The sequence below is a fragment of the Phyllostomus discolor genome, chromosome 6 (genome assembly GCF_004126475.2).
Source record: "Phyllostomus discolor isolate MPI-MPIP mPhyDis1 chromosome 6, mPhyDis1.pri.v3, whole genome shotgun sequence".
Taxonomy (NCBI): Eukaryota; Metazoa; Chordata; class Mammalia; order Chiroptera; family Phyllostomidae; genus Phyllostomus; species Phyllostomus discolor.
Genome location: NC_040908.2, coordinates 165,428,761 through 165,672,436, shown reverse-complemented (window position 1 = coordinate 165,672,436; position 243,676 = coordinate 165,428,761). Strand labels below are relative to the sequence as shown.

The 243,676-nt window shown below is 55.5% G+C and overlaps 22 protein-coding genes, 1 long non-coding RNA gene and 2 other non-coding genes across 40 annotated transcripts in view; 10 read left to right on the top strand and 15 right to left on the bottom strand.

Moving 5' to 3' along the window:
* Window positions 1-5,018: 5,018 nt before the first annotated feature.
* On the bottom strand, window positions 5,019-10,348 carry TIGD3 (tigger transposable element derived 3). 2 transcript variants are annotated; one of them, XM_036030221.1, is made up of 2 exons: window positions 8,809-10,348; window positions 5,019-6,980 (listed from the first exon to the last, which is right to left on the bottom strand). In XM_036030221.1, the coding sequence occupies exon 2, from the start codon at window positions 6,962-6,964 to the stop codon at window positions 5,549-5,551; it is 1,416 nt and encodes a 471-aa protein (XP_035886114.1). In that variant the 5' UTR covers window positions 6,965-6,980; window positions 8,809-10,348; the 3' UTR covers window positions 5,019-5,548. The 2 variants fall into 2 exon arrangements, with proteins under 2 accessions (XP_035886114.1, XP_028371357.1); XM_028515556.2 differs by lacking the exon at window positions 8,809-10,348 and adding an exon at window positions 7,856-8,250.
* DPF2 (double PHD fingers 2) lies at window positions 10,349-23,720 on the bottom strand. Of its 2 annotated transcripts, XM_028515558.2 has the most exons (12): window positions 23,605-23,718; window positions 19,300-19,460; window positions 18,782-18,889; window positions 18,293-18,456; window positions 17,339-17,431; window positions 17,131-17,209; window positions 16,582-16,623; window positions 15,417-15,554; window positions 15,161-15,289; window positions 14,893-15,005; window positions 13,933-14,014; window positions 11,573-11,650 (listed from the first exon to the last, which is right to left on the bottom strand). In XM_028515558.2, the coding sequence occupies exons 1-12, from the start codon at window positions 23,634-23,636 to the stop codon at window positions 11,574-11,576; spliced, it is 1,218 nt and encodes a 405-aa protein (XP_028371359.1). In that variant the 5' UTR covers window positions 23,637-23,718; the 3' UTR covers window position 11,573. The 2 variants fall into 2 exon arrangements, with proteins under 2 accessions (XP_028371362.1, XP_028371359.1); XM_028515561.2 differs by lacking the exon at window positions 16,582-16,623 and having other exon boundaries at window positions 10,349-11,650; window positions 23,605-23,720.
* Window positions 23,721-28,787: 5,067 nt separating this feature from the next.
* CDC42EP2 (CDC42 effector protein 2) lies at window positions 28,788-34,343 on the bottom strand. 3 transcript variants are annotated; one of them, XM_036030225.1, is made up of 3 exons: window positions 34,218-34,335; window positions 33,613-33,851; window positions 28,788-30,285 (listed from the first exon to the last, which is right to left on the bottom strand). In XM_036030225.1, exon 3 carries the CDS (start codon window positions 29,934-29,936, stop codon window positions 29,292-29,294), a length of 645 nt encoding a protein of 214 aa, XP_035886118.1. In that variant the 5' UTR covers window positions 29,937-30,285; window positions 33,613-33,851; window positions 34,218-34,335; the 3' UTR covers window positions 28,788-29,291. The 3 variants fall into 3 exon arrangements, with proteins under 3 accessions (XP_035886118.1, XP_028371370.1, XP_035886119.1); XM_028515569.2 differs by lacking the exon at window positions 33,613-33,851 and having other exon boundaries at window positions 34,218-34,343; XM_036030226.1 differs by lacking the exons at window positions 33,613-33,851; window positions 34,218-34,335 and adding an exon at window positions 33,018-33,290.
* A 9,710-nt stretch (window positions 34,344-44,053) lies between these two features.
* Window positions 44,054-69,055, bottom strand: POLA2 (DNA polymerase alpha 2, accessory subunit). Its single transcript, XM_028516459.2, has 18 exons — window positions 68,537-69,055; window positions 64,671-64,795; window positions 63,825-63,916; window positions 63,582-63,639; window positions 58,963-59,069; window positions 56,694-56,887; window positions 55,965-56,053; window positions 54,339-54,494; window positions 53,743-53,805; window positions 53,106-53,148; window positions 51,659-51,783; window positions 51,039-51,077; window positions 50,303-50,376; window positions 46,935-47,043; window positions 46,457-46,563; window positions 45,694-45,753; window positions 45,303-45,429; window positions 44,054-44,543 (listed from the first exon to the last, which is right to left on the bottom strand). Exons 1-18 carry the CDS (start codon window positions 68,613-68,615, stop codon window positions 44,394-44,396), a joined length of 1,797 nt encoding a protein of 598 aa, XP_028372260.1. The 5' UTR covers window positions 68,616-69,055; the 3' UTR covers window positions 44,054-44,393.
* Window positions 69,056-70,940: 1,885 nt separating this feature from the next.
* On the top strand, window positions 70,941-73,932 carry LOC118501392. The gene is made up of 2 exons (XR_004904040.1): window positions 70,941-72,628; window positions 73,281-73,932. It is a non-coding gene; the product is annotated as an uncharacterized LOC118501392 (long non-coding RNA).
* A 7,108-nt stretch (window positions 73,933-81,040) lies between these two features.
* On the bottom strand, window positions 81,041-96,419 carry LOC114498389 (solute carrier family 22 member 20-like). Its single transcript, XM_028514265.2, has 10 exons — window positions 95,995-96,419; window positions 95,814-95,917; window positions 93,744-93,898; window positions 90,947-91,115; window positions 90,223-90,346; window positions 89,314-89,429; window positions 88,059-88,273; window positions 86,453-86,561; window positions 86,084-86,287; window positions 81,041-81,314 (listed from the first exon to the last, which is right to left on the bottom strand). The coding sequence occupies exons 1-10, from the start codon at window positions 96,379-96,381 to the stop codon at window positions 81,218-81,220; spliced, it is 1,680 nt and encodes a 559-aa protein (XP_028370066.1). The 5' UTR covers window positions 96,382-96,419; the 3' UTR covers window positions 81,041-81,217.
* A 1,168-nt stretch (window positions 96,420-97,587) lies between these two features.
* On the bottom strand, window positions 97,588-121,080 carry CAPN1 (calpain 1). 2 transcript variants are annotated; one of them, XM_028515714.2, is made up of 22 exons: window positions 120,950-121,080; window positions 119,423-119,690; window positions 119,194-119,263; window positions 118,807-118,925; window positions 117,113-117,246; window positions 116,850-117,018; window positions 116,034-116,117; window positions 115,653-115,738; window positions 115,253-115,327; window positions 114,955-115,115; window positions 104,519-104,697; window positions 103,609-103,620; window positions 102,651-102,862; window positions 102,516-102,555; window positions 101,876-101,941; window positions 101,730-101,787; window positions 100,361-100,425; window positions 99,871-99,939; window positions 99,547-99,625; window positions 99,011-99,127; window positions 98,684-98,742; window positions 97,588-98,347 (listed from the first exon to the last, which is right to left on the bottom strand). In XM_028515714.2, the coding sequence occupies exons 2-22, from the start codon at window positions 119,687-119,689 to the stop codon at window positions 98,321-98,323; spliced, it is 2,148 nt and encodes a 715-aa protein (XP_028371515.1). In that variant the 5' UTR covers window position 119,690; window positions 120,950-121,080; the 3' UTR covers window positions 97,588-98,320. The 2 variants fall into 2 exon arrangements, with proteins under 2 accessions (XP_028371515.1, XP_028371514.1); XM_028515713.2 differs by lacking the exon at window positions 120,950-121,080 and adding an exon at window positions 120,343-120,759.
* LOC118501454 (formin-like protein 5) lies at window positions 120,122-122,285 on the top strand. The gene is made up of 3 exons (XM_036030023.1): window positions 120,122-120,249; window positions 120,727-121,212; window positions 121,413-122,285. The coding sequence occupies exons 1-3, from the start codon at window positions 120,122-120,124 to the stop codon at window positions 121,942-121,944; spliced, it is 1,146 nt and encodes a 381-aa protein (XP_035885916.1). The 3' UTR covers window positions 121,945-122,285.
* A 4,416-nt stretch (window positions 122,286-126,701) lies between these two features.
* On the bottom strand, window positions 126,702-129,168 carry SPDYC (speedy/RINGO cell cycle regulator family member C). The gene is made up of 6 exons (XM_028515092.2): window positions 128,951-129,168; window positions 128,644-128,702; window positions 128,315-128,400; window positions 128,041-128,212; window positions 127,618-127,960; window positions 126,702-127,404 (listed from the first exon to the last, which is right to left on the bottom strand). Exons 1-6 carry the CDS (start codon window positions 129,084-129,086, stop codon window positions 127,355-127,357), a joined length of 846 nt encoding a protein of 281 aa, XP_028370893.1. The 5' UTR covers window positions 129,087-129,168; the 3' UTR covers window positions 126,702-127,354.
* Window positions 129,169-132,788: 3,620 nt separating this feature from the next.
* Window positions 132,789-132,894, top strand: LOC114501103. Its single transcript, XR_003684876.1, has one exon. It is a non-coding gene; the product is annotated as a U6 spliceosomal RNA (small nuclear RNA).
* An 8,767-nt stretch (window positions 132,895-141,661) lies between these two features.
* LOC114501214 lies at window positions 141,662-141,785 on the bottom strand. The gene has a single exon (XR_003684966.1). It is a non-coding gene; the product is annotated as a small nucleolar RNA SNORA11 (small nucleolar RNA).
* Window positions 141,786-144,335: 2,550 nt separating this feature from the next.
* On the top strand, window positions 144,336-151,510 carry SYVN1 (synoviolin 1). Of its 4 annotated transcripts, none has more exons than XM_036029715.1 (16): window positions 144,336-144,483; window positions 145,311-145,459; window positions 145,676-145,768; window positions 145,857-146,009; window positions 146,124-146,196; window positions 146,608-146,711; window positions 147,340-147,466; window positions 147,568-147,667; window positions 147,747-147,812; window positions 147,919-148,035; window positions 148,130-148,293; window positions 148,550-148,678; window positions 148,774-148,926; window positions 149,025-149,211; window positions 150,050-150,201; window positions 150,285-151,510. In XM_036029715.1, the coding sequence occupies exons 2-16, from the start codon at window positions 145,328-145,330 to the stop codon at window positions 150,389-150,391; spliced, it is 1,857 nt and encodes a 618-aa protein (XP_035885608.1). In that variant the 5' UTR covers window positions 144,336-144,483; window positions 145,311-145,327; the 3' UTR covers window positions 150,392-151,510. The 4 variants fall into 4 exon arrangements, with proteins under 4 accessions (XP_035885608.1, XP_035885607.1, XP_028371203.1 ...); XM_036029714.1 differs by having other exon boundaries at window positions 144,343-144,483; window positions 148,771-148,926; XM_028515402.2 differs by having other exon boundaries at window positions 144,393-144,483; window positions 146,148-146,196; window positions 148,771-148,926; window positions 150,285-151,501.
* On the bottom strand, window positions 151,427-155,675 carry MRPL49 (mitochondrial ribosomal protein L49). Its single transcript, XM_028515403.2, has 4 exons — window positions 155,522-155,675; window positions 154,351-154,501; window positions 153,424-153,548; window positions 151,427-153,311 (listed from the first exon to the last, which is right to left on the bottom strand). Exons 1-4 carry the CDS (start codon window positions 155,597-155,599, stop codon window positions 153,165-153,167), a joined length of 501 nt encoding a protein of 166 aa, XP_028371204.1. The 5' UTR covers window positions 155,600-155,675; the 3' UTR covers window positions 151,427-153,164.
* A 5-nt stretch (window positions 155,676-155,680) lies between these two features.
* FAU (FAU ubiquitin like and ribosomal protein S30 fusion) lies at window positions 155,681-157,247 on the top strand. Its single transcript, XM_028515400.2, has 5 exons — window positions 155,681-155,864; window positions 156,104-156,186; window positions 156,276-156,420; window positions 156,853-156,908; window positions 157,075-157,247. The coding sequence occupies exons 2-5, from the start codon at window positions 156,112-156,114 to the stop codon at window positions 157,198-157,200; spliced, it is 402 nt and encodes a 133-aa protein (XP_028371201.1). The 5' UTR covers window positions 155,681-155,864; window positions 156,104-156,111; the 3' UTR covers window positions 157,201-157,247.
* Window positions 157,248-158,986: 1,739 nt separating this feature from the next.
* On the top strand, window positions 158,987-160,611 carry ZNHIT2 (zinc finger HIT-type containing 2). Its single transcript, XM_028515679.2, has one exon. It carries the CDS (start codon window positions 159,368-159,370, stop codon window positions 160,565-160,567), a length of 1,200 nt encoding a protein of 399 aa, XP_028371480.1. The 5' UTR covers window positions 158,987-159,367; the 3' UTR covers window positions 160,568-160,611.
* Window positions 160,612-160,752: 141 nt separating this feature from the next.
* Window positions 160,753-165,288, bottom strand: TM7SF2 (transmembrane 7 superfamily member 2). Of its 3 annotated transcripts, none has more exons than XM_036029717.1 (10): window positions 165,093-165,288; window positions 164,507-164,703; window positions 164,351-164,405; window positions 163,776-163,970; window positions 163,593-163,696; window positions 162,250-162,345; window positions 161,978-162,146; window positions 161,671-161,751; window positions 161,461-161,583; window positions 160,753-161,141 (listed from the first exon to the last, which is right to left on the bottom strand). In XM_036029717.1, the coding sequence occupies exons 1-10, from the start codon at window positions 165,139-165,141 to the stop codon at window positions 160,981-160,983; spliced, it is 1,230 nt and encodes a 409-aa protein (XP_035885610.1). In that variant the 5' UTR covers window positions 165,142-165,288; the 3' UTR covers window positions 160,753-160,980. The 3 variants fall into 3 exon arrangements, with proteins under 3 accessions (XP_035885610.1, XP_028371933.1, XP_035885611.1); XM_028516132.2 differs by having other exon boundaries at window positions 162,226-162,345; window positions 165,093-165,286; XM_036029718.1 differs by lacking the exon at window positions 163,776-163,970 and having other exon boundaries at window positions 162,226-162,345; window positions 165,093-165,287.
* Window positions 165,289-165,459: 171 nt separating this feature from the next.
* VPS51 (VPS51 subunit of GARP complex) lies at window positions 165,460-171,045 on the bottom strand. Its single transcript, XM_028515762.2, has 10 exons — window positions 170,715-171,045; window positions 170,102-170,231; window positions 169,145-169,291; window positions 168,845-169,064; window positions 168,018-168,735; window positions 167,441-167,656; window positions 167,027-167,245; window positions 166,568-166,689; window positions 166,394-166,481; window positions 165,460-165,854 (listed from the first exon to the last, which is right to left on the bottom strand). The coding sequence occupies exons 1-10, from the start codon at window positions 170,937-170,939 to the stop codon at window positions 165,594-165,596; spliced, it is 2,346 nt and encodes a 781-aa protein (XP_028371563.1). The 5' UTR covers window positions 170,940-171,045; the 3' UTR covers window positions 165,460-165,593.
* A 4,537-nt stretch (window positions 171,046-175,582) lies between these two features.
* On the top strand, window positions 175,583-176,243 carry TMEM262 (transmembrane protein 262). Its single transcript, XM_028517407.2, has 3 exons — window positions 175,583-175,831; window positions 175,946-176,045; window positions 176,134-176,243. The coding sequence occupies exons 1-3, from the start codon at window positions 175,658-175,660 to the stop codon at window positions 176,208-176,210; spliced, it is 351 nt and encodes a 116-aa protein (XP_028373208.1). The 5' UTR covers window positions 175,583-175,657; the 3' UTR covers window positions 176,211-176,243.
* Window positions 176,244-176,257: 14 nt separating this feature from the next.
* Window positions 176,258-179,846, bottom strand: ZFPL1 (zinc finger protein like 1). 2 transcript variants are annotated; one of them, XM_036029711.1, is made up of 8 exons: window positions 179,672-179,846; window positions 179,261-179,370; window positions 178,840-178,951; window positions 177,896-178,089; window positions 177,719-177,791; window positions 177,499-177,645; window positions 177,165-177,288; window positions 176,258-176,717 (listed from the first exon to the last, which is right to left on the bottom strand). In XM_036029711.1, exons 2-8 carry the CDS (start codon window positions 179,360-179,362, stop codon window positions 176,531-176,533), a joined length of 939 nt encoding a protein of 312 aa, XP_035885604.1. In that variant the 5' UTR covers window positions 179,363-179,370; window positions 179,672-179,846; the 3' UTR covers window positions 176,258-176,530. The 2 variants fall into 2 exon arrangements, with proteins under 2 accessions (XP_035885604.1, XP_028373207.1); XM_028517406.2 differs by having other exon boundaries at window positions 179,697-179,846.
* A 52-nt stretch (window positions 179,847-179,898) lies between these two features.
* On the top strand, window positions 179,899-192,629 carry CDCA5 (cell division cycle associated 5). Of its 3 annotated transcripts, XM_036029712.1 has the most exons (8): window positions 179,899-180,110; window positions 180,347-180,441; window positions 180,519-180,596; window positions 180,675-180,710; window positions 190,447-190,550; window positions 190,783-190,881; window positions 192,143-192,209; window positions 192,335-192,629. In XM_036029712.1, exons 1-8 carry the CDS (start codon window positions 180,044-180,046, stop codon window positions 192,497-192,499), a joined length of 711 nt encoding a protein of 236 aa, XP_035885605.1. In that variant the 5' UTR covers window positions 179,899-180,043; the 3' UTR covers window positions 192,500-192,629. The 3 variants fall into 3 exon arrangements, with proteins under 3 accessions (XP_035885605.1, XP_028372098.1, XP_028372099.1); XM_028516298.2 differs by lacking the exons at window positions 190,447-190,550; window positions 190,783-190,881; window positions 192,143-192,209; window positions 192,335-192,629 and adding exons at window positions 183,650-184,084; window positions 184,262-185,940 and having other exon boundaries at window positions 179,935-180,110; XM_028516297.2 differs by lacking the exons at window positions 190,447-190,550; window positions 190,783-190,881; window positions 192,143-192,209; window positions 192,335-192,629 and adding exons at window positions 183,650-184,084; window positions 184,262-185,940 and having other exon boundaries at window positions 179,933-180,110; window positions 180,519-180,710.
* Window positions 192,630-197,321: 4,692 nt separating this feature from the next.
* Window positions 197,322-208,661, top strand: NAALADL1 (N-acetylated alpha-linked acidic dipeptidase like 1). The gene is made up of 18 exons (XM_028516787.2): window positions 197,322-197,581; window positions 197,668-197,840; window positions 197,921-198,042; window positions 198,387-198,509; window positions 200,383-200,666; window positions 200,770-200,871; window positions 201,616-201,701; window positions 201,839-201,958; window positions 205,086-205,171; window positions 205,256-205,319; window positions 205,405-205,472; window positions 205,661-205,752; window positions 205,830-205,920; window positions 207,054-207,135; window positions 207,235-207,408; window positions 207,483-207,570; window positions 207,684-207,776; window positions 208,034-208,661. The coding sequence occupies exons 1-18, from the start codon at window positions 197,382-197,384 to the stop codon at window positions 208,218-208,220; spliced, it is 2,235 nt and encodes a 744-aa protein (XP_028372588.1). The 5' UTR covers window positions 197,322-197,381; the 3' UTR covers window positions 208,221-208,661.
* Window positions 208,662-208,673: 12 nt separating this feature from the next.
* Window positions 208,674-211,148, bottom strand: SAC3D1 (SAC3 domain containing 1). The gene is made up of 3 exons (XM_028516338.2): window positions 211,019-211,148; window positions 210,268-210,848; window positions 208,674-209,258 (listed from the first exon to the last, which is right to left on the bottom strand). Exons 2-3 carry the CDS (start codon window positions 210,839-210,841, stop codon window positions 208,756-208,758), a joined length of 1,077 nt encoding a protein of 358 aa, XP_028372139.1. The 5' UTR covers window positions 210,842-210,848; window positions 211,019-211,148; the 3' UTR covers window positions 208,674-208,755.
* A 279-nt stretch (window positions 211,149-211,427) lies between these two features.
* On the bottom strand, window positions 211,428-219,508 carry SNX15 (sorting nexin 15). Of its 2 annotated transcripts, none has more exons than XM_028516095.2 (8): window positions 219,277-219,508; window positions 216,612-216,647; window positions 216,316-216,436; window positions 215,005-215,120; window positions 214,735-214,903; window positions 214,276-214,419; window positions 212,383-212,640; window positions 211,428-212,097 (listed from the first exon to the last, which is right to left on the bottom strand). In XM_028516095.2, the coding sequence occupies exons 1-8, from the start codon at window positions 219,373-219,375 to the stop codon at window positions 211,991-211,993; spliced, it is 1,050 nt and encodes a 349-aa protein (XP_028371896.1). In that variant the 5' UTR covers window positions 219,376-219,508; the 3' UTR covers window positions 211,428-211,990. The 2 variants fall into 2 exon arrangements, with proteins under 2 accessions (XP_028371896.1, XP_035885603.1); XM_036029710.1 differs by having other exon boundaries at window positions 214,738-214,903; window positions 219,277-219,500.
* Window positions 219,509-222,523: 3,015 nt separating this feature from the next.
* ARL2 (ADP ribosylation factor like GTPase 2) lies at window positions 222,524-228,064 on the bottom strand. Its single transcript, XM_028515686.2, has 5 exons — window positions 227,867-228,064; window positions 225,548-225,658; window positions 225,286-225,448; window positions 223,823-223,903; window positions 222,524-222,983 (listed from the first exon to the last, which is right to left on the bottom strand). The coding sequence occupies exons 1-5, from the start codon at window positions 227,929-227,931 to the stop codon at window positions 222,849-222,851; spliced, it is 555 nt and encodes a 184-aa protein (XP_028371487.1). The 5' UTR covers window positions 227,932-228,064; the 3' UTR covers window positions 222,524-222,848.
* Window positions 228,065-237,088: 9,024 nt separating this feature from the next.
* The window catches only part of BATF2 (basic leucine zipper ATF-like transcription factor 2), a 6,730-nt gene continuing 142 nt past the window's right edge, over window positions 237,089-243,676 (top strand). The window contains exons 1-4 of one of the 2 annotated variants that reach the window (XM_036029709.1): window positions 237,089-237,493; window positions 238,642-238,693; window positions 238,867-238,971; window positions 241,999-243,676. The exon at window positions 241,999-243,676 is cut by the window's right edge and continues 142 nt beyond it. In XM_036029709.1, the coding sequence (XP_035885602.1) occupies window positions 238,643-238,693; window positions 238,867-238,971; window positions 241,999-242,682 (840 nt within the window). In that variant the 5' untranslated portion in view covers window positions 237,089-237,493; window position 238,642 and the 3' untranslated portion in view covers window positions 242,683-243,676. The remainder of the gene's footprint in view (window positions 237,494-238,641; window positions 238,694-238,866; window positions 238,972-241,998) is intronic. The other variant, XM_028517472.2, reaches the window with a different exon arrangement.

Sequence of the window (243,676 nt, the reverse complement as noted above, 5' to 3'; positions counted from 1 at the left end):
ACATGGCAATGCCTGTAAAATTTGGTAGGATTGCCTGGCCTTGATTTAAAAAAGGGGGGAGCAGGGGGAGGAGGAGGAGGAGGAATCGATTCCTCTCCCCATCACACCTTATGCCTTCCCAGGAGGAAGCCCCGCCCACTCCATAGATCCCTAACTTGGTTTCCTGGTTCCTGCTTTTGCTCCCCAGCCCCCATGTTTTTCACACAACTAAAATTAATTTTTTTGTTTGATGAGTTCCACTTTTTTATCGATTATGCTATTACAGTTGTCCCATTACCCCCCTTCACTCCCCACCGCCCTGCACACCCTCTCCCACCCACATTCCCCTCCTTTAGTTCATGTCCATGTGTCATAAGTTCTTTAGCTTCTACATTTCTCATACTGTTCTTACCTTCCCCCTGTCTATTTTCTACCTACCATCCATGCTACTCATTCTCTGTACCTTTCCCCCTCTCTCCTCCTCCCACTCCCCTGTTGCTAACCCTCCATGTGATCTCCATTTCCGTGGTTCTGTTCCTGTTCTAGTTGTTTGCTTAGTTTCTTTTTGTTTTAGGTGTGGTTGTTAATAATTGTGAGTTTGCTGTCCTTTTACTATACATGTTTTTTCTTTATCTTCTTTTCTTAGATAAGTCCCTTTAACATTTCATAAAGTAAGGGTTTGGTGATGATGAACTCCTTTAACTTGACCTTATCTGAGAAGCACTTGATCTGCCCTTCCATTCTAAATGAAAGCTTTGCTGGATAGAGCAATCTGGGATGTAGGTCCTTGTCTTTCATGATTTGGAATACTTCTTTCCAGCCCCTTCTTGCCTGCAAGGTCTTTTTTGATAAATCAGTTGACAGTCTGATGGGAACTCCTTTGTAGGTTACTGTCTCCTTGTCTCTTGCTGCTTCTAGGATTCTCTCCTTCATTGTTACCTTGGCTAATGTAATTATGATGTGTCTTGGTGTGTTCCTTCTTGGGCCCAACTTCTTTGGGACTTTCTGAGCTTCCTGGACTTCCCGGAAGTCTGTTTCCTTTGCCAGATTGGGGAAGTTCTCCTTTATTATTTGTTCAAATAAGTTTTCCACTTGTTGCTCTTCCTCTTCTCCTTCTGGTACCCCTATAATTCAGATGTTGGAACGTTTAAAGATGTCCTGGAGGTTCCTAAGCCTCTCCTCATTTTTTGAATTCTTATTTCTTCATTCTTTTGTGATTGTATGTTTTTTTCTTCCTTCTGGTCCATTCCATTGATGTGAGATCCAGCTTTCATTCTATCACTATTGGTTCCCTGTGCATTTTTCCTCATTTCACTTATTGTAGCCTTAATTTTTTCATCTAATTTGCGCCCAAAATCAACCAATTCCATGAGCATCCTGATCACCAGTGCTTTGAACTGTGCATCTGATAGGTTGGCTATTTCTTGATCGCTTAAAAGTACTGGCTCTGGGTCTTTCAATTCTGTTTGAGCCATCTTTCCTCCCCCCCCCTTTGATCTGGTTGAACCTGTTACATCTGAGGGGCGGAGCCTTAGGTGTTCACCAGGGCGGGCGCCCCAGTCACTGGGTTGTGACATTGTATGTGGGGCGGGGCCCGAGAGGGAACAATGGCGCTGGCTCCGCTCTCCGTTGGCCCTCAGTCCCCTCTGCCATTTCCCCCAAGCGAATTGGGTCCCTCTGGTGCCAGTTCCTGTGTGGGTGGGCTTGTGCACCCCGTGGGACTTTCCAATGAACTCTCCTGTGAGGCTGGGAGTCTCTCCCTGCGCCTTAACCCCCCACAGGTGTTTTTAATCAGTGCCCCCAGGCTCTGTTTCCCAGCGCTGGGATCCTGGGTAGCGCACAGTGCCTTGCTTCACAGTTGCTGCCTCGCTGGGTCTGCTGGCTGCCACCCCTCAGCCGGGGTCTGCCAGCTGCCGCTTGCGCGTTCAGGGTCCACCCGCTGTTGTCTTGTGTGCCCCAGACGCCTTACGTGCCCCGTCCCAACGCTCTCTGCTCTCTGAGCCTTGACCCGAGCCCGGCTGCCCAACTCCACCCCTCCTATGGGTCTGGATGAATGTGTCTTTTTTAACTCCTTGGTTGTCCAACTTCCATACAATTCAGTTTTCTGTCAGTTCTGGTTGTTATTCTGTTTCTAAATTGTTGTTGTCCCTATCTTGGTTGTGCGAGGAGGCACAGTGTGTCTACCTATGCTTCCATCTTGGCCAAAAGTCTAAAATTAGATTTTTTTAAAATATAAAACATATCTTGTTCCTCCTTTATCTAAATCTACCACTGCCCCTCATATAACTTCCGAACCAAAGTGTCACAGGTTCAATTCCCAGCCAGGGTACATGCCTGGGTTGCAGGCCATAACCCCCGGCAACCACACATTGATGTTTCTCTTTCTCTCTCCCTCCCTTCCCTCTCTAAGAATAAATAAATAAAATCTTAAAAAAAATAACTTCCTGTCTCACTTAGAATGGAATGTAAATACTGTCCGCCCAAAGGCTCCACCCACCTCTCCCCACCCCCTCCTCTCCTGGGCCCTCCCTCACTCCCTCACTTTCCGCCACAGGGATGTCCTTCTGCTTCTCAAGCCTGTTGTTTCTGACCTTGGACCTTTGCACCTACAGTCTCCTTGGCAGAGGACACTCTTCCTTTGGAAGAGTGAGTGTTTCCTTCTTAACTTTCACACCTTAGCGCAAACATCATTTCCCTGAATCCCCTCTTGAAGTCGCTCCCTACGGCATCACTCTTCTCATTTCACCGGCACTCGTCGGCACCTGAAATCCCTGCGGTTATCTGTAACCCGTGCATCTTCAGCTCCCTCTGTTGAAGGTAAGGGATCCTCTCCGTCTTGGTCAGCCCTAGCTTAGGGTCCTAGAACAGAGTCTGCCCCACAAGTGAGACTTGAGAATAAGTCACCTGTCCCTAGGCGAAGTGTGATATGTAACAAGAGTGCCAGGAAGGGAGAGATCACTTGTCGACGGGGGTGGAGGGGGGAGGCTCTGGGAAGAAATCAGCCATAAGACGGGATTCTGCTCCAACAGGAATATCACCCGAGACAGAGAGCTCACCTGCCCCCTCCATTACTGTGGCCGGGCCTTTGGAGATGATATAATTTTGCTTTCCCCATTTAAGAAGAGATGTCAGCCTGGCTGGCGTAGCTCAATGGATTGAGCGCAGGCTGGGAACCAAAGTGTCCCAGGTTCGATTCCCAGCCAGAGTACATTCCTGGGTTGCAGGCCATAACCCCCAGCAACCGCACATTGATGTCTCTGTCTCTCTCTCTGTCTCTGTCTCTGTCTCTCTCCCTCCCCCTCCATTCCCTCCCTAAAAATAAATAAATAAAATATTTAAAAAAAAGAAGAAGAGATGTCAGAACCAGGATGATTGCAGAAAAAGGACAATTTAAATGACTGCAGGCTAGGAAAAACAGAATCTGCTAGGAAAGGCGCAATGATTTGGGATCTTAGGCTAGAAAAGGCAGGCCAGCTGGTGGCTTCAGGGCTGTTTAAAAGTGAGTCATCCTTGTTGTCCAGCGGCCGGATGTTGAGGTGGTCAGTTAGGATGAGTCACACAGCCCTCATTCCCTTACTGTGACACTGCGAGCACCAGGCAGAGAGTCACCCCCTCCCCAGGGCTCCACGTTCCCCAGTGGACCAGCACCGGCGAGGGTCGGATGACAGATGGACCAGGGACTGTCTCACTGTCAGGAACCCCCTGAATGAGAGGCTCCTGCCTCCCGATGGGCCGTGGACTAGGGAAGGGAGAGTGAGAGGCGCTAGGAGTCGAAGGTGCTGCACCAGAGTGGAGAGGGCGTCTCAGCAGGGGCACCTAGGAAGTGCTTGCGTGGCGGCCCCGGAAGGAGGTACCTGGGCTCTGAACGCAGGCAGCCGCTGGGCTGCCGTGGGTGGCCTGCGTCCTTGACGGCTACGCCCTCCACGGAACCGCACGCTTGGGCTTGTGGTTGCCTGCGGTGGGCCTGAACATGCAGGATTTGGGCCTAGAGCTGGGATTCTCACCAGTGAGAGTCTGTGTTTGCCTGAAGCCCACATCCTTCCAGGTAACGCCATCCTCTACCCATCACACTCCCACGATCCGGCTCAGGCTCCACCACCTCTGGACCAGTCGAGTCTCTCTGTCTCCGGGTCTCACATCTTTGACCCGCACTCCACATCTCCGTGCTCTAGAACCCCGCAGATGACGCGTCGTTCCGGAGCTGGAGAAGGTGCGTGAGATCTGGCACTGGGAGGCCTGGCAGCGCCGGGCCACCTCTGACGGGGGCATCTTGGACTCATCCGGGAGTTCCAGCACCTGGATCTTCTTGAGTCTGGCTAAAACCTTTTGGGGTGCTTCATTACCAAACTTGGGGGCTAACGGCTCCTCCAGCTCCCGGGGCCTCCTCGTGGTTCTGGAGAGAATTCCTGACTTGGTACCTGCTGCTCCTTGGCCTGGACTATGCTTCCCACCCCTGTCTGTCCTTCAAGCGGCAACTTAACATTCACCTCCTCCAGGAGGTCTCCTAGGCTCTACAGGGCCATCTCACTTTGCACATAATCACACTCCACTGTCATTGTCTGCAAGGTCCTGCCCAGCAGGGACATCATTTTTGCAACCTTGTCACACAGGCCTTGCTGAAGAGATGCTGTGAAATGATCAGGTGAATGACAGAAAAAACAACCAGCCCTGGCTGGCGTAGCTCAGTGGATTGGGCGCAGGCTGTGAACCAGGCATCGCAGGTTCGATTCCCAGTCAGGGCACATGCCTAGGTTGCAGGCCATGGCCCCCAGCAACCACACATTGATGTGTGTGTGTGTGTCTCTCTCCCCCTTCCCTCTCTAAAAATAAAAATAAATAAATAAAATCTTAAAAAAAAAGAAAAGAAAAAACAACCAACCAAAAAAAAAAAAAAGAACCAATGACTATTCCAAGTTCTGGCTCTCTTCCGTTTCCCCAGTAAGTCCCTAGCCCGTCCCCTCCTACTGACCCCTCGTCCCTCCTGCAATCCGAGAGCTCAGTCAGCAGAGCTGCAGGGTGTCCGGGCCTCACTGGGGATCCGCTGGTAGCCAAGGAGGAGTCCCCGGGCCCTTGGGAGTCCTTCCTGCGGGCATCCTGGAAGAGGAGGGTCCCCAGGGTCATCCGCAGACAGCTCCAGACCGCTGTGCGGTGGCAACCCTCAGCAACCAAGTTAAAAAGCTGAGTTGAAAGTGTCCACCCTTTTCCCCTGAAAATTACACCCTGGCCTCTTTTCTGATTAAAAACTTTATTTTCAGAAGCAGAACTGTTTTTTTAACACAGAGTTCAAGGCATCAACCTGCCTGTAAAGCCCAAATTCCACCTAGGCAAGCCCCAGCCTCCCTGGAGGCCCAGAAACGAGGGAGCCTAGCTTCGATTCAGATGCTCTTCCCTGGCTCGGGTAACTCTTGTTCAGAGCTCAGGCCTGCTCTCCCGACTCGTCTCCCCTCTACACCTTTCACAAAAGCCCCATTGCCACCGGAAAGAGACCAGCCTCCCGCCTGCCTGCTGTGACAGGGCGTTTCCATGGGAAACAGGACAGGAGGGGGCTCTGGCGAGGAGCAGGTGCCCTTCACAGGCAGCAGAGCCGCTCAACCTCCTCCTCACAGGCATAGAATTTTTCAAATAGCTCAGGGGAGGCGCCATGGCACTCGAACCACCTCCTGAGCGTGCCCAGGGCCCGGAGGGCATCAGCTCTGGTGGGCAGGGGCTCGCAGCCACCCTCCCCAGCCCCCTCCTCGTCTTTGGTGCCCATCTCCTCTTTGCACCCCCCAGACGCAGGCTCCTCACCCTCCAGATCCACAAAGTGGGAAAACTCCTCCAAGCTCAGCCCGCCAGGGACCGGTGGCATCTCCGAGGCTCTGTTGGAGGACAGGGGCACTTTGCAGGGAGCCAGCCCTTCCTGAAGGAAGCTGCTTACGATGAACTGGGGAGGCACCTTGGCCCAGGCGGCCGCCGCCATGTGCAGCGTGTCCAGCACTGTGATGTCTGCCCCGGCCTCGGCCAGCGACGTGCCGGCCCTCTTGCTCCGAACAGCCGCCAGCTTGCCCAGCAGACGGCGCCGGTAATGGGCTTTAAAGGCCCGGATCACAGAGCTGGGCAGAGAAGGTGTGGTGCTGGTGGTGGAAAGAGGCAGGAGCCTCACGTGGCAGAGCCCAGGCAGGCCTGCCAACTCCTCCACCACTTGGGCAGCCAGCAGCAAGGCGACCTGTCGGCCCTGCCTCCCCATGTCCCGGTCAAACTGTGCCAACCACTCGGACCAGGGGATGCCCACGTCGGGGTGGTAGGAGGCAGGCAGAGCCTCACTGCTGACCCCAAAGAAGCACCTGGGTGCAGCCTGGAGCCCGCTGACCAGTACCCGCCGCTTCTCTGTGCCCCTGCTGTTGGCACACAGCAGCACATGCACCTGGTCACCCGCACCGGCTCTGCCGGGCACTGCTCGATACAGCAAGGGCACTTCGGCACAGCCAAACACATCCTCTGGGGAGAAGTCCTTCAGGGCGAGGGGCGGCTGGGTCTGGGACGCGAGGCCCGGGGGAGGCGGCTCAGGGGGAAACAGGGGTGCTAGTACATGGCGGGCCCCGAAGCCCACATTGTTTCGGCGTTTCCAGCGGACCAGCCAGCCGATGCTGGGCACAAAATCCTGGCCCAAGATGTCAGCCAGCTCCTTGGCTTTGTGGAGCAGCATGGGCCCCGTCACGTCCCACGCCTTGGCCCGGGCGATGTGGTACCAGCAAAGCAGGGCCTCGTCGATGCCACTGTACTTGGACTCGCGCTTGCGCTTGCGCTCACGGTTGGCGGTGCCACTGCACCAGTCGGCCAGCAGCTTCTCCTTGTTCTTGCAGATGCGGGAGATCTGGGGCTGGGAGACCTGGAAGCGCCGGGCCACCTCTGACTGGGACATCTTGGACTCATCCAGGAGTTCCAGCACCTGGATCTTCTCGGCCAGGGACAGAGCGTGAAGCTTCTTCTTGCCGCTGAGCTCCATGGCTTCTCCAGGGCACCTGGACGGGAGGACACAGTGACGAGGGTTCAGACCGCTAAGGCTGGGTGGCACAGGACAGGAGCACTGTGGGGAAGAGAATCTCTGAGGAAGGGGAAATCGGCTGGTAGGTGGGAGGGACCAAGGGGCACCGGATCACCCTGGGGCAGGGTGAGAGGGCTGTGCTGAAAGAGGAAGGGAACTGGCTAGACCTGTGGAGAGGAATGCCAGAACAGAGCTGGGGGGGGAATGACCAGTGGCTCCCTGGTCAGGAGAGGGGAGTCTGGGCAGGGCTTTGGCACAGATGGGCGAGAGAATAAATAGGGGACAGCTGCATGGACAGCAAGAGAGTTTAGATGGGGGAGGACACGAGGCTGGGGCTGAGCGGCGCTGGCTAGGGGTAATCGGGGCTGGGGGAGGAGAAGCGGGATGAGGACCTGGGCTGGGTTTAGATGAAGCTCTTAGAAGATGGGGTGGTGGAGTGGGTGAACAGAGTCGAGGTGACAGGTGTCCGGACAACAAAGAGGGGTGGATGGCGCTGAAGGAGCGAATCTAATTTGGTGCTGGGTCCCCAGGAGGTGAAGTGGGGCGGGGGTCAGGTCTGGAAAGTAAATGGGAGCACAAGGCCTAGAGGGCAGGTGCACAAGTGACAGGGCAAGAGGGGTAAGGAGGCCATGGGTAGCATGAGGGGCAGAGTGTCTCTAGCAGGTAAGGTGGTGGTGGCCTGGGACAGGTATCAGGGTGCAGGCAAGAGCACCCGGGACCCAGGGGGGCCAGGAGCCGGGATCCGCAACCCGGTGGGCCTCTGCCCCCCTAGATGCGGGGTCTGTCCTTGGGGTGGACCTGGGAGCTCCCCACCGGGCCTCCCCGCCTTGAGGCCTCCTGCTCCGCACCCACCTCAGGCGCTCGTCCCGCAGCTCCCGCCCAGCCTTGGCCCGTCTCCCGAGTCCCGGTCCGGGCGGCTACGGGAGAGTAGGGGAGGGACGGCGCCAGAACCCGGAGGGCAGAGCAGGCCAAGGAGCTGCGCTGACGGCGGTGGCAGGCGGCGGCGGGTGCGCGCACAGCAGGACACCAAGCTCGCCTCCCGCTCCGAGCTCTCTCTCCGGGCTGGGAACCCGAGGTGCAGCCGCTGGGCTTCCACCCAATCATATTGGCCCTCAGAGGATCGGTCCCGCCCCCACCTAAGTCTTATTGGACATCGCAGAAGCGGCGGTTCGTCAAGCCCCCTGGGAGGCGGGGCTTCCAGCAATGGGATCGGAGTGAGACCCAGATCCTGGTCAAAGTCTGAGCCTGAGCGGCGCCCCTAGCACCTGGGGACCTGGCCGGCAGGGGGCCTCACGAGCCTCGGGGCAGCGGGGCAGCGGGGCAGTGGGGCAGCGGGGCAGCGTGGGAGCCAGAGAGCAGATTTGGTGTCCCAAGATCTTTCTGGCCTCAGCTTCCTCATTTACTGAATAGGGTTAATGCCCCTCACGAAGTGGTTTTGAGAAAATGGAAGCAAGCAGTTATGCTACACAAAAGCCGTTACCATGGACAGCGCTGGCCTCTGCTCGCAACCCGGCTATGGAGAAGCTGGGGCCAGTTCTGAGTAAGGGCGAGTAAGGACTAATTTTTACTAGTTTTGTAACAGAACGCAGGTTTGGCTTACAAAACCAATACCGGAGAGGCAGGTGCTGGTGTCAAGGAAAGTGGTTTATTCAGGTGCTGGCAACCTGGAAGATGAGGGACTCTCGTCTTGAAGCCCATCTCAGCATCTCATGCATCCTGCCTAAGTTGCATAGGACAACCATGAGAACAGGGAAACTAAGGAATTTCTGGCGACATGCAGTTTCTCAGCTCTACTCTTGAGTTACCTCCTGCCTGCGTCATCATTGGCTGTTTCACTGCTGGTATCAGGGAGCAGGACGTGCAGGCAGCATTTCTGCTGGTTCCGTTACGAGTCGCTGATGCTCACCCAGTTCCTTGTGGTCAGGGCCATGTCTTGGTTAACCAGAAGCTGCAACTGCTGATGTCTATAAAATACTTACAAGGAAAGCTTCAATCATGAATCACGAAACTTCTATGAGTTTGTTAGTACAGCCTATTCAGTAATTACCATGTGATTAGTACATTATGTTTACTTCAATTAGTGTTACGATTTTGATATCCGTTGGCAAGGTTCACTTCTAAACCCAAGACGCAATAATCACTCCCTTCCTTAGTAACCTCTAGTTCTATCTGTTCTGTGCAATCACATGCAGACATCTCAGTCTGGGGTCCACGGCTCCCTGCCCCCAATTTTGCCTGCTTCCCCACCTCGCCTCCTTCATCGCCTCACAGCTCCGACTGGAAGACCTGACTGAGGATCCAAGTCCCCAGCTCTCTGCCTTTCCCATAGGCTCCCCTGCCCACTGAGTCCCGCACCCATTGGCCTTCTGTGTTCCATCCTAAATCCCACCTCCTGCAAACCCTTCCCAAATTTCCCATTTATGCCTGTTATAATAATCTCATCTTTACATTTCTTTTCTGGCCCTTAGACTACTCAACCACACAAGATCATTGCTTTGCTCCCTCCACTCCTGCCCTACTTCCGCGTGAAAGCATGAGGACGGGGGCTGCGTTCTCTTCCTAAGACAGTTCCCAACCCAGAGCCAACTCGTGTTGCTTACAGAAGGCGATGGCCCAGGACGCTGCCGTCCGTTACGTAAGTGGCTTTCAAGCCTGTTCCAGAAAAGCCTAAAGATACTTTGAGGGTTCATACCTGATTGATTTGAAATATTTTTTAAAATTTTTAATAACTTCAAAACACACACTCATGTGGGATACATTAAGATCCACTGTGGAAGCTGTCGGTGTTGGCTGCAGGGAAAGCTCTTTTCTGTGCACGTAGCCAAGTCCAAAGGCAGGCTGCAGCCCCACACTGTGGGCCAAGTTCACGCACACTGTGCTGAGAACGAAGACGCCAGGCAAGCACAGTTGAGGTGCCTCTGCTCCCCATGCTCACTCCTTATACAAAAAACGTTCATGTGTCCCACTGTGGTGTCACTAGTTCTCCTGTGTCATTCTCTTTGATATTGACGTTAATCAGGTTCTGGGCCCGTTTTAACTATCTCAAATTCCAAGGTCAACTATTATATATGTTTAGCTGAATTTCCTTCAAAGCAACCAAAATACAGAAATAAAAAGGATGCTCAAGTAGATTTTAAATTTTGTATTAATTAAAACTTCATTATTCTTTATATCAAGGAACTGTTATAACCTGCTTTACAGATTGGGGATCAGCAAGAATTTTAATTTGGGAGAGAAAGCTGTATTTTACATTTAAAAACTGCTGTAAGGAAGTTTTGGAATGAAGTGGCCTTCGTAAGCAGGAAAGGGAGTCAGAAGATAAATCACCCAGCAAATGGCTCTGTGTAAAAACGTTTATTTGTACTAATGTTTAGAATACAGGAAACAAAGAAAGAAAGAAAAGACACAACTCCAAAGCGACAGTGAATTAGGGCCTGCCCAAGGCCAATGGGAAGGCCACTCCAGGGTGTCCTGGCATGGAGTGTCCGTCCCACTACTTAAAGTGTCACCAGGCAGAAAACTGAGGAATCAGGGTGTGAAGACCTTACCAGCTGCTAGTGAGCGTGCAAGGGAAGAAAGGGGGTCTGTGTGGTTTCCCCACGAACCCAGAGCCAGGATACAGAGAGCAGGAGGCAGAGGCTCCCAGTTCAGTTAAGGGCAGGAGCTGAATACCCAGGTCTAGGAAGAACAAAAAGGGGATTTTGGAGGTAGGCTTTTTCATCGAGTTAAAAAACAGGCACATTGTCCGACATCTCCCTGTAACCCCCCCAAGCGGCTGGCCTGGCCCCCTGATGCTTTCCCTCTCCCCACAAAACCAAAGGGAACAAGGAAGGGAGGCAGAAGACGGGAAACCCCGAGGGTGAGGAACGCTGCAGTCACCGGAGACTGCCCGAGAGCGAGCCAGGTGAGCACAAGGAGAATCGGGGTGAAGCTGCTCCTCCCTCCGGGGTGGGACAGGGCAGAGCCCAGAGGGTGACCAAGAGCATCCTGGCTCAGGCAAAGGATCCTGGGTAGCAGGGACAGAGGGCCACAGAGAGCCACCCTGGGGGAAGGAGACGGTGAGGCTAAGCAGCAGGAAGGGCACGAAAGCTCCTTGCAAGCGCATCCTCAGTTTGCTCAGTTGCTCACTTCCAGCTACTTCTCGTAGAGCCTGGCCTGGCTCGCCTCTGGGGGAACAGAGAACCCTGGGGACCAGAGTGGAGGCAAAGCTCAGAGAAAAGTGAGCTGTTCCCCCACTCGTTCTCAGTGGACACTGTCTGAACCCTGTGATCACCAGGGCCGGGGCCCAAGGCAGGCAGAGTGAATGCACAAGGAGAGCCGTGGGAAGCTGGGCCCCCAGGTGTGCCTCGGGGCAGCACACTGCTCCGTTCTCCCTGAGGGCCTGGGGCCGGAGGCAGGCAGAGCTGCCACCTCAGTCTACTGTTGCCAGAGGCAGGTTGGCACAACCACCCCCGGCTCTCTGGACTTGTGAAAGAGAGGGGGAAGGAAAAGGTGGGCATGAGAAACAAGAGAGGAGAAAACAGCCCTAGATGTATGGGGGTGGGGGCGGGGAACAGGGGGAGTGGCCACATCAAGAGGAGTTCTGGTTCTGGTAGATGGAGGCTTTCTCCTTCAGCAGGTCCAGACACAAGTGGCAGCTCCAGCTTCCTGCAGAGAGGCACAATGGGGTTAGGACGGGTCCCACACGATCCTAATCTGCTGTCCTTCCAATCCCCACACATCACCTCTAGTACCAGGGCTGCCACTGGCCATAGGGAGGATGGGAGGCATTCTGCAGTAGCAGCGTCACAGTAATCCTGAGCTGGGAAAAACTTCTGGGTCTTCAAATATCATGAAGAATAATTCTCAATGGAGACGAAATAAATAATCACCTGGAGGACTATTTCACCTGGAGAATACAGACTCCCAGACCCTCTTGGCCCTATTAAACCAGGATGTCTAGGAAGAGGGCCTGGGCAGATAAAAAAAAAAAAATTAAGATTTTATTTCTTTTTAAAGAGGGGAAGGGAGGGAGAAGGAGAGGGAGAGAAACATCAGTGTGTGGTTGCCTTTCACGTACCCCCCACTGGGGACCTGGCCCGAAACCCAGGCATGTCCCCTGACTGGGAATTGAACCAGTGACCCTTTGGTTCGCAGGCTGGCACTCAATCCACTGAGCCACACCAGCCAGGGCAGATTCTCCTACTTTTTTGTTTTGAGAAACAGAATTAGCCCCTAATGTCTTGAAATTACAAGCATAATTGTACATACATTTAAACATTCTGAGAAAGAATCCACAGCTTTTATCAGCTGTTCAGAAAGGTAAGTGGCTCTCAAAAATATGAAGGTCCTTTCTACCCCAAAGGTCAACACACAGAAAAGGGCTGACCAGCTTTTCTGCAAATAGCCAGGCAGAGTGTTAAATATTTTAGGCTATGTGAGCCTCATATAGTATCGGTTACTTTTTTTTTATTATCTTTAAAAATGTGAAAATTGTCCTGGCCAGTGTGGCTCAGTTGGGTGGCACGTCATCCCAGATGCCAGGTCGAAGGTTTGCTTTCTGGTCAGGGCAAAGTCTAGATTGTGGTTTTGGTCCCCAGTTCGGGCACGTGCTAGAGGCAACTGATCACTATTTCTCACATAGATGCTTCTCTCTCCCTCCTCTCTGAAATCAATAAGCATGTCCTCTGGTGAGGATTAAGAAAAACTAGAGCCCTGGCTGGTGTGGCTCAGTGGATTGAGTGTGGGCCTGCGGACCAAAGGGTCGCCAGTATGATTCCCAGTCAGGGCAGGTGCCTGGGTTGCAGGCCAGGTGCCCAGTATGGGGCGCAGAAGAGGCAACCACTCACTGATGTTTCTCTCCTCTCCTTCTCTTCCCCTCTCTATAAATAAATAAAATCTTTTTTGAAAATTAGAGAAAAAGGAACAAAGAAAAAAAAACATTTAACGTGTAAATCACTCTTAGCTTGAGAGTTACATAAACGAGCCGCAGCCGGGTTTAGCTGCGGTAGAGTCTGCCACCCTGATGCCATGTGATGGCCCCTAGGGGCCCCTCAGCTGCCTCCGCCACTTCAGTATCTGACAGCATTTCCAAAGGAAAGCCCTTCTACAGCTGATGTAGAATTTTATCTGTCAACTGATATTTTTATGGTTAAAAAAACAAAACACAGAACTTGCTATTTCTCCCCAAAGTTGATTTCTAAATCAGCACGCAACAGGAGCTGCGTGCTCCCCCACAGCCGCCAGCGGACTCTGACTGTGTCAGTGGCCTGCTTCTTGGGGGGCAGCGGCAGCGGCTTGGCCTGTATTACAAGTCGGCTAACATCGCACAGCGAGCCCCTTCCCTCTGGCCCGCATCCTCGTGCACGGTAACAGCTACTGGTGCATCCACATCCCCCTAAGCTCCCGAATTTCTGTGAAGGAGGGTTTACTACAGAACTCTGGCTGGAAGGGGGCCTGTAGAGAGGTAGCCACTTTCTGGTGCCACAAATAGTCTCTTCAAGTTTCCATAACGGTGGAGCATTCATTACTAAGCAAACTATTCCGGAGTCAGATTCAACTCCTTTCCAGGCTGGGCGGAAATGAACATTCGAATTTGTCAAGTTCAAACAGCTGACAACCAAACCATCCCTTCAGACAAGCTATCAAGTCAGTTTCCTGGACTGAGTGAAGGCAAACAAATCACTACTTCCGGTAACCGTTCTCCGCTCAGTATCTGCTTTCCCTTGGGCTGCCGATATTCCTTCTGGGCTTACAAATGTATCTGATGATAATGTGCAAGCATCAGGCCCTTGAAGCTGAAGTCCTAGGAAAGCATTCTAAAATGAGTGAAGGCAAAGTGCCAGCTCCCTAATTTGGACGATGAATCACGGACAGGAGAACTCACTTACTGCACAGGTGAGGGTCCACGTACTACTGATCGTCCTGAGCCGGCGGCCCAGACCACCTACCTTCGGGAGGCTCAGACATGGATGGGGTGAGACAGTACATGTGGTAGCCGCGGTCGCAGTCATCGCAGAACAGCAGCTGGTCCTGGAGAGGGCAGGAGGGGGAAGGCAGGGGAGTCAGTGGCCAACGGGCTGATTACTAGGAAGGAGGACTTCCGTAGACACTGCTGCTGGCTCCAAGGGGGGGAGACAGGTGGCAGGGAAAAACAGACGGGGGCATCTCCGGACAGAAAACCACTGCTGCCCATCTCTACGCTACCAGCTGCCCAAGTGGTCTCATGGTCTCCAGAGTGTCCTCGACAATCTGCTCTCCACAGAGTAGCAAAAGTTATCTTTTTAAAATATAAGACACGCCACATCGCTGCCCTGATTAAACCCAGACCTGGTGGTCTGGCCTGCCAATCTCATCTCCTACCCTGCTCTCCCAATGCGGGAAGGCTCCACCCGGCTGCACTGGCCTCAATACACCTGGCTCGTCCGCCTCAGGCCTTTGCACTTGCAGGTCCTCCTTTCCTGGGGATGCTCCACCTCCAGACCTTCTTGGATAGCTCCTCTGTATCATCCAACCTCACCACCAACAGCATCTCCTCGGAAAAGCCACCTCTGACTGTCCAAACCAGCGGGTTACTCTGTCACACTACTGGTTTCATTTTCTTTGTGGCACAGCATAAAAGTGCTACTCATTTCCTTGCTTACTGCTTATTTCCACAAGACTGTAAATCCCACAGAAGCAAGGACCTTGTTCAGCTTGTCTTGGGGTCCTTAGTGCCTGGCACAGCGTCTGACACCAAGCAGATGTCCCACAAACACCTGCCGAATGACCTTCCACCTGGGGTGCTGGGGGGGGGACATGCATGAGGGGTCTCGCTCCCTTTCCAAAGCAAGCCCACTTGAGAGGGAACCTCGGGCAAGACAGCAAGGGCCGAGGGGCGCGCCGGCAGGGGCAGGGGCAGGGGCACGCACGTCGTTCTCGGAGGTGCCGCAGATGTTGCAGCACTTGCACTCGATGCACTGCCAGCGGTAGGTCTTCACGGCTGCCATCATCACGGGGGTGAACTGCAGGCAGGACGGGTGCCCTGTGGGGGTTGGGGGGCAGGTGAAACAGGCAGCCAGGAATGGGGAGAAGCGAGGTGACCTGGTTGACCGTGACAGCCACTGGATGACAGCGAGCCAAGAACCCCCTGCGGACCGGACGCTGACCGTGGCGGCCCTTCCCTGGGGTTGGAGATACCTGAGCGACCGCAGTCGGAACACGACACTAGCTCCTCGGGTTGTCCTGTCTTCTTGTTGATCTTCGAGTCCCCCAGGCAGAAGTCGCAGTAATTGTTGGGCAGTGCCAATCCATCGGGACCCTTCTTGGCTACAGGGAGAAAGAAGGAACTCTGATGATACCCGTGGGGCCTTGGGGCCGCCCAACATCCCGGACAAGAGGGTTTTTCATGACCAAGCCGACTCCTGCTTGGCCCAACTCTGACACCTCAGCTTACATTTCTGCTCCTCGGACCTCTGGGAAACCGGGGTGGGCGGCTGTGAGTCTTCCTTGTCTTCGCCCTCCTCTTCGGCCAAGTGGGAGTGGGCGTAGTGATAGCTGAGGCCTGGCCGGTTCTTGTAACGTTTCCCACAAACTGAGTGGGGAGAAGGTCGCAGAGAAACGTCTTAGGATCTCCGAGGGCCACATCCCCGTCCCTCTAGGCTGTGGGGCCCCACCTGAGGCGGAGGCAACCACCCCCACCCTGACCATCTCTGTTCTGGGACAGGCTTTTGGTGACAGCCACCTCCCCTTGGCCAGGAGCATCAGGCCCAGGGCTCTCCAGCTCCCTCGGCTCCCCTCCCTCCCTACTAACCCCAGCCCATGGCCTCCTCTACTCTTCCACGTTGGCTGTCTGTGGGGCTGAGCCCAGGCCCCATCAACCCTTGCCCAGGGAATAGTCTGGGGAGGTCCAGGTCAGGAAGGAGAGGGAATTTCTAGGGTTTTACAATTTGGCAGGAAGGAGAAGAAAGATAAGCCAAACTTTTTCCTTCCCCCTCCTCAGTAAATGTGGAAGGCTTGTGCTATAGCATTTATACCATAGAGCACATCTCTGCCCCAGGTGGATAAAGCATAGGGCCTGGGTCTCTTGTGGTGACATCTCAATTGAGTCTGAAAGGTAGTTGGCCCCCAAAGGAATTCAAGGACACCCCCAACCAACCAGTGCCCTGCCCAACCCCACCAACCAGCAAGGAAAGCAGATCCCCACAGGCACTTTTGAGCGGTGATACCAGTAAGAGTAAGGGAGCCAGCAAGAAAGGAATGGGAAGAGAATGGGTGGAGGAGGTGGCAGGGTAGTGGGGAATATTAGCTGATAAGTGGCTGTTTTGGGGAGCGGGGAGCAGAGGGATCTGTTGGTAACGGGTCTCTTATAACGCTTTTGAAGCCGCCCCATGCGGTGGGCCCACACAGCCCGAGGAGCAAGGCTGCGGGAGACAGGCAGTGGTGAAGGCGGCTTCCGGGACTGTGAGGGGCGGAGCACATCGGAAGGCCGCTGCCCCCACCCCCGAGCCATTCCAGAGACGTTTAAACTAGCACCACAGGAGATGAGAAAGGCAGGAGGAACAAGGGAGGAGGGAAAAAGGGATAGGAAAACCAAAAGTCTGAAAAGTTGAGAGAGCTACCTCTCTGGGGCGCTTTCGAGGTATGCTTTTGTTTGAAACTATCTGAAAGACAGAAAGAAAAGTCATGAGAAGAAGGCCTTGATATACTGGAGACAGGAGCAGCAGCAGCAGGAAAGCGGAGCAAACGAGAGAGAGACCCCAGCGGTGATGGTGCTCCCAGGGTGGAGGGACAGAAGTGGGGGGTCAGAGAAAGGGGGAGAAAGAGACATCGAAAAACTTGTCGTTGGACCCCTGGGGCCCTGGCGGACTGGGGCCAGCAGACCCGATGCCATCTCTCAAGAGGCTGATTCTGGCTGCTGCGGGTGCCCCTCACCAGCGCCCCCCCCCCGGGGGACAGCAGAGTTCTCACCCAGAGCATGCAGGTCCCACCCATCGGGTAGCAGAGGCCAGGGCCCCCCAGCGGTCTCAGAGGGAACCAGTCAGCGGGAAGGACAAGAGTCCAGGCGTCCTTTACCACTCTGACCAAGAACACAGCCCTCCCTCCTCTCATCTCCCGAGCAGGAGCTGGGTCCAAGGCAAGCACTCCCCACCCACTTGGGAGGCACTCACTGTCACAGGCATAGGGTTTATCCCGGTCCTCCAGGATGGAAGCGTCCAGCTTCTTCCGGGCACTGCTCACACCTTTACTCTGCCAAAAAAAAGAGCAAAAAGATGCTCAGGTGACTAGGCCCGAGGAGCTGAGCCCTCCTGGAAGTGGCCACGAATCTCACTCGAATCCACCCTGCCCCAGGCTGCAGGCAGCACCTCGGCCCCTCACCTTGGATTTCCCCTTGCCCCGGCGCTTGGGAGTGTCTTCTTCGTAGTCCTCATCATCGAGGTCATCCAGGAAGTCATCCGGTTCCAGGATCCGCTGAGCGGACAGGAGGGTCAGCACAGGCAGAAATAATGCACACCCAGAGCTCCCCACATTGGCGGTGGCAAGGCCACCCAGAGCCTCCTTTGTGACCTGGCCCCCCCTCCAGCCTCGTCGCTGCTGCCCGTCAACACTCCATAATCCTGTCCTCCTCCCTTCAATGCTCTGGGCTCTTTCTCCTCTGTGTCACTCTCCACGTTGTTCCCCCAGCCCAGGGCCTTTCCCACCATCTCCAAGCCGCCGAATCAAGTGCCACATTTCCACACAGCTTTTCCTGATGCCCCAGGTAGCCGTGCCCACTCCTGCCTCGGATCTGCTGCCCCAGGAGCACGTTTAGTGGTGGTTCCCTTCCAGCACCTCCCTTCCTAGATTTAGAGCTCTGCTGTTTAATTGTGGGCCTTATGAGACATTTTTGTTAACTGCTGTTTCAGCCTCTGAGTATGTGAAATGGGGACCATGGCACCTGCTTCACAAGGCTGTACAGACTGGAGAAAATGATGGAAAAGCCTTTAGTACTGTGTCTGGAGTATTTTTAGCTCTTATTATTTGTATGTGTAGTTTTATGTGCCTGTTGACAGGGACCACATCTATTTCATCTATGTAACCCCAGGCACCAAACACTTTTGTGACAAAAGGTGAATGAGGGAGAGCCTGCACTTAGAAGCAAAGCAGCAGGAAGCCTGCATGGGAACAACTAGGCCAGTCCGTACAGAACGCTAATTAGGGAATAAAATGGCAGCGCCCTGGAGCCTGTCCCCTGGCCCCCAGCCTGCTCCCTTTCTGATGACAGGGCGGCCTCTGAGGAGGAGGCTGCTGCTTTCCTTCAAGGCTCCCTCAGCCAGAGTATTAATCCCGTACCTTCCGCGCTCGACTGTTGGTCACAGGAAACTCGCCCAGGCTGTCATCATCAACTCGGGGATCAGGGGCACCTCGCTTCTCCAGGGGGTCGGTGCGCAACAGAGCCTCTAAACTGCTACCGTCCTGAGAGATGATCCCCTCCTTCTTCAGGGTCTGGTCTGTGTCTGCGGGCAAGGTCAGGGCGAGGCAAGGCTCAGGGGGCTGCACGCAGACCACTCCGGGTCTGCAGCGTGCTGGGCCAGCCACAGGCCAGCCTCTGTCTCCCAGTCTCTGGCTACTCAGGAACCGAGACACCCTAATTCACCTGGCATCCTAAATTATCTGTTTATCTGTCTCTTCTGTTAGACTGAGTTCTTTAAAGAAAGAAATCACATCTTAATCACTTTAGTAACTTCATAATCTAGCCTTAGGCCTGGTATAAAACGGGAGATTAGCAGGCCTTTTAACGTGCAACAGGCCGTGCCCCTGCTCAGAAAGGGTGTGCTTTACCTGGTTTAATAGAAGGGAAAGAAAGTCTTGGGTCCTCAGGAGGGTGGGCTCGCCGCTTTTTCCGCCAGCGCCGGGCAGGGTAGGAGTACAGCTGCCCAGAGGCCAACCCTGTGGAAGGAAGGGAGAGAGAGAGAAGTCAAGCCCTAACCCAGTCTAGAAAATAGCCTCAAATACTTTCTAGACGAGTAGGCCCACTTGGGTGCTATAGCAAGGGAGGCATATCGGCAGTGCAGGGGGAGGGGCGAGGGTGCGTGGGACAGTTCACGGAAAAGAGAAACAGATGTAAACTCAGGGGCCCTGGCTAACACCTAGCTCTGCAGAATCCCAACAGCAGCCTCAGTCCTGCAGAAAACCAAGACGCTGGCACAAACCTGTCTGATTGTTCCTCCCTGGGCTTCTAATCATGGGAAGGCCATATTCACCCACGGGTGGAAAGCAGCAGGGGAAACCCTCTCAGCTGGCTCATCCCTAAAATGCGGAGGCTTCTTCCTCCCACGTTCCCGAGCCTGGACCCTCACCTGGACCCCGGTGTCGCTTTTCCATCCAGATGTAACAGTTGCTCTGGGCTACTCCGGTCTGTGAGTCCAGGAAAGGCAGGCGCACGCTGCGCTCAGCACAGAGGCGGGCATTGTAATTGTGGCACTGCTCCATGGCGTCTTTGTAGTACTGCTCCCCGAGGCTGCAGCGAAGACAACAACCGGGTGTGTGTGTACGTGTTTGGGGCGGGGCACCCCTCTCCCAGGCCGTCTGCTTCTCTAAAAGGCTCAAGGGACTGGGAGACTGCGGCTTCGGTTGTCTCCGCCTCCACTCCTGCCTCACGGGACGCCAAGCCCCTTCACTCAGCCATTATGAGAAAGGAAGTTTACAAATAAATTACCATCTGGAACACATGATTTCTTCATGTGTCCAATCAGATTTCAGTCTAACCCACAAAGAGGAGAAGAAACTAATGTTCACTTTGTGCCTCTCATGAGTCCAAACTTGATGCTACTCAAGATGCTATTTCTCCAAAGAGGATCAAGGGGGGGAAAAAAGACGCGATTTGTCTTAACTCTCATGACTACTGACTATGAGAAGCAGAGGTTAAATCCTTTTTATAAAAGAGAAAAAGAATTCAACAAGGTCTGGGAGACTTCCTAAGATATAATCAGTAAACTATAGTATATCTTTACAACAAAATTCTACGTGGCCATAAAGAAAGAAGCTCTTTGTGTATTGATATTAAACAATCTCCAAGATAATTAGGAAAAAAAACAAGGCACAGTGTTGAGAGGTGTTGCAGGATGCGACCATTTATGGAACAACGAGGTAGAAGAGACTGCAGGCCTCCAGGAAGAAAAGCCAAGGGACAACGGGACTTTCTTCTACACGCTCTTTTATATCTTTTGAACTTTTAACTAGGTACTTACTTGGCCAACTAATTAATTCTACATGCTAATTTTACAGTCAATGAAAACCACCTGAAAACACCTGAATTTCCTCGAAGCCTACCCTTTACTGAGTATCACTATACTGATACAGAACCTATTTGTTCAAAGGCTCATCCTAGGCCCTTCTCCATTTTCCATTTTCATACCGTCAAATTACATAGGAAGGAAACTTCTTGGAATCCAAAGACTCCGTTCAAAATCTTCATCACGAGCGAACCGTTAAGTGCTCTGAAAAGCTGGGAGACTGCACGGCGCGAGGCGTCACGCGGCTGTAAGAAGCATGTACGCGGGAACGATCCTGTGCTCACCCTTTGGGGCTTCACAAGCACCTCAGCACTGGAGCTTGCACTATAATAACTGACATTTACATATTTGATCGATCTTAAAATAAACAGAGGGCAGAGGTGATTTCTTCCCCCCAGTATCCCACTACCCATGAAGGTGTCCGGGGCATCTTAATGTGACTTGGGAGTGAAAAGACCTGGCTTGGCTAAAATTCACCAAATAAACGTGGACATGTATTCAATCCATGCGGATCTCAGGTTCCTATGCTACAGACTGGGATGGCTGGACTAGGTAAGTTCCAACACATTCTACAAGACGGAGACCCCCAGCATGAGAAGCTGGACAGAGAAAGACTCTGTTGCTTATGTCTGTATGTTGAGCTACGCCAATAAGCCCTGCTCTGGAATCTGAGGGAGGCTTTCACTGAGCAGCCACAGCAGACCACTTAGGCACACTGAAAAAGACACACACCCCACACAAGGCAGTGACACCACAAGTCAGCCTGGCTTGACTCCACGAGCCGTAATGACTGTGACTGGAGGCAGGCATAAATCTTGTGTCGAAGAGTGGAGAGAATAGAATAGAACAGGCTCACACTTGCTCGCCTTTAGGAGGCAGCCATGTCCTCATAACACAGAGGAAAATTGGATAAACAAGGCTGAGTGCAGCAGCTCCTTTGTTTCTGCTGATGGGAATTGATACTGACACTGAAGTCAAACGGAAGGAAGGGCCAGATGGGCTGAGAGCTGCAAAGTGAGAGGAAGGAGGCTGCAAACAGTTTGGGGGAGATGGCTGAGAGATGTTTTATCCAAGTTCTTGTGAGTTCAGTGGGGCGACTGTCTCATGAGTAAGAGAGCTGAGGACGAAATAGAAGTTGGGGGTAGAGAGGACGTGATGAGGAGAGAGTAAGAAAGAACGAGAGACAGCTCTTAAAAACTTAAGGTTCCTATCACAAGAAATTTCAACTAGCATTGTTCTCCAGATCTTGTTACCTAACTCAGAAGGTTTCAAAACTAGTGAGCAGCCACAGCTATTCACTACTCTTATTCTACCCTAGTAAGATACCTCAAACAGTTTCAACTGTGACACTGCATTTGGAGGGACGGAGAATTTACAAACAGGAATATTCCTCTCCCAGAACAAGACGCGAGTCAGAAAAGATGAGCTAGTAGTCCTGACCCGGATATACAACCTGAGCTGTCAAAGCACTGAGCACACCATGAGCAAATGAAGCCACAGAACAGCATCTCTTCCCAAGGTGAGACTGGTCCTGGAGGGAAGAATGAATGCCCTTTCTTAAAGGGAAAATTCTGAAGGAAAATGTATCAGTTGTGAACACAGCCCTCTGCAGCTGGAACGGAGGAGGAGAACGTTGGTTTCTGATTACTGGTACTCAGGAGCCAGTGGCTGATGACCCTCACAATCCCTCCAATTCTTTAGAGAGAAATAAGAAGAAGTCATATTCTATTTAAATGGGCAACTCCTCACTTCCAACACTGCACAAAACGGTTGGCAACTCTATTTCCCTGAAGAAAGTCTTTCAATATAAAAAAAAATCTCATTACGGAGACTCTCAAAATTTAGGCAAGTCTGACATTCCCCTAGTATATAGTAAGACTTGCAAAGTATTAGCTTTCTTTTTCGGAAAGCATGAAACCTGTGTCAAAACTCGCCTGACCACGGGATGGGGGGGCATCAACAAAGAGAAAGGCAGGGAAACAAAGAAAGACCATCTGAGTCACCAAGAATAACTATATAAGTGGTAGATCAACAGCGTCATTTCTAATTTGAGGGAAATAGCTTGAAGAAGACAGCCAGGGAAACTGGAGTGGGCCGACCAGAGAAAGACGATCATGTTGGGAGGAGGGATGGCTGAAAGCGGTGGCAGGATCCGGCTAAAAGTAAGTTAAAAAAAAAAAAATCCACAAGAGGAGAAGGCACTTAGCTTAATGGAAGTGGGAACGCACTCTCAGAGAAAAGGCTCCAGGCAGGGGGGAGAAACAACGTGCCCTTATAAAAGCCTCTTGGGAAGAAGGAGGCTTCAGCCCACCACAAAGACACAGGGGAAGCTGCGAGTCCCTTAGAACCGCTGGGAAACCTTTACCTTGGCGTCCAATCAAAATCCCAAAGCCCTAACCCGGCAACTACACACCTCTCAATTTTCCTACCGCGCACTAAGCCCAGTGAAAGGGAGCCTGCTCTATCCGCCACGGGGCACGAATCCATTTACAAACTCATTCAGATGCCTCTCCAGGGAGGAGGCTGGGTTCAATCAGGTCCCAAAGCACCTTTCACTCGCGGCTCTCAGGCCGTTCTCCATCCCCCCCAGTCCCCACTAACTTTAACTTTGCTCGAGGTCCGCCCGGCACAAGGACACACTGCCTAGCGCGAAGACAGCCGACCTCGCTGCGCCTAGAGACGGGCAAAGGCGTCCTGGACAGCTTCCGTCCAGCTGCCGCGTTTTGACGGCTGGGATTGGCCGGCGCGCAGGCCTCTTCCCCGAAGTTCTCTCCCGTCTGTGCCTGCTCTTCAACGGATTCTTCCCGAGAATATCTTTGCTCTTGCGTCCTGACACCCAAGACCCCGCACCCCCACGTCGCAGAGCCGTTTGGAAGAAAACAGTCCCGCGGAGCCGAACCGCGCCGGGCTGCCGAGCCTGTTGCTCCGGGGCCGGCCGCAGGAGCCCACGGGCAGAGCTCGGTGACCCGGCTCCGCGAGGACACGGGCCGGTCCCGGGGCCGCCCTCGGCCCCGCTCCTCCGGACTGCGGCGTCTCGGGAGCGACCCCGGGACTGCGCGGCGTCGTACACGCCAAGGGCGCCACGCGCTGGAAACCGCGAGCCTGGACGAGTGCCCTGACCGCACAGCCCCGCAGCAGCCCGGGGAGGCTGCCCGTAAGGGGCTCCCGTGTGCCCCCCTCAGGGCCTCCACAAGTTTCCAAAGAAGCGAGACGTCTTCTCCGGAGTCTCCTGTTGCCCTCCCCAGCAGGAGTCGCCACATGGCCTCCCCGGGCACGTCCCTCTTTCCCTCGGCCTTTCCCGCGCCGCCCCCTCCTCCCAGGCCCCTTACAAGACCTCCTGGCCTAGGAGAGAAAGAAACGACCACTCACAGCTTCACTACATTTTCCACCACAGCCGCCATCTTCCCTGTTCCTCTCCCTCAGGCCGGGAGGCCCGGAGCCCGCAGCGCGCAGGCGCCGGGACCTAACGGGGGACCTAGTTTCCTAGTCCCTCTGCGCAGGCGCCGCCCGAGCGCGCGCGCCCTCGAGAGCGAGCGATCGGGAACGAGCTTCGAGTCTGCTCGCGGGGGCCAGGGAGCCGAGGAGCCCGACGCGCAGGCGCGACGGGCACGGGCGCGCGCCCCGCGCCTCTCGCTGGGGTCCCACCCCCTCCATCTGGAGGGGCTGGAGGAGAGCGCGAGGATGTGGTCTGGTAGGAAGGAGAAGGTGAGGTTGGTGAAAACTGGCAGGCCCTGAGATGGGCTAGATGGAGCTCGTTCGTCCTGCTACCTCTCCGACCTTTAACCTTGTGGTTAACCCTTTGCTCTCATCATGGGCGGGGAGGTTGGTGGGTAGTGGAAGATAAGAGTCTTGCAGAGTGCACTTGGACTGCCAGACATGACCGTTTTACGGAGAGGAACATTAATGCCCAGCACTGGGCATTGTTTGACCTTCATACTGAGCTCGGACAAGTTACCTCACCTTCCTGCCACCAGACTCAGTGACCAACTTCACTGGTGCCCACGTCTTCTTCCTTGCTTCCTCCTCCTATCCAAGCTGTTCCCTCCGCTTAGGTTTTGAAGAGCTTCCTTCCTACGACTTTCCCTCTTTCCATACCATTCATTTTTGCACTGTTGAATCACGCCAATTCGTGTACATACATGGCTTAATATCCTTGTTTTTAAAAAGCAAAGCCCGCCCTAGATGGTATGGTTCAGTGGACTGAGCACTGGCCTGTGAACCAAAGGGTCAAGGGTTCAATTCCCAGTCAGGGCACATGCCTGGGTTGCAGGCCAGGTCCCCAGAAGGGGGCCCACGAGAGGCGACCACACATTATTTCTCTCTCTCTCTTTCTCCATTTCTTCCCCTGTCTCAAAATAAAATGAATAAAATCTTAAAAAAAAAAAAGCAAAGTCCTTCCTTAAACCCATATCTGCCTTGGATTATCACCCCATTTCTTTCACCTTTTCATAGCAAATGTTCTGTTTACACTCCCAATCTCTGTTGAGTTATTTCGAAGTCTGTCTAGTTAAGTGGGGAATTTGTTCCTACCAGTTCACTTGAAACAGCTCCTAATGAACTCACCACGACCTCCATTTCAACAGATTTAGGGATCTCTTGTCCCTCAGCAGCCTGTCAGCTCCCAGGACACCAGTGACATTCCTTCCTGTACCAAACTGTGCTCCGAGTTTCTGAGATACGCACCTGGCTGTCCCAGCATATGGCTAGTTCTGTCTACCTATTTTGCTGCCCTCTTCCACCTGTGACTATACGAGTCCCCAGGGCTTGGTCTTTGGTCCTTGTTATAGACCTATTTCATCATTTCTAAGACGCATCATTTCTAAGATATTCTCTGTCCCCTCCCCCATTTTTTTAATTTTTAAAATATTTTATTTATTTACTTTTAGAGAGAGTGGAAGGGAAGTAAAAAGAGAGGGAGAGAAACATCGATGTGTGAGTGATACATCGATTGGTTGTGTCTCACACACCCCCTACTGGGGATCTGGCTGCAGCCCAGACATGTGCCCTGACTGGGAATCGAACTGATAACCTTTTGCTTCGCAGGCCTGCACTCAATCCACTGAGTCACACCAGCCAGGGCCTCTCCCTCCATTTTAGTATTTTAGAAATCAGGACACATCTTACCACCACTGTGCCTGAAGTTCATGTTTGGCAGACGAGAGTTGTGAGATATTTGTCACTGTCTACCTTGCACCGAACTTACAGAATAGATATCAGCGCCTTGGAAGAAAAACCAGAGAGAATACCAGTGCCCTCTTTTACCTCTGGGAACCAAGTGATCGTGGGGCAAAGGCGATCAGAGTTGACCCCAATGCAGGAGTCAAAAGTATGCGATATGGCCTGAATGTTTGCGTGCCCCCTGAATTCGTACTGAAGCGCTAACCCTCAGTGCGATGGCGTGCAAGGGTGGGGCCTTTGGGAGGGAATTGTGTTGAGATGAGGTCATTAGGGCAGGACCCTCATGATGGGGGTCAGTGTCCTGTTAAGAGGAAGTCAGAGATCTCTCTCCCCACAAGGGAAGGCCATGCGAGGACACAGCCAGAGGGAAGATATCTGTAAGGCAGGAAGCGGGCTCTCACCAGGAACCGAATCTGCTGGCACCTTGATCTTGGGCTTCTCCGGGTCTGTGAGAAATAAATGTCTGTTGTTGAAGCCACCCCCTCCGCGGCATTTTGTTACAGCAGGCCGAGCTGACTCGCGTAGCATGCTAGCAGACGCTGAACGCCATTCACGTACTCTGTGAGGCGGCATCTCCAGTCGTGGATCTACGTGCCAAAAGCATGTCAACAATGTTCACGACAGCGTTCACTGTAGCAGTCCCAAACTGGATCCCCAAACTGGACCCCGTTCTGCTTTTGTGGGCATCCCAATCGATTTAAACAACTAATGAAAAGAACAAACTATCACTACATGACAACATGAATCAACCTCAAAAACTTAATAGTGAAGAGAAGAAGCCAGTTTTAAAAGAGGACATCTTGTAGGATTCCACTTATATAAAGTTACATAAGCAGACACACTATGAGACCGGGACTCTGGAGAGTGGCTACCTTTTCGGGAGAGTGACAAGGAGGGGGCACGAGGTGGTGAGTGCGGTCCTAGGGATGTTCCTTTTCTTCACCTGGGCAGTGGTCACATGGGTTTGTTCACTTTGTAAAAATTAATTGAACTACACAAAATTTGTGCACTTCTCGGTATGTATAAATCAATAAAATGTTTAAAGTAAAAAATATCAGTATTAACAAATAACCTAATTCCACATAATTGGAAAGGCAGTGTATGAGCCCACCGTCAATGGCTCTCAGTTCTTTGGGGATTCTCTGAAGATACGCCGCATCACTGAGCAGTAGAGTCCACATGCCCAGAACCAGTGACCAGTGTGTACCGTGTTTCCCTTACAGACGGGAGCCAAAGATTAGACGTGGGGGTGCAACCCCTTGCCATTTCAGCTAATGACTGTTTTAAAGTGTTCCCTGTGCCTGCAACTCTGGCTTCTGGCTCTGGCTGATCTGGAGCCTTAAGGACGGCGGAAGGGAGGAATGCTTCCACCAGGGGGCACTATATGATTTCTCTACATGAAGAGCTGAGACTGCCAGGGCCATTGTGCATCTACATCCACTGGGCAGGAAAGTAAAAAGGGGTACTACCACTACTGGCCAGGGCGACGGATGCAAACTGTCAATGGGTAATAGGATTGCGATTACCCAGTGGAAGCAGATAGAAATATAAGTGAAACCTAGGGGATCTTGTTAATATTACATTCAAGTAGTTAATCAAAGACAGGCTCCTGGTTAGGTATTGAATTCTAATGCTCCCAACTGAAGACAAACTAAAATTCAGAAAAAAGTGAAATAAAATCTTAAAAAAGCATTAAAAACCTAGTAATATAGTGAATTCCTGGGCCAACATTTAGGAGGCCCAAACCCAGAGAGGTGAGTCCAGAATTCAAAGCCATTTTTGTTTTGGAGACATTTGCTGATCTGGGAGATGTGACTATGAAACTGACATCTTGTCTGGTGGCCTTTGGTTGGGACAGTCAGAAATCAAAACCCAGAGCCCGCCCCAGGTGGGCGGGCAGAGACCCCACCACCACCACACACACACTTTAAGCTGGGGCTTCAGATGGGACACTTCTGTGGACATGCAGCCCAGAGTTATATTACCTGGGTGGTCCAGAGAAGCTCAAGCCTTTAACTTGGATTAAACTTGGGGTTGAACTTGGACCCATTCTATAATGGCCCTAGTCACCTGGCAGAAGCCAGCATACTTGGTACCAAGCAATATCCTTTCTAAAGGAATGTACCATCATCCAAAGCTTCAAATTATTTCTAAAAACATTTTTTTCAGATATAATATCCATCCCATCCATAGTCAAAGATAATCAGGCACAAAAAGAAACAAGAAACTCTGAACGAAAACGGATACAAACAGAAAACATAAATCAACCCCCAAAGATGTAAGATATTGGAATTATTTGATAATGACCAGAAATAACACTGCTCACTGTGCAGCGTTAAAGGGAAAGACAAGTCCCGGGAAGGCAGCTCGGCCGGTTAGAGCGTCGGCCGGGTGCACCAGACCAGCGCTGGGGGTTCCGGCCCCGGTCGGGGTACGCACCAGAGTCAACCAAGGAGTGCGTACATATGTGGAACAGCAAATTGATGTTTCTCTCTCTCTAAGTCAATCCATAAAAAGTTTTTTTAAAAAGCAAAAAATGAAAAAAGTTTTTCAAAAAAAACATAAGGAGCCCTGGCTGGCATAGCTCAGTGGATTGAGCTCGGGCTGTGAACCAAAGCATCGCAGGTTCGATTCCCAGTCAGGGCACATGGCTGGGTTGCAGGCCACGGCCCCCAGCGACCGCACATTGATGTTTCTCTCTCTCTCTCTTTCTCCCTCCCTTCCCTCTCTAAAAATAAACAAACAAACATAAGGAACAAGGAACTACAAGGAACAAGTACCTATTAAGAAGTGCTCTGGGTTTGGTTCAAAATCACGTGATCATCCTAAGGTACCCGGACACCACCCGTACCCTTGCCCTAGGCATTCCCGACCACATTGTTGTTGTTTATTTTTTTGGATTCTCACTGACGATATACTCATTGATTTTAGAGAGACAGGAAGGGCAAAAGAGAAACATCAGTTGGGTTGCCTCCTGCACGCATCCCGATTGGGGACTGAATCCGCAGCCTTTCTGGTGTACATTTGGGGTTGATGCTTCTGTGAACTGAGCCGCCCGGCCAGGGCACATTTTTTCATAGTGTTCAGCACAACTGGAAATCATCTTACTTGCTCACAAATTTAGTATCTTTCTTCCCCTAGAACGTAAGCTCCAGGAGAGCAGGGATCACGTCTGTCTTAGGTCCCCATACCGGGAGCGCTCCAAGTGCACTACAGGTGCTCATTGAACGGCGCTGCCGATGGGAGGAGCCTGCTGACTGGCACCGTTGGATCCCCCCCAGCCCCAGGCCAAAGCCAGAAACTGCAGTCTCCTCAGGGTCAGCCCAGCTCACAGACAGGCCTATCTTCGGGGTCAAGGGTATGGGGAGCACAACTATGAGCGGCAGCAAGTTTTATTGCGACCAGAAGCCCTGGTCATGTGGCAGAGGAGAGGCCAGGGGGACATTGGGTCACTGACGCCATGCTACCAAAGGTCTGGCTGGCGATGCCCAGCCTCTTCCCCACGCCCCAGTCGGGGCATCCGTGGCGGCTGAGGCAGAAGAGGTGAAAGGGAAGCCCACTGCAGCAGAGCCTTCATCCCCGGGGTCTGAGGGAAGGAGGAGCAGTTGGTGGGGGCCCGGGGGAGTCGAACATGCTCAGGGCCCTTTGGGCTGAGTTCTGCATGTGTCTTCACGGGTTTTAAGGGAAAGCCGTGAGGTGCGCTCTGCCCACGGGGAGAGGGTGGGAGGGAGGAATGCAAAGGCTCAAAGTCAGAAATCGCTGCCCAGTGACCACACAGGCAGGACTTAGGGTCCCGACTGCCAGGCCAGGCCCACGTCCACCTACTGCTTCCCAGCATTCCCCTCAGCCTGGGCTTCCGGCCCGGCTGGCCTCGGGTCCTATGTGGGGATCCGCACGCGGCCCAGGTCCTGGTCCATGATCTGGAGCACGTCGTCCAGGATGGAAGGCCCCAGGTCCACGTGCAGGGAGAGCAGGGAGCTGGCGTGGGACAGGAAGGGCTCCTCAGTCCCGGACTCAGGGGTCAGCCCATTTCGGGCTGAGCCAGCCTCTGGAATTCTCCAGATGTCCACGCTCCCTGCCTCCTGCGGGGAAGGCTGTGGGGAGGGCTGAGGGGTCTCCAGGTGCAGGCGAGGCGGTTTGGGTGGGGCCTGGGTGGTGGGCAGGGTGAGGGCCTGGGGCCCGCCGATGACTGGGAGGGAGATGGCATTCTTCAGCAGAGGGGAGGGCCCTTCGGGGAGCTCCCGCCCGCACAGCGTGGCGGTGCGGGTGAACTGGAAGGGGAGGTCGAAGGTGCCATCCTCCTCGGGCCCCTCGACCGCTGTCCCCGGAAGGAGGTGGAACTTGCCCTGCAGGAAGGAGATGTCACCAAACATGTCAGTGCCGCCGCCACTGCCGATGTGAATGGTGTGGCGGAAGTCCCCCAGCGGTGGGCTGATCATGTCTGAGGACAGCAGGTCCCGCAGCTTCTCCTTCTTGCCCTTGCGGCTGCTGCGCTTCAGGTAGATGGGCGCCTTGGCGGACATAGTGGCCTCGCCCGCAGGCCCGCTGCCGGGGCTGGAGACGGTCCGCTCGCACGATCACGGCCTTCCCGCGGCCTCCTCTCACCGCTCAGCCGCGAGCCCCGCAGGGCGGTTTCCAGACACCCAGACCTTGTCAAAGGGCTGGGAGTAGGGTGTGGGGCGTGATCACAGTTGGCCCAAGGAATTAGAAAAAGAAAGATGAATGACTGATGAAGGCAGAGGGTTGAGATGACCAAACCACTTTCTCCCCAAAGGGTCGGAAACTTCCAGAAACTGGCAGCAGGAAGGTGGAGGTCTTGTAGGCAGCAGCGCTCCCCGGTCTTGTCCTTGTGAGTATCTCCCTGGTCCACAGCTGAAACACCAAGGGCACGAGTCAGGGACGGAAAGACAAAAGTCAGAGGCCTCCGTTTCGCTTCCAGGCCTCCTGCGCCCGCCCTGGGGGCCGACGCGGGGCCGCCCTGCTGCAGGGACCCCGCCGGGCGAAGCACGAGCTACCTCCGTCGTCATAGACTCGCTGCACCTGTGGCCTGGATCGCCAGCGCCAGGCTCTCTCTTCCAAGAGGGGAGAGTGAGGCCCAGGAACCTGAGCCACAGGCCCGAGGTCGCGGCTCTGGTCTCTTGCCCTGGGTCCCAGGCTCTGCTCATCACCATCCCTGTGCATTCACCCCCTAGTGCGCAACGAAGGTGCCCCAAGAATTTACAAGTCTCACAGGTTGGGCTCAGTTCCCTACCTGATGGAGGACAGAGATCATCAAACCTCTACCTCACACACCCAGGCCTGGCTGAGACCCCTCCCATCTGGCCCAATCCACCCTGGAAGTGAGATCACCTGGGGTTTCCGTCCTCCTGGTTAGGAGTTCCTTGTGGGCAGGGACCTGGTCTGATGTAGTTTCTGTCCCCTTCCTGCCCTAGCCCCTAAGGGGAAGATGGCCTGGGGGGCACAAATATTTTTTGGGGGGGGGCTTTCTTCTATGCCTGGCATTTTGCTAAGTTCTTTGTAAATACCTCCCATTTCATTATCTCAACCACTCTCCTATCATCCCCACTTAAAACTGGAGCTGTGCCCTGGCTGGCGTAGCTCAGTGGATTGAGCGCAGGCTGGGAACCAAAGTGTCCCAGGTTCGATTCCCAGCCAGGGTACATGCCTGGGTTGCAGGCCATAACCCCCAGCAACCGCACATTGATGTCTCTCTCTCTCCCTCTCTCTCTCTCCCTCTCTCTCTCTCTCTCTCTCTCCCCCCCTTCCCTCCCTAAAAATAAATAAATAAAATCTTTAAAAAAACCCCAAAAACTGGAGCTGTAAGATGATGGAGGGATTCCCACAAGGCATTGTAGACGGAGAGAAGCAAAACACCAAAACGTGGTAGAGAAGATTCCATTTATCAGAAGCTTCGACCGGCTCCCCTCCCCTTCCCCGCAAACGCACATTCATGCACCCCCGTGTACAGGTCTGCACAGGCTTATACGCAACGCAAGAACAGAGAATAATGAAGGCCAGCGCTAGGCTGGGGGGGGGGCAGGAAGGGGATGTGGGGGCAGGGACGTGGGAGGAAAAGTGTCCTCAATAAAAATGATCTAATATTTGATCCTGTTACTGTCAAATAAAATGTGCAAATAACAAGTGCTGGTCACTAAAATGTTGATGGCGGTTCTCTGGAGGTGGTAGAATTTTTGGTGACCCTGCCTTTCTTGTTCATACTTTTTATAAGCTCAATTTTTAATAAGCATGTGTTATTTATGTGCACGTATTATTTATGTAATCAGAAAAACGAAAGCTATTTTTAATGTGGAAAAGTACGCACACTCTGACGGGGTGTCACACTGGGTCACAGAAAAAGCATTGCAAGTGCTGCCTCTAGTCGCCACAGTGGGGGGTCGGCCCCGACACGTGGACACACGTGTAGAATCAGAGCATGAAAAGCAAAGGAACACGTTCAAGGTCACCCAGAGGGTGCCCAGATGGGCCCCTCGTCTCCCACCGCCCCGTCGTCAGCCCGGCAGGGGCTGAGCAGGTGGGAGACCAGCCAGGGAGGAGCTGACCAGCTGCAGAGCCGCCCCCCTCCCCCTCCCCGCTGGCTTCTCTGCCCTATTCTTCATCCTGGGCAGGGTGAGGGGAGGAAGAGCAGCTGGCAGGAGGGGGCAGGAAGGAGGAAGGCAGGATCCCAACTCCCGTCACCTCCTCAGACCAGGCTCCCACTCAGGAAACCCCACCCCAGCACCGGACACCCCGGGTCAGTCACACTGAGCCACAGAGACCGGCCGTCTTGCCCCTCCCAGAGCACCTGCAGCTGAACAGGAAACAAAGGAGCGACTCTCCGGTGGCGGATTCCAGCTGAGCTTGGAAGGAGCTGGGGGCAGGGTGGGGGTGGGGGCAGTGGGCGCCTCTAGGTCTTGGAGTCCCCTGCTCGTTCATCTAAGCGCCAGGCCTGGGGGTCGGGCACCTAAGGACGCACATCCTATCTGACCCCTCGGCAGATGAGAAGTCCTAGGATGGCTTTTCCTTCCTTTTCACTCACGGAGAGCGGGGCTGACTGGTGGGTGGGATTGCTCAGAGCCCGGGCCAGGTCCCCCCGCCCATCACACGGGGGTGCCAAGACAGCCCGAGTGTTTCCACAACACAATGGGTGTCCCTGACAGCCGCCTCACTCAGAGCCAGATATACCGCCCGATTCCAGATGTGGGGAGAGCTGAGGCTATCGAGGAAGGGCTGGGCCAGCGTCAACCACCCAGGGGAGAGCTGGGAATTGCAACCATCAAGCCCCAAGAATTCAAATTTGGCAACTGCAAGACCCTGGGCCCCAGCTGCCCCTGCACAGCTTTCATTTTAATGCTCCCAGACACAGCACGGTGGGTGTCGTTGCTGCCTTTTACAGAGGCAGAGGCTGAACCTCAGAGACATGAAGCACCTTCGCCGAGGTCACCCAGCTAGTTGAGGAAGGGTGGGCACTGGTACCCAGCCACTCTGGCCTCCTGCAGAGAAAATGACTTTCAGGCGCCAGAGCCCCTCCCCTCGCAAGGAACACTAGGCCACTCCCTACCTGGGGTGTTCTAAGAGCAGCCTGACCTTAAAACCAGGAGACCGACCTTGAATCCATCCCCATCTGGGACTCTCTCTGATCTGGGGAAAGACACTGTTCCTCTCTGGACCTCACCTTCCCCATCCATAAAATGGGCTGGCAATACAGCCATCACCAGGGGGCCACCGCTGCAATAGAGAGCACCAATGTCACTGTCAGCCTGGTCTTTTATTCAGTAGGTAGCTACAGGGCCTTCCTCAAGCACTTTGGTGGTCTGGAGACAGCATTTTCAACAAGACCCAAACCCAACGACCTGCGGCCCCGGGCGCCCACCTTCTTCCGCCCGCCCATCCCGCATAGCCTGAGCAGAATTCCCCTGGGCGACCTCGGGCGGGGGGGTGGTCTCCCGGGGTCCCGGGGTGGAGCGGCACTTGAGCTCGAGGCCGCTAGGTGGCGCGCTCGCTATCTCTATCGCCCCGACTCCCGGAGGAATCCTGGCGCGCACCGGGGTCTCCAGCGCGCCTCTGGCTCTAGGCAGGCGCCTCCAAGGAACAGCACGTTCGCGTTCCAGATGCGGATTGTCTGCGGAATTTTTTTCTCTTGGGGAGTTCTATCTCACAACTAGACAATCACGGGAAAAAAGGGGCGATCGGGGATCCTACCAGGGTGTCCAAGCTCTGGGAGGAGCCTTCCCCGTGCTTTCCGGCCTGGGCAAGGTCCGAGTGTCCGTTCGGCACAGGGCCAGAGCTCCGGCGCGCCGGCCCCCGCCCTGGCTCCCGCGGGTCCCGCTTCTCAGCCTCAGCTCGGGTTCCAGCGCCGACCCCTCCCCGCCCTCTGCCTGAGTGCAGCCCAGTCCAGACCAGACCAGCCCGGATCCATTTCAAGACGCTCGCAGCCGTGGCTAAAGATAGGAGGACACCTCACCATCCACTAAAAATACGACCCCCAGCCCAGGCGGGGACGCAGGGCACAGGAAGGCGCTCCGGGATCCCGGAGGTGGGGTGGGGCTCAGGCGCAGGGTGGAGGGCGGGATGGGAGTTCAGGTTCGGGATGCACGGCGCCCCGCAGGCAGAGAGGGCGCGGGTGTGGCCGCCAGGACCCAGGCGCGAGCCGGAAACCCTGTGGAGCCCAAGGCTCCCGGGAAAGAACCTGTGCGGAGGTGAGATGGGGGCCGGGGTGCGAGCTGTGGCGGGGCGCCAAAGGGATGGGCCTCTCAGAGGACCCCTGGGAACCGCCGACAGGTTGCAGAGTCCCAGCGTAAACTCACCTTTAGAGCGCAGGCAGCTGACCAACGGGGTGGCAAAAGCTCCGGCGCAGGACCCCGCGGCGAAGGGAGCAGATCCCGGCTGTGAACCTACAGGGCAGACCTTGGCTGCTGAAGACCCGCCCCCTGCCCGCGGAGCCAATGCCCGGGCCTCCCACACAGGCCCCGCCCACATCCCCGCCCCACTCGGGTCCCCGCCCGGGCTCTCTCTTTGGCAGCTCTGCGACGGGGACCAGAAGCCCTGCGGCCCTGGAGTTCCAGTCCAGGCTCTGGGGGCTGCGAGCCAGGCAGTATCGGGCGCCCGGGCTGCACTCCGCGGACTCCGGCTGTGCTTGTCTGTGCCCAAATTCTCGGTTCTAGAAGGGCTGAGAATTCACTGAACATTCTTGGACCCGTTCCCTCCCCGGAGGGCTGGATCAGGGAGGCGCTTGCACAGTGTATTCTGTGACTACTAAGGGAATGAATGAGGCCTTGAAGGCACCTACATTAAAATGTTACACATTGTGAGAGCTTTCAGGAATTTACCCTCCCTAGAAAAGAGGGCACTGAGGGCGTGTGGCCTGGGCACGTACTCGCAGTCAGGCTAGGTGGCCTCCAGGGAGGGGGGCAAGAGTAGGGGTAGGACTGGGTGGGACCCATACTTAGACTCATTCCAACGGTTGGTTCGTTCATCCGTTCACCACTCATTCATTCACCGATACAGTAGCAGAAACGCTTACTGCAGGGCCGGCCCTACACAGCGCGCTGGAAATAGACTGAAAGTAATTGTGGCCCCGCTCCATCTAGCTATTCCACAAATACCTGTCTGGCCTCTCCTGTGTGCCGTGCACTGTTCTTGTCGCTGGGGGTTCAACCCCCTCTGGATGGGGACCTCCGGTGCAATGAAGGGAGATGGGCAGAACCGAGTTCCCGAGCACACCACCATGATACCCTTCCCGCTGGGCGAGGGCTAAGAAGAGCAGGACAAAGGAAGAGTGGATAGTGATGGGGTGAGGGCACCTTGCTTCCTGGAGGGTGCCAGTACAGCGTGACCAGGATGGTGAAAACTTCCATCCTGTAAATGTAGGGGGGACTCGTAGGGAGGCGGAATCAGGGGAACAAAACGTCCTGAAGTGGAGAAGGATGCCGGAGGCGGGGGTGGGGTCAGCCCAGTCAGGAGGGAGGGAAGGGTGGAGGGTGACGGTAGGCAGAATAACACCCCCTAAAGCTGTACATGTCTTGGTTTCCGGGACTTGTGAATACATTCCATTACATGGCAAAGAATAGTTAAGGTTGCTGAAGAAATTACGGTTGCTAACCAACTGGCTAAAACAGGCAGGTTATCCTGAACCATCTGGGCGGGTGTGTGATTTCAAGGGTTGTTAGAAAAGAAGAGGGAGACGGGAAAGGAGAGTCCGAGAAAGAGCTGTGACGATGGGAGATGGGCCACACAAATGCTACGTGGCGCCCTTTGAAGATGGGGAAGAGGCTGCAAACAAAGGAATGCTGGCGACCTCCGCAAGCTGGAAAAGACCGGGGAGAATTCTCCCCTGGGGCCTCCAGAGGAACATAGCCCTGCTGACACCTGACCTTGGCACAGAGGGGTCCGTGTTGAACTTCTGACCTACAGAATCGCACCTTAACAAGTCCATGTTGTTTTAAGCCTCCACGTTTGTGGTACTTGTGTTACAGCAGCAATAGGAAACTAACACAGCCCTGGCTGGTGTGGCTCAGTGGATTGAGTGCTCTCAAAGGGTCACTGGTTCAATTCCCAGTCAGGGCACATGCCTAGGTTGCGTGCCGGGTCCCTGATGGGGGTACTCAAAAAGGTAATCACACATTGGTGTTTCTCTCCCTCTCTTTCTCCTTCCCTCCCCTTTCTTTTTTTTAAAGATTTTATTTATTTATTTTTAGAGAGGGAAGGGAGGAAAATAGAGAGAGAGACAGAAACATCAGTGTGCGGTTGCTGGGGGTCATGACCTGCAACCCAGGCATGTACCCTGACTGGGAATCGAACCTGCGACACTTTGATTCGCAGCCTGAACTCAATCCACTGAGTTATGCCAGCCAGGGCCCTCCCCCTTCTCTAAGAATAAATAAATAAAATCTTTTTTTTTTCAAACCTAATACGGGAAAGTTTCCGGTTCTAACCTTGAGCCTTCCCAGCCCTCACTCAACTCCCCAGGAAGTGTTAATGAGGTGGGTTCTTCCAGGATTGGCCTAGCGGTTCAGACAAAAACTGGCCGAGACAGTCGAGGGAAGGGACATGGTGGTCCAGGGCCAAATTGTGACGTAGCTGCGTAAGAGTTATACTTCTTCCCCCTGTTGCTGCCCAGGCTCTGCCAGGCAGCCGCCCACTCCTGCTGTGCCCCTTACAAAGGCTCCCTGGGCCTGAGAACCCAGCCAGGCGGGCAGAGCCAATGCTGCCATCCCCCTTGGAGAGACGGAAACCAAAGCTCGGGGCCCTGACGGTCATCTGCTCAGCCTGAAATTGTCAGGATGCACAGGCTCGGGGCCCTGCCCCCCCTCCAGGACACTCCTCTAGCCGTTGTCACCCCTGCCTTCCCCTCGCTCCCACAACACCCTCCCGTGGGCAGGGCCACGGCTCCGCCAAGCCCTGAGCACTGCGTTTGAGCCGTGGGCCCAGGTTCTGAGCTGGCTCTGCTGCTGACTTGTTCTGTGGCCACAGATAAAAGACGGTCCCTTTTGGAACCTCCTCGCCCATGGAACGGTAGTTCAGTGGGCCCCAAACAAGAAAAGAGGCTTGCGTGTGTTTTGTTGATGGGAGCCCACAGCTTTAGCAGGGGACAGTTTCACGGACGCAATGTGATCGGAGCTTTGGGAGACTCCGGGCTGGCCTTGCCGCCTGACCTGGAATGGCTCTCCTGTGAAGCCCCCTGGACCTGTGGGAAGGTGGCTGAGGTGCGGCCTCCAAGCCCCCGGCCCATCTGCTGAGAAAGGAGGAAGGGGTTGGGAAGGGTCAGGAGCTCCATTCAGAGCTGATGACAAAACAGAAAGTCTCAGGGATGGAAGCTCAGAGCAGCAAAGACACCCGCCCGAGGCCACAGAAAGCCGAACGGACCGCAGAGCTCTTTGGAGAGGTTGTGGGGCTGGGACAGGGGAGCACGTGGAAGCGGGTGACTGGGGAGCAGTGAGGGATGGGCAGAGAGCAGCTTATTGGCCCCAGCAGCTTGGCCCAAGCCACCGCCCCCTTCCCTTGGGGACTAGTGGTCTGCGTGGCCTGGCTGCCAGGCCAGGGCTCGTGGCACCCAGAGCCAGCGGCACTGCCATCTGCTCTCTGGGAGCTGTGTTATGCCCACCTGGATGCGACAAGACTCCCTCCAGCGCCCAGTCCTCTTGTTGCTCCGTGAATACCGCCATCAGCCAGAGCAAGGGGCCCCCTCGGAGCCCACACCCGAGGCCTGATCCGTGCCTGGCCGTGAGTTCCGCGCTTCGCAAGTGCTCACGTAGGTGGTTCGCTGTCCCATTCACAGACGACATTATATCACTACTTGGCTGGGGCCCAAGGAAACTGGGGAGCCCGCGGCCAGCTCCTCCAGGCCCTGCTGAATGGACGGGACCTTGGTGTACACACCCAGCCACCGTGGGAGCCCTGCAATTAAGGAGCATTTATAAACCAGAATTTCATTTACTAAAACTGGGTTTTGGACGTCATCTCTCAGGCTGTGTGTAAGGGAGCGTGGGCAGGGAGTCGGGGACCCTGAGCCAGGGGAAGGCTACAGCGTCCTGCATTTCTGGCCCAAGAGACACTCAAGCCACTTGCCCCACCGAGTGCCTCCCGTCCCCTAGCCTGCCCCCTAGGCCCGGGGTCTGATGCTTCAGCCAGGCCCCAGACTGTTCTTGCTGGAAGGTGTCCCGGACACCCTGGTGGCTGCGGGGCAGGACCCAGCATGGCGTGTGGGAGGGTTACGGGCAGGAAGGCTGCCACGGGGAACCACCCTGAATGGGGCATTCAACTTCCTTCTCCTCAGCCCGGAGCCTCTCTGGCCCTGGGATGGGCCCGGTCCATTCCCCTCAATCCCACGGCCGCTCCCCCGACACAGGGCCCTGTAATCACCACCCGGGGACTGACTCAGCCCTTCCTTCCCCTCCTAACATCTTCTTCCTGGAAATCATCCACGCCAGCAGGCCCAGCCCCCACAGGCCCAGGGGGAGACAGTTGGAAGCCCCTCCTCCAAGGTTGTCTGGGGCTGACGGAGGGACTGGCAGGGAAGGGCCTCCGGGCTGGAGCCAGCTCTCTGTGGCCCCACCTTCCCTGGGGAACCCGGGGCCCTGGGAGGCAGGTGGGACCGTAGGGACCAGGAGGCTGGGGACAGGTCTGGGAGCAGAGGGTCACCAGGGAAGGGAGGTGACGGTCTTGGGGGCATCTACAAGGGCCGTGAGAAGAGATGAGGTCTCTTGAGGGGACTCGGCCCCCACTCCACCCTCCCCCACCCCCACCCTAGCCCCAGGAAGCCTCCTCCATCCTAGCCTGGAGTTCAGCCTGCAGGGCTCTGTGACCCGAACCAACCCCGGGACTGAGTTAGATTCTTCCTTGATTGTTTCTTGTTTCCTTCCTCCCCTGGGCTCCGGCCAGCTGCAGCCCTGCCTTCCTCGGTCTTCACCCCCTTCGGAGAACTCTGACCCATCAGAGGCTGGGATTCGAGACGAGTGTCCCGTTGGAGCTACCTTTGCCTCTTCCTCGGACCCCTCCTTGGGAGCTGGGTGGCCTTGCTGGGGGACTTTCCTTTGTGTCTGTATTTTGGCCCCAGGCCCAGGGCCATGGGAGTTTCCAGAGTGGTGACAGCCCCATTCTAGCAGGGACCGGCCCAGGCACTTCCTCCCAGAGGCCCCTGGGAGCACCCAAGCCTCCCTGCTGTCCCTCGGCTTGGGGAGCGGAGTCAGCACTTCCTGCCCCTTCGAGGCACGTTGTCGTTACTCTTTTCGAAAACTCACATTCGCCTGAGATGGCCACACACTCCTGCTTACATGTTTCAGGGCCACAGACCCTGGGCAGGACCCTTGCTGGCCTGTCCAGCCTCAAGCCGCCTCTCCACTCCCAGGTTCCAGTCAGCAGCCTCCCAGCCCAGCCCCCGCGGCAGGCGCCTTGCACACGCTTTCCCCTTCGCCTCATCTGGCCACCGCCCGCACGCCCTGCCGTGCTCAGCTGTGCTGTCTCCAGGAAGACTTCCAGACCCCCAGTCGATGTCAGGCCCCTTGCCGTATCCTTGCAGGAGCTCCAGACCACGGTCTTCCCTCCGCCATCATCATTTGATACACGTCCACCTCCCCCACTGGTGCGTAACCACCATTGTTTCCCCAGAGTGCGTGCCACGTAGCAGGTACCTGATGAATGGAGGGATGGGTGGATGGATGGATGGATGGATGGGTGGGTGGATGGATGGATGGATGGGTGGGTGGGTGGATGGATGGGTGGATGGATGGATGGATGGGTGGGTGGATGGGTGGGTGGATGGATGGATGGGTGGATGGGTAGATGGATGAATGAATGAATGAATGAATGAGTGAATGGCAGGATGCTGGGCATGGCGAGGAGGGGTTGTAGGTGCCAAGGGTTCGAGGAGGAGCAGAGCCTGGGGTCGGCTCCCTCCCTGTGAGGCACAGACGGCCGCTCCTGTGGGACGGACTCCCAGGGAGGGCCTGCAAACGAGACCCGACGTGCAGAGCAGAGGAGTGGGGGGTGGGGATGGTGTATACATAGGTGGACATTTTCTCTTTCTTTTAAAGTCATCCCTCATGGCAAAAGGTTTCAAACAGGATATGAGAGTGGACATGACAAAGAACTCCCCGAGCTCCTGACCCCTAGCCCTTCACACCCACCCCCAGAGATGACCGCCGTCACCACGAGTATTCTCAGGGGCAGAGCCCTTGCAGGGGACTTGAGTCTCCTGGGGAAAGAGGGCCTTGGGAGGATCAGGAGCGGCCCTGCCTGCTAGTCCCTGGCCCAGGGCTGCTCCCGCCGTGGCCCGCTTCGCACCTCCGTGGGGCTGCGGGGCTGGGGCTCTCCTTGGCCACCCCGATTCTCCCCTTCCCCTTTCCTCTGGGGTGGGGCAGTGCTGGGAGCAGGCAGGGGACACAGGCTTGGCTGGGTCCTGCAGGCCAGTGGGCAGATGCCTGGGTTCCCAGGGAGTAGAGGTCAGGGGTCAGAGGTCAGCAGGGGCACGGGGCAGCAGCTGTCCCTGAGACCTCTGAGGGGCCCCAGGCCGGGGCGGCTGCAGAGTCCTCAGCTGTCAGGCAGGCTCTGGGCAGGCAGGAGCCTGGAGGCTGAGGGAGAGCATGGTCTGGGTGGACAAATCGGGAGCTGGCCGTGGGCCCAGATGGGTCCAAGTACAGGCCAGGCCCCTGGGCCCCTGGCATTTCCAGGACAGTCCCAGAGGGAGCAGAGATAGTATGCCTGGCCGCTCAGGGAGAGAAAACCCAAATGCCAGAGGCCGGGGTACAGAGGGGCCCAGATGCCTGAGTGCAGTGACTGCGTTCCGCCTCAGTGGTTGCACCTCGGTGACCCCGGGACAGTGAGGATGGGAGTGTCAGCTTCCCCTCTGGTCTCCCCTCTCTCCCTCTGTCCTCCCCTCCTTCTCACTCCCCCTCCCCCTCCTCCCTCCTGGCCCCTGCATTTCCTCCCTTCACAGATCTAAAGCCCCGCCCCCCACCACTCCTACACCCGGGAAGGGAAAAGGTGCTCACTCTACCACGTGTACAGCAGTGATCACAGCGGCATCACTGCCAATAGTCAGGGGTGGAAACAACCCCACGTCCATCCTCCGATGAAGGGACAAATAAAATATGGGGAATGTGTCTAAGGGACTAAACTCGGCCAGACAAGGGAGTGACGCTCTGACCCACCCTACAGTGTGGATGAGGCTTGAAAACCTGGTGCTAAGTGAGAGCAGCCGGATGCGCGGGACCACGCACTGTGTGATCCCACGCCCAGGACAGGCAAAGCCGTGGAGACACAGACACAAACCCACAGAGAAAGTGGGTTCGTGGCTCCCGGGGGCTGGGAGTGGGGAGGAGCTGGCCAGTGAGTGCTGATGGGCCTGGGGTTTCTTTTGGGGGATGATTAAAATAGTCTGGAGTTAGTGGTGTTGCTTGCATAAAACCTCTGAACGATACACATTAAAATGGTGAAATGTATGTTCTTTGTAACAATTTCTTATTTATTTTTTAGAGAGCGAAAAGGAGAAAGAGGGAGAGAAACATCAGTGTGTGGTTGCCTCTCGTGCGCATCCCTCACTGGGGACCTGGCCCGCTGCCACCCAGGCACGTGCCCTGACTGGGAATCGAACCGGCGACCCTTTGGTCCACAGGCCCACACTCAGTCCACTGAGCCATACCAGCCAGGGCTCAATAATAATTTTTAAAATGTTAAAAAGTAAACCAGCCCTGGCTCAGGTGGTAGGAGCATTGTCCCACGAACCAAAGGTCTTGGGCTGGTTCCAAGTCTGGGCGTGTGCGAGGGGCAACCAGTTGATGGATTGATGTCTCTCTCTCTCTCTCACACGTTGATGTTTCTCTCCTCTCTCTCTAAAATCAATGAGCACGTCCTCAGCTAAGGATAAAAAAAAAAGTCTCACCACCCTCGTCAGCCAAGGGCTTTCAGGCCTAGGTAGAGGACTCACCGTCTGGAGGGAAAACCCACGTGCGCACGCCCAGGCCTGGTCTCAGGTGGCTCGGCCAGGAGCCCCAGGGTCAGGGGACAGGAAACGTGTGCCAAACAGGGACAGGAAAACTCAGTCCGAACGAACGGCTATTCCCAGCACCAGGGGAAGCGACAGGGCTGGGCAGAGCCGGCCGGTGTCCCGAGGTCAGGGGGGAAGGAAACCCTGAGCCCGAAGAGGCTGCAGGAGGCAGAGGAGAATGGGGGGCTAAGGCACCGTCACGGCCCCCCCAGCCCGATTCCCAGTTTGTTCTCGGCACCCACTTAGGTCTCCACGCAGCTCAGCTCCGCTTCCCTCAGAAGCTGCCCCCTGACGTGTGCCGAGACAGACTGAGTCTTCCTGGGCAGCCTTGCAGGGCTACGGGGAGGCGGCCTCGGGCTGCTGCACTGGAGCGAGGGAGAGGCCGAGGGCAGCGCTGGGCACGGCTGGAGCTTGGAGGCACGGAAGGCACAGACTTAGCAGGACCTTCGCCCTCGGGCTCGGGTCTCAAGGGCACAAGGCACGGCCGGGGTCGGGGCGACCCTACCCAGGTTCGGAGGCAGGGGAGTCCCCGGCATCCAGGCCCGGCCCCGGCTCCTTGTTTCCTGCACCGTCTCGACTTCAGCCAGAGGTCCTGTGCCCCGGTGCAGGTGGCAGCAAGAGTCCCCGTGAGCAAGAGGGATGACACATCAGGAAACTGGAGACTCAACTGACGGGGACCTGGGAACAGCCAGCCGGCGGCCGCTGGGCACCGAGGTCCTGCCAAGGGAAGCATCTGGGGGCAGAGAGGTGTGCCTCCGCCGGCCTGTCTGTTCTCTGGCCTTTAACTGCCCATTCTGACCTTTCCTGACCATTTCCAGGGCCCATGATTTGTATCCGGGCAACGGCTCTCGATCCCATTCACTCCAGAGGGGCACCAGCTTTTCCCCTGGGATGGGGGTGGGGGGGCGGGGGCTGCACACCCCTGCCCCCAGGATGCAGCTCTTTCCCTCCCCTCTGCCATCCACCCCCAACTCACCAGCCCTCTGGGTCCTCCTGACTCTGTCAGGGGCCAGGGGGCTCTCTGGACCTTGCTAAGTGGGGACCAAGACGTTACCATTCCCAAGGCTTCTTGAGAAGCAACACGAACATGACTGCCAAGAGCCGGGGCTCCCCAGAAGCCGCACACGGGCTCGCACGATAGGGCTGGCAGGCTTGTTTATCGTGGCTGCAGGCCTGCTGGCTAATCTCCCCAGGCAGGAGCTTCCCTCGGAGGGGGGGGGGGGCCCGGGCTGAGGCTGGGCTCGGTGGAAACACCAGTGACACCCTTGAACTGGGGTGGCCGTGTCAGGTGGTGGAAGAGGGGCCCAGACTCCAGAAATGCCACATCCGGGGGCCGACAAGTCCTGTGGGCCTTTGGACCGCAGCTCAGTGCTGCCCGAGCGGGAAACTTCTGCAAGGAGGGAAACTCAGCTCCCCAAGCCGGGGCTTGTCTCCGATCCGTCTTGAGGAGGTGCCTGGGAAGCCAGTGACACACAACAGCAGCTGCTTTTTCTCAGGGGGGAGACCAGCCTAACCCCAGTCCAGTCGGGTGTGTCACGGACTCCACCCTCGGAGGTGGAAGGCGAAGGCTGGGCACCGCTGGGTCCCCGGGTCTGTCTCTGACACTGGTGCCCACTGCTCCAGCAGCCTGGCAGCTGGGGGGTTCCCTGTCTTGGTGTTGGCACGTGAGGGAGGTAGTCGGCCCACTTAGGGCAGAACCCACTCCACGCTTAGCCAGAGATGGCATTTCCTCAGATGCCGGGACACACAGGCAGGAGGACGCACGGGGGATCCTGGAAGGCCCGGCCGCATCCAAGCACTCTGGGCCGTGCACAGCAGCGCCTGGGATCCAGCTCTGGCACGGCTCCGCGAGGCCGCCCCCTCCAGATGGAGGGGTCAGGCCGGGACCGCAGCATGCATGTGAGGGCTGCGCCGGGAGGGCCGGGCATGCAGCCAGCTGCTCGCTCTGCAGCCCAGCTCCATGGCCTGGGCCCAGCGCACCTCCTCATCGGCAGAGAGGCCACAGGGGCCTTGGGAGCAGCTTAGGAGGATCGGGGCTGGGGCTGGCCAGAGACCCAGTGTGACAGGTACTCCGCCTTCCCTGGACATAGGTCAGGGAGGCAACATTCTCTGTTCACTTCCAGGAAAAAGAAAGGGCGGAAGAAGGATTAGACTCAGGAGTTACACTCTGAATTTACTTTTACTTCTCCAAAAGTCGTTTCTGTGCCTGATTCATGTAGAAAATCACAAAGCCTTCTCACTTCTTCTGGGCGTGCTGCATCCACAGCCAGTTCACTCTGGGCTCCGTGTGTCGGAAACAAACGTTCTCCCAGGGACGCTCGCCCAGAGCCGGGGCCGGCTGCACCGGCCTCCCCCGCTGCGCCCGAGCCGCGCCGCTCCTTCCCGGCTGGCTGCCTCCTCTCCTCCACCTGCCAAGCTTGGGATCTCGTCGGCAGGCTGCGCCCGAGTTCTTGGCGGCTGGGAGGGTGCACGAGGTGGGAGCGGCAAAGTGCAGGAGGCCTCAGATCCTGACCACCTGGGCGGTGACACAGGGACTCCGCCTCCTCTCGCCGTCGGCGGCCTGCCTCCTGAGGTGGAGCCGGCCGTAGGTGCCCCCCACCTGCCCTTTGGTCAGGCGCCCGGGGTTCACACAGACGCAGCCGAGGATGTCCTGGGAAAGGGAGGGAGGAGACTGGGTTTCGAAAGGCCAAAGCTGGCGAGACCGATGTGGCCAAGTTGGAGCCGTCCAACGGTAGGACGCCACAGAGGGTGTTACAGAACCAAACACATCTTAAGTCAAACGTGTTCACTTGTTACTGGGAAACTCGGAGTTCCTCTGGCATCTCTGAGACAGAGGGAAGGAGGTGACCGGGCAGGGTGACAATTAGCTCCCAAACTCGGAGACGCTCCTGACTGGTTATTGTTTTCCCACAAGAAGAAGTTCACCTCCTGAGGCTGAACTGGCTCCGGTTTGGCAAGAGGAAGACGAGCTGGGTGGAGGCCCAGGGCGGGACCCAACCCCGGGCGGGCAGCGCCTCCGTGGCAGAAACGAGAGCCCTAAGGCGCCCTCCAGGTTCCCCGGGCTGGCCGCTAGGAAGTCAGATCAGAGTTCAAGGGCAGGGGCGGGCAGGTGCCCAGGTCACCCCGGCAGGGCCCCTCCTGAGAACCCCTGTGTGAGGGCCATCCTCCTGGTTCCTGGGCCTGCCAGGCTGGGCCGGCCCAGCACCGAGCTCTGGGGGACACAGGGGCAAGGGGACATCGCTCACTCAGATGTTTTACTGATAGGTCGTCTTCTCGTCCCACCGCCTCCCCCACAACGTGAGGCCACCGTGCCCGTCAGCAGCCCCCGAGGACTGGGTGCGGGGGGTCTAGAGGGGAACACCGAAGACCGGCTGTGGCCTGTCTGGGGAAAAGCAGAGTTCAAACTTGCCTTCACAAAGTATCTCAGCTCGGACGGGACTACCAGGACATCCGGGGTGACGGGCAGCTGTGCGTAGGTATAGAAATTCTCGTAGTCGATGGCCATGTCTTCCTGGGGAGGGTACAGCGGGTAGTAGCTGCAGAGACGGGAAGGAGCAGTCAGCAGCAGCCGGCTCCGGACCCTCCCTCCCAGGTGGACCCCCTCTGTCTCGGGTCCCCATGCTGCCACAGGAGACTGTCGTTTCCTTCCCTCTCTGCGTTCGGGGGACAGGACACAGGCTCCTCGACCCGGGGGGGAGTGCCCGGAGTGGCCTGGGGAAAGCGCTCGAGGTCCAGTCTGTCGGGGCTCCATGGCCCCGGGCACGGCCTTCGCGGTCAGCCGTCCCCGAGGGCGGGCTCACCTCCTCTGCGTCAGGATGTGCCTGAGGATTCGGCTGAACCTGTCCGACGCTCCAGCAGAGCTGCGGAGGGCAGAAAAGGAGCGCAGAACCGTGATTTTCAGTTTCCATTTCTCTCCAGGGAGGCCTCAGGGATTGCATACACTACAGGGAGGCTACCTGGCCAAGGCCACGTGACAAGAGGGTCCGTCTGGGGAGGTTTACAGACCCACCCACGAGTATTAACTCGGCCTGTTTCCCCATGGGGAGGGGAGCAGGGCACTGGGTTAAGGAGGGAAAAAGCAGGAATCCCCTGGGAGCGAAATGAAGGCGGCCAACAGCAGAGCGTGTGAGAGCGCGCAGGCTGCACCACAGTGAGGCAAGTGCGTATCCGAGGTGACCCTTGCACCTTGAACCTCCACCCATCAGCACACACCCCTGGTCACGTGACTCCACCACTAGGCTGCACAGATTCGGTTACGTGTGCTTCTCTGCAGAGTTACACGCTGCTCTGGTGGGGAGAACAGCCTTCAGAGTTCACAGGCCGTCCTCCACTGAAGACACCCACTGACCCACTGTTCAGGTCACGGGTGTGGGAGGGGAGGAAAAGCAGATGAACTTCCGTGACCAGAAATTAAGCTAAATGCAGATGGGCGTGGTCCTCTGGGGTGTCCAATGCCGGAGAGGCGAGCCGTAACAGAAACAAAGGCTCCAGCCACCCCCCTCACACAGCCGAAGGGTGTGGCAGGTCAGCGGTCCTGCTGCAGGGCCAGAAGACGCGCCTCACCTGCTGATCTCCTCGGCCCCCATGTGGAACAGCAGATCCGTGGACGTCAGGCCGAAGACCACGCCGTTGACGCAGAGGCTGCAGGGATCGGACACGAACAGCACTCGCTGAAACGAGAAGGGGTTGAGAACCTCCAAGGGCTGGCCAGCCCCCTGGAAGGGAGACCAAGCCCATGCACAGTAAATCACAAGCCCATCTGCCTGTTAAAAACAGTAGCTTAAGATTCAGGCCCTCCGGTTCAGCCGGGCACATGCAATCCCCGGTCCCGGCACGCATGGGAGGCAACGAATCGATGTTTCTCTCTCGCTACCTCTCACTTTAAAAGCAATGAAAACGTGTCCTTGGATGAGGATTTAAAAAAAAAAAGCTTCAGGCCCTGCACGTGCCCAGGAAGGCATCTGCACCCTCCACTTCAGGGACGGAGCTGGGTCACCTGGGGCACATTCGATTGTGCAGGTCGAGGAGGAGACGCCAGTACCTTTTTGTCCTCGTGAGGCAGGTCAGGGTAGCTGAAGGGCGGCTGCGGGTACACAGGGTCGTGGTGCACGTCTCTCAGCGACGGGACGAAGACGAGGTGCGAGCCAGAGCTACCTCGTTAAAACAAGTGACCGAGAGGGAGAACAGTAAGCGCAGGTGAGTGAGAGCAGCTGGACGGGTGACAGTGAAACACCAGCGCCTCTGGGACGAGACGCTGCTCCCAGGGGAGAACCTTGGAGAGGAGCGCTCCCGGGGAGAGGGGCCGCCTCCTGCGGACACTGTGAGGGAAGGCGGTTTGTGCTCATTTACACGCATGCACCTCGGCCTGGGGCAGGTCGCCAGGATGCGCTTCCTCGCGGCTCTGCGAGAGCAAAAGATGGGACGACTGTTTGGTTAGACAAGTGCCCTGGTTGGGCGGCTCAGATGGTCAGGGTGTTGTCCCGATACGCCAAGGCTGTGGGTTCGGTCCCTAGTCAGGGCACATACAAGAAGCAACCAATGAAGGCATCAGTAAGTGGAACAACAAAATAATAAATAATAATAAAAAACTTTTCTTAAGGGAAGGAAGAAAAGAAATTGGGATCTAGAAAAATCTAGAAGGAATTAGAGCCCGAGAGCCAAAACTGAAACCAAAGTCCTGCCTCCCTGCACAGATACAGCTTAAAAGCACTGGAGTCTCCAGCGGGGGTGGGGGCAGGCAGGAGGGACCCGGCGTGCTAATCAGACCTGGAGGCTGCTTTCACGTTTAGAATATCAAGCGGCAACCTCCTACTGACCAGACACTGGGTCACAAATGTGACAGGGAGGACAGAGACGCCCCCAGCGTGGTGAGGAGCCAGCCCCGCTCCCCTCACACAGGGAAGCGATGCCTCCGTTCTTATTTCTGACTGCAGACAGGCTGGTGAGCATGAAAGGCACATTTAACAGCAACAGTGAAAGCAGGCTGACAGATGGTTCCTTTGATGGAGGCAGGAGGGGAGTCTCCAGGGTTACAACATATACGTGATGTAGAAACCTTTAGCTCTGGGGGCCCGCTGTCTGTCCTCCCCAGCCACACAAAAGAAAAAAGGAGAAAAGTCCGTTTCCTTGGTTCCCTCAGCTGTGCTCGGCAGAGGGGCCTGTTATAAAGCAAACAGGCATGAAGTGGGACTCTGGGGGCTTATTTAAAACCCACCATTAACTTCCACTGCTGGCTCTCTCTCTGGCTTACAATGTGTGGCCTTGCCAAATGCAGCTAATGTCCATAGCTGCTTCTCGTATGGGACAGAGGTGTTGGTGACCGTTGTCACACTTGTCATTTACTGGTCATGGCAGATCACATGAACTGAGATTTCTGCAGCAGAAAATCAGGATCTTGAGACCGAAGGAACACTGTGTGTTTGTTACGGTCCCCCCGACATTGAAGAGTTGACTGTAGAGACCCACGCCTCCCCGTCTGGGCGCTGGAGGCCGGCGGACGGGCTGGGGCAACCCAAACGGGACAGGCTGTACCCCCGGTTCCCAGGGCTCAGTCTCTAATGGACACGGAGGTACAGCTAGCTCCTTTATTTTATTTTTTTTTACATTTTTATTTATTGATTTTACAGAAAGAGGGAAATATCGATTTGTTTTTCCACTTATTTGTGCATTCATTGGTTACTCCTTGTATGAGCCCTGACTGGGGATGGCACCGAGGCTTTGGTGCATCCGGGTGGTGACGCTCTAACTAACTAGCTCACTAGCTAACTAACCAACCGACTGACTAAGTTGCCAGTCCAGTGCCAGTTGGCCACTTTAAAAGATGGAATTGCTCCGTTTCGGTGTGGGTGCCGGAAGAGCAACAGTTAAGGAGGAAACAGCTCTCTCGCTCAGGGTTAGAGACTGGCCGTAGGGGGAGGGTCCGAGAGAAAATTCCAACTATGCTGAGCATTGCACAACCTCATGCATCACGGTGGGAGGGCCCCACACAGGCCCGGCGCCTGTGAGGGAGGCGCTTCCTCGTGGGTTCTGGGTTTTACTGAGAAATCAGCTCAGCGCTCTGCACTTCTAACCTCTCGGGGATGGGAAGAGGTTCCCCAAACGAGCACCTCTTATATACTGTTCGGGGAGGGGCGGGGCGGCCCCCCCAGCGCCGGGCACACACTGGCCACAGATGAAAGCGCCTGGTGGTGCTGGGTGCCGCCCCAGGGAAACAAAGCCCCGTCTGTTCTTTGTTTGCGCCACTGCCGTCCACCCCACTCGGGGTGAGGGACCCGGAGAACCCGGCCTCACACTGGAAGCACCCAGCCAGTGCTGCGGCCCAGCCCCACCGTCCCAGCCCGTCCCCATGGAGCCCTAATGGCCGACAGCACGGGGACACCCGTTTTGGGGGGTTCATGTCCTGAGGTCCCCAGGTCTGAGGAGCTCTCGGCATCACAGCAGACCTGGAGGCAGGGGGAAGGCACTGCGTCATCCTCACCGGGGGAGCGGGAGGGGCAGCTCCAGCCGCAGCCTGTCACTGCAGGCTCTGGGCGACCGAGGGGCTGTCTCCCCGGTCCTCCGCGAGGCCTACCCTACTGGCCGTGCTGCCGGTACAGGAAGGCAGTATCCCGACCAATCGACTCTGGGATCGGTTCTCACGGCCGAGGGGTGGAAGATTATACACCTTATTTTAAAAAACTGCCTTTGTCACAGACTGGTGTGTAAAAGCTCAGCCTCGGGAATGCTTGTGTTTTATGAGTTCAGCTGCAGGCAAGCCAAGTCCCCAGAGGAGAGCCGTCACCCACACAGATGCCTTTCAAAGCCCGGCACTGGCCTAGAGGGACAGGAAGGGACTCTTCCTGGAACGGGCCCCTTTTTTCCTCGATCAGAACCGCACATCTCTCTGGTCACCCCGTGACCTTTCACAGATCCTTCCCCTTGGTCTATGGCAGGGACTCAAGGTCCCCACCCTCCCTGGGTTTCTACCACGGCTTTCTCAGGCCACTGACGACGCCCGGCAAAACGTGGCGAAGCAGCGACTCAGGGGAAGGACCTGGGCTCACCGGAAACAATCGCGTGCACAACGAGATCTAGGGTGTCTCGGGACCGGCCGTGTGAGTCACCCCACGCCTCTCGGCCTCACCCTGGGGAGGGCCCCGTGGAACGTGGGTGTGTCCGACCAGGAGTGAGAAAGGGAAAGCAGGACAGAGCGGGCACGGGAAGAGCAGAACTCAAGTACGTTTGTCTCAGTGTTTTATGAAGATGCCTCTTGACCCAGCGTCTGTGCACTTGAAGTTCAAGAGTGCTGTCTGGTCTCTCGTTCAAAAGCATGAAAGACAGGAACCACCCCTCCTTTTGAACAGTCTCGTTTTCAGTGAAAGCTCAGGAGAGACCTGGGCAGCCTAAAAGGCGGCAGTTTTGAATTCTGACCTTCGAGTCCCTTCAACAATCGTTCGCAGACACTGCTTGAAGACGTCTTCAAACGGGCTCGTCAGCAGGCAGTTCTGCAAGAGAAGGAGGGCGGAGGGTGGACCTACGGTGGCCACTCATTCACTCGTTCCGCCCTGGACAGCCCTGTGCACCAGCCGTGGGGCCGAGAGCTGCGGGGAGGGGACTGGGAAGGACAGACGTCTGTCCTCAAGGACCTGAGTCCAGCTGGGGACAGGAAAGGAGGTTGGGGAACAATCAACCCTTTTGGACATAAGCCGGAGCACTGAAAGGGGGGAGCCCTCCGGAATCCCTTCTGTGAAGGGAAAGTACCCTGGGGACAAGGCGGGAGATGTCCGGGGACAGGCCACCTGTGTCAGCGCACCCGGGGATGGCGAGGCGTGGGTCACGGGGCCGAGGGAGGCTGCGGGTGAGGCAGGCACTTCCCCGGGCAGCCCCGCGGCCCCAGACACCTGCATCCGTGCGGCGGTCTCGGGCCTTGGCGCCGGGCGTCACCAAGGAACACCAGGACGTGGATATCCGTATTTCCCTCCCTCAGCTTCCGAACAGCCTTGCGGTCTGGGGAAAGGGAGCCCCCGAGTTCTGCACCTTTGTCACAACTGCCCTGCTACGGTGTCCTTCTACGGGGACGAGGTGCAGGGTGGCCCTGAGAGATGACAACAGTGAGGGCTCACTGAATGGAAGCACCCAGCACCCTCCCCTCACCCCAGGCACTCACCTCAACCTGCTCATGCTTAGCATCCAGGAAAGGGCCAAACTGCAAACAAGGCGGAGGGGAGGAAGAAAGGCGCCAAATCAGAACCACGTGTGTCCATGAGGCCCCCACGTGGTCCCCTCTGTCCCGCCAAGGCCGCAGGAAGAGCCTGGGACAGTGAGCAGATGGGGCGGGGCACCCAGCCAAGATCAGACAGGAGGCCATGGGCCCTGGGAGCAGGGAGGCCGCTGTGGCCCCAAAACCAGTTGCACAGCCTCCTACAACACGGGGCTTCCCCCCAACTTTCTGTACGTGGCAAGGGAAGCCTAGCACCCTGCTAACAGGAGGCCTTTGAGCCTAAAAGGAGAACAGTCCGGGGTGTGGAGTCATGAGACAGGCAAGAATCTTGTCAAGACAGGAGGGTGCAAAAGCGTTGGCTTTTAGACTAGGTGGGAGCCTGTACATCACGCGTGCCTCTCCAGAGACGTAGATGAAGACCAAAAAATATATTTAAAAAGAAGGAGTATCTGACACACTTCCTAAGAGTTTAGACCCGCACCAGACCTTTTTCTAAAGGCGAACCCCAGCTTTCCCAGCGGCGCCCCCCAACCCCCGGGCAAAGCTGCCCCAGGAGGGCCCCCTACCAGGATGCAGACGTCTGGCCGGTCGCGGTTGATGACGGCGACCAGGTCAAGCAGGGGGTCATACGTGATGCTGTCGGACGTGGTATACGGCCCACAGGCCACCAGAACCGTGATTTGCTCAAATTCTAAGAGAGAAAAAATTGTAAGGTGTTGATCAGAAGATGCCGGGATGGTGGGAGGAGGACCACGCAGGCCCTGGACATCTCCGCCCAGTCCATTTCTTTCCACGCCTTGAGGCTGATCCGGCACCGCCCGCTCCTCACGCTGCTATAAACACATCTTCTGAGAGAGCGCAGTCCCATCAGTTCCTGCAGCTCACCCCCTTCGGGCCGTCTCCTAGAACGGCCCGTGACCCGTTCCCGTGCACAGGGTGCCGGCCGCCTCCCTGCAGCTCCTCAGCAGGCTGCTTTCCTGACAAAGACGCCTTAGGATATTTTGAAGCAAAGTTTGTTAAAATTTCTTTTTGACTTTTCCCATCTAGTTTGGTTACCAAATAACTCTAGGCTTTCTTAGAAATTCATCTAATTAAAAAAAAAAAAAAAGATTTGCCTGGCTGGTGTAGCTCAGTGGATTGAGCGCGGGCTGCGAACCAAAGTGTTGCAGGTTCGATTCCCAGTCAGGGTACATGCCTAGGTTGCAGGCCACGACCCCCCAGCAATTGCACATTGATGTTTCTGTCTCTCTTTCTCCCTCCCTTTCCTCTCTAAAAAATAAATAAATAAAATCTTTTAAAAAATGATTTTATTTACTTATTTTTTAGAGAGGGGGAAGGGAAGGCGAGAGGGAGAGAAACATCAATGTGTGGTTGCCTCTCGCACGCCCCCCACTCGGGACCTGGCCTGCAACCCAGGCCTGTGCCCTGACAGGGAACTGAACTGGTGACCTTCTGTTTCACAGTCCAGTGCTCAACTCACTGAGCCACACCAGCCAGGGCTCATCTAATTTTTTAATGAGCCTTTTATTCTGGAATAACTTTGGAGCTGTAGAACAGCCGCAAAGACAGTCCAGAGTGGCTGTGGCCGTGGGCACGCCTCCCGCCCAGTGTCCCCCAGGGCTGGCGTCTCTCCTGCATCTGTCAGAATGAAGGAGTTCATGCCGACATATCGCCGGTGACCATTTCTGACTTCACGTGGATGTCACCTGTTTTTCCACCAGTGACCCTTTTCTCCCCCAGAACCTAACCCAGGAAACTACACTGCGTTCAGAGAAATTCTCTTTTAAATAGCTCCCATGTCTCCCTTTTCGAAGCGACCTTCAAACACTGACTACCATCAGAGGTGAAGGACGAGCCGCCTACACGCGGGTCGCAGGCCGTCAGACCCTGGTTCCTCTGCGCCCTGGGGGCCCCCCCACGGTGTGCTCACAGCTTCCGTGCTCCCCTGGGGCCCTCAGGACCCCTGCCCGCCACCCTCACTGCTGGCGCAGCCCTGTCTGAGCCAGAACTCACCTCCATCCTCTTCGGTGGGCTGGTAAAACGGAAGTGGCACACCCTTAAAGAGGAGAGAGAAGCAAATCTGAGGGCGTGCCCAGGCACTGCCGCCGTAAGGAGCGGAGTGGGCACTGACCAGGGCGTGTTTGCAGGCGTCTTGCTCCTTAGAGCCAAAAGCTCGCAGAGCTGACGGTACCCGCCATTCTTCTGTATTTGCTCAGGGCCACAGAGAAACCCAGGAAACGGGAGGTCACAGCCCAACGCACTTGAAACACCCAGAGAAAGGTGGGAGCGAAGTGTCAGCGCCCTCCGTGAGGAGGGGCACGCAGGGATGGGTCAGTTATGGCCTGGGGGCCAAATCCGGCTACCGGCTCTTTTCCTAAGGAAGATTCACTGGGGCAGCCACACCCGTGGTTCACAGGTTACCTGCGGCTGTGATTGTGTGACACTGCAAAGCTGCCTTGGTGACAGAGACCGAGAGGCCTGCAAAGCCACTGTCCGGCCCCTTGCAGACACAGTCTGCTAAGCCCTGGCCTAGGGGCAGGTCCTCGCTCTCGAGGGAGAGGGTCGGGGGGCAAATAAACAGGCCCCTAAGTGGACAAACTGCGCACTCGGGGCAGGAGGAGACTGGGGCGGGGGGCACCGCTGCGGTTACCTCGTAGAGTTTAGTGGCGATAAATTTCCTACCAGTGCTGTTGATTCCTTCCATAATCACAACCTGGAAGACAAGAAGCGAAACAGGATTGCAAAATAGGAGATAAACGAGAGGTCGGGAATCAATTATTCTGATACAATCAAAAGAGTTGTCCAGCCACTTTCCTTTGGTAATGGTAAACTTGGGAGTATTTTTTTAGAAAACAGATTACGGGGGTTGTATTAATAGTCATATTATGTTTTCCACTGATGACCTAATTTTGACAACAGTCCCATGAGGTAAGAATTCTTCTTCCCATTTTACGGATGAAGACACCCTGGCTTTGAGGTTAACTACCACGGCCATAATCACACGCCAGGTGGGGTGGAGCCGGGATTCGAACCTGCGCAGTCAGATTCCAGAGCCAAGGCCAGAGCATACCAGGGAAAGCTGGAAGCCCTACACCGGTGTCCGCTCTTGGGACTGTGCTCCCGCCACATCTCACGGCGGCAGAGGTCAAAACCAAGGGGCGGCAGGCCAGCGAGGAAACGCTGTCCCAGAGCCACAGCCCACCACGCGTACTGTGGAATGAGGGGCAGGCCTGCACCCCGGCTCACCTGTCCGGGGAACAGGGAGTATTCCGTGAGCTCAGATAAGTCCACCGGGATGCGCGCGCCAGAGGAATGTTCCCGGTCTCCCTCCAGAATCACCGACTTGCTGTTCAGCTTTCCGTTGCTGTCACAGCCAATCTGGCCCAGCAGGGTGATGGGCTCCTGCCACAGGCGGGTTGCAGAAAAAGAACGATATAGCCTTTGGGGCAGAGGCTCAAAATCTGAAGTCAACACACTGAGCAGCAAGGCAAACCCCAAGTAACAGTAAACGTCTCGGCAGGGTATCACTTTGACCCGGAGGTGATCAGATCATTATGAACAACAGGGGCACCAGAACTCTTAAAGCAGGGGTGTCAAAGTCATTGTCACCGGGGGCCACATCAGCCTCACGGTTGCCTTCGAAGGGCCGAATGTAACTTCAGGACGGTATGAATGTGACTACTCCCTAACTAGGGGCAAGGAGCTCGGCGCAGCCACCAGGTAGGAACAAGGTGCCGGGCGGGATAAAACAAGGCGGAGGGCCAGCTTCAGCCCGCAGACCTTGTGTTTGCCGCCTGTGTCTTAAATGGCATCCAGTCTGCCCACCCAATGCTGGAGCCCCCTAGGCGGCTACCTTAGCCTGGAGCATCTCTAGTGAAGGGGAACTGGTCCTGGCACCCCCAGAGCAGCCCACTGTACCCCTGGATAGCTATAACAGTTAACAACAGCTCACGTTTGTTGAGCTTACTAAATACCAGACACTGCTCTGAAGGTTCACATGGATCAATTCATTGAGTCCCCACACCAACTGTGAGGTGGGTGCTATTACTGCACCCATTTTTCAGATGAGAAAACGGAGCAACGGAGGCACTAGATAATTCGGTCAAGGGCCAACAGTGGCTGAAGCCTGAGTTTGAGGCCCAGAAGTTTGGCTCTGGAGCCATATCCTTAGCCACACGTCTTACTGCCTCTGAACCGGAAGTTCTTTGTTAAATTGGGCTGAAATTTCTCTTCCTGTGGCTTCCTCTGCCCTGTTTCCAGTCCCTGGGGCCAACTGAAGAAGTCTAACCTTTCCCACAAGAACGCGCATGCCCGCCACCCTCCACCGCTTCCCTTCAGCTCCCCCAGCGCGTCCTCACACCACACGGCTTTGCACCAGCTTCCCCAGCTGGTCACTCCTCTCTTGAATGAAAACACGACAGAGGGAACTTGAAGACTATTCTGGAACACATCTCCCCTGTGCTAAGCGTTCTGGAGAGAAAGCACCCGTACACGTGCCCGATTGAATCACGGTGGGGAGAGCATGAGCAGCAGCTTCTTCGTAATGGAGACCAGGCAAGGAACAGAACGCGAGTCGTCGTTTCTGGAACTCCCGCCCTTGCTCCCGTCCTCACGCTCTGGTGCTAGAGCGCTTAAAGCCTTCCGTCGCTGCCATGCCGTGACCTAGACCCACGTGCAGAGACGGTGACTATGTCTGGTCACACAGCCAGAGAGCATTTGCAAGTCTTTCTTCAAAAGGACCCCTTTTACCAAATGCAACCGGGACAGCTGTTCTAACCAGAATGTAGGCAGGTGAAAACGGAAGCCAGAGGGTGCCTTTCGCCTCGGACTTGAAAAGACAGTGTTAGGAAGGACTATGAGAACAACTCTTACTTGTGCTGGAACTAGGACAGGAGTGAAAGCCTCAATCTTGTAATGTTCCTGGAGTTCACTGCCAAGTTCTTCTATCTTACAGGTCAAAACTGAAATCCCAGAGGGGAGAAAGTGTTGCGTGTAAGACGTTTCACTTGCCAAGAACAGAAAGAAAACACAGCACATTGTCACACGTTACAGCCGGTCCTTTCACAGAGGCGGGAAGGGTACTGAGATCTGGCCGATCCACGCTTTCCGGAACTTCCCCCGGGCAGTTTCCTGACACCGCACGTGGCCTTCCCCCTGGCCCGGGGCTCACGCCGCACAGTCCCCGAGTCGGCACGGACCCCCAGCCCCCAGGCTTCCTTTTGCTCAGGCCATGAGTGAGGGTTAGGGCAGGCCAAGGTGAACCTGGATGGTCTCCCAGTCTTCCTACAAAGCCACACATGTTTCTGCTTTCTTTAACAGTTTCATTGGCTTCCTTTACGTAATTCGAGTGATTGTTACTGGGAAACGGTTACGTGCTTTTCCTTAAGCACATTTCTTCAGCAAAGGGAAGCCGCGTGGGAGAATGACTGAGAGGACCATGCCCCCCCACTCACAGGGGCACCCAGAGGACACCTACCAACTTAGATATAGTCAAAGGCAATGTTAGAATTTGTTCTGCAGCCCAAAGGAAGCTTTGCTACCTACTCTGAATCCTTCTCAGTGGTTTTACATCCTCCAGAATTTAAAAGGGAAAACAGTCACCTTCTCGGACGTCTGGGAGCTTCTGAAACATGAATTTGTAGCTGCTGGTCAGTGCCTCTGGACTCCCCAGGACCTTCAGGCTGACGACGCCGGTCCCCGCTCTCCCGGCCCAAGACACTCCCTGCGCTGAGCCGAAGGAGGTGACCACTTCTCCCCGGTTATTCCTCGAGTTGTACTTCTGAGAGGGAGTAGCACTAATGGGGAGCAAAAGAGAGGAACAGCTCACTGTGTTCGTATGGACGGGGAGAGAGGGACAAAATGAGGGTACCTTCTGGAAACGGGAGCTGGAGGAAGGTCGAGCTGGCCTCGAATTTTACAAGTCTAATCAGCTTAACGGGGTTGGACATACCCGGGCCTTTAAGGAATTTCAGGAATGAAGGGTTGAGGAGTACTGTTGAGCAACACCAAACGTGTGCAGAGAAGTTCAGAGACCAAGATGTATTTTAAAAGGTCGTTCTCCTGGCTTAAAACTACGCAAAGCAAAACAAAACCCAACTCTGAACTGACTGGAAAGCAAGCTTCAAGTCCATTTCCCTTTAGCACGTAGCGTTCACCAGAACGTCTCCAGAGCCCAGAACTGCAGGCAGGCCGGGAGTCGCTGTGTGCGTGCGTAGCACCTCACGATCTAGTTGGAGGTGCACGCAAACAGCAAACGCAGTGATGAGCGAAACGAATCAACTGTCCCCAGTCTCCTCGGAGGCGGAGATGTAAGGAACCCGGTCAGCTGGCGAACAAACATTCCCGTTCTCCGAGGCTCAGCTGACAGTTCTCGTGTTTCCGCTCCCCGGCGGGTAAATGGCACCTCTAAGGACGCTCAGACGTTGCCATCGGCTTAGATGACAGTGACGTCTCCCAGTCCCCCGGCTGCGAACCCAGTGCACCGGGAGGTCTGTTTAGTGAAAACAGGCTTCGTCGAAGGCACCGAAACTCTGCCCGGACCAGCGGGACGCAGGCCCCACTGCGAGGGCGGCCGCCAGTCCTTCTTTCCCCGGAGACACTGAACATGACTCAGTTAATTAGCTCTCTCTCCAGGGCCGCCTCTACCTGAATAATTTAGAAGTTACTTTCATAAATTACAAAACCAGTTTCTGATGCCGGCTCTATCAGCCTGCGTTTAAAAATGACTAGGCAGCCTATCCCCGACCTCTCCGAGCCCCTCCCTGCAAAGCTCCATGGGACGTTGGCGGCAGCCGGCCCTTTCGGGCGTCCAGACGGTCACGCGGGGGCAGCCGCACCGAGGTCCACAGGTTTCCCAGGACTGCTTGTTCCAGACAACGCCTGCCGTGGCAGTGCCGGCCGGGCCACGAGGGCCACCTCTATACATCGAGTTTCAGAGACACTCTTGTTAAGTCCAGAAAGTTCGCTTCTAAAAAGTCTGAGGGTTCCCCAAGGCAGCAGTGGACCACACGAGAGGCGACCTGCCCTGCAGAACCCAGTGACTGCTCGTCTGGAACGCCGGCTGCCACCTCCGTTCTACAGCGACGGGGCCGAGGCACCTTCAGCTTTGCCTCGTCTGGAAGACGTGACCCACAGCTGCAGTGGCAGCCGGCAGTCCCTCGACGGCGGGCAGGGCTGTCCCTCGGCCACATCCCGACGTGGCAGCACCTGCAAACCTGTCTCCGCACCGCACGGCCCTCACCTATGGAGTTCCCTAATATGAGAGGGGTCATCCATGGGTTTTTTAAAAAATCACAGGTGCTCCCTGCGAAATCAGGTGCAGCAGTGGCGGCAGGGACAAAGCACCGATTGAGACGGTGCAGACTCCCAGCAACAAGAGACCTACCTCTCAGACACTACTGTGCCCTGAGGCGGGACAAGAAACAGGTTATGTAACATTATGAACAAAGATACGTGCTTTTCTCTTTTAAAAAAATAACTACTTTAGATCGAACAAAACGAAACCCAACGACACACAAACTAACAAGCAGGCGAAAGGCCGCCTGCCCCGCCCGCACCGGCATGACCGGAGGGCCCGGAACGCCTGAATGGCCAGGTTGTTTCCAGCAGCAGGTATCAGTTCCCGATCTAGGAAACGAGCCCCAGAAAAGTGGGTGGAAAGTGAGTTTCCTTAATTACCGTAAGAAACAGTAATTTTCCACACAGGAAGACAAAGGAGGGAGGGCGGAGAGAAGGGCTTTCCAGCCAGCTCATGGCGGAGGTATCCGTCCCCCCACCTAGTAAGGCCCTCTGTGGAGTCAGCTCCCACCAGATAACCGGGAACGGGGAGGGCGGGGCGGCCTGCTGGCAGCCGACCTAATTCTGATCATACCTTGGAGAGAAACTCGACGGCGAGAGAAGCTGATGGGGGCTGCGGGCAGAGGCCCTCCTTTTCGTGAGGGGCGTTTCTGGGGTGGCGACAGCTCGCTTCTGAGCACCCTAGAAACAAAACAAAAAACAAAAGCCCACTCCCTCTAAACCCAAGTTATGAATGGAGCGCCCAGTTCCACGGGAAGAAGGGAGCGGGGCCCCAGTGGAGGCCACGAGGTGGGGCTGGGGCTGGGGTCCCACAGGCTGAGAGCAGCCCCACCAGACGACTTCAGGACCGTGACCCAGCACTCATCAGAATGCTGCCCCACACTGAAGGCAACTGTGAAAAAGTGCCACCATTCCCTAAAACGGACTGCCAAGAGGTCAGTCTGTCCCGTCAAATGGTCCGTGCGTTCCCTTTCTCTCCCCGCCTCTCTCTGCTTCAGACCGAGTGTGGGTTTAACAGCACGTGGGCTCTGACCTGCGTGAACACGTTTTCCTGAGAAGGGATGGGACCACGTTACTACTTATTTTGGCAAAGTCAACCACACATTTTCAAAATTAGAGAAGGGAATGACTCAGGCAGATAACTCGGCTGAGCTCATACTTGGAGAGCATTTAGCAAACACCTCACTGATGGTCACTTTTTGGTTTTTGCTTATCAGCAAGAATCCAGAGACGTGCCCAGAGTGGAGGATGAAACCCACAGCCGAGACCTACTGCTCCTCAAAGTCGAGCGTAACTGACCGGGAGAGCTAAGGCAGATCCTTGCCCAGGCTGCAGCTGGAGGCCAGCGAGTCTGGGGAGGCGTCCTCTGCCCTCGGGCTCCTCCTAGCGGCGGATCTGAGTCCTGCCACCAAGGCTGCCTGCCATGATGACAGTGAGACAGCCACCAGAGAACAGGTTCAAAACCATCACGGAGGAGCTGGAATGGAAACTGGACTTACAAAGGCTCTTGTGCTACCACCCTATACAATCAACTTTTTTACTGCTCCTTTCTAGTATTTTAATATTTCTGTAATAGTTACAATCTTAGTTTAAATACAAATCTTTAAGTACTATGTATACTAATTTTTAAAAAAGATTTTATTTACTTATTTTTAGAGGGGAAGGGAGAAAGAGGAGAGAAACATCAGTGTGTGGTTGCCTCTCACGTGCCCCCCACCAGGGTCCTGGCCCACAGCCCAGGCATGTGCTTTGATAGGAACTGAACCGGCGACGCTTTGGTTTGCAGGCCGGCACTCAACCCACTGGACCACACCAGCCAGGGCTCATTTTTTTCTATATTAATTATAAGCATTTTCCCACAATACCACAATTTTCATCTTTTTTAAGTAGATGTAAAAGGGTCAAACTGAAATAATTTACATAATGAATTGAAACGGAAATTGATTGAATTGAAATAATTTACATAATGACTTCTCCCTTGCTGGATGTATGAGCTGCTTGTAATTTGGGTTAATTATAAATTATGCTGAGACACGTATCTCCACGTTATATAGATTTCCTCATAATTTGGATTATTTCCTCAGGAGACATTTTTACTAGGGAGAACTGTTATGTCAGAGGTGGAAAAGACTTCATGGTTTTGATATATTTTCTCAAACTGCTTTCCCAAAATCCACTTTTAATGTACCGTGCGCTCTGGGACCCTGGGGCCAATGCTGTGCAGGGGACATTTCAGGAGAAAGAGTCTGCCTCCCAGGACCAGCCAGAGGGTGGCGCTCTGGGAAACAGTCTCATCGCTCTCGTCCTCGGCCCCTGCTGTGGCCCCTGCTGTGGAACCACACTGTGTCGGCAAGCCACCTGCGGTCACGCTCCTCAGGCAGGGGCTCACTCTGGCCGCGCTCACCAGACTCACTGCGAACCCTGCACATGAGTCTAACCCCCTGCAACAGGAAGCGCAGGCGGCGCCAGATTCTCACTGCACACCGGACCCGAGCTACAGCCGAGGAGGCCAGTGTGCTAATTTCCTAGAAATATAATCCCAATGGTATGGGAACTTCAAAGCCTCAGGCTGACACATTCTCTCCCATCAGGCGGGACACGGGAAAGCCAGCTTATAACCAGAAGCTTTACGGTGAGCACGAAGGCAAATGAATTCTTGTCAGCTGCACAAGCCAGATATTTGACAATGACAAGCAAGACCACGGACCTTCACTGCTAACAGGAGTGTGCCTGCCCCACGGCCTGGCAAGGGTCAGGGAACCTCACCCTGGCTCTATTTGTGTGGAAAGGCCACCACGTGGCACCACGACTCTTCTGTCACAACGCCTTTGGTGGATGGCCTAACAATGACTGAGCAGCTTCCACGGGATGGGGACCATTCTAAGCCCATCACCTATCTCCGCCCAGACCCACGCTGCGTCTCCACTGAGCGTCCGACCTGTTTCCCATTGTCCGCTCCTTTCGACCCAGCTGCCTTAGCTCTGATCGCCTGGGCATGAGTCCTGATTTGAAACTGGGCCTCCCAAGTACCAAAGAGCAAATACGTAAAATACCCCATGGTAATCAGTTCCATGGAGAAAAATAAAACGAGAAAATAAAGGAAGGAGGAGGCTTGCCGTTTTAGGCAAGTGTGTTCCCTCTGACCAGGGGACGTAGGAGGCGGACCTGTCTGGTGTGTCTGAAGAGCAGCAAGGAGACCAGAGTGAGGAGGGGCACAGAAGCAGGACAGAGGGAGCTGGGACTGCACCTCACAAACCCACAGACTGAGGCTACTAGGTTACTAGGGAAGAGGGAGAACGGGTGGAGAGCTGTGCGCAAGAAAACCCTGGCCTGACTTCCACCGGAAAGGGGCACTCTGGCTGCTGGGTAGAAAACCGTTTAGAGATGGACAGGCAGAAAGAGGCCAGGGGACCAGTTAGGAGGCTGTCACACCCGTGTAGAAGGAGATGACGATGCTGGGGACCTGGTGCCGGCAGTGGAGGTTGGGAGAGGGGCCCAGGTCCCGGACGGAGGGCTGACGTGGCTGGCGGGAGAGCTGGATAATGGGGTGCGAGAGGAGAAGAAGTCTCGAGGAGGGCTCCAAAGTCTCTCCCTGAACAAGTGGAAGACTGGAGGTGTCCGGTACTAAGATTTGGACTCTCGGAGAAGACCACCTTTAGGGGGAAAACCCAGTGCTGATTTTACAATCTCTCAGAAGACTCTCATTACTTCCTTTAATATTCTATGCACCTGGTTTTGTGCTAGCAACTGAACGGGGCCCGTGTTTAGCTTTCTTGCTCTCCACAGGCACACTGACTGTTTACCTTCTCCCTTACAATGTACTGTACTTTGAAAAATTAAGGCTTACTCCATGTTTGTGGGTTTCCACAAATTTATTTTGCATAAAGAGTAACTACTATTATTAATACCTGGCTTTGGTCTTGGCACTTTACATATTAATTTCACCTTCAAGACCTCCGAGACAGACTATTATCCCTCGGCCGTGAGCTTCTGGAGGGCACAGCCCCTCCATCCCGGTTTCATTCACTGTGCAGCGCCTGGCACAGTAGCTGCTCAGTAAATGGAAAATGAATCCTAATTTTATAGGTAAGGAAACTGCAGCTCAGAGAGATAAAACAACTCACCCAAGGTCACTTAGGTCTTTGGACTCAGGCTTTGAGGGCAATGCTTTTTCACTGCCCTACTCTCTCTCACACTGGAATCCAAATTAGAATTGAATTGTTCAATTATAGTACCTCCACTTGATACTAAACTATACAACCATTAAAAAGAGGAGTACCCTGGCTGGTGTGCTCATTGGATTGAGCACTGGCCTGCAAACAAGAGGTTGCCAGTTCGATTCCCAGTCAGGGCACACGCCTGGATTGCGGGCCAGGTCCCAAGCTGGGGATGTGTGAGAGGCAACCGAATCTCTTGCACATTGATGTTTCTCTCCTTCTCTTTCTCCCTCCCTTCCTGTCTCTCTAAAAGTAAGTAAATAAAATCTTTAAAAAAATCTCCCCTGGCTAGTGTGGTTCAGTGGATTGAGTGCCGGCCTGTGAACCAAAGGGTCACTGGTTCAATTCCCAGTCAGAGTACATGCCTGGGTTGCAGGCCAGGTCCCCGGGGCATGTGAGAGGCAACCATACATTGTTTTCTCCCCCGCTCTTTCTCCCTTCCCCTCTGTCTAAAAATAAATGAGTTATAAAACAATCTTAAGAGGCCCTGGCTGGGTAGTTCAGTGGATTGAGCGCAGGCCTGCAAACCAAGGAGTTGCCGGTTCGATTCCTAGTCAGGGCACATGCCTGGGTTGCGGGCCAGGTCCAATAGGGGGTACAAGGGAGGCAGCCACACACTGATGCTTCCCTCTCCCTCTTTCTCCCTCCCTTCCCCTCTCTCTAAAAGTAAATAAATAAAATATTTTTAAAACAAAAATAAATAAAGAGTATTACAGAAAAATCATATTTATAAAATTTCTATGATACGTGAACTGAAAAACAAAGGATAACCACATGTTCACGAGGACTCTAATTATGTAAAGCAGGTGTGCGTGTGCTCAGGCAGGAAGACGCGTAAGTGGAAATACGGTAGGAAATACACAGAACCTGTGTGAAGGTTAATGTTCTCTCTCACAACTTCAAATGTCATGATGTTTTTAGTAAAAAAGGAAAAACACCATCTGCAGAACGCCGTGTCCGAACACTGGAGACTCACCTTCGAGGGGGTGGTGTACGAGTCCAGGAGGGTCTCCTCTTCCTCCTCCACTTCGATTCTAACAACATCGGCTAAGGAAGGTAACAACAGACTTCCCCTCAAAATCTAAGGCAAGGGCTGATAAAACAGAACCCTGAACAGTAAGTACTTTTCATTTTTGTTTATAAATTACACATGTGACTATAAACAAATCATAGAACAGAACATGTGGCTTGAGGTCAAGACCGCTGGCAGAAAGGATACAGCTCTTGTATGGAAACGATGTCTCTGGCCCCCGCATGCCCGCTGTCCTTGCCGGCACCGTGACGGACTTTGGACAATCTTTTGCTCAGAAACTGAGGAAAAAAAGATCATGGATATATTATTCCAAAGTCAAGTATTAGAGGAGGCGTTTTCCACAGCCACAAGATAATAACAGGCTTTCGAAATATAATTAAAGGTATAAAATTCCTCCAAGTAAGAATTAAGAAAACGTTCATGATCAACTAAACATAAAGACTTATTCTAATATAACCAAAGACACTGAGATAGAGAACAGACTGACAATGTTCAGAGGGGAGAGGAGAGGGAATTTCGGGGGAATTTCAGGGGAAAAGGGGAAGGGTTTACAGGAACAAGTATAAAGGACACATGGATAAAAACTAGGGGCGGGTGGAAATGGGAGGGAGGAAGGGAGGGCTGGGTGGGTGGGCTGGGATGGGAGGAAAAGAGAGAAAATTGTACTGCAACAACAATTAAAATAAAAAAAAAAGGCTTATTCTGCGACTGTTTCTCTACAACACATAACGATTCTAATAGTAACACAAATTACTTGTTGAAGATCCACCACCGATTAGGCGTAGTCTTAGGTGATTTATATCCATTTTCATTTAATTCTTACAATAGCCCTACAAAGTATGGATTGTCAGAACCACTGACAGCAGAGGGAGCTAAGGCTCAGAGACATTAAGTCATCTGTCCAAGCCCACCTTGGGACTGGAAGCCGGTTCTGATTCCAAAGCTCACGCCCTCCTCACCATGCCGTACTCCCTCCCCTACAGCGCAGAGAGGGAGAGTCACGCGAGGGGTTTCCTTACATCGCGGTCTCACCTCTCGCTCAAAGGAGTTCAGGACCTCCGGGGTGAGGCGGCTTTTCTGTGTGCTGGTGCAGAAGGCCACGAGCTCGCCCACCATTCCCTCCTCGTTCTGTCCATACAGAATGCACAGCTCCGCCACTGTGGAGGGCAAATCGGACAAGTGAGCACGCAGTTTATTTCTTGAAGCTTAAACCTTGAAAAAAGAAGCCCTGGCTGGCGTAGCTCAGTGGATTGAGCGCGGGCTGGGAACCAAAGTGTCCCAGAATCGATTCCCAGTCAGGGTGCATGCCTGGGTTGCAGGCCATAACCCCCAGCAACCGCACATTGATGTTTCTCTCTCTCTCTCTCTCTATCTCCCTCCCTTCCCTCTCTAAAAATAAATAAATAAAATCTTAAAAAAAAAAAAAAGAGCAATTGAAATAGAATTAAAAAAAAAAAGAAAATACCCTGGCTGGCATAGCTCAGTGGATTGAGCTCGGGCTGCGAACCAAAGTGTCCCAGGTTCAATTCCCAGTCAGGGCACATGCCTGGGTTGCAGGCCATGACCCCCAGTAACCCCACATTGATGTTTCTCTCTCTCTCTTTCTCCCTCCCTTCCCTCTCTGAAAATAAATAAATAAAATCTTGAAAAGAAAAGAAAATAGTCCTCTATTTATTCAATCCACATTTATTCAGCACCTACTTGTGCCAGGCACTGTTCTAGGCATGAGAATATAGCCGTGAGCAAAACAGGAGAACCCTTGTCTTCACGAAGCTCACTACTGGCGGGTGACAGAAAACAAACAAGTGGAAGAGGTGGTGTATACAGGTAGATGGGTGAATGTGCTACGCAGAGAAGTGAAGCCAGGAGCAGGGTCAGGGACTTGGAGAAGGGCTTAGCTATGTTAAATACGCGGATCAGAGAAGACTTCATCGAGAAGAAGTCTTTCGAGTACAGACTTGAAGGGAGTGAAGGAATGAGTCTCGCAGTGCTTAAGGGAAGAGATTTCAGGCAAAAATCCAGAGGTCGAGCAAGATCAGCCAGGCCATGGTGGCTGGGTGCAGCGAGGGGGGAGACATTCTTGGCCACTGCGATTACCCCGGGTAGTCCTCAGAGCAAGCTGGGAAATCTGGAGGGTTGGAACAGACCAGTAACGTGATCTCACTTCCATGGACTGAAGGGGACCAGGGCAGAATCAGGGGAGCCAATTAAGAGAATCATAGTTAAACCCAGGTGAGAGAGGATGGTGGCTTGAATCAAGGTGGTGGCGGTGGCCGGAAGGGGTGGGAGTCTGGACGGAATACACACTAAAGGCGAAGCCAGGGCGACCTGCTAACTGGGCGTGAGGTCTAAAGAAAGAAAGGAGATGATGCTGTCTTTAGCCTGAGCACCTGGAAGGATACAGTCACTATTTTGTTTGTTGTTTCTTTTTTTTGGCTTAAAGAAAATTTTTAAATTGATTTTCTGGATATTTTCTTGGGTGCAGTACTGTTAACTGAGGCGGGGAAGACAGCTAGAGGAACTACTTGGAGGAGAGGGCAGAGATACCAGGAACTCGGTTTCCGAAGTGCAGAGTTCAACGTGCCAGTCACATAACAACTGGGGATGTCAACTAGGCAGCTGGCCAGACCAGCGTGCAGTCCAGGCAAGACAAGATGTCTGGGCTAAGGCATAACGCTGGGACTCATCGGAAACACGGAGATGTAAAGCCATGAGACCAGATGAGGCCACCAAGACCATGAGAGTGTCTTGAGGCTAAGGATGGGGTGGGGGGTGTGAATCTGCAGAGCCTGAGGTGGCAACAAGCACGGTGGGAGGGCAGCCAGGGTGTCCAAGAGGCTGAGGGGAAAACCCATGTTAGAGAAGACATGAGGAACTGTCAAATGTTGCTGGTAACTCAAGGTGAGGACTGCAAAGTCACCCCTGAGTGGCCAGACGAAAGTCACTGATGGCCTTGAGAGAAGCAGCTTCAGTGCAGCAGGGGAGATGACAAAGTTGACTGCTAAGCAGAAAAAACAAAGACAGCAAGTACAGGCAACCCTTTTGAGGACATTTGTGTAATTGGGAAGGAAAGAGCTGACGTGGGAAGTGAAGTTAATAGATTCTTTTAAAGGCAGCAGTAAGAACTGCATCTCTCTGCTATTAGGGAAAATCTTATAGAGAGAAAAATACAAAATACCTAAGAGAATTACTGGAGTGCTGACTTTAAGAAGATGAGGAGTGGGATTCAGGACTCAAGCGGAGGGTGTGGCTTTTGCTAAGAATATGGAGAATGTATTCATTGTAACAGAAAGGCAGGCAAGGCGTACAGCGCAGACATGGGTAGGCAGGAAGGTGTAATGTTCTGTCTTACAGAAGTTTTCTAATAGCTCCTATTTTTTTTCCAGCAAAACAGGAAATACATTCATCTCTGAGAGAGGGAAGAAAGATGTTAAATGAGAAGGTGGAAAAGAGTCACCTAGAAGACTCAGAGTGACCAGCCCAGGAGGACACGGCATGACTGTCAGGCGGTATTCAAGGTCACTGGGGTCGGTGGTTATGAATCCACAGTCTACAATTCCAACGCCACTGCCAGCGCCGTCCTATGGGAGCCGGCAGCCACAGGCACCTTGGGCTGAAGCCTTTACAAACCTGGTTCACACGCTCATTTCTCGTGTTGACTTCAAGCTCATCTAATAAATGTCTATCATTGACTTTCTCATTTAAGTCTCCTTTTAGGAAGACAATGCATTGCGCATCAGAACTTGGAGTATTCTGGTCTCTCATGAGTAATTAACATGTTAATGTTAAAAAAGTTCAAAGTGTTACCCTGGCTGGTGTGGCTCAGTGAATTGAGCACCGGCCTGTGAACCAAAGGTTTGCTGGTTCGATTCCCAGTCAGGGCACATGCCTGGGTTGCAGGCCAGGCCCGCCCCCCCACCCCAGTGGAGGGGCACATGAGCAGCAACCACACATCGATGTTTCTCCCCCTCTCTTTCTCCCTCCCCCCCTAAAAATAAGTACAAGGAAAAAAAAAACCGGAATGGTTAAGATGCAGAGAGAGAGAAACTCTGCATCTCCCCAGACTTGGGTTCAAACAAGTCCTTAGACTGTCCCAGAGCCTGATCAATACGATGGACTGGTGTGAGGGAGCTCGTAGGGAACGGAGGCTGGGTTCGCAGACCAGCGCAGGTTAACAACTCTCTTTGTCCGTCTGTCTGTCTCTCCATCTGTAAGCAGCTGACAAGCTCCCTACAGTCCCTTCCAAAGCTACAACCCACCTCAAGCAACTTAGAGGCACTCAGACTCGCACACAGACTACCAACAGCTCTGATGAAAAGTGCTGGAAAGGGAGGAGCCAGGAATAAAAAAACTGCATTTCAAAAGCCCCAAACCTAGCCCTGGCTGGGTAGCTCCGTGGATTGAGCTCGGGCTGTGAACCAAAGTGTCACAGGTTTGATTCCCAGTCAGGGTACATGCCTGGGTTGCAGGCCACGACCCCCAGCAACCGCACATTGATGTTTCTCTCTCTCTCTTTCTCCCTCCCTTCCCTCTCTAAAAGTAAATAAATAAAATTTTTTTAAAAAGCCCCGAACTTCTTGCTTTGTTGCAGAGGCTTAAGCCATTTCCAAACTGGGACAAGCCCCCAGGCACGTCCCAATTCCACCTTGCTGAAACTGCGCTGATTTAAATTCGTCTTTCATACTCTTATTTCCGAGTGGGGGTTCCAGCAGTATCCTGTGAGAGTTTCAAAGTCCCCCTATCGCAAATCTCAAAGCGCGGCTTAATTCCTCTCCCACCCACCGAGACGTCTGGTCTCGGGGAGGGAAACCCGGAAGCGCTCCCTTTGGGCTCCAGGCGACGGGGACGCGGAGCCGCGCGCGGACCTCGGCTGGGGCCCGGGGAGGGGAGGGACTCACATTTCTCAGTTACGGACGCGTCGCAGTCCAGGCCAAAGATCTCTAACTCCTCCTCCAGCTGCTGGGCGGACACGGCCATGGCAACGCAGGATGGGGGCGGGTCCGCCCAGCTCGGGCCTGAGAGTGCCACGGACCCACCGGCGTGGAGATCGTTGAGCAGGACGAGGTCCCTCTGGTCCTTTTAGCGGCCCAGGGGACCGAGACCGAAGGTGACCAAAGAGCCCCAGACTTCCGGCGGCCAGAAGACCCCGGCCGTCAGTCACGGAGAAAGAAACACTTTTGTTTCTCTGTAGTGGTGGAAGCCGCCAGACGCCCGAGGGAATGGAGCAGAAATCTCGAGAAGTCGCTCTCCAGGAGAGAACAGCCTGCTTCCTAAAAGCTACCCAGTGCGGAGCTTCTCACGACCCGCACAGAACAGAGGAGCCGGGGAAAACCCGCCAAAGGATTTGTGCAGCGCACGCATGCGCGAGCCCGAGTTCGACCCCACCCCTTCCCCTCTGCTGCCTTCTCCTAGTTCGCGGTCTGTGCGCGCGCACGTGCGTGCAAGGGCGCGTGCGCACGAGCCTAGCGGCGGGGCGCCCTACGACGGCTGCGCAGTTTTCCTCCCGCTGGCCGCGGGCTCGGGGCCCCCGGGGCTGCCGGCCCTCGCACTTAACATCTGCGTGCTAGCCTCGAATGCGTATTTTCCGGGCCCCGCCTGCTTGGCGAAGGTCCGTGACGCACACGAGTCACTTAGTCCTCTGCCTTGGTGCGCAGGTGCTGTCGTATACATTCCCTCAAATTACCGATTCTGTGCCCTACCCCGGAGGGGAAGGCGTGTCTTCTCTGTCCTCCTGTCATTTCTGCACTCGGTGTGCCCTCTTTCATCTTAAAAGGGCGAATTCGTCAGGGAATCTCGTTGCCATGATTACCATCATGGTTATCACCTTGGTCCCAGCCGCAGTGGTAGGTCTGTTTTCTGGATCTGTAGCATTTTTGGTGGAAAAGGGGTGGAAAGGTGACAAATACCCTAGTTTTGGAAGTTAGGTTTCTGCGTCTTTGGGATTTGCAGGTAGAAGTACCCAGTGGGCGACTGAAAGCTTGGGAGTGAAGGTGGCTCACTAACGGGGAGAGAGTCGAGAGGTAAAATGAGAAGAGGGCCTCCCCCAAGAAATATTTCCAAATTCTTTGAGCGGAAATCTTCTTTGGCTCAGCTTAGATCAAACCACCTTAGGCATCACACTCCACCAATGGGATAATAGACTTGTAGAGTCTATCTAGAAAACAGTTTGGCAACGTAATCAGGAGGCTTAAAAAAGTTCATTCCTCCTTGACTCAGCATTTCTTACCCTAAGAAAAGCGGCCGAAGCCCAAAGTCTTATGTACAAAGCTGTTCGTCGTGGCCATATTTACAATATTTTTTAAAGGAAACTGTCTGAACATCCAAAAGTAGTAGCTAATTGAAGACAGCATGGGGTTTTTACCAAAGCAGGGATTCTCCAGACTGTGCCAAAGAGGCTAACGACTCCTAGGGGACAGACAGCTCAGGGTATGAGACGCGAGACAAGGACGAGACGGAACGAGAGCATGCTGTCTCCGCCTCAGGGGGCAGTGTGGAGCTGGTTAGAGCCTGCATATTAACCACAGCAGGGATTTGGGGGGAGGTGTTGTGGAGAGGGAAATTCCTTACACACCCCTGACTCCTCTGCCTGGTGGGGACCAAGGGTGGAGGGTGGGAGTGGTCCACCTGGGTACAGACAATAAAGGGTGTATTAGCTCTCCATTGCCGTGTAATAACTTATCACAAATTTTAAATGGGTGTTGGCTTAAAACAACACTCATTTAACTCGTTCACAGGTCTGTAGGTCAGAAGTCTGAGCACAGCCTGTCTGGGTTCTCTGCTCAGCGAGGCTGAAATCAGTGTTGGCCAAGCTGCTTTTCTTTCTAGGGGTTTCTTCCCCAGCCAGAGAAACTGTCTTTAAAGGACCCATGCCGTAGGTCAGGTCCACTCAGATAATGTCCTTTTCTTAAGAATGATTAATTCTGTTATCTGTCTTTGTTTCTGTTTTATTTGTTGAATTATTTTGTTCATTAGATTCCACATATAAGTGAAATCAAATGGTATTTGACTAGCTTATTTCACTTAGCATATCAGAGGGCACTGTCTTAACATGAAAAGACCCAATAAAGTCCAACAAAGAAAAATTTAAAAAATATTTTTAAAAAGCCCTGGCTGGCGTAGCTCAGTGGACTGAATTGCGGGCTGTGAACCAAAGTGTCACAGGTTCGATTCCCAGTCAGGGTACATGCCTGGGTTGCAGGCCATGACCCCTAGCAACCACACATAGATGTTTCTCTCTCTCTTTCTATCTCCCTCCCTTCCCTCTCTAAAATAAATAAATAAATAAATAAAAAATATAAAAAAACAATGGCTGGATCTACTTTGAAACACGTAATGCCTTCAATATGGTAATCACTGAAGATAATGTATGGAAGAAGGGAAGTTAAAAAATCATCTGCTCCGAGTGTCAGATAGCCTGAGCACATCGCCAACCCTCCTCCCTCTTCCAATCCTTTTCTGAATTGCTCGTGGCCTGTGACGTCTGCCGCTGGTGCTGTGCGCTGGGACTGGTTCCCGTGCAAGATTGTCAACTGTGTGTCAAGACCCGCTCTGGATTGTGGGATTATTTGTCCTGTATCATACTCAGAGGACAAGGAAAATCCCATTCCCCATTCTGTTACAAATGCCGGGTGACCATTTGGATTTCCTCTTCTACAACCTGCACGTTGCTATCTTCTGACCTTTGTCTTTTCTGACAAAGCATCGGGAGCTCTCTGCAGGTCACAGACCAGTTACCAATTCGACCATTCCGCTGGCAAGTTAGCAAAAGCTTTTATCTTTTTAAATGCCCGAAAAAAATTAAAAGAAGAAGAATATGAACCTAAATGTCTGTATCCATAAAGTTTTATTGGAACATAGCCACGGTCATTAGTTTCTGGGTGGTGTGTGGCCAAGTCTGTGCTACACAGGCTTGGCTTGCGTGGTTGCATCGGAGACTGTACGGCCCTTGAACCTCATGTACTTACTGTCTGGTCCTTTCTAGAAAATGTTCGCCAGCCCCACCGCAGACAGTACCATTGTCAGATGTGTTGCCCATGCGTTTTCCCAACCTGCCCTTTAGCTGTGTGGTTTCTTCTACTAAAAGTTTTATATTTTGTGTGTCTGTCTTTTCCTTTATGGCTTTTTTGGTTTCTTGCTCTCAGTAAGGTGTCCCCAACCTAAGTCTATGTTAATATTCTTCTAATTTTTCTTTTATTAATTTAATTGCTTCATGTTTTAATTTAGATCTCTCCTCTACCTGGAATTAATTTTATTTACAATGTGAGAAAGGATTTAGTTTTGTTTTCTGACAAATAGCCCATATGTCAGTTACGCTTAGTTAATAACACATTCTCCAACGGAACTGAACTGTGATCTTTTCATATCTTAGGTCCTCATAAACACTTAGATATTTTTCTGGATTTTTAAATTCTGTTTTACTGATTTATTGGTTGCCTGTTCTGTGTCAATATAACAATGTTTTGATTATAGCAGTATGTGAACTAGGTGTTTTTTTTCTGTGACATGCAGCTAGATCTCAGAATCACAGTGGCTGGGACAGAACAGAAGTGAATTTCTCTGTCAAATTAATCCCAGAACTAGGCAGCCCAGGGCTGATCACATTCATCAGACTGGGTCCTTCCATCCTTCTGCTCCACAGTCCTCGCATCAGCCTTCGGGTCACCTCAGAGTCCAAAGTGACTTCTGGAATTTCAGCCACCATATTCATAGTTCGAGTAAAAGGAAAGCTGAGTAAAAAAAGGCTTTTCCAAGCCTTTGTCTGTTCCTTCCTGATGACTTTTAGATTCAGTAAGTTGCATCCGACAGGAATCAGGCGGGGCAAACTGCTTTCCTCCTATTGTAGAGCAACTTCACGTTTAGCAATTAAGCAGAACCTCTGAGTGCAGTTGTGCAGGCGGTTCACTGGGCGCAGGAGCCTGTCCAGACGGGTGTGGATGGGTGCTGAGCTCGAGCCCGTGTTTGCTGGCCCACCTGTGCAGCCTGCCATGAAGGTGTATCTCCCAGGGTGGGGTGGGGGTGGGAGTCTTTCTAACTTGCACACAGATACCTTTTACTCACTACGCTGGGCGCCCAGGGAGCTGCTGCTGCCTGGAGGGGGTACCTTTATCAAGTTCACTCAGGGGGCTGGATGGGTTAGGTGGCCCTGGACTATGGTCAGCCCACTTGCATGTTTTAATAGAATTGAGTGCTCTCTAGCCCTGGCTGGAGTAGCTCAGTGAATTGAGCTCGGGCTGGGAACCGAAGTGTCCCAGGTTCGATTCCCAGCCAGGGTACATGCCTGGGTTGCAGGCCATAACCCCCAGCAACCGCACATTGATGTTTCTCTCTCTCTCTCCCTCTCTTCCCTCTCTAAAAATAAATAAATAAAATAAAAAAAAAAAAGAATTGAGTGCTCTCTGCTGTAGGAATTTAGGGAGAAAAGGGGCCTTGTTTGGAGGAGACTGTTGTGTAGGAAAGGAAGAAGGTGGGATGGCATCACTCGTTCTTTCCCTCCCTTTCTCAGCTCTGCCCCCCAGGGGGGCGGTTCTTGCCACCTAGACGTTCTTCCTTGAGCTGCGGTGTTAGCTGTGCTTCCAGAACCAGGCTCGCGCTGAGCTGGCCCCTCCCCCGCCCCTGTTTTGGCTGCTTATCTTGTCCTTACAGGGGACATCGAGGGAGCTGTGTGGGTCTCCGTGGATCATGTGAACATTGGAGATGAACTCTGCTTCTCTCTTTAGCACTCACGGAAGGGCAAGCCACGGTGGCTCATTTTCACTGTGTTCCCCCTGCCTCCCCCCACCCCGCCCCTGCCCCATTCGTCAAAGAAGAGCCGTGCTTCTCCGGCCCCTCTCCCTCAGGGCTGGCGAGCGGGTGGGGATGGCGGCGGAGGAGGGGTGCCGTTCTCTTTTTGACACATTTCACCCTGAGCCCCAGCAGGAGGCGCGCCATTGGCTCCGTCGCTGGAGCTTTCTCGGGCCAGGGGACAGGCAAGTTTAACAAATCCAAATGTTCGCCTGGCTAATTCTGGGAATGGTATGCGCTTCGTTAAGGTAAAGATTGATCTTTGTTAGGGAAAAAATACCAGCCTAGGACATGACTACCTGCCATGAACTGCTTTTAGTTGGAAAGTTTTAATTCCAGACCGTCCCGTGGGTTTTCCTGAGGTCTCTGCATTTGTAAGGCTGCCACACAGGCCTCCCCTGAGCCGGTCAGGTTCCACGTGCGGCCCCTTTTCGCCCACCGTTTCCACCTGTTTACATCATGTTAGGCAAAAATTTGGGAAGAGAATAAACTATCAACATTATGGTAAAACAAAGTGACTGAACAGACACCTTTGTTATGCGCCACTGGTTTCTCCCAACAGGGACATTATCTGCAACAAGCGAGCACTTGTTGCTCCAGTGCCCGAGCTCTGGGGCAACCCCCCCGCCCACCCCAGGTGGCCTGCAACCCACGCTCAGCTCTTCGGCTCTTCCGATGGTCTTTCCCCTGTCCCTTCTCCTTGCCTGTACCTTCTCTTGGTCACAGATTAACTCCTTCCTTGAAAAAGGTCTGACTTTATGCAGACAAGCCCAGGTTCCTAACTGGAGAGGCCCAGAGCAAAATGAAAGCACAGGGCTCCCAGCTCAAAGTGATTAAGAATTTCAGGATGGCCCTGGCTGGCGTAGCTCAGTGAATTGAGCACGGGCTGCGAATCAAAGTGTCACAGGTTCGATTCCCAGTCAGGGCACATGCCTGGGTTGCAGGCCATGGCTCCCAGCAACCGCACATTGATGTTTCTCTCTCTCTCTTTCTCCCTCCCTTCCCTCTCTAAAAATAAATAAATAAAATCTTAAAAAAAAAAGAATTTCAGGATGGCGGCAGAGCACCTGTGGGAGCCTTCTGAGCATGGGGTGTGGTGCAGACGCACGGGCTGCAGACCCGGGAAGCTGGCTGTGTTCACAGTCACTCTGGGCTAGTGGCAGACGGTCCTTGTGCTTGAAGCCAGCACTGAGCCAGGACCCCATGGGCCGGCTGCCCTTCGCTCAATGGATCTGTATTAAAACCTCACCAAGTCCCCTGACCCACTGCTGGCCCAGGAGAGGGAGAGGTGTGCTAGGAAATGCCCTACCTGGGGAACCGGGAGACTTGGCTGGGTTCTCTCTCCAGCGAGGGCAGGGTGTGGGCTATGACAACTGACCTTGGGTTGCCCTTGAGTTCTTGCAGAACTGAGAAGTGGCCCTGGGACCTGCCAGCCGATGAAAGTCTGTCCTGAAGCGATAACAATGACAGCATTATTTAAGCTGTGGTTTTGATGTGTGTGTTTTTTTCTTTTTTGGATTTTTCTTTTTTGCATAGTCATCCTTACTTGCACAGAACTGCTCTAGAAACTCCGTCTAAAAGTAGTAGGAAGTCACCCCCCCAAAGTCTTATTTTTCTTTTTTTAAATTTTTTAAATATGTATTTTAAAGATTTTATTTATTTTCAGAGAGGGAAGGGAGGGGGAGAGAGAGAGAGAGAGAGAGAGAGAAACATCAATGTGCGGTTGCTGGGGTCATGGCCTGAAACTCAGGCATGTACCCTGACTGGGAATCGAACCTGCGACACTTTGGTTCGCAGCCTGCGCTCAATCCACTGAGCTACGCCAGCCAGGGGCCAAAGTCTTATTTTTCCTGCATTACCTTATTTGTTAAAAGCAATCATAATCAGGACTCATTATGAGAGGTGAGGTGTCCCCTTGCAAATGGGCACTTCACGCCCAGTGCCCCTTCAGCAACGGGACTCCAAGACCCACCAGTGATGACCCCATGCGCAGAGAGGAAGCTCTAGAGCAGGGCGATGGTGGAGACGCTCTCGATCCGTGCCGCCCGTACCATGCAGCAGCTGCTAGCTGCCGGTGGCTACTGGCCATCGGACCGTGGCCAGTGGAACCGAGGCACTGACTTTTACATTTTACTTAATGTTACTTACTTTCAATCTTGGTAGCCACAGATGGCTAATAGCGATCTCATTGAATGGTACAGACTACATCTGGATTCTAGATTCAGAGCACTGTAACCCCAGACAACTTCAAAATACTTCTCAAAACCAAAATAATATTACAAAGTGGATTGAGCCCTGACTGGTGTGGCTCAGTAGGTTGGGTGTTGTCCTGCAAACTGAAGAGTCTCGGGTTCGATTTCCAGTCAGGGCACATGCCTGCGTGGTGGGCCAGGTGCCTAGTTGGAGGCGCGTGAGAGGCAACCACATATGGATGTTTCTCTTCCTCTCCTTCTCCCTCCCTTCCCCTCTGTGTAAAAATAAATGAACAAAATATTTTTTTAAAAAGTGAATTGAATAGTTGTTGGCAGGTGTCAGATTAAGGCTCTTGATTGGGCCCTGACTGATACGGCTCAGCTGGTTGGGCATAGTTCCACAAAACGAAAGGTTGCCGGTTTGATTCCCGGTTAGGGCACTTGCCTAGATTACGGGTTCATCCAGGCCAGAGTGCGTATGAGAGGCAACCAGTGTTTCTCTCCCACATCTATGTTTCTCTCCTTCTCTTTCTCCCTCTCTCTCTCTCTCTAAAAAAATGAAATAAAAATACTTTTTTAAAAAGACTCTTCATTGGTCAGTAGTGAGGTTGAGAGCTGCAGTGTACGTCTGGGTTAAATGGGCCAGCTGTCCCACGAAGAAGAGCTGAAGGAGAGTGTAGTAGACCGTTCTTTTTTTAAAATTTTTTTAAAGATTTTATTCATTCATTTCTAGAGAGGGAAGGGAGGGAGAAAGAAAGAGAGAGAGAGAGAGAGAGAGAGAGAGAGAAACATCAATGTGTGGTTGCTGGGGGTCATGGCTTGCAACCCAGGCATGTACCCTGACTGGGAATCGAACCTGCGACACTTTGGTTTGCAGCCCGCGCTCAATCCACTGAGCTATGCCAGTCAGGGCTGTAGTAGACCATTCTGCGTGGCGTGGGCCCACCTCCCATTCAGAGATGCACAGTGTTGACGGGAGAGACCTGGCTCTTCTTGCTGACGCACGTAAAGAATTACACATCAGCAAATCTAGTAGTATGTAATCAGTTTATTAGTGGCCCGTTCCCATGGAAGAGAACAGGACTGGGTAGAGTAGGGGGTGAAAGGCAAAGTTTCAGGGCAAAGCAGGGTGAGAAAAGCAAGAGAGGCTGGAGACCAGGGTGGCAAGCCGCTGGGCAGCCTGAGGCCGGGTGGCCAGAGGCCCTGTGGCCTGAGAGCCAAGATCCCCCTGAGCCCCGGAGACAGAGAGAGAGAGAGAGAGAGAGAGGGAGAGAGAGAGGGAGAGTCCTTTGTTCTCAGGGCTTATATAGTTGGTGGGCTAGGAGGGAAAAAGGTTACATATTGATTAATGGGTAAATGTGGCACCAGCTTTCCTGTGGGACTGTGACTGCCCAAACTTAGGGATGTGTGGGGGTCTGTCAGCCCAAATCCTTATCTTGCTCCAGGCTCCCCTTGGTCATCTTGTTGTAAAACAAATACGTGACAGGAGGAAGTTAACTACAATTGGGGCACTTTCCTTCTTTCTTGCTAACATAGTGTTTCTTGTGATGTTGGAACACCTGGCAATATTCTCAGACCAGGCTCAGGACTGCTGAGTTAACGTGTGAGACTTGTCTCCTTCCTCCTCCCTGCCTCGGTTTACTATTTATTCTACTTAATTGGTAAAAGGAGTTTCCTGGCAACCAGGGTGCTAAATGCTGGCCGGTGACAGTATTGCAGTCTCAGAGTTCTTCCTATGCTTTCTCCTGACTCAACAGGATCCACGCCCACGGATAGGTTCTCCCGTGGGGAATCAGGCCTGCAATGTACCTAGGCCGCTATGAGTCTTGCTTTTTGCTAAAACTCCCTCACCCTGCATTGAGGACATTTACTGCAAAGCAACTTCCTAAATTCCATGCTAAACCCTCTGAGGATGAGTGTAACTGGTTCAACTACTTTTGCCTTTTCATTTGCAAATATCCCTCTTCTGTGAGGTGATTAGCAGCATTGGCTCCTTTGTTTCCTGTAGAAGGTAACCACCTAAAGCGAACCTGTGCATAGTTAAAGAGGGCCATCATGTAATGTGCCCAGGAAGACAATAAAAGCTCATTGGAGCGAGGGCTGAGGCTTCTGCTCCCCTTGAGAGAAAAGCCATGCTGTCCCTTTTCCTCCACCGGACTCTATAGTCTGTGTGAATGTCTCATTTCATCCATAAAGATGCGGACACTGTGGGTGTCTGCATCTGAGAGGAGTGGTCCTGGCTCCACCCCAACCTCCCAGGTCTGAGATGTTCCCTTCCTTCTACCTCCTTGCGATCCCTGGTCCCCGTGAACGGTCCCTGCCACAACCGCTCCCCCGTCTGCAGCCCTCCCCATGTCTCACCCGCACCGTTTGTCCGGACTTGTCCTGGGGACTCAGCAGTTTCTTCCGCACACACCGTGCGCCACCCTAAAGCATCTGCCACGGCCTGCCTCAGGGGTGTCACCTCCAGTTCATGATAACTATCATCGATATCCATAATGACTCAAATGCAGGGAGCAGAGTGGCTGCCAAAGAAGCACCAAGTTAGAGTCCCCCGCCCCCCACCCCACCCCCACTGTCGTTTTGCTCCTTGCAGGTTCCAGTAGCCCGGCTGGCCGGCCGAGGGCGGGCCAGGGAGGAGAGAGTAGCATGAGATGATGGGTCACCTGTGTGGTCTGGTCTCTGACAGCCAGTCTGGGACTCCTCGCCTCCCCACCCCAATCCTCACAGTTGGAATTCTACTGAAGTGGAGGTGCCCTTTGGGGGGAACTGCCCAATCGAGAGCCCCAGCTGGCAGTGCATGCTGCACTGGGCACTGTTGGGCACTGAGCTCCGGCCATCCCGTCGTCTCGTTCAGTTTCTCCTTTAAAGGCCATCTTTCGGCGGCACCTGCGGCCGGGCAGCCCAGGTCTGACCGGCGTGTCGATTCCACTGACGTGGCACGTGGGTCACGATTGGGGGGTTGTGGGCCTCGTGCCACCTTCCAGTCCTCCCCCTGCCAGGCACCAGGCTGCACCGCCCGTGAGTGTGGGGGGGAGGATGCTTCCACAGCCTGCACCCCTGCCTGTTAAGCGGAGTGCTCCGTTCCGTGCACAGGTGTCGGCAGCAGGGCCCAGGACGCCATCCGCCTTACCACTCACCTGAGCCGATCTTTCCCGGCCCAGGCAATCTCTGACACATGGAAGCCCCGGGCCCCGTGACAGGCATCTCCCTGGAGATACGAGGCCCACTGATACTTAGTGAGAAACTCAGAGGTGCCTGGAAGATTGTGGAGGATGGCAGGTCAGTGCCTCAGGGTGTAAAGGTGAGGATGCCTGGAGGCCATCTGCCCGTTACCAAGGAGATGAGGACAAGGGACACCAGCCCAGTGGAGACCTGTTCAGACGGTGCCACTGGGAGCTTGTCCTCACTAACGGTTCCTGGCCGGCGTTGTTCGCCACGGATGAGGGTGGTCAAAGGCGTGGTTTTACCCCCGGGATGGCGACCTGTAACCTCAAAATTATTTTATTTACGCTTGTTGTGGGAAACTTCATGCCAGAATGTTTGATATAGAAAATCAAGTTTGTTCCATAAAAGTATGTCTTTCCTTCGTGCTGGGAAGTCAGCACACTCGCCTCACGGTGACCCGCTGGGCCTAGCATGTCACGGTGCTGTTATAATCAATCCCGTCTCCTGGGCTACGTGGGGCCAGCTCTCCCGCTGGTGGGGAAGCCACTTCTTTTTTTTTTTTTTTAAGATTTTATTTATTTATTTTTAGAGAAGGAAGAGAGGGAGAAAGGGAGAGAGAGAAACATCAATGTGTGGTTGGTTGCTGGAGGCCATGGCCTGCAACCCAGGCATGTGCCCTGACTGGGAATCGAACCTGTGATGCTTTGGTTCACAGCCCGTGCTCAATCCACTGAGCTACACCAGCCAGGGCGGGAAGCCACTTCTAGACAGCGGCTCTTGGCTCCCACTAATGGCATCTGAATCCCTGGGCGTGGAACCCAGCCCCGTGATTTTTAAAAGCTCACAGCTGATTCCAGAATTGAGAATCAGTATTTTAAGTTTGCTTCAAAAATAAAACCAAAATGGTGTTTCTAACAAATATTTTTCAAATGCATCCAAAATCTTGTTATTTTCTCCAGGTCCCCCATTCAGTTTTTCTGCCTCCTTCATCGGTGTTCAACAGTGATGGGCCCCCGTTGATTTTTAGCATCCAGTTTCATTCACTCCAGTAGTAGGAACTGAGCACCTACTATGTGCAGGCCACAGTACAGGTGAAAATGCCCTAACTCTGCCTTCGAGGAGCTACCAGGTGAGAGCAGCAAGTAACTGGATCCATAATAACACAGTGGGGAGGGTGAGCAGAGGGCATCATGGGAGCCCAGAGGTGGGCAGGGGAAGTCAGGGAGTGCTGCCTGGAAGAAGTGACTCCAAAAGCGAATCTTAAAATATGACCAGGGACCTCTGCCTGTCATGTTAGTGACCTGCGGAGGGCTGAGAGTTGAGGGCAACCCTAATAGGAAAGCTCACGTATCGGATCGTTGAAAGAGAGGCTGCAGCTGTGGGAAGGACTGAGCACCTGGTGCACCGAGGCCAGGGCCTCGGGACCGCCTCTGGGGCAGTTTCACTTGAGCTCTGTGCCAAGGGCTGAGCCGCTGAAAGCCTGACCTTGGTGAAAGGTTGCAGTGTTTCCTGCCCAAACTCTGATGTTCCTACCCCTTTCCTAGTCTGTGCTTTTGCTTGGACTGTAGGGGACTGAGCCTTTATCTTGTCTGGTTCTCAGGCAACTCTGGGACGAAGGGATTCGACAAGGGAACTACCCAAGGCCACCCAGTGGGCCAGGGTTGGAATCCCTTGTGAATCTAATCTGAATTCCGATGAAGGTCAAGGTCAGGGGTGAAGGCACACGTTCAACACCTGGGCTGGAAACGGGTCTGAGGTCGGAGGGATGCTGCGCCACACCAGGGACGCGCTCCTCTGGCGTCTCCTGCAGAGTGGGACCGACCGCTAGGGACGCAACGACGGGCAGAGGTCTCGCCCCGCTGTGCAAGACCTCGTCATTTAGTCACCAACTCTTTATTGAGCGTGTGCCACATGAGGCCCACTGCCAGGGGCGACAGGGCTCTGGCGTGGGGACATTCGCCCTCGAGGAGGTACGTCACACACACAGTGGACAGAGCTTGCATCCTACAAGGCAGGAGAGAGTAACGCCTCATGGGGGAGCCCAGCGAGTTCTGCAATTCCTCAAGGACAAGTCGGCAGGGCTGTTTCAGGGACAACGGGGGGGGGGGGGGGGGGCAGGCTGAGACGCCCCCTCACCCTGCAAAGACACAGCGTTCTCAGGTGGAACAGGAGTGAGCGGAGAGGTTTTACAGGGCAGAGTCAGGGGTGGGAGAAGAAAACAGTCCCTCCTCTGGTCACGGGTGTGGCTTTTCCTGACCTCTGTACGTGTGTGACGTCGGTGGCCGCTGGTCCGGTATCTTCCAGCAGCCCCAACCTGGTTTGTGGGCGGCCCTTCGACATGGGGTGGCAGAGCCGCCACGGTCCCTGGCCAACCTCGTCCCCGGGCAGCACCGGCAGAAGCCTGGACACCGGCTGGGGTGCTGCCCAGGTGCTGGCACCTTAGACGGTTTCTATGAGAGGAGAAGCTCCCAGCTGCTGGAGAGAAATTTCTTCCCCCTTCCCTCCGGCATCCTTCTTGGAAAGGCTTTCTCTGGCTCTGTGGACAGGAACGGGCCAATGAAAACACGGCGTGGAAAGGTGGAAGGGGGGAGGTGAAGGGTGGGGGGTGTACGCGGAACGTTCAAGTGTGTGTTTATGCCACGCACACGCCCTGTCCCCACGGTCCCTTCTGCCCCATCCTTGCTCCATTCCTGAGGTCTCATGATGGCAGAGGCCGGCCTGGCTGCTAACAGCCAGACTTGGAAAAGCCGCAGGTCAAAGAGTTCTCCAAAGAGGACCTGAAGCCAGACATGCACTCAAAGTCACCCAGAGGGGCCCAGCTCAGTGTGGGCCAGGGCCACCAGCAGAGACCCGGGGCTGGGCACTGCCCGGCCCCTCCCACCCTGGCCCAGGGTGGAGAGGCAGCCAGCCCACCTGGCAGGGAGGGGCAGAGGCCCAAGGCCAGAGTCAGGGGAAGAGGAAGACAAGGAAGTCCCCCGGAACAGCCTTCCAAAGAGCCCGAGGGCTGGCCCTGCGTGGGGTCCAGTTCGGCCTTTTTCCCTTTGAACCCGCCAGTCTTTGCAATGACTCCTTCCGTGCCCCCAGCTGTTCCACCCCGGCCTTGTGCAGACTGAGGGCTATTTGTTCTCCTACCCAACAGTCTTCCTTCTCCGTATCTTCTTGTCTTAATCCCGTACACATCTTGCCAATTTCTCCTGTCAACGGTTCGCTGGTTCCATTTTTAGAACTTTCTCAAAGTTCAAAACCTTTTATCTGTGTTTCTTATCCTTACCTTTTAATTCTTCTATTTCTGGTCTTTTAGTGCAATGGTTTAAGCTGTTGGGGTGCTGCGTGTGTGATGTTTTTCTGGACATCATCACAGAGAAACCGTTCTATGGCCCCTACCCTCTGCGGCCTTCCTGCCTCTGTCCTCAGCTTCCCCGGGCTCGTGGGTTTTATCTGCTGTGTGTGTCTTCGGGTGGGTGCTGACAGGTGCGGCCCTGCTTCCTCCCAGTTGCCTTTAATAGAGTCCTCATCCCTTTCGAAGATGGTTGCTAAAGACCCGGAGGCGGGCATTCTTCAGTCCAGCCGCTGCAAACGGTGAGGCTTGCTCCACACAGTTTTTGAACTCATCAAACAAACAAAGATGACAAGAGCTAGCCTGCTGAGTGACCTGAAATCCATGGACTTCGTTTTCAATGTCTGAAATACAATAACACTGGCACGAAAAATGTACTCGGGTCAGCCCGCCACTGGTGCTCGCCAAGGGTGGGAGGGCGGCAAGAGGTCCCAGTGGGCCAAGGGGCCTCCTGGGCTTTGACCTTGGTGGAGAGCTGGGCCATTGAAAAGCTGAAAACCTGTCCCCTGACCCCTCAGCTCCCCAGAGCCCCCTACCGGTGGGAGGAGCTCCGTGGAGTGTCACTGGTTGGAGCCTTGAAACTTTCTCCAGGCCAGGCCGCCTCTGGGCCGGGTCATTCCACATCCGGGCGGGCTTTCGGGAGCGCTACCTCCCCAGACCCCTTCCCCAGCCTCCAGGCCAGGAGGGGGGCTGCCCTGAATTTTTTCACTGTGAGCCTCTTTCCTCTAATTTCTACAACCAAATAAAAACAAACAAAAAAAGCCCTGTTCAACATAAATAATTTGGAATTAATTTTTAAAATCTAAAGAAGCTAGGAAAAAACAAAACATCACCCAAACTTCAAGGCAACCACTGCCACCATTTAACATATTTCCTTCCTTTTTTGAGTCTGTCTTTCCTGACGTGTAGGAAAATATTATGAGAAATGCTAATATGCTGTTTAACAGTATACTGTAAACATTCCCCAGGTCGTTACCAGCTCTCGTCAACTGGTTTTATATTCTGCACAATAGGCTCAGATATTTGGAAAGTTCACTTTTTTCCTGGTACATTACACGCGGTGACGAATGTTCTTGTAAATAAACTCTGTCCACATCGAAGCTTATTTTTTTAGGGCAGGGTCCTGGAAGTGTCATTGCTGCTTAGAAGAATCTGAAAATTTTTATGACTCACGATCAGTAATTCCAAAGAAACTTCTACAGAGGACACAGGCGTTTCTACCCCTCTACCAACACACCTTCTCATTGTCTGTTACTATGTTTTGAAATCTTCCCTCATTGGATATGTTAAAGTGACATCACTGATTTAATTTGCATTTCTTTTTGATTATGACTGACGCAAATACTTTTCCTCTGCTTACTTCCTAGTGGCCTTTCCTCTTGCGTGAGTGTTTCATTCTTACATAAAAGGGTTTTTGAATGGGGTGAGTCAACTCTTCCTTTGCTAAGTGGCTGGAACATACACCCACGGGGTCACTGGCGCTGACCCCAGGACCACCCCAGGCATTCAGGCCATTTCGAAGAAACAGTATCTGGTCTCATGATGCATGAAGGCTCTGGCCATTTACATAGACACAAATTATCTATAAAAAGATTTTTGTCGGTCTGTGAAATAAACCTGGGGAAGTCCGCTTACGGCTTAACCTCAGGAACCGGCACTGCGGGTAGATTAGATGGAGCTAAACCCTGTGGCTTGCTGCCCTCCTGAGGGTGAGTAACTTGAACCTTTGAAAGAGGTCATTTTTTTCTCATCTTAATCCTTGACAGCTCAGGCTGATGGGATTATCTGATGGGATTAGAGTTTAAGAAAAATGGGATGGGCAGCGGAGGAGTTCTGGATTTCTCGTCGTCCCAATATCTGACTCTCCATCTGACTGACTCAGGAGAGAGGCTCCCTCTCACCACTCTCTTCCTCAGCATCACCCCTTCCTACAGCCCGAGGCACACGGTTTCTAGTGTCTGCCGCGATGAAGTAGCCGCTTGAGCTGAGGCCGACCCTCTCTGTCTCACGTGCGGTTGGACAAGAGCGGTGGAGAAGAACCCCAGACAGGCGACAGAAGCAGCCCGGGGGCCGGAACACCCGGAGTCACGCAGGGGCGCACGACATGTGCACTGACGCGAGCCTCTCGGCGGCTCTAGAAAACCTTAACCACAGGGAGTCTTCACAGGCATGATGGGGGAGCATGCATTCTCCATGGGGGTGATGCTGCCCCGAGGGGGGAGAAAACAGTTCTTGGGGGCAAAAATATCCGAGCTATTGCAGTGGGTAGGGCCTTCCAGCGGGCTACAGTACATTCGAAGGTCCACCGTGCATCTGTGGTGCTCAGGTGGTACTGGGAGGGTGGGGCGCGACCAGGAAAAATACACAAAAGTCCTCTTGGAGGAGGCTGGGAGGGAGGTAACATCAGAAGGCTGAGAAAGTCTGTTCTGGAGCAACTTTCCTCAACGTTCGGACCCAAGGCCCCATTTAGGCTGAGATTTACTAATGCCGAGGGATAGAAAGATTTTTTTCAAAATATAAATTTTAAAAACCAGTCTCCTCCTAGTCCTGCCCTGGTTTCTCTGGTCACTGAAAACGAAAGTGTAAAATCTCAGCATGGTCTCAGCAAGCCCCGCCCACCACTCCTGCCTTGTCTTTCGAGTTCTCCAGTTGGGCTGTCACTCAGCTCCTCCCAACCCCCTGGGGTCCAGGGGGGTGTGCAGCCTGCTCCCTCCTCCAGGCAGACACTTGTGGCCTTCTCAGCCTGGCTAACTCCTCCTCCTCACCTTCCTCCTCCATTAAGTCTAACAGCATCCTCCGCCAGCCAGCCCAATCTCTCTCTCTCTCTCTCTCTCCATTACACGTTTATTTGTGTGTTTGTTTTCTGTGTGTCTCCCTTATTCCGAAGCTCCAAGAGGGCAGAGGTCACATCTGTCTCGTTCACGCTACATCCCACACTTAGCACTGCGTCTGGCAGGCACATAGTAGGAACTCAATGAACAATAATTGAATCCATGAATTGGATTTCAAAAGGCCTAGATTAAACACCAGGTTTAATCCTCGGCCTCCGGCCCTGCAAGCCCTTCCTGAGCCGGGTTCACGGACCTTATCACTCACTCACGACAGCCCCACCTGCATGTGCACCCACTGGTGTTCGCCCGAGGGCGGCCTTGTTTCCCCGGCTGCCAGCCCACCTCCTTGCTAATAAGCACCACGGTCCGCACCTGGCTTACCTGGTAGCATGGCTGGTTTGGGCTGTGACCAGTGGGGTAGGAAACGGCCCTCAGCAAACTTGTGCCTCAGATTCCCTGAAAGTGTTACCTTCCCTGCCACTGATCCCCAAAATTAAGGGTCTTCACAGAACCCACCATTGCTGAGAATTGCTTCTAGAAGCCTCTGCCACTTATTTTAGAAACATTGTCAAGGACAGTGCTGTCACCTAACTCAGTGACCTCTCTAAGGAGACCCATGAGAGAAAATTTTTTTTTCCAGGAGAAAAATTTCTTTAGTGCTACTTGCTAAGAAAAGCTCCTACTCCCCCGCCCCCGGCCCCGCCCCGCCCCAAGGAACTGATATTCCTCTTCCTCCCTGACAAGAAGAAAAAGTCGCTAGCAGGGTCCCCCTTCCCATTGTCAGGAAGCGCCCAGCCAGACCTGAAGCCATGCCAGTCACGGTCACACGGGCCGGCCTTTGCCCCAAACAGTGGCCCCACCTCTCCCCCAGACTGCCAGCCCCACCACCCCACCAGGAGGTCCATGTCAGGTCCACGTACATTCCTCTTTCTCCTGGTCTGAGGCTGACCCTTATTTCTATCTCTCCATTCATGGTCGTTGGGTCTGTGCTCGTGGCGGCTAAGCCTCCGTCGAGTGGGGAGGCAGGTGTGGCGATGGCATAGCCCTCACTGGCCCAGGGACGCCTCCCCCCAGTTGTTTTGTGAGACCCACGGCCTGTGTGGCCGCCCCACCCGGCTGTGCCCAGAGGACCCTCACCTCTTCTCCATCATCTCAATGGTCTCCACCAGGGGTGTGTTGCGGGTCTCAGCCAGGAAGCAGACGGCCAGCCCAGCCAGGACCGAGGTGGCCCCGAAGGCCGCGGGCGGCAGGACGGCGCTGAACTCCCCGACCAGGCTGACCAGGGGTGCCGCCAGGCCCCCGAGGCGGGCGTTGATCGAGGTGAAGCCCATGCCCATCTGCCTGCCCGAGGAAGGTGGACAGGTCAGTGGCCACGGCCCAGACTGACCAGAGAGCTAGGAGTGCAGGGTTGGGGGGCAGAGCGGAAAGAGAGGGGACCCGCCTTGGCAGGTGTTCCCGGGAGAGCCAGGGGCCCCCAGTGTGGAGCTGCCTCCCCCGCAGACGCACCTGATCTCTGTGGGGTACAGCTCTCCCGTGAACAAGTACACGCAGATGAAGGAGCTGGCCAGGCAGCCTTTGCCCAGCGCTGCCTGGGCCGTGCGCAGCGCCTGCATGTCTGGAGGGGGGAGGATGGAGCTGTGGGAGGGTGTGACTCTGAGCCAGGGGCCACGCCCTCCCACAGGGAAGGGGACCAGGGAGGCAGAGCGGGGTAGTGGCAGGGGTGGGGGACTCAGGAGGAAATGGGGGGGGCAAGAAACAGGGGGAGGCTTAGGGGCTGTGGTAGGCACAGTCGTGGCGGGTGGGGGACCCAAACACAGAAGGGGCGAATCAGGATTTCCACCACCTCACGTGCCCCCGGGGACCCAGAAGCACCCACACAGCCCTTCTCTGACCTCTGCCGCCTCCTCCCTGATTCCCACCTGTCACCAGGTCCGGCTGGGGAGCCAGGACAAGCTTTGGAGTTAGGCTTGGGTTCAGATCCCAGCTCTGGCCCAGACGGGCGACCTGGGTCACTGTTACTTAACCTGTGTGAGCCTCGCTGTTCTCATCTGTGAAACGAGGAAAATGCCAGCACCTGCCCCACGGGTCACGGGTCGGCCCGACACCTGGGTGCAGAGTGCTCGAGGCTCACTAGAGGCTCGAGTTACCACCGCCGCGACTGTGCGCGCTGTGCCCTCGGTTACAGACAGTACGAGCCCGAGGCCCACGTGCACCATCGGGGCCGGGGTCAGGGACGTTACAGCACGTCCTTTGGCGAAGCACGTGTACTGGCATGGAAAAGCATGTTTATGGTATAACATGGAAAAGCATGTTTCTATAAACATGCAATGTGGAAAAGGATATATTACACCTGTAAATATAGACACGCGTGTATATACATATATAATCCTTGTTATATTATTGTATACATGCATGTATATAATAGTATCTCAATTATGTCAAATACAAAAATCAATAAAGAGGGAAAAGCATTGGAAGAAGTTCATCAAAACACCGATCGTGGGAATGCCTCTGTCTCACAGGGAGGAGCGGAAGCGCAGAGAAGTCACAGCGTGCCCAGGGCTGGGGTCACATGGCGAGCCCTCGGCTCGACACGCACTCCGGGACTGTGATGCCCAGACCCGGCTTCTCGCTGCACTCACTGGGGGACAGTGTTTTAAATCCTAAGGGTTAGGTCCCACTCCTGAGACCAACCGCACTGGCCTGGAGCCCCTGGGCACGGCAGTCTGCGAGGGTCTCCAAGCGGCGACAGCCACAGGCAGACTGCAAACTGCTGCTCCAGGGCCAGTGGCTGAGGTTCCAACATGAACGTCTCAGCCCTTGAGTTGCCTCCCAGCCAGGCTCAGGTGCACACACACCAGCCGGCCCTCTGGTCCGTTTTCTGTGTCGGTCTAATGTCCCTGACGACATGGTAAAGGCTTTGAGGGTGTTTACAAGCACCACGCTGATACTGGGCATCGAGTGCTTACTAAAAACCCTACTGATAGACAGCCACTCTCTTCCCAGATCCAGAAGACCGTCTCTCTGCCCTGTTCCCTTGTTGGATCGGTTGCCCACCAGACCCCTGACCCCAGAGGCTCCCAGGTGGCAATGGCAGAAGCTGGTGGCTTACCTTCTGGCACAAATATGTTGGCGATCACCATGAGCCCAGCCAGGATGAGGAAGGAGGCCACCGTGGCCCGGCGGCCCACGTAAATCATGGTGGCGGTGGCCACCAGCATGGCCGGGATGTCTATGACCCCGAACAGGACCTGCACCAGGTAGACGCTGAACCCAAACTTCTGCAGGTCCATGGCCAGGCCGTAGTACGCCATGGAGTTGGAGAACCTGGGGGAGGCAGTCCTGCTTTGGAAGGTCCCAAGTGGAGGGAGGACAACCCCACATTTCCAGCGCACAGGGGACACGACCCCAAACTCAAATAAGAGAACAGCCTCTCCACCTGAACATTTTCTGGGGCTGGTTGTGGGTTTTCATGTCAACTTTTAGTCCTCACAAGGACCCTGGGGGCAGATACATAAATAGGAAACAAGGCACAAGAGGCTGGCTGACTCGCTCTGGGTAGCCCGGTCATCTGGTCTACCCGAGCCCCGCTGGTTACCACTACAGAGAGTGCCCAGGTCTGCTCCTGAGCACAGACAGTGTGCAGCCCGCATTCCATGCTTCGTCAGTATCAACCCCCATTATAATGTCATGTCCAGGACATCCTGTCAAGCAAATTGAAAGGTTTTGTTTTTTTTTTTAAAGCATCCCATTCCCTCAGGAGTTGCTAGCTTCCAGCCTGCGCTAACAGGCTGGGGTTGCCTTTGCATTTTTATCCATTCCACACCTTCATGGCCATCTCCGTACCTGTTAGGAATTCCTTCCTGCTTGCCCGGAAAACTCTATTAACCGTCTTTTAAACCCACCCAAATGCCACTCCCGGCGTGAAGCCCTCGTCAGCCCCAGTGAGGAGAACTGTTTTAGGACACTTGTCACACCTTGTGGAAATTATTGTTCTCCGGTCTGTCCCACATGAGTCCAGAAGTGTGGCATGTCCCAGAATCCCCTGGGGCGCCCCAAGGGCATAGCAGGATGAGACATGGCGCATTTTGAAACAAGCTGCCCAGATGATTCCAGTAAGTGTCCCCACCCGGGTGAGACCCCCTGCCCAGATGTGGGGTCCCCAGGTCGGCATGCATGTCTCACCCATGACCGCATCCCAGCACCCAGCAGAGGGCCAGAGGGCCCTGGAGAGAGGGTTTGGTGCAGGACTGAACTCACAGGGTTCATCTGCTCCTTGCATTGAGCGCATCGAAGAGTGAGCCACTGGGGACAAGAGGTGTGTCTCCACCTCGGGTCAAAGTCTGGGGCACGAGCCCCCTACCTACCAGACCGCCATGAGACAGCACGTGACCTTGCGGATGGCCGGGGTTCGGAAGAGGTCCAAGACCGAGCTGGAGGTGCGGACACTTGTAAACTCACTCTGGACGTAGGAGCTCACCACCTGGGCAAAGCAGGCTTGGTCAGGGGAGGAGAGGGATCTGAGGCCCGAGTTCCCTGCCGGCTGTCCCTTCGTCCATGGAGAGGAGGGCCAAGGTCGAAGTGCCTGAGAAGAAGACTGGTCCTGTCTCCTCTCCATCCTGGGGCTGATGGCCCTTAACAGGCTGTTTCCAGGGATTGAGGATAAAGCCAGGGCTCTCTCAAGTGTCCCAAGGCCCCCGAGCTGCCGCCGATGCGGCTGAAATAGCCGCCTGAGGTTCCAGCAGGACCCTCATGCCCTGCCCTTGGCAGAGACCCTGAGACAGTCTCAGCCAATGGCCAAGAGCAGCGGCTCCAAGAGGTTCTGCTGCTTCCCGCTGGGTGCTGTGAGGCAAGTCAGCCGACCCATCCACGTGTAGGCTTCCCCCAGCAAAGGCGAGACATTAAATAAGACTGTGCCCAGCACGAGGCTCCATAAATGGTACTTATCTCTAATAAGTGGTAATGATCTGATCATAAATAGTATGTATAATAAATGGTACTTTGTTGTTAATTCTTCACAAATTTTATTTTATGATCTTCATTCTAATATTTTTATTTTATTCTTGTATTTAAATGGTGGCTGGCTGTCAGTGTGAATGGGGTTGTTTCTCCGCTGCAAGACGGATAGTCCGATGGACAAAGCAGCTGAAGAGGCTGTTTCCGCCCAGCCCCTTCGCCCGGATGGTGGCCGAGTCCTGGGAAGCTACTAAATCCTGGCACAACTCAAGGCCACCAGCAAGGCTGTTCCCGCCCTTCCTCCCACCCATCCCGCCTACCTCCTGGGTCAGCCTGTCCCCTTCCTCCTTTCTCCCATTCATCGCAGCCACCTTCCGCAGGTTCTGCACGGCCAGCTGGGACTTGCCGTGGAGGAGGAGCCAGCGGGAGGACTCTGGCAGCCACCTGGGACCCAGAGGAGCGTGAGGAGTGATGCAGGGCTGGGTGGGGCTCACTCCATCCCCCAAACCCAAACACGCCTCCATTCCCCTTCTCTCAGACCCTAACAAAGGGGGCATGTCCTGCTCTCTGAAGAATCGGGAAGACTGGGGGACACACTGGCTCCCCTTTATTTGCAATACATCAGACAAAGAATCACTGAGGCACTTAGAGAATAGTTGGGACTTGGGACTTGGGCAAGTCCAGTTTTGAATCTGGATCTGACCCCGGTGCATGGCCTCGAATAAGTCACAGACCCTCCCTTGGCGGTGCCTCATGTCCCTCCTGTAAAATGTCCAGGGTGGTTGCGAGACACAGAGGGGTCAATAAAGGCGAAACTGCTCAGATTGTCCCGGAGCCCCATGCTAACTAAGTTAAGGGGTTTTTCTGGAGCTTCCCTGTGGCCATGCACAGACTCGGAAGCTGTGGCCCCTCAAGCACCACCCTCCTTCATATTGCACCCCCACACGGAGCAAGTCCCGGTCACTGCACTCCCCCGAGCCTCCCAAAGGGACCAGCCAGCCACACAGGCGCACCCTCCCTCCAGCCACTCTGCTCCGGACGTACCAAGAATAGAGGGAAAAGACGAGGAAAGGAACAGAGACGGCAAACTGCAGCCACCGCCAGGGGCGGATCAGGTAGGCCACTCCGGCCAGGATGAGCTGGCCCAGCGTGAAGGAGAACCCCAGCAGGGCGCCCGCCAAGGTCCGGCCCCGGGTAGGCATCCACTCCACCACTGTGGGGAAAGCACAGCGGGCTCAGCGGGCCCTTCACTCTTGAGGGTGTTTGGTTCGCCCGCCCCCTCTGCAGTGGCTGCGGTCCCTTGAGGCCACCTCAGAGACCCACTGAGACACACGCAAAGGCCTCCTGACCTCACTCCTCACACTTGGTGAAATTCCAGGTGGACCAGCGATGCAAATGCGAACAGCAAAACCACAAACGTATTAGAAGAAATCATGATAGATTGTCTTCTTCTTTTTCTTTTTCTTTTAAGATTATTCATTTATTTTTAGACAGAGGGGAAGGGAGAGAAACATCAATGTGTGGTTGCCTCTCGCACGCTCCCCACTGGGGACCTGGCCTGCAACCCAGGCACGTGCCCTGACTGGGAATCGAACCAGCGACCCTTTGGTTCGCAGGCCAGCACTCAATCCACTGAGCCACACCAGCCAGGGCAGACTTTCTTTTTTTCAATCTTAGAGCCAGGAAAGGCTTTTCTGAGAATGTCACACAACCCAGAAGCAATAAAGGAAAAGATCAATAAACTTAACTTCATAAAAATAAGAAGTGTCTGCCTTAAAAAAACAAAAAGGGGGGAATAAAACCCCAACCCACTATAAGCAAAGTCTTAACGCCAGTAAAAAAAAAAGAGAAAGAAAAAAACTGCGACTCAGCAGATAAAAGGGGAACTTCGCTAACTTGGAAAAGTTCTCACGGACCAATAGGAAAACAACTGACAAGCCAAACAAACAAAAAACGGGCAAAGGACGTGAAGAGCCTGGTGGGAAAGGAGATATCACGGTCCCTCACGGCAGGATTTCCTGGCGAAGCGCAAAACTCGGAGACGACCTCAAGTGCGCGCATGCGTGGGGCACTGGCAGGTACATCACGGCGTCCTCTCACAAGGCGGCCCGAGACAGTGAGGAGGGCGCTCCGTCCCGAGAGCAGCCGGCTCCTGCGCTCAGCCCATGAGCAAACCCCGCACAGCCGAGCTGGAATCGGAGTCCTGCGCGTCCTCGCTGCCGCTGCGCCCCGACCCAAGCCAGCCTGGCCGCTCCCTGGGCGACCACAGAAGCCTTCTTGTTCTTGTCCTCCGGCCGAATGCCAGCCGAGGGATTCTGACCCGTGCTGACTCAGACCAGCCCGGCCTCTGCTCCGCCCAGGACCCTCCCCAGGCTCCCGTCTCTCCGTCTCTCCGAGGAAAAGCCAGAGTCCCTGAACGGCCACAAGGCCTAAGGATCTGCCCCCCCATCTTCCTGACCTCATGGGTCCCCCACCACCCTGGCTCTGCCCCAGCCACAAGGACATCCTGGACACACTCTCCCTTAGGGTGTTTGTCTGGAATGTTCTTTCCCTGGAACTGCAGGGCATGCTTCCTCACCTCCTCCAAGCTCTGCCTGAAGTGACCCCATTCATTTCTCTGATCATTCCAATTAAAACCGCAGACTCCCCTCCCCCCGGGGCATCCTCCTTCCCTTGCCCACCTTTAGTTTCCTCTGGGGCCCTCACCCCCTTCTAACACGCTGGGTGACTCGACCTTTTGTGTTGTGTGTCACCTGCCTCCCTGCACAAGAACGCCTGCTCCCCCGGGGGTGGGGGGTGGGGTCTGCCTTGGTCACGGCTGCGTCTCAGCACTTAGACCGCACCTGGCAGCAGTGCGGGTGCGTGAGCATGTGTGCATGTGTGTGTAGCGGCCTGTGTGGTTCACGGGTGATTCTAGCATGCCCTTAGACACGTGTTCCTGACTTCAGATTCCACGAGCCATGGCTGGACACCCACCGGAAAGAATGAGGCGTGTGGGCTGGGATTTGCTGACATCTCACCGTGAGCCCAGTGCCCGTCGATGTCCTCATATGGGAAGGGAGGGTGTGGCCTGGTGCAGCCTGGCCATCCTGTCCCTGAGGTGTGCCCCCGCCCCCGAAATGAAAGGCCCAGTCCACTTTTGGCAGTAGCTTCCGAAGCCCTCAGATCCTCCTGGAGGCCTGATGGTGTGTGTCCCCAGGAGCAAAGGAAGTGGAGGGCAGTGGAGGCAGGTGGCAGGCCTGCAACCAGGACAGGATTCCCATTACCCCACATAGTACTCCCTGCCAGGGCCACTGGGGAGCTGCTAGATGAGCCTGGAGTGAGGACTGACCCTGTCCCTTTGAAGGGTGGGCACGTGTTCACCTGGCACCCAGGAGGCCATGTCTCTGCCATGGCACTCAGGGGTCAGCACCTTCTCAGTGTGGTGACCCCTGCCCTTTTGGGATTCACATCATCTCAGGGCTGCCTGCGGCCCTGGGCACCGCTGTGTCTCCCCTCACTTCTCTGTGCCCACACTGGGAGCCAGGCACACAGTAGGTGCTTAGTAAGTGGTCATTGTTGACCAACACACACGGGAAACAAACCCAACCCTCTCGGCTAACTCGGCTAACCCTCTCTGGCTGACGCCAGATCCAGGCCAGGGTCCGCGGCTCACTGCCGGCAAGGCCGCTGCCCAGAGCCCAGGTCTCTCAAGACCCCGGTGGGAGGCCCAGTGTCGGGGTCACTGCGTGAGAATCCCACACAGGGAAACAGGTACGATGTCTGATGACGGGGCTGCCATGCGCCTTCCGCGAGCCTTCCCCTCCCCAGCCCGCCCCCGCCCCTCCTTGGCCAGACTCACCCAAAGAGAAGGAGTTGAGGATGATACCAGAGAAGGTCATGCCCGTCAGGAACCGGAACGCACAGTAGGAAGTGAAGGAGCTGAAGTACGCTGTGGCGGCCCCCGAAACGGCCAGCTGCAGGTATGACCAGACCAGGGGGGCCTTGCGGCCCAGCCTGAGCCTGGCCATGGGCACCGAGTTAGGGGATTGTGGACAGAGGGTGAGAGGATGCACCCCCGCCCCACTGCCACCGAAGCCGCCCCTTCGTAACAAAACCGCTCATCTGCCGGGCCCCAGGCACTGGTGGTGCAGGTTGGGCCGGCAGGGGGGGTGTGGTGTGGAAGAAAATCGAAGGTGAAGAGGTGTATTCTCACTTTTATTTCTTCCCTCGAGTAGTATTTCTGGCCTCCCTGCCAAGCCATCACACTCCAGGGTCAGGGCCAGGCAGGGACTCTGCAAAGGCCCAGGGGCAGGGGTGACAGGTGGCAACTTTCTGGCTGGAGAGAGGCCTCGAACCAGAACTCCCAGGCTGAGGCGGGGGCTTGTCCCACTGCACAGGGCTCCCGGGTGGAGTGGCATTACCCCACTGCGGCGGTGGCACCGCCCCGTTTGTAAGTGAGGGTGCAGGAGGGCAGCAGCCAAGAAGGGGCAGGTTGTATTCCTTCTGCACACACCCCATGACACACCGATGCATTCATTAGCTCATTCATCATGCTATGTAAGAGTTCACCCATCACCTCTACGTCACAGGCTTCCACGGGAGCCTGACAACAGGCAGGACATGAACAAAGGTGTGGGGACTGCCTGAGGGAGTGGGGGGCGCTGGGTGGAGGGGGAAAAACTGGGACAACTATAATAGCATCATCAATAAAATGCAATTAAAAAAAGATACACAAGCTCATACCCAGAAAGACCAGGGTGTGGCGTGGCGCGGTGCGATAGGGCTGTGACAGAGCTCCCAGTAGGGACCTGCCAGCGGCACCCTCCAGGGTGTGGGGTCTAGAGTCCAGGAAGGCCCCCCAGAACCTGAACTGGGAACCGTGAGAGGGGCATCGGAGGGGAGTGAGGAGAGGAAAGGGGGAGAGAGAAAGGGGGAGAGACGGGAAGGAAGGAGAAGGAAGCCCAGAAGAGGAGGCGTGGGGACGGACTCGGGCAGAATCCCAGATCCTGCTGTGTTTTCTGGGCGCCTCTCTAGGGGGGCTGCTGCCTGTCGCTAGGGGCCTGTAGTTAGCTCTGACGCGTCCCTGCAGTGGGGCGCAGCACGGACGGCGGGGAGGCTGGGGAGCACTTTCTGAAGGCGTACGCAGAGGCCTTGAGGGGAGGAGAGGCAGGGACAGAGCCGTGGGTGGGGTGCCAATGTGTGAGAAGAAAGGGGGGCGCAGCATCTGCACACATTTGCTTGGGTTGCGTAACATGTCTCTGGGAAGGTCCTCGGAAACCAGGCTGCCTTCCAGAAGGTACGGGAGTGGGGGTGGGGGGGCTCACAGTGCGGGAGGGATGCTTCCCTACAAACTCTTGTGCCTTCTGGAATTTTGAATAATGCGAATGGAGCCCTGGCTGGCGTAGCTCAGTGGATTGAGCGCGGGCTGCGAACCAAAGTGTCGCAGGTTTGATTCCCAGTCAGGGTACATGCCTGGGTTGCATGCCATGACCCCCAGCAACCGCGCATTGATGTTCTCTCTCTTTCTCTCTCTATCTCTCTCTCTTCCCTCTCTAAAAATAAATAAATAAAATCTTAAAAAGAAAAGAAGGTTTAAAAAAATAATGCGAATGTTTTATGTATATTATCAATCTACAAATACATGAATAAACATGAATAAAGAACAATTGCCCCGAGTGGTGTGGTTCAGTGGACTGAGCACCAGCCTGCGGACGGCTAGGTCACCGGCTCAATTCACAGTCAGGGGTTCAGGCAGCTCCCCGGTTGGGGGCGTTTGACAGGCAACCAGTCTGTTCCCTCAAGCATGGATGTTTCTTTCTCTCCTTCCCTTCCCCTCTCTCTATAAAGAAATCAACTATTTTCCAAACAAAAAGAAAGAAAAGAGAAATGAACGGAGTGGCCGGGGGACTCCCAGCCTGTGCTGGCTCACCTGTCCGCCAGGCTGCCGAACACAGCGGCGCCCAGCAGCACCCCGGCCATGTAGATGGTCTGAGCCAGGTCTCGGAGGGTGCGGGCCTCGCACACCAGGTCCCACTGCGGGGGGAGAGAGAGGCACGCTCCAGCCCCGGCGCCGGGCAGCAGCCCCCTGCCCCACCCCGACCCCCACGGACCTCCGTCACGATGGTGGATGGGAAAACGCTGTGGTCGTAGACCCAGCCGTCCTTGCAGCTCTCCGTGGCCTCCCCGCTGACCGAGGTGTTGGATTTCAGGAGGGCCCACTGAGGCTCCGTGAAGCGCCTGCACGGCTCGGGGACCCCAAACTGGTCCAAGGGCACGGCGGCAGCCCCTGGCCAGGCCCCAGAGTGGTTGGCGGCGGCGGCGGCTGCCGCAGCGGGCTCGGCAGGGCCTCGGCAGTGGTGGCGGGGCACGGCGGCCGTGAAGTTCTGCAGGAAGGTGTGGCAGGCCAGCAGGCTGCAGGGCAGCAGCAGCAGGGCCGTGTAGAGGAGCTGGAAGCGGCCCGTGCCGCCCAGTGCGTCCAGCAGGTCTGTGAAGGCCATGCCGCAGGCCTGCCCCGGTGCCGGGCCTGCAGGGCCCTTATGTAGAGGGGCTGGGCTGGGCCCTGGGAGGTGGAAGAACGGGCCCAGGGTCAGGGCCACAGATGCCCTGGGCCTGGCAGGGCAGACGCGTCCGGTTACACCTCACAGGAGGCCTCAGGGCTCCCCCTCCCTCCAGACCCTTTCTCTCCAGTTTCCTCAGTCTCTCACCTCCTGTGAGCATCTCACAGCCCACTGCCCAAATCTGTAGCCGCCCCCCCACCCCACCTCCCCCAGTCCTCCACACCCCCCCAGCTCTCCTCCCAGCGGTGTGGGGAGGGACCCCTGCTGTAAATGCTTCCTTCCCCTTGCCTTTGCATGGGTTTTTGTGAGGCGTAGGGCCCCCAGATCATCCAGCCCCATGGTGTTCCAACCCTCACATCCCTCTCGTCAAACAAAACCCAACACAGAGAACTCAGAGGACAGGACCACCAGCACACTTACCCACCCTCCCCCGGCTCCTCCACCTGGCCTGCTCACAGCCAGCTCAGGCTCCCAGGGAGCGGTGGGCCAGGACCCCTCACTGATGCGGACCCCTACACCCCGCAGGACCTGGCCCAGGGACCCCCAAAGGCAAGATGCAGGCCCAGGATGGCCGGCTCCGGGCCCCGTGCCAGCCTTTGGTGGGCAGAGTCGAAGCAGGCTGCCGTTTGGGGCTCCACCTGGGGCTCCCAGCAGCCGAGGGCAGCCCCACCCCCCACACCTGGGCTCCATCAGCCTTTGGCCTACACAGCCTGCCCTCATTTGTGGTTTCCTCTTCACCACCCCCATCCCCACTCCCGCCCCACCCCCACCTCAGCCCACTCTTATCTCTGGTAAGAAAAGCCCTGATCCCAGAAGGGGCGGGAGCCGCTTACATAAGCTGCAGGTGTCTGGGTCACAGGGCGCCCCCCCCCCCGCTCCCCCCCCCCCAAGAGGACCTGAAGGAAGCTCTGCGCTCTGGGGTGGGGGGGGGAGGGGGCTGCCTGGGGGGTCAGGGTTGCGCTAACTGGGGGTTTTGGTTTCAGCCAAAGCCTCACAGGCAGGAGCGCAGGGAAGGCAGGGGTCAGGCCTCCAGGACTGTGGGGAGGGGGTGTAGGCCCTGCCGGGTCACACTGCTAGGGTCCCAGGTAGCCCTGCAGGGCAAGGCAGCAGTTTGGGCCAGAAACACACTCCAGAGACAAGATGGGGGGGGACTTTTTCCTTTATTATTTGGGGTTTCTCCACATGGAAACATGAGTCCCCCCACCCCACACCCAGGTGCCTGTGGCACCCCATGAGCTGTGCACCAGCCCCCGAAGTCCCCTTTAACATCACCGATATAAAAAAGGAGGGAGGGAGAGAGGGAGGGGCGGAGGGGAGGCCTGACCATCCCTGGGCTGGGCGGCTCCTGGGCAGCAGACAGGGCTGGGGGCCAGGCCGTGGGGCAGAGGGGACATTGGCTTCTGCACAGGAAGGAACAGGCATTCCCAGCCCCGGGAAGGCGGCCCAGCCCTGGCTGAGAAGGGGCTCCGCACGCTACGGTACAGACTGTGCAGAGCTAGTGGTTACGGCTTAAAGTCTGCAGGTGAGGCCAGGTGAGTGGTCTCGTCAGGGTGCTGGGAGGCCAGGATGCTGGGGGGCCGGGCTGTCGGCTCCCCAGGACCCTGCCCCGAGGCAGAAACAAGCGGAAGCTGCCCTTCTGGTTTGGCGACGAGAGGGGCTGGGGAAGCCCACCTGGGCCCACGGTCTTCAGTGCAGGGCGGGCCACACAGCTCTGCCCAGCGCGGATGAGCCGCGGCGCGGGGAGCTGAAGGGACAGGAAGGAGGCCACCTCCGCTCCCAGGAAGGCACTTGCAGCTGGCGTGGCCCGATGCGGGGCGGTGAGAAGGCTTGGCATGGCAGATGACCGAGGGGGAGGAGCGCGGCGGGGGCAACTGCTGTCTCATGCGAACATCGTCAGCTGCAACCACTGCCGGGTGCAGGGGAGGGCGGAGGGCGGGGTCAGCCGGGGCCGACCCCAGGGCCTGCGCCCCCGCCCCATGGCTCAGGGGCCGCCCTCTCTCCTGCCCCTCTGAAGGCAGGTCAGAGAGGGGTCCTCTCCATGGGGGTGGGGGCATACTTTCTTACCTCCTCTCCCCCCCAGCCGGGAGACCAAGCTGCTGGCTCCTGCAGAGGTCCCCCAGGGGCCTGGCCCTCCCTCCCTGCTCTCTTCCCAGGACCCAGACACCCCGGGCTCCAGCCCCAGGAGGGGAGAACACCCCACCACCCAAGTACCTTCCCCGGCCTGGCCAAGGGAGCTTCCCACCTTAAACAAGTCAAAGGTCACAACTCCATCCAGGTCTGTGTCCAAAGTTTTGAAAAACCCTGTGCATTGCAGAAAAGATTACGTGAGGCTGAGGATTCTGGGAGGCGTTCTCACAAGCCTCCCCTCCTACTTCATCCCCCACTTCCCCACAGAACCCCAAACTCTCTCACCAGTCATAGCCATTAGAGGCTCTTCCTGCTGCCTGAGAGGACCCCCACCCCACAGGTCTCCTGGCACTCGGGGGCCCAACCCCCCGAGACCTCCGCCTCCCTGGTACGGGCCACGGAGGGTCTACGTCGGGAGCGGGAGCCGAATGGGGACACTCACGGAACATGGTCTCCAGCCGCACCAGGCAGCACACGAAGTTGTCGAAGTCCACGGCCAGGTCAGGCTCCGAGTAGCGGGTGATAATGAGCTCGTACAGCTTCTTGTTGAGCTTGAAGCCTGGCCCAGGACAGCAGGTGAGAACCAGGGGGGCCTGGCCGGGCCCAGCCCAGCCCAGCCCAGCCCAAGGGGACAGGGAGGGAGTGTGGGGCTGCAAGGGTGAGCCCTGGGTCTCTCTCATTGAAGGCTGTGGCACACCCCACCCCCCACCCCCGCCTGTGCGGCCTCAGGCCAGGCCACTTTTTGTGCACAAGGGAGACAATAAAAGCCCCTGTCCTCAGCAGCTGCAGTGATTACAAAAGTAGCTGCTGCTGAAACACTTAGCTCAGAAACCGTGGGAAAAAGGGAGAAGATGGCTGTTCCCACAGCCCCGCCTTCATCATCACTGTTGTCATCGTCACCCAGGGACAAGGGCCAGTCATCAGGGAAGCAGCCCGGGGCCTGGGGCTCCACAGGTACCTGCTGCCCTCAGGCCTCACCTGCAGACTCGATGGCCATCCGCATCTCGTAGGCACTCATGCTGCCCGACTTGTCCAAGTCGAACTTCCGGAAGATGGACTGGGGTGGGGAGCAGAGGGTGAGGGCCAGGCCGAGCCAGCCAGCCTTCCAGCCCGCCCCAGGGTGGAGGATTGCTCAGAGTGGAGGGGACAGGCCCCAAAGGTGGGTCAGTTGCTGGGGTGTGTGGGCTCCAGGGAAGCCACCCCGAGGTGCAGGGCCTGGTCCACGCAGCCTGCAGCCCGGCCTGGCCCCGCTGTGATGAAGGCTGCAGAGGGGGCCATGGCGCTGCTGGCGGGTCCACCTACCAGGTAATTCCGGATGCGGTTCCACAGGATATTGAACTCCACGAGGCCCAGCTTCCCGTTACCATCCCGCTGGGCAGCCGTTAAGAAAAGAATTCCACAGCTTCAACCAGGCGTGGGGCATGAGCAGGCAACTTGGGAGAAGGGGAGCCTGGCCGCGGAGAGCACCAGACGAGGGGAGAAGTGGCAAAACCCAGGTACAGTCAGCCCGTGGCTGAGTCAGCCCATGGCTGGGTCTGCCCCGTCCTCAGAGTCTGGGTGGGCTGGGGACACGTGCAGAGAGCGCACCGGCCTGAGGGGTGCCAGCCCTGCTCCGCCTCTCGCTGGACACAAGCCCCGTGACTCAGTCCCCCTCCTGATCAAGGGGCGATGCCCAGGAAGGCACTGGACCATCCCCACTCCACAGCCCCCTCCTCTGCACTGTTCCTAGGACAGGTCACCCAGCGCCTCTCCCACACCTGCTCCCCCTACCCCGAGCCCCACGGCAGGATACATCCATGAGGTTCACCATGCTGCGGCAGGACTCCATGCTGAAGCCCTTGGTCCGCAGGTCTTTGTCTGTAAGAAGAGAGTTCCAGAGACTCCTCAGAAAATGAGAACCAGATCTGCCTTTTGAGCCAGCGATCCCACTTCTGGGACTATAACCAAAGGAACCCAAAACACTAATTCAACAGAACGCAAGCACCCCTATGCTCATTGCAGCGTCACTGACAATCGCCAAGAGGTGGAAGCAGCCCAAGTGTCCATCAACAGATGAGTGGACAAAACAACTATGGGACATTTACACAGTGGGATTCTTGTCAGCTGTAAAGAAAGAATAAAATTTTGCCCTTTGCAACAGCATGGATGGACCTAGAGAACATTATGCTAAACGAAACAAGCCAGGCAGTGAAAGACAAATACCACACGATTTCACTCATATGTGGAATCTAATGAACAAACTGAACTAACAAGGGAAACAGAGACAGACTCATAGATGGAGAGCAGACGACCGCTAGTGGGCGGGGGAGGGGGGATGGGGGGAGGGGCTCAGTGAAAAAGAAAAAGGACTCATGGCCATGGACAACAGTGTGCTGACTGCTGGGGGCAGGGGGTGTAAGGGGACTACATGGTAATGAAAAAGTAATAACAAAGATTATATTTTAAAGAAAAAAAAAAAGAAAACAGAGTTCCAGCACCCCAGCCCAGGGAGCTTCCTGGGCCTGCCCAAGGCGGGGCGGCTGGCAGGACAGGACCAGGGAGCCAACGTCCCCGCGTCCCCTGGCCTATAAACTCTGACAGTGCAAGTGTGCGGTAGTGCTTTTTATATGATCAGAAATAACAGTTTAAAGTCTTTCAGCTATCAAGCCAGTGTCCCTACAGCCAGACCAGCACCACGATCAGACCAGCGTCAAATGAAACAGGTGCGAAGTGGCAGTGGCAGACACTTGCGTGGCGAAGGTGGCCTCAGCTGGGGTGGGTCAGCTGCAGGCTCCAGGGTGAGAAGAGGGGTGGGGTTCCGGGTAGGGAGGAGCATGGATGGAGGCTGGAGGTCAGAGGGCAGGGGTGGGAGCAAAGGGAAGGTTGAGGGGCGGCTGCCTGCAGTTGTGCACATCGGGGAGTAGCCCTGGGCCCATCTCTGGGGGGAGGAGGGGGTCCGGTATGTTGGTTGTAAGGTGCTGTCAGCGGCTGAGCTTCTAATCGCACCAGTGCACCGCACTCAAGCGCAGAGAACGGGATCCGGCAGGATGGCGGAGGGGTTTGGGAGGAAAGCCGGATGAGCCGGCCTCGGGAAGGCAGTGCAAGGTTTCCCCGCCCATGCAGACCACGGGGCGGGGGGCGGCAGGATGCAGCGTGGAGAGCAGCTCCTTGGGGACACTCACGTTTTTTGATGATCCTGTTGAGGATGGTCTGCAGCTCCTTGACGCTGATCTCCAAGTCCTGCGGGAGAAGGGAGGATGGCACCCGCCCTGGGGAGAAGCCGCCCCTCCGTGCCCGGGAGGCCCCGCTGCACCGCGCCCCCACCTACCTCCCCTGCCAGCTGTCTGAAGAGGGCCTTGAAGCTCTCGTCGATCTCCTCTTCCGAGAGCACTTGCTGGACGGAGGGAGGGGGAGGGGCAGGTCAGGGACGCCCCAGCCCGGCCGCTAGGTGGGCAGCAGCTAGCGGCAGGGCTGGGACTACTCATTAGCTACGTGGCACTTCGCCTCTCTGAGCCTCACTCTTCTCATCTGTAGAGCGGGAATCTAGCCCCCGCTGCACCCCTGCCCGGGATTCTTGTGGCCTAAACGAGGAGGCAGCAGTTGACCCAGTGACCGGTGAGCTTTGGCTCCCTGCTGGGCTACCCTGGGCAAATTCCTTAACCTCTCTGAACCTGAGTTCCCCACTGAGAGGGGAGACGCTGACAGGATGCTGACAGTGTCGTGGAGGAAACAGGGAGACCTGGGGAAAGGCCTCAGCGCAGACGCGGCAGAGAGCGAGAGCACGGGGACACCAGGCGCTCTGCAGACGGCGAGGTGCTGGGCCAACGAGGGCTCGGTATTACCGCTGTGGCTCCTGCCAGAAGGGGCCCTGCCCTGCCACCTGGGGCCCTGGGCACAGGGCCCCAGGCTCCCCTCACACAGCCAGGGGGAGGGAGAGGGGAAAGGCCTGGTGGGGCCAGGGCACGCACCTCGTCAGGAAGGTTGGCCTGGACCTGGTCGTCCAGCTCCCTGTAGAGGGTGGGGAGAAAGGGGGGCCGGTCAGCAGGGAGTAGGGAGGCCTTGGGGAGCGGGACGCAGGGGGGGGGGGGCGGGGCACAACTCACTCGGTCCCGGCGCTCTTCTCCGAGAAGAAGCGCAGCACAAAGTCGCCCTCCTTGTTGGGCTCGAAGGTGGAGGGCACCACCACGTACTCCCCGGGAGGCAGGCGGAAGCGGGTGCTGACCTCCCGCAGGTTGATGAATTGCTCTGATCGGGCCCGAGACGCGTTGGCCAGGAAGAAGTCACGCTTCAGGTGCACAGCTGGCTGGCCCACCAGCTGGTGGATGGGAAGGAGGGAGCGGGGGCTGCAGCTGCCTGCTCGGCCCACCCTTAGGCGCTGCCCCCAGACCCAGAGGCCAGGCTCCAAGACCTGGGTCTTGGCTGGGTACCCCACAGGCTGTGTGGCCCTGACAAAGTCATTTTGTCTGTTTCCTTATCTGCAGAATGGGGGTGGGAACCCTGCCTACTACACAAGGGTGGTGGTGAATGTAGATACTACAACCATGTAATAACAATTCTCCTTATTACCACTCGGGGCTTCCTCCCTGTCAGACACCACAGGGCAGTTTGCACGTGGCACCTCACTGAGCGCCCATGACAGCCCTGTGAAGGTGCCCTTGAGCCCATTTCACAGACACTGACACCGAGGCTTAGAGCTTAAGGGTGCAGAATGATCGGCCATCCACCGCCCTGTTCCTAACCAGTGCCCTGGAAGGCCTCAGCCAACACTTCGGTTACGGAGTGTGAGCAGTAAGACAGGAAGAGCCTGGGGTGTGCACAGTGGGCAGGGCTCTGGAGGCCAGGGTTCGAATCCAGCTCCATCACTTGCTACTGCTCTGGCACCCAGCAGAGCACTCTGTTCTGCCCCCTGAACGGCAGGCATCTTGTGAGCAGTGAAACGAGGTGACCTCCTAGTTCCCTCTGTGTGGGGCCTGCCCCCATCCTGCCTCCCTCTGAGCACCGTCAGTCAGGCATGCGTGTGCAGGGACGAGGAAATCCAGGTGAGTCACATGCCACACCTACCTCCGGGGGGACCTGCAAGGGAGACAGGAAAGTTAGAGGTTAGAGAAGTCGCCAGCCCAGGGCCAGAGGGTGCAGTCCATCCTGGGGAGGGGCCCTGAGTTCTTAAGATGGGAATGACGAGACCAGAAGGCAGGGCCCCGGGCCTGGGGCCAGCGGTGACCCAGGCCTGTCTTCACACCACAGAGGGACACTTGGAACCCGGGGGTGAGGGGGCAGGCAAGATCCTCTGTGTCCGTGAAATGTCCCGGGGCCTCAGCTCTGAGCCGGAGCCCCCGGGACAGCCCCCAGGGTGGCCAACGGCAATGTCCCTCAGCCCGGGGGCATCAGAGGTCCATTTGCCGCCAGGGGCTCTGGGTCCAGGCCGAGGCTGCGGTCACCCTTTACCCCCACCAGGGAGGTCTGGGGTTTCTGTCTGGGGCACAGTGCAGGTGTATCATACACCTCCACACCAGCCTCTGCTTACACACTTCCCAGACAGGGAGCTCACAACTCCTCCCGGGCAACCCACTCGCCCACTTCCTTCTTAAGGTGAGCCAAGATCTGGCCCCAGAAGCTGCCTTCCAGGTGTCAGCCAGGTCAGCTCCGCTTCCCACCAGCGGCCTCCTGGCCTGTGAGAACGGGAAAGAATCCCAGAGGCTTCCCCTCTCCTGGCCAAACACCTTCCTCCCCTTCCCCCTGCCTCACAAGATAAACTTTAGGCCCCTGCCCGTCTCAAGTCCGGCGGAGAGGGCCTCAGCATGTGCCTCCCTGGGCTCAGCCTCCTGCCTCGGGGGCCTGATTCACCCCAGGGGCTCAGGATGGGCCTGTGACAGCAGCGGTGTCCTCGGGCGCCCCCTGTCGGATCTCTCGCCTGCAGTGGGCGGGAGCCGGGCTTTTGCAGCCGGGCTCTGGGCCCATCAGGAGCGCTCACCTCGTACACTGCAAAGCCGATGGTCTCCATGTCGCGGCCGAAGCGGCGCTCGCGGCGGCGGTGTTTCTGCATGAGCGCCAGCACGAAGCTGCAGCCTGACTCTCGACCCCCGTAGTCGTCGTCCGGGTCATCCGTCTCCTCCAGCCGGATCTTGAACTGGGGGTTCACCCAGAAGGTGGCTGCAAAGGAGAAGAGGTTGCGATCAGAGCCTCAAGCCTCCTCCTCCTCCTCCAGGTGTCCGCCCATTCATCCAGTCATTCATTTACCAAATATTACCGAGTGCCCACAGGGTGCCCCGTGCAGGGGGACACACGCACAGTGCTGCCCCCTCGAGAGTTCACGTTCCGATAGGGGAGGCCAAGTACGAGCGGGTTAATTCACAGAACAGTTACAGAGAGTAAGCCGGAGTGAGTCAGGAAAGGCATCTTGGAGGTGGCATTGAGCCGAGAAGCGAGGCGGAGCCCTGGGAAAACACTGGGAGGCGGGGCTCAGGCAGAGGGAGGAGTAAACCAGCGCCCCCCCACCCCGCCCCCACAGGAGAGGACGGCCAGGACACTGTCTTAAGGAGGTTCTGGGCTCCAGGCAGGCGCCCGAGGTTTTGCAGGAGCCAGGAGCAGGGCGGCGGTGAGGAGTGTGGGTTGAATCAAAGAGCAAGAGGGCCTTCCACAGACTTGCATGGGAGGGCATGACTGGATTAGGGACTGGGATTTAATTTTTCTTTAACCCTTACCCGAAGACATTTTTTCATTGCTTTTAGAGAGAGAGGGAGAGAGGAAGGCAGAGAGAAAAACACTGATGAAAGGGAGAGAAGTGGATCAGTTGCCTCCCATATGCGCCTCACCCGGGGATTGAACCCACTGCCCAGGTATGTGCTCGGATGGGGAGTCAGACTCGCAATCTTTCAGCTATGGGACAACATTCCAACCAACTGAGCCACACCAGCCAGAGCAGGATTTCATTTTTTAAAAAATTTATTTTAATCTTGCTAAAGGTTTTGATGAATTTACTATACCTAAAATGGATTAGGATTTTAAAAGATGGCTAGAGCTACTCCGTGGTCAGTGAGAGCCCTGGCTGGTGTGGCTCAGCAGATTGAGCACCAGCCTGAAAACCAAAAGGTCACTGGTTCAATTCCCAGTCAGGGCACATGCCTGGGTTTCGGGCCAGGTCCCCAGTGGGAGGCATTGAGGCAACTGATCAATGTCTCTCTCACACACTGATGTTCCTCTCCCTTCCTTTCTCCCTCCCTCCCACTCTCTCTAAAAATAAATAAGTAAAATATTTTTAAAAAGAGAAGAAGAGGGTGAGAGAAAGCAGGTCTCATAAGAGGCCACAGAGCTGCAAAGGGTGATGGGACTTGCATTTCTGACAGTTTGGTGATTCCCTAAACCTCCCTAAACAACTCCCCTGCAGAAAACCAAGTGCTGGATGGAATATGCAAAATCTCTTTTTAAAGGCACTAAGAAGGCACAGCGTCCCCCCTGCCCCCCCACAAAGTCGACATTAATAAAAAAGGTATGTAGTAACAAGTGTTCGCCAGGACACGGAGCAATCAGAACCTCGCACACAGCTGATGGGAACATGAAGAGGTGCAGCCACTTGAGAAAATAGCCTGGCCGACCCTCAAATGGTCAGACTTAGACCTACCACATGACCCTGCAATTCCGCTCCTAGGTGTGCGCCCCAGAGAAATGAAAATGTACGTCCACACAGAAACCTGTATGTGAATTTCATAGCAGCGCTATCTATACAAGCCAAATGGGAGAAACAACCCAATTTCCCATGAGCTGATGGATGGACAAACAAGATGTGGTGTAACTGAACAAAGGAATAGTATTCGACAGGAAACATGAATGGAGTGCTGATCGACACCGTGACATGATGAACCAACCGTACAGGCATGCTAAGTAAAAGAAGCCACGGCCTCAAAGAACCACCTGCTGTGTGATTGCATGTACGTTAAAGTGTATTGTCCAGAACAGGCAAATCCATAGATTTGTTTGGTACCAAAGCCAAGTAGAGATATCACAAGAAAATTACAGACCAGTATCACATATGAATAGCAATATAAAAATCCTTAACACAATACCATCAAACCAAATCCAACAGTATATTAAAGGGATTATAGAGTCCTGGCCAGGTAGCCAAGTGGGTTAGAACATGGTTCCAACACACCAAGGTTGCAGGTTCAATCCCCGGTCAGGGCACGTGCAAGAATCAACCAGTAGAACAACAAATTGATATTTATGTTTCTCCTTCTTTCTTTCTCTCTCCCCCTTCTTTCTTCTCTCTCTCTCTAAACATCAATAAATAAAATTTTTAAAAATAAAATAAAATAAAAATGTATTCCAAAAAGGATTATATAACATGAACTAGGCTTTAGTCCTAAGAATGAAAGGACAGATCAGCATATGAAGACCAACCAGTGTAATGCAGCACATGAACGGAACAAGGGAAAAAACACACGATCATCTTAATTGACAGAGAAAAGGCATTTGACAAAATCCAACAAACATTTGTGATAAACTATGAATAGACACTGAAGAAAGATAAACAAATGGCCAATAAAGAAATACATGAAAAGGTACTCCACATCATTAGTCATTAGGAAAAGCAAATCAAAACTTCAATGAGATACCGCTTTCTACCCTCTAAGAGGGCTACAATAAGAAAGATGGACGATAACAAGTGTTGGCAGGGATCTAGGGAAACTGGAACCCTCAGATATCCCTAGCGGGAATGTAAACTGGTGCCGCCACCTTAGAAACAGTGGCAGTTCCTCCAAGTTAACCGTCGGAATACTCTACAACCTAGTCGTGTCCACCTCCTACTTACAGACCAGAAGAACACAGGCTCACACAAACACGTGCACGTGAATGTCCACAGCAGCACTGTCCATGATAGCCAAGCACTGGAAATAACCCAAATGTTCGTAGACTGATGGATGAATGGGCAAAATGAGGTCTACCCATATCATGGAATAGTATCCAGCCATAAAAATGAAAGGAACTATTGATATATGCTACAATGTAGACGAACTTTGAAAATACTGTGTTAAGGAAAATAAACCAGGCACAAAAGGTTACATATTGTATAATTCCATTTATATGAAATCTCCAGAAAAGGCAACACTATAGAGACAAAAAAGCAGATTAGCGGCTGCCAGGAGCTGGGGGAGAGAGGACTCGGAGTGATCACGAATGGATACAGGGTTTCCTTTGGGGGTGGTGAAAATGGTTTGGAATTAGATAATGGTGATGACTTCACAGCACTGAGAATATACTAAAACCCACTGAAATGTACACATTAAAAGACTGAATTTTGCCCTGGCCAGTGTGGCTCAGTGGGTTGGGCATCATCCTAGAAAGTGAAAGGTCGCCGGTTCAATTCCCAGTCAGGGCACGTGCACGGGTTGCAGGTTCGGTCCCTGAATGGGGTACATACAAGAGGCAGCTGATTGGGGCTTCTCTCTCACATTGTTGTTTCTCTTCCTCTCTTTCTCCCTCCCTTCCCCGCTCTCTAAAAACAAGTAAATAAAATCGTTTAAAAAAAGAAAAAGCCTGAATTTTATGGTATGTGAATTGTCACAATTCTTTTAAAAATTATGTATCAAAATTGTGTAACTCGAAGATACATTGGTCAGGACACATGTGAGAGGCAATGACTCGATGTTTTCCTCTTTTTCTCTCCCTCTAAAAATAAATAAAAAATATATTTTAAAGATTTATTTATTTTTAGAGAGAGAAGGGAAGGGAGAGAAAGAGGAGAGAAACATCAATGTGTGGTCCCTAACTAGGGACCTGGCCCGCAACCCAGGCATGTGCTCTGACTTGGAATCGAACCAGCGACCCTTTAGTTCTCAGGCCGCAACTCAATCCACTGAGCTACACAAGCCAGGGCTTAAAATATTTTTTAAAAAATAAAATAAAGAGACATTTGAAGGGAGATTTATTGCCTTATGAGCTTATATAGTGAGCTTATATATGTATTTAAAAAAAACCAAATTAATGAAATAAGCCTCTAATTTACGAAGTCATAAAATAAAATTTAAAAATAAGTCCAAAGAAAGCAAAGGAACAGAAAAGCAAAAATGAAAGAAAAAAATACTATACACAGGATCAACTGTCAGAAGATATGTCTTGGTAATGTCTAATACCGACAAATGTCTCACAAGACTAACAAAGACAGGGAGGCAGAGCGGCCCTGACTGGCGCGGCTCGGCTGGGTGGGCATCGCCCCTTCGAGGTGAAAGGTCACCAGTTCCATTGCCTGGTCAGGGCACGTGCCTGGACTGCAGCGTCTGTACCCAGATGGGGAGCATGCAAAGGCAACTCATCAATGTTTCCCTCACACATCGATGTTTTTCTCCTTCTCTTTCTCCTTCCCTTCCCCTCTCTCTAAGGATAAATAAAATCTTTAAAAAACAACAAAAAAAAGAGCCCTGGCTGGTGTGGCTCAGTGGATTGAATACCCGCCAGCCTATGAACTGAAGGGTTGTTGGTTCGATTCCCAGTCAGGGCACATGCCTGGGTTATGGGCCAGGTCCCCACTTGGAGGCATGTAATGGGCAATGGATTGATGTTTCTTACCCTTCCTTCCCTTCTCTCTATAAATAAATAAGTAAATAATTTTTTTTTAAGGAGGCAGTGCAAATAAGCAACACTGTGAACACAGAAAGGACAGCAACACACGAGTCATCAGAATATATTAAGGATTACTTTACATTAATCATTTTGAAAACAGATACGAAGGATAAACTAAAAAATACAACTCATCAAAATAGGCTCAAGAGGAAATAGAAAACCTGAATAACCCTATCACCATCAAAGACGATATCAAAAGTTAATCTTCACACAAAAAAAAGAGCAGCCGGACAGCTCTACAGACCGGTTCCACTGAACTTTCCAGCAACAAATCCTCCCTACCTCATGTAAACTCTTTTAGAAAACAGGAAAAAAAAAAAAAAAAACAGAGAACACTTCCCAGTTCACTTTAGAAGCCAACTATAAATATAGCACCGATACCAACACTACACAAGTTCAGTAATAAGAACAGGAAATTAACCCCGGCTGGTGTGGCTCAGTGGCTTGAGTGCCGACCTGTGAACAAAAGACTGGCTGGTTCAATTCCCAGTCAGGGCACATGCCTGGGTTGCGGGCCAGGTTTCCAGCAGGGGACACTCAAGAGGCAAGCACACATGGATGTTTCTCTCCCTCTCTTTCTCCCTCCCTTCCTCTCTCTAAAAAAAGTAAATGATATCTTTTTAAAAAATGTAACTTTAAAAAAAAGGAAAGGAAAATTACACAGCCATAAAAAGAAGGAAATCTTAGCCTTTGCGACAGCATGGAGGGACCTGGAAAGCACTATGCTAAGTGAAATAAGCCAGTCAGAGAAAGATAAGTACCACGTGATCTCACTCAGCAGTGCGGTGAGGACCAGAGGGAAAGAGGCGTGGGGGGGGGGCGGTTGGAGAGAGACAAGGGGGGCAAACGGTGAGGGAAGGAGACTGACTTGGGGTGGTGAACACACAGTTCAATATACAGATGATGTGTTGCAGTATCATGCACCTGAAAGCTATGTAATTTTATTAAACACCGTCACCCCAATAAAATCATTAAAAAAATAAAGAAACGAAAATGACAGGCAAATCTCACTCATGAATGCAGACGTAAAGCCATTGTATAAAAATGTTATGCAAGGAACTTGTTTTTATCTCAGGATATAAGGCTAATTTAATATTATAAAAGTGGCAAATGTGATTTACCAATTGGACAGATAAAAGAAAAAAGTATATTATAATAATAAATACAACTACAAGTACTTAGTAAGGTTAAATTGCATTAATCTGGTAAAAGGTATCTACAAAAGAACCGAGAGTAGGAAAGTTTTTAGTGATAAAACCTACAGTAAAGATTTAGTTAGTGAAAATTTTTTCCTTTAAGAGAGGATATGGCCATTTCTTTTTCTTAAAGATTTTATTTATTTTACTTTTTAAATAGATTTATGTATTTACTTTTAGAGAGAGGGGAAGGGAGGGAGAAAGAGAGGAAGAAGAAACAGCAATGTGCGGGAGATACAGTGATCGGTTGCCTCCCAGACACCCCCACCCGAGGACCTGGCCTGCAACCCAGGTATGAACCCTGACTGGGAATCGAACCCGAGACCTTTCAGTTTGCAGGCCAGTGCTCAATCCAGCAAGCACACCAGCCAGGGTAGGACACAGCCATTTGTATTCAACACTCTACAGTCCTGGCCAGCATGTGAAACAAGAACGCATCAGAAAAGTTACAAGAATGGGAAAAAAAGAAATAAATTTGTCATTATTTGCAGATGCTACATTGTCAATTAGAAAACCAAAGAGAATCTACAGATAAATCCTTAAAATGAATCAGTTTAACAAGTTTGCTGGATACAAAGTAAACTTACCAGGTCAAATACTTGCTACTGCATCAGAAACTCTTCCTTGAGAGATGTTATTTTAAAAGAGATACTATTGCTCTGACTAGTGTGGCTCAGTGGGTTGAGCACCATCCCTCAAACCAACAGGTCACGGGTTCTATTCTCCGGGCAGGGCTCATGCCTGGGTTGCGGTCCAGGACTCCGGCTGGGAGCGTGCAGAAGGTAACCAGTAGCTGCTTCTCTCGCATATCCAAGTTTCTCTCCCTCCCTCCCCCTCTCTCTAAATATAAATAAATAAAATCTTTTCTAAAAAAGAGAAAGAGATACTATTTAGCCCTGACCAGTGTGGCTCAGTTGGTTGGGTGTCATCCTGAAAAGCAAAAGGTCGCTGGTCGGTTCTTGGTTAAGGCACAGGCCTGGGTTGTGGGCTTGGCCCCAGCTGGGGCACTTATGAGAGGCAACCAACCAATGTTTCTCTCTCGCATCAATGTTTTCCCCCCTCTTTCTCCCTCCTGTCACCTCTCTCTAAAAACAAATAAATAAAATTTTAAAAAGAGATATACTATTTCTTTTTATTTCATTTTATTTATTTTTAGAGAGGGGAAGGGAAGGAGAAAGAGAGAGAAACATCAATGTGTGGTTGCTTCTCACATGGCCCCCACTGGGGACCTGGCCTGCAACCCAGGCATGTGCCCTGACTGGGAATCGAACCAGCGACCCTTTGGCTTGCAACTTGCGCTCAGGCCATTGAGCTATACCAGCCAGGGCAAGAGATACTATTTACAATAACAACAAGATGGAAGAGTCTGTAGGAGTAAATCTCAAAAGACGTATGAGCTCTCGCTGATAAAAATTACAAAGTTTTGTTGCAAGACATTAGAGAGCGCCAAAATAAATGGAGACCTGCAGAAGTCTTCCCGGATCCGTGGGAGACGCGCTACAGGACCCCTGTGAACGCCCGAACCTGCAGATGGTGCCAAACCCTGCGTAGTCTACGTGCTTGCCTATAGATACATACCTGCAGTGAGGTTTAATTTACAGATGAGGTACAGTAAGAGATTACCAGCAACTACCTCTAACAAAATACAACAGTTATAATGTTACACTGTAAGAAAAGTTACGTGAAGGTTTTAAAACAAACAAACCAAGCCCTGGCTGGCGTAGCTCAGTGGATTGAGCGCGGGCTGAGAACCAAAGTGTCCCAGGTTCGATTCCCAGCCAGGGTACATTCCTGGGTCGCAGGCCATAACCCCCAGCAACCGCACATTAATGTTTCTCTCTCTCTCTCTCTCTCCCCCTCCCTTCCCTCTCTAAAAATAAATAAATAAAATCTTTAAAAAAAACCCAAAAAACAAAAAAACAAACAAACCAAAATGTGACGTGCAGGCGCTCTCGCTCTCAAAATAACTCACGCTGCACTCACCCTTCTTTTCACGATGACATGGACGCCACGGTGCCCGAGTGATGTGTGACACAGTGAGGTAGGGACGTAGGCATTGTGACGGAGCAGCAGACCACCGAAAGGGCCGCTGGGTGCCGAGCACAGTGACACCGCGGCAGGGGCTCTGACACTCCAGACCACTACCCAGTGGCCGCCGCTGCGCAGGTAGCGGACACAGCACGGGCGGACCAAGCAGAGGGGTGCTTCCCGCCCTGGGCAGCCTGCCACACGCGACTCAGGCTGGTGCGCAAGTTCCAGCTCACGAATTGTTTCTTTCTGGAATTTCCCAGCGCATACTTTCAGACCTCGGTTGACTGAGGGTAACCGAAACCACCAAAAGCAAAGATGCAGATTCGGAGGGACGACTGCACCACATTCTCGGGTAAGAAAACTCAAAATGCTAAAGACGGCAGTCCTGCCCACACCGACCTACAGGGTCAATGCCATGCCAAGTTCAAGTCTCAGAATGACTTTGGGTAGGACTTGGGGAGTTGATTCTAAAATTCACACTGAAAAGCCAAATGTGGGAATACCTAAGGGACTCCCAAAGAAGAAACCCGCCCGATAGCAGGACTGCTTCTACACCCACGGCAGCTAAGTCCTCGTGCTCCGGGCTGAGGGACAGGCTGAGGGACCGCATGGGAGCCCCGAAGAGACCCACACACAGGTGGGAGCGCTGGCACTACAGGGCGGCAAGGAGAGGACAGACGTCTCAATAAACGGTACACGGAACAATGGTTCCCTATTTGGGGGAAAACTGAGATTGGATCCCTAGGAGGAGGAAGAAGGACATGCGGAGAGCGGCTGGGGACGCAGGGTATGAGAGCGGCCACGGTGGGTGGGCCAGGCAGAGCCACAGCTGTGGGCGGCCCTGGAAAGGGCAGCTGCAGCAGCACGGTGAGGAGGACGGCGGCTGGACCAGAGAGGGGTAAAGACGGGGCTAGACGTAAGGAGAACAGGAGTGGGGCAATTCCTGAGAGATTCCGCTTTGAAGGGGAGCAGAGAAATGGGTGGGGAAGTGAGGTCAAGACAGGCTTGCTTTGCTTTAAGACAGACAATTCCAGCCCTAGCTGGTGTGGCTCAGCAGATTGAGCACCGGGCTGCAAACCAAAGCATCGCAGGTTTGATTCCCAGTCAGGGCACATGCCTACGTTGCAGGCCATGGCTCCCAGCAACCACACATTGTTGTTTCTCTCTCTCCCTCCTTCTCCCTCCCTTCCCTCTCTAAAAATAAATAAATAAGATATTAAAAAAAAAAAAGACAGACAATTCCAGCCCTGGCTGGTGTGGCTCAGTGGATTGAGCACCGGGCTGCGAACCAAAGGGTTGACGGTTCGATTCCCAGTCAGAGCACATGCCTGGGTTGCGGGCCAGGTCCCCAGTAGGGGGCATGTGAGAGGCAACCACACACTGATGTTTCTCTCCTTCTCTTTCTCCCTCCATTTCCCCCTCTCTAAAAATAAATAAATAAAATATTAAAAAAAAAAAAGAAGACGATTCCACATAATGACAGGAGAAAAGTGATAATGGAGAAAGGAAAGGCTCCCAGAGGTGGGGGAGAACGTGGTCTCCAATGGGGTCTCCAGCAGAGGTCGGGGGCAGAGGTCAGAGTATCCCAGAGCAGGGACAGCTCTGCCACTGGCACAGCAGAGAACGCCGTAAAGGTGGCACAGTTCCAGAAAGGGTGGGAATGTGAGGGGTGCCCCACGTGACGAGGTCTGTTGTCAATGACATGCCCGGCCAGGTGTGCACCTGATGAGTAACAGTGGAGGGAGGTTTATGGAGACAGCGGGACGGCGCTGACTGGCAGTGGAATGGCTCCGGGCCATGAAGAGTGCTCATTTGAGGTTTGTGGGTATGAACGGACAGGGAAAATACGCCCGGTTGGGTGATTGCTCTCCAGCCACATTCAGTGGTTCCGGAGCAGGGGGAGAGGACGGTGGCTGGGCCGACTGAGAGGAGCAGAGGGAGCCGGGAGCCGGACCGAGTCTGCAGGGGCGAGGGTAACCAGACGCCAGGAGAGGAGAGCACGGGTGGGGGAGGGAGGACAGTGCAGAGGGAGGGAGGACAGTGGAGGAGCAGTGAGCTGAACAGACTGCAAGGTCACAAGGTCACGGAGCCTGAGGGCTGCCAGGAGGGGGCTGAAAGGGGGGGCGGGGCTCCCGGGGGCTCGCAGGGTGGTGGCTGAGCTACAGTGAACGAGGTTGCTGCGGGGGAGGATAAGGAACTGAGAGGCCAGGCCGCGGACACGACGTCCACATGGATCTAGAAGCCGGGGGAAAGGTGACAGTGGGGTCAGGGAGGAAGATCGTGGACCAGGAGGAAGGACCGGGATTGAGGAGTGACAGGAAGTGGCTCGATGGCAACAAAGTCTCCTCCCGGGCTAGCGCCCTGGGCTCAGGCCCCGGACCGCAGGGCAAGCGTGGCTCTTTAGAACTCACAAGGACATTCAACATTTGGCTGCTCAAAGCAGATCCGAGAGGTCGGCACAGCCAGCCCCATCTCCAGCCTGAGGAGCTGAGGCTCAGCGAGAAGAGGCGGCCGCAGCGCCCAGGCCCCACCCCGTGCGCCCTGCGCGCCCGTGAGGCCGCGTCACCTGGGTAGTTCCGGCAGCCCCCCGCAGTGCTGCCCCGCCGCCAGGTGCCCTCGTAGAGGGTGGTGTTCCACTTGCGGTACCGCCGGCTCTTCAGGGCGTCGGGCGTCAGGTTGCAGATCTCCAGGCGGGTGAACTCGCGCATGAAGTCTCGGAATGACATCCTGGGGGTCAAGGTGCAGAGGTGAGCCATGGTCCCCAGCCAGGGCGCACAGGTATGGGGTGCGGGCCGGGTCTATGGGGTTTGAGAAGTGGGGTGCGAGGGCTCTGGAGGGGCCAGACGGAGGAGGGGGCTGCTCACCAGAACTCCCCGTCCTCCATCTTGATCCGGAGCTGCTCCCGTTCGTAAGGGTCCACATTGTTCCACTCGGAGGAGCTGTGGGGGGAAGGCCCTGCCTGTCAAGGGCTGGTGGGCACTGACCTGGCTGGCCTCTGTCCCTGGGGTCTGCCCTCCCCTAGCCCAGGTGACGATCAAGCCACGAGATCCCAGGCCCAGGGGTTGCCTTGTCAGGGCCGGATCAGATGCCCTGAGGATGCTCATGAGCAGAGCACAGGGCCCACATGCCTAGACCTAGTAGCAGGAAGACGGCCCCTCTGCTCAGTCCTGAGCCCACCCCAGGCTGGCAGGGCCCTGAGCAGAAATGCCAGAGGCACTGACCAGCCTTCCCGGGCCTCCCCGGCCAGTGCCCATGGCCCCTCACCCGTCGCTCCAGGCTCCCGTCCACTCCACCTCGCCCCAGGGGTTCCGCATCCGGATCAGGCTCACCATCTGGCCCATGTAGTTCACCTGCTCCCCGGAGCTCCCATCAGCACCAGTTTCTGGTGTGCACTTTAACAGCCCTCCCCATCCCCCGCCCCGCCCCCGCCCCCACCAGAAACATAGTGGAGGAGCCGCTCCGTACACAAGCTACAGTGATTCAAGGCAATAGGTCGAGATAAACACCTCCAAACGAGAGTCCCCAGGAGACAGATGAGGTGCTGCCACAGCGCAGCCAGCCCCGCCCACAGCCCTGGTCACAGGCCAGACAGACAAGGGCAGGCAAAGATGCGGGCACCAGACTGCAGGGAAGGCCCCGTGGTACCTGCTTAGCCCCAGTCACGGAGTAGGCGTGGCCCTTCACCAGCTTCTTGAAGGTGACGGCCTCCATGTCCAGAACGCTGCTGATCTGCAGAGGGACATGTGCTGTGGTCAGGGGCGAGGTTCCAGGGCCCAGTCAGCATCCCCAACCCCAGGCAAGAGATGAGCCCTGAGCACTTGGGTCTCAGACAGTCCCCCTTGTACATAGGACAGCTCCTGGGAGTGGCAGGCAGGGGCTCCGACCCCATCTAACCCGACACCTCCCTATGTAGATGCTGCCCCCGGAAGCGGGCTGCTGGAATTCCCCCACAATGCCACCAGGGGTGGGGGCCTGGGCACCCCGACACTGCATTTGGCCAGAGCTAGCCAGACCCCGTGCAAACCCAGGGGTTAGAGTTGCGGAAGCAGCTGGCGGCGGGGGCGGAGCCTGTTATCAAGGATGAGCCCTGGGGACCCAAGAGCGGCGAGGGGAGCGAGTGCTCCCCCGAGTGCAGGAGTGAGGCTGCGCGGGGGGAGCTGGGACTCGGGACCAGCGGAGGTCTGGGCTGTTGGACTGGACAGCGATGGGCATCACGTTAGGGCAGGAACGAGGAGCGGAAGGCCAGGGAAACGAGCCAAGGTCTGAGGTGTGGGGACAGCAATGACGCCAGGCTCAGAGGAGGAGGAGGAGGAGGATGGGACTGCAAGGGTGGCTGAGGCTGAGTGCGGATGCAGGTGTGGGGTGAAGCCGGGGGAGGATGAGGCTGAGCCGGGTCGGCAGAGGGCACCGCTGGACCATGAGGCTCGCGTCACAGGTGGGGGGTGGGTGGGGCGCACTCACATCGATGGAGCAGCCCAGCAGGGAGCCCCGCTCCAGCGCCTTGAGGATGATTTGGTAGAGGTCGCTGGGCGCCTTGCGCAGCTCGTACCACTCGGTGACGCCCCCTGTGAAGTCCTCAAAGCCCTCGGAGGTGCTGCCCCCCGACAGGGCTTCATAGCTGCCGTTCACCCTGCGGATGTGCCCCAGGTCAGTGCTCTGGCGCCTCGCAGGACGGCGCACCCTGGGGCGGCCGGCGGCCGTCCCCTGGGCCCTGCCCGACTCACTTGGCATAGGCCTTCTCCAGCAGGGCGCTCCAGAACTCGTTGCCTTGGGCAGAGTGCACAAACACCAGCTTCCCGTCCTTGGTGGGCAGCAGGTCGTCCACAACCACGTCCACCCACTCGCCAAACTGCCACAGCTGTGTGGGGGTGGGGGTGGGGAGGGGAGGGAGCGCAGTGAGAACCTGCTTCGGGACCCCCTGCCCCAGGCCTGCCATCAAGCCTCCATCTGCCACTTACTAGGTCGCATCTCCTAGAGGAAGTCACCCCCTCCGAGCCTCAGCTTCCCTGTCCACGAAAGGGAATAGCAGTACCTTTCTCGCGGGGAAAACCAACCCGACCGTGAGGGCAAAACTGCCCGAACAGGGCAGCACTGCTGATATTTTTTTTTTTTTTTTTGAAACAGACCAAGGTGTCTCCGCAGGGATGGAGAGGTTGGCAAGCTCCCGGGCTCTCCCTCTGCGAACTAGCCCCCTTTAGGACACGCCCTCGCCTCTCCCCTCCGAGTTCCGGGCCTGGGTGTGTGGGTAAGGGTGGGGGAGGGATACATATATAAAATGGTGTGAACATAAAATGTGACATGCAGATCCTTCCGCCACAAGATGGGCGGGGTCGGTTTCTGCAATCACAGGGTTTGCTTCCGAGAGGCCGGACGGCCAGAGGGCCAGGTTCCCTGGGGGAGGAGTCACGTTGCCTGAGGCCAGAAGCGACCCAGTGCTACGGGGAAGAAAGGGTGAGGAACAAGGGGGAAAGGGGAGCTGGTGCACCCATGTGGCAGGGGTTGTGTGTGTGTGTGTGTGTGTGTGTGTGTGTGTGTGGCAGGGGGGCGGTGGGAATATAGAACCAGCCAAAAGAGGCCGGCAGGGGTGAGGAAAGGGGGCAAGGAAAGGGGCGGTGAGGCCGAGCCCCTGCAGCAGCCTGGGCAGGTGTGGCACTTGGCCAACACGGACCACATGGGGACCCTGGGGATCCTGTGGGTCCTGTGCCCTGTCTCCTGGGACCCAACGTGGGTGAAGATGGAGTATGCTAAGGGGGCTCCCTGACCAGAGGGAATAGGGAGGACACCCAGGAGTCCCCAGGGCACGGCTGGCCCCAGTGGGGCCAGAGGGTCTCATCCAGGGTTGCCGGGGGTGTGTCTTGCCCCACACCAGCTCATTAAGAATTCATTAGTATGACTTGAAAAACGGGCTCGTTATGCAAAAACGATGGCAGGAAAAGCTGGCTTAAATAGACTTAATCCCAAGTCTTTCTTTTCTGCAGCGCTCTGTCAGAGCCCTGAGGTTGCCCAGGTCCGGCAGGGGTGGGGGGCAGGAGACTGGCCCCACAGGGGAGATGGGCCACCGGTGTGCACCCAGAAGAACCGCCCCCCCCTTTTTTTAGAAGAGGAAACCGAGACCTTGGGGGAGGTAAAAGGATTTGTCTCACAGGAGATAACAGAGATCTTTCTATTCTTCCAAGCGCTGTCTTCCCGACGTGCACAACCACCCAGGAAAATTGCAAAATAGCTGCCCAACCGTTTCACACGTGACAGACCCTAGATGGCATTGAGAGGTCGCGTACTTTCCGGAGGGAGGACTAGCCCCCGCAGGCGGTGGCTCTGAGCCACCCCAACCTCAGACAGCAGCGGGCCCTCAGTCCTCACCTCCTCCAGGACCCGCTACCGCTGTCCCCCCCCCACACCCCCGCCCCCTGCGCCTCACCTGGAAATGGAAGATGCCAGCGTAGCCGTCCTGGAAGCTCTGGCCGTGCGGAACCACTCGGTGCAGGAGGGTGTCGTTGAGGGTGAGAGAGGCGATGGCAGCCAGGAGCCAACAGTCCCCTGGGATGGGAAACCCACATCAGACCCGCTCTGCTCATGTGCTCCCCGAGGGGCACACGCTTGCCCGTGCTGGGGAGAGCCTGGGCTTCCCTGGGAAGCAAGCATACCCCTCAGCTTACAGCAGAGCCCCAGGAATCTGGGAAAACCGGCCCCAGCGCCGATAGCCAGTCTGCCTGAGCTTGCAGAAGGGAGGGGCTGGGGCAGAGCCAGAAGAAACGGGCTCGGGGAACTCCTAGGGAGAGAAACACCCAGAACCCCTCGGGCCTACCCAGCGCTCCCTGGCAGATGTCTGTGCGGGTGGCTCCATCCACGATGAACTGGGGGTTTGAGAGCAGCTCCTGCAAGAGACCCCGAGTCCTGTCTCTGGGCCAGCCCCTCCTGGAAACGGGGGGGGGCCCAGCCACCCCAGACCCCGCTCCCTACTGGGAACTCGGAGTCCCCACTAGGGGACTCGGGATGGGGGTAAACTGAGTCCCACCCAAGCTAGCCCCTCTTACCGTGGGACGCTTCCACTTGATGCCGTAGGTTTTGGAGGAGTTGGGGCCCAGGTCCTTGTAGCCCAGGCTCTGGGGCACTGGGGGGAAGGAGTCATCGCGGAACAGGGCCCCCCTCTGCAGGCAGTGAGACCGCAGCTGCTCATAGTCCTGGCCCAGGTACTTGATGGCGTTTTCATGGCGGCCCAGGCCCAGCTCCTTGGCCCGCAGCTTCTGCACTTGGGCAGACACCCCGGTGCAGTACACCGGGGTGATGAACTCCTCGGCCATCCTGAGCGACAGACAGGCCTGCTCAGAAGCCAGGCCTCCCCAGGTCTGGAACTGGGGCTCCTGCCTGCTATCACCCACCCTCGCTCCCCAAACCTGGCATTTCCCCACATCACTGTTCCCCCCCCACAGCATTCCGGATTCTGCCACCTCCCGGTGCTCCCAGGAAAGGAGCTCCCCAGGCCCTGGGTGTGTGCGGGCCACCACCCCGCTACTCCCACGCACTGCTACCACCTCTCCCTTCCCAGACGCCCATTGTCCTCGGCCTGCAGTCCTGTGGTCTGCCGGCCGGCCAGGTGGGGCAGGTCGGGGCCAGAGGTAACAGGGAACCAGGAAGGTGGGAAATCCCGGGAAAGGCTTCTCAGACCCTGTTGGCCTGCCTGCAAACCCCTCCCCAAACCAGGCAAACTCCTGCCCACTGCCCCTTTCCCTGGCATGAGGGCTGAGAACGCCGGGCAGTCAGGGGCGGGTCCCCAGGCCCCTGAGACGCGCTGGGTGATCCGGCGCTGGCCCTCGGTCCCTTCCCCTCCGGCCTTGCCCCCGCCCAGCCTCGGGAGGCAGCGGTGCCCGCAGGCTGGGGCGGGCGTCTGGGCAGCCCCTCAGACCCGAGCAGGGGCCGGGATCGAGAATCCCGGCCCTGCCACTCAGCTCCTTACCTGGAGGAGGAGTGCTGGAGGGGGAGGGTCGCTGCGGTCTCGGCGGCTGGCTTCCCGGTGGCAGCTCAGGGCAGGGCCCAACCAGGAAGAGCGCTCCTCCCCGCCCTCCTCCCGTGCCCCTCCGCCCTCCCTCTTTCTTCTCCTCCTCCTGAGGCTCCGACCCTGCTTCCTCTCCGCTCTCCTTTATCTCTCGGGCACCTTCTTCAACTATCTCTCTCACTCACGGTGTCTTCCCGCCCCTTCCTCCCCCGGCCCGCCGCCAGCCCCGCGCGAGGGCAAATTAGTAAAAGGCAGAGTAGTCCCCGGGGAGGGGCCAGCGCCAATCCGGGAGGGGAGGGCTGGGCCTGGACGGAAGGGCACCGCGGGTGGGGGGGGAGGGGGCAGGGCAGGGCAGCGGGTATTTTTAACCAGGGGCAGCAGCTCGTGTTGCAGGGCCCGGCGGCCCCACCCGGCACGGCAGCCCCCGAGCGCATTCCCGGGCGTCGGGCCGCAGCCCCGGGCCCCCGGCTCCTCCCCGGCCCCGGCCCCGCCCCCGCCCCCGCGCGGCCGCAGCTGTCCTAACCCCCCCCCCGCCCTCGGGAGTCCGCAGTCGCCCGGCCGAGATTACCTCCGGCTGTGCCGCAGCTGCTCCCCGCAGGGGCTGAGCTGGCGGCGAGCGGATCCCTGCGGGACGCTCGGCAAACGGCAGCCCCAGCCCGCCGGGTCAGCGCTGCAGCTGAGCTCCGGGACCCAGCCGGCTCGCCGCCCTCGCCCACCCCTCGCCCTAGGGAGCAGGCTCCGGGCGCCTCTACCGCGCCCTGGCGAGTCCCTGCGTTGGGCGGGGCGCAGGGAGCCGGCACCCCCAGGCTGCGGCTCGCTGAATGACCTTGGGTGAGTCCCTGCCCCTGTCGGCTTGGCTTCGCAGCGAACGGGACGGATTTGAGCAATGGTAGGGGCCCATCTTTCTCATGCACACTGTGGGGTTTGTGGACCCGGCGGGAAGCTGCGAGAGGCGGGCGTCCCCGCCCTCTTCCCCTAGACCTCAGCCTACCCTCGGGGGAGCGCCCATCTACATGGGCCGCCTTGCCCAGTAGGGGGCGGCAGAGGCCACGGTCAGGACGACAGGCCCACCCAGGACCCGGAGATCCTGCCTCCCGAACTCCCGAACTGCAAGAAGTTGAAGAAACGCGAAGTTGGAAAGCTGGGGACCGCGGGGATCCCTCTGCTGAGGTCTCTTCCTTGCCCTTGAGGGCCCCAGCCCAGCGGCTGCTGCAGCTCTTAGGAGGTGCACACGCAAGCATTTTATGGGGGAACAGTGCAGAGCTGTCCCAGGATCTTAGGACGCAGGACCCCGAGAAGGTGAAGAGCCACCCCTCTAATCTGCCCCCACGGTCACTCCCACTGGACGAAGGAGGAAAACTGGAGCCCGATAGGGCGTGGCTTGCTGAGCTGTCTCGCCTGGTGAGTCAGGGCTGGAACAGCTCTGGGGTCTCTGGCTCGTCACCGCTCAGCATTTGTGTCCAATCAAGACCTCTTGGCGGGTCTTCGCACAGCAGACTCAGGACTGAGGCAGAGCAGCTCCTGCTGGCGAAGGGGGCTCTGCCGGGCCAGTCTGGGGATTAAGAAAGCTGAGTCCTGATGGACAAGCGGGAGTTCACCAGGTAGTGAATGCGGTGCAGGAGAGGGTGTTCCTCGCAGGAAACAGCGGGAGATGCAGAGGCCAGGAGAATCCAGGCCACTGAGGGAAACTCCAAGTATCCTTGTGATTAGGTCGCAGGGAACAGGGACCTGGGAGAGCAAAGGCCACCCCTCCCACCAAGCCAAAGCACTCCGGTTCTCCCTAGGGTCCCACAGTCCCCGGAATTACTTTCACAAAAGTCGCTCCTCCTGACTGCGGTCCATTGTTCACCCAAGGCACTGGTCACCTCTTACAGGTGTCCAAGGCATTGTGTTGGCCGGGGCATGAGAGGAATACAGCTAGGAGGCAGACATCGACTCACTATCACCCCATAACTAACTGGAAGAAGAGCTGGTGCTAAGGAAGCGGGTGGCTGAAGCCCCCCCCCCCCCCCCCCAGTGTAGGAGCTGGAGCAGGCGTGTGAGACGCAGGGAGTTAGGGCGGGAGTGGGCAAGACTGCCTTGGGACCGTGGAGGACTAGGAATACGCTTTGTTGCTTGAGCAGAGAGCAAGGAAGGGAAGTGTTAGGGGAGGGCTGGGCAGACCACGGGAGTTTCGTTTTTATTCTGCTCGCGCTCAGATTTGTACACAGGGAGCGGGAGTGGGTTGGGTGGGTGGGAGAGGAAGCAGGGAGTCCGGATAAAAGACAGGAGAGAGAATGGCGTCTCCAGCCGGGGAGGTGATGGGCACGGGACAGAGACAGGTGGACTTGATGAATGTTTAGGACACACCGCATCCAGATCGAACTCACACTGGATTATGCAGCTAAATGTCAACCCCAAAACTGTAAAACTTCTAGAAGAAAGCAGAGAAAAACTCTTAACCGTCTTGGGTTTGGCACAGATTTCTCAAAGATGACACATAAAAAACAATAAAAGAAAAAGGTGAACTTCTTCAAAATGAAATGTGGGTTCTTTAAAAGGTACTCTTATGAAAATGAAAAGCCACAAAGTAGGAGGAAATAATTGTAAACATTATATCTGACGAAGGCTTGTATTTAGAATATATAAATAACTTTTTACAGCCTTTAAAAAAGGGGAAAAACGCCGAACTCATGCTTACCACATGACCCAGCCACTCGGCTCCCAGGCATCTATCTCCCCCAGAGCAGTGAAGGCACATTCCACACGGCGACCTGGGCGTGAGTGTCCCTAGTGGTTGTACTTGGAACTGCCCAAACTAGAAACCACCAAATGTCCTCCAGCACACGGTGAGTGGTTAAACTCACTGTGGTACGCATATGATGTAGAATTCTGCTCAGCAATAAAAAGGAACAGTAACAGCTGAGTCTCAGGATAATTTATAGAGCGTAAGAAGCCAGATAAGAGTACGTGCTGTGTATGTCCACGTACGTGAAAATCTAGAAAAAGGATGCCCATTCAGCGACAGAAAGCAGATCAGTGGTTGCCTGAGGGCACTGGCAGATGGGGAAGGGCAAGAGGGAGGGATTATCAAGGGGCTCAAGGTCATTTATTGCGGTGCTGGGCATGTTCATAATCTTGATTATGATAATGATTTCTTGGAGATTTCTATATGTCAAAACAAAAGTGTACATTTCAAGAGCATGTGGTTCATTTCATGTCAACTATGCCTTAATGAAAGACTAAGTCTTCACCAAAAACCATTAGGAAAACGGGAGAAATTTTGTATCCAATAAATTACAGATGAACCCAAGATTTAAACATAAAAATGAAAAACAAAAATACAGCTAGGAGCTAAGGAAAAGCTTTTTTAGTTGTCTCGGTGTAGAAAAGTTCTTTTTATTTTAAGATTTTATTTATTTATTTTTAGAGAGAGGGCAAGGGAGGGAGAAAAACATTGATGTGAGAGAAATATCCATTGGTTACCTCTCATACACACCCTGACCGGAGCCCGAACCCACGGCCCAGGCATGTGCCCTGAGAGGGAATCAACCACCCAGCAACCAACTGAGCCGCAGTGGTCAGGGCTGGAAAAGGTCTTTTTAACTATGACACAAAACCCAGAAGCCACACGAAAATTGATTTCACTGTATTGAAACATCCATACGGTGAAGTCAAACTGAAGCGATCAGCCGAAGCAAACACAGTTTACCTCTTGAAGGCCCCTGTTCCCTTCAAGCCCTTACATGTCAGCCAGAAACCCAGCATCTCAGAGCAGTGGGCCAAGGCAGAGAGAGCTCGCAGGAAAGACAAACAGCTCTTAAATGTGTGGGACAAAGCTCAAGCTCTCTCGAAAGAAAAAGAAATACAAATTTAAATTTCACCAAGAGATGGTTTTCCACTTTTAATAAGATTAAAAACCAGGCCAAGATTAAAAATCGGGTACCTGCCCTGACTGATGTGGCTCAGTGGGTGGGGTGTCTTCCTGTACAGGGAAAGGTCACCGGTTCGATTCCTGGTCAGGGCATATGTCTGGGTTGGGGGTTCAGTCCCCAGTTGGGGCATATATGAGAGGCAACCAATGGATGTTTCTCTCCTTCTCTTTCTTCCTCCCTTCCCCTCTAAAAATATATATATATTTTTAATCAGGTCCTCACCTATTGGTGAGTGTCCTGGCAAACAGCCCTCCCAGGCTCTACGCAGGTGGGGGCAGTACAGGTATAACCTCCACAGAACATTTGACAAAAATCATCAAAATGACAATTTTGACTTGGCCTTTGGTTGAACAATTCTAGGAATTCAACCTACAGATATATATATTTTTACCTTTTTTGCCCTGGCTGGTGTGGCTCAGTGGATTGAGCGCTGGCCTGCAAATCAAAGAGTTGCCAGTTGGATCCCCAGTCAGGACACAGGCCTGGGCTGCAGGCCAGGTCCCCAGTGGGGGCTGTGTGAGAGGCAAGCGATCGATGACTCTTTCTCTCACACACTGGTGTTTCTCTCCCTTTCTCTTCCCTTCCCTTCTCTCTGAAAATAAAATCTTTTAAAAAATTTAAAAAGGGGGTGGGACAGATATGGATGTTCAGTGTGGGGTCTTTTTCTTGATACCACTTCACATCACACACGTTTTTTCCCCAGATATCAAATACATGTGGTTTTCCTCCCCACACCAATTCCCCAACTCTCCAGCATCCGTTGGGCACCTAGAATTCAAGTCAGCTCCCACACTGATTCCCAGAGTTAGCACAGACCCCGTAGGTTAAGGGGCTCAGTCCCTCACCACTCCAGCCACAATGGGGTGTCCAGGTGACCCCCACTCCTGTCTGGCCGACTACAAATTGGAGGGTTCCACAACTCGGTCCTCAGGCTTGATAATTTAGTGCTAGATTCACAGAACTCAGGCAAGTGCTTTACTTCACTATCCCCAGTTTATTAGAAAGGACACAACTCAGGAACCACCGAATAGGGGAGATGCACGGGGCGGGGTGTTGGGTGGTGGGGTGCAGAGCTTCCGTGCCCTCTCCAGGTCAGCTCTCTTCCCAGCACAGCCCAGGAACTCTGAATCTCCAGTCCTTCTCCCGTGCCCAGGGGTGGAGAGAGGCAGCTGAGAGTTCCCACCCTTTAGACCGATCTTTCTGGAGACCAGTCCCCACCCTAAGTCACTCATTAGCATAAACTCAGGTGTGGTCCAAAAGTGACTGACTCTGGACTCCTATGACTCAGGAAATTCTAGGGGTTTAAGGAGCTCCGTGCCAGGAACCTGGGGCAAAGACCGAATGTTTATATTATTTATCACACTGCATTTGGTAAAGCAGGTTAGATTCCCTTCTGGAAGGACATAAACTATGACTTTCATTGCTTCCAGGGACAGGAGCCAGGTGGCTAAGAGTCTGGAGTAGAAGGTGACTTTTGGTTCAAAACTCAAAATGTACATGTGAATGTATTGCCTATTTGAAAAACAAACGAATGCTTTGCAGCCCTTGCCTTGGCTCTAGTGCCCGCAGTCCCCAGGCTTTCTTACAGGAGGATCTCATCCATGCCCTCTGGACCTGGGACCCGCTCTCCCTTCTGGCCCAGCCTCAGACACGGCCGCCCTGCAGCCTTGCTGTCCACAGCATTTTCCTCTTCCACTTGTAACACATTCCAGCTCTCCTCTTTTTTTTTTAAGATTTTATTTATTTTCAGAGAGAGGGGAAGAGAGGGAGAGAAACGTCATTGGGTGAGGGAAACGTTGATTGATTGCCTCTCACATGCCCCCAACCAGGGACCTGGCCCACAACCCAGGCACGTGTCCTGACTGGGAATCGAACCAGCAACCTTTCTGTTTTGCAAGCCAGCAGTCAATCCACTGAGCCACACCCGCCAGGGCCAGCTCTACTCTTGAGGCAGTCCTAAACTTTTCTAGGATTAACTCATTCACTGCCCATTTTAGCATAATACCCATTTTACAGATGAGGCAATGGAAGAGATTAAGTAATATTTCAAGTTCACACAGGAATTTGAACTTAAGATGTCTGGCACTAGACACCAAGGCTTAATCATGACTCTAGGCTAAGAATACCCTTCCTCATAAACACCCCCACCTGCCAACCCTCATGGGCAAACCCGACAATGTGAAAGGCTCATTTCAAAGCCCCCCTCCTAGCCCTGGCTGGCATAGCTCAGTGGATTGAGCACGGGCTGCAAACCAAAGTGTCACAGGTTCGATTCCCAGTCAGGGTACATGCCTGGGTTGCAGGCCATGACCCCCAGCAACTGCACATTGATGTTTCTCTCTCCCTCCCTTCCCTCTCTAAAAATAAATAAATAAAATCTTAAAAAAAAAAAGCGCCCCCCTCCTCTGGAAAGCCTTTCCTACCCCTTGATTAACAAGTATCCTTTTGGGGAGGGGATGTTCTATAATAATTACATTGTATTGATTGCAGCCCAGGGCAAAACCCAAGTCATCCCCTAAACAGACCTGGCCGCCAGGCATTTCTAGCGCAGAGCGGGTTTCCGTCTGAGCCTCTTTTTGGGCCACTTGGCTCCAGGCCCTCCTCCAAGGGCTGCGCAGACCTCATCTCGTTCAGTCCCACCTACGCTGTGTAGATCTCATGCGTGGGTGGGGTCACAGAGGGGACACTCAGGCTAGGGATGACTGGTCACCACAGAGAAGGAGAAGAGCTACCACAGACCTTGTCGTGTTCGTGGGTCTCAACCACTGACATCTAAACCTGATGGTACCCCCCCCCCCACCCCAGCGCCTTCCCTCCCCCGACCCTGGGTCAAGGAGCTAGGCCAGGGCCTGAGCACAGCTAGTGTCCTGCGGACACGAGTTTATTGCGGGGGGAGTGGGGGTGGGTACAGAATCAGAGTGGGTACAAGCTGCAGATTGGGAGGAGGGGGCAGGGGGTGGGCAGGGGGCAGCACTGGCAGCCTGAGGCCCACAGGACAGGAGGCCAAGGGGCCACGGCCCGCAGAGCGTCGGGTCGGCGGGCATGCAGGGGGCTGCTCTTCACCCTGCGGGTGTCAGCGCCGAGGGCACTGACGGAGGCTTTGGGAGGACTGGGGGGAGAAGGACAGGGAGAGACTCAGAGAGGAAACTTGCCAAGCTTGCGCAGCCTGGAGGTGGCAGAGCTGGGACTCCTGCCCGGACCTGCGGGTCCCCAGGCCAGGTGTCCTGGTGTGCTGGTGTTCCTTCCTCTCATTCTGTCAGGCCCCACACCTGCTTCCCGGGCTCCCAGGCCCAGGCCCCTCCGTCTCCCGTCCCCAACTCACTGTGGAGCGTGTAGGTGCCTGGCTCCAGATGCAGCTGCGGGGGCAGGACCATGAGGAAGCCCCCACCCCAGGGGTCTTCGGCCACTGAGAGACAAGCGTGGGAAGGAGGGCAGTACCACTCGGGGTTGGGGGAAGGACATGTGGGTAAGACAGGCAAGGGGCAGGGCTGGTGGCAGCAGCGGCTACAGAGAGAGGGCACACCACACAGGGGACAGTAGGGTGGTGAGAGGCCGGGGCCCCTCGGGAGGGAAGCCTGGGCCTGTGGGCAGCTCCTCTGAGCCCCGCCGTGGTGGGGGCGCCGCTCCCGGGTCCAGGCCCAATGGTACGGCTCCTTGGCCATGACCTGGCAGGCGGAGAGTAACAGTAAATAGCGGGGGAGGGCCAGCCACTTCTTCCCACCCCAGGACGCCACCCGGGCCTCACCTCCTCACAGCACTGGCGGCTCACGGCAGCCCGGAAGCCCATCCTTGCCCACAGCTGGTCCCTCTGACGCAGGAAGTCTGCCACCTGACTATGCCATCTTTTGCCCAGGGCCCATAGAAAAATCACACACTTGGCATCCTCCAGGTCCTCCTCCATGTCGTTTGCAAGGAACCTGGCCACAGAGGTGGGGGTTGGGCAGAGGCAATAAACATCTGCCCTGCCCTGTCCTCCGACTCAGAGCAAGTGCCCCCCGCCACCCGCCGGGGACACTCACAGCGCCAAGAACAGGTTGCTGCAGGTGTACTCGCTGAGCTTCAGGTTGGCGCGCCGGAAGTAGACCAGCACCATGGCCAGGAGGTACTGCAGACACAGAGTTGGGGTGGGGGGGGGGTCAGCGTTAGGCACTGGGAGGGACAGGACTACTCCAGGCCCACTTGCTCCCAAGAAGGTTCTGGTGGGGGCTAGGGGAACTGGGGTAAAACGTGAGGAGGGGTCTGCAGAGACAAGGGTTGAAAAGGCAGGCGCTCCCTCCACCGGACGACGGGACCCAATGAACCAGCAGCACAGGAGGCCCCGACTGCTGCCCACGCTGTGACCCCTCACCTTATCTGAAATCTGGAAACAGGGATCTCTGGAGAGGAATTCCTGAAGGAAGCTGTGCTCTGCAGGTGGAGAGGAGAAATGCGAGGCTGGGGTTACCACCCACCTCCCACAAGACAAGGGTGGCACCCACTGAGCCCACTTTCTGGCCCAACCCTCTGCCCGCACACCCGCCGAACCAGGGTCACCTGAGAAGGGAAGGGACAGAGACTTCAGACCCTCACGTGGGCAGTTTGAGATCCCACCTCTCGAGTCGGTTTCAAACTTGCTCCTTACAGCCCCCTCCCATGCCAGCCCCCGGTCAACTCACCCAGAAGGCAGAGAAAGGCCCGAAGCTCCTGGTGCTGGCGGGAACAGAGAGCCCCGCTGCCCCCATCTCCATGGCTCCGGCCCCGCAGCCTCGCCTGGGTGGCAACCACATGGGCAGGGTCTTGGGCTGCACTCATCTCATAGGGGGTGGGGACGGGTGGGGTGGGGTGGGGGTGGGTGTCCTGTAGAGAGAGAGGAGCCCCACTTCTTAGCACCTGTCCCCTCACCCCCAACAAGTCAAAGGGGCTGGTGAGGCTGGTCAGAGAGGGGCTCTCCGGAAAGTGGAGGGATGGAGATGGAGACTCGGGGGCTCGAACAGAAGGAACCTGGGAGGCCCGGAGGGTGGGGGGAGGCCAGAAAAGCAGCAGCAGCTCCCACGCCCACCCTGCCCCCCAGCCTGGGACTGGGAGTAAGAACAGCAGCCGCAAGCACCACCGAGGGCACCCCAGGTGCCTGGAGCTGTGCTAAGTGCCTTAACAGCGTCCTCTTTTTCATCCTGCTTGCTAGGTATAACCCATTTTGCAAACACAGAAGCAAGTGGGGAAGACTCGTGGCCACCCAAAAGCCCGTCTGACCCCTAAAGCCCAAGAGTTTGATTGCTCCTCTTGCCCCACCCCCACTCTTCACAACCTTCTCTCCACGCACCAAGATGGCAGACTTTACAGAACCACCAACCCCTTACTTCCGGAGGGAAATTGAGACCCAGAAAAAGGGATATTATACAAATCCTTGGGGCCACCTCAAATATTTCAAGCCGGAAGGACTCGGGAGAAAGTGCAGTCCACCACCCTGTAGTCAACGGGGGAGACCCCTTCTAGGAGCCCACAGGCAGCCCAGCCTTCCCCCCTCTCCCCAGAAGCCTCACCTGAGCTCAGGGATTACCTACAGCATAATCTCCAGCCTCTAGCCACTGCCTTTATACAGCCTGGGATGCCACGCTCACAACACTCCACCAATCAGATCCCGTCCTGTGGGTGGGGCTTTGGGCTATTCCCGCCTAACTCTACCTGGAGTAAATCCGGCCTCCACCAGCTGCCCAAGGTAAAATCTCCAAAGCTTCATCACCTACAAAGAAGCGTGAAGGCCGGCCAGCTGGACCCCACAGCCTGAAAGGCGGCAGGGACCCTCCCCACCTCCTTCCAAATGCAGAGCCAAGGTGCATCCGGAACCGAGGCCTGAGCTGTGCCCAGTGACTGATGGGTACATTAAAATTCCCTAATTGTTCCTTCCCGCTGCAGGGGCACAGGATGTGTCTGTGTTTTCTCCAGATCCAGGAATCCCAAGACCTGGGGGCCAGAGTGGAGATTGTCCTTTCTAGAGCATTCGCAGAGGCCACATCCTCTTCCCAAGATCCTTTGCAGTAGAGAGGGCCTGACCAGTGGCTCCGGGTTGGCGACGGAGGCCTCTGCCCCAGGCCACCGAGCTGCCCCCCCCCACCCCGCCCCACCCCACCCCACCCCACCGTCAGCAGCCCCAGGCCTTTCCGGCTTCCTGCCTTCACTGACTCGTCACTGACCTGCTACAATCCCATAGGACAACCAGCACCTACATGCCTTTCCACGTTTGACAGATGACTTTTTCCTCATTTGGGGGGGTGGGGATAAAATACACAGAACATAAAAGTTACTCCCACATTCTTTTTTAAGTTTGGTGTGTTTGAGTACATTCATACCATGAAACCAACAACTAGCATTCATCTCCAGAACTCTTCATTTGGCAAAATGAGATTTCTATAGCCACGAAACACTAGCTTCTGGCTCCCCCTCCCGCAGCACCTGGCGCCCCCACTCTGCGTCCTGGCTCTGCGAGCTCCGCGGCTCCAGGCGCCTCACCGCGGTGGAATCCCGCGATGTCCGTCTTTTTATGACTGGCTCATTTCACTCAGCGTGATGTCCCCGGGGTCATTCCTGCTGCAGCATTCGTCAGAATTTCCTTCCTTTTTAAGATGAAGTTATATCGATTCTATGTACATGCCACATTTTGATTATCCACGTGTCCGTCGATGGGCACTGGCGGTTGTTTCCACACCTTGGCTGTTGTGAAAGACGCTGCTGTGAACATGCGTGTCCGAGTATCTCAAGACTCTGCTTTCAATACTGTGGGTTATATACCCAGAAAGTGGAATTGCTGGGTCTATTTTTAACTTTTTAAGGAAACATAAAATTGTTTTCCCCAGCGACTGCATCATTTTACATTCCCACAAACTGCGCACGGTTCTCACTTCTCCACGTTCTTGGCCAACACTTGTTATTTTCTGTTGTGTCCATAGTAACCATGCTAACAAGTGTGAGGTGGTGACAGGTAACTTCAAATATATATATAATTGACCTGATCTGTGTGGCTCAGTGGGGTTGGGCACCGTCCTGTGCAGCAAAAGGCCACCAGTTCAATCAGGGTCAGGGCACAAGCCTGGGGTGGGCCAGGTCCCCAGTCGGATTGCATGCAAGAGGCAGTCAGTTGATTCTCTCGCTTCTCTCGCACATCAGTGTTTCTCTTTCTCCCTCCCCTCCCCTCTCTCTAAAAATAAATAAAATCTATATAAAGAACTTACATGACTCCACGCTAAGAAAACAAGCAATCCAATTAAAAAATGGGCAAAGGACTTGAACAGACACTTCTCCAAGAAGGACATACAGAGGATCCAGAGACACAGGAAAGGATGCTCAGCATCACTAGCCATCAGAGAGATGCAAATTAAAACCACAATGAGACACCACTTCACACGGGTCAGAATGGCCATCATAAACAAAGCAACAAACAAGTGTTGGAGAGGTTGTGGAGAAAAGGGGACCCTGGTGCACTGTTGCTGGGACTGCAGACTGGTACAACCACTATGGAAAACAGTATGGAATTTTCTAAGACAACTAAAAATGAGTTTGCTTTTTAACGCAGCAATTCCATGGCTAGGATGATATCCTAAGAACCCTGAAACACCAATCCAAAAAGACCCTATGCACCCCAATGTTCATAGCAGCACAATTTACAATAGCCAAGTGCTGGAAGCAACCTAGATGCCCATCAGTAAATGAGTGGATCAAAAAACTATGGTACATTTACACAATGGAATTCTATGCAGCAGAAAGAAAGAAGGAGCTCCTACCCTTTGCAACAGCATGGATGGAGCTAGAAAGCATTATGCTAAGTGATAAGCCAGGCAGTGACAGACAAATACCATATGATCTCACTTTTAACAGGAACCTAAACAACAAAACAAAGAAAAAGCAAAATATAGTCAAAGACACTGAAATAGAGGACAGGCTGACAGTGACCAGAGGGGAGAGGGGAGAGAATTTCAGGGGAAAAGGGGAAGGGTTTGCAGGAACAAGTATAAAGGACACATGGACAAAAACTAAGGGGGGTGGAAATGGGAGGGAGGTAGGGAGGGCTAGGGGTGTGGGCTGGGATGGGAGTAAAAGGGAGAAAACTGTACTTGAACAACAATTTAAAATAAGTAAGCCCTGGCTGGCGTAGCTCAGTGGATTGAGCACAGGCTGTGAACCAAAGCATTCCAGGTTCGATTCCCAGTCAGGGCACATGCCTGGGTTGCAAGCCACGGCCCCCAGCAACCGCACATTGATGTTTCTCTCTCTCTTTCTCCTTCCCTTCCCTCTCTAAAAATAAATAAATAAAACCTTTAACAACAACAACAAAAAGCATCCTGGTCAGGTACTAAAAAAGTAAATAAATAATTAATAAAATAAGTAAACAAATAGTTATTACCATGAAGAAAAAAATTAAAAATAAAAATAAATAAAATCTTTCCTAAAAACCTGTATTGCATAGACATGGAGGCCCCTGGAGGAGCTGACTAACTTGGGCTTTGTCGAGGCCTTGCCGCTGTGCTTGCTTGGGCAGCACACAGACTGAAATGAGAACGATACAGAGAAGAATCTCATGGCCCCGTGCAAGGATGACATGCAAATTCGTGAGGTAGTCCATGTTTTTTTGACCAATGTCACCCCAATAAACTTATGGGAATTAAAAAAAAAACACAACCAGCCCTGGCTGGCGTAGTTCAGTGGATTGAGCACGGGCTGGGAACCAAAGTGTCCCAGGTTCGATTCCCAGTCAGGGTACATTCCTGGGTTGCAGGCCATAACCCCCAGCAACCACACATTGATGTTTCTCTCTCTCTCTCTCCCTCCCTCCCTCCCTCCCTTCCCTCTCTAAAAATAAATAAATAAAATCTTTTTAAAAAAAAGAAACACAACCAAAAACAACAGATAAAGCCCGCCGCTGCCGACAGCAGAAGTGGGCTCGGTCACGTGTCCAACTAGCTCGACATGGGGCTGGCGCCGAGAAGTAGGTTTTGTGGTCTCATCTGCATTTTGAGACGGGAAGCTGAAGCTCAAGAACCCAGCCTCCTGACGTTTGAATGAAGATGAAGGGGATGTGGGCTAGCCCAGGTGGGTGGTAGGCCCAGGGCCAGGTGTGCTCTGGACCCAGATACAGACAGACCCCTTCCCGTGACCCAGCTGCTCTTCCCTGGCGGGCCATCAGCACCACGGCTGCTTTGCTCTGGTCTCGGGCTTTGGCCCGGGTGGCCAATATGGATTTTCACTCCGAGGGACCTCCCCCGCCCCTCTGTGTCTCTCAGTGTCCCTCAGTCTCTCTTGATCTCCAGGTCTCTCAGTCTCTTGATCTCTCTGGGTATCTCTGAACTCCCAGTCTCTCTGAGGGTCTGGATATCTTTGGGTCTCTTGATCTCTCTATGTCTCAAAGACTCTTGGTGTCTCTGGGTCTCTCAGTATCTCTGGGTCTCTCTATGTTACTCAGTGTCTGTGGGGGTCTCTCTGGATCTCTCTCAGGCTCTGGGTCACTATAAGCATCTCTGAATCTCTTGCTCACTCTGGGTCCCTGGATCTCTTGGTCTCTCAGTCTTTCTGGTCTGGGTCTTTCCTTTCCTGGGGTCTCGTGTCTCTAGGCTCTTTGGGTTTCACGGTCTCTCTCTGGCCACCTTCCACACCCCCTGAGGCCAGCGAGGCTTTCCCTGACCACCTGGCCTCCATGAGGACACTCTGTTTTGTATGTGTGTGTGTTTTCCTCGCGCATTTGTTGTTGGCCTTCTCCAGAAAGGAAACGGTGACTCTAGCAACCTCCAGAGCTAGCCCCACAAATGTATTAAAGAGGCTATAATTGGCCCCGGCCACTGTGGCTTGTTTGGGCCTCATCCAGCAAACCAAAATGTCACCGGTTCAGTTCCCAGCCGGGCACATGCGCGGGTTGCAGGTTTGGTCCCCCGTTGGGGCGCATACGGAAGGCAGCAATTGGTGTTTCTCTCTCGTATCGATGTTTCCCTCTATTTCTCCGTCGTTCCCCTCTCTCTTAAAAAAGAAATAATAATAATAATAATAAAGAGGCCATAACTGAATCAGCTCACATGTTCCTCACAGCTACATGGGGTGTTATTAATAGCCTCATTTTACAAATGAAACCAACAGCAACTCAAGCACAGACTTGGGTTACTGCTGAGAGGTAAAGTAACTCGCTGCCAGCCACACTGCTAGTGCGTGGAGAGCCACGTTTCAGCCTGGCTGCCTGGCGCAGGCCCCGGGTTGAAGCATCAGCCAGGGACCTATGCTTCTGGACTGCCCCTGACCCAGAGAAGGTGCTCTGAACAACTGTGAATGAACTCCCAGACCAGCTGTGTTCTCTACCTCTCTCCTTCCCCCCACTATAGGGAACCGATCAGCATGGCAGTGGCGAATGCAGCCCAGCACTGATCCGGAAAACCGGCCCGTGCAAGGCGGCACACAGGAGCCAGGCGTGCAGACCGGCTTTCCCTGGGGAACCAGGCCTGCATTGTACCGAGGCTGCTGTGAGACTTGCTTTTGCTGAAACCCCCTCCCCCGGAGCTAAGACTGCAGATGTTTAGCAGATATCTCTGAAGCAGCTCCCTCAAGTCCGTGCTAAGACGTCCCAAGGACGAAATGTAACCGGAGCAATCATTTTTATCGTTCCCTTGCATCTGCAACTTTTTTTCTTTTTTTGTTATCTGTAAGAAGTAATCACTTAACTCAATCTAGAAATAACGAGAACCTTCTTTGATGTAATGTGACTGGAAAGCAATAAAGCCTGCCCAGGAAACGGTCGGGGCGCTCTCCCCTCGAGAGAGTGGCCGCGCCGTCCCTTTCCCTCCACAGGACTCGGCGGTCCGTGTGAATCTGTGTAGCGCACCCACCACACACGGACTGCGGAGGGCCGGAGTCTGCGTCACCCCACCATGCATAAGGCTAGAGGTCAGTGAGGGGGCACAGAAAAGCCTGCCTTAACCCTGGGTGGGCTTCATGCCCATGCCCGGCAGTGTCTTTTTTAAACTTTTTATTTTGGAAGAATTTAGACACGTAGTGTTACTAAAAAAGTATGAAAACTTTTGTGTCCCCTTCCCCCAGCTTCCCCCAGAGCTGACATCTTGCATAGCTACAATGCAGTTAGATCCAGGAAGCTCATGCTGGCACAACACAGAACTACAGATCTTACTCAGATTTCACTAGAACTCACTTAGAATTTCTGGTGCCTAGTTCTCTCAGTTTTATCCCAAGGGCAAACTGGTGCAAGACCATCTCAGTCAGGATTAGAACCCTCACGTCATTCCTCTTCCCGGAGGTTTTCCCTTTAAGAGTCACACCCTGCTCCTCGCCCCTGCCCCTGGCTACCATTGGTCTGTTCTTTATCCCTGTAATCCTATCATGTTAAGAATATTATATAAGCCCTGGCTGGTGTAGCTCAGTAGATAGAGCGTGGGCTGGGAACCAAAGTGTCCCAGGTTCGATTCCCAGCCAGGGTACATTCCTGGGTTGCAGGCCATAACCCCCAGTAACCGCACATTGATGTTTCTCTCTCTCCCTCTCCCTCTCTCTCCCCCCCCCCCCCCCTTCCCTCCCTAAAAATAAATAAATAAAATCTTAAAAAAAAAAGAATATTATATAAATGGCAGTGGATTGAGCTCAGGTTGTGAACCAAAGGGTCAACAATTTGATTCCCAGTGGGCACGTGCCTGGGTTGGGGGCCAGGTCCCCATTTGGGGACACAAGAGAGACAACCACACACTGATGTTTCTCTCCCTCTCTTTCTTCTTCCCATCCCCTCTCTATAAAAATAAATAAATAAAATGTTTTAAAAAAGGATATTATATAAATGGGATCATACAGTATGTGATCTTTAGAGACCCTTGTGACTAAATTGGGCCCACGTGAATAATCTAGAATACTCTCCTCCATGTCAATCTCTCTTTTTTTAATGTATTTTATTTATTTTTAGAGAAAGAAAAAGGGAAGGAGAGGGAGAGCAACATCCATGTGTGAGACATTGATAGGTTGCCTCTTGCAAGCCTACAACTAGGGACCTGGCCCACAACCCAGGCATGTTCCCTGACTGGGAATCGAACCAGCAGCCTATTGGTTTGGAGGCCGGCACTCAACTCACTGAGCTACACCAGCCAGGGCCATCTCAATTGCCTTATCTGCAAACCCCCTTTTGCCATGTGAGATAATCTGTTCGAAGATTCCAATAACTCGGATGTGGACATACTTGGGAGGCCATTATTCTGCCTACCACATTTATCACGGCATAATTTATGCTGAGCTAACTACTATTTATGAAATGACATGTTAGCACCGGATTCCATTTATAAAAAATATACATAAAACACCCCTAGCTGGCGTAGCTCAGTGGATTGAGTGTGGGCTGCAAACCAGTGTCTCAGGTTCGATTCCCAGTCAGGGTATATGCCTGGGTTGCAGGCCATGGCCCCCAGCAACCACACATTGATGTTTCTCTCTCTCTCTCTCTCTCTCTCTCTCTCTCTCTCTCTCTTCCTCCCTCCCTTCCCTCTCTAAAAATAAATAAATAAAATCTTTAAATATATATATATATATATATATATATATATATATACATAAAACACAAGGATATAAACAATCTGAGGGTATAAGGATAGAAAAACATCAGGCAAATGCTAAAAGAAAGTTGGGGTTGCGATATTATCATCAGAAAAACATTAATTTTAGGTTAAACATATGACAAGGAAAGAGTGTGCTCACATAGTAATTTTAAAAATATACAGCAGCACTGGAGGGGTGTTTCAGTTGGTTGGAGCTTCATCTTGTTCACCAAAAACTTTGTAGTTTCTGTCCCCAGTCAGGGCACATACCTGGGTTACAGGTTTGATCCAGGGTTGGGGCGCATACAGGAGGCAATCGGTTCTTGTTTCTCTCTCTCTTTCTCTCTCTCTCTCTCTCTCCCTTCCCCTCTCTCTAAAATTAACAATGAAAACATCTGATAAAAATAAACAAATAAAAATATACAGCAATTTTGCCCTGACCTGTGTGGCTCACTGTGTTGGGTGTCATCCCACATGTCAAAAGGTCGCCAGTTCGACTTCCAGTCGGGGCACATGCCTAGGTTGTGGGTTTGGTCCCCAGTTGGGGCACATACAAGAGGCAATTATCAATGTTTCTCTCTCACATCAATGTTTCTCTCCCTCTCTTCCTCCCTCCATTTCCCTCTCTCTAAAAATAAATAAATAAATAAATAAATAAATAAATAATCTTTTAAAAATATACCTAATAAAAATAAAAGGAATCGAATAATACAGAGCAGAAATTAATAAAATAGAAAACATAATGGAAAATGAAAAAAGTATCATTTGATTCTTTGAGGACACCAATAAAAATGACAAACCTGGCAACAAGGATTCAGAATAATTTTTTAAAGAAGGCAAAAATTAACAACAGGAATGCAGAAGAAGATAAAACTATACCTGGTAGACAATAAAAATATGAAGATGTTATGAACAACCTTATGCCAACTTTACACTTTATATATAAAATATGTATTAATTTTATATATTTATATTTAAATGTGTATGAAAACAGACAAGTCCCTATAGAGAAATAAAACTCAGCAAAATTAAAACAAGCAGAAATAGAAATCCTAGTTAGTCCTAGAGCAGTAAACAAATGGAATCAGCACACGAAACCTTGTCACAAAGAAAACTCCAGGCCTCTCCGTCTCCGCCAGTAAGATCACCCAGACACTCAGAGAACAAACAGTGCTCTCTGTACAAGTCCTTCCAACTTCCTTTCCACACGTCATCCAGGCGGCGTGCGTGACACCACCAACTAATAAGGACGTCGTGGGACACAAACACTGCAGGCTCCTTAACACAGGTGTAAATATCCCAAGCAAATTATCAGTAAACTGAACTGAATCTAGTAATGTATAAAATAAATAACACACTGTGCCCATGTTGGATTTATTCTAAAAGTGCAAGGGTAGGAGGTGAGAAATTTTATTCATGCCATTGACTCTGTTAACAGCTTAGAGAAGAAAAACTGCAGCGTCTCCATGAATCCAGAAGGCACGTGGCCAGGGCAGCGGCACAAGCCCCAGGGGCTCGTCACAGCAGAAGGGGCATGTGCGTAAGAGCCAGTGGCAGGGCAGAATGTCTGAGCAAGGTTTTTCCTCCCCTGTTCTCCCCTGCCCTGCCCTCCCCTCCCTCCTCCTCCTTTCCCTTCTGTTTCCTTTCCTTTTCTTTTTGTTCTTGTTGAGCCAGCTGTTGAGATGGGATCTAGATGTTGGCAGCTTGCTTTGGAGTGCATGCAGTCAGTTTTGCATGGAAAAAGCAAATCCTTTCAATTCTTAACTGGAACATTTTTACAAGCATATATATATATATACACACACACACACACACACACACATACACACTTATAAATATATATGCATATATATATATATATATATTTCCTCACCCAGGGATTTTTTTCATTGCTTTCAGAGAGAGAAGACGGGAGAGAGAGAGAGAAAAATCTGTGAGAGAGAAAAACTGATCAGCTTCCTGTCCGTAGACACCTGGACCAGGAATCCAACTCGCAACCTGGGCGCGTGCCATGGCCGGTACTGGAACCCACGACCTTTCCGCCTACGGGATGACTGCTCCCGGCCCTACTGAGCCATGCGGGCTAGGGCTCTAAGCATATGTATAATAAAATAACCATTTGAGTTTTTGAGAAAAATAAAAGTAATGAGTTTAAAAATATAAAATTGGGGGTGTGTTATCTTGGGGTGAGAGACAGACATGCGATGGGCGGAGGAAATCGGGAAACGGCAATGTTGCTAATGTTCTGGTGCTCAAATTGGGGCGTTATTTTATTAGTCACTCCATTGTTTATGTATATTTGACACCAATTATTGCGTATATATCACATATTTAATCATTTTAAAAAGTGAACTCCACATGCTGTCTCCAAACCTGCTCTCTGGGATTCTCCGTCTCAGAGAAAAACTTCACCTTCCTCTCAGGAGCCTGGGCCCACTCGGCTTCTCCCGTTCCCTCTGCCCCATGCTCAGTGAGATGCTGCACTCCGGCCCTGCACACCTGCGCCACCTCCGTCCACCTGTGCAGCCTGGAGCAGGCTCTCTGTACCCCTCCGTGAGCCGCTGCACCAGCTTCCCCACCAGCTCAGCGGGCACGCCCCGCCCTCCCTCGGCCCCCCACTCCACTGCAGCAAGGGGTAACATTTCCCGGTGGAGAGATGTTCAGCCACCTCCTGCTTAACCGGGGCAGTATCTTTCCACTGGCCCTAGAGTAAACCCCTAAGTCATTAAGAGGCTGTTTACATGGCGTGTTGAACTGGCCCCGCCTACCTCTTCTGAATTCCTTTTCTGCCCTTCTCAGCCTCACTCCCCAAGCACCAGTAATCCTGGGATTCTCTTTGTTCCCTAAAACACACCCAGAGTTTCAGGTCAGAGGGTCTTCCGCCTGACTGAGCTTTCCACCCACCCTACCCTCTAATCATCTTATAGTTTCATTTAAAACATCACTTCCTTCCCTGACTGGTGTGGCTCAGTGGATTGAGCACAGGCCTGTGAACCAAAGGGTCACCAGGCCCATTCCCAGTCAGGGCACATGCCTGGGTTGTGGGCCAGATCCCCAGTGGGGGGTGCACAAGAGGCAACCACACATCGATGTTTCTCTTCCTCTCTTTCTCCCTCCCTTCCCTTCTCTTTAAAAATATTTTAAACAAATAAATAAACGAATAAATAAAGAAATGAAATGTCACTTCCTCCCCTTGCTGGTGTAGCTCAGTGGACTGAGCATAGCTGAGAACCAAAGGGTCACTGGTTCGATTCCCAGTCAAGGCACATGCCTAGCTTGCAGCCAGGTCCCCAGTAGGATGCACAAGACGCAACCACACATTGATATTTCTCTCCCTCTCTTCCTCCTTTCCTTCCCCTCTCTCTAAAAATAAATAAGTAAAATCTTAAAAAAAAATAAAATGTCACTTCCTCATCCATTTCTTTATTTTTATTATTCATTACCAGGTGTAGCCTTTGAAAACCTCTTTCTTGTATGATCTGCCTCTCTTTCTGTATCCCCTGACTTCCAGCCTAATACAGCTCTCCCAGGAAGTCCCGGGAGACGGCAGAGCCGCAGGAAGAGACACAAGATAGAAGGATCCTGGGTTCTCCAATAACCAGGTGGGAACCTGCCCTCCAGTTGCTCCTCTCTCAGAAGCTATCATTGGCTATCTGCTACTGTGGAAAAAATATCCCCAAACTCTGTGGTTTTAAATAAAAAAATTATGAGTAGCAAACTTCCTTATCTTCTGTGTGTATGAATTAAATTTTGGCTCAGTTGGGTAACTGTTTGTGACCTTTATCTATACAATCTTCTAAACCCACTTACATTTCATCCTTAGGAAAAATATTTCTTGGGAATGCTTATTCTGTTTTAATATCTACTTAAATATTTTAAATTATTTTGGTAAGACTTTTAACATATGATAATCAGGTAGTAAGGTATTTTGAAATTTAGTTTGTCAGTTATTTTCCAATAAAGCTGGAACTAAAAAAATAAATAAATATACTAGACCTGGCCCGTGTGGCTCAGTAGACTGAGTTCCAGCCTGTGAACTAACGGGTGGCCAGTTCAATTCCCAGTCAGGGCGCAGGCCTGGGTTGCGGGCTCTGCGCTCTAACCCCGTCACGGAGCTTGCTGAAAGCAGAAGGCGACCGATGGATGTTTCTGCTTCACATCAATGCGTCTTTCCCTCCCTTCCTCCCTCCCTCCCCTGCTCTCTAGAATAAAATAAAAACATAATGCATTTTTAAAAAGAGTTCCTTATATACTACAGATACAAGTGCCTTATCAAACATACGATTCGCAAATATTTCCTCCCATTCTGTGGGTTGTCCATTCACTTTCTGGTTGGTGTCCTCAGAAGCACACCACTGGAATGTTCCGAAGATGTCCGATTTATCCGGTTTCTCTTCTGTGGCTGTGCTTTCAGTGCCATACCCATGAAACCATTATCTAACCCAAGGTCGTGAAGATTTACACTTTGGATTTCTTCCAGACTTTTATAACTTCAGGTCTTACTACATTCAGGCCTCTGATCCACTGGGAGCTAACTGTTGTGTGTGGTGTAAGGCAGAGGCCACGGCCCCATTTGTTGGCAGGACTATCGTCTCCTGTCTCCTCCGCCGCGTTGTCTTGGCACCCCTGTTGCTAATCAGCTGCCTATAAATGTATGCGTTAATGAGGGGCACCCCAAAAAACCCCAGAATTTATGTATAAAAAACTGTGCCTTTATTTTTACATGTTTAAACTTCAGTCATCTTCAAAGTACTCTGTATTTGATGCAATACACCTATTGAGATGTTTTTTCCACTACTCAAAACAGTTTTGTTTTGTTTTTTTTTTTACACATGTAGGGTGTCTGCTCGCAGGAAGGGCACGAGTTCTGTGCCCCTCCACACAGCGCCCCCAGGCTCCTGTTGGGTGTGTTGTACCCTGAGGAGCCATTCCTTCAGGCTCCCTGCTCTGTCCGAACAGTTTTTTAACTGGTCGATGTTTATGCTTTTTAGTGTTTCTGCTATTTTTTGTGTCACCTCTTCCGCATGGGCAAAACATTTCGCTTTGAGGACTTTTTTCATCCCAGGAAACAACAACAAACAAAGTCGCTCAGGGCAAGATTGGGTGAATGGGGTAGAGGGGGTACGGGGATAATGCCACTTTTGGTCAAAAACTGTTAAAGACAGTGTGGTGTGGGCAGGTGTGCTCGTAAATCGCCCATTATGAAATGGGCAAATGCGCTCAAAGAGTCTTCAAAAAAAATTCACTGAAGTGGAACGCAGCTTCTCACAACGCCAGCTAGTACATTGCTACAAATGGGTTCCTAGAACACTCACCTAGTGGTAGAAGCCTGTCCTACAAGGGTCCCTCCTGCCAGAAGATAATTCCAATTTGTTTGGGGTCCCACTTCATATTTCTGGACTCAGTTCCACTCCATTGATTTATTTGTCTATCTTGATTAGTATGGCTTTGTAGTTCTTTTTTTAAATAAAGATTTTATTTCCTTAGTTTCAGAGAGAGGGGGAGGGGGGAGAAAGAGGGAGAGAAACATCAGTGTGAGAGAGAAACGTCGATTGGCTGCCTCTGGTACACACCCCACCTGGGGACAGAAGCCACAACCCAGGCCTGTGCCCGGACCTGGAATCCAAGTGACCACCGTTTGGTTTGTGGACCGACGCCCAGCCAACTGAGCCACACCAGTCAGGGCTGTAGTAAGTTTTAAAACCAGAAAGGATGAGTGCTCCATCTTTATTCTTTTCAAAGCTGTTTCCTCTAGCCTGGATCTCATGCATTTAACATGGATTCTCTTCTTTTTACTTTTTTCAAACACGGAGTCCTCCATGCATTTGCACGTCACCCCTGCACAGGGATCAGCTGATCTTCTCCGTGTCCTTCCCGTGTTGGCACATGCGCTGCCCAAGCGAGCACTCCAAGTGCATTTTAGGGTCCCCTTGTCCATGTCTGCAGTGAAGGCAGCTGGGGTTTTGACAGGGACTGTTGAATTTTTAGGTAATTTTGTGGAGTATTGTCATCAAACAATATTAAGTCTTCGAATCTATGCTTACGAGTTATCTATTTATTCCTGTCTTTCATTTCTTTCAATGATGTCTTGTAACCCTTAGTGTACGAACTTTATACTTGTTACTAAATGTACTCATAAGCATTTTTTGTGTGCCTTGCAAATAGAATTGTATTGATTTCATTTTTGGATCGTTCATTACTAGTATATAAAAATTCAATCGATTTTTGCACATTAATCTTCTATCCTGCAACCTTGCTGAACTCATTTATAAACTCTAATAGTCGCTAGAAAGGCACAGAGAGCTTTATGGGGAGTCAACTCGGTGACAGGTTACAAGTCAAACTGAATAGGCCAACTGAGGTCAACAGGTGGTGGCGAAGGTGGCTGAGGCCAACAAAACGGGACCCAATGCCAATCTCAGGACCGGTCTTGATAAATCTCTAGACCTCGACTGTCCCCCGTATAAAGTGAGGATAGCACCACCTAGCTTATAAACTTAAATGATTGACAGGTAGATCTAAGACGACAAATTTGCACGGCACAAAGTGGGTGCATTATTCCATTAGCTCCATTCTGCCAAAGAACAGTCTGGGTTGACGGCGACCCAGACACAAACTGAAACATCGGGCAGCACGAGAGGAGAGGGAACTGTGCCTATGGCCCAGAACTGATTATACAAGGAGAGTAAAGCTACAGGTACCGGGAGGCTTGCGAGAACGCAGCTTTGAAACCAGTCCTTTTGTACAAAACATTCCCACTCCAAGATTAACTGTATTAAAGGTCTGCCTTCTCTCCAGCCCCTAGCACACTTGACTGCCCCTCCCCTACGTAGCGCAGCAAACGGTCCCGGGGGCGGTAACGATCACCCACCCTCCCACTGACAGTGCCTTCCCCCATTCCCCGCCCACAGGGGTTGGACCTAGTCCTAGGCAACGCTGCCTTCCGCCCCTAGCAACCGCTCACCTGTTTTCTCTTCCTATAGGCCAGTACATTTCCTTTATTTTTCCTTATTGGTCCGCGTAACTCTATCTCGACCAATCAGTAGCAGCCACGGAGACCCAACTCACTCCCTTCCAGTTTGGGGGTAATCATGGAGGAGACAAGATATTTCGTTTTCTGAATCCAGCTTTCTCAGAAAGCTTCTTATTTGCCACACTGTTGTAAACAGCCCCGGAATGAGTTTCTAGAACATTAGTCTTAGGCCTGTAACGTCTACTTCCTGCCTACTCCCCCCCTCCCACGTGGTACGGCCCGCACAATGCTCCACCTTCCAGCCACTTCGAGAGCCTGAGTCCTCTGCTAAGTAGGCGCCACTGAGTGACGGAGACGATACCACCTCTGATTAACAAGCAGCAGAACTCTAACCACCCCCCGGGTTGCCCTATTCCGCTCCGGCCACACATTACATCTCTTGTTCGAACCGTGGGCACGATATGCTGGTGGGGCGACTGCTCCCAGCACCACAGGAGGCACGCGATGGGGGGGGGGACAAGAAAAGGTGCACTTGGTACAGTCCACGCCGCGCCCCGCGCTTCCGGAAGTGAGGTGTCTCACCCTCGAAGTTCCGGCTCGCAGGGGGTGGAGGAGTGTTGTTAACCGGGACGCCTCCGCAGTCGCGGGGATTGAGCGGGCTTGCGGCGTCGGGCTCCTGGTGAGTGGGCCGGGGTCGGGCCGGGGGTCGTGGTTGGAGTCGGGACCTGGACCTTCCCCTTGAGGTCTCCGGGCTTGGCGCGCCTCTCCGCCCGCCACTCACTTTCGGCCTGTCAGATGGCGGTGGGGAGACCTCAGACACCCTCGCGGCCGCTCTCTCCGAGGCTGGGCCCCGCCTGCGACGCTCGCTGCTCCTGGCGCTTCACAGGTGCGCGACCACGGGGCGATCCCGGTCCCTCTGAGCCTCGCCCCTGCATCCTGTCGGTCGGCCGTTTCTCCGGTGCCCCGAATTGACACTGCCCCGGGGGTTGGGGAGCAGCAGGGTTCCAGACTGACGGACCTCGCCGGCTCCCGCGGGGCGCGTGTCGGAGCTGGCCACTCTGGCAGAGCTGTCACCGGCGCTGTCGCCTGCCCGGCTGTGTCCCGCAGCGCCTTAGCTTCTCCTAGTCCAGGCCGCATGTTCCCGCCTCTGGAGTTGTCTTTTGCATCCCACAGCATCAACTTCACTTTTAGGTAGCAGTTCTTCCCCCTCCAATACTGCTGCCTTTCCTCATTACTCCCTAGGGGCGGCGGCTTGGCAGGCAGGCAGCGAGGGAAGAGCCCTAGATTTGAGACAGAACTGATCCAGGCACCAGTGTGATCACTTAACCACTTCGAGTCTCAGTTTCCTGTTTGCAATATGGGGGAGTGAGTCTCTGCTATTCTTGATGTGATTGTGAGGGTGAAACGACTTTTTCTTTCTTGTATTAACTGACTCTGGGTTCCGGGCACTTGCTAGGTTTGCACCGTATGGACATCACACAGTCGTTCCCTCCTTTTCCCATGCAGGTTTCCAGGCCAGGGCCATGTTCCGCACCGCAGTGATGATGGCCGCCAGCCTGGCGCTGACCGGGGCGGTGGTGGCTCATGCCTACTACCTCAAGCACCAGTTCTACCCCACTGTGGTGTACCTGACCAAGTCCAGCCCCAGCATGGCAGTGAGTTGAAGGCTGGGGGAGGGAGGAACTCCTGGGAGGAAAGGAGGAGGTTGCTAGAGAAGGGGTGGGGCTAGAGGGCGAGTAGGAGAGAAGTTGCCTCCAGCTGCTTAACTCCGAGTGAATTGGGATGGGGATGTGGGGAGGTTCCTGAATGCTGAGCCCCAGGCAGAGCAAAGCGGAAGCTGACCGCAAACCAGAGCCTCTGTTTACTCCTAGGTCCTGTACATCCAGGCCTTCGTCCTTGTCTTCCTCTTGGGCAAGGTGATGGGCAAGGTGTTCTTTGGACAGCTGAGGGCAGCAGAGATGGAGGTAAGATGTTTGTGGTCTCAAAGTGAGGGCCAGGGAGCTGTGCGAGCACGCTGTCTGAGCTCCACATTGCTTCTCGCCCAACCCCCAGCACCTTCTAGAACGTTCCTGGTATGCTGTCACTGAGACTTGTCTGGCCTTCACTGTTTTTCGGGACGACTTCAGCCCTCGCTTTGTTGCGCTCTTCACTCTCCTTCTCTTCCTCAAGTGTTTTCACTGGCTGGCTGAAGACCGTGTGGACTTTGTGAGTCGGGTCCAGGGTTCTGTGGAGCGGACGGAAGCCAGAGTGGCCGGTGGGCAGGCTCGTGGAGTGAGGGCTGGGTCTGGGATACGGGGTGAGCTCCAGCTTTCCTGACAGGACCCCTCTTCTGCTCTGCCTCAGATGGAGCGCAGCCCCAACATCTCCTGGCTCTTTCACTGCCGCATTGTCTGTAAGTGAGACCCGTGCGAGGGGCGAGGAGGGAGAGGAGGCACCGTGGAGGGTTTGAACATAAAACGTCACTGCCTGTGGCCCTGTCCCCAGAGCACAGGCTGTGTCCTCAGCCACAGCTGTACAGGAAAGATAATTTAGGAAATTAATTTGCATCACCTCTGTCCTGTTCCACTCCACAGCTTCTCAACTGCCTGGCCCCTCAGCCCTTCGCCCCCTCACCGGGAGCTCGGGCTGCCCCAGTGCCCTGCTAGGCAGAACTGGAGTTCCCAGGGGGCCGGGTGCAGTGGTGTGCTCCCTTGACTAGAGGCTGGGGCCTTGGTGGGCTTGAGGGCGGGAGCTATGTTAGAATACGAGTGGCTGCCGGGCCCTGGGCTGACCCCTCCAACCCCCATTTCGGGGGTCCCCACAGCCCTTATGTTCCTCCTGGGTATCCTGGACTTCCTCTTCGTCAGCCATGCCTATCACAGCGTCCTGACCCGAGGGGCCTCTGTGCAGCTGGTGTTTGGCTTTGAGGTAAAGCTGGCCTGGGAGGTTGGGAGGACAAGCCTGAGGTGGCACTGCACGTGCCTCGAATAACCCCACAAACACTTATCGAGCACCTGCTCTGCGGCCAGCCCCACTCGGGCCACTAAGGAACAGTCCTTGGTCAGTCCCAGCCCTCTGCACCCTCAGCCGGGGAGTCTGGGGAAGGCACAGGAGGAGGCGCCTGTGGAGGAGGAGCCCCAACCTGGCACTCAGGGAGGGCTTCCTGGAGGCTGGTGCCAGAGGAGCTGGCCGTGGACGGACAGAGGGGATTAGTGTGCAGGGCGCTGGCGGGGGAGGGACATGCTGGTCGACAGCAGCCCGCGTTGTCGAGTGCTTGGTGGGTGCCAGACCCGGTGCTGAGTGCCTGCCCTGCGTGTCTCTGAATCAGCAAAGCAGTTAATTCTGTTGTTTTACAGTCAAGCGCAGTGTAGTTCAGAGAGGCCCAGCAGGTCGCCAAAAGTCGCACCAGCTAGTGAGTGGAGGAGCTGGGAAGGCCCCGGCTGTGTCCGCGCCCGTGGCTTGTACTCTCGCACCCTGCTGTGCAGGGGCCTGGGAGCAGCGGCGTGGCTGGAGCAGGGCCGCGCTGTGTGCTCACGGCCGCCCTTCCTCCCCCCAGTACGCCATCCTGATGACCATGGTGCTCACCATCTTCATCAAGTACGTGCTGCACTCTGTGGACCTCCAGAGCGAAAACCCCTGGGACAATAAGGCCGTGTACATGCTCTACACAGAGCTGTTCACAGGTGAGAGGGGCCTGGGCCTCCCCTGCCCCAGGGCCATCGTCCCCGCTCTGCCCCACAGACCCGTGACCGGCCTCTCTCTGTCCCCCCCACCCCCCGCCCAGGCTTCATCAAGGTGCTGCTCTACATGGCCTTCATGACCATCATGATCAAGGTGCACACCTTCCCCCTGTTCGCCATCCGGCCCATGTACCTGGCCATGAGGTGAGCCGCGCCCGCCACACCCCTGCCTCTCTCATCCCGCCCCTCCCTCTCCCAACCGTGACCGAAACTGTCCTTTCAGGCAGTTCAAGAAAGCTGTGACAGACGCCATCATGTCCCGCCGCGCCATCCGTAACATGAACACACTGTAAGCGCCCTGCCCTGGGTGCTCTCCTAGGCTCTGCCCCAGCTGTGGTCCTCCGTCCTCCAGCCCCGGTCCTGACATGTCCTTGGCCTTGGCCTGTCCTGCTCAGGTACCCAGATGCCACCCCAGAGGAGCTCCAGGCGATGGACAACGTCTGCATCATCTGTCGGGAAGAGATGGTGACGGGGGCCAAGAGGCTGCCCTGCAACCACATTTTCCATACCAGGTGGGGGAGCCCCGGGGAGCCTGCGCGTCGGGCACAGGCTCGCGGAGGCGGGCCCCGAGGGGTGCGCTGACCACCGCCCGGTCTTGACTCCCAGCTGCCTGCGCTCCTGGTTCCAGCGGCAGCAGACCTGCCCCACCTGCCGTATGGATGTCCTTCGTGCGTCACTGCCAACCCAGTCCCCGCCACCCCCCGAGCCTGCGGATCAGGGGCCACCACCTGCCGCCCACCCCCCGCCACTCCTGCCCCAGCCTCCCAACTGTGAGTGGCCCCCCGTTTGGCCGACTATCATACCGCCGAGTACTTGCCCTGGGCTGGGAATGGGAAATACTGAGGGGAGTCAGAGTCCCTGCCCAGCAGGAGCTCAGTCTGGGGCGGGGGGTCATGGGGCGGGGGGTCATGGGGTCGGCTGTGAGCTCAGAAAGGACCTACGGGAGCAGAGGACGTGGATCCCAACACCCAGCCCCTTGCCTGTGATTCGGACCTTTTCTCATGACCTCCTGTCCTCTCTCTGCAGTCCCCCAGGGCCTCCTGCCTCCCTTTCCTCCAGGCATGTTCCCGCTGTGGCCCCCCATGGGCCCCTTTCCGCCCGTCCCGCCTCCCCCCAGCTCAGGAGAGGCTGCGGCCCCTCCATCCACCGGTGCAGGTGAGCCTTTCGGGCGCTGTGACGGCCAGGGGTTGGGAGGAATGGAAGCGGAGGCCCTCGGCACTCACTGACTTCCTGTTCTTGCTCTTCAGCAGCCCTTTCTCGGCCCAGCGGAGCAGCCACAACCGCAGCTGCTTCTGCCGCCTCTGCCCAGGCACCTGGCGCTGCCCCCGGCTCCGAGGCTGCCCCCGCCCCAGGCTTCCCCTTCCCTCCTCCTTGGATGGGCATGCCATTGCCACCACCCTTCGGTAAGCAGGGCCACTGGGGAGTGTTCTTGGGGCGGGGGGCGGGGTGTGGGGGGGTGTATTGCCCAGGCAACCCATGCTTAGTCTCCACCTCTCTCCAGCCTTCCCACCAATGCCTGTGCCCCCTGCTGGCTTTGCGGGGCTGACCCCGGAGGAGCTGCGGGCTCTGGAAGGCCACGAGCAGCAGCACCTGGAGGCTCGGCTGCAGAGCCTGCGCAACATCCACACGCTGCTGGACGCCGCCATGCTGCAAATCAACCAGTACCTCACTGTGCTCGCCTCCTTGGGGTACGTCAGCCCAGGGCACCAGGGCGGGCAGCAGGGGCGTGCAGCTGCCGGGAGGTGGCTCCCAGCGGCAGTTCTTCAGTTCTCTTCTGCCACCCTGACACCTGCTGGTGCAGGGCACCTCTCTGAAGGCACGTCCTGGTGGCGCTGAGGGCTCCTGGTGTCTTTGGGTCCTCCCTCTGCGGGAGGTCTGCCTGGATGAGTAGGAGTGAGGGTTACTAGAGAGCTGACTCTGACTCTTGTCACTTGCCACTTTTGTAAAGTCAGATTACTCGTAATGCTCAGTGTTTTAGTTCATCACGTACACCCTCCTGACGTGGTGACCCTGTGACTGGAAATCAGTGGCCCCAACCTGAGACAGCGAGTAAAGGCGGTCACTTGGAGCCAGCCTGGCTCAGGTTCAGGTCCTGGTCCGTCACTCATGTGCTTTGTGACCACCGTGACCTTGCTTGAGGAGAAGGGGTTCTCGTTCCTGTTCACACGTCACACGTCCGCAGTGCCTGGCACCCAGCGAGGAGGGCACAGGCGTGGACGGGGGCTGGAGTCTGAGGCCGGAGTGCTCTGTGGGATGCTCCGTAGGTTCCTTTTAAAAGGCGCCTGACACCCCAGGGTGGAGGCTCTGCAGTGAACGGGCCTGCGTCCCTGCCTCCACGTGGTTTACGGTCGGCCGGGGTGTAGGGTCACAGGAATGCCTGTGTGCGGCGACTATCAGGTGGCCCCTGGGCTGCAAAGGCCATCGGCGCTGGACTCTGTTTTGCGAGGCTAACCGCGGACAGGGCAATCTGCCCGGTCACGCCAGGGTGTCAGACCTGTGCCCACCTCTTGTCCCTTCTCTCCCTAGGCCTCCCCGGCCTGCCCCCTCCGTCAGCCCCTCTGAGGAGACTGCCCCTTCGGTGGTTGCTGCTGCCTCTTCTACCAGCACCCCCAGCTCTGAGGCCACCGCCCTGTCCCCAGGACCTTCCCCACCAGCCCCTGAATCTGAAAAGCCTCCAGGTAGTTGTGGTCAGCCTCTGGAGGGCGGGGAACGGTGCGTGGGGGACGTCTCTGTGTTCCACTTGTGACCTCTCTGTCCCCAGCTCCCGAGTCGGTGGGCACCGAGGAGCTGCCCGAGGATGGGGAGCCTGATGCAGCAGAGCTCCGTCGCCGCCGTCTACAAAAGCTGGAGTCGCCTGTTGCCCACTGACACTGCCCCGGTCCTGGCCCCTGCTCCCAATCTCAGCAGCCCTCGCTGGAACACGTCCGCCACCAAGTGCCAGTTCCCTCCCTGTCTGTACCAGGGAGCAGTACCCCCAGCTCTGAGATGGAGCAGGTGGCATCCCCTAGGCCAAGTGGAAAGAGGCCTAAGGCCCCAGCCGACTCCAGCCCTCCTAGTCCTGGGCAGCCATGGGGGCTGTGGGTCAGTCTCACCCTTCTTCCCCAGCCCGGCGGCCCCGTGTTCCGCTGGGGCCATGAAAGCAGAACAGCACAGCCTCTGAAAGCCCACTGTCCCCCCATCCCTTTGTGGGAGGGGGCAGCGCCTCCGAGCCCCACTTATGTGTCTGGAGTCAGGCTGCAGGGCTGAACAGTATTAGCTCCCATTCCCAAGGGTGGGCTCAAGGGGCCGGGGGCAGCCGGGACCGTGCTCCCTGGCTCACCAGCCGAGACTGGTACCAATGTCCCTTTCTTACCCCAAACTCCCCGGAAGCCCTTTTGTGGTGGTGGCCGTGTCCCTTACGCCGCGTGACATTTCCATGTCTTACTGTCAACCACACAACTCAGGGAAAGGAATGCCTGGGGGCAGAGAAGCGAGAGGGCAGCACCGAGGGACACTGCCCCCCGCCCCCAAGGCCCCTCTCCCCCTGTAGCTGGTCTGAAGTGAGGCTGCCCCCGGTCTCAGCCAGCAGCCACTGCCCAGCCTCCCTCCAGGCCGAGGGCTCGTGTGTCTGCTCCGGGGCCACTGCAAACCCCGGAACGTACGGAGGCCACCTCTCAACGTACAGAACTACTTTTGAGTTTAGAAGAATTGGAGTAACTTCCTCGCTATTTCCTTCAGCTTAAATCTTGTCTTCGAATTTGAATGCTCGACCCTGGAAACAGAAACACCAACACCAGGTTCCTGGTCTTCCCAGGTCAGAGAAGGCTCGGGGCCAGGCGGTCTCCACGGGAGCCAAGGCCTGCCCGGCCCGGTCTTCTTCCCCTTGGTTTTGTGTTACGTGAGTTGCAGAAGAGTTTCAGATGATTATTTAATTTGTAAATATTGTACAAATTTTAATAGCTTGAATTGTATATACAGCCAAATAAAAACTCGCATTAACAATTGGTAGAGCTGGTGTCAGGGTCAGTGAGCCGGGCTCCTTACTCAGGCTGTAGACTCGTGGCCTGGACCCTCCCAGAGGGAGGGTTTATTAACACAAGCCAGCACTGTCCTTGGGCACATTCAACTGTTAGAAACATACACCCGCGTCGTCTATGGCCACACCACCCTGCACGTGCCTGGTCTCATCTGAGAGAGATACCCATATCACACACAAATCGAGACGCAAGGAGGTTAGAGACCAAGGAGGTGAACCAGGCTCTGAACCCTGTCTTAGTCAGTCTGATGCTGGGGTAGGGGGGCAACTCAGGGCTCTGGCCCTTGTGGCAGACCAAGGGTGAGATTCATTGGCAGGGGGTGGGGTGGGGTGGCAGGGACAAAAGGCCAGCTTCCTGCCTGCAAATCCCCTGTCCACCCTTAATACCAGGGCAGCCCACTGGGAAGCAGGCCCTGTGCTGGACTGCTGGGAGCTCCCAGGCACCCCCTTGTGGGCAGTCCAGCTACAGCTCATCACTTAGACTCCTGGAGCTGGAAACCCCATCAGGCTCAACCCTGGTCCAGAATGGAGGTGAGGTAAGTGGGTCTTCTACCTCACCGTGGGCAGAAAGAATGAGCCCAGGGGCTGACGTGGGCACACTGTGCCCTTGTGCCCAGCACTGCCCTTGGAACTGAAGACTCCTAGGCCTGTGCCATTCACCTGCATTCTCTGTCACCTCCAACAAGCCAGGTCGCCTAGAGCAAGGGCTTGAGAACCTTTGCAGCGGGGAGTCTGGAGGGCCCAGGAAGGCAGCCGCCCAGCGGGCCTGTCCTGTGCTGCCGTTCTCCGAACTTGGCTGAGCTACTGCTTTCGCCAGAGGGGCAGTCAACAACCTCCAGTATTTGAGTAGCTGAGCCCAAGGGGCCCCAATGAAGAAAAAGCAGCAACAGACTTAGCTGGTGTGACTCCATTGGTTGGAGGGTCGTACAATACAGTGAAAGGTCATGGGTTCGATTCCGGGTCAGGGCACATGCCTAGGTTGTGGGTTCAGTTCCCCACTGGGACACACACAGGAGGCAACCGATCGATGTTCCCCTCTCATTAATGTTTCCCTCCCTTCCCCTCTCCGAATTCAATATGCATGTCCTCAGGTGAGGATTTTAAGGGAAAAAAAAAAAAAAGGCAGGAACAGACCAAATCAGGGATGGTAGTGGCAGGAGAAAGCAACTAATGCCCCCACTAGCTCGGCTGTTTCAGGTGCACAGGCAGCAAACACAAGGGCCGCTTGTTTCATCCGGCCAGGCACCTCATTTCTACTCGGCAGCAGCGCCGAGCTCTCGCTTAACTGTTAAGGAGTAGTTACATTTCTACAGTCCTGAAATTACATTCGGTCCTTTGAAGGCAACCGTGAGGCTGATGTGGCCCCCGGTGACAATGAGCCTGACACCCCTGCTCTGGTGGGTCTCCAATGTCAGACAGCCCTCGCCCAGTGCTGGTGCCTGTACAAATGGTCCTGTTTCCCCTTCATGCAGGCAAGCTCCAAGGCCCTTTAGCCCTCACTCTACCCTGCCCCAGCCCTTAGCCCGGGTCTCTGCACCCCCATCCCAGTTGCTGCAGCACCCACCTCCCGAGACTCCCTGGACCCCATCTGTGGGGGATGCTGTCGAGCAGGCTGCTCAGCTAGGTCTAGAAGCCCTTCTCCAGGAGCCAGGCTTTTAGCTGCTGGTCAAAGTAGCCCTTGATCCGCAGGGTGCCTGTCACCTCATTGACCTGGGTGATAGGTGTCTTCCCCAGCAGTGGGCTCAGAAAATCTTCCACGTCCTTCTGCAGGGCCTGGGGGAAGATAACAAAGCCAGCCTGGTCAAAAAACTGTCACTTCTAGAGGACTCCCATTCCTTCAGCCCTGGAAGGGTCACAGTCACACCCTGGCTGCCCAGGCACTTACCCAAATATCTCCCTCCACCTTCCGGATCACAGTCATCTGGCGGTTGCCATGCGTGATGTCCTTATAGACAGGGATGTTGTGCATCCGAGAGCGCCGCACAAAGTAGGGCAGGCTGGGTGCAGGGTCTGGGACAGGGAGGACAGCGATGAGCTAAACCTTCCCAGGCTTCATCCCACGGCAGCACAGGGAAAGTGCAGTGACGGCAAAGCCTCGTCCAGACCTCAGGTCAGGAGACCTGCTCCTTCCCCACCTTTAGTGCCAGGACACTGGTACCCAAGGCCCATCACAGGACCAGGCACCAGAAGGTGCTCAAGAAGAAATGAAGTCAGGACCACACTGTGCCTCCCTGGATCTCTGGCTCCCCCTAGGGGACCAATTCTTGCCTTTCTCCTCTGGGTCAGGGAGGCTAAAGTGAAATCTCAGGCACAAACGGACAGAATTTAAAAGCCCTGAACACTGACCACATGCTGGACTCTGCACTAAGTGTTTTATACGCCAAGGAGATCATCTCCATTTTGCTGAAACTTGGGAGAGGCTGACACAAGATCATGCTGGTGGTGAAGAGCAGAGCCCAATTTGGACCCAGAACTGCCCAGCTCCCAAGCTGTATTTTCAATTGCAATACATGGCCTATGGGGTGTGTTGCGGCAGGGGGGTGGGGGTGGTCCAAGCTCTTGGGTCTTCCCTCTATGCTTCACTTCTCCTGCATGGGAAGACCTTATCCCAATGGTGTGGGTGGATGTTTATCTGTAACACAGGGCTCCAGTCCTGGGCCCTTCCACGAACATGAGATAGATGCTAGCCTCGAGAGATCTCAATGCGAATCCTGAACCCACTGAGGAGTTCAGAATCTCAGCTGGGGCAGGTTGACCACTAAGGAGGGGTACTTCCCTGCAGCCTTCACGCCATCCCCATTATCCAGCTCACCTCTGGGGGGCTGCCAGCCACTAGGAGTAGGATAATGTTCATGCTTTGGGGGCTTTGGGATGCTGGTGGCGGGTAACAGGCGCTCCACAAACTGGTATTCATCCACAGACTCCACAAAGCTGGGGTAATCAGGAGGTGCCTTGCTCTGGCTCTGAGGCAAAAACAAAAAGCCACATCTCTCCATCAGCCCACTCACCACCCACCCAACATAGGACAGACAGAACTTCAGTAATCAGAGGAAGGAAACACTGCAGGCCGAGAGAATGGCACACACAAATGGCTGGAGACGAAAAAGCACCAGACTTCCGTTTATCCTGGCGCAGGTGGGACTGGGAAAGAAGTTCAAGCATTCTGAGGAGCCTGCCTCTCTTGGGACTCAAATGACAAGTGTGTGTATACTTCTGAAAAGTCAATTAACTGGAACTCTGGCCAATATGGCTTATTTCAGGATTGAAGTTTCACCTACACGTTCTACTGAAATATTCTAGTTCTGGGTTAGGCACTTTCAGCAATTGTGATAGTTTTCCTCTCATCCTCACCTGACACGATTCTCTCTTACCTGGAAGGTTTCAGCCTCATTTGGACAGACACCACCAAGCACTCACTTAATTGTTACAATGCTACAAGTTACGTATTTTATTACACACTTTTTGAATCCAAGGAAGACTAAGACATTAAGCACTCTCCCTAAGGTCATACTCCAGAAGCTGTCTTCCCATCCTCCAGCCTTAAGATCCTTCTTGGACACTTTTCCCACAAATACTCCGGAGGCCTGATTGGCCCCGGGGTTACAAAGGGCACAGGGATGCAGGATAAAGCAAAGGCTCTGCTATGTCGTGAGCTCTAGGTTCTCAGAAGCGGGCCGACCTCTGGACCCTCCGGGGCGGTTTCCCCTTCAAAACAGTAGGCTGCGAGGGTCGATGTGCAGCCCCTCCCAGTTCTGACCAGCCAGGGTTGTCCTCCAATCAGGTTCCAAGGCCCCACACGCCGAAGCACACACTGGTCCGTGTCACCTTCCTTCTCAATCTAGAATCTCAGCTACAGAAAAGGTCTCCCTGGTCACATGGGGAAACTAAGGCCCCAAGTAGGAAAGTGACTTGCAAAGTTACATGGAATAACAGTGAGCCTCACACCCAGCCCTCTGCTCTCAGCGCCAACCTCCTGCTCTCACCTGCTGCCGTAGCCCACAGCCCGGCTGGACACCGACTCTCCAGCCCTGCAGCGAAGCACGGAACATGGCCGCCGCCATGTTGAACTCTCCCGTACATTAGCTCTCTGCGCGCGCAACCACCCTGGTCCCGCCCCTTCCTGAGTACGCCTCTCCCGACCGAAAGAACGCTTCTGCGGGCGTAAGGGGGCGGAGCTAGGGCGGCCGTGGGCGGTACAAATAGCAGAGGCCCCAGTCGTCGCTCAGCAGTGACGTAGGACGCAGCTATCGGCTAGTACGTGTTCGCTCTTGCTCCTTCCTCTTTCTCGACTCCATCTTCGCGGTAGCGGCTGGGGCCGCAGTTCGGGTGAGTTTGGTGGCACGGCTGACTGTGAAGGGCTTCGTAGGCGGGTTGGCTGCGGGCGCGGGGAAAATGAAGGAATAGGGGCTGCTATGTGTGCCGAATTATTGTCCCCATCCGCCCCCCCTGGTGGGTAGGCCCGGTCTTACCCACGTGAGATCCGCGATCGCCCCCGGCCTGCCACCGGTTCCCGAACTCCCTGTCTCCTAGGATATTTCTTTTCTTACAAGCATTTCTTTTCTCAGTTGCCGACATGCAGCTTTTTGTCCGCGCCCAGAAGCTCCACACCCTCGAGGTCACCGGCCAGGAGACTGTCGCCCAGATCAAGGTAAGCGTGCGTGGCGCGCCCCGGACACCCTTCTGTCCTTTCATCTCGCTTCCTGCGGGAACGCTGATGAACCTCACTTTTGCCTGTAGGCTCATGTAGCCTCGCTGGAGGGCATCGCTCCAGAAGATCAAGTGGTGCTCCTGGCAGGCACGCCCCTGGAGGATGAGGCTACCCTGGGCCAGTGTGGGGTGGAGTCTCTGACCACTCTGGAAGTAGCCGGCCGCATGCTGGGAGGTGAGTTGGAGAGGACTGTTCTTTGACCTGCTTGTCAACACATAATGAGCGTGGAGATCGGTACCCTCAATTCAGGGTCTTTTCTTCCTGTTTACCTCAGAATTAACTCTTAAGAGGTCTGAACACTGAGCCAGAGTACAGTTCTGTTTCACTCACTCACTGATCCTTGTTAATTCCCCAGTTTCCTCACTAAAATCAGGTCCCCAGGTGGTCTCCAGTTCTTGTTTAAAATCAAAGGCTGCAAAGTCCTGATGGGAAACCCAAAACATACCAGACCAGCATTCTTGGTCAGATGGATGAGCAATCTCTGTGACTTCGTTATTTCCTGTTAGCCCGCCCAGCTTCAAAGGCTTGAGTTGAGGGAGAAGGAAATCTGCCAGGTGGGGCCTTGTTGCACTCCTAACTGCTTGCTGTTCTCTTTCTCCGTTGCAGGTAAAGTCCATGGCTCCCTGGCCCGGGCTGGAAAAGTAAGAGGTCAGACCCCCAAGGTAAGTGAGAGTATTAGTGGTGTCTTTTGGGCTTCGTTTTTTTCGTATCACAAATAAGTCAAGACCCTTGGCTCTTGACCTGTCTTCTCCCGCCCTGGAGATGAGCTTGAGGGAAGACATGGAAGAGAGAGCCAGTCAGGGTCTGATCGGCCTTCCCTTTCTCCAGGTGGCCAAACAGGAGAAGAAGAAGAAGAAGACTGGTCGGGCCAAGCGGCGGATGCAGTACAACCGGCGTTTTGTCAATGTCGTGCCCACCTTTGGCAAGAAGAAGGGCCCCAATGCCAACTCTTAAGTCCTTTGTCATCCTGGCTTTCCCCAATAAAGCCACTTAGTCCAGTCCTCTTGTTTCATCTTCATTTGCAGGACCTTAGGGGGAGAGAGGGCTTCGAGGGCTGGCGGTGTGCCCCCTACAACAGCTACGTCTCTGGGGTTTCTTGGCAGTATCAAGTGAGGACGGCAGGGGCCCTTGACTGGCAGCAGGGGAGGATGCTTGGGTTGAAGTGGTAAACTGTAAGAAAAGTCTTCCCATGGAAACCGGTAAAAACACATGCCAGTCTCCAATGTAGAGGTGGGGAAATTTCTGCACTCAGGTAACTTGGTAATTCCCCCAAATCTTTGTGTTCTTTTATTTACTTATTCTGTTATTCTTAAACAGGAGGTAAGGTTCATTATGGTGGGAGCTATAGGAGAGAGGCATTCTGATGGAAGAAATGTCAGGATGTCCATACGGCCTTTGCCTGAAGCTGTGGCCATAGTGTGGAGTCCAGGGCAGGAACTTGGTCTGTGCCAGCTTCGGGAAGTATTGTCTGATCATATCGGCGCTGGGTTGACCTTGTTCGTACTTTTGATTACATGGTGGGTCCTGTCAGCCTAATCCCAGCTGAGGTCAGTCAGTTGATGGTTCCACTGTTCCCAGTAAGGGGGGTGCTCTGGGACTGATTCAGGGGTTCTGCTAGTAACTAGTGCATACTCACACGTGCGTTCAGCTGATGCTCTTGAACCTACTGATTCCTGGAGAAGGACCCTGGGCTCTAGACTTGGATTGAGAGTTGCTGTCAGGATTAAACAGGATGCAAAGTGCTTAGATCAGCACTTGCCACATAGTAAGTACAAACATATTGGCTGTTTTTGTCTCTGGTTAGAAAGACTTGGCCTCCTCCCTTCTAGGAATTTATATGTCAGGGTTCACGTGAGGAAACTGGAAGTGTTAATAGCCTCAAAGGAAGTCAGTAGGGTGCTGTAATGAAGGGGGTTCAGGTACAGACACACTATAGGGAAAGGCCTCTGAAGACATGGTTGTGAAACCTGAAACGAGGAGCCAATCAGGTGGGCAGATGGGAAGTTCCAGCTGACAGAGCTGCAGTCACACATGGGAAGGAATTTGGGTCCAAATGCAGTGGAGAATCACCAAGGGCAGAGAAAGGTTTGTGATAATATTTTCTCTGGCTGATTTTTCTGGAGGACTGGCAAGAAAACTAGGAAACCAGTAAAGGTTGAGTCATCCAGTTGAGGGGCCAGGAGCTTAGACCACCAGCAGAGGTGGGGATGTTAAAAAAAACGAACATACTTGACTGTCTCACCTCTTCGCTAACCAACTCGCACTTAAGAGAAAAAAAAAAAGCAGACGTGAAGGTCATTACATTTATCCAGATCTTGGTTGGGAAATAGGATCCATACTGAAATAAATACAAGGTATCTTGAAGGCAGAACTGACTAGGTGAGGTTGGATGTGAGGGGCCGAAGAACCAGAGCTTACTTTCAGGGATTCCGTGGATCGGCTCAGGTTTGTGGGTCACTGCCCCACTCTACCGGAAACCGTAACCTGCACTATGATAGTACCTCACCTCGGCTCAGTGTATTTTTGGCGCCTCGTATGGAATCTGCACTTTAAAGTTGGATAAGGGATAGGTTTGGAGGAGAAAATCAAACAGGAGCTCAGATATTTGTTAAAAGTGGCTGTTTTGAAGAGGGAAAATGCCCCAAGACACATCAACGTGGGCTAGTTACCCCACCTTGGCCTTTCCATTCTCTTCCCTTTATCTGTGACGCCTAGTAGACTGGCCGCCCCTGCAGCGGAGGGACGCATCTCACCTCCCAAGGGCCCGGCCCAGGAACCCAGACTAGACGCTTAGCAAAGATGGGTTTCTGCCTCTTCGATTTATGGTGTTGAGAAGGCAACCGCCAGGGGGCGAGCTGGCCCCGGCGGAGGGCGCCATCCTACCTCACAGCGCGCAGGGACCGGCTCTTCGTCACGACCCGCCCCAGCCCCGCCCGAGCGCTTCTGGAGAAAGGGGTGGCGCTTGTGTTCCGAGTGTGGGCGGGAGTTGCCGAGGGTCTTCGGGGAGTTTTGACTGGGAACTCCGTAGGCTCCGGAGAGAGGAAGAAGTAACCGGGGAGCGCCGGAAGTTGCGGAGCCGCAGTCCCCGCGCGCTCGCGGGTGGCGCGCGGTGCCGGTTGCCATGGAGCCGGCCGGGCCCTGCGTTTTCTGCCCGGCCGGGGAGGCCCGGGCGGCGCGCTACACCTGCCCGCGCTGTAATGTGCCCTACTGCTCACTGCGCTGCTACCGGGCGCATGGCACCTGTGCCGAAGGCTTCTACCGTGACCAGGTGCTGGGAGAGCTCCGCGGCCGCAGCGCCTCTCCCAGCCGCCTAGCCAGCGCCCTCCGCCGCCTGCGTCAGCAACGCGAGACCGAGGACGAGCCGCAGGACGCAGGCCTCAGACCTGGCCCGGCCCCCGGCGGCCTGGTAGGACTCTGGGAGCGGCTAGCCCCGGCCGAGAAGGCGGCCTTCGAGCGGCTGCTGAACCGTGGCGAGGCCGGGCGGCTGCTGCCCCCGTGGCGGCCGTGGTGGTGGGGTCGCGGGGCCGGGCCACGACTTCTAGAGGAGCTGGATGGTACCCCGGGCGGTGAGGCTGGGGAGCTGGAGCCCGCCCCTGTGACAGCGCCACCTGGACCCGCGAAAGATGCCGCTGCCTCGGAGGAGAGCGATCTCGGAGACGCTCTGGGGGCCTGCACGCCCGCCGTGCCCACCCAGATCCCCACGCTGGCCAGCCTGAGCCGCGGCCGGGCCTCGCCGCTCGTATGCTTCCAGCTGCCCAACGTGCTGTTCGCTTATGCACACACTCTTGCCCTGTATCACGGCGGCGACGACGCGCTGCTCTCCGACTTCTGTGCCACGCTGCTCGGCGTTTCCGGGGCCCTGGGCGCCCAGCAAGTCTTTGCCTCTGCCGAAGAAGCCCTGCTAGCCGCAGCTCACGTGCTGGAAGGGGGCGAGCATCCACCCGGGCCCCTGGGCACATGGGGTGCCATGCGCGAGGCCGCTCGCATCCTGCTGGGTGAGGGCCCTGCCGACCGGAAGGGCTACACGCTGGCAGCACTGGGGCACCTGGCGCAGACCCTGGGCCGGGCCCGAAAACAGGCCGAGACCACTGAAGAGCGAGGTCGCCTCTACCGGGCCCGGAAGAAGTGCCAGTTCCTGCTGGCTTGGACCAACGAAAATGAGGTGGCCCTCCCAGCCCTGGCTCTGGATTGTGCCAGGGCCCACCGGGCGCACACGGTAGCAGCCGAGGAGGTGGCAGCCCTCACCGGGGAGCTGGAGCGGCTGTGGGGAGGTCCCCTGCCACCTGCCCCAAGGACTCTCATTGAGGAGCTGCCTGGCTGAGCTGTGCACCTCATCAATAAAGCCGTGGCTTCTCCGCCCTGTCAGCAATGCCCATTTCTGAGACCGCTGTTGTCCCCACCCAACCCCAGACTCTTGGGCCCACAAATCGTCTCTCAGCTGCTCCCTGAGGACTAGGGCTGACCCAGCCAGTTTCTAAGTGCCCCTGCCCCAGAAAGGGAGAAACGTGACACCAAGGGCTCCTGGTGTTTATCAGAGACTTGAGAGCAACCCCTCCACTCGAGGTTTGGGTACTGGCTTCATTTTCTCCTTGCTCCAGACCACCTCTCTGAGGCTCTTCATCCTGCCTGTTGGAGCTCAGGGCAGGACTGAGTACAAGTGCTTGAGTCTTAGGTGTGTCCAGGTTCCTGGCAGACGGGCACGTGCCCCGACCTGGGGTGGGTGGAGCCAGCACTTCAGTAGACATAGGGCACGATCCGGTAAGGCACACGCCTGCAGTACTCGTGCCAGGCCAGGCCGTACTTCTGCAGGCACTGCTGCTCGTCCCGGGCCTCACGGTGCACCAGCAGCGCAGTGAAGTAGAGGAGGTAGAAGTAGGGCAGCAGGTGGGATACCCCTGTGGGAGGCGGGGGGGGGGGGCTCTGTGACCACTGAGGCAGCACCCCCCTCCCCAGTTCACAAAGGCTTGTACACCTGATGGCTCGTGGGGGCATCAGGACTCGGTGAAAGGTCCGGCAGCTGCAGCAAGGGCCAGTGGGGCGAGGCTGGCACAGAGGTCGGCCCAGCCACATCCCGAGTCCACCTCCGGTTCCCCGGCTGCTGCCTCCACTGTAGGGCACCCGTTCTCCACACCCAGACTGGGTATCCTGTGGCTACCAGTCCGTCTCTGTGCCACACACGTGCTGCCCCACCCTGTACCAACCCAAGCCACTCACCACAGGGCAAGGACCAGGCCAGAGCCATAATGAGATCTCCAAGGTAGTTGGGATGGCGGACCATGCCCCACCACCCAGACACAAGCAGCTGCCTTCCCGTGGCTGTAGGGATGGTCTCGAGGTCTGGGGAAAGATAGGCAGTGGGACAGGTGAGGCCCAGGAAGCCCAGCTGCCCTACCTCGCTCTTGCTGCCCTGGTAACCCTGCTCACCTGCCACTCTGGGGTCAGAAGGATTCTTTCGGAAGGTGTTTTTCTGGGAATTGGCTGCACGGAAGATGTAGAAGCCAACAGCTGGGGGAAGGCATGAGCAGTCAGGGTTGAGGGTCAGATTCTGGCGGGCCCTGATCCCGCCCCCCACAGCCAAACCCTGGCTGCCTGGACCCCAAAACTCAGCCCCTAGCTTTAGGGAAGAGCCTGAGGCTTAGTTAGCACCTACCCAGTGGGTGCTGGTAAACAGTGAATGAATGAAAGAGGAGGGAGAAGGATGCCCCCAGCCTGCCACCCCTTCCTCACTGACCGTTCATGAGGCAGAGGGCTGAGGCCATGGGTAACTCCAGGGGCTGTGGGTGGTACAGCAGGAACTGGGCCTGCAGGCTGTAGGTGAAGGGCACCCAGACGAGGTCCCCAAAGGCCAGCATGAAGCCAAACCCATCGTGTGTGATGTCCATGGTGGTGAGGACAGCTTCCTGCAGGGACACGACCCAGACACACTCCACAAGGTCCTCAGGCAACTTCCTCCGCCTCCCCTGCCCGGTCTAACCTCACCTCATGCCAGAGGGCATCACCCACATAGAGTAACTGGAAGCCATTGACCAGCCACATAGCCAGAGAGGGACTCCCCCGAAGTTCTGCTTCCTGTACCAGCAGGGCTAGGTTGATGAGGACCTGGGGGTTGGGGGAAACAGGGCAGTGTGTCCCCAGCCATTTGGGGGGCCGTTTCCACGGGGGGGGGGGTTGCTCAGTGGTTAGCCCTTTCCTGCCCCTCTCTCTCTCTCTCTCTCTCTCTCTCTCTCTCTCTCTCTCAGCTGTCAGTCACTAACTCTCCAGCTCTTTGTCAAATGGACACAGACCCTGTACCCAGGGCAGAGAGCCTGCAATGGACCACCGCGGAGGCGCTCCCAGACTGTTCTGTCTCGTCCTATAGCATTTGCTTTGGGAGAGCGGCGTAGGAAGTCTATGGACGCTTCAGGCCTGAGAGTTAAAACAGGCCGGGTTTTGATCTCAGCTTCCCCACTTGGGCAAGTTGCTTACCCTTTCCGAGGAAAATGGAGGTAATTACGGACCCGCCTCCTGGAGCTGCCCCAGGACTCATTGACATGATGTGTATGTGTGTGTGTGACACGCTGAGCACAGTGTGTCTGACACGTAGGAAGTGCTCAGTCACAGTGGCTGGCAGCCGGGCTGTATGGAGCACCCCCATCTGGTAGCAGCGAGCTAGGTGCTGCCATTAAGCCACCACTTCTAATCCTCGCAATAATCTTAGCAGGGAGCTCTTACTTTATCCTACTTCACACATCAGGACATAGCCTTGGAGGCTGGGACCCAAATCCCCAGCACTTGACATTCCTCCTGCCTGTGGATAAGGTTCCCAGGGTGACGTGAGGGACCTCTGGGAAGTCCTGACTGCAGTCCAGCACTGAATATAACCCAGAAACACAGTTGGCATGTCAGCGATGGACAGGTTGCTAAACCCAGTGATCAGTTCTAGGTCCTGCGCTGCTGTGATGAGCAAGTGGTATAAGATCACTCTCCTCTTGGAAATAGATTGTGTGCTTGACTTCTCTATTTAAAACTGCACCTGCTCTCCTGACTCCCGCCCTACTGACTCCCGCCCTGCTATCTTTTCTCCAGAGCACTCAGCACGGCCTGATACGCTGTACATGCTTATTTTTTGTCTGCCTTTCCCACTAGAACATTGGCTCCGTGAGGACAGACTCCTTATTTTCTCTGTAATTTTTTTTCTTGTGTATCCCGGTACCTAGGGCACATGTTGGATTCAACAACTATTTGTGGAATGATTGAAGGATGAGTGATTTATGTCTGTGCAATACTGGGCCTGCCCTGCCCAAGAACGGCTCACCCATCCCACCCCTCCTGCTGGCTCGAGTCCCACTTAGCCATGCCTAGCATACCCAGGCGATGAGGCCAGGCCGCAGTTCGCAAAAATATTTGAAGTCAAAGGAACCGATGCGTGGGTTGAGCTCTCGTCCCAGGAAAAAGTCGTAAATGGGATTGCCTGGAGAATAACGGAGGATAAAGGTGCCAGCTATCACCCGCATCTGCTTCCACCCACACCCTGCTGGAACCCCGCTCACCTGAGTTCCCCCCAGGTGCCAGGGCGGAGGCAGGGGCTATTAGAGCCTTCAGATAGAGAAGGAGGCTGAAGACGAAGGCGGTGAGGGTGGCCACAAACGCCAAGGGCAGGAGCATTTCTGTGAGCGCCCCCAGGGGCAGCCCCACCAGCACCCCGAGGCCCACCAACAGGGCTGTCAGCACCAGGGCCTGGAAGCCTGGACCACAGCACAGAGTGAGTCCAGGGGACCGCGCCCCTTCACCCCCAAACACGCGCGCGCGCGCACACACACACACACACACACACAGCTCAAAGCCCAGGGAGATCACAGACTTCATTCCAAGCCATTAAGCTGACACCTTGACTTTCAGACGACCACCTCAGCGGCTGCTGCGGTGCAGAGTAGCAGTGAAAGCTGTAGGAGGGGGTGGAGGGACAGGGGTGTGCAGAGGGACAGTGAGATCCCTCCAGGTCTGTCCTGGGCGGAAGAGACTCATAATGGAGGTCGGGGTCAGGGGTTAATCCCGCTAGACCTGGAGCTCCACCCCCCACCCCCACCCCCGTGCAAGTTTAGCAAAAGGACCCAGCCCCAGGCACCGTTAATGGGGTAGCGCAGGCGACTCTTGTCCTTCAACTCCTGGCCCTCAGCCATCTGCGGGCACAAAGGGGTTTGACAGTGGTTGAGGGCGCCGTTCTTCTCGCCGAGCCCTTCCCTCCACCCTCTTCCCCCGCGCGTCCGAGCCCTGTCCACACCTTGCGCGCAGGCAGTAGGTAGAACGCCACCTGCAGGCCAAGCCAGGTGAACCACAGCAGCAGCGCCCGGGGACTCCACAGAGCCTCGAGTCGCGGCAGGTAGGGAGGTAGGTCCAGGAGGCGCGCCGGCCCGGAGCGAGCCGCCAAGAGCAGGTGGAACATGGTGGCAGGGAGCAGCAGCATCAGCGCCGCAGCTCCTGGTGAAGCGGGGAGGGCGATCGCGTCAGGCGTCCGCTCCCCAACTCGCCCACAACCCCCACAGGCGCCCAGCCGTCTCCGGGAGCCCCTCAGCATTCCTATCGCCCTGTTCCATAGCCCGTTCTCAGCCCCCTTCCCTAACCTCCATCTTGGCCCCCGCCTCCAGGCTCCCGCGAAGACCCCCCTCTTGCTCCCCGGGCTCTGCACTCCCCAGGACTGCTTCTTCTCCAGCTGCCTCTCCAGACACTGCCTCCCGACAGCCCCCCATCGCTCTGCCCGCGATAACCCACAAAGCCTTCTGATCCTGCCCCATCCTGCTCGTAGCTCACCCCTCCAGTTTTCCCTGGAGGAGCCTCAGGTCCCATGCCCCCCTTCTCTGCCCCATTACCCAGGGGTCCCCCGAATTCCAGCGGGGCCCGCGAGCCCTGAGGGGCCATGGTCTCCTCTCCGCCAAGAGATGGGGCTTACAAAAATCCGCCAAGGACTCACACCCCACCCTGTCCCCTAGGAGACGGGCTCGCTAACGAGAGGGATCTGGCCCCCGAGGAACCTGCACCTGTCTGGGATATGCTCAGACAACGAAAGCTCTGGTCCCAGGGTCTTTAAATGGACCCGCCCCCCGGATCATCCTGGGCCCAGCACACCAGCCAATCAGCTCTCAGGGGCGAGCCCAAGGCCGGCATCGAGGCCGAGTGATGAGCCTCAGCCTCGAAACTCCACCCCCGCAAGTCCCGCCCTCCAGGGAAAGCAAGAGCGAGGAGACAGCGAGGAGGAGTCTTTATTAGGAAGGTCTCGAGGCTGGAGGGGAAGGGCCACGCGGGCGAAGGCCAGGGTATGTGCGGATTGCAGCGGCCCGGCAAGCCCGTGCATGACATGACAACAGCCGGGCCTAGCCGCGCTCGCAGATGACCTCCACGACACTGGGTTCCATGGGCACTGGATCGGGGCAGCGCAGGGCGGCTGAAGCCACCACTTCGTCCAGCAGCAGGTGCACAAGCTCCTCGTCGGCCACAAAGCGCCACAGGTAGAGCTGCAGGAAGTGGCAGTCCACCTGCACCTGCTGCAGCCCAAAGCGTCCGAAGGTGCGCAGCCGCACGCACTCCAGCAGCGTCTTCAGGCTGATCTTGATGATGCCGGTCAGCACTGACACCTGCAGGAAAGGACCCAGGGATGCAGCCCCGCGCCAGCAGGGGCCAGGGAGACCTGGCGTGCCAGTAGCTGTGATGGCGCGGAAAGCTCTAGACGGGGAGGGATACAAGGCTAGCCCCTTCATCTGGAGGGAACGGACAGGGAATGCCCAGCAGTCGCATGCCGGGATGTAGGTCAGCACTGACAGGGGAAGAGCTAGGAGAACGCCACCAGGTCCCTCAGAGTGGGCCAGGCTGGACTGCGGCAGAGACCATGGTGTGAACAAAAGTCCCCAGGAAGGACCCAGGACGACTGTGGGTGCTAGAAGGGCCGAAGAGGCACACTAGATAAGCACCCAGACCAGGCCAGGGGCACACCAAGGTCAAGGCAGAGGGTCTTGGGGTGGTAGTGGTGGGGCTCTGGGCAACCACTTACTCCTAGAAACCCCATTCACAGGTAGGGGCTGGGGGCAGAGTTCCAGGTCTCCCTGTGCCCGAGTAGCACTGCCCCAGCCACCCTTCCCCAGGGCCCCTGCACGGCAGGCTCACTGCGCACTCGGACCTTGTTGAACTCAACAGGGCTGAACACGTCGATTCGTTCCGAGAACAGCTTCTGGATGTTGCTCAAGAGGTTGGTGTCCATTGGGGCACTGCACGGGGGAAACAGCATTCAGAGCCCACCTCGCACCCCGCTCTCCTTCGTCCATTCCCCCAGGGGCTGCCCTGGCCAGCAGACCTGGGTGTGTAGCTGGGCGCGTAGCGGCCCTGCTGCCTGGAGCTGCTGTACACAGAGAAGGTCCTCTTGCTGGAGTCGCTGCTCTGGGCTTTGCGAACACCCTCTTCGTACAGGAGCCCCACCTGCGGGTGCAAGGGGACACTGCAAGGAGACAGAGCACAGGAGCCCCCCAGCCCACCAGGTGCTCTGGCCAAGGATGCCCAACGTCACACACTCGTATGTGCTACAAGAGTCATATTTGTTATAAGAATCACAGGCTCGGTTCACCTAGTTAGCACTCAAGTCACTATTTACAGAACTAGTGGAGTGGGGCAAAGGTGGGGGGACACACACAGCTAATACTGAGGCCCTTATTTTCAGGGTGATTCTGGGCCTCAGGTACTGCCCGGCCCCTGCAGTCCCGACCCTCAGAGGACCGCTTCCCCAGCAGCCCCGCCAGCAGGGCTCCCTGGCCCCCACCTGCACGTCAATGGCCGTCGTGTCCTCCACCACCCGCTTCATGACAGCGCGGACGTTGCGGGGCTCCAGGGTACTGAGCCAGTCCCGTGTCTCCACACTTTTGCGCAGCATCTGTGATATGACCAGGCCCTGCACCTTCACGTAGTGGGTCAACAGCCGCCGTGCTGTCTCCCTGGCCTCTGCACACAGTGTGCTCACAGGCGTCACTGGAGACTGGTCCTGAGCCGGGGATGCAGAGAGCAGAGAGGCAGTGGGTCCTGGGGGAAGCTCAGGGGCACAGGCTGGGCAAGGGGGAGGTTGAGCTGGGCACAGGCAGCTGGCCTGGGTCTAACCACGAGGGCACACTGCCTGGTTGCCTTCATTCCCAGCACCCCCTCCGCCATCCCCCCACACCTCTGTGAGCTGGCAGTTCACCTGCACGAGAAACTGTTCATCCGTGAGAGTGAGAATGTAGGAGATGGTGGCTGTTTCATAGTCCAGGCAGAGGCGGGAGAGGAGCAGGAGCAGGGCAGGGGGCGTGGCACCCCCCTTCTCCCCAGGGCTGTCACAGAAACTCTGAGCCGTCTGACACATGGACCGGATGAAGCCCACGATGAGGCCCTCACGGACACCCTGGCTGCAGAACTCGCCCTGTGAGGAGGAAGGGCCCAGATATACAGCAGGTCCCCTCTTCCAGGCAGGGGCTGCTAATGACGCTCTGCTAAACAGGAACCCTAAATGCCCTGGCCCCTCCCAAGGGACAGCTTCCTCCTGCACTCCAGGACCCCAGAGCAGCTGCCCTGCTTAGGGAAGGGACCGGCACAGGGGACCCTGCTTGCAGCTGCCCCTGGAGCCTTCCCCACCCCTTCAGATTGTGCCAGCCTTCCTCCTGGCACCCTGAAACCACACCCCGGGGGGCCTGGGGGGCAAGGACTGAGTGCCCTGGCAGCTGCCAGGCCGTGGAATGATAAAATAATGCCCAGGAAAAAAAATGCCAAGGGGCAGGCCATACCCGGAAGTAGGGCTTGTTGGAGAAAGACACCTCCTTGGCGGTGAAGAGGTGCACAGACGCCAGCGAGGCCTTGATGTGGCTCAGGACGGAGCTGGCCACATTGGCCAGCAACTCGGCCAGGCCAGGGCCTTCCTTCCCGGCCAGGCGAGGTGCGGCCAGTGCCTGCCGCACATCAGTCAAGCAGTCCAGGAAGGCTGCCCGCAGACCCTGCAAGTGGTGGCCCAGGCGCTCACGGGCCACTCGCTCCACGATCTCCGTGGCGGCCTCGGCCAGCCCAGCTGCGGCCAGCAGGGCCCCAGGAGCCTGCAGGCGCCGGTGGAAGCGGTCCAGTGCCCGCACCAGCAGTGAGTTGTCACCGCTGCCCTGCTCCTGCGCCAGCCGCCTCTCCACCAGTGCAAAGTATCGGCCGCCCAGCTCCCGGGCAAAGGCCGCCAGCTTGTGGGCACCTGCTGGGCCCTGGGCTGCAAACAGCTCCTGATAAGCTGCGGCCACCTGGCAGAGGCCACCGACAAAGCCACTGCCTCCGTGGTCGGTGAATTCTAACACATCAGGGGCCGGCGGGGAGGGCCCCAGCTCCGCCTCCAGGCTTCTCAGCTCTTCCTCCAGCCGCCCTCGGGCGTGTGCCAGGAACTCCTCGCACAGCTCCTCCGCCGGCTCGCCCAGGGCCAGCAGCAGCTCCACGCACTCCGCCTGCTCAGGAGCCCCGGAGCCGCCCTCCCTGCCAGGAGGAAGATGGCAGGGAAGTGCAAGAAGACAGAATCTGGGGTGGGGCTGGGGGAGACAGGAAAGTGCTGGGCAGGGGTGAGGTGAGGACCCAGGTGCCACACCTGAAACGCTGTCGGAGCTGCTGGGCCAGGCGAGCTGTGATGACCTGGCAATCGTCCTGGATGGCACGGAACGAGGGCAGGTGCTGGTACTGCTGCAGCACGGCCCGCGCGCGGCCCTGGTAGCGCACCGCCTGCCCGTAGGCGCCCAGCTCCACGCACTTGGTGAGGCGCGAGGGCAGCTCAAAGAGGAACTGCAGCTTCCGCAGCAGAGCGTGGACCCCTGGGGGTGAGGGCAGGTGACGTTAGCCCCAAAGCCCCGAGGGTGGCCCACTTTAGCACCTTCTCTGGGGCAGGGCCCACCTGCCAGCTTGGTAATGCGCTCGTGGCGGTCCTGCAGCGTGGCACTGATGCGCGCACTAAAGTCCGTGATCACAGCCATGTTGGTGGCCAGCCGGTCCATCTCGTCCTCCATCTTCCGGAAATCGTTCTTCATCTTCCTAATAGTGTCTGGGAGGGCAAGGGTGCAGAAGTGAGAAAAGGAGATGGGGGGGGGGGCAGTAACAGGCACGGCACTCAGCCTGAGAGCACGGTCCAGGTGCTCTCACGCACACTCTCGCCCTTCCCAAACAAACACGCCTGAGCTCGCAACTGGAGGGTCACACTGACGTTTTGGTGATCCGGGCTGCCGTGGTGCTTGGTCACAGTAAATGGGGAGGGGGGTCATTATGTCAGCGCAGCAGGTGTTTTCCGAGCATCCGCTGTGCGCACCCTGGCACCGTGCTATGGGCAAGCAGCCCACAGAGCCGCAGCCCCTGCCCTCGGAGATGCCCGGGCCCAGAGCAGGGCACTGGGCACTTGGCAGAGACACGTCTGCTTATTCCCAGGGGGATCTTCCACGCCCAGTACAGTGCCTGGCACTGGGGAGACAACAAACACTTGTTCACCTTTCTCTCCTCCCCAGACTTCCCAAACCTTTTCACTCCGCCCTCTGGAACACGGTCCGTCTTCTCTGCAGGGTCCCTTCCCTCTCGTTCCAACAGAAACCTGCCCCAGGAGGCTGTTCTCCCTTTCACATCCAGGTGCCTCGGGGCCTGGCCCCTTAAGGCTTCCAGACAGGCTCCACTCCTCCTCCCTTCAAGACCCCTGCTTCTTGGAAGGAAGGAAGGAAAAACAAAAAAAGGCAAGGAAGAGGCAAGCCCATCCTCAAGACACACCTGGACCAGAGATGGAGGCTACCACTAATGAAGGAAACTAACCCTTACACAGGGGGAAGAACTGGGGAGGGGGTGCCGAGGGGTGTGTCCCAGTGGGAATCACCTGTGGCTGAGATGAACTTATTGTAGTTCTCATAGACCAAGGTCTGCATGTCACTGTCTAGAGCCCGGATCTGCCGCACCATGTCCGTCTCACTGTCCATCAGCTGAGCCAGCGGGCACTCTCTACGCAGCTGCAGGAAATCGGATGTTTAGTGTTCAGGTGAGAGGTACTCCTGTCCTCAAGCCTTGTCCTTGACTGGAAGGCTTTCAGTGCAAGAACACCCTTTCCCCACCCCTGTCAGGAATCGCAAAATGGAGTCTATAACCCGCATAGCTCAGGAGTTACTGCGTTTGGGGAACCATATTTGGGGTCGGTCAGCATTTGAAATCCTCCGACCAAGGGCCAGTCCAGTGCCTGTCAGCGCCTGGGCCACGCCCCCTCTGCTGAGACTATCAGAACATTAGGAGACCTCGGACCCCGCACAACCTCAGGTCTTTTCATTCACCCTTACTTAGACTCCAGCTTTGTTCCAACTGCCTGGCCGAGGTCGTACCGGCCGGCGGCCGTCTTCTTCTTATGAATCCCTGCTCCCTTCACCCCCGCAACAGAGTCGGAGGCATGATCTGGGGGTGCAATACATTGGGGGGGTCTGGTTCCCCTCACATAAACATACCTTATCCAGATACACTTCCGGGTCGAAGTGCGCCCCGTTGAGATCAGTCGGGTCCAGGGGGTCCGACCCCGCAGGGCGCCCCGCTGTCTCCCCCTCCGAGAGGCCATAGTAAAGCTTCAGCATTCCGTGTGCCTTTCTCCGACGCTCCGGAGCCTCCGCCTCCGGCCCCTCCGGGGAGTCCCCAGGTCCAGACCCTGGGCCAGGCCCAGCGGCTGCCGCCGCCATCGCTCCAACCGCAGCCCACCGGCGTGTGACTGGGAAGGGGACTGGGAGGAGGCACTTCCGGGAACCATAAAGTTGTTGTTGAAACGAGGCAGTCCTTCAAGTAAATCGTTCCCCCGCCGTCCCGAGTCTGAGACTAGAGTTCCGCGACATCTTTCCACCACCGAGCGAGGAGGTTTCGAGAGAGCCCTTGGTTCCCCCCAGCTTCTCAGATGGAAGAACTTTGTGGAATTCATCGGGTTGCTGCCCTCCCAAAAGGAGGGCGGGTAGTGGCTCCCAACCCCACTTCCCCGCACCCCTACAGGCAAGGGTCCGCGAAATATGTCTTTAGATGCAGTGCACGAAACACAGGCTGTAAAGCCGGAGAGCGTGTGTAAAGCGGGGCTGTAAAACCTGGGCAGCGTCTCAGTTGCCACCTCAGTTCCTAAAATTGGGGTACATACTTCACAGGAGACCTGCGAGGATTAAATGCACATATAGTAAGCCTCAGGGTGCAAAGGTGCAGTCTCTCGAGGCCTGGTTCTCCGACGTGTTTCAGAAGTACCTGTGGTGCGTTTTAAGATTCTGGGTTTCACCCAGATACAGCCTCTGCTGCTGCTGCTGCTGCTTCTTTAATAAAGGTCTATTTACTTTTATGTTTAAAGAGGGCGGGGGAAAGAGAGGGAAAAAGAAAGGGAGTTGCCTCTGCACGTGCCTGGACTGGGAACCGAACCCGCGACCCAGACATGTGCCCTTACCAGGAGGGACATGTCAGGCAGACCTAGCTTCTTCTTAAAGATTTTATTTGGCTTCTCCATTTCCTATACTATTCTTAACCTGCCCCTGTCTATTTTGTACCTACCATTGTGCTTCTTAAAGAACTTATATGTATGACCCATGGACTTGAACTAAGAGGGGAAGGAATGCTGGTGGGAGGGGAGGTGCAGGGTCGAGGGGAATAAAGGGAAGAAAAAAAAATGGGACAACTGTAATACCATAATCAATAAAATATATTTAAAAAAAGATTTTATTTACACTTTTGGAGAAAGGGGAAGGTAGGGAGAAAGGGAGAGAAATATCAACATGTGAGAAATAAGTGGTTGATTCTGGACCACCCCCAACTGTGGACCTGGCCCGCACCGGGGCATGTGCCCTGGCTTGGAATGGAACCAGGGACTTATCAAGTTGTGGGGGCCCTCAATCCACTGAGCCACCAGTCAGGGCTAGACCTAGCTGCTGCTGCTGCTGCTGGTTTTGGGGTTTTGTTTTTTTGTTTTTTTTTGTTGTTGTTGTTGTTGTTGTTTTTTTTATACGACCCGAAGGAGTTCTAGGGCACTTAAATATAGTGTTTAGAGGACAGATTTGGCAGATCTTATGTTGACGGGATGTGCTGAGTGAGGGGTTGAGTGGAGATGAGAGGATAATTCTCAGGTTCCTGATTTGGTCAAAGGTGCAGCTGTTCACCAAGATGTTGAAAAGCTCAAGAGGACAGGGAATGACCTGGAGTTCAAACTGAGACATTGCATGGAACAAAGGATTTTTATCAACGTGGTCCTGAAACATCATGTATGACGGGCTGGCGGGGGGGGAGACGGTGGTAGAACGGAAACAATCTTGTCTAGTTATTCTTTGGTGGGCATCCCGTGAGTCAAACACATCTCACCGCCAGTTTTCACGTGGCCTATGAAATAAGATTTTTTTTTTATTTTTAAATGGCTGACAAAATAATATTTCATGATACATGAAAATTATATTTCATGTAATCAGCCTATGAAACTATAATCTTAAGAAGATGAAGAAACACATAGATTTAGATCTACCCCAAGAAGCAGGGGATGCATAAGGGATGCAGAATACTAACGAAAATCATCCAAACTTTGCAAATATGACCAAGAGTGTAGTAAGGTCCTTTGAGTGTCATACTGGGCCTTTTTTTTTTTTTTTTTTTAGATCTTATCTGTTTATTTTTAGAGGGGAAGGGAAGGAGAAAGAGAGGGAGAGAAACACTGATGTGAGAGATAAACATTGATCGGTTGCCTCTCGCACACATCCTGACCTGGACTGAACCCACAGCCCAGGCACATGCCCTGACCGGGAATGGAACCAGCGACCTTTCGCTCCTGTGGAATGGTGCCCAGCCCACCGAGCCACACCAGTCAGGGCTGGACCATTATTCCACAAGCCCACCCAAGGATTACTTAACTACCCACAGGAATATACATTTGTTTGACTTTGCTACTTACTATTAAGAATTCAGACTCTGAAATTACAAGCAGGTATTTTCCAGGAGAGATGCAAAACATATCCAGTAGAAAAAATAACCTAACAATTATTTTAATTAAAAAATTGTATTGTCCTGTAGGACATCAATCAGTTTTGTATCTAATCTAGTAATCATAGTCTAACATTCCTCTTTAAGTGCCTATGAAGATCCAGCTCTTCAAGATGTATTACTACCTTACTAAGAGGGGGTTCCCTCACTGATGAGTTAATCCATCTCAGTGACATGTTCAATATCTAGACATCATGTTTTTAACTTCTGGAAGATTTTCCCTTGACAGTGCATATGATGTGATTTTTAAAAAAACGTTTAAAGGTACATTTATTAAACCTGGGGACAGTGAAACAAGGAAGGGCCTAGTATAGGAGGGGGGGCTGCTTTGGCTCTTTAGAAATGTCATGGGAAAGGAGCGCGTCAAGGTAGGGCTGCTGTCAGCTCACTGGAGAGGCAGAGAAAAGTGGGCCTTGGGGACAGACTCGGGGGTAAGCCCAGATGAGCTGCCGCTGCCCATTGTTCCCCTGGTTAGGAGTCTCGTGGTGACCCTTAGAGTGTAGGAGACACACGCCTGCTCGGGAAGAAGAGGGGCAAGGGAAAGGGGTGGGCGTGCCCCCGGGAGGGAGAGCACACCCATATGGTGTGATTTTTAATTTTTGTTTTCAACCCTGGTTGGTGTGGCTCAGTGGATTGAGCGCCCGCCTGTGAACTGAAAGGTGGCTGGCTAGATTCCCAGTCAGGGCACCTGCCTGGGTTGCAGGCCAGGTCCCCAGTAGGGGGCGCATAAGAAGTAGGGGGCGCATAAGAGACAAGCACACATTGACAGTTTCCTCTTTCCCCTCTCTAAAAATAATCTTTAAAAAAATATTTTATTTATTTTTAGAGAGGGAAGGGAGGGAGGGAGGGAGAGAGAGAGAGAGAGAGCGAGAGATAGAAAGAAACATCAATGTGCACTTGCTGGGGGTTATGTACCCTGGCTGGGAATCGAACCTGGGACACTTTGGTTCCCAGCCCGCGCTCAATCCACTGAGCTACACCAGCCAGGGCTAAAAATAATCTTTTTAAAAATGTTTTTTAAGCTATTCTTGTGTATGAGCATGTAGGTGTATGAAGTTATATCAAGAAAGGACCCCAAAGATGCCTGCTAACAATGGCTTTGAACTAAAACCCCTAATTTAGAAATATTTGTATTCAAATGAGAGCTAAGGTGCCAACAATTGCTTCTACAGTGGGACCGTAGCATGGCACTGGGGCACCACCCCTTGTATTAGCGTGTCAGGATGGGGGCCCGAGGGGCCGCTGTGATTAAGGACACTAGGCAGCAAGTATGGATGGTGAGGTCAGGCTCTGACCCTACCCCCATGAGGCAGAAGACTTTGGGCCTTGGACTGACCTGGGATCTAACTTCCAGGGCAAACAGTGAGGCAGGAGGCAATGGGGATGGCCAAGTTCAACCTCAAGATTTCCCTGTTCTTCTACTTTAGTTTTTCAGAGCTTGCATTCACCTCCATGCCATCTCTGGCCATTTCTTTGGCTTATTTTGTTGACAGTCTTGGAGTTTTCACCTCTTTCACGTAAAGAAATGTTCTCTTCTTGGTTTCTAACTTTCCCTGCTCCTTGCACAGCCTCAGGTTGAGCTGGATTGTAGTCTGATCCCGGTACTGATTCCCTTGCTCACTGGCTGCGAAAGCCTGAGCTCACGGTCCCTCTCTGTGCCTCCAATTTGTGTGTCAGACGGGATTTACACCACCGGCCCCAGCTTTGTCGTGGGGCTGTAGGAATGACAATCATGATGGGTGTGAAAATGCTGAGTGCCGGAAGGTGGCAGAGGGGGAAGCTGGTCAGAGTCAGGCCCTTTGGAGAACATCCGGGGGCACTGAGAAGCCAGGTGCTCTCCGGGCCACACCTGAGGAAGGTCCTAGGGCAGCTATGGGAAACCTGACGTCCCCCCTGCTTCCCTTAGCTCCTCTGTACTAGGTGTTGAAGCAAATACTTAAGCTCGCGCGCCCAGGCCTCCCCTCACCTGGGAATGCCCTCCAGCTGTACATCGGAGTCCTAACCTCTTATCTGCCTAATTTTTGCTGAGGACCTGGGACATGCCCCCCTTTTCCACTAACTCCTCAGCGGGGCTGCCCAGAGGGCTCAGCGATAGGACATGCACAAGAGTAAACAGTGTAGGTGGGGTGACCGGGACACTGTCCCTTCCACACCACGGGCCCCACTGATCTGTACCGTTAGCCCACCACACCTCCAAACTCCGAACTCCCCTGGCCACCCATGAAACACTCCTGTGTTGGCTGGAACCAGCCTGCGTTCTAGAATCTTGCCCCCTCGAATGTCCTGGTTCTAGAACTCCACTGCTATTCCAGACTGTGCATTCTAGAAGCAGAGGGATCAGCTGCTTTCCCAGGGCATCGTCAGCTTGCTCAAGCTCTCCTGTCCGGCTGGAGTCTGTGTTGCCGCCAGGATGCAGTGGCGGGACCGCTTGGTTGTGTTGTTCTTCCCACAAGGCATGGTGTTCACCACGGCTGCGCTGCTACTCTTCTTCATACACCTGAGCGTCTTCATCAGCGACGTGAACAATTTCTGCTTCACCCACCGCTATGACCGCATGACCTTTCGCTACACAGTGGTTGTGATGGTAGGTCGGGTAGGGCCTCAGGGGCTGGTTGGGGGAGGCCCAGGGGCTGATGGAAACCCCACTGCCTGCGTGTCAAGGGGCCATTCTCCCGGTCCCACTGGGCGGGGCCTATAGTTCTGCCAGGTGATCGGCATCTGCTGGGCCGCCATGGGGTCACTCTACGCTGAGTTGAGAGAAGACAAGTTTCTTCGGTGCTTTGCCCTGACCGTCCTGAGTGAGTGGGGGAATGGGGAGCTTTGGAACCCTGAGAAGGTACAAGGAGGGGGCAGGAAAGGCTGACGCGAACTCTCTCCTCTGCTCAGTACTCAGTGGAGCCATATTCTTCATCCGCCTGCCCCTGGAGTTTCTGGCCATGCAGTACCGGGAGGAGACCCACTGAAGCTTGGGGGTTGGGCTGAGAAGGGGGAAGGAAAAGGAGGCTTTGGGTATTTTAATAAAGTCTGCCATTTATTTCCACCTGTCAGCTCCTTCGTGGGTTGGGAGTGGGAGGCCAGAGACCCAGGGGAAGCAGGTCAAGACAAACACTTGATCTGCAGCATCCCCAGGCCCAGCCTGCAGCCACTCTAGTGGCCTTGGCTTTGGGCCTGGGATCTTAGTGTCTCGGGCTTGAGAGAGAGGAGCAGAGAAAGGCCCTCAGACCTCCCAACCTCCCCTCCTCGGGCCCCCAGGTCCTAGGCTGGCTCAGCCACAAGCAAGGGCTCAAGAGGGCCCCACACGGATGTGAGGGTTCATGAGTGGGTCCAGGTTGGGATCATTGTCAGCTGCAGCCCGGCCCAGGCGAGACATGAGCGCGAGGAGGGCCAGGAAGCCCAGCAGCCCCAGCAGCAGCAGCAGCCCCGCCCGCTGGAGCAGGGTCAGCGGCCGCTTACGAGACCCATCCCGGCTCCTGGGGGGACGAGGGGAAAGTCAGATCAGGCCCCCGGTCCCTGGTGGTCCCCAAGGCCTGGAGAGGAGCCCTGGTCATGACACTCGTCTTCCGGCCCCAGTGCCACCATCCCCGAGCCTCCTCTCCTCGGTGTACTGCCATCCCTGTCCCTGCCCCACTACAAGAGTGACTGTGTTCTGGAAACTGGAACGTGGCAGGCATGGGGACAGTCACCAGATCGGGTGACACTGAAGCAAGAAGGGGCCTCAGAGAGCCCGAGTCCAAACCTGACCTCTAACAGCCCGAGAGGGCAGACCTAAGGCTCCTGCCGTCCAGCTGAGGCCTCTCTACACAGCCCCAAACCTGGGGACCAGGCCAAGCCCCTTTTGTCATGAAATTGTCGTGCTCCGGCCGCTGGCTCTCATTTCCCCCACCTTCCTGGCATCCTGCCCCACTGACCCTGCGTACCTGAGCAGCTGGGCCAGCCAGCCCAGGGCAGGCCGGCGACGGTACTTGTCATCATCGTAATCCCCGTGGAGGCCTGGGGCCCGGTCATCATCGCGTGTGTCATACACCTTCCTTGGGGCCGAGGCTACAGGGGCAGAGTCACCAGCAGCCACAGACTCAGGGAAAGGGGCCCACAGCAGGGGCGGTGGGCAGGGCAGGAGATCCTTCCCCTTCCCGGACTGACATTAGATCTCAGAACTGTGGGGACGTAACGTCTGGGCTTGGAGCGCAGGACAGTCCCTCTGGATGGGCAAAGCCCCCCACCCCCTTTCTGCCCTGGCCTGGGCTGGCTCACCGTGGGTCAGGGGCTCGGGACTGCCCACGTGGACCACCGTGTGCTGCTCAGGGCGGCTGGGAGGAGCTGGGGGCCGGGGCACTTGGCTGTAAAAGGCTGGGGTGGTAGAAGCGCTGGCTGTCTCTCCTTGTTCAGGGGTACCAGTGGCTGCGGCAGGAAGACAGTTGTCAGCAGAGCAGGGAGGCAAGAGCCCCGACAGCAGGCGGAGACCCCCACTCACCGTTAAAGCTGGACCAGTCAGAGAAGTCGGAGTTGTTGAGGGGTTCAGACTCCGGGCTCACCGCCTCATCGATCTGGAGGAAGGAACCTGTGTCTCCAGCCTTCCCAGTGCTATCTCCGCCCATTTATTTGCCCCACGTGGGACCCACAGCTGATGGACGGACAGAGGGACTCTCACCAGAGGAAGGCCCAGTCCTGCCCGGGCCCAGTTGACCGTGGTCAGCTTCTCTCTCAGCACAGAGGCCACGGGGCCAACCAGGTTGCTTGGGGGGAAGATGGGGCCATTGCAGCTGGGACACTGGTAGCCGGCAGGCGCTGTATTTCGGGGCAGCTGGGCAGCACGTTCATTGAGGCAGGCCCAGTGGAAGAGATCTTAGGGCCCATGAAAGAGCAGAGAAGGGGCATAAGGAAGAAGACACTTTGCATCCCTAGCCCAGCAACAGCCCCCAGCCCACTGCAGGGGTATATGCACACACACGTGTAAGCCCAGAGCCGCCTCCTTCCCATCCTCACCCTAGGTCCACTTCGGTAGTGTTCCCTAAGCCTTCAGCCTCATTGACTATCACCACCTCACTAAGGCGAAACAGATGCTACAAAGCTCCCCAGCCCACTGCGGGGGCGGGGGTGGGAGAGAAGAAGATGCTACAAGCACCCCTTCAACAAGTGGAGCTTAGGCTCTTAGACCAGAATCAGGTCCAGGTGATGACGTCTGTCTGCTGACTTCTTTGAGCAGACTTGACTATGGGAAACTCATTTCCTCTCTGTTGAACATTAGAGCCTGTAATGAACCTCGAATGCCTGAAAGCCCCGTGCTTTTAGTACGTGGCTGGTCTGGCCAGCTACTGCTCACCGCCACAAACACACCCACGAGTTAGACTGGCTCTCACTCAACTGAGATTGGAGGGAGGAAACTAGGAGCTTTGATTTTTAGGGAAAGACACTGAAGCCTAAAAAGGAAAAACACTTGTCTGAGTTTGTACAGTTGATAAATGACCCAGCAAGACTAGGTACCAGGGCTCCAGCCTCCCTGGCTGGACAGTCTCACTGTCCTGCTTCTGGAGGGCCAGGAACCCGTGATGGCGCTGGGTCTGTCTTGACACCCCTAAGGTGCCCAGGCCTCACCATAACAAACGAGGCGGGTCGTCTCCCGGGCGGCCAGGGGTGTGTTGCACAGGCGGCAATTGGAGCTGTAGTCGCTATCCTGGAGCCACTGAAGGTACGACTGTACAATGCACTGGAGTGGGAGAGAGAGGTCACACTGGATCAGGGTCTCCACAGCCCAGCTCCCTAAGGCCAACTGCCTCTTTAACTCTTGCCACAGAGGAGACTTATCCTTTCGTTTGTTCAATCAATACACATTTATTAAGCACATACCGTGTGTTAGACTGTCTTAATAGCTGGGGATATAGCAGTGAACCAAATAAACCAAGCCCTTGCCCTCGCGGAGCTTCCAATCTATCACCAGGCCCTTCATGAATTTGGAGGAAGTCAATACTGTCTGCCCTCCCAGTGCCCCCCTTAGCGGCTCCCCTACAGGCCCCACCTTGGCGTGATTGGCTACAAGGCAGTGCTCGCAGACGTTGACCCGGTGTTCGAAACAGAATAGGTTGGTCACCTTCCTCTTTGGGCACTTGCAAAGCCCCATGGTCGACCCTGGGGAAGAGTTGGTAGGGAGCCAGGTACTGGTGGCTGCCACTAGGCACTCACCAGCCCAGGTCATTTCTACTCCACTTGACGGTCATTGGCGCCAGCCCCAGATCTCTGCCCACCTCCCCTCTCCACTCCTGACCACGCCCCCTGCAAAAATTCCGCCCCCGAAGACCCCCTCGTTCCCACTGGATGCGTCCCCTGGCCAGGATCCTCCATCAGCCTCTCACCGATTCCACCGGCCCCGCCCCAAGGGCCCCTCCTGGGTACCACCCCTCGGAGCTCCTCCCCCACTATCTCCACAGACCCCACTCTCGGCGTTACCGACGCACCGCGGCCCCGATCCCGACGAGCGGGAGCGCTGGTCCGAGGAGTAGACTCCGCGCTCCGCCGACCTCAGCTCAGCTCTTTCCAACTCGGGCCGCTCGGTTTATCCCTCCGCTGCCACGTCTCTTCCGGGTGCGGCGCGTACTGATGACGCCACGCGCCCCTGGCCCCGCCCCCGTGACGCTAGTTGTGGAGACGGGGGAGGAGGGGGAGAAGCGACCGCCTTCACCCTCCCGCCTTGCGTCACTTCCGCTTCCTCCCGGCCAGGGCGGGTAGTTCGAACGTTGTGCCTCAGGAACCTCCGGAGTTGGCGCGAGCCCCAGCACCGGCGGCGGCGGCGGCGGCGCGGCGAATGTCGAGACCAAGGCCAGATATGTCCGAGAGGCGAACGCGGTCCGGTGGGGCCGCCAAAGTCTCCGGTGAGAGGAGGGCCCTGGGGGGACGTGGGGCCGAGCCCTTGGAGGGGCGCGGTCCGGGTCCGTGAGGGAGGCCCTGCCCCTACCTCCTGAGGAGGCTCGGCTCCCGGCCCCGCCCCCTCCCGCGAAGGCGCCCCCCACCGGCCTGCGGGGGACCTTCCCCCTCTCTCTGCGGACGCTGCTTTCCGGGCTCTGAGGTCTGGAGCCCCCCGCCACATCCTAACTCTCTTTTCCCCCAGGGCCCATGGCCGCGTCTCCTACTAAGTCTCTGCGGAGATCCCAGCGGAAATCCGGCTCTGACCTCCCCAGCACCCTCCCTGAAATCCGTCCGAAGGTGAGCCGGGGGTCCTCGGCTCCCGCCCCGCGGGCCCCTGGACGGACACGAAACTCACGGTCGCCCCTTCTCCCCAGGCTCCCGACGCGGCCGCGGCTCCGGCTCCGGCCAGAAAGCCCATCGTTCTGAAGAAGATCGTGGCCCATGTGGTGGAGGTGAGGGCTGAGAGCCGGGCGGGGGGTGCGGAGCGACGCCGGGGCCGGCTGTGCGACCGACCCGTGTTGTCTCCGCAGGTGCCGTCCGCCCACTCGCCTCGAAGGAGCCCCAGGGTGAGTTCGTCTCCGCCCGCTTTGTGGCGCAGAGTGCAGGACTCGGTCCAGCGGGGACGGGCGCCGTGTCTGCTCGCGTGCGCTCAGGGGACTCGTGCAGTATTTAGGGAGCTTGCTTTTCGACACCTGCCTGCATCGCCAGCCTTGCTTGCTTCCTGTAGACGGAGCTAGCTTTTCACGCGGTGGTGTCCTCTCCCATTCTCCTTTAAAAGTGGAACTATGTCCCCGGCTATTCTTGCTCTTCACTCCCTCTTGTCCTTGGTTTTTACTTACGGTTGTGAGGTGAGCTAAGTGTACATGTGTTTGTGGTCTTAGTAGAAGCCAGAACGTCCCATTAAAACCTGCGCCTGAAGACAATGAGTGAGAGATGACAGCTTCTTGAGGAGCGGGTGGGGCTTACAGCCAAGTGGAGGGCAAGTGGAATGAGCAAGCCATGCAGCATTGTGTGGTGAGGGCTGCCAGGGGGAAAGGACTGGGTGCTGTGAAGCGCCCCTAACCCAGACCAGATGGCTCAGGGGCGTGTCACAGAAGAAGTGTTTTCACTGAACAGACTCTTTAATCTTGACAGACAAGTAGGAGTGTACCGGGCCAAGGAAGCTGTGATTGCAGAGACCTGGAGTACACACCCGCCCGCACACAAATCTCGAGGTTTGGGCAGCGTCAGCCTGTGTGGCGTGTCCACAGTAGGCCTTACCAGGGCAGGAAGTGTGCCAGGCCGGCACGAGTCTTGATGAGGCGTGACAGCCACGCTCAGGAGCTTGGGCTTCTCGTCCTTGGCTCTGTGGGCAGCCTTTGTTTTGGAGAGTCCTGAGCGAAGCAGTGACTGAGTTAACTGTGGGTGTGTGTGTTACAAAGCTCCCGGCTCCAAGAGCCGAGAAGAGAGTAGGCTGGAACAGAGCCGCCTGGGCCCCCAAGACCAGGTGGGAGGACCTGACAGGAATCCCGAAGTAGTGGAGGCCTGAAGTATTTTGCTGTGTAGAATGTGCACCTCTTTTGCCCAAATTTTTGAGGGGAAAACAAGGATGCACATTGTACATGGGTATAATGATTACATACTGTGGGTATAATAACCCCATGTATAATGCACACAAAACGTAGGTGTGTGTTATGCATGGAAGCACGTTATACACGGGAAAATATAGTAAATAATGTCACAGTGATGCTCCCCCCACCCCGGCTCACCACATAAGTGTCTCATCACACAGGACTGAGTTCAGTGGGTACCTCCTCCCTGAAGCCTTCCTTGACTGCCCCTACCCTATTACTGTCATGTTCATTGTTCTTTCTTTTTAATTAAGATTTCATTTATTTACTTTTAGAGAGAAGGGAAGGGAGGGAGAAAGAGGGGGAGAAATATTGATCGGTTGCCTCTCACATACCACGACTGGGATCAAACCAGTGACCTTCAGGTTTACTGGGGAGAGACTTCCACTTCCCCCGTGGTGGCCACTCATTCTTATTGGTTAACTGATAGTTGCATGAGACATTGAAGAGGAAAGGCTGCGAGAATGTGGGTGACTGTGTAGTGACAGAGATGAGAAAGAAGCAGTCGGCTAACCCCCATTTTGTTTGGCATCTCTTTTACTAAGACCCAAGGGGCATGTTCCCCAGAACTTGTAGACAGGAAATGTGTCTTTTGATAACCAATATCCTGACTTGTAGCTGAGCACAATAGTCATCACATTTGTCCTGTTTTCCCCCTTGTCTGGGCTGCCAAAAGGCTCAGGGCCAAGTTTTGGTACATTAACTTGGTAAGGCCGGGCCAGCCGGATGTGAAGTCCGCTGTTCTCGTGACGCTCCCATTCCGTGAGGGGCAGCAGTTAACAAGTGAATAGACCAGAACCAGATTGTAGTGCGTGCTGCACAAACACAAAGTCATTGTCAAAGAGAGAGGCTCGCAGAAGTGAGGAGGGCCTGGTCCAGATCCCGTGGTAAGGGGCAGCCTCGCTGAGCAGCAGCATCTCAGCTGCATGGGGTTGTGAAGTGCCAGTATGTGGACCTCTTAATCCACATGTCAGATTACACCCTTTCCTGTTCACAGCCTTGCCAGGGCTCCCCGGGCCTCCTCTTCCCGTGGCCTATAAAACACTGTGACGCCCCCGTTACCTCTCACACCCCATAATCAGTTCCTCCGTACTTGCTCTTGCTTCAGCTGCACAGGCCTTCTTATGCTTTGACCCTGACAGGCGCACCTCCGTCCCAGGCCTTCTGCACCACCCATTCCTTCTGTCTTGAACACGTGTCCTCTGGATGACTTGACACCCCTCCCCCGCCACCTCTTTCAAGTTGTAGCTCAAACGCCACTTCAGTGAAGCCTACATTGACCTTCACCTACTTAAAAATTCCAACCTGTGTCCAGTGTTCTATCCTGTTCTGCTTTTTCCCAGAATGCTTGCTATCTTTAATACGATATTTCCCTGTTTATCTTTTCCCACTAGAATGGAAGCTCCACAGAGACAGGGTCTTCTCTGTTTTATTCTCTTCAGGACTCCCAGTGCCTGCAGCAGGCAGGTGACCAATAAGTACTTGCTGACCTAATGGACACTTTAGGGAGATCCTTGTCAGTTGTGACAAGTGGACCACAGAAGGCAAGAGTGGAAGCAGGAAGAGGTTATTGGACTAGTTGTAAATGATGGGTGATGGAGGGCTGGCATCAGTGAAAGGTGGCCAGAATCCAGTCACATTGTGGAGGCAGAAGGTGGCAGGTCTTTGTGTCGCAACAGCAGGCTCCTCAGAAGCAATGGCCGACTGTTTTTTCTCCCCCTCCCCACTCCGGTCTCAGGGTCTGACTTCTTGCCCGGCCTGTCTCCTCTGTTCCTTTTAAAAGCGTCTGTGCTGTGGAGCTTTCCTTCCACCCAAGAGCTGCTCGGGTCTTTCTGGAAGTAAGTAGTGATATGGCTAAGTAACAGGGAGGTATTCTCTCTCCTGTCCTGGTACAGCTTGCATTTTTCTTGGAGAAAGAAAACAACCCTCCTAGCAAGGAGCTTACTAGGGAGGACCTCTTCAAGACACGTAGTGTCCCCGTCACCCCCAACACCACTCCTGTGCTGTGTGACCCGGATGTTGAGTCAGACTCCAGGGAAGGAGACCTGGACACCAGAGACTTGGAAATGTCTAAGAAAGTCAGGAGATCCTATAGCCGTCTGGAGACCCTTCGCTGCGCCTCCACCTCTACCCCAGGCCGCCCATCCTGCTTTGGCTTTGAGGGGTTGCTGGGGACAGAAGACCTGGCCGGAGTCTCGCCTTTGGTGTGTTCGAAATCAATCGAAGTCCCCACGGTCCCTGTGAATCCTTGGGCCCCAGACACGACTCTGCCTGGAATCTCCCCACCTGTGAAAGAGAAAAGAAAGAAGAAGAAGGTGCCGGAGATCCTGGTGAGTGAGGGGCAAGGGACTTGCTGCTGTCGTCATGCACACAGTGGGCGACATGCTGGGCCAGCCCTCTGCTTTGGCTGTTTTGGAGGAAAGCCAGTGCCTGCGGGGTGTGGGTAGAAAAGATCTAGCCAACATGCCCCCTGCCCACTCACCTGTCCCCTGTTTCTCTTCCCCCAGAAATCGGAGCTGGATGAGTGGGCCGCGGCCATGAATGCTGAGTTTGAAGCTGCTGAGCAGTTTGATCTCCTGGTTGAATGAGATGAAACTGGGGTGCACCTAGCCAGGCTCTCTCCTCTTCTCCCTGTACATAGCCCCTTCTTCCTGTGGAAAAGACACTTGGGGTCCCCTTCGCTGGCCTTGTCACCTGTGCGTGTTCTGTTGCGGCAAACCAGGTCTGTCCTCTGAGTGTGTGCGTGGCGGTGGTGCAGCTGTGGGAAATAGAGCTCACCTGGCCAGGCGGCCTGGCTCTAGTCAGTGACCCCCCACCGGCTCCTCCCTGCCTCCCACAGTGCCCTGGCCAGTTTCCAGCTGGGCCACAGACAGGAGGAGGACTCACTGGCCCAGCTGGAGCTGGGTGCAAAGCTGGGGACTGGGCGAGAGCCTCTGCTTTCTCGGGGGAACGTGGCCGCTCTGTGCCAGCCCCAGCAGGAGTGGGCGCCAACGGCCGCAGCAGCCTCAGGCTTTCTCTCCTGACTTGCCTCCTATCGGTGGCTTGGTTCTGTCTATATAAAAAGGCTTGAGAATTTAGGTTGTCTCCTAAATTCTGTTGATGGTCTAGAGGAGAAGGCATGGACTGGGGACAATCTGTCTGTGAGGAAGATGGACACTCAGCCGGTAGAGTCAGGTCTTGAAGGAGAGTGGGGAACCTTGGCTGGTCCCAGATCGTGGGCGTTTACGTCTCAGAAGCTGTAATTTATAGTTCTGTGTTCTGCTGTTGTTTGGTTAAGTGCCAGGCTGATGGAGGGCTGACTGCCTGGGGCAAAGGGTATGTTTAGGGGTGTGACACCAGGTGCCGCAGGCTCCAGCTCCACAGAACCTAGGCAACCCCTCTTGTCGCACATACTGTTTCTCACAAACTAAAGTGCACAGAGTCTCATCAGCTCCAGGGCAGAAACTTGTAGGTCAAACAGTCCTAGTCCCACCAGCATTTTTCGGTCACACTTGTAAAGGTGAAGGAAGCTTTTCTCACGATCCGGAAGGGGCAGGGCTTGGTAGCAGCTTAATCTTTAGCTTCCCTAGTGTCCTCTCACGTGAGGGCAGTGCCTGAGGCACGTGCCAGGAGTTGAGCTGAGTGGCCAGGGGATCATCCCTTTGTCTTCAAGGAACCCTACTCCCTCACTCCCTGTTTTTCTTTTCTCGTTGCTGGTAAGGGGTATGCTTTCAAAGGCTGCCCGGCCACAACTCGCACCGTCCCCCAGGTCGTTGAACCTTTGCACATCTACAGGGTTGCGGACGTGCAGGCGAAGAGGACTGTGGAGGGGCTAGGGGAAGATGAGCGCTTGGTTAGGTTACCTGAAACGCCACAGGCCTGGTGGGCGCTACTTAAACTCTACAAGGCCTGAGAGTCCCCAGACTACCTGCCCAACGCTTTGTGTCAGATCCTGCAAGCAAGTCCCTTTGCCAGGGTGAGCCAGATGCCCTTGAGCCGGACCACACCTGAAGAATTCTTGCCCTCACCAGCTGGTGGGGCAGGACTCCTGGGAGATGTCTTAGTCCTGCGGAATCAGGAGTAGCCAAGTGATAATGAGCTGATGTCATCACTGCAAACCTCTCTGTCCCTGAAAGACTAAGAATGTGGATTCTAAGGGAAAGTTGGAGTTTCTTTTAAATAAATCTGATTGAAGAGTTTCTATCTATTTGGAGATTGTGTTTCTTTCATTGGGTCAAAGGCAGAGCTGAGGGTGTGAGACCCAGCAAGCTAAGCCTTTTTTGGGCTGTATCACAGGGTTGTCCCTTTCATAGGGGGCTGCCAGCCAGCCTAGCCTCAGTACCCTGTGGTAGATCACTGCCTCCAGCCCCCCATGTTGTTCTGTCTAGTCACTCACACCCCTTCCTCCGAGGCTGGGCTACCTGTGAAGGAGGCCTCAAGGGGAGCCCCATCCCCTGCTGTTGCAGGAAGAAAAGTCGAATCGGGGGCAAGGCTGCTAAGAGCTTTGTCCAGTGCCTGGGAATGAATCCTACCCCCTAGCCCAAGTCCAGCCCTTGTTTTCCTGTCCCCCTTCCCTGCCAGGCTCCTGTGGAGGAGCCAGCTGGGCACACGGGCCCAGCCTGGATGCTCTACTGCAGTGGGTGCAGAAGCCCCCAGGGAGCTGGTCAATAATGCAGATATCTGAGCAACTCCACACAGGGTGGCTGCGAGTCTCTGCAGGTCTCTTTATGCTTGTCCTTGCTTCCTAGACCAAGCAAATCAGGGCCTTTAAATTCTTAACTTCTCCCCACAGCCTCCCCAAACCTCCCTACTTCTACCTCCCCTCACCCAGAGGCAAGCAGGCCCCTCTTTTTAAGGCCAAGCTTTCCGCTTTGACTTTTGGTCAAATTCTCTCATCTCTGAGGTTACGCCTCTTTCTCCTACAAGTCCTAAACAGGCTATGTTCATTTTATTGTTGGAAACAACCATCCTGAAGCAAAACAGTCTTGACCAGTCTCCGTTTTTACCTGCTTCCATTGGACCTTTCAAGGTTGGGCTCCTTGAAGGAATGTTGAAAATTGCTCTCTGCTTCTGTCCCATCTCCTCCAGGTGCCCTCACTCTGTTTATTGCTCAGCCAGAAGGAACCAGTGACCCCCTGATCCGCAGCGCTGTGCACTCAGGCCTTGGCAGCCTGGGCCAGGAATGCCCTTGGGGCCATGGTATTGCTGGCCCCTTTCTTTGCTTCCCCTGAGATGCCGCAGTTCAAGTCCTGGAACCTCTTTCCAATCTGCTTGCTCTCCCTAGATGACCTCAGGCTCTCCAGGCCACCCTGTTACACAAGGTTTGCTGGTCTTTCTCTCCAGCCCACGCCTCTCCTGAACTCAAAACAGAGTCTAGGATTACCTTCTAGACCTGTGTCTCAACTCAGAAGCCATGTGGAACTCAGCTCATCCATCAGCTGGCCTCTCCCTGTGCTCCCGCCATTCGCATCACCTCAAGCTCACCCAGTCACACCAGCCAGGACCCTGGGGGTCATCTCCTCCATCACCCCATCCTGTCAGCCACGACCTCCACGTCCCTCCATCGCCATGGCTACTGGACATGTGCCCCGGCCTCCCCTGGCTCTCTTCTCCAAACTGTTTACACTGTGGCCAGAATGCATTCCCTAAAAGAAAGCGTGGTGCTGTTTCCCCTGCTGAAAGCCCTTTCACACACACACACACACAGTGCCACCCTGGGTGTGATAGCCTGAAGAGTGCAGGCAGGCTCCTGAGGAACGTTTGTACACCTGTGTTCGTAGTGTGGTCCATAACAGTTGAAAGGTGGAAACAACAAGTATCCATCCCTGGATGAACAGATAAGCAAAATGCAGTACACAGATACAATGGAATATTATGCAGCCTTCAAAAGGAATGAGGTTCTGATACGTGCTACATAACAGGTGAACTTTGAAAGCCTGATGGCAAGTGTAATGAGCTGGAGACAAAAGGACACCTACTGTGTGATTCCGTTTACATGAGGCACTGAAAACAGTGCAATTCAGAGACAGAGTAGAAGGTGGTCTCCAGGGGCCGGAGGAGGGGAATGGAGTTATGTAATGGGTGCAGTTTCAGTGTGGGAAGGTGGAAAAGTTCTGGAGACAGGTGGTGGTGGTGGTGGTTGCATGGCAGAGTGAATGTGCTTAATGCCGCTGAACTGTGCACTTACAATGATTAAAATGGTCTATTTTATGTGTACTGTCACAATTAAAAATAAACCCACCCTTTGGTGACTTCCCATTTTCCATGCAGTGGCATAATGAGGGTTACTGGGTTTGGGCCGCCCAGTCTCAGCCTCTGCAAGTGGGCTGTCTGCGTGAGACGTACTTACACTAAAAAAAGTTTCGTTGTTTATCTGGCATTTAAATTTAACCAGCTCACCCTGGTTGGTGTCGCTCAGAGGATCGAGTGCTGGCCTGCAAACCAAAGGGTCAACGGTTCGATTCCCAGTCAGGGCACATGCCTGGGTTGTGGGCCAAGTCCCAGGTACGGGGCACTTAAGAGGCAACCGCACATTGATGTTTCTCACTCTTTTCTCCCTTCCTTCCCCCTCTCTAAAAAGAAATAAAATTTTCAAAACTAAAAGCAATAGCCTTTTTAAAAATAAAATAAATTTAACCAGCTCACCCTGTTTACAGCAGGAGCGCCCACACCTTCGGCACTGTCCCACCCAAACTGTTTCTTCTGTGGCCGAGACACCTCACTCATCACAGGTCAAGCAGCACCTCCCTGAGGAAGTCTGCCTGAAGCTCCTAGGCCGAGTACACGGCCCTTCCTCTCACGAACCGGGCTTTCTGTTCAGGCCTCTCTATGGCACATTCCCACACTATGGTCCACCTGTCAGCCTGGCCCTCTTGTGTCCCCTGAAGCTTCCCAGGGCAGAAGCAGATCACAGTCTGTATGTGTCCCCAGGGCCTGGCCTGAGGCCCGCCCTGCGGACTAGTCAGTCTGTGTTTCGTGGGAACGTGACCTATAGAGAGAATTGTGTTCTGTCTTGTATCTAAGTCATCATTTATTTGCCTTTTCTTCTATTTGGGCCCTTTTGGCCAGTTCATTTTTCTTTTTGGTGTGAATCAGCTACTATGGGCCTCTGTGCAAGTTATTTTTATTTCCTCTGGAGTCATTTCTTTAGACCTAGTTTCCAAAGTGAAGTGAGAAGGGCAAGGTTCTGGCCAGTTTTGTAGGCGTCACTGTACGCTGCTAGCATCCTTCTGGGACAGATCAAATCCCATGACAGAGCTCCCTGCTTCCCAGAATGGGTACCACCCTGGAGCTTGGCGAGCCCCTCTGCAGGCACCGCGGGCCATGGAGGTTTTTTTGTTCACGTTGTGAGGACAGGAATGATGACATTTAGGCCACCTAGGAAGGTTCAGTTGAACGGAGAGCACATTCGTGGACTCCTTGCCACAACCCACCACCTGTCAGTGCCTGGGTGGAGCGCAGCGTGAAGGACGCGCCTGGGATCACTCACTGCTTGTCCTCTAACTGGATTGCGCCTCTTCATCCTGCCAGAAGATGCATAAGATTCTGAAAAATCTGAGTGAAAAACGGTGTAAATTCCATCTACTGACTCACGACTTTGCGAGTTGGGGAGAAGCTGTTGCTTCAAGCCTGCTTGGTGGGAGACCTCATACCACCTCGGAAACCTCCTCAGGCTCAGCCCACCTCCGGCTCCGCTGTGGACCCGGCTGGGAGTCCCAGGGGAGGGGAGTTTGCTCAGCTGAGAAAAGCATGGGCTGAGTTCAGACTGCAGAAGGGGGCAGGAATGGGAGAGGGGTGAACGTCACAGGCAAGAGCATGGCAGTGGCCCCGGCTGGCATGGCTCAGTGGACTGAGCGCCAGTCTGCAGACTGGAAGGTTACCGGTTCGGTTCCCAGTCAGGGCCCAACCTGGGTTGTGGGCCAGGTCCCCATCTGGGGTCATATGAGAGGCAAACACGCATCGATGTTTCTCTCCATGTTTCTCTCCCTCTATTTCTCCCTCCCTTCCTGTGTCCCTAAAATAAATAAATAAAATCATTAGAAAAAGCATGGCACAGGGGAAGGTTTGTGATGGTGTCGGCAAGTGAGGCTCCTGGCTGGTCTGAGCAGAGGCTTGTCCCAGGGTGGTGAAGTATTACGTTGACGTTGTCCCTAAACAGAGGGGTCTTGAATGCCACACCATTTTCTTCTCAGTATCCAACCTAGACGATTTCTATGCCAAAAATGGGAGGGATTCTCCACTTTTTATAAGTTTCTCTAGGGTTCCTTTACATGGTGCCATCCCATCCCGCACCCCCACCCCCAACCCCACCCCCTTGCGTTTGCAAGGATCTGATTGGCTGGACAGAACTGGTAGGGGAGGCTCTCCAGGCTGGAGTCTGCCCCTAGAGAACCAGATAAGGGGAGGCTGGTGGGATGATGGCTGCACCTCACCAGCCGGGCTTCTGTTTTCCTCAGTCTCCTCCGGGCAGACGAAGAGCCCGTTCTAAGCCCGTTGAGAAGCCAGTGGTGCAGCCTGTTGAGGAGAAGCAGCTGGAAGACCCTCAGGTCTTTGGGGAGCTGGGCACAGAGGTGACAGGCGGGGTGGCAGGAGGACTGGAGAAACTTCTTTCCTTCCCCGGGTGGAGACCTGAACGCCCAGCCATCGCTCCAGGGTATGGGAGGACTGCCAGCCTCATGTCGCTTTGGTCACCATGTTCCCTTCTCTGCCAAAGCCACCTTCAGAGCCAAAGCTAGACCTGCAACCAGAACCCACTGTCAAGTTCCTGTCCACACTCCTGAGCGCAGCGGACACCCCTGAGGCCAAGCGTCCTGAAGTGTAAGGCTGTGGGTGTGTGCAGGGGAGGGAGGCCAACGGTGCTTCTCTCCCCACCGCACCCCCACGCTAACACGCAGGCCTGAGCTGGGACTCAGCCCTGGAGTGTATGGAGGGGAAGCCCGCACAGGACCGAAGAGGTCTGGGCTTTGGGCTGCCCCCCCACTTCCCGACCACCCCTTCTCTCCCAGCCTGTTGATCCTCCGGTCCCACCCTCACTGCACACCCACCCTAGGGACTTGGAGATCCAGGAGAGCCGGTTCCTGGATAAGGAAGACTGGGGCGCCCGGCGAACCTCAGAGGAATTTAGCCATTTACAGAATGCTTGCAAGAGGTGAGCCAGGGCAGGGCAGGTGGGGTCGGGCAGGGCGACAGGGCTTCCCTCTCCCTGAGGAGGTCAGCGCCTGCGGGCTTGCACCTTCACTGCCCCCCTTCTTTCCCTCCTCCCCCTGCTTTCTCCCTGCGCTGGTCTGGGTGACCTCCTTGCTGGCCGGCAGGTTTCTTCCCCTGACCTCCGGTGTCCTTCTCCTGTGTCAGCGGGGCCTGCCCACACGTGTGGGGGGCCACAGCTTTCTCCTGTCAATTGACCCATGCCCATGTGTCCGGTCATTGGGTGGTCTATAAGGCTGCCTAGTAGGGACCCCACCTTTAATTGTTCAAGAACTTGAGGGGTAGTGTGGTCTGTAGGGGGCAGGTCTGTTCACTGCGTGTCAGGCTCTGGGGCTCGGGCCTACATGACCCCATGGCTGTTTGCCCCGGTCTGTGGTAGTGCCAGGGTCAGTGTCCCCCAGGAGACAGCGATCTGGGGGAGTGTGATGCCATTTCCCCAGGGTGCCGCCCAGGCTCCGACGGCCGTGGTTCTGAGGGGTCAGCGCGTTTGTTCCCACACCGCTGACTCCGAGGGCTCAGGCAGGACCGGGCCCACACGGGACTCACACAGTCGTGTCGCAGCCCGCCTGCAGCCCGGCGGGCTGGAGTGGCTCGCCCCGGCCTGTGTGACGCAGCAGCCAGCCTTTCTCTTGCTGGAGAAGAGAAAAGGCGTGCTTTGTCTCCGTCAGGGCCCCTGTCACGCATCACCGGGGGGCAGTTCCCTCCCCACGCGTGGCCCTGCCAGACGATGTGGAGGAGCAAAAATAACGTTTCTCCCACCTTCTAAGTTCTTCTAGCTGGGCTAATAATCAAATTAACATGAGGCAGATTAAAAGGTGAAAATGTCCAAAATTTATTACAGGTGTACATGACGGTGGGGGGGGTGCGGGGAGGTGCCGTAAGATCTAAGACCCGAAGACCACGGCGCCATTCCGGATGAGGGAGAGGGAGGCAGGCTCTGAGGCAGGTTTTTCTATCTGAATCCTTTAAGCAGGCAGGGGACGGTCAGAGTATCTGAGTCTGTTTTCTTAATAACCAGCGTGAAAGTCAATATCCCAAGAGCCACATTTTGGGGTGGAAAAACTTTGGTCCCCCTCAAGACTGGGCCCTGGTCTCAGGTGGCTGCGCCAGGTCGCGCAGACTACGCAGGAGCCATGGGTTGGGAGGGTGGGGCTGCCTGGGATGAGAGTCGGGGGACTAAAGGGGGGTCTTTGTTTCTACCCCAGGCTTCAGGAGTCACTGAACACCATTCAAGCAGACAACCTGGCGCTGCGGGAGAAGCTGCAGAACCTGGTGAGGTCTTCCCCCTTCACCCTGCCTCCTCCCCGCCGCCCAGCCCGGCTCCCACGCCAGGCAGCCGTAGGCAGCCCTGCCCAGGTCAGCCGCCCACCTCGGGCCCCTGCAACCCTCTGTTCCAGCCTGACACCTTGTATAAGAACCTGAAGGAAGAAGGGAAGGCTACCCAGGAGGAAGCCCAGGAGCCCACGCCACGCGGGGGACCAGGCTGCTCCGGGTGGACCGGTAGCACCGTGGCGAGTGACAAGGGAGGGCACACCTCACTCCCCTTGCCCGAAACAGCCTAGTGCCCAGAAGACACCTCATGACCACAGGAACCCATGTCAGCCTTGGACGGGCCCAAGGCCAGAGACCGGACACCTCAGGGAGCCACCCTACATGTCCTGTCCAGCTCCCAGCAATAAACGTCCCCACAGCCGAGCGGCGGCTTCCCAGCGTGTCTGTGGGCCCTAAAGTCCGATGGAGCAGGAGGCCCCCAGCTCCACACTGAGCTTGGTCCCCAGACTGGCCTCCGATGTCCCTCTGCCTTCCTGGGTTTGCTGGTTCCGAGCTTCCCCCAGCCCAGAGGAGGTTCCAGGTCAGGTTAGTGTCAGCCTCAAGGTCAGCATCCCAGAGATAAGCCCTGGGGCAGGACTGGAAGGGGGCCACACCCCCTCCTGGAGAGGATGGAGGCTCCGGGTCTAACTCCAAAGGTCAGCTGTACTAGGGAGGAGCAAGAAGAACCACTTCCCACCACGTGACCCCTTTGTAAGTCAAGTCATGGGGGGGTGGACGCTGGTTAGTGAGGCCTCCTTGAAGATGCAGTACTGTCAGACTGGAGATGCTTCTGGAGTTTGAATTCCTACTCCCACTCACCCTCACCCTCCAGCCAGGGCCTCCTCCCTTCATCTAGGGGGATCCCCAGACTCTCCCGCTGACCCTCCCTAGAACCGGCCGCCGGAGCTCCCAGCTCTGGTCTGTCCCGGCGCCCCAGGGGCCCACAGCCCTCAGCCTGGCCGCCCTCCGCATCTGTCTCGTCCCACGGAGCCTTTCTAGGTGTCCCGGGAACTCTATTTTTTACAAATATTTTTAAACCATAAGAGAAAGCTTATTTAGAAAGTTTAGAAGAAGTAAGTGGTAGAAGAAATGGGCTCAGGAAACGAGTTGCAGAGCAAACGTAGGGTCCTCGGAGCTCAGGGGAGAGAGAGGCACAGTGACCCGCCGGGGGAGGGGCAGGGGCGGGGCATGCTCCGTGGTTCTTGACTCCAGGAGAGAGGGAGAGGAAGAATAGGTAGAACAGTCAAAAACTTAGAAATAATTCCCGGACTGCTAGACAGGGACCGTGCTTCAGAGTTTCTTGTTTTGTTTTTAAACTCCTCGATGAGAAGAGGTAACAGGCAGCAAGACGGCAAAGCCACTTTAAGTGAGAATACAAGAAACCGACACACACAGGTGTGGAGTGGGGAGAAAAGAAGGAACCCTGAGATAAGAGTGCTAACTGGATACAAAGTTGGCCAATTCTCTGTAGGGCGACTTGTTTCAAAGCCCCAGACCCCCCGGGTGACATCACCCACTGGGCAGAAACCCTCTAGCACATCACAGAAAGTCCTGGAACCATCTTTCTGCTCTATCCCCACTTCCGGGGGCCCCTGGCCAAGAGGATGGAATTCAGGTTTGCGGCCCCTCCTTGGATTCGATCTGGCTGCGACCAGACCCCCTGGGACCGAGCCCAGGCCAGTAACCCATAACCGACTCGACTAGTGAAGGTCTGACTGGGTCACGGCTTCCGCCTGAGCCAGCCGACCTCTCCTTCGAAGCCCACCTCTCCCGAGGCCGCTCCGCCCTCCCTGCCTGGATGGCCCTCAGCGTCCCAGGGGTCCCTCACCGTCCACTTCCTGGCTGGTTCTCGACCAGTGACCCCGCGGCATAAACAGCCCTCTTCCCATTTTCCCGAAGGGAATCACCCAATACTGAGATTGAGGAGGATCATTGGACCAACAGCCTAATGGTTTAATAAATGTAACCATTTAAGGACTTCCAGCAACAATGCCTCGTCATCAGGATGGCCCCATCTGAACCCGCTTCCTCTACAACCCTCTAGCGTCTCGGCCTGGGAAAGCAAGCCCATGCGGCTGCACTGACAGAGCTCGGCTGCAGGAGGGGAGTCTGGTCCAGGCCCCCTGCGCCCCCGCAGTCCTCTCCGAACCAGGGAGTTGCTGGCAGATGCCCTAAAGCACCCTGGCTACAGCGGCCAGACCCCAGCAGCGCACGGCCCTGAGGGGCTCAGTCGCTCACAGCAGCTGATGCCATGCCCTGACATGCCCCAGCCACACCGCTGCCCAGTCGGCAAGGCCCTCCGGGCAGAGGTGGCGCTGGGGGGGGGGGGGGGGTCCCAGAGCAGAGCTGTCCAGGCCCCAGGGCGTTACTGGGTCTTTGAATTCCCGTGTGTGTGCACACACACTCACACATTTTTCCCAGAACTGCTGGCCAGAGCAGGCTGCTGTGTCAGTCACAAGCTGGGCCCGCAGCCTCCGGGCCTCTCAGTCATCAGGACACCAGGATAGGTTAGCCGTCCCCGCTGTGCCCCCGGGGTCAGATCTCTCTCGGGAGGGAGGAATGGGATGCCTCTCCCTTCCCCAGTGACTGAGGGGTGCAGCTCATGCGCAGGGCTGCGGGAGGTGCGGCTTGTTCAGATGGAACTGCTTCCCCGTGGCTGCCCTGGACGCCCCTTAAATGCCGGGCAGCTGGAGCACACAGGCCCAGGGTTGAGCAGTGCCACTCAGGTCCGCTTTTCCTCCTATCTGCAAAGATTTGGTGAGTGCCTTGTAGGTGCTCCCGTCCAAAGGAGAGAAGGTGGAGTCTGGGGCCAGGACGGCTGTCAGGTTCCTTAGGAAGGCACAGTCCACGGGCCTTACCAACAACCTCAAGGTGGGGTCTGAGAGGCGAGTAGAGCGTGACTCCGAGATTGTGGGCCGGAGAGTCTAGACGGACGGAGCTGCCGTGAGCTAAAGCAGAGCCTGTGGCAGGAGGGAGTTTTGGGGGGAGAACGGAGCCCAGTTCTGGGCGTTTCAGTGCGAGCCGACCCTGGACCACCAAGTGGGGCTGTAGTGCCGGCGGCTGTGTGGGCTGCAGCTGACTCCGACAGCCTGAGCTGGAGCCCTTGGGTGTCTCGGACACGTGCAAGCACACGTAACGCTCAGATGGAGTCTCCCACTTAGTTGTCACATGCTCTTGTCTAGATGTCGTGTTTGTGACTTCACGTGTTCAAGGGACTAAAAGCCTTCCAGGAGGGCGTGGGGTGGGACCAGAAAGCTGCTGCCTGGTGGTGTCATTACTGTCTCCAACTTATCAGCCGACCTTGGCGTCCCACCACTTGCCTGGTGGTGACCGTCTCCCTGTGTCCTCACAAGGAATGTGTGTGCTCTCCACACTGACATTCTTCTGATAAGATCCAAGGTCAATTACCCTGGGTGCTGATAATCCCCTTGCCAACAACAGTAGCTTCCCGGTGCCCATCCCTGAAGTCCCGGGTCACACTACACCCTGCCCCTGCACCCACCTGCAGGCCTCCAGTGCCAGCAGGCACAGCCTCCTGACCGAGGGGAGTTGGGCCTGGGGGTACAGGGGCGGCTGGGGCTGGGAGCAGAAAGGGGGCTGCTCCTCGAGATGGCTGTGAAACCCTCACACGCAGACACCCACTAAGCCCGCCACGGCCCAGCTTCCCCAGCTGTTCAGGGGCCTTTGGGCCTGTCCGTGGGCTGCAGCCTGGCTGGGTGGAAGGCAGGACGTCACACGGGAGGTGAGAGTAGTCACAGCTTGAGCCGCAGGGACCGTCCCAGCTCTGCCAGGCTCTCTGAGAGGTCTGGAAGAGGCTCAGTATTTGTGCCGAGTACTTGGTCCCTCCCTCCCCTCACCCCCCCACCGCCAGCCTTCGCCCATGCTAGGCCATCGGTGCAGATGGCCGGGCCCTTGCCTCCTCTGCGCGCTGACTTCCTCCTCATCCTGGGAAGATCCCCTCTAAGGGGCTCTCCTAGGCAGAATCTCTCATTCTCCTCCCGGGGAACACATTGGTCCTCCCTCTGTAGGGGCACTGACCACAAGGTTGAGTCCAAAGCCTGTCTGTCTGCCCCGCTGGCCTTGAGTTCCAGAGCACCTTTGCTTCCTCCGGCCCCAGTGCAGATCCGGCATAGAGCTGAATGAATCAATGATGAGGCTCTCGGGCATAAGCAACAGAGTGAATAAGTGGAGGGTGGATGGATGGGAAGGGGAGTGGGGGGATGGATAGGAAGGGGGTGAGTAGATGGGTGGGGAGATACAAGGGTGGGCAGTGGATGAATAGCTGGGTGGAGGGATGGACAGATGAATAGATTCCAGAGAGGGTCAGGGGATGGAAGAGGAAGTCACTTTGCCAAGTGAGTGTGGGCTTCCCTTCTGTCCTCTTAGAGCAGCCCCCCTTCTAAGAGTTCCCCCTCCTCCCATAAGCTGGCACCACTGCAGGCTAGACACAGAGAACTCTCCTGGGTCTCTTCTTCCTGTATGTCCACACTTTGCATTTGAGGCGGTCAGACAAAGCAGGAGTGACTAAAATGTACTAAGCGTCCACTATGCGCCAGACACTAGGCTAGATATTTGTACAGATGCGGTCTTGTTTAGTGAAGACAGAATCACAGTTTTGTGAAATAGGCTCTGTTCCTCCCATTTTACATCTAAGAAAACAGGCTTAGAAAAGCTAAGTGAGTTGCCCAAGGTCACACAGCTTATGTCTAGGGAGGATGGGATTTGAACTCAAAACCTGCTCAAGCAGCCAGTGCGGGATGTGCTGGAGGTCAGATGACACCGAGGAGACAGAGGCCGGGGCAGTGGGCAGCAGGCATAGCCCTGCGCTGGACACAAGGGCTCTGAGTTCCAGTCCTGCCTTGGCCTCGGTTTTATTGGGACGCCCAGGATGAGATCTGGTCCTGCTCTGGCCTTTGGGGCGCCTGTGAGGGCTTGATGCCCCTGCAGGTCTTTTCTGGTGAGTGATACAGACTTCGAGGGGGTGTGGACGGCTCCTGGTCCTTCCTGCAGGATGCTTCCTCACCTGCCCTGACAGTAGGGGGGCCAAAGGGCAGGGCCATCTCGGGGTAATGGTTAACTAGACCCGACACCCCATCTATAAGGAGCCACCCTGGCTGGCCAAGACTCCACAGGATGTCGTGGGTGAAGGTGCTTGGGGGGCTGCTGGGGGCAGCTGCCCTCTTGGGGCTGGGGGTCATCCTGGGCCACTTCGCCATCCCCAAAGGGGCCAACCTGCCGGTCTCCAGTGACTCAGTCTCCCGGGACCTGGACCCGGAGATCCTTGAGGCTGTAATGGGACAGCTGGATGCCAGCAGGATCCGGGAGAATCTTAGGTGAGAGGCCTGCCTACCCGCCCCTTCTGCTCGCCAGAGACCCCTCCCTGACCCTGCGCCTGCCCTGGCCTCTGCACGCCCTGCAGAGAACTCTCCAGGAAGCCGCACCTGGCCTCCAGCCCCAGGGATGAGGAGCTGGTACAGCTGCTGCTGCAGCGCTGGCGGGACCCGGAGTCCGGCCTGGACTCAGCTGAGGCCTCCACCTACGAAGTGCTGCTGTCCTTCCCCAGCCAGGGGCAGCCCAACCGCGTGACCATTGGTGAGTCTGCTCTGACTCAGGGATGCCTGTGGGGTGTGGGAGCTGTGGGGCCCAGTCCTGACCCTGCCCCCCTCCCACAGTGAATTCCACCGGGAATGTCCTCTTCTCCTGTCGCCAAACCGAAGCAAACCTGACTGGGGAGCAAGAGGGGCCCGATGTGGTACCACCCTATGCAGCCTACGCTCCCCCCGGAACCCCACAGGTGGGCCTAGAACACGCCCACCCCACTGCGGTGGCCCAGCGCCCCCCCCCCCACTCCCGCTGCTCCTATCCTGACCCCACCCCCAGAATTTACTCACCTCCACACTCCATTGCTACTTCTTTCGCCCATCACTTAGTCTCTCAACAAACGCTAATAGCCCCTGCTCAAGGCCAGGCCAGATACAGGGCACCTGGACACAGAGGAAACCAGGTGGAACTGTCCTTACAAGCTCTCGGCGAAGTGGGGAAACAATCTGAGCCCTTCCTCCTGCCGCCAGGCCTTCCGTCTCGTTTCCCGCTCCGTCTTTCCTGGGCCTGGCTCTCAGGGTCCCCTTCTCTGACTAGGGCCTCCTCGTCTATGCCAACCGGGGCTCGGAAGACGACTTTAAGGAGCTGGAGGCCCGGGGAATCCAACTCAACGGCACCATCGCCCTGACCCGCTACGGGGGCGTAGGCCGAGGGGCCAAGGTGAGCAGCAGCCTTCAGTCCTCAGTGAGGGGGGCGGGGCGGGGCGGGGCGGGGCGGGGCGGGGGAGGGGCCGGCAGCGGACGGGGCAGAGCGAGAGGAAGGGCAAGGAGCAGCGCTGAGTGGTGGGCAGAGTCCCATTTGTGTTCCGCGGCTGATGCGCTGTGTGACCTTGGGTGCCTCCTCTTAACCTCTCTGAGCCTTAGGAAATAAAGGGATCGGGCGAAGTTTTCAGCTTTGAAATTCTGGGAGTCTAAGTCCTCCTGTGAAGTACTTCTCCCGAATATTCAACTTGAATCCCTCCGCTTGCCCTCCCCAGGACCGGACTCTTTTCCATTATAAATTCTGATTAAGTGTTACATGTCCATGGTTTTAACATTCTTTTTTAAATATAAAGAGGTCTAGGATGAAAGGCAGTTTCAATGGATACAGAATTTCAGATCTGCAGGACGAACGGAGTTCCGGAGACGATGGTGGTGACGGGTGCCCAGTGATGTGAATGTATTTACCACCACGGGCCTGTACACTTTAAGATGGTTAGGACAGTACACTTTATGTTAGGCGTACTTTATCACAGTTTTTAAGGAAGTGTCTATGATGAGAGCTGGAAAAACAGAAAAAGAAAGAAAACAGAAAAAAGTGGGGGAACAGGCATGACGGAATTTCCAGTTTAAGGGAAAAAAACCCGGTTAGTTTATGAAGTATCTAGCCAGAGTTTCTTTTGGAAGAAGCACATATGAATAGATATAATTTCTTTTAAAAGATTTTATTTATTTATTTTTAGAGAGCGGGGAAGGGAAGAAGAGAGGGTAAGATACATCAATGTGTGCTTGCCTCTCGAGCGCCCCCTACTGGCTAGGGACTGGGCGGCAACCCAGGCATGTGCCCTGCCAGGGGATGGAGCCTGTGACCCTTTGGTTAGTGGGCCAGCACTCAGTCCAATGAGCCACACTAGCCAGGGCTGAATATATATTCTTATTTTCCCCTGTTTTTACATAGAAGTAGCAGACTATACCTGCTGTTCTGAAATGTGCTTTTTTCACCTTAATACATTCTGGAAATCATCCCCAGTTGTACATAAACTCTGTCCTTGTCCTACTTTCTTTAAAGATACTGTTTTGCTTTTATTGTGGCAACACATATGTAAGAAAATGTACTGACATGTACTACTTTGACCATCTTCAAGTGCACAATGCAGTGGCCAGAAGAACACTCACAAAATTGGGCAGCCAGCCCCACCACCCACCTCCAGAACTCGCTCGTCCTTCCAGACGAAACTGTCGCCATCACACACTAACTCTTCTTCCCCCGCTCAGCCCCTGGTGACCTCTCTTCAACTCTCTGTCTCTGTGAATTTGCATTTTCCTGGTATCTCATATAAGAGGAATCGTACAGTATTTGTCCGTCTGTGTCTGCCTTATTTCCCTTAGCATAATGTGTTCAAGGTTCATCCGTGTTGTATGAGAATTTCCTTCCTTTTGGAGGCCGAACAACAGCCCCTTGCATGTCACGTGCCATGTTTTGCTTCTCCATCCACCCGTCGGTGGACACCTGAGTTGTTTCTGCCCTTTGGCTGCTGTGAACAGCGCTGCTGTGAACATGGGTGGACCGCAGTCCTTGCTCTTCGATACGGCTGCATAGTGTTCCCTGGTAGGGTGCCTCAGTTTACACGCCCAGCGCGCCCCGATAAGCGCTGGCTTGCCTGTGCCCAGCAGTCTCTTGCTCTCTGGAGCAGCACTGACTGCAACAGATGACTTGGGCAAGCATCACCCTGCCAGTGGGAAGACAGAGCTGTCCTGGATTTCCATGGGAGCGAAGTAGGACGTGCATCCTCCTCACACCTCTGCCTAAGACTAGCCTCCTCCTCCTCCTCTAGGCCGTCAACGCCGCCAAGCACCAGGTCGCTGGCGTGCTGGTGTACACGGACCCCGCAGACATCAATGATGGCCGGAGCCTGCCCAATGAGACCTTCCCGCACTCCTGGCACCTGCCCCCCTCGGGGGTGGAACGAGGTTCCTACTATGAGTATTTTGGGGACCCTCTGACTCCCTACCTTCCAGCCAACCCGTCCTCCTTTCGCCTGGACCCTGCCACTGCCTCTGGATTTCCCCCAATTCCCATTCAGCCCATCGGCTTCGAGGATGCAAAAGTCCTTCTCTGGTGAGCTTGTACCCTGGCGTCTCCTGCCTGTCCTGCAGTGGCCCCCACACTTCAGCCCACACACCCATATTTGCTGCCCTCCCCCCCTCCCCCCGCCCCGCAGTAACCTGCAAGGACCCTCAGCGCCGGCTGCCTGGCAGGGAGCACTGGGCTGTGACTACAAGCTGGGGCCAGGCTTCCAGCCGGATGGTGCCTACAAAGGCAGGTGAGATGGGGCCCCTCCTCCCGAGACTCTCCTCTCCCCTTCCCTTTGTTAGGCTGCGGGACCAGAGTTCCCCCTCTGCCCACTTCTTCCGGCCTTTCCCTTTTGTCTCTCTCCCAAACCTTCCCCTGACTCCAAAATGTCTGTCTTGTCTTTGGGGGAACCGGTGGAACAGCTGCGTGGCCCCCAAGTTCCCGTGGGGTCCCCCCACCTTGTCTCAGGCCCCTACTCTCCAGCCACCCCTCTCTCGAACACACCAAGCTTGTTTCCCAGTCAGGGCCTCTACACTTGCTGTTCTCTCTGCCGGGAACACCCTTCCCGATGCTCATGGCTTGCTCCTGCCACCCGGTAACTTCTCACACATCACCTTGTTAGTGTGGTCCCAGGCCCCTTCACCTCCTGCAGCTGTCCACTCTCTGGGGTCTGTCTGGCTCAAGAGAGGGAGGTCCCCCAGAGGCTGAGTGCGTGTCTGTCATCGGCCAGGGCCTAGCGTGGCGCCGGCAAGCACTGAGTATCTGATAAATACTCACCGAGAGTGAGCGAGCAAATCAAGGAAAGGGAGACAGGAACCAAAAGAGCTGGGCTCCAGCCTTGCTGCCTCTCCTGGCACGTCTGGACACGTGATCTCGTCCTGTTCCATTGCGCCCTGGGCCTCAGTTTCTCCTGCAGTGGGGCAGTGCGTGGCGCGGTAAGGGTTGGGGGCAGTGAGCAGGGCCAACACTCGGTCGCCCCCTTCACCCCCCCTAGCCAGGTGAACATGAGCATTCACAACCGCCTGGAGCTGCGGAACTCCTCCAACGTCCTGGGGATCATCCGCGGGGCTGTGGAGCCTGGTGAGCGCCCCCTCCTGGCTCCCTGCGCCCCCAGGACCGCCCCCCCCCCGCTCCCCCCCCCTCGGAGCGCCCTGGTCACGCCCCCTCCGCTGGGCTTGGCTGACTCCGCCCTCTTGTGACTCCACTCCTCTCGCCAGACCGCTACGTGCTGTACGGGAACCACCGGGACAGCTGGGTGCACGGGGCCGTGGACCCCAGCAGCGGCACTGCTGTCCTCCTGGAGCTCTCCCGCGTCCTGGGAACCCTGCTGAAGAAGGGTGAGGCCGCCCCCCTCCCCCGGTGCAGGGACTCTCCGTCCAGGAGGTCGCCTCCAAGCCCGCTCCTTCCTAGCTCTGGGCATCCTGTCCCGCCTCCCCCCTGTCATTCCCCAGTGCCCACTTGTGCCAAGCCTGAGGGCTCTGGGGGCAGACACGCACGGACACCAGCTCCGGCTCCGAGTAGTGCAGTGCAGACCGTTGACTAATTCACGCGGTAGCTGCGGAGAGCCTGCCCGCGCCCCTTGACGGAACGATGCGCAGGTGGCGCTGTGAGCAAGGCAGCGCCCAGGCTCTGCCCGCCAGAGCTTCCGCCCAGCGCAGGCAGGGGTGACAGTCATGAACCACGGACGTGTCTCAGTGCCCACTCTACGTCGGGCCAGCTCTGAGCACCCGGGATCCCACAGTGAACACCCCAGGGTTCCTGCATGTAATGACAACTGTGAGGCGTGCGACAAAGAAACCTATCTGAGGGGCTTTCCAGGCGCCAGTTAGACGGCAGTTCGGAGACCCAGGTGGAGGGCACGGTATGCGGCAAGGAGGGGCTGGGCCAGGCGCAGAGCCGGCAGGGCCGGTTCGGAGTCCCATCCAAGGGCGGCAGGGAGCTGCCGAGGGATTTCAGTCAAGAGAGCGGCAGGATGGAGTCCACGTTCTACAGGGCTTCCTCTGCCACGGTGGGGAGGGCGTGGGGGACGCGCGCCTGTGTGGAGGGATGGATCAGAGGCCTTGCCATCCTCAGAGACCGGGGAGATGGGAGCGTGGACCAGGTAGGGGCGGCGGGAAGAAGACACAGCGAGAAGACCTGGGTCTGCTGGTGACGGAGGTGAGGGCCAGGACGAGCAGGCGCTGCGGGCGTCTGGTTCCTGGTCCGAGCAGCCCGTGTGTGCGGTGGGGCCCTTGACGAGAAACCACACAGGGCGGGAGGGCTGGTCGCTGAGCCCGGGAGAAGAACAGAATTTGGTTCCTCACATAATGCCTTTGTGTTTCTTTTTTATTGTGGTAAAATATACGTACCGTAAAATTTACCCTTTTAACCGTTCACCCCTCCCAGTGTTTTAATTTTGAAGTTTAAGGACTTAGGACCGTACTTGGGTGTAACTACCTCCCAGGCACAGGCAGGCCGGGGGACCCTTGATTCTCGGTGCTGGGGGGGGTGGTGGTGCAACATTATAGTTTCACATCTCGTATGCACTACAAGGCGGTCACCCCCAAAAGTCTAGTTACTGTCCCCCTTCACCCTGTCTGCCCGCCACCCAACCTTCCCCTTGGGTAGCCACCGACCTGTTCTCCATGTCTTTGAGTGTGTTTCTGTTTTGCTTCATGTGTTTGTCACCTTCTGGCGATTTGAAAGTGCACCGCGCAGCGGCATTAAGCGTCTCTGCAGCGTTGTGCCGCCATCAGCACCAGCCACCTGCAGAACGTTTTCCGTCCTCCACTGGGCGTGGCGTTCTAAAGTTACAGCAATCTAATTTAAATCGGTACCAACTTAACTTCAGTCACATGCAAAAACTCCGTTCCTACAAAGCTCTGTTCTTCCCCTTTGTGCTATCCATGTCACACACCACATCTTTACAGATCGTGTGCCCGTTCTCAGGTTGATTTCAAGGTGCCCAGGAGACACTAGGGGAGAGGGCGAGCGGGCAGCTGAAGGTGCTGGTCTCCAGGTTCGAAAGAGACCGGAGAGTCGGTGGCACTGATGGTGTGTGACCCCACGGCTGTGGTTGTGGTTGTGGTTGTGGTCGTGGTTCACTGATGGGGGTGGACGGTGCGGAGAAGAATCTGTGCAGGGAGGCTGGGCTTTTGATCTGACCCCCTTTGCTAGTGCAGGAATGTCTGTCTTTGTTATTACAGTTGTTACGTGTTTTATTTTGAAATAATTTCAGACTTACAAAAGAGTTGCAAAAGTAGTACAGAGAAGCCTTTTGTATGCCCTTCAGTCAGACATTCCTAATATTAATGTATCGCCTTGTTTGCTCTCCCTTGATTTATATTTTTTTCTTAAGTGTTTGAAAGTTGCAGAAACACTGCACCTTGACCCATAAACGTGTCACTGTGTATCCCCTGAAATAACCACAGGGCCGTGTCTGTGTAGGAGTCATAATGACCTTTAGAGCAAGAGTCTCCTGGTTCAAGAGCCACCCAGCACGCAGTGGCTGCGTGGGTTCTATGTAACAGTTCGTCACCTGCTGTCTTTCTTGGTTTTGGTATCGTGCTGTTGAATGTCCTTCAGTTTGGGCTTGTTGGATTAGATTCAGGGTATTCATTTTCGGCAGGGGAAAGTATGGGAATTTGTCACTGCAAGCACGTAATGATTTTATACTTACTTTTCCCACTTACAACCAAAAAGACGAGGAATGATCAAAGGGGACTGAGCTGCAGCCAGAGGTGGGAGCACGACCAGGAGCACGTGTCATGATGGAGGGTGACAGGGCATCTGGGGGAAGTCCCAGGAGGACCACCAAGGCTTTTGGGAGGTGGCTGGGGACCGTGGCAAGAGCAGTGTGGGCACCGAGGCTGGAGGTGGAAGCCGGGCTGCAGGAGGCTGTGAGGCCGTGTGCGGCATTGATTAAGCCCCTGGACTCTGCAGCCAGACCTTGGATTTGAACCCTGGCTCTGCTGCCTACCCACTGTGTCCTTTAACTTGTCTGTGACTCAGTTTCCTCAGCTGCGAAATGGAGACAACAGCAGTCTCTTTCTCAGGGCGTTGTTGCGAGGGTTAGCTCAGTGTGGATAAAGCCCTAGGAGGACGTTACTCTATCGTCACCAGGTGAAGAAGGTTATGGGCCAGTTTTTCATAGGCTACATGGAGAAGGGACGGCAGGTGCAGGGTCGGGAGGCCTTCTCAAGAGCATACCTGGAGAGCGGAGGGAGGCAGGGCATTCTGGCAAAGGGACCGCCCGACCCAGGGAGGTTAGCATTGCAGGCAATGTTGAGGCGGTGGAGAGGTGTCCCCACAGAGGGAGGCTGGGAAAGGAGCCTCCGGGAAGGCTCTGCTGGAGAGGTGTCAGGACCTACCTGTTGGCTGCCCCGCCCCTTCCAGCTCTCGGTCCTCTCCCTGTCCCCAACCTTTCCTATAAGTCACCCCCGGAAGCGGGAGCCCGTGCCTCCAGCCCTTTATCCTCGTCCCCAGGCACCTGGCGCCCCCGCAGATCGGTCGTGTTTGCGAGCTGGGGAGCAGAGGAGTTTGGGCTCATCGGCTCCACAGAATTCACGGAGGTGAGTGAGCCTCCAGGGTGGGCGGTCAAGGGGATCCCCGGCTCAGGGGCGGGGCCAGGCTGACGTCACCCCGCCCACCCGCAGGAGTTCTTCAGCAAGCTGCAGGAGCGCACCGTGGCCTACATCAACGTGGACATCTCGGTGTTCGGTATGGGGGGCGACTGGGCCGACTGAGGAGGAGGGAAATAGAGGGGCTGGGGCCCTGATAGAGTCCCTCTCGGACCCTCCTACAGCCAATGCCACGCTGAGGGCTCAGGGAACGCCCCCGGTCCAAAGCGTCATCTTCTCTGCAGCCAAACAGGTGGAAGGGGCGGGGCCGGGCGGGTGCTTTTCTTAGGGGCCAGGGGCGGGGACTGGGGCTGGGGGCGGGGCTTGTAGGGCCCGCCCGACTGCGCCTAGGCCGGAGACTAGGGTGGGCGGGGCAGAGGCTCCCTTAATTGTTGGGTTTGGGGAGGGGCCAGCCCTGAGACTGGGCTCCGCTCGGGTCAGATTCCTGCACCAGGCCCCGGCGGTCTCAGCATCTACGACAACTGGATCCGGTATTTCAACCGTAGCAGCTCGGTGTATGGCCTGGTCCCCAGGTGAGCCCAGGGCCGGAGCCGGGGCTCCTGGTGGGCGGGCTGGCCCAGCAGCCTCTAACCCATCTTCCTTCCCGCAGCTTGGGCACTCTGGGTGCCGGCAGCGACTACGCTCCCTTCGTTCACTTCCTGGGCGTCTCCTCCATGGACATCGCCTACACCTATGACCGGGTGAGCGGCACCCCCTCCGTCTCCCAGCCCCATAGTTGGCTCCACCAGTCGGCCCCTCCTCCTTCAGGCTGCTCTAGTGCAGCCTGAGTCCGGCTCCATCACTCAGGCGGTCGCTGTGCTACCTCTGCCAAGTTCCCTAACTTCTCTGAGAATCTGCTCATGCTCATCTGATTTATCCAATTTAATATGCTATTGATGATGCCCTGGCCAGGTAGATCCTTGGTTAGAGCACCGCCCAGGTAGGCCAAGGTTGCAGGTTCAGACCCTGGTCAAGGAACATACCAGAAGCAACCAATGAGTGCGTGTAAGCGGAACAACAAACCAACGTTTCTCCCTCCCTCCCTCTCTCTCAAGTCAATAAATAAATGTTTAAAAGAGATTTTTATTTATTTTTAGACAGAGGAAGGGAGAAAGAGGGAGAGAAACATCAGTGTGTGGTTGCCTCTCATGCACCCCCCACTGGGGACCTGGCCCGCAACCCAGGCATGTGCCCTGACTGGGAATCAAACCAGTGACGCTTTGGTTTGCAATCTGGTGCTCAATCCACTGAGCCACACCAGCCAGGGCTCAATAAATAAAATTTAAATAGATACTGTTGATTGTAAGATGCACCGTTACGGCATGCACAAACCCACGGCCAGCTAGTTGTAGGGTAACACTGACTAAAAGGAGCATTATGATTCCAGAGACCCTAAAATGTGAAAAGTTGCTTATCTCAGAAGATTAAATAACAGTATAAAACAGGGATGAGTCGCACTACAATAGTGAAATGAGGTAAGGGGTGCGGAGTGCCCAGCCTGTGTCTCCAAAATCAGTCTCTCCCCTTCATGGCCACACTGCTCCTGGGCAGTGAAGCTGGATTTACACCCGAACTCCAAAGCCCCAGGCTCTTCTTTACGTGAAATGGGAAACTGGCGCCTGCCCCAGCTCTGCCATTTACTAGCTGTGTGACATCAGGCAAGTCACTTAACCTCTCTGAGCATTAGTTTCTTCCTCTGTAAAGTGAGGCTTCTAAAACCTACCTCGTAGATGGGGCAGTGACTTGATAATGTCCCCACGTTGTCGCTCACTGTAGGTACACCCCCTCTCTCTTCCCATCTCAAGCCCGTTACCTCCGGGTTGTGTTTCCCCAGAGCAAGACCTCCGCCCGCATCTACCCCACCTACCACACAGCCTTTGACACCTTCGATTACGTGGACAAGTTTGTGGACCCCGGTGAGCAGAGGCGCAAGGGCACCCTGGGGCTGGAGGAGGGTGGGCTGAAGACCGAGCCCTGGCCTCATCGCCCCCGCCTCCCCCCCCCCCCCCCCGCAGGCTTCAGCAGCCATCAGGCCGTGGCCCAGACGGCGGGGAACGTGCTGCTTCGGCTCAGTGACAGCCTCTTCCTGCCTCTCAACGTCAGTGACTACAGTGAGACCCTCAGGAGCTTCCTGCAGGCTGCCCAGCAGGACCTCGGGGCGCTGCTGGAGCAGCACAACATCAGCCTGGGTACGGAGGCCCCTGACCTTGAGGCCCAGGGAGACCTGCGCTCCCAGGGCTAAGACGCCGGCTGTACCCCACAGGGCCTCTGGTGGCTGCCGTGGAGAAGTTCGAGGGGGCAGCGGTGGCCTTGGGACAACGCATATCAGCGCTGCAGAAGGGCACGTTCGAGTGAGCGAGGGCCGCCAGCAGGGGTCTTGGGGGGGGCGGCGGTATCCGGGGCAGGATGCAGGCTGGCAGCTGGGCTGCTGGCTCCAGTGACCAACAGGCCCTGCCCCCTCCAGCCCCCTGCAGGTCCGGATGCTCAACGACCAGCTGATGCTCTTGGAACGGACCTTCCTGAACCCTCGAGCCTTCCCAGAGGAACGCTACTACAGGTGAGCTGTCCCGGGGCTCTTGGGAGATGCGGCGGGGTGAGGCTGGGTCCTGGGCATCGAGGAGGGGATGCAAATCAGCCAAGGTCACCCGGGACTGGAACCCACACCTGCTGCCGCCACTGCTGTAACTGCCCCAGCTCTTAGAGGCAGCGGGAGGTGCTTCGATGCCTAGCTTTATACAGCTGAGCCCGTTCCAGGCTGAAGCTCCCGCGTCTGACCCCCAAATAACCCTGATTCTTCCTTATTTCTCCCGTTAGCCACGTGCTCTGGGCTCCGCGCACCGGTCCCGTGGCCACATTCCCGGGGCTAGCCAATGCCTGTTCCACAGCCATGAACACAGGCCCGGGATCTGACGCCTGGGCTGAGGTGCAGAGGCAGCTCAGCATTGTGGTGGCGGCCCTGGAGGGTGCGGCAGCCACCCTGAGGCCTGTGGCTGACCTCTGACCCCGGCCCTCCCCCCCACCCATCCTATCCCTCTCCCACTCCAGTTTTCTTTGGGCGTGTCCCTCCTCCCCAGTGCCAAGAGCGGCACAGCCACAGGATCCCCTCAAGCTTCTGAGGCAACAGCTCAGGGTCCCACCGGTTGTGGTCACCTGCGGGGAGTGACAAGTCCTGGGGGAAAGTCTCCCTCAGTCTGGCTCTTGGTTGGCGGAGGGTGGGTAGCAAGAGGTGGGGACCGTGGGAACGGCAGGACCCCCAGTGGCTCTTGGTGGTGGGGGCGGGGTGAGGAAAGGACGCATGATGCCAGCCTTAGGTGCCAGGTCGGGGTCCACCAGGGCCACCCCTCAGGGGCCAGCAGGGGAACTGAGGCCCAGGGTAAATAGGGCCTTGCCCACCCTGAGTTCCTCCACTCTCACACCCCTCCCTGCCCTCCCCCAAATAAATCAAGCCTAGCTGTTATCCCTACAAAACAAGTCCCTTTTATTGTGCGGGATAAACGGAAAAGACACCCGAGCGCTCCCACCCCGTCCCGGGCTCCTCACGCCCGTGACTTGGATCCGTCCCCACCCTCATCTTCCTCCTCTGCCATGACTACTTCCTCCAGGGTCCGCCCTCCCAGCTTGCTGCCCACCAGCACTCTGCAGGCCCCAGTGGGCGGCAGTCCTCCCTCCGAGTAGCGGCCCCGCAGGAACACGACCCTCTCCTGTCCGTCCAAGGGCAGTCCGTGGGCCTGGCAAAGGTCCTGGGCCTCCTCGGGCCCGTCCAGCGCCAGCAGGTGGACCACGAACCCCAGGGGTATGGTCTGGCCCCTGGGGGTGCTCAGGGCAGAAGCGAGGCGGGCCAGGGCTCGGCGGCGGGCAAGGCCCACGTGGCACTGCACCGCACAGCTCTGCAGGTACGGCAGGGCCCGGAGCAGGCGGAACAGGCGGGCGGCGTTGCCTTCTCGGAAGGCCGAGTCCACAGCCAGGGCTGTGCGCAGGGCTGGGCGGGAACGCAGGGCAGCGGGCAGCTGCAGAACCTCGTTAAGGGCCTCCACGGAGCCTGCGAGGGCAGGAAACCGGGATGAGATCGGGAGAAGGCCTTCCAGGATCAGGCCCACCTTCCAGGCCACCCTCTTGTGCGTCCCCCCCACCCCCCAAATCTGCACACCACCAGCTGCAGTCCTCCACCAAGCCCCTCTCCCCACCCCAGTCCTGCCTGCCAACCTGCCCTGGCCACGCCCCTCCCCTGGGCCACGCCCACCGTCCCTCTCTCTCTCTCTGTCTCTCTCTGTCTCTCTCTCTCTCTGTCTCTCTTCCCCTCGGCCCTTCCTGAGCCTTATCTGAGTGAATTGCCAGAGGCTGACCCTCACACTAAAGTGAGGCAGTGTTCATGGGTGAGGGAAACAGGCCCGGACAGCTTAACCACTTGCCTGAGGCTCTCCTGCAGTTCATACGCAGGAGCAACCACTCCAGTGACATCCAGGTTTTCTGCCTGGAACGCAGCCCTTCTGCCTTTGCCCTGTCCGCCCCTCAGGTGAGGGCACAGGCTCAGCCACCCCTCCCCCATCCTCCTGGTAAGGCCGTTTCTTCCAGGAGGTATGGACCCTGCTTCCCTTCCAGAAGAATCACAGACACTGGAACCTTTGGCCGCTTTTGTAAACTGATGCTCCTGACCCGTTAGTGGGTTGTGAAGTCGACAGCATTTTATTACATTTAAACAGAACTTACTAGAATGCACCACACACCCACCAAGAATCTTAAGTCTTGAAACTTATGTCTCAGATGCATTCGTAGGCATAGTGTTCTTGGATGCACTACAACGCTGACTGGAGGCTTAAAAACTTTGAAAATTACTATCTAGGCCAACTTCCCTGTTCCAACCCCATCCCCTCCACGTTTGTTAGGAGAAAACGGACACATGAGAAGGCACAGGCCTCCAGGCCCACGGCGGGGTCGGTGCTTTGACACCCATTTAAGGGGCGGGGAGAGGGCTGAACCGGTAAGACGTTAGAGCTTCTCTTTCCTTCCCGGCATCCACAGTCCACATGCGGGGTAACCCCCCTACTCACCCAGGTTATAGAGCAGAAAGAGGCCCTGGAAGGCGGCTTGGCGGGGGTGCGGCCCGGGGCCCCGCGCGTAGCAGCGCCGCAGTGAACCGAAGCCCTCCTGCACCTGGGCCTGCAGCAGCACCGGGTCCGCGGGCCCGTACGCTGCGTTGGGCCCGAGCCGCGCCACCACGGCCAGCAGCACAGCCAGCGCCGCCTCCAGCACCACCGCCGCCTCGGCGTCGCCGGCGCTCTGCAGGGCCAGGTCCAGCCGCACGGCGCGCAACCGGTCCGCCACGAAGCTGGCCACCTCCGCGCCGGATGCGTCTGCGCGCTCGGCCACCTCACCCGCCAAATAGCGGACGGTGGCCAGGAGCACGGACGGCGGACGGAGCTGGCTCGGCTGGGGTCGGGCCTTGCCCGCGGCGGGCCGGCTGTACTCCTTCACAGCGCGCTGCGGGTCAGCGCGGGGACGGTCCCCGCGGCACCCCGGAGCCACCTCGAAGCGATGCAGGCGGCCCTCCTTTTCGCGTTGCGAGCGCTCGGCGGCCGGGCACATGTCCGGGCATGTGCCCACCGGCAGCTCGCAGCCGGGCATGGGTAGGCTGGGGGAAGAGGATGGGCGCTCAGCATCCCGAGGGCGGCGGCGGCGGCCCCTCGTCCCATTTTGCGGGGTACGGGGGCGGGGCAACACGCGGAGACTGGCAGAAGCTCGGAGAAGACGGGCCGGAGTATAAGGACCCCGCCACCCATCCGGCAACCGCCCTCCTCTCACCGAGTCCTCTGGTCTCCCACCAAGCCTCCACTAGCAGGTCTCCCAAGATGCACTGCGTTGTAGTTCAGTACCGGTCCGCTGGCTCAGTACTGGCAACCGTCCCCAGAATGCACCGCGCTGAATACAACGCCACTCCCATGATACCCCAGTTTGTAGTCCTTCCCGCAGCCCGTGGCGGGGCGGGCAGGGGCGGAGCCACGCCTTCCCAGCGCACTTCAGAGACCGGGTTTGGTTTGGGGCAGCCAGCTCTGCAAAGTGAGCACCCACGCTTCGGTTTCCCCCGCATCATCCCCGTGGACTAATAAACTGGCCCAATCGGCCTTACTGTCATTCTCATTGTCTCCCTGGAGACTGTTTTCCCTGTTTTCTAGATCCGGGGTCTGCAAAGTTTCTGGAAAAGGCCAGATAGTAAATGTTTTAGGACTTTCAACTACACACTCGACTCTGCAACTGTTCCACTCCGCTGGTGCAGCGGGAAAGCAACCACAGACAACACCAAACAAATGCGCCTGGTTGTGCGCCCATAAAGTTGTATTTTTAGATACTTAAATTTCCTATCATTTTCACCTGCCACAGAACATTATTCTTTTGATTTTTTTCAACTATTAAAAAAATGCAAAACCCATTCTAGCTCACGGGCCTTACAAATAAAGGCAGTGGGTCAGATCTGGCTGTGGGCCGCGGTTTGCAGACCCTGTGGTTCTAGAAGGGTAAACGGGCAGTTTAGCGACCAGAGCTGCTGCTCACACATCAAGACAGAGACAGGCAGGATCAGAAGTCAGTCCCTGATTCCGCGCGGACGGGTGTGGTCAGGGAACTGAGAAGTCATCCTTTTTCTCATTCTTGGTCCAATTACATACAGAAATGGCCTCTGGAGTTACAAGAGCAGAGATAGGGCCAGGCCCCAGGGAGAGGAGGAAGGGGTGGCCGGCAGTGCTAGAGCTCGAGTCCCGGGCAAGGGTCCAGTCCCTCTCAGGGTGGCGCTTGGGACAGGTGCAGGCGCAGGATCTCCTCGGCCCGCTTCAGGTACTCAGCTGCCTTCTTCTTCACGCCTTCCCGGCGCGCGGGCGATGGGTCATCTGTGCAGGGAAATGGCTCAGCTGAGGTTCGGAACCCCTGGTCTAGCCTCTGACAGTTCATGGAGCATCAACGTGTGTCTTTCCCCACCCCTGGGGGTCAGACCTATTCTCCCCATTTACAAACAAGAAAACTGAGGCCACAAGAGGTAGAGAAGCTGCCCAGGGGTATATAGCTGCTCAGCGAGGAGCAATTCTCATCCTTGACTTGCTTTTCCTCACTTTCCCTTCCCCTCGCCACACCACCCAGACCCCGGGCCTAACCCGCCTCCCTCCAGCCCTGCTCACCGGGAACCCCCCGAAGCAGGACGTGCACGCCGTCCCGGTAGCCCTGCAGCGCTGCGGGGTAGGCGCCCGCCTTCTCGTCCCGCAGGGCCTGGGTGATGAGCTCTGTGGCTCGGCTCAGATAGGCAGGGGTGGGCCCTCCTTCCTCAGCTTCTTTCTCCTCCTGGCCTCCTGGCTCCCAGGGCTCCTGGTCCAGCCTCTCAGTCTCTGCCTCCATTGCTGCCAGCTCACCCACGTGGGTAGGACTGGGGCCCGCACCTTCTGCAACCAGACATGGAGGACTCAGGCCACACTGGCCCTCGCTCTCCCGGGGCCTGCTGCCCACCCCTCGACCTCTCTTGCCCATTAGCGTGCCAACCTGTCTCAGGTACAGGGGAAACCAGTCACAGTCTATTTGGTGGAGTTCATATGCTTTTGAAACATCACCTACCTTACCAATTCCTCCTTTAGGTACACATTAACATTAGCTTGCAAGCCTGAGTCACTGGTCCTATTTCCCATCTCACTACAGCTGATGTGTCAATCTAAGAATCCCCTCCATAAAGTTTAACTGAATGCTAGACCAACAACGCCAGGTAAAGTGTAGAAATATTCCAAGCCTTGGAATTTTAGGGCTTTTTTTGAGGTCTTACAATTTCAGCTGAGTCTCCACATGTGCAAACACTAGGTAGTAGGTATCCCCAGATTCCAGAGGAAAGGGCTACTGCATTTCCCGACTTTGAGAGGTCCAGGATTGGTGAGTTTTCCCAAGGGCCAAGGGAATGTCTCGTGGGAGCGGCCTCTGGGGAGTCCTGACTCCTCATCTGGCTACTGGGCACCCCGGGCTGGGGCAAGGCACAGTACTGGGACAGCTGCCTCTCAGAGCCGGGTACACCCGGCCCAGCGACACCAGCCCTGCCTTTCCCCTCCAGTTCCTTCTTCCTCCTCCCAGCCCTGGGGTGGGCTGGAGTAGGAAGGGGAAGGCGCATAATTAGAAGAGCCAAAGAACCCTCCTCATCCCCTTGGTCACCGTGACCAGGGGCTGGGCCACCAGTCGGGCCTGAGTAGGTTGGGGTGGGAGAGGCTGAAAGCTGGGTGAGAGACAGAGGTCCTGATTTGGACCCGGCAGGGTGACAGAGCTCAAATGCCTGAAACTGATCAGAATGCTCAGGGTCTTCCAGGAGGTCACCAAGGGGCAAAGACGAGAAGCCAACGAAATGGGCTCAGGAAGGCTGCTGAGGAATCCAACAGGAAACTGATTCGTGAAGACCCCGAAGCGAGAGCAGCCACCACAGCACCCCAGCTGCAGGGACGGCATGGGTTCGGGGAACTTCACAGTGCGGACACCCAGTGTCTCAGAGCCTGGGCCTCCCAGGTCCCCTGATCTCAGTTGCCAGCTCAGGACCTGGGCCTCCAGGGGCCCCTCCCACCTTGGTGCCCCCACACGCCAGTCGCTGCTCCAGGGCCTCCCCCGCCGCTCTCAGCCCAGGCCTCCCTCCCCATGACCATGACCGTGACCGACAGGCCTCTCCTAACTTCAGCATCCGCAGCCAGACCCTGCGCCTGACAGGGAACCGCCACCTCGAGCTTGCAGCTCAATCCCTCCTAGAGCAACGTGACCCCTGATCATTCCAGAGCATTCTCAGGGAGAAGATGCCCTCATGGGAAGTGACTTATTCCACCCCCCACCCCCCCACCCCCATGGATGCTCCCTGGATGGGGGCATCCGGCTTGCTAAGCTCTGGCGCAGAGCCGAGGCACCTGCTTCTCAGTCTCATCCTCGTCGAGGCTGCCGCCTGCCTGCAGAGGGCACCGATCTCAGGTGTGCACAGCCACTGCAGGCCAGCAGGTGGCCCTGCTGGCCTGTCCCGAAGGACCTTCTGCCCAGCCCTCCCTCCAACTGTCCCAGCTTGTTACCTTCCTTGGAGAAGGGGTCGAAGAGGGCAAGCTCGGCCTCAGTGAGGGGGCCTCGGGCAGGGGAGCCGGACGCCTCCTCCGTGCTCCCGCAGGGGAAGAGGAGATCCAGGGCGTCCTGGGCAGGGCTGGAGGGCAGGGGGTCCGCTGAGGAACAGATCAGTGGGGACACTCATGTCTGCCCTCATCACTTCATGGCGTTCAACACGGAGCTCCCTCTCACTGAATCCTTGCAGCACACCAGGGGCACAGGCAAGCCCATTTGTAGACTTTGTGCCCATTTTACAGATTAAGAAACTATGGCCCCGATGCCCTGTGCGGAGCTCCTGGCAGGTTAGCAGCGGCGGAGCTGCCACACATCCCAAGCTTTTCACTAAGATCACTGAGGCGGGAGCGTGCCCCCCACCCCACCCCACCCCACTCTGGACCCTCCAGCCTTGGCTCCCTCCCCACCCAACGTACCCGGCACCTCCAACTCCTCAAGGCCCCTCTTCTCCGCGGGGAGCGGCTGGGGCAACCAGGACTCCTCGGGCGGTGGCTGGGGCTCCTCAGGGGGCGGCGTGGGGATCAGAGGGGGTGGCAAGATGTGCAGATCCCTGGACACCTGGGAGGGCCGGGTCACCTCCCCACCCTGCAGGAGAAAAAGACCAGATGGGGGGAGTCGCAGGGTGCAGGCCGGAGGGCGGGATGGTTTCCCAGGGGCTGGGCAGGGGGACGCGCGCGCGCACGTACCCGGAAGAACTCCTTGAGTTGGGGGCTGTTGTTGAGCGCGGGGATGTGCACGGTGAAGCGAAGCAAGTCCTCGGCCCCCTTGCGCCGCTCCTCGATCACAGAGGCTTCGAACCTGCCTGCGGCCCCCAGGAAAAGGGGCAGGAAGAGAAGCTGTGACTCACGGGGCCTCGGGCTCCCAGGCCACTTTTCCTGGTTCTGCCTGAGAGGATCGGAACAGCTCGTCGCCCTCCCGGTTCTCCCAGCAGCCTTCCTTGGTTCTTCTCACGGTGGGGGGTGCTTGCGAGAGTGGACCGATCTCCCTGTTCATCCAGTCACCAGATGTTTATTGAACACCTACTATGTGCTAGGCTCACAAAGTGAATGCGACAGAAGCAAGGTCTCTGCCCTCATGGGTATCACATCGTAGACAAGGAGAGGCAAGCGACCAACAAGAAACAATGTAATTTCAGGTGGCTTTGATGTAATGAGGACAAAAGTAAGGCTCAGAGAGGGGCAGTGACTTGCCCAAGGTCACACAGCAAGTAGCCCCGCCCTTTTTTCTGCTCTGTTCTAGGTAAGCAGCGTGACCTCACCCTGGCCTAGTTCTCATGCTGCCCGGGGGACCAGCCTGCCATGCTCCCCCCTGCCTGGTACCCCTGCCAGAGCCGCCTCCAGCTTGCTGCGGGAGAACATCTCATGGGAGTCTAGAGAACCGGGGAGGGACCAGCCCTGTCCGACAGAAACATGTGATTTACAATGTCCTAGCAGCCACATGAAAAAGGTGAAAAGAAATAGGTTAATTGCAACACTATTTTCTAGGTAACCCAATGTATTCAAATTAGCCTCATTTGACCATATCATCAGCACACGCATTGGTGAGATTGTTTACATTTCTTCCGCGTGTCTGTGAACCCAGTGGCGCGCCCCGCCTTCAGCGCTCCCGGGCCGCACGGCCTCGTCTCAGGGCTGCTGTTCTGGACAGGGCAGGTCTGCAGGACGCCAGTTGCCTGTGGGTAGGAATTCTGGTTCTGCCACTTCCGAGCCCAGCCCCTTCACATCCCTGAGCCTCAGTTGCCTCATCTTGAAAATGGGGCTAATAGGGACAGGAGGGGCAGGAGTGTTAAAGGGTTGGACACACAGCGAGGGCGAGGCCCCCCTGAGTCGAGGTTTCTCGGTCTGTAAAACGAGGCCATCTCCAAGGACCCTCCCGGCTCTCTGAAATGCCTGTGGAGGGACGGTCAGGCCCTGTCTCTCCAGCCCTCGCCAGCAGGGGGCCCCCTTGCCCAAGTCTTGGGCCGCCTTTGGCCTGAAGGCCGCGGGATCAGCGCTCACCGAACACCTGGGCCCGGGGGAAAGCGGGGAACTCCTCCAGGCGGCGGAAGAGGTTGCGGTGGGTGTAGGCCAGGTCTCCGTGCAGCTTGCGGAAGTCACTGTACCGCTTCCAGACCACCACCTAAGAGGGACGTGAGACTTGAAGGACCCAGCAACGGCTGGGAGAGATCTTCCCCACCCCCAGCCTGGGAGGTAGGGGGACCGGTGGAGGTGGGGGCGGGTCTCCTCACAGAGTTCCTTTACTGTTTCAAGATCGGGAATTGGGGAGTGGTCCCCCTCCCTCCCAGGAGCCTCACCTCTTTGACATCCTCTGGGTCTCTCTTTGAGATGAACTGAGGAAGAAACCAAGAACAAGGTGAGACCAGAGACTGACATCTAAGATCCCATCACCCCATAAAATCCTAGGATGCCCCAGATACTCTCCAGCTCCCCTCAAAGGGCCACTGGCCACTGGCGTCAAGGTGTCCGGGCTTTAAGGCTTTGAGTGTGACCTGGAACAGTTTGTCCAGCATGCACCTCGGTTTCTTCGTCTGTCAAATGAGGAGATCCCTAAAGGCCCCTCCAGACCCCTCCATGCTCAGCCCAACTTTTATCTCCATTCCTTCAAAAAGCCACATCCCGCCCTGGCTGGGGTGGCTCAGTGGGTTGAGCGCTGGCCTGTGACCTGAAAGGTCACAGGTTCGATTCCCTGTCAGGGTGCGTGCCTGGCTTGCAGGGGTTGGGGGTGTGGGAGAGGCAACCCATCAAGGTCAATATTTCTTTCCCATATCAATGTTTCTCTCCTTCTCTTTCTCCCTCCCTTCCCCTCTCTCTAAAATAAATAAAATCTTCAAAAGCAAGTCTCTGCATCTCCCTCTGAAACCAAAGAACCCCAGCTATCTAAAAATTGAGCTCCCGTGCCAGGAGCCACAGCTGCCTGAAGCAGGAGTCCGCTGTGAACAGACGCTCCCGGACAAAGAAGAAACTGGGGTTGTGACCCCAGCAGTCCGGAGTCTGAGACACCAAGAAGACTCCGTTTTAACTTAACCTCCTGAAGCTTGGAGTGCTTGACAGTTTTCAAGGTAAAAGAAGCTCATTTTAAAAACCATTGCGGAATATATCCATAACAAAGGGCTCCCACAGATCAATACAAAAAGACAAGGCAAACAACCCAACTCTAAAATTTAGGCAAAACACTTGAACAGGGACGTCCCACAAAAGAAGACATCTGAATGGCCAATGAGGTTATAAAAATATAGTCAACATCATTTGTCAACAGAGAAATGCAAATAAATGCTCTTAATGACCCCGTAAGTCCATTCCTAGGTTTATAACGAGGACAAATGAGAACCTATGTCCAAAAAAAGACTTGTACATACGTGTATTGTTTGTACGACTTTCCTCATAAGGAATGAAAATTTTTTTTTTAGAAATCCAAATGTCCAGGAACAGAAGAACGAATAAAGAAATGGTGGCATATTTCATACAATGGCCTACGACTGCACGGCAATAAAAAAGAACAAACTGCTCTCATGTACAACATGGGTGAATTCCAAAAACATTCTGTTGAGTGGAAAAGGCCAGACACAGAGAGCACTTGCTGGGAGTCTGAGGTTCAGGGGCAGACAAAACTCACCTACGGTGACAGGAGTGAGGACACTGGTTACCTCTGTGGGGGCCTATCGGCTGGAAAGGTGCAAAGCAACTTTCTGGGTGGTGAGAACGTCTGTGTCCTGACCTGGGTGGTATGTGCACAGATGTTTATATGTGTAAAAATTGCTGAGCTGTACACTTAAGATTTGTGCCTATGCCTTCATGGAAATGATGTCTCAGTTAAAAAAAAAAAAAGAGGTTGAAACAACAGAAAAATTCACTATCAGCAAGTGAAAAAAACAAGGTACAGAACACCACTCACTGTAAGTCATAATGAAATGGATACTTATAAACTTGCTTTTAAACTTAGCTTATCTGTCAGGATACATAAGAAACTAGCAGAATGGTTCCTGTGAAAATGACAAATGGGGGTAAAGGAGGGAAAATGATTTATCTTTAAAAGTTATAAAAGCATATCAAAGTAATGCACATTACTTGTTTAAAAAGCCAACAGAAGATTTGTAGGAGAAGGTTACAGCCCCTTTCGACACACCCCTCCCCCGGGGGACTATGTTTTTAATTGTATTCTTTAGACGTGGGAAGACATCATGGAAGATTTGGGGAAAGCTTATTTTAAACATCTAGGATATGCACTTAGGGAAATGTCTTCATCCTTGAATAGTCAAGACTGCACCAGTCTAACAGTGGCGTGGCTCAAAATTCTAAAGGTACAGAAAGTTTCCAGTGAATTCTTCCCCCAACCAGCTCTTGTATTTCCTCTACAGATATTCTGTTATACCGTTTCTATTTTTAATTCTTTGCAGTCTCTATATAATGTGTGTACAACGTTGTTACTGCTTCACACATCAGCTTTAGTTTTTATTGGTCTTCCTGCTCTGCCTGTGAAGATGGAGACAGGGTCCTTCGGTTCTTTTGAACGGTATGAAGTTTTAAAGTCATAGACAAGTGTTTTTTTTTTAATTAAAAATAAACTCTTTAAAAGGCTTTTGTGGAAATACCAAACAAACCAAAAAACCAAACTTACTCCGAGGGATTGGAGAACTAGGTAATATTTGGGTTAAGCCAGAGATTTCATGTTAATTTAAAGAAATTCACATTCTGATACCCAGGCATCACACTTTGGGCGTGGGCACCCCAACTCGCTAGTCCTGCAACTGCAGTCCACGCCCTTTTAAGAGGACAGCGCCCTCCCATGGCCCCGCCCCCTGAAGCCTAAAGAGGCGACCGAAGCCAGGCACCTACACCGCCCCTTAAAGGGGAAACCTATTTCTGTCCTCCAAAAAGGGAGCTTGTCGCAGCTCCTCGCCTTAAGGTAAAACACGGCCCCTCTCGTTAAAAGGGAAAGGTCCCCGCCGGGTCCCACCTCACCTGCGCGGTCACTTTATACTCGGTGTAGCCTTTGGGGTGGGTCCGGGGGTCGGAGACTGTGTAGTGTCTCAGGAAGTCGTCTTTCGCCTGCCGGGACATGGCAACCCAGCTTGGGCGGAGCTGAGCCCCCGCCCCTCCAGGTCAGCCGCCGCCAGCCGCCACCTCTCCCCGGCAAGCGCCCTTCTTCCTCCTCTAGCCCAGGGAGCTGGTTGCAAGTGACAGCGCAGCTCTCGGCCCCTGCGCGCGGCTAAGGGAGCGTCTAAAAAGGTCTCGGTCGTTGGTAAAACGTAAACTTAGGTGATTTGAGGATAAGGATTGGGGAGGTTGGATCACTCATCTCAGCGTAAACCCTCCTCACACATCTCCAAACGACTTCTCTGCTTTCCAATTTCCTTTCATTCGTTTACCCAATTTTTATTGTGTCCAATATATACCACACGTAGCTAAATTATTTTCCTGTCTCCTTCCATAGGATTCCCTAATTTCATGTTTTCTGGATGGGTGGGAGGAACCAAAAGAACACAGGAGAAGCACGTTGGTGTCACGGGTTCTGAAGTCACACTTCTTACTAGCTGTATGACTTTCCCATAAATACTCAAGCCTCATTTTCTTCTTCTTAAAGAGACTTTATTTATTTATTTTCAGAGAGGGGAAGGGAGAGAGAGGGAAACGTCAATGAACGTGTGGTTGCCTCTCGCGCGCCCCCTACTGGGGACCTGGCCTGCAACCCAGGCATGTGCCTTAGATTGGGAATTGAACGTGCGACCCTTTGGTTTGCAGGCTGGCACTCAATCCACTGAGTTGCACCAGCCAGGGCTCAAGCCTCATTTTCTTATCCCTAAAATTGGGATATTTCTTTTTTTCCCCTTCCTGTTAGTATTGTAGCACCAGATCTTTGGAGGTAGTTCTCTAGTACGTGTAGCCCTCCAAACTCCTACACCAGAATCCAAAGGTACCAGCCCCTTCTCTTGCCCCAGGTCCCAGGTGGGGGTGGGGCACTATCCCCTGAGGGCTTGAATCTTGAGTGAAGGACAGAGGGCACAGTGCCCGGCAAGGGGACCAACGTGTCCCTGGAGCACACTGTTGGCTGTGGGTTGGCTGCTCAGCCTCTGAAGCGCTCTGTTTTCCAAGCCTGGACATCTCATTCCCATGGGGATGCTGTGAGTCCCCAGGGTCCTTCCAAGAAATGACCTTTCTGCTGAAGGCAGTTGTAAGCTACTCTTGCAGCAGGCCATCGAGGACCATGACTATATGCGTGATGCACTTGAGCACTCAGGGCCACTCTTGTTGCTGGAACTTAGGTGTGTGGGCACTGTCTCCAGAGAGAAACGCAAAGTCAAATCCCAAGTCAGACTCTTGGAAACTCAGAAATGAGAGAGTTCCTCTACGAGGTGCTGCTCTCGGAATCTCTCTGGGCAGGGCGGGGGCTCCAAGTCTCCTCACCCATCATGACTTCCCCTTCCGGACCCAGCCCCTCCCAGTTCTCCCCTTTCTGCTTACTTTCTTCCTGTCCCCTCCGAACCCTTTCCTATCTAGATCAGTTTAGCCTCTGCCCTTCTCCAGAGGACCAACTGCCCCAGTCCCGTCACCAGGAGCAGCAAACAGAAGAGCCTCAGTAGGAGGGAGGGAGAGGGAAGAGCTGCCAGCGCACAGCTGCCGGGGGCCTGCCCCCCACGCTTGCTGGCTTGTACTGCTTGACCGTGTGATGTAGACTTTCTGCTACAGCTCAAACTCCCCATCCATAGGCCTTTGTGATGAGTACAATAACCGTGTTATTTTCTTGTCTCTAGCCATGCATATTTCACATTTTAAACCAAGGATGCTGCTTACTAAGGGCCCCCAGAAGGACTTGAACACTGGGGTGACTCACCCGGGTCGGTGGGTGGCTGAGTTCATGTCAGTTGGGTCTGCTTGCGCTCCTACTGGTTCACACAATGACAGAGTAGTGCTGCACAATGCTTAAGCCACCCACCCATTTGCTCCTCATTCCAACCCTAGGAGGTAGGTGCCGTTATCTTTCTGCAGCTGGGGAAACTGAGGCAAAGATAGGTTAGGCAACTTGCTCAGCATAACCCGGTGAAGTGGCACATCTGGGTGTGCTCACTTAGCGTGAGACTGGGGAGTGTGGGGTCCGCTGTGCCTGTCCCACACGGAGGACAGGGCCAGCGGCTCTCGGTGTCTGCACCGAAGGACAGCTGATGCTCCGAGGCCGTCCACCCGACTCCCGCTTCCCTTCTTCCACCCCGACGGAGCCAGGGCTTTGCACAGGTCTCTGCCCCTCCAGGCGGGGATCCTAGTGCTGGCTGAGAAGCGAATGGGTGTCTCCCTGCGCTTTCTCTTGGGAAAACCACTCCTCTCTCATTAGACACATTAGAGTCCCCCTCCCTGGAGTTCGAATTTCGAGCAGAGACAAAAACTAGAAACAGTTCATAGTGGGTAGTGGCTAGGTGCGTTGGGTCCAAATCCGAGCTCCTCCTCTTCCCCCTTCGGTGGCTTTGCGCAAGTCCTGTGACCTCCTGGAGGTTCAGTTCCCATGTAAACAGGATACTGAGTCTATACCGCTTAGGGTCGTCCTTAAATGTGACGGTGAGTAGCAGGTGCTTTGAACAGAACCCAGCAGAGTGAGCAGCCACTGTTGGGACCACAGCAAAAGGCCCTGTGGGGATATCCATTTGTCCTGCCACCCTGGGGTTGCCCTGGTTCCCACCCTTTCCCAGACTGGCCCCTGTTTTGGAGAGTGCACTGTAGCCTTCAGGTAAGGCCCCTTACTGGCTCTGCTCCTGGTTAGCTAGCCCTGCCTGAGTCCTCGCCCCTCCCTATTTCCCAAGAGCCCTTGCCCTTCATTCCTGTCATGTGATTCCCTCTGCAGGCTGTCCACTGCACGTGGGTTCCGGGCTGCGGCAGGAAGCTGGGAGCTGAAATTCAGCCCACGTTCCCTTCAAGAAGCTGTGAGCCTTGGTGTGGGGGTGCACCTCTTTTCCAACTCACACCCCTGAGGGTAGCAGTCCCTCTGGTAACCTGTCCTCCCTCTTCCTCTATCCAGAAAACTTATACTCATCCTTCACTCCTAGTTTGAACATCACCTCCCCCAGGAAGCCTGCCTGGACTCTTCCAAATGGCATTCATTGCAGCCCGGTCCTCTGCACATCTCAGAGACACAACACAGGCAGCAGTTGGTCATCTCTCTGACTGGACTGTGGGCCTGAGCAGTCTCCAAGGCTGTCGAACCAACGAACGACTCGGCCAGGACCAGGACAGGAACGGTTTATTCTCACAGCTGAGCAAGGACGAGGCTCACAGCCCTGATAGCAGCAGAGGCAGCCCCCTCCCGGCCCCAGCCCTCCCTCTAGGCATGGCAGCTGCAGGCAGGCCGGGTCGGGAGCCTGGGTGACGGCCGGGGCAGCAGTCCGCCTGCCACAGGAGCAGCAGTGGGCAGCAGCAGCAGGTTACGGAGGGGGACAAGGAGTGTTAGTTGGGCTGGCTGGTTCCCATCCCCCCGTGGGTGGTGGTTGATGAGGGCCTGGTGGGGGCTGGGGGGGGCCCGACTGAGAGGTGGGGGCATCTGGAGCGGCTCAGTCGGCTGTGAAGATGCGGCTGGAAATGTCATCCAGGAGCCAGTCGATGCCCGGCAGCAGGTTGTCCCCGGTGACGGCGCTGCAGCCCTGGATGCACCAGTGGTGGCTGCGGATGGAGTCCAGCTCCAGGGCCTGGAAGGGCGGACAGTGCTGGTGGGGCCCAGTGGCCAGCCCGCCCGCCCGCCCGCAGCTCCTCCCCTCTCCTGGCCCAGGGGACAGCCATGCCTCCTCAAGGTCCTGCCCTGGGAAACCTCCCCTGGCCCCTGGTGGTCTGTCAGCCCTCCGAGGCACAGGCTCTCTGTGCAGCCATGCCGGCACTACCACTTAGGAAGTAGTAGCAACACAGGCTTCAAGTATCCGTTAGGACCCAGGCATTGTGCTGGGGGCCTTACAAAGGTCCTCTTATCCACTCCCCCCAAGGCCACCCTAGCCAGGGTCTGTGCTGGCCACTTTACTAAGGAAGAAACCAAAGCTCAGAGAGGTTAAGCAACTTGCCTGAGGTCACACAGGTAGTAAGTGGCAGAAGCAAGATTCTAACCACACTCTTTCTCATTCTGGTGCTGAAGCTCTAGAATAATGTTTGACTCTGGGGTCAGACAGGCCTATGTTTAAATCCTGGCTTGTCTACTTCCTGGCTGTGTGACCTTGGCGAGTGACCGAACCTCTCCAAGTCTGCTTCATCATCGGTAGAACGTTAACAGTCCCTACTTCATGAGGTTGCTGTGGGAATTGAAAGAGTGAATCGTGCAGAGCCGAGCACACAGAAAACACGATTGGCTACTGTTAGCCTGTGGAATGACCCATTTGCAGCCCTGTCCCCAGGCTGAGGCCACTGTTCTCACTGGCCGCTGGGTCTCCAGTGCCCCAGTAGGTCCTGCCGCACAGCAGGGGCTCATAAATGCTCTTAAAGTAAAGTAACAAATAAACACGTGCCTCTTGTCCTCCGTGAACTCACCAAGCCCTGAACTCACCTCGCGAATGGCGTTAGAAGACAGTGCTCCAGGCAGGTCCTGCTTGTTAGCAAAGATGAGGAGGGTGGCTCCAGCCAGGCGCTGGGGGGAGAAACAGAGGGGACCAGGGCTCAGAGCATGGCCTGGCTCCTCATCGAATCACCCAGACCATCTGGGGTCAGAGACCAGCTGGAAAACCAGGGCGAGGCACCATGAGGTGGGCGAGGCCCAAGAGAGGAAGGCAGTGTGGACACTGCCTTGGGAGGCCGGGCACGCGTAGGGTGGAGGGAGCCCTGGGCTGGGCCAGGGCCCTGGTTCTAGTCCCATCACCACCCAGCGGGCACCTTTCTCCTCTACGCCTCAGTTTCCTCTTCTAAAAAGGGGGAGAGGGTAACGGACAAAAGATCCCGAGCCCTCTGTGGTTCTAGATGGCTTCACCGGATGGAACTGACATGCGCAGAGAACACGGCTGCCCCCGAGGCCCTGGGGTCTGCTGGAAATGGCCTCTCCCCTCTTCCACGTCCACGGAGCCCTCCCACGGCCCCACTGCCCATATTCCAGGTATTTCCTTGTGTGTGCTGAGCCCTGGGGTTGCTCCGCATGGGTGGGGGGCTCTGGCCCAGGCCTGGGCGGCTGATCTCACTGGCCCTGCCTGACACCCTTAGGAGGTGGCCACTGTAAAACCAGCAACCGTATGCCCCTGTGCGTCCCCATAGTCCTGGCTGTACCCGCTGTCCCTCATCATTAAGAACTTCTTCTTTCACTCTCAAAAGTGTGTTTCTTTTCATGTAAATGTAATGTAGCAACCCAGATCAAATCCTGGAACAGAAACAGGACATTGTGGAGAAACTTGTGAAATGCAAATAAAATCTGTAGTTTTTTTTAAGGGCAACTTCCCTGTGTTAGCTTCTTAGTTTTGCCAAATGCACAGTGATCACGTGAGATGCTAGCAGCAGGGAAGCAGGGTGATGGGTACCGGGGTCTCTCTTCACTCTCCTTGTAACTTTTCTGTAAATCTAAAATTTTATTTTTAAAAAAAAGTGTTTTGGCTCAACGCTAAATTATAAGACCGCCCGAGCTATAACACCCATCTTGGAGATGAGGAAGTGGAGGTTCAGAGAGGTTCAGTGCCCTGCCTGAGGTCACACAGCGGAGAGGCTGACTCCTGAGCCAGACTCCACTGCCTCCCAGAGCTTCATGCGCTGGCCTGCGGTCATCTTCCTAAAGCTCCATGGGAGGCGGGAAACTGAAGCTAAGGGTGGGGAAGCAGCGACACTACAGGGATGTGAACCCAGGTCTGCAGTGTGACCGGTATGTGGCGCCACGCGCCTCCCTGGACCAGCTGTGCAGGTCGTCTCTGCCTCCGCAAGGGTGCTGGGCACGTGGGGAACGTGTCTACACGTGCATATATGTGTGCACGGCACTGGGGCCTGGATGCTGGTGGAAGCCGGGCTCCACCCCCCCACCCGCTCAGCCAGGCCCACCTCCTCCACCAACAGGCTCTGGAGCTCCCGCTGGCAGTCCTGCATGCGCTGGCGGTCGGCGCTGTCCACCACCCAGATGAGGCCGTCAGTGCTCTCAAAGTAGTTCCGCCAGTAGGACCGCAGGGACTTCTGGCCGCCAACATCCCAGATGTTCAGCTTGAACCTAGGCAGGGAACAGGTGGCTGGAGGGTCAGCCTGGCCCCTTATCCGCCCTCCCCCTGCTGCTTTGGGCTGGCCCGCTGGCAGGGACCCCGCTGCTCACCCCCGGTGCTCCAGGGTCTTGATGTTGAAGCCCAGCGTCGGGGAAATGGTGTCGATGTCTTCCCCATTGAACTTCTTGAGGATAGTTGTTTTGCCAGCGTTGTCTAGGCCGCTGGGACACACCAGATTAAGGAGAAACACCTGTACTCTGCAGGGCGGTAACACCATCAGAGTGCCCCTCTCTTAGGGCACAAACCATTTCCTACCACATATCAGAATCAGTTGAGCTCGTGACTGACCCACAATCGGCCCATGGTAAATGTGGAAGGATCAAGAAATCGGTATCATCTCCTCCAGACCAAAGGCTCCTTAATTCACTCCACATTTACTGCACACCTACTAAGTGCCAGGCCCTCTTCTGGTGCTAGGGGCACCCTGGGTCAAGTCTGCCCTCTCGCCTTACGCTCCCGTGTGGAGACAGCCAACAGAGTGCACACAAATGAGAAACAAGGTGAATCAGAGCCTGGTGAGTATTGAAATACAATGAAAAAGAAAAAAAAAACACAAGAAGTTCAAGGAGGAGGTTTGCAGAGAGGGCCCCTGCAGGAGCTTCCTTTAGCTCAGGCCGCAGCGACGGCCTCTCTGAGGGTCTTGGGCTGAGACCCAAACTACCAGCAGCGAGATTTCTGGAGGATTGGTGAAAGAGCACTCTGGGCAGAGGGAACACCAAGATCAAGTATCTGGAGGTGGCCATCCTCACTTGTTTCTGGAATATTCCAAATCTTTTGCTGCTGAGTAGGCACATGTGAGTTCACCAGCAAGACGGAAACACCCTCCTCCTTCCTTCTAATACTTAAGGGGGCTTGCAGCTGGGAAGGGAGCCTGGGCCCTGGACTCTGCAGCCTTCCTGCTCACGCTCCGAGCAAGTGACTCAAACCCGTGACACAGGCGTGACAAAGAATGTCTCCCAAGACTCAGCCTTAGCCCCTGATAATAGGCCACTGATTGTCCCCTCAACTCTGGGATGCACGCTTCCTCCCACACTGGATCCTTCCCCTGCACCAAGCTCTCTGGCTCTCTCCCACTTTAGAAGCAGACGACACCCTCTCTTGATCCCCCTCCCCCTTATTCCATTACTTCCCTCCCTTAACCGCAAATCTTCTCAGGGCCATTTGCACTCTGACTTTCAGTTTCTGGTCTGCTCCTTCTTGAACCCGTGAGGCTTTGGCTCCAGCTGCGTCCCCCGCAACTGCTCTTGCCAAGGTCAGTCCCTGAAGAACCCACTGGAGTCCCTCCCCGTGGGGAGGGAGTTTGCTGCAGTTGCCATCCCCTTTGCTTAAAAAAAAAAAAGTCCCCACATATCTGCAAGGTTCATCCCTCACCTCCCTGTCTTCACTCAACCACTTCCTCCACATGGCCTTCCCGACCACCTTGTTTAAACCACATTCTTCTCCGTACATACTATGTATTTTCTTTTTCTTTGTTAACATCTTTCTCCTTCCTACGTTCTAGAATGACCATGAAGGTAGGGCTTGTTTTTGTTTTGCTGTTTTATCCCAGCCCCTCGGACAGTGCCTAGCACACAGTAGGCGCTCAATAAATATTTATTGGATGAGTGAATTCTCTGCGTCCACCTCAGAGCTCTTTAAAACAGACATGCTGTGAATATTATTTTTCAGTTATTTGCGTGCGTTAATGTTTTCTGTCCCTGCTAGGGGAGCTGCGGGTGAGGAGGGCCCCGCTCTTGGATCCAGAGTTGCCCGCCACCGGGCCGGAGACGGAGTAGGGCGAGAATGCAGACGCCTGTTAATGGGATTCGGAAGGTCGGCGGAGCCTACACGCGGTCAGCCGCGGGGACGTCGATAGGCCACGCAGCAGCAAAGAAACGGACGGCTGGGTACACCGGCAAAAGGACCCGCATAGCGTCTACACTCGCTTCTCTCTGAAGCTGAAGGCCAGGCCCGCACGCCCCCGGGATTCCGACCTTGAGGGCGGGGCCAGAGTCTGGCCCCCTCCGACAGGGGGGAGGAGGTGAGAGCCGAGAAAGGCGACGGCCCCACGCTACGGCCAGACCTAAGGGTGGTGGGGTCCGAGGCATCTCCGGGCCCCAGCTCTCCCCTACATTGGGACACCTGGTCCGACTGCTGCACCTTTAGGCCCACAGCTTTGGCCTTGGAAACTGAGTCTCCCCGCCCCGAGCGGGTGGTTCGGTCTCCTCCCGGCCCCCTGCTAAAGTGATTGGTAGGGCCCAGTGCGTGACGCACAATGGGCAGTTGGGGCAGGCCGTCCGGCCGCGCACCCCGCACCCAGTAGGGGGCGCCTAGCACCGCCCGCCGGCGGGGCCCCGCTACCCTGGCAGCTCCGGCGTCCGGGAGGATACAGCATGAGTAGTCGCAGCTCCCGTTCTTTCTGCTTCATCTTCTTCAGGATGGTCAGAAGGCCCATGGTCCCGAAGCCCCCTACTGGCTGCCGTTTCTTCCTAGTCCCGGGACCCCTTTCCCTGCTCCTATTGGCTATCACGCCCACCAACAGCACAGCCTATTGGTCGACCCCTCGCTTAGTCCCGCCCTCGGCCCCACGTGACCATGAGGTTGCCCAGCAGTGCAGCTGCGCTGGCCCCTCTAGCGGTGATGGGGGCTTCTTCGCGGCCTCTTCGCGGCCACCTGCTTTAACCCTTCCCATCCCTAGGGCTTGAAGGACGAGGGCACCGCCATTCCTACCTACCCAAGACCCCAGGCTCGGCCGGGAACGGAAACCTGAAGTTCCTGGGTTTTGTCTTGGCTGCAAGGAGAGTAAGAATTTTGACGCGGGAGTCAGAACCGATAGTCCCAAGATTGTTGAGGAGCTCATCCCGGGCCCAGTGTAAGGCCCCGTTCCCCGGAAACGTCGTCCAGATCCTCCTTATCTTAGCCCTCGGCATCATCCTGAACCTGCCAGTTACAGTACCTACCCCTTTCCCTGGTACCAGGAATCCTAGAGGGTGGGCGTGGGGTTCTCCATGAAGTGCGAAAGTGCCCCCTAGGGGCCGTTTGGACATGTGCGATGGCGTCATTGGGTTGTCCCCATTACCAGGTAGGTCTCGTTAAGAGGGCAGTGGACAGACCCGCACAAGAATTATCCCGCTCAGGATGCCCACCATTTCTCTGTTAAGAAGCAAAAATCTTCGATTTGCTGATGAGAAAGTTGAGACTCACGTGGTGCTTAGCATAGTAATTGGCATGTAGTAGATGCTTCCTAAATACTTGTTGCTGAATGAATGACTGTCCAAGAGTTTGGTTCTTTACCTTAATGACCCTGTACAGAAAAAAGTGATGAAAATGAGGCCAGGAGCTAGGCATATTGTAAACTCAGAAAGGTGCCTTGTCTTTTTTAAAAATTGCTTTTAGAGAGACAAGCATTGGTTTGTCGATCCACTGATTTATGCATTCATCGGTTGATTCTTGTATGTGCCTTGACCAGGATCAACCCCCAGCCTTGGGTTATGCAGATGATTGAGCTACCTGGCCAGGGTCCTTACTGTCTTATGTTGAGCCCTTCCACCAGCCCACTGCATGGGAAATGTGCATGGGCCGCTCGGAGAAGGCTCTGTCTCACGTCTGGGGGAGAAGTCAGGCACCAGCTGCAGATAGTGGCCGACTTCTCTGTTTTCTACTTCATCCTCCTGGCAACGCTGTGAGGTTTATTTCCTTTTTGTCGATGTGATTGTGGAGTCTAGAGAGTTTAAGGCCTCTGGACAGCAATTTAAAGTCAGGTCTGGTTGACAAGAACGTTCCGGGTCCCTAAGAAATCTAAGGGCCTTCATTGGGGATCAGTTACCTAAGCTGGTGCACACGTGTGTGGCCAATTCTATGAAGCCTTTGAGAAAGGCGAGGGGGAGCTATTACATGGCTGTGTGGAAAGATGTCCATGCCATACTAAGTGAGGAAAGGGAACTTCAATCCCAATTTAATGTTAAAAATAACAGCAACCCCCTAAACAATGCTTTCCAAACCACGGGATGCAGCCCATTAAGGAGACTGTGAAATTACTTTAGTGTCACAAATAAGGGACCCACATGAAATCGCCCGTATTTGACTACAAAGCCATCAGTCAGGTTCAGATGGCTCACCCTCACAGCACTGGCAAAAATGAGAGCAAGCGGAGCAGAAAGCCCTCCTGCCTTCATCCAGGAGTTAAAGCTCCACAGTGTTTGTTTCAGATATTTACATGGATGTGTGTACTTCTCATGAAACTCACAGTCACAGGAATTTGCAAAATCACTACATTCAACCGTTACCTCTGGAGCAGGTTTAAGGGGAACTTAAACTCATTACCTTAAGCACTTGTGGATTTCTTTACTTGACTGTTGCCACTAGCTTTGAAATCCTTGTTTAAATGTCAGGCTCCAAGCCCAGTCCTGTCCAAGCTGTTGTTACGGCTTCCCAGGGGCCACATAGTAGCATTACAGGGTATATCCCACTGCAGAAAGCGGGAAGCTCTGTGAAATAGCAGGAGAGCAGGAAGTAACTGGGTTTCACTTTTGAATAATATTTGCCTATAGCTAGAAACCCGCGGTGGGAGGTGTAGGGGCTTTTAGAGATACGTGTAGGACGCCAGTGACAGGCAGTGTTTTCACTTGCCTGGTGCAGAGGAGGAAAGGGTGCTCTGGAAATAAAATCTTTAGGGAATACCTTTGGGAGAAAACTGGGAGAGAAGTTCTGCAGAGCTGTAGTTATTTATAACCGTGATTATATTCAGGAGAAGGAATCATGAAATTAAAACACCCAGCTCCTGACAGCTGTGAAACCCGGTTTGGAAGGGAGAGTCTCTAAGTAGATTGCAGCTTGAGGGTAGAGTTCCAGATACCTTTTATTTTATTATTATTATTATTTTTTTAATCCTCACCTGAGGATGTGTGTATTGATTTTAGAGAGAGATGAAGTAGGGGAAAGAGAGAGAGAGAAACATTGATTGGTTGCCTCCTGCACTCGCCCTGGCCAGGGATCAAACTCACAACCTAGGTAGGTGTCCTGACTAGGAATGGAACCAACGACCTTTTTTTTTTGGTGTATGGGATGATGCCGCAAGCAACGGAGCCACCCAGCCAGGCAAGTTCTAGGTAACCTTTTAAAGAGTTGTGTTTACCCAATGTTTGGGGAGGAAACTTTGGCACTATTGTGTTACAGTTAAGAGCTAAAGCCCTTTGGATCCAACCGTGCACTTCGGGTATTACCTTTAGCTCTGCCCTGCAGCGGCACGACCCACAGCAAAGGGCTGGGACAACAAGACCCGGCTGGAGTTACAACTGCTGATCATGAAGCATTAGCCAGATATACCAAGTATACCTAAGTGTTTTAGTTATTTATGTGTCTCTGTAAATATTTATTTTTAAGCTTGCTCTGGATGAATTTTCTTTCATTCTTTTAAACTATAGTGTACATAGGAGGTCTAAATTCAAGTTACAGTTTTGATGAGAGAAATCCTATTGTTTTTCTCCTCTGGTGAAACATACCTGTGATGCAAGTCTAATTTTTCTGGGCCCTGTGTGCTTGGCGGAAGCACCAACTAGCCCTCGGGGGCAGCATTCCCAACGTAGGTTCTGTCCTCCTTATTAGTAAACAAGGAACTGGAGGTTTGCACGTACAGCCTAGTCACTGGTACAGCAACTGCCCGCTGACCTCGGTCCTGCCCCGCCCTGCGCTGGTGGCCCCACTCCTTAAGGGTGGCTGTCGCCTGTCAGTGTGGACAGTGAGCAGGCCACCTCGGGACATCAGAGTGTCCAAGCACCCTCCTTACAGGTCTCAGCCCAGCTGCCTGATGTGGGTGGCAGAGCAGGTGTCCTTTCCAACGTCCAGATGACAGAGCGAGCTGTTACTAACACCCCCACCATCTGCCCAAGGGCTCATGACATCCTTAGGCCTTTGCAGAACCTGAGGAGTCGGGAAGGAGTTTGGAGACCTGGGCTCTTCCAATACCCGAGTCTACCTCCCCGGTGCCTGTGGATTCCTCCAGGGCCGGCCCGTGCCTTGCTTCGTCTGGAGGGGCTCTGCTGGGGAACTGGTGGGGAGCAGTCACTGAGCCTTCACGCGGCAACCTGAGCACCAGGTGCCCTGTTATCGCCACCGACACACGAGCCGGAGCTCCACTCACCCAGACGGCTGCAGCCGCCTCTCAACCAGGTTCCCTGTGCCCCTTCCCCAAGGCTCAGGGACTTTTGTGACCACTGCTCAGGCCTCGTCCCTGCTCTGCTCTAAGCGCTGCCCGCGGGGTGCCCCCTGTGCCCTGCAGAGTTAGAGCCCAAGATCTCCCATGGCCGGTGAGGCCCCGAGTGCCCCACCCCCTCGGCTCTCCGCCCTGATCACCTGTTCCTCCCTGTCCCCTCCAACCCCGAGGCCATACCTCCCTGCCACCTCTCCCTCTTCAGTGCTCTGCTCCAATTCCAATGTCTCAGAAAAGCATGTTGTTCAAATACCTCAGTGAGGCCCTGCCTGACCACCCTATTTAAAGTTGAAATTGCTTAATCCCCTTCCCCCACGCATTCCCCAAATCCTTTGTTTTGTTTTTGTATTTCACCACGACACCAAAGGCCCTCACCAGCCCATCCCCACTAGAGGCGGCAAAGCAGGGATGGAACTCAACTCTCTCCGGGACCTGGACCGCCTGGGAAAACGTGGAAGCTGTGGTCACTGTGGCCACATCCCGAAAAGCTCTGGGAGGCCAGAGGACTGTTCGGCGCTTGTCTATTATTTCAGCTCCCCGCCCACTTCCAAAAGTCTGAGTCAGCTTCCCGGTAAGGCGCATGGTAAAGGTGTGTGCTGAACCCTCATGCCGAGGACCAGTACCCACCCGTGACCTGTTAGGAACCGGGGCCACACAGCAGGAGGTGAGCTCTGCCTCCTGCCCTCCCCCACCTCCACCCCACTCCGTGGAAAACTTGTCTTCCGAGAAACCAGCCTCTGGTGCCCTAAAGGTTGGGGACCGCTGTGTTATGGGAATAGCAGAGAATCAGGAGCTCTAGGCTCTGGAGGAGGCAGAGGGCCGGGCAGGACAGGGAGGCGGGAACGTGTGCCAACTCTGACGGAGGACTGGGCAGTGGTGACGTCACAGAGCCCCGGAGGAGCCCCCCAGGTCCTGGGCAGCCTGGCTCTTTGCAGATTCCGCCTTCAAGGAGTACTCACACCACGCTGTGCTGAAGCGAGTCAGCCCTTTCTTCCCTGACTCCCTGGGGAGTCCCCGCAGTGTCACCGCGCTGCGTCCCTGCCCAGTGCTCAGTTCACCTAGCACTGTTCGCTTTCCCACCCACAGGTCCCGGTGAGGCAATGGGGGGAGGGGGTGCTGGCCTTGGCGTCCGAGACTCACGGGGCATTCGCCGGGTTTGTGCCACCTGGGGATGTGCTCGGCCCAGGGACGTGCCTCTGAGCGGCAGCTGACTCATCATCTGGGCCTGAGCCAAGGTGGTGGTGTCAGCGCGGCATCTGTTTCCTCTTCTCCCGCCCCCTGGCACTCCGATGCCCTCTGGGAGTTGCCTGTTCCTCGCCCACGGTCCCTGTGGTGAATGAGGGGCTGACCCTATTCCTCGGGCTCCAGGGAGGGCCTGGGACCCAGCCTTGCCTTTCTCACCTTCGTCTTCTGTCCACAGCGACTCATGTCAGGAATTCACCACATGACTGCAGACGGACCCAGGGGAGCTGGGCCTAGGACTCAGGTTGGGATGATGGGGAGAGTAGTAAAAGGCAGAAGGACGCACCCCCAGCCTGGGGCAGCTAAGCTGGTGTTTCTGGTACCCATCTTACTCCCACAAGTGGTCCCTGCCTGAAAATGTAGCCAGCCCAGGGCAGAGCAGGTAGGGTGACACACTGACCCCTTCTGACATGGTTTGGGCATCCTGATCCAGCCATGCCTGAAGCTGGAAGACTCTAGACTTGTCAGGGACTTAAACTTGAGTTAGATCGCTTATAAAACGAAGAATCCAGAGAACCCTAATTTCCCATTTCTTATTGAGACTTCTTTGTGAGCTTGAGGAGACATTTTGAGCAATTTATATCACATATTAAGTGCTACTTCTTACACATGGGTATAGTCATTAACATCTTTTTCACTACGAAGGTATTTCATTAGAAAACAAATCCCATCCCTGTTCTTGCACTCCAGTATGTTTTTTCTTTGAAATCAATGATAATAAAATACAAACCTATTGTTACGTGAACAAAAAAACTCATCAGGTGTCTACGGACTGCCTTTGTTAAAAGTTTAACCGATGTTTGCATGACTCGCTGCGCACCAGGCACTGTTCCAAGCCCTTTACCTACATTACCTCATCAGATCCTTGTATTATTGTCCCCATTTTACAGGTGAGGCGTAAAGAGGTTAAGTGACTCGCCCAAGGTCAAGTTGCAGGTCCAGGACGGGGCCCGCCCGCTTCTCTGATCTCCCCAGCAGGAAGCGTGCCCTCTGCCCCTCCAGTCCGTCTTTCCTGCGCGTGTCCCACACCCCGAGGGGCTGTAAACTCGTCCCAGCTGAGGCTGAGCTCCCTCGCCCGTCCACAGTTGCAATGGGACTTCTATAGCCAGCCTCAGCCCCTCCCCCCCCACAGCCACCTGGCCCCCTTGTCTCCTGTCCATTGTCTGAAGCTCCTTCAAGACGCCCAGAAGACACCAGGCCTCCAATGAGGGGTGCACATGGTGGGGGCATCTAGAAAGAGGGTCTTCATCCCTGGGCCGCTGGAGACCCCAGAGTCTCTCCGAGTCCAGGTGGTGTGGGAAGGTATTGGGACGGAGCATCATTGCATCCTAACGTCCCCCAAACCAGCCGTGTGACAGTCCCTTTCCTGTGCCTCAGTTTCCTCAAGGGTAAAATGAGGCTGGTTAGGGAGAGTGTCCCAGGAGCCCAGGGCTGGTCCTGTGGGAATGAGTAAGGCAGAAGTCTCTTTACTCAGCCAGGAAGCTTTTGGGGTCCCCAGGGGGCAAGCTGCCTGCTGGGCTTCTGCTCATGAATTCATTAGCGGAGCACCCATCACGTGGAGGCGTGTTTGCAGCACAGGGGGGCACGTCAGAGGGACAGACAGGCAGTGTCCCGTTGCCCAGGAGCTCGCTCTGCAGCTGTGTTCCGGGAGGCCTTGGCCCTTCACCCGCCGGGGCTGCAGGCTTGGAACCAGGCCCTTCCACACGCTTGGCTCAAAGAGGGAGCACCGAGGGCCTGGGGGAGAGAGGCACGTCCACCCTCTAGCTCTGCCCTCCACTACCGGATGACCTTGCCTCTCAGGCGTTCGTCTCCTCACCTTGTCATTGGGCTGGATGTCCCTGAAGCCTGCTCTGCCAGCCCAGGCAGGGGTCCACCTCCATGGGGAGGCCTCGCACAGCCATTCATGGTTAAACATTACCGCTCCCTGTCCATCCCTCCCTGCCACTCCTCAGGGATATCAAGCCATAAACACTGCCTTCTTCGGTTTTCCTCCAGGGCTGTGGCCTCCTGGGAGGGGCCGCAGGTATGCCTGCCAACTGTTGCCCACCTGAGGCGGGGTTCTGGAGAGAGGGGGTCAGGGATCCGGGGCCTGGGGGCTGGGGGCTGGGGTGGGGACACTTGGGCCCTCCCCACCACCCCTCCCCAGATGTTTTTTCTTGGTTACATCATGCGCACGGCTCCCTAGGTCCTCCTGTGGACTGGTTTAATGAGCCCCTTAGGTGCTCGTCTCGGGCATGATGCCCAGCCTCCCTGGTTTCCGGGAAACAAAAGTCATTCAGAGAAATCAGGGCGGTCTCGCTGCACGCGGTGCCCCGCCTCGGCTTCTGCCCGCAGGACCCTCACGAGCAAGAAGGGCCCGGCCGGGCTGTCATGCCAGATCCCACCCACCCAGGCATTTCCCGTTATGAGCCCGCATCCACTCGGGGCTCCCACAAATCCCAGGGACGGGAGTGAATTCCAGCTGAACCGTACTTCACAATATGCAAAGAGCTTTCTTCTCATTGCCTTCTTTTCCATCATCAAAACAACTTTGTAAAATAAGAGTGATGTCTTTGTCAGGCCCAGTATACACATGAGAACACCCAGGTGCAAGGCGATAGGCCTGGTGAGCAGAGAGCCAGGTGTCAGAGCCAAGTCCTAACTGACTCTGAAGCCAGACTGGTTTCATGCGGATTCTAGGAACTGTTGACTCTCAATGCTCTGCTCATACAGACATCACTAATCAACCCCAGCCTGGCAGACATTGCTAATCAATTGTGGTGCGCCTTTTTTTTTTTTTCAAGATCACTGGCAGCTGCACACTCCTCAGCACAGTACTCAGCACAGTACTTCGGGACACCATCTCCAGAAGATCAGATCCATTTGCCATTTTTTAAAAAGATTTTATTTATTTATCTCTGGAGAAGAGGGGAAGGGAGGGAGAAAGAGAGGGAGAGAAACATCAATGTGTGGTTACCTCTCACATGCCCCCCACTGGGGACCCGGCCCACAACCCAGGCGTGTGCCCTGACCGGAAATCGAACAGGTGACCCTTTGCTTCCCAGCCTGGCAATCAATCCACTGAGCCACATCAGCCAGGGCCTACTTGCTATTCTTTTGATCCCATACCATCAATCCCAAGACCCTGGGACGCAGGCACAACCCTCCCATGTTCTAATCACCCGACCGCAAGGATACACCACATGTGGTTCTGGGGCAGGCGCTGCTGGCTCCTCTGTCCCCTGCACAACGGATGTCCCTTCCAAGTGTGGTCTCTCTGAGACACAGCCCCCACGCAGGCGTGTCTGGGCTTCCAGGGTCTGCTAGGTCTTTAACAGAATGTTTTATTATGAAACATTTCAGGTACACCCTAAAGTGCAGATAACATTATCTCATAGAACTGTGTCTCCGCAGGTTAAGCATCCAAACACCGCAGACATAACTAAAGTTCCTGCATCCCCCTCAGTCCCTCCCTCTGAATTGCGTGTCCCCTTCCCACGCGTATTTTATACATTCATTACATGCTGGCACATCCGTGCCGTCAACCGTCACAGACACTATGCTGTTCAGGTGTTCCGGTCGCTGCCGTACGGCGGGGCGTTGGGACTTGCAGGCAGGGTGGTGGGCGTGGCTCCGATCTCCCTCCACCGCGATCACTGTGACGTCTGCTGAGCCCTCGCTCTGCACCGGCCATGGTTCCAGGTGCCTTACCTGCCAGAACTTGTTTAACCTTCACGGCGGAGTGACCGTTCTCCCCACTTTACAGCTTTGGAAGCAGCGGCACGGACAGGGGAAATGATGTCCCGGAGCCACATAGCTCGGGAGCTGTGCCTCTGACTGCTAGACGTCACTCCCTCTGTGGCCGCACGGTCTGTGGGATGAAAACACAGTCATTCATCCATCCGTTCTCCTGTTTAAGGGCCACTGATTACCTTTGCCTCAACACTGGTCTCAGAGGGCTTGGGATGGTTGTGTCATCTCGCGTGGTTTCTGCATCAAGACTATGAGCAGGTATTTGTACCGTTTCCCCAACACCCTTTACAGTTGCGGAGACTAGAGCTCAGAGAGGTCGAATTGCCTTCTCAAAGCTGCACAGCTGTCGTGTGCCAGAGGTGGACTGTGACCCTGGGGCCCTCTGATTCTAGAGCTCAGAGGCTCTCCCGCACCCCTGTGTGCCTTCGGTCCCCCGTTGTCTTGTCTTGACTCTGTCCCTGGCAGCCTGCCCTGCCTCCCCGGGAAGACCCTCCCCACACCCGGGCTTCGGTCTCCCCTCCCCTGGCCACCCTCCGCTGTCCTCCTGTCAGAGAAGGGGCCCAACCGGAAAGCCAGTTCATATCAGGAAATTCCAGCCACGTGAGCCAGCCCGAGCCAGGGATTCTGAGCAGCCGGCGGCTTTAGAAGAAACTGAAACTTGGCTTGCTGGGGGCGGAGTGGTCACTGGGGATTTAAGGAGTCACCACTTCCTTGGGTTCCCAGAGTGCACTCAGAGGTCACAGCAGCCGAGGGACACCCCGAACCAGGTGTGAGCCTTTGCCCTACTGCCTGAGCCATGCACCTCTGCGGGGGCGAGGGGCTACTGACAGGGACGGTGAGTACAAGAAACCCAGGAGAGGGGAGGGGGCGCGTATGCCCCGGGGGTCCCCCCATGCCTGGGTGGGGAGAATGTGGTCAGAGCTCCTCTCCTCGTCCCAGCGCTACAGAGGGCTGTGTGGCAGCGGGCTCCACACCCACTCCCTCTGGGCTTCCGTTTCCCCAGGGATTGGAATGAGGGCTTTCCAGCTCCCATGCTGCAGATCCAGCCTCCCGTTTAGAACTTGGCCTCTGAACACTGCCCTCTCCTCACCCACCTGTTCTCCCTCACTGCCCTTAAGGTAGCCTCTCTCCCCTCCCCCTGGAGGCCCTGCCCTACTCCCAGGACCCTGGACCCAGCAGCCAGCCCCTCCTCTCGCTGTGGGTCTTTTCCCCAAGCTCCGGTCCCTTGCCTCCCCCGGCCCCAGCCCCTGGAATGGGCCTGCTGTGGCCATGAACCTAGGAGCACAGCATCCTCCGACAGGGAGGCCGGGCTCTCTCCTGAGCTCCCTACACTCGGAACACACCTCCCAGGGGGACCTGTGGGAGGGGAGGTTGGGCTGCGGGGCCTTGTCTGACCTTCCAAAACTCTGGGCATTTGGTTAAATATTTCATGTAAGTATCATGGACACCATAATCTGTCATCCGGGGCAGGGAACAATCACAGCTGTCAACCTTTGTGTCCCTTCTTCCATCAGGACAGACTTCATTCATTCATTCTAGGTTGCTGCCCCGAACCCCCACTAGAACGTGAGCACTTGAGGGGAGGGATTTTTGCTTGTTTTGTTCACTGCCGTGTTTCCTTAGCTCAGCGCCTGGCACACAGTAGGCGCTCAATAAATATTTAAGTAGGTAAATATCACCTTTGGGCTTGCGTTGCTCATGGAGCAGACTCAGGTCCCGGTCCTGCCCTCACGGTGGAGCTCACAGCTGGAGGAATCAACCACGTTGGCTGTGGAAATGGTAGCGAGAGGAGGGTGACCTTTATTACCTTTGGCCCGGCGCTGCCCCTGGGCTGCCTGCTTTATGGCCTGTGAGGAAGCCACTGGGTTCAGAGACATAAGTGACTTGCCTAGGGCGACCTAGCTGATAAAGAGTGTGGCACGAAGTCAAGTCTGCCTGGGTTCAAATCCCAGCCTCCCGGCTTGCTCGTCTGTCCTCCCAAAGCATGAGATGCGCACAGGACATTGACACTGAGGGAGGCTGGCATTCCCGAGAGGTGTGGTGCCATGCCCGCCGTGGGGTAGGTGGACTCCAAGGGAGCCAGAGGGGGCTCCTGGGAGACAGGGGACCTTCGGGGACTTGACTCGGGAAGGGCGTGGCTTTCCAGAAGGCCAGGAAGGAGGGTACAAGCCACTGCCAGGACCTGAACCCTTGGCTTGTGCCCTGCAGGACCCTGAGGAGCACCAGAGGCAGCTGAAGAAGAAACAGAAGAACCGGGTGTCTGCCCAGCGCAGCCGGCAGAAGCACACAGACAAGGCGGACGCCCTGCACCAGGTGGGGGACTGCACCCTTCCCGACCCCCGCCTGCGTTCCCCTGGCCCATTGCCTCTTCTCCACCTCCTGTGAGCAGACCCCCACTACCCTGCTGGGCATTCCCTATGCTGAATTTGGGGGGAAGGAAAGGCTGTGCCGCTGAGATTTGGAACTTGCTGGGTGTTGAGTGAAACTGTGCTCCAGAGACACGCTGGGCTGCAGGGGCAGGAGGGGCTTCCACAGCCGCCGCCCTCTAGGCGTCCCCAGTCTAGGGAGAGGAGACAGAAAGTGGAGGCAGCCTGGGAGGACCCAGCACAGCTGGGGCCACCAGCTGAGGCCCTCTTGAAAGGCAGATCCCTGGTCACTCCCCCGCCCCCAGGGCCCGCTCCGGAGGCCCGGAGCTGCCCTGTGATGGACCACGTGGCCTGTCGGAGTTGCGATGTAGGCGGCCAGGACCACACCGTGAGAAGCCCCGGTCCAGGCCTAAGGTGGGCTGGCTTTAGAGTCCCCGCTGAGGTGCTCAGCTGCAAGTCACTTCCTTCGCTGGGCTTCTGTCCCCGTCCAAAAACGGGGACCAGGATGCCTGCCCACGGAGACTAAAGGAGGCCAAGGAGCCCAGTGGGGCAGGAGAGGGCTGCGCCTGCTCTGGCCTCTTGACCTTGGATGGTAATTTGAACTTGGATGGTCACCTACTCTTGGAGGTTCCCTTCTTCCTCCATGCGGAGAGGAAGGACACCATTACTTCCTAATGGGGGTTATTGAGAGCTGGGCTCAGGACCCGGCCTACGCTTCCGTCCTTCTAGTGATGCGTGAAACTCACCAGCCTCTGCACCCAGAGGCCCTGCTCTCTCTGCAGCACCAGCCCCCTGCCTGCCCGCCCTGTCTCCTAACAGCCCGCACCCTGTTCTCCCGGTCAGTCCCGACCCACCGACCGTGTTTGGACAAGCACCTCCCGCCTCAGGGCCTCTGCCCTTGCCGCCTCCCCCACCTCCCACCCTCGGACAGCAGTCCAGCCAGAGCCTCACTTCCTTCCAGTTGTTTGGTGTAAACGTCACCTCCTCAGAAGGGCCTCTCTGGGCCATCTGATCTCAAGAGATCTCTCCTTGTTATTCCGGGTTATGTTTCTTGTCGGCGCTGAGCCCCCTGGATGTGGTTCCTTGCTTGTCTCCCCCACCAGACCGTAAGCGACATGGGGCAGGAACTCCTCTGTTCCCTGCTGTCCCCTGTCCCCTGGACCAGTGCGGGACAAATGCAGGGACTCCGTCATTCCCTGTGGAGCGTGCAGTCAGAACACGAGCGCTTCAGAAACACACGGGGCAGGGGCGGGGGTGCAGCAACAGGGAGTGGCACCGAGGTGATGCAGGGGTGAAGTCTGGGCGGGTCCCGAAGGAGGAATAGGAGTTTTCCGAATGGGCGGAAGTCAGAAAAGGCACTGCAGGCCAATGGACGTGCGCGGGCGTGGCCCGGGGTGGGCGTGGCCTGGGGCGGGTGTGAGAACAGCGCCCCTTAGGCTGGTGAGGGCGAGGACTGGCGCCGGGGCGGGGCTTCAGACTTCCATTTATTCATTCCTTCCCGGGGGACTTGGCCTGTTGAGCGTCTCCTGAATGACAGGCACGCTTCTAAGCATCGGACACACGGCTGTGAACACAGCAGACGGAAGCCCAGCCTGCCCTCCCCTGTGCTCATATTTTTATGGGGGAGCCGGGCAGTCAAACGATGGTCCGAGAGGCGTCTGGGATGTCAGGTGGTGATAGAGCCACGGGGAAGAATTAAAGCAGGGGAGAGGAAGGAGTGGGGCAGGAGCGGGGGTGATGGAAACCCCACAAGGGATGCCCCCCGACCCCAGTAGGTGACATCTGAGCAGCCTAAAGTTGGCAAGTGAATGAGTGCATGAGTGAGTGCGTCAATTTCTGGAGGTGATTTGAAGCCTTTGGAGCATTTAGGTGAAGGGTGATCTAATGCCATTCAAAAAATGTCATCCCGCATGCACAGACCAGCCCGGGATGAGACTGCTGGTGGCTTTGACTGTCTGTTAGGACTTTGAGTCCGTGGCCTAAGCCACATTTTTATGTAAAACGCCCTTGCAGCTTCTTCTTTTGAAAAGCGTCCACCAGGGGTGGGGGGCGGAGGGAGCGGAAGAAAGTGGTTCAGCCTCTTGAGCTGTGGAAATAGTGTCCTTGAATGTTCTGCATTTTCCACCACTGTGGTCATCATGAATGGTGTTTACAAGTGCACGTGGGTTTTCGTCCCTGTGGGCTCTCAGAACCCAGCAGGACGGAGCCCCACATGGGCTGACTCCGGGACGCCCAGCAGACCCACGGTGCTGGCCCTCTGCACAGCCCGGCCCCGGCTGCCCCCACGGTGCCTGGGTCCCAGGGGGCTCCCACGGGGCACCCAGCAGCCTGGAGGCATCCAGGGCGGCGGGACGTGCGGGTTGTGGTTGCCGTGAGAAGTCTACGACGTCAGGATGAGCCCGGGGAGGGGGATGCTGAAAGAGTGTCCGGGCAGAGGAGACAGGAAATGTCGTGAGGAAGTAGAGTCCGGTTAAGGGACAGGAAGTGGGGTGGGGGGCACGACAGGGGAAGTTGAGAGATACAGCTGGAAGTGTCAGCTGGGGTCACCCCACCCAGGGAGTTGTGGGAACCTTGAAAATGTTTGGTTAATTTTAAATCCAGTTGCCCAATGGTTCCTCCGGGGCAAGAAAGCGGGGTAGGTTAGGGGACGCCCCAGTTAGGAGGCTGACAGAGCTCCCGGCTGAGTGGCGGTCTGGCGCAGGATGGTAGTAGAGACCCCTGGCTGGGGGGATTGAGGGTAGGGAGCGGGCACACCTGAGCCTCGGCAGGAGGTAGAATGGGGGAGACTTGGTGGTTGTGTTGGGGTGGCCAGAGGGTAGCCCAGGCCCCTCAGCTTGGACATTTGCATGCTGGTGGTATCTTTTCACAGAGTTGAGAACCCTGAGGGGTTGGTGAGGGGGGTGTGAATGGGGCTCATGCTGAGCCTCCAGTGCTGGCTGACACCCCCTCCCTGCCCCCCTGATCCCCCCTCCAGCAGCACGAGTCCCTGGAGAAGCACAACCATGCTCTGCGGAAGGAGATCCAGGGCCTGCAGTCTGAGCTGGCATGGTGGAGGCGGACTTGGCTGGTGCATGAGCGCCTGTGCCTCACGGACCGCGCCTCCTGCCTGGCTCCCCTGCCCCCCGGCTGCTGGGGCCAGGCCAAGCAGCCCCCAGGTCCCACGCCTCACAGACCACAAGACTGCCAGCAGCAACCCGGACCCTTCCAGAGCCCGGCCTCCTCTCCCTCGGCTCCGCAAAAACTCTCTCCAGAGCTGCAGCCTCACAGTTCCCCTGGCCTCCTCCTGTCCCCTCTGCCCTCGATGTCCCTTGGCCTTACTGCGATGACCGCGCCTCCTGCCCAGCTGTCCCCCAGCCCTGTCCAACCTGCCTCACCCTCAGGCTGCAGTCTATTGAGACCTTCCTCCAAGCTCAAAGCCCTCCTGCCGAGCTCCTCAGCCCCAGCTGCCCCTCGGCAGCCCTTTGGGCTGGAGCACCTCACGCGGGAGGAGCTGGTGTCCTCACCCGACAGTCCCTCGACTGCTCTGGGGCTGGCCTGTCCGCAGGACATGGATAAGCCTGCTTTCCCGGCAGCAGCTCAGCAAGGGCCGGGCATGGACCTCAGCCTGCACCCGCTCCTGGCCTTCCCGCTGCTCTCCTCCGCCCAGGTGCACTTCTAACTCAGCCCCCCGGGCTGGGCCCGCCCCTTCCTCGGGCTCAGGAGGCAGCCTTAGCACATGGGTGTCTTCTCCGTTGCCGCCGGAGGCTGCCCTTCTCGGCTGCCCAGCTGGCCCAGCCCTGCTCCCAGGAAGGGAGGCCATCCCTGGGCGCCCACCGTCCTGCCAGGCCCTGTCACCACCGCCATCTCATGTCAACTCCACGGTCATTCTGCAACTCCAGATCACCACTCCGCTTTTTCAGAGACGGAGACAGAGGCTCAGAGAAGCCAAGTGACTTGTCCAAGGTCACACAGCCTTTCTGGGGACCCGAAACGCCACCATCTGCTCCTCCTGCTCCTGGTAGGATCCTGGCCCAGGTGGCTTAGAGACAGAAGTCCTAGAAACTGTGGGCCGGTGTGAGGAGGTTCAAGTGCCGAGATGGGGAGGAGCTCTCCCTCCACTTCGTGACTCCCGGGGTGGCAGAGGCCTGCAGTCCCTGGAACTTTGCCCTAACCGTGGGGGGTCCAGAGTCCACGTTTGGGCAGGGATGGGCTGGGCAGGAGCACGGAAGCCGATGCTTTCTTCCTCTACCAGAAACTGAGCCTGTGGGTGGGAGTTGGGGAGGAGCCTAGAGCAGTCTCCCCTGGGGTTTCTGCAGGTGCGTTGCCAACAGCCACCCCAACGCCTGGGGAGATGCTGCAAGGTCCGCTCTCCAGGCCATTCCCAAATAACCCCCGGCCTCCTCCTCCCTGCAAGGCCACTAGGGACGTGAGAGACAACACGCTGGAGGGAGGAATGAGGGTAGGCTCCCGTGCGAGGTTATGTTTAAGCAAGTGCTGGACCTGAACCTGGCAGTTGTGAGAGCTGGGTCTTCTGCAGTACTGCCCGTCCCTGTGCAGCCCCCAGACCCCTCTGGTACCCCTTGTTGTTCTTTGGTCGGGGCCCAGGCTGGAGCTCAGCCTCAGTGTCTGCCCCAAGGGGGGTCTCACTCAGAGTCAGGACAAGCACCGTGAGG

Bases quoted from the DNA above. Each gene is read 5' to 3' on its own strand.
- TIGD3 (XM_036030221.1), bottom strand. From the start codon at position 6,964: ATGGAGCTCAGCGGCAAGAAGAAGCTTCACGCTCTGTCCCTGGCCGAG.
- DPF2 (XM_028515558.2), bottom strand. From the start codon at position 23,636: ATGGCGGCTGTGGTGGAAAATGTAGTGAAGCT. The intron at 17,210-17,338 runs GTGAGGGGCCGA...TTTTTTTGGCAG, and splicing joins GGGGCAAGGGGAAATCCAAG to AGTAAAGGTGTGAGCAGTGC. The intron at 15,290-15,416 runs GTAAGCTGAGGT...TTCTCCCTGTAG, and splicing joins GAGGTCCGAGGAGCAGAAAT to CCAAGAAGGGTCCCGATGGA.
- CDC42EP2 (XM_028515569.2), bottom strand. From the start codon at position 29,936: ATGTCCGCCAAGGCGCCCATCTACCTGAAGCGCAGCAGCCGCAAGGGC.
- POLA2 (XM_028516459.2), bottom strand. From the start codon at position 68,615: ATGGCCGTGTCCGCCCAGCAGCTGGAGGAGGAGTTAGAGATCTTTGGC. The intron at 56,054-56,693 runs GTGACTGTTTTC...CTGGGATTTCAG, and splicing joins GCTCCCAGACGTCCGAGAAG to TTTTGACCTGTAAGATAGAA. The intron at 51,784-53,105 runs GTGAGTTCTGGC...TTTCTCTCTTAG, and splicing joins GCCCACCGAAGAGGATGGAG to AATTTGAGCAAATCACGGTT.
- LOC114498389 (XM_028514265.2), bottom strand. From the start codon at position 96,381: ATGGCCTTCACAGACCTGCTGGACGCACTGGGCGGCACGGGCCGCTTC. The intron at 86,288-86,452 runs GTGCGTCTGCGG...TTCCTCGGGCAG, and splicing joins CTGTACCCCACAGAGATCAG to GCAGATGGGCATGGGCTTCA. The intron at 81,315-86,083 runs GTGAGGGTCCTC...TCCTGTCCACAG, and splicing joins ATTGAGATGATGGAGAAGAG to AGCCAGAGAAAGCCTTTCCA.
- CAPN1 (XM_028515714.2), bottom strand. From the start codon at position 119,689: ATGGCCGAGGAGTTCATCACCCCGGTGTACTGCACCGGGGTGTCTGCC. The intron at 117,019-117,112 runs GTGAGTCGGGCA...GCACATCCGCAG, and splicing joins CTGGAGAAGGCCTATGCCAA to GGTGAACGGCAGCTATGAAG. The intron at 98,743-99,010 runs GTGAGTGTCCCC...TGCAATGCACAG, and splicing joins GCGGCTGGAGACCATGTTCC to GGTTTTTCAAAACTTTGGAC.
- LOC118501454 (XM_036030023.1), top strand. From the start codon at position 120,122: ATGAGGGCTGAGAACGCCGGGCAGTCAGGGGCGGGTCCCCAGGCCCCT. The intron at 120,250-120,726 runs GTGCCCGCAGGC...GGGAGGGGGCAG, and splicing joins CCCAGCCTCGGGAGGCAGCG to GGCAGGGCAGCGGGTATTTT. The intron at 121,213-121,412 runs GTGAGTCCCTGC...CGCCTTGCCCAG, and splicing joins GGCTCGCTGAATGACCTTGG to TAGGGGGCGGCAGAGGCCAC.
- SPDYC (XM_028515092.2), bottom strand. From the start codon at position 129,086: ATGAGTGCAGCCCAAGACCCTGCCCATGTGGTTGCCACCCAGGCGAGG. The intron at 128,213-128,314 runs GTGAGTGTCCCC...CTCTGTGGCCAG, and splicing joins AGCAACCTGTTCTTGGCGCT to GTTCCTTGCAAACGACATGG. The intron at 127,961-128,040 runs GTGAGGCCCGGG...TCCGCCTGCCAG, and splicing joins GCCGCCAGTGCTGTGAGGAG to GTCATGGCCAAGGAGCCGTA.
- SYVN1 (XM_036029714.1), top strand. From the start codon at position 145,328: ATGTTCCGCACCGCAGTGATGATGGCCGCCAGCCTGGCGCTGACCGGG. The intron at 147,813-147,918 runs GTAAGCGCCCTG...TGTCCTGCTCAG, and splicing joins ATCCGTAACATGAACACACT to GTACCCAGATGCCACCCCAG. The intron at 149,212-150,049 runs GTACGTCAGCCC...TTCTCTCCCTAG, and splicing joins ACTGTGCTCGCCTCCTTGGG to GCCTCCCCGGCCTGCCCCCT.
- MRPL49 (XM_028515403.2), bottom strand. From the start codon at position 155,599: ATGGCGGCGGCCATGTTCCGTGCTTCGCTGCAGGGCTGGAGAGTCGGT. The intron at 154,502-155,521 runs GTGAGAGCAGGA...TTTTTGCCTCAG, and splicing joins GCTGTGGGCTACGGCAGCAG to AGCCAGAGCAAGGCACCTCC. The intron at 153,312-153,423 runs GTAAGTGCCTGG...ATCTTCCCCCAG, and splicing joins AGGTGGAGGGAGATATTTGG to GCCCTGCAGAAGGACGTGGA.
- FAU (XM_028515400.2), top strand. From the start codon at position 156,112: ATGCAGCTTTTTGTCCGCGCCCAGAAGCTCCACACCCTCGAGGTCACC. The intron at 156,187-156,275 runs GTAAGCGTGCGT...TTTTGCCTGTAG, and splicing joins AGACTGTCGCCCAGATCAAG to GCTCATGTAGCCTCGCTGGA. The intron at 156,909-157,074 runs GTAAGTGAGAGT...CCCTTTCTCCAG, and splicing joins TAAGAGGTCAGACCCCCAAG to GTGGCCAAACAGGAGAAGAA.
- ZNHIT2 (XM_028515679.2), top strand. From the start codon at position 159,368: ATGGAGCCGGCCGGGCCCTGCGTTTTCTGCCCGGCCGGGGAGGCCCGG.
- TM7SF2 (XM_028516132.2), bottom strand. From the start codon at position 165,141: ATGGCCCCTCAGGGCTCGCGGGCCCCGCTGGAATTCGGGGGACCCCTG. The intron at 163,697-163,775 runs GTGAGCGGGGTT...GTTATTCTCCAG, and splicing joins GGCACCTGGGGGGAACTCAG to GCAATCCCATTTACGACTTT. The intron at 161,752-161,977 runs GTCAGTGAGGAA...GCCTTCCCCCAG, and splicing joins AGCCCTCTGCCTCATGAACG to CTGTTGGCTTCTACATCTTC.
- VPS51 (XM_028515762.2), bottom strand. From the start codon at position 170,939: ATGGCGGCGGCAGCCGCTGGGCCTGGCCCAGGGTCTGGACCTGGGGAC. The intron at 169,065-169,144 runs GTGGGCCCTGCC...CCTCACCCCCAG, and splicing joins GCGCATTACCAAGCTGGCAG to GGGTCCACGCTCTGCTGCGG. The intron at 165,855-166,393 runs GTCCGAGTGCGC...CCTTTCCTGCAG, and splicing joins GCCCTGTTGAGTTCAACAAG to GTGTCAGTGCTGACCGGCAT.
- TMEM262 (XM_028517407.2), top strand. From the start codon at position 175,658: ATGCAGTGGCGGGACCGCTTGGTTGTGTTGTTCTTCCCACAAGGCATG. The intron at 175,832-175,945 runs GTAGGTCGGGTA...CGGGGCCTATAG, and splicing joins GCTACACAGTGGTTGTGATG to TTCTGCCAGGTGATCGGCAT. The intron at 176,046-176,133 runs GTGAGTGGGGGA...TCCTCTGCTCAG, and splicing joins CTTTGCCCTGACCGTCCTGA to TACTCAGTGGAGCCATATTC.
- ZFPL1 (XM_036029711.1), bottom strand. From the start codon at position 179,362: ATGGGGCTTTGCAAGTGCCCAAAGAGGAAGGTGACCAACCTATTCTGT. The intron at 178,090-178,839 runs GTGAGGCCTGGG...ATGGGCCCTAAG, and splicing joins GACCCGCCTCGTTTGTTATG to ATCTCTTCCACTGGGCCTGC. The intron at 177,646-177,718 runs GTGAGTGGGGGT...TTCCTGCCGCAG, and splicing joins TGACTGGTCCAGCTTTAACG to CCACTGGTACCCCTGAACAA.
- CDCA5 (XM_028516297.2), top strand. From the start codon at position 180,044: ATGTCGAGACCAAGGCCAGATATGTCCGAGAGGCGAACGCGGTCCGGT. The intron at 180,111-180,346 runs GTGAGAGGAGGG...CTTTTCCCCCAG, and splicing joins TGGGGCCGCCAAAGTCTCCG to GGCCCATGGCCGCGTCTCCT. The intron at 180,711-183,649 runs GTGAGTTCGTCT...GTCCTGGTACAG, and splicing joins CGCCTCGAAGGAGCCCCAGG to CTTGCATTTTTCTTGGAGAA.
- NAALADL1 (XM_028516787.2), top strand. From the start codon at position 197,382: ATGTCGTGGGTGAAGGTGCTTGGGGGGCTGCTGGGGGCAGCTGCCCTC. The intron at 205,753-205,829 runs GTGAGCCCAGGG...TCCTTCCCGCAG, and splicing joins GTGTATGGCCTGGTCCCCAG to CTTGGGCACTCTGGGTGCCG. The intron at 207,136-207,234 runs GTGAGCAGAGGC...CCCCCCCCGCAG, and splicing joins GGACAAGTTTGTGGACCCCG to GCTTCAGCAGCCATCAGGCC.
- SAC3D1 (XM_028516338.2), bottom strand. From the start codon at position 210,841: ATGCCCGGCTGCGAGCTGCCGGTGGGCACATGCCCGGACATGTGCCCG. The intron at 209,259-210,267 runs GTGAGTAGGGGG...CTGCCCTCGCAG, and splicing joins CTTTCTGCTCTATAACCTGG to GCTCCGTGGAGGCCCTTAAC.
- SNX15 (XM_028516095.2), bottom strand. From the start codon at position 219,375: ATGTCCCGGCAGGCGAAAGACGACTTCCTGAGACACTACACAGTCTCC. The intron at 215,121-216,315 runs GTGAGCGCTGAT...TGGGGGCCGCAG, and splicing joins CCCCCGGGCCCAGGTGTTCG to GCAGGTTCGAAGCCTCTGTG. The intron at 212,641-214,275 runs GTAACAAGCTGG...GTCTGGTTGCAG, and splicing joins CGACCCCTTCTCCAAGGAAG to AAGGTGCGGGCCCCAGTCCT.
- ARL2 (XM_028515686.2), bottom strand. From the start codon at position 227,931: ATGGGCCTTCTGACCATCCTGAAGAAGATGAAGCAGAAAGAACGGGAG. The intron at 225,659-227,866 runs GTATCCTCCCGG...GGTGTGTCCCAG, and splicing joins GAGCTGCGACTACTCATGCT to CGGCCTAGACAACGCTGGCA. The intron at 225,449-225,547 runs GTGAGCAGCGGG...TTCCCTGCCTAG, and splicing joins AAGACCCTGGAGCACCGGGG to GTTCAAGCTGAACATCTGGG.